This window comes from Chroicocephalus ridibundus, chromosome Z (assembly GCF_963924245.1).
Source record: "Chroicocephalus ridibundus chromosome Z, bChrRid1.1, whole genome shotgun sequence".
In the NCBI taxonomy this organism is placed as follows: Eukaryota; Metazoa; Chordata; class Aves; order Charadriiformes; family Laridae; genus Chroicocephalus; species Chroicocephalus ridibundus.
Window position 1 is genome coordinate 57,619,543 of NC_086316.1, and position 288,358 is coordinate 57,907,900.

Consider the following 288,358-nt stretch of genomic DNA (forward strand, 5'->3'; position numbering starts at 1 on the left):
CTGTTATTGATCTTGCAGTGTTGTAGACGACTCTCCAGCTGTATGGCATATTAATGGTAGTTAACCAGTAATTCATTTTAGGACGGCTGGGATTTTCTTTTAAGGAAGGTGAGTTCTCGGGGTCAGTTACACATATGGGTCTTATACATTCAGTAACCTATAAGGGGCTCCTGCCTTCACTTAGCAGAGCATGGTGAAAAACAGTGGTCCAGTGCTCAGTTAATGTAAACCAGTCTCAGACCATTTACTTCAATAAAGCTATGGCGATTTACACGAATTGCGGATATGCATGGCAAAATCAACGCAGAAGCCAGTGTATATAGATCATTCTTTCCCTTCTTACTTTTTGGGAGGAGACAGAAGAAATGCCAGGGAATTTACATGAATTTCTATCATCATCTCTGTCTCACAGATGCAAACATGTTTTTAAACATACACACTGAGAAATGCAAACACTGAAGTTCTGCCTGTAACATTAATTCCTTCTGTATATAAGCATGCAGTATTTCCTATTCCTACCAGTACTGTTAAAGGGCAGTTATACATCTTATTATACACTGATAACAGTAATTTAAACATGCCTGGGCAACCCTCTGATGCTGAGGTCAAATGGCACAAGAGTCCATGCTATTAGAGTTTCTCATCATCCACAACCGGGTGGTAGCACCGAGTTGCCTACTGGGAATGGTTACTGGACTGCAGTCGGGAATCTGGCGGAGAATATTAGTCACCTTGGGACAGACGCACACTAGGAACTGTTTTAACAATCTGGATAGCACATACAGTCACGTTTCAATGTCTGTGAGCGTGCAGTGGCACGGTTCAATTTACTCATGTGGACATAACAGCTGATTAGTCTCCATCTGATTGTATACTCCATGAAAGCGGTTCTGTATATGCATTATGGCAATTAAGAGAATACCCCTGCCTGCATTTATCAACATGAATTCTTACATACACCTATGGCTGGCCGTTTTATTTCTCATGTGCCTACAGAGACTCTGCGCACACACAGACATGCTGCTGAAAATGCAGAACTGTGACTACTCCAGTAACACATTTACTCAAGGAGCAGGAAGGCATATCCATTGTCCAGTGACCAGAGTTCAGCTTCTTGTAGTTTACATTTCCTGTAGTTTTCACTTCAGAGTGACTGTTTTCATCACTGCAGTGCTAATACCTTCCTGCAAGTCAGCCTCTGCGGCAGGAGACAGCTAAGCCTTTCAAACATCAAAAGTTAATTATTCAGTCAGGAAACACTTACCTTCAGACCTCATAAGAGTCTTGGTTCCGCACCTGACAAAATTCCCCTTGCTCAGTATATAAAGCATCAGCACACTCCCATTAACTGGTCTCGCAACGCGTTAAGTTCAATTCATAGCTGACTCTGAGGTCGGACAGTAGCCTTGAATGGAGCCAGTGCGAAATCACTCCCTAACATCACAATCAGAAACGCTGGAACAATATGTTTCTCCCACCAGACAATCACGACAGAGCTATTTCAGATGTCAAAGAAAGCTGGCACCATTACTTACTTTCTGCTGAGACACTGCCTCCTGAGGAACAAAACCTGCACACTCGCTCTGCCTTTGAGAGGAGTATTTTTGTTCGCTTCCCATTAGAAGTTGCGGATTATCTTTGGTTCCAGCACTGAACTTTTAGCTTGCTATAAAGTTAATGTCCTAGGCAATGTTCATTCCAGGCAAGGCTGTGGGGCTGTGTATTTCCTGCCACCCCCAAAAAAGGCCATTATCTGTAATTACCCATTACCATGCATAATTATTTCTTCTATTCTGGTCTATGGCCCCCAGGACTTTATGCTGTTACAGCTCACTGCATTATCTTATCAAATTTGTTAAGAAAGCTTTTTTGACCTTTTGAGCACTTGTCACAGCACATACAAAAGCCGGCAGTAAATTGTCTAAGCATGTAGTGTGTGATTTATTATTGGTACCCTGCATAGTGATACCGTACAAAATATTACACGTTAACAGCTTCCTTATTCCCACTCCCTGCTTTACCTAAAATGAGAAGAGGAAAGGAAACCTCTTTAGTAATAGAAGGAAGGGAACAGGAAGAGGCTGGAGTGTCTCAGTGGGAATTTCAGGAATACAAGAGCAACACATGGAGAAGGTCCCAGCTGCTCCCACCTTTTCTCTTTCTCCTTTCTCTTTCTCTTCCAAGAGTCTGAGTCCACCATTTCAGCTTCTTTTCACACCTGTGTAACTCTGCTGAGCCCTACTGTTTTCACAACACCTACCCCATAATTTACACCTTCTGTCAATGCAGTATAGGTTCCTAAGAGACAAATTTGGTCCAATATGAGATTGACAGGGATTGTCCTTTATGGACGTTGGCGTGAATGGGCAAAAGACCGGGTTTTTGTCTCCAGTGCTCTCAAAGCTCCCAGCAAAGGACCAGACACTGACCTGCACCCCAGTGCCATTTGCTCTCACCGTACTGTGAGCCCACACACTTATGTCCCTCTTCTTCATGAGGACACTGGAATTCAGACCCTAAAGAGAAGCCGGGTTCTCAAGAAAACAAGAGAGATGACTCCCTCTGTCCTGATTTTTGTTTTCCCCTTAGTCCTCTTTTTATCAATATACCCCAGAGGGTCCTTTATCTTAAAAACTCTCTTGCAGTGTTGCATGTGTAAAACTCTCAACCCACATCCCTATCTGAAAAGGGATCTTTAAGAAATTATCATTCAGCAAATTTGAGTAAAACAGTAATTTCAATGCTTTTGAACTGCATGATTAAATAAACTTCCCAAATACAATAAAATCCGAGATACTTTTCTGCCATCATGACAAATAAAAGGAAGCATCAAGGATCAGGTACTCACTTTGGACTAAAAGCGCACAGTATAAAATACTGTAGCACAAGGTATGCAGAATCAGGCCTTTCAGATCTGCCAGTGAAAGCCTCCTCCCTAGCAGCAGAGTGAAAAAACAGGGACCCCGGACTCCTGAACGCATCCCTGAATTCAGGCCCTAAGAGATGGCTAACCAAGCCGTGGCTGTGAAGACAAAACCCTTCTCCATGTCTCTCCACAGTTTCCAGAGCTCTGGCCCATCGCTCTGTGGTTGCTCCCAAGCAGTGGGGGAGGTGGAGACCTCAAAAGCGGTACAAGGAAGAGAGAGTCACCCTGCATTCGAGATGAGCCAGCAAATACAGGCAACAAGCAGCAGGGTAGCTTGTGGTTGTACCCCTGTCCTGGAGCCCGATTTCTGAGGCATACATGGCTGTCCTACTCTCATTCACCTACGGAAAACCACTTCTGCAGTCCTCCCAATTGGTTTGACTGGAAAGCTATTGAGAAAAGCATGTTTTTTGCTCCCTCCCCCAATTGCCAACAACGTTACAAGCCCATCTTGAGCTCAAACGCCAAATTCAGCACTTCTTTTTCCCTCTTGTTTGGGACTGCCCACCCAACAGCCCTGGATGCCCGGCTGTGCTCCAACTAACATCTATTAAAGGGAGACGTCAAAAAATCTGTTACCAGCCATATCAGACGCGTGGGCTAAAATCAGCTGTGTCTGCAGGCTAAAGAGAATATATCATAGCCGAAACCGCTTATTGCCACTGTAGTCCATAGGTACCTCGGCAACTGCACCCAGGGACCATAGCTGCTCGGCTTTCTTCTCAAAGCAGAAATACACATTTAAAAAAAAAATAATAAAAAAAAATGCACAGCCCAACAACTCTGAGCCTCCTGCAGGCTCCTTGCCTCTTCCCCAGAGCTAAAGCGCACAGGGATCGATCCACCCCACCTCCTTAACATGGCCATGCCTCGCTCAGGCTCTTATCATCTGCCAACTCCCATCAAGCTTCTCCCACCATGCTTTTCTCCTCCTCCCACTGCTGCAAAACAAAACAAACCACCAGTCATCGCACCTTTCCTGCAGCGGCTCTCTGACAGCTAAGGCAGAGTCGGGGTGTCCTGCAACACCCCTCGCCAGACGAAGCAGCCAGACCGTGGGTTCTGCTGGCGTTACTGGCAAGGAGCGGGCATCATGGCACCAGTGTCTGCAGGCGCAGGGCATGCATCCTGGGGGCAGGAGATGGCTTTATCCATGAAGATGTCAACAGCTGCGCTCTACTGCTTCTCAAGGTCTACTCAACTGCCAGAACAATACTCATTCTCACCCCGAAGGAATGGGTATTACTTTTTTCTTCCCTCTAGGAGTAACGCTGGAGTCGTCGTATGAGCAAAGTGGAATAAGCTTTTCCAGTTCCACCTATGAAGTGCTAAACCAATCCTAAGTGGGATGGCACATCTTACCAAGAATGACATTTGCCAGAAACAGGCACCCTAGGATGAAAAGTTAAGCAGCAAGGACAGCACATTTCAAGAAAATCTGGGAGATTCTAGAATTGAGGCTGTTCGTTTTCGTCTTGCTTGAGCCCCATGACGGATGCACTCAACACACAAGTTTTTCATGGGATTCTACATCCAAATGATGCTTCTATTCATGACAACAAAACCCATCCCCTGAAATGACACAGAAAAGTTCAACTTGAGCTGATCTAGTGTGGCAAAGGCATAACGGATTCAGAACAATCATATGGGGAATTAATTAAATCTTAGATTACAGGGTCATTAAAGGGCAAAATAAACTGTCGTTTCTCACCTCAGGGATGTGTTTTCTGTTTTTTTAATCATTCCTGCATTTCGTGTCTGAGCCCTTCCACGTTCAAGACCAGGTGTGCTGGTTCAGACCATGGCTTTATCCCCACCACCAGCTATAAAGAGAAACCTAGGGAACAGAACGGTCAGGGCAAACAAACGTGATTCTTCCCTGGCCACCTCTCCCAGCCTCACATCATTTTTGGCTCAGTGACATTGCTGATCCTGGTGTGGTATTACTTAATAACCACCAACGATCTCCCTTCCGATATCCATTGAGAGCCCGCTTTCCTGTATGTAGAACGTCACCAAGGAAGGAGTCCCACTAGTCCCACAGCCACCTCATCAGTTTCAGGCACAGAAGACACCAAGCTTCCCCCCCATCATCACAGGTCTGTCTGAAAGGGCTGTACCAGTTCTTGGTCATCACTTTCCCTGGGAACCACTAACATTCAGCATAGTACCCTCGTGGCCACCAGGTTCTCTGCAGTGACAGGGTTTCTCAGGGATAGACTCCTCCGTTCTGGTACGGGTTAAAGTGGCTCTTGCTTGCACGTGATCAACCACCTAGCCAAGCCCTGCCGCAGTGCACTTCTGACTTCTCCCTGCTTTCCAGTCCATGCACCTTTCCATCAGCTACCAACACGACCTGGGGCAATTCCAGGCCTGCTTCCAAGATATCAATGGGAAGACCACACAGCCTACAGCCAAGAGCAGGTCCCTGTCTGACTTTGCCAGAATCACCACTGCCTTAGATTGCCCCACTCAGACCTACGTTTTCAGACTGACAGGACCCTTTTTAAAACTGTGTAACACATACACTATTGATTTTCTGTCAGTTCAGTTTCCTAATCAAGACGTCAGGGGATACAAAAATAAAATGCTTTGCAGAATTTGATTGCCTCAGTATGTCATTTCGTCAAGCAATTTTGTAACGATAAAAGATTACTAACTTGACAGACTCTTCTACCCATAAACTCCTGTTAATTCGCGTTGTGTGAGCAACCTTTAGCAGTTGCGTTTCTCCCCCTCTTGCACATTTCAGTCTGCTGTGGACTGTTCTGCTCTTTTCACAAAAACTATGTCATGCTGACTGATTTGTAGCCTCCCATCCTACCACACTTGCTTTTCTTAAACACTGGCATGACATCAGCTTTCTTCCAGGCCTTAGGAATTTCCTCACTGTTAAAAGACTTACTGGAAATCAGCATTAATGGACCAGAGAGATCCTCAGCCAAGTTTTCTGTTGTTTGTGTGTTTGTTTGTTTGGGTTTTTTTTAAGTACTGCATGCAAGCAGAATGTCACCATATCCATATACAGCAATATCACCTGTCTTTCTTCAAAGCAAAAATCAGAAAAAAAATATTGAGCATTTCTTCCTCTCTTCCACATGTAGAATTATTATCCCATAATGGGTCAAATGACTGTTAACTCTGGGTGTGCGTTCCTAAATACAACTAGAAAACCTCCCAAAGTTAAGACATTTAGTTAATTTTAAACTTAGCACAAAATAATTTTTTTCAAAGAAAAATGTGATTTGGGAGAAAAAAACCAAGGGAGATATCCCAGACAGAACACTGCAGCTTGGTATAATAAGTTTCCCAGTCATACACACAGCCCCAGTCCAGCTCCAGCTAAGAGGAGCTGAAATACCACCACTGCTTTCAGTAGAACTGGATAGGGCACATTTTGTTCACATTTAGTGTACGCTTAATAAAAATGATCTGCTGCAAACATTTAGCATGCAAGTTAAAGATCCTCCTAATACGGGTGAAGAAATAAAACCTACAGAAAATAATTTTTTATTTCCACACTTAATGCAAGTTTCAGGTCCTCAATAAGACATCTAGAGCAGCAAATTCCACTTTCAACATTTTCTGCCACTGACTAGAGCAGAGTAGTTGATCTTTTTATGTGAGCCAGGGGCAATCCTTCTTTCCTTACTTGTACTTTTGGTCTTTATAATATAGCTACAGTGATCGTATTCAAATCTTCATTAGCAAAAAAGAATGTCTTCAGTAAAGAAAAAGCACTCAAAATCTTTGAACGTGGCTTTGAATCTGTGAAGATGCTAGGCACTATTTTAATGCTGCAGCATACGTTTGTTCATGCTGAACTGAGATAGCAGGATTATTTACACATCTAAAATTATTAGCATGCATGACAGCTATCAAGATCAGGACCAATAAAATTAGTGCTTCAGAAAACAAGGAGCATGAGAAACAGGTGCCATTTTCAATTTTCGGTATAACAGTATATATATAATTCAGTATAATATAAATGCATTTAACTCATTGCGTTCAGACATCCAACATGCTACTAACGCGTGTAACAGCAGCAAAACTTAAAATCAACACAACTTAAAAAAAAATAGAAGAAGAAATTAAAGGAGAAAGGAAATTAGAAAAGCAAAGCAAGATTTCTAGACAGTGATGGAAAACAGCCCAGACACCTGCAGGCGCAAAGAAGCAAATTGAGAGGAGGAGAAAGAAACTCGGTGTGGATTAAATGTAAAGGGATTTAAGTCATTAACAAGAGATCAAAGAGAATATTAGAAGGGAGGGAAGGCTTTACAAGTGTCTAAGATAGGAGACCTTGGAGGAAATACGACTGGGATAAAATCATTATGGCTCACACTAAAAATAATAAAGGGAGTAGGGCGATGGTTGGAATTAGCTGGAGTCCGTGCTTGGTTATAAGCTATATGATGACAGAAATCCAAAAGGTTTCTAAAAAAGACCACCTAGAAATAACAGGAGGCTTTTTCGCTCTGTCTACCTAACATGTGGTGGAAAAACTAGCATCAGAAGTGGTAAAGAACCACCACAGACACCCACTGGGCCTGGGCAAGCGAGCCAAAAACACAGGCATGTGCACCACTTTTGTACACAGTTGCCAGTGTTGCATGGATGCAACAACACCCGCACTCATAAGATCTGCCTCCATGCAAATGCCAATTGATTGCTAATGAATTTTGATCATGGACAACTAATAGACAGAAACACACAGTGACTGGAACTACACTGACTTAGGCTGGTGGCTGAGGTTCAGTTCTGCCCATGACTATAGGCATCCAAGTCAGCAAATGGTGGCCTATGCTATAAGTAATACACACTGTATGAATAGAGACTGGAGACAGGAACTGGAAAAAAAAAATTCGTAAAATAATTAGGCATCTAATCTCACTGCAAAGGAAGCGAAACTCAGTGCTTAACATTCTCTCCACAAGCTCTTCAAGAAAACATAGGGCATAAGTGCATGAACGATGCTCGTACTCATATAACTGAGCTATTTACAACCCTGATTAAGACTACCACGTACTCAAACTCAGGAGAAAGTTTAGCAAAGTTCAGAAAAAGAAAAAAAGAGGAATTAGAAGAAGCATATGAAAAAGAACCTTCAAAATTGCATTTTAGTCCCCACGTCATTAAGTGACAAATCTACTGAAAATGGAAAATGGGCCAACGGGCTGAGTTAGGAAATTAGTTGATAAATAAAGTGAACGAAAGCACTCTTTGAGGTATAAGAAAGCACGTGAAAAAAAGAAAAAACAGAAATCATGCCAGTGTTTAGTTAAGGAAGCGTACAGTACTCCTTCACTCCCAACTTATATCTTTTCTGAAAACAAAAAGAAAGCCCCACACATTCAGATAAGTCATAACAACTGTTTCAAGGACACAGAAAGGAACAAGAGCTTAGCTGCAGATAGTGTAATAATGTGCCCACGGATAGAAAATTCCTAGTACATCTTCTGCTCCTGCTCCATTCCTTATCTCGGTGTTCATGACAAATGGAAAGCACAAGCCAGCACAGATAACTCTGTAAACGTGAATGCACATATGCAAATGCCAGCGTGAGAAAGAGTGAGATTCCAAGGCACAAAGAACAACAGGGGCTACCCACCAGCCCCGCCAGCCTTTGGTGGGAAGAGAAACCCCCGGCACCTGGGTGCTAGGGCAGTGCAAGCAGTGAAGTCCCTGCAGCACACAGCAAGCATCGCTCAGCAGGGACCTTGCTCTAACCAGTAGCTCTACATCTGCAAACCTCACCTGGTGTGAGAAAAGTTGGACAGAAGGATGCTGCAAAGAGAGAAAGCTCTAGGGTGACAGATTTTGGAAAATGAAAAACATAAAAAATCATCCACTCCCAGTTCTGAGAAAAAAAGCTCTTCTGAAACATGAGAGAAAGATGGAAATGTATGGTGAGCTGCTTGTGGGTTTTCACCTCCACCCCTCCAACCAAAAGACAGTCAGAGAAGCCCTGGGATTGAGCGGCCCTCCCCTCACCAAGCGGGTCTGGGTAGGTCACAGTGGTCCCCCGGCACCCCTGCGTCCCCCGCACGCCGCAGAAAGCTCTCCCCAGCCACTGCCCCTGCTGAAGACAGCCCTGGATGCCCCACAGTACCACCTGCACACAAAAAAAAAAACTCTGAGGTTTTCCAAATCTTTTTTCGCTGCTATTTATTTTCACACTTCCACTGAAGCTTCAGACAGGATCAAAAGCCCGAAAGGAAAACTTCTTCACTTAGAGACTTAACTCTGAAAATTGCCACTAGTTCTACCTACTTCAGATGCACATGCACACACCCACACACACAGAGCTGCAAAGACAACGAACAAATATTGCTGGAAAGGAGGGGCAGGGAAAGTGCAAGCTTTGCAAGCTGCAGGCTCCAGAACTGGAGAATTAACTGGAAACATCTAATCAGGGATGCAGAACCCTGTAACATTATGATTTATTTAACAGAGCCAAACAATGGCCAGAGGCAATGAATCATACAGGAGGTGACAAAGCTGCAGGAGATTTCCGTCATCTAGTTTAACCTGCACATTGATCAGAGTTTACCCCCATATTAATCACTTGAGATCGTAATCTAACACACTCTTAAACACTTCTCCTGATTATGCTTCACTTACCCCCTTGTCCTTATGCAGGTCACTCCGTTGCTAATTGCACTTCTAGTTAGGAGAAAAAGTGTCTACTGTCTAATTTAATTTTGTCTTTTTTAGTTTCAAGCCGTTGCTCCTTGTTATGCTGTCTCAAGCACTGTAAATAATCCCTCCCCCTCCTCCATATTATTACCTCTCAAATATTTATAGACTGTTATATCCACCCTTAGTCTCCTTTTCTACAAGCCATACATCATTTTTGTCACCCTTCCCTCTATCCTTTCAGATTTATCTATGTCCTTTTATAATGAGATGCTCAAAACTCCTTTGCAGCATTTCCCAAGTATGGCAAAACCAGAGCAGCGGAGAGAGGCAGAAACGCCCCCCTTGTTTCACACGCAATGCCTTTTTAAACAACTCCAAGCAAAACACACGTGATTTTCGTAGGAACTGAAAATTACAAAGCCATGGCCACCACACTGTGAAGACCTTCATTCAACATATAGCTGTATCAGTCAGAAATTAAAAAAAAAAAGCCTATTAGGCGAAAGTTTTATCCTAAACCAAGGAAAGACTGTTCAAAGAGAAACACTCCCTGAATATTTCCTTAGTCCAGCTTGAAAGAGATTCAGCAACTGAGAAAACCACCATACCGGCAGAAGACCATCTCCAGCCACTGCTTCCCAAGACAAAGCCTACCCCGTGCTGTGGAAATAATGCCAATGCAAGAGAGGTAAGACAGTTCACAAACTCTTACAAGAGACACAGGCAAATGTGAATCTTTTTCTCTCATTTCAACTGCAGACAACTGGAGAAAAACAGCTGATGATGGATGGAAAGCTATTAGTTATTCACAGGTGAAGGACACAAAGCTTGTTTCTCTGCCAGCTGTTACAACGCAGTAAAGACACCTCATGTTCAATTATGCTCTTTTGTTTTGAACAGAGATTTGGTGGCTGTGGGAGAAGCTGGAGAAAAGCACCAGGAAGCAAGGGATGGGGCTGCTTGGCTCTCGGTATCAAAGGAGAGTTGGCAGGACCAGAAGAAGCCAGCAACTAAAACTGGTGAAGAACTAGTAGCGGGCGCAGCAGGAGAAAACAATCGTTAGACAGTAATGAGGAGACAAAGACAAACGGAAAGAGCAGGATGACGGAGCTGTAACCACTGCAGACCCACCAAGACCTCTGGGGACAGGGAGCCATCGTGTTAGCCCTGGCACAGGCAGGCAGAGCAGCCCATGCCTCCTTCTCCTTACTGCTCAGCCCTGTTGAGGCTGCTGCCACCTGAACCAGCGATCCTCTCCACCTACCTACCAACCCCATGATGCTCATTTCTGTTGAAATCTACTGTAGATTTAGTCATTGAGTGCTTTTAGGTCAAATGAGTCAAGATTTCTTTCCCAGGCTTGCAAACGCTGAACAGTATTGAGGCTGGTTGAATTCCAAATTTCAGTATGTCGACTTAAATCTCAATACAAAAAAGTAAGCATTTAATAGATTCACAGAACAGTTTACTTTGAAAAGGACCTCTGAAGACCAGCTGACCCAAACTCTGCTCAAAATAGGGCCAGCTTCACAGTTGGATCATGTCGCTCAGGCACCAGCCAGCTGGGTTTGGAGTCTCCCCAGGCATGGAGGCTCCACAGCCTCTCTAGGCAACCTGTTCCAGTGCCTGAGCACTCTCACAATGAAATGTCCATGACAGCTTCCTCATGTTGCCCATGAGTTGACTAAAATGAGACTGTTTTGAGAAAACTGAAATTCTGACAGCATATGACACTGTACTGTAAAGACTCTAAAGGACTTTCAAAAAGAAAATGTCTCACTTTTTTTAAAATCAGGCCATGATATCTTCCAGTTATAGTAACTTTTTTTTTTACCTCATTACTTATGCAGCACAACATCTGCAAGGTGATGGCATCAATTTTTGAAATCACAATACAGTGTCATAGAAAAGGTCAATGCAAAAGATAACATCAACAAAGCAAAGGCAGAGCAAAGAAGGCAAGGCAGAGTTTTCAGAGGCACCTAGGGCACTTCAAGTTCAAAGGGATCTCAGCACCATCGTTTTCATTAGGCATAGGATTACTGCTGACCCCACTATCATCCATATTTACAAGCAGATTAAACTCATCTGTTCCTCAAAGAGTTTCAAAGAGCAGCACCTACTTCGAGAAATGCAAAAAGAATACTATTCTGTTTCCGTCATGCACAACAAACGTAACAAAGGGAAACAAGTAGTGAAATCTTATTAGTCACAATTTCTGACAATTATACGTGTAACTTGTCAACCAGTGATACTACCAAGGCACCTGAACAATCCTGTTATTAATGGTCACCACAAAGCCAATAGGAAATGGACCACTACGGAGCACAGGAGGAGGAGCTGGCATTTAGCATCATACAGTAATCCTGTCTATTACTGGTTGCTTCTAAACTGGGACAACATGAGCACAGAGCAGCAGAAAGAAGGGGTGCTTTCCAGCACCTTCCAGTCACCAGGTGATGTACGTTCCAGCGCCCCCGCCGCCATCTGCCAAATGTCAAACATGACCCTTAGACTGTGACGAGGACCAAGTAAAATGGAGGAAACATGAAATGCACCGTCTCCTTCCTTCAGTGTGAGCAGCTCTCACTCGAAGGTGTTCTAAGAGCATGCTTCCCACCCCCATGCTGATTTCTAAATATTAAAATGGCAGAGGTACCAAACTGACATGGAACAGGGAAGAACCCAGGTTTTAAAAACCTAGTATGTCTGAAAGCCATGTTTTAAATGCCTCTTTTTCCTGAGTTCTGCACATAGTTAACCTAACAAGATCTACTTGCCCTAGAGAAGGAATGACAATTACTTTACATGCCCTGGCATCATTACTTTTTGCTGCTCTGCACAATTAAATGGCCTTTGCTCCCAGCAACCTGCAATGTTTTTAAGGGAAAATGCACAGAAACCACAAAATCTGTTTGCAAGAAGTTCTCCTAATGCCCTGTGACCATGGTCTGCTCCCTTCCAACTACCCTGCAAATTCCCCGTTCGCTTTTTAGTGGGGAAGATGTGCTCCATCCAAAGTAAACACAGTTTCCAAGCCTGAGATGGTAAACGCACAAACCCCTATGCTGTGACCATGATAATTCATTTTTTCCCCTTTTCAAAAACAGCCTGTCACGAAGGGATCTGAAAAATCATCTCTGGTCTCTCCAGGTGTCACAATATTTCTGATCTGCCGATAAAATGGATACAGTGAGGAAAAGACTCTCTCTCTGGCACTATGTCTGATTTGTGTGACTCCTTCACACATTACTCCCCTTGCTGGCAAACAACGCTCTCTGCATGATGGGAGTCCAAAAGCAAAACTGCTCTTGTGAAGCCAAAAACTTACAGGAGGAACAGAATTTCCACTGTCGAAACCACCTCTTGTCCAGCTTAATGGGCATCATACAGGGCACGTTGCACTCCCAGGAGCTGTCCTGGCGCTCGCAGGGAGCTGCTGGCTTCCCCTGCCACAGAAGGTTTTGCTCTCTGCCTCAAGGAGAGAGCAAAACCCTCTTTCCTGCCTTAAGGATTACTGTAAATTCTGGCAAAATCAGCACCTCAGCCTACCAAACTAAGACACTTGCTCCGACAGGGTCTCTCATTTTGCTTGCAGTTAAGGGTACTGGTAAAATGATGAAACAGCAACGCAGGAATCCTTCGCGTACCTGGTCCTGAAAGGACGAAGAAAAGGTGGAAGACCTGCCACCTAAAACAAGAACTTCATGTCACATCACACCCAGCAACTTCTTATCCAACAAAAGACCTTCATATGCTAAAAAAAGAGAAAGCATCAGAATATTTAAGCAGTATTCCTCATTGAAAAATCAGACTCTCCAGATGGCAGCCTGTATTCTGAGACCTGATGAAGCCACCGTGCAGGTCTGGCTGAAAGCAGAGGACTTCTGCAGCCTCAGGGCCTGCACACAGACACTGGTGGCATCAAGTCCATACCCATGAGCACTTAACTCTGCTTTCAACAAGATGAACTTACCAAAATTAGTTGGGACAGAACTTTATGTAATGCAGTCACTTTTGAGGTAAGCATGAATTTCTGTTGCCACTTAGGTGCCCAAAACCAAAATGATGAACCCCAATTTGTATTCATTCCCAGATTCTTCCCTTTCTGGCAAACAAAGCTGACCCTTGATTCTCGGCTAGAATCACATCTTCTCTCTGAAGACAAAGCTGTGTATTTTAAATGTTGTCACCCACGCACAGCTATTTAGTAAAATGGTTGGGAAACAATGTATTTGAATTGCTCACAAAGAAAAATCCACCATAGGAAAGATGACCATTTACAATTGCTTTGACCAAGAATTTCCAAACAATTCAAATTACTTTAAAATCAGGGATTTTCACGTTTTCAAGTCTTTATACAAGCATATGAATTGCCTTAAGCTTGTTTAATGAAAGCTTTTCATTACAAGAACGTAACTTAATTCAATTAATAAGAAATTATTAAAGTGGGATTAATAAATTAAGTACCTCCACTGACATTTCAAAATTATTAAGATCAAAGCCTATGCAAATTTTCTTGACAGTAAGACAATTTCATTTTTGGCCTTTCTGTATAGGCAAGAGTTTTCTTGTTCTCCTGAGTTACACACAATCTCTATACGTTACTGAATATACTACTTTAATCTTTAGCCAGCTTTTTCCATGTCTATAGACAAAGCATGCAGTAATCCAAATATGAAAGGAGTAACCGCGTCGACTCAAAGGTGACACTTACACGATTGCAATAACGAAAACAAAAAAGCTAATGAAAAGCTATTTATTGTTTTATCAGCCAGTTCTTCTAAAAGCTTCCGAAATAAATTCCTCCACATTGGTCTGAAACTGCCCATCTGCAACGGATGCAACAAATCCATCTGACAAGGCTTTAAATGGCCTGCAAAACCGTCCTAGTTAATGCAAGGCATTGTCCACTTTAGAAGCATCTTTTTAAGCAGGAAGTATATTCACCTGTATTATTGACATCAACACAGATGATTGAAAATGAATTACATTTCTTTTTTTTCCCCTCTATGTTTGTTTTCTTTTTTCTGTCTATACAGCAGAAGTCAATTACACATTCAACTGCTGTGTCTCTCAGGTGTAAGCTCCGCATAGGGGAAAACATTTCGCCTAGAGACTTTAATTTAGCGCCTTTAAGTCCCAGTTGCACTTAGCCATGGTTTTACTGAATCCACAGACAAATATTGTTTGGTTTTTGGTTGGGTTTATATTGTTGTTTTGGTTTACAAGGGTTAAATGCAATACAGTAAGGTGTAGCAGAGTGGAAGGGCTGTGTCAGCCTTTCATAGTTCATCACACCTGGGCTCACAGAGCAGATGTACCTCCACAGCGAGTCATGCAAGGTGGGTAGCTCTCTGCTGCTGGGGTCAATGACATTATCTACATACTCGGCTCCTATAAAATGCTGAAAACTCCTCAATTTTGAAGAAGTTACACAGCCAGCCAACACGCAGTTGCCAGGACTGTGGCAGAAGCACGTATTTTGGGAGAAAGGAGAAAAGCTCTTCATAAATGACTACTTGCAGGTATACACCCTGCTGAATTCAATTACAGTGCCAGTCTATACCAAACTAATTTTGATTTTCAAGTAAAAATACTAACTAAAATATAAAAGACAGGCGCTGGGTTCATCCCTTTTGCTAACTGTCTGTCCCAACAGTGCAGCACCGCTCTCGGAAAAGGGACTCTCCACAACCCTGCCGCTGCAGGCAGAGGAAGAGGTGCAACAGCAGGTAAGCCACGTCAGCCCTTGCCCCACACCACGAGCATCCCTCTCCCAGCACTTTACCTGACAGTGTGCTAGCTGCCGTCGTGGCTGTACTCGAGTGCGTGGGGCTGCTGTTTTCCAACAAGAGACAAGAGCTGCCACCACTGTTCTTCTTCATGAACGTCTCGGGGCCACTAGGAAGGGGCACTGGGTGGCTGATGCCCAGTTCCTCCTCCTGAGCTTGCTGCCTTCTCAGCGCAACCTGTGGACAAGGAGACAGATGTAGGGCACATTCTCTGGCTTGAGCACAGTTTATAATGGCAACAATGAAAGACTCAAGGCCAAAGCTGTTTTTTCCTCTTGGTAGGTACTCTCTATGGTGTCGAGGTCACGATCCAGCCAGCAGGTAGAGGATATAAATGAGGTTATAAAGTTATTTAAACTCAACCCCTTTTCTGTCCAAACATATAGGAACAAATCTATGAAATACTCTTGCTATATACATCTCCCTCCAACAGGTCCACATGAAGACATTAAAGCTGACTGTATTCACCCAACACAGCTGCCCTTGGGCAAAGCAAACTGTGAAAAGCAGAGAGACACTACCCTCCTTGCCGCTGATGCGCAGCTGCTGCAGATAACAAATTCATCTGCTTGCAAGGCTCTGCCGTGTCTCTTCATCAATATAAAGCAGCTCTTTATGAGGGCTTATACCTGCAATCCGCTGCTCTGTCCAACCTTGCTGGGCTTCCCTGCTGCCTCTTTGCTGGAAATCTGTCCCTTCAAGGGAATTTCAGTGCACATTACACTGTGCACAGACAGCTATCACGGCAGAAGCATGGCAAATGTAGAGAACCATCCTGAGAACATCTTGGTCAGTGTCACACGCATTGCAGACAGCCAGGCAGGCCAGGAGCAGAGCGAGCTCCTCACATCTTTCCCAACACTGATGTTATTCCATAGCTTAGCTGGCACTGGCAGAGCCCACAGGCACTGTGCAGTCTGGACACTGGTGCAGACAAACCCCACTCCCCACTTCCCGAAGATACAGAGGACCCCTTCTGCTTCATCTGAACTGGCAGACTGATTTTGCACAGCTGTCCTCCCGTGCCAAGTATGGCATGTTGTCCAGGCAGCAAACACCATGCTGGGGGCTTTACAGCTACCTACCCTGCAACTTGCCAAGTGACTGATGTGCATCTGCGTTTGCACCTTGGAAATCTGTCCCAGATTACAGACTGGGATCGGAGGCTTTTCTTGCTGGAAATTCTCCTGGATAACTTGGACAGAACTTCCTTCCATTTCCATGTTCAACAGCAACATTTTTCTAACACAGATATGTATTACCGTTAGAGAAAATCGTGACAGCTCTTGCAATAGAGACATCCCAAACTGGGGGCGTAAACTTGCAAACACCACGGGCAACTTTGGCTTCACAAGCCAACAACCTTGACCTGCAAAATTCCACTAGTGCCAAGGGGCTTATTGCAGAAATATATCAAAAAGAGGGAAAGACAGACTTTCGATGTGTAACTCCTACACAGATAAGGCTCAGCTAGGGAGGCTTTCAAAGCCACTTTCCGACACTAGGCAGGGAATAGAAAACCCCCAAGGAGGGCCAGAACCAGGACCTGCTGGCAGGAGGAATTCAATGCCTGACAAGATGCTGCCAGGCAGAAGAACAGTGTGTGCAGAAGAGCACACTTGTGTGGGAACACCCTGTTTCATGCTCCCTTCCCCAGGGCAGGCAGCAAGGGAATCCATGGTTATTATCCCGTGGTTCACACCGGGCTGAGAAAGTGCCCATAACCTGGGTATAATAACAACTTCTGGACTGCCATGTCACCGACAAGGAGGAATTATTCAAATGAACGAAAGCTTCCAGTAAGTTTAGAGGACATTTAGTATACCTGCACTGAATAATTAAATTAAAAAAAAAAAAAAAAGTGGGGGAAGGATTTAACCCAGCGCCGCTCAGGTTTTTAAAATCTGTCAGTGGGACATCGATTTCACGCGGGACCACGAAGCTCTAAAAGCTTAGTTGCAAACTGGGTCGGTGGGTCCGTCATCGCTGCCTTGCACCACCAGCCCTAACGCCTTCCAACTAATTTGTCTGCAAGGGACTATTTGGACGAACGAGAACGTGGAACCCCACCCACAGAGCGCAAGCTGCTAGTAGCCATCACACTCCCAGGACGCCTCTTAATGAGGTTTTCAAGATAAGGATCGCAAGGACTAATAGAGCGGTCATTTACATGCCAAAGAGTTGTGACTTCGGCGGAACTACCTAACGAAAAAAAGTTCTTCCTTCGCAGAACTGGATGCAGTTTGGTTTCTTAACGAAGACTACCGAGTCCTCGTTTTTCTAAGATGACCCAGCTAGACAGCTATCTACAGAACCTGTAAATATGCAAACCAGAACCTGCTCTGTGCAAAATCAGGAACAACGCCGTTAAAAAAAAAAAGAAAAAAAAAGTACTTTTCGAAATCCACTCAGAAATGCCACCCAGCACCGGGAAAAGCAGATATACCGAACCTGAAAACGCCAGTGGAAAACATTCTCACTAATCAGTTAGTTGGGTAGGTTATTAATTGCCCAGTTTAAAAAAAAAAATAAGCTGAAAAACATGAATCTGCCATTAACGACAAGTCTTCCTCTGCGGAGGCTTTACCCCGGACCCGCGCACTGCCGGGGCTGCCAGCACGCCCCGGCTCTGCTCCTTTTCCGACGGCGATGCCCTCGGGCGGGCTCGCAGCCCAGCGACCAGCGCTCGCCGCCGCCTCACCGCCACTTCAGCCCTGCGCCCCAACAGGCCATCTCCCATTTTTATGCAAAAAAAAAAAAGAAAAAAAAATATATCTCATTAACACAGCGAAAAGGGTCACTAATTGAGGCAGGCGGCGGCGCAGCTGCAGCCCGGGGCGAGGCTCCCCCGCGGCCGCGCCTTCTCGCCGCGACCGCGGGGCTCCCGCGGGCACCGAGCCCCTCCGGGGGCGGCGGCAGGATCCCCACCGCGCCGGGCAGGCGGCCCACCCGGACCCGGGGGGACGCCGGCGGGGAGGCCGGCCCGCGGGGCTCACCTGCGCTGCCATCACCCGCTGCCGCTCGGCGATCAGGCTGCACTTCTTGCACTGGCAGTCCCGCCACATGCAGAACCGCTTGTGGCCCTTCAGCGGCGAGGAGTAGCCGTGGTTGCGGCAGCGGGCACACTTGGGCAGACGCGGCGGCTTCTTCGCCGCCGCGCCGCCGGCCGCGGCGACCCCGTCGGCCGGGGCGGCCGCCATAAGGGCAGCCGCTTTGCCGAAGCCGCCCGCCTTGTCCCCCGGCCCCGCGGCGTCCGGGGGCTTGCTGAAGGCCGGGGAGTCACTGGTCATCGCGGCGGGTGAGGGGGACTGCCGGACGAGGGGTCGGTGCGGCTCTACCTTGCCCCGTCCCGTCCCGCCGCCCGGCGCGTTTTGGCGGGCGGGCAGCAGCCCGGCGTCGCCCCTCCCGCCGCGGCCCCCCCACCCCCCCACCCCCGGCTGGTCCGTGGGGCCGCGAAGCCCTCTACTCCCCCGCGGGGCCGGCGCCGAGGCTGGGGCAGCGGCCACCCCTCCCTCCCCGCTCCTCCCTCCCGCCCAGCCCGGCCGTCAGGTGGACGGCGGGCGGTGGGTGCTGGGCCGGGGCGGCTGTAGACCCCCATCCCGGCTTGCTGCTGCTGCCCGCAGGCCGCGCTCGACAGCGGTCTCTCGTCCCCTCGGTGGCGGCTCCGAGGCCGCCCTGCGGCCGCCCTACCCTCTCTCCCGGCCGGGGCAGGGGCCAGGCGAGGCCGCGGCCATGGCGATGACGCCGGCCGTGGTGTAAGACAGCGAGCCGAGGCGCGGGGAGGCCATTGTTAGGCCCTGTGTTCCCTTGGGGTGGGTGGGCCGCGTTTGCTGAGGCGGCCACCATGGCCTGGCCCAGGGAGAGTTGTGACCCCCAAATAGAAGGCCTGAGTTGGTGCCGCTCGGCTGCCCTCCTTCATGAGGCATCTGGTGGCGTCTCCCGTTCGCAGGTTACCTCACACCTGCTCGCGTCCCTCACTGGGTGCCCACACGCTTTGCTTGGTCGGTACTTCTGCGGGCTGGTCGTCCCAGCAAATGCAGGCGGTGGGGCTGTGGTGACAACTGGGTAACCATCACCCCAGGAGCAGGCCTGGTGGCTACCATGGGGATGCTCCTCTGTGGAGGGAGGCAGGGGAAGAAGCTTTTTCTCTTCTTTTTTACATAGGCTCCCCTTCCAACTTGGCACTACGTGATTTATAGGCCCATGCAGCTCTACAGATATTATTTACAGTATTAATATTTCCTCTGTTACACCTTTAAATCTTTCCGGGCTCAACTTTAGATGACGCTATCTTCATGGTGAAATGAAACTATTAAATTACATCTCAATCTAAGATGAATGACAACTGTCAAATGAGTGACTCAACAGAGATGAAGCAGAAAGCGCCTGAGATTATGTGAGGCTGATTTATAAAGATTGCATAAAGATTTCTATAACCCCAGCTTCATGACTCAGCATATCAGAAGGTAATAAGTTACAGTAGGTAGAAATTTATTTCTGCTAGAAGAAGCCAAGGAAAGCTTCTCCCTCCTCGAGATCAGCTATCTCCCAGCTAATTCTGCTCAGACTGAGCCTCCCTGCCGGAAACAATCAGTGCTTATCCCAGCCTGAAGAAAACCCCAGATCCTTGCTGCTCAATTCTTTCCATTAGCATTCACTAAATTACATTTAAGGAACTTTTTGCTTCCTGATACAATGCAGGAGACATTTATGGCGCTCTCTGTCTGCCAGAGAGACCATATTAAAACACTCCTGTTAGGCTCCATCTTGAGCAATCGGTCCTCACGTGAGCCACCAGCAGAAGTTTGGTGTGGGGGTGTGACACCTGTTCAACTTGCAGAAACTGGAACTTTCCCCTTGCATCGCTTTGCCGGGATTGACATTTCTGATGTCAATAACTGCACATTTTCCTGCAAAAGAGGAGAAGATGAATATAATGTTTAGTGGAACTAAAATATGATTTGCTTATATGCCTGGCGGCATAGATGACTAATGCTTAAGGAGGTGAACGATGCAGACAGGCATGCTTAGCCTCCTATGCTGGAATGTGAAATTCCTCCCTGAACGAAATCAGTTCTCAACTCGATGGGGCATTGATCAGGTTCTGAAACTGCTGTCTGGGAGCGAGTCTTGAAAGTGAAACTCCAGTTTGTGAAGTTCTGTGCGTGGTTGGGCATACCACAGGGATGTTTGCAAGTGTTCAAATGCAAATTGTCTTGAAGTCAATTGAAAATGCAAATTAAAGAGGAGATGAAAGGAGGCTAAATCAAAAGAACAAGAAAGGCAAAATGAAATAAAACCCAACAAACTGAGGTATGAAAAGGTAGGAGAAGAAAACGCACATCAGAAATGACAGGAGAAGAAGGAAGAGAAAAACTGGGAGTGAAAAAAGAGAAACGAGCAGAGAAGCACAGCAGGCTAAGACAGACAAAGGAGAAATTATAGCAATCACCAGCTGCTTATATATGACTTTTCACTACAAACTAAGTGGTACAGCCAAGCTCAGAGATGAATCACAAGATGCAAAAAATGCAACAGTTCCAAGAAGAATGTTAATTTGTCTGCCTTTCATAACTAGTGTTTTCTACTCCTGCTTTTCAGGATAACTGCACAGATCTGTATTAACCATAATATTACAGATCCAGTTGGTGAGAAACAAAATATTAATGTTGCTAGTACCTATCTAGTATTTTGAGTTCTGGATGAATACCACCAAAATGCCTAGGTGCCTGATGAATGGAAGTATGTGGTCAATCCTTTAACGATGAACTGCTTTGGTTTTGCTATCTCAAGCCACACTTTTGAGTATGGTTCTAGTGTGTAATGTTCATCTCGGATTTTTTTTAATGGGTGTTTGGTGAGGATGACAACATGTTACTGTGTTTGGCGTCCATTGGAGTCATGAAGGAGTAGAAGATGGTTGTAAACTGCTAGCGGTTCTAACAAGAATCAGAGCAATCTCACTGCAAGTCTTGAGGAAAACGTAGTCATTCATTTAATGTAAGTCTGGGCATCTCTGATTTGAATCCAGTGATGATGTCAGTGACTAAACATTACTGCAGTTTGCCAGCACCTTTGGAAATAACTGTAATTAATGTTTCTGGTGAAAAAAAAACCCCACTAAACATAAGAAGACTCAAATGACATTTTGGGGTTTTTTTCTAGGTAGCTGATAGTTATCCTGTAGCTTTAATTTTTGTATAAGTGTTCAAAGTACGAAATGTCATCTGTTCGTGACAGTCCATCTTTTGCCAATGCATGCCTTTGGCTGATCCCTTGAACCTTGCAAAAATGTTTTATTTCCTAACAAGATCATAATTTTAAGGGACAGATGTGAACAAGCCGTGTCCCCACCGTCACATTCATCATGACTGAGCATGTCAGTAGGGTGATCACAAATTAAAGAGGACTCAATTCTGACACCATTGCCTGGAAAGTGAAGACCTTTAGTTTCACAGAAGTCAGCAGGGTTGAGTGCATTACTAAGTCCATCTTAAAATTTTTTTTTTTTTTTTGCTTTCAGTGGGTCAGGCCAGAAGGTTTTTTCCCCCTCTGTCACAGCAGATCTTTTTCGCTCTCCCAGGTCATTTTACAGACAGTATCCCCAGGGCTGGCTGTGGATCCCGAACAGAGACTCAGCCGCAGGAGTGGTGAGGGACAGAAGATAAAGCATTCGCACTGCTGGTCCGCATTGTTTGAAAACAATGTGTCCCTGCCCATGGCAGGGCGGTTGGAACGAGATGATCTTTAAGGTCCCTTCCAACCCAAACCATTCTATGATTCTATGAAAACACCAATGTGTCTATAAACACTCCAGACATTTAGAACAACTTACTGAAGGCAGCCACAGGGAGTCAAGCAAAGGACGGAAACGGTGCCAGCATGCTCCCCCGAGGCATTGACAGGGGCTGGGAAACTCCTCAGTGCCGGAATTCAGAGCTTGCCTGCAGCTTTGGGTCTCTTGGCTGCCCTACAGCCGTCAAGTTAGCAGAATAAACAAGCGTACAGCTACCCCTGTCTCCAGTCCTGGAGCTGCATTAGTCCACACATGTCATTTACTTATGTGAGTCATTGTCTTGATATCAGCTAGCCTACATGTGTGAGTAGCTAGCCCCCCCATGCAAACATAGGTATTTTCTGTAATGACAGGCATGATGGTGACAACTAAGCCCGTTGGAAAGATATTTCAGGAAAAATCCAGTAGGTGGCATAAATAAGCCATGAATTTTTTGCAGTTTCCCTCGTATGCTTGTGCCGTTCTCTTTCTTTCATTCATTCCTTATCTTAAACCTCCTTTAACTTAGGGGAAAGCTAAAGTTTTGTCCCATGGCTCTTAAAGCACAACCCCACAGTCAAAGTTTTGTATTTCAAGCAGAGAATTTTCTTGACACTTTCTGGCAGCATATAGCTTTTTTTTTTTTTTTTGGTGTATGTGTGTGTGTCTTTTTCTGTATTCATGTTTTGACACTTTCTATTTTTAGGTTATACTCCTAGAACTGCCTGCACCACAACCTAAGTGTTTCTTCTTAGGACAGGCAGATCTGAACCCAGATCTTGCCTTGAAATGCCCAATATTTGCAAGAGCTTAAGATCAGCTCTAGAGATGCTGTCTCAGACGCTTCTCTATGATACTGTAATAAAGTATTTGCACCAGCAGCGTTACTCAAGATCAATGAAATCTGATAAGCCACTGATGGACTTTGCTAAAACTCTTATCAGGCTGAATCCTCCATTCAGACATAGTATTTCAAGTGCTTCATTCTTCCTTGCTCCAAAAAGTGTTTCTAGGGGGCCCCAATGTGCTACTTGCTCCTCTTCTCCTCAGACTCCTTTTTACCTTGCCATCTTGGTCTCAGGGGCTCATGTTCACTGAGTGAACAACTGAAGCAGTTTATAGCGCTGCCACCACTCAGCTATTTGGTGCTTTTCCTCAGTGAGAGTTAGGAGTGTCCCTGGGGAGGGGGTCCACAGCCTCTCACCTGAGCTCAGGGACTTCTTTCTGCATCAATCTGGAAAGCTGCCATGCCCAGCTCTGCTTGCAAAGCCACTGGTTGTTGGCAAGATGGGTTAAAATGTGTACGCTCTTTGGCACCCCCAGTTCATGTTGTCTTCTCTTGGTGCAAATCCAGACCAGCTGGGAAATTAAGGTGTGACACCCATCCAGGGGACCCCTCTCTAAAGGGTGCAAGAAGGGGTGTTGTCAGGGGATGGGGAGCAGCAGCAGCTGTATCACAAATTAGGGAGCAGGTCCGCCACAGCAGGCAACATGCCTTAACGGCCATTGAAGCAGAAGTTTCATTCACACTGTGCTTGCTGGTGTTCTCCTGACACGTGGAACGGGAGCCTCCACATCAGGAACCTGAGATGAGCTACGGAGGAGAAAAGCCACCAGCAATTCTTGCCTGAGTAAACACGTTTGTTAGCAAGATACACACTAGTCATAATCTAGAGTTTAAGGGTCCCGATGTCTGGGTTATCATAAAAATTATATATGTAAAAATCAACAAAAAACTGCCTGTAACAACGCATGGCTCTTCCCCTTCATAGTTGTATGCCCAGCCAATGGCACTGGCCCACAGTGCTCAATAAAAACAGAATTTGCTGGAAACAAAATTCACTCTGTTACATTGTGCCAAGCACAGTACAGAAACAAAGCAGTTTTCAAGTACGATGAAGCAAATAGAATGGAGATATTTAAAAAAAGCATGTGTTTGTCCTGTCACTGCTGTGACTAGTTTTACTAGTAACAAGGATAAAGAACAGAAAAAAATTACCATTTTTTTTTGCTAACACCTATGTTCTCCATTTTCTCATTTGTTCACACAAGTCAGAATCATTTCATGCAGGTTTAAAGGCTGAAGAGAACACGCTGTCAGCTCCTTGGAAATTTCAATCATTGTTAATAATTGACTTGGATAGCTATTTGGAGGCATTATTAGGTCTGACTTAGAAGTAAAAAAGTGAGTATGGGGAAACCACTGGATTGCTTCTTCTCAGTCTTCATTGTTCATTTTAGGCACACTTAAAAATTAATTGGATCCAGTGACTTAGAACATTGCAGACTCTTGCATGACTCATTAAGCTGACATTTCCAACATTTGTAATTCACACTGTAAGAATGATAGAATCACATAAGCCATCTATATGTTCGAGCTAGTTCATCAGGGTAGGCCTACTGCAGAGAATGCCCTCAGTTTTGAATATCATCATCAATTCAGCTGCAAGACATCTGTAATGGAGCTGAGTTTGATAGACTGCCAGAGTGTGAAAAACTAAGCTTCAACCTCTTAAAAATAGGCAACACAATTAATTGCTACTTTTTTATTTATGGTCTTTAATCTTTTAATGGATACAGTTAAATTCCCGCTTCATTGAGCAAGCCCACTGGTATTTAAAGGAAGAAATAGATCATTTCAAATTATAAAGCACTTGCTTTACTACTTACACTGTCTTTTAAATTTTACAAGTTTTTATTGTTTTACATTCTTGATCTTCAGTAACCTAAAACTGCTGGAGCTCCATGATTGTGAGGGATGGTTTTGACTGAGGTAACTGAAGGAGCAGTTTTTGCTGTGTTGATTTATTGGCTGTCCAATTTATTTAGTTATTTGTGCATTATTATTTGTTGCTCCTAATTCTGATGCTTGATAGAAGCCGAAGTATTGTTACAAGATCTTCTGAATTTATTTTCTTCTTTCTTCTTTAAGCCTAAATAAAGTATCCTTTTCACATAATATTCTGCTCTCAGGGGAGCACATTTCATTCTGTGGGACTTCGCATTAAAATCAGTCTAAGAGCAAAGTTTCGTGCTGCTTTTCCCCTATTTCTTCCCCCTTCCCGCGTGAAGTTTTTCGAATCCACTGAGGAGGGGCAGGGCAAGGGGGGCAGGTGTGTCAGAATTGCCTCCAGCAGCAGCTGAGCTCTTCCGAGTATTTTAATCAAAGCCAAATGACTGTTACTTAATCAGCCATGCTGTGAAATGACTTGATGTGAGCCGCTGACCTTTCGCATCTCCTAGGCTGAGAAAGAGGGATTCTTCTTCCCTGTCAGCCTGACTCTCTTTCCCCGCAGCCTCTCCTGTCTCCCCTCAGTGCCCCAGAGCCCACTGAGCGATCGGGCAGTTCAGAGGTGGTCCACAAATGCTGCAGACAGAGTGTTGTGTCTCCCCATCATCAAGGGCTCATCCCTTCTCCATGCTGGGGATCCAGTTTAGAGGAAAGGCCCAGGAGACCTGGATCCCAGGAGACCTACACCTCTCAAATACAGCTTTGCTTAGTGCCATCAAGATGCAGATAATCACTTAGCTAGTTGGCTTCCTTAGGTAACAGTTTTCTTCTATCACTTGTGTGTCGGTCAGCAATGCTGGGTTGATGATCTCTGTACACCTTATTTGCACATTAGCTAATTAGGAGTAATAGAGTTTCTCTAATTCTATTGGCTACAAGGTGCTAAGGAAGATGGCACATTGTTACAAATGATTTAAACTGTCAGGCTATTAATTATAATTAGGTTGGCTTCGTCTAGACATGGAGATGCCTTGTCAGGTGATGGGGACATTGTGTGGAAACTAATTAGCCAGGCATCTTAATTTTCTGTCATCCCTATGCAAACAGTGTCTCTTGCAGATGCCAGAATAAAGGTGTTCTGAGCCCAGCTCAGCCAACCCAGATAAGTGGATGCAAATATTCACACTGACTGAGTAAAATCTTTTTAAATACCCTCAGTGTTTGAAATTATAACAGATAACGCACAATAAGGTTGAGAACAAAGAGTAGCTTTGCTGCATGCTTGTTTAAGCTATTATTTTCTCTTACGTCTTTTTAAGAAGCTAAGGCACGGGGATTGCCTTTTCGCTACTGGAAGGCAGCTTCTGTGAATTCACAATAATAACGTTTTAGAAGATTGTTCATCAGGCACCTGAAGGTAAGCAGGGTGCATCTCTAAAATTGCTCAAGTATCTGTTAACACAATAGCCCACAACTCCTTTCCGCAGGACTCACTGTGTTGTACCATCTGAATGATACATACCTTAAATACCTGCTTGGATGCTCACTTACCTGGTAGCCCATCATCCTGGTGATGTTCTCGTCCACTGGCTGAAGAACGCATGCCTTAAAGAACTTCCAGTAGCTGTTTATTCTTATGTGCTCCAGTGAGATGTCTTCTGTCTTTTTTTTTAAGGCAACCTTTGGGAATAAAATAAAAATTACACACTCACTCCCATTTAAAAAAAACAAACCAACAAACAAAAAAGAGTCAAAAAGAGTCACATCATGACATCCCCTTTGTTAAAACAGTAGGTGTTACGGAGCTTGGTGATGTTGTTACAAGGAATATCTTGCAATTACCTTTTGTTCCTATTCAAAGGAGGTCTCTAAAATCATTGCTACTAGTGATATTAAGTTCTAAGGAACACCATGTGACCACTCATGAAAGACGGTCAAAATAACTGATGTGCCAGACCAACTCATACAAGATTGCACTGTTATTCATAGTTTTTAAGTGGACTGGTGAAGGTGATGGTGGTAGACGGGGACAGTTCCAGCACTGGAATTCAGGAATGCTCTGGCCTCAAAATGCTCGTTAATACAACCCTCTTTCTGGCAGAGGAGTGACTTGCACGCAGTGTTGTGTTTTGATGTAATCAAAGCAGTGGGAAACACAACCTCATTATGATGAAGGACTCATCAGGTTACTCACAATCAGTAACACTGGAGAGAATTATAGGAGGCAGGGACAGAGGAGCTGCACTTTTTCCTTGCAAATCTACACTCACGCTTTACTCAAAGCTTCATTTAAAGCCAAAGCTAAATTCCCACATGCAGCCTCCTCTCCATCTTCGCCCCACCAGCATCTCAAGGAGAAGACATGTGGCAGTTCAGGATGGCAACTTAGGCATCTTTGTGCTGTGTTTTTGTTTAACATTGATATCGACACACTCAGCTCAGCTCAGCTGCAGAGGAGGATCAGGTTTGCTGCCTGTGGAAGGCAATCAGCTATTTCAGGTGCTTCCAGGCAGTCTGTGTTTCATTTCAGGTGAAAGTCTTTGGAATAGCTGGTTCCTCAGCACAAATATTTCTGTGCTGCAGCAGTGTGTCCAACCCAGCTTGTTTTTGTGCCCCCCAGTAACAATGGTAGATGATAGCCTCTTTTTGAGGTTTGTATCTGCCTTTGAAGAACCTTTTCCTTTCAGGTTTAAAGAGAATAATACACAAACCTTCTGCAGTTGGAAGAGAGTTTTGGCCTTGATTCTCAGCTGCTGTAAGTTAGGGCAAACGTCCCTTTTGATCTGTGTGCTGGTCAGGGGCAGAAGGTGACATGTTTGTGTGTTTATCACACTTTAGCTGGAAAAGGCACACCTGGACACCAGAAACGTGTCTCCTGCATCAGTATGCACGGCAAGTGATTCTCTTAACATCCTTAAGAAAATCATCCTGTAATCTGAGGGAAACTTTAACTCCTAGAGCAGAGGTAGATCTCAGAGCCTGGGTAGCCATCTTAATACTTCTCACTCTTGGGTAGATCAGTTCCTCACAAGACAAAAAAATGTGACCCCTAGAGATTTCCTAGAAGGTGATGTCAGGCTCCTGAACTTATTCCATGATGACTTGGTAGAAGAGCTGTAGGGGTTTTGAGGTTTAGCACAGGGTTATGTGGTGAAGTTCCTTTCTCTGTCTATGGAGCTTACATTTCTGTTAGCAGTTGTTTTGCAACGCTCATCACTTCTTCCAAAGGCAATGCTTGGGCACAGGCCACAGCATTTTTCCATCTCCTGACCCCAGATCTCATGAGAATACTGCTGGGCCTCCTTTTAAGCACAAAACTTGGGTTGAAAGCAGTGGGCTACTAACTCAATGTTAGAGAAAATAACTAAGACCAAAAGTTGCCTCTGTTGGCTTGTACCATGCCCTGCCCTGAAATGTCAGCAGTGGAAAGGGGGAAAGGAAGAAAATGAATACCAAAATACTAAAAAAAACCAAAACCAAACCCAACAAAACCCAGTAACTAACTGCTCTGTCAGAGTCTGGTTGTTTTCCTCTGCATGCTTGCAGCCGTGTTGGATTTATCCCGTCTGTAGAGGTCTCCCCGCTCCACGGAGAAGTGACCGGGGAGGCCGTGGTGGGGAGGGAGGACAGCCAGCACCCTGCTGGGGTGAGCTGGGCTCTCCAGCAGCTCCACGGGGCACAGCGGCAAGGCACCGGATGGTTTTGTTTGCACAGCTTAAAAGCAGGATTTACAGTCTTATCTGTAGCCTGTTTTCAGAAATTTGCACACATACTTACCCATTTTCATATAGCTGCGTGTGTCTCCTTTGTCTCCAATTCTTGACCCAATTCTGACCAAACATGAGCGGTTGTACAAAGGCCAGAATGGGCAGTTGTCTTGTGACACTACAGACAGTGATGGTGACAAGCTCATATTCATTCAAAAACTCACACAGACTTCCCAAGAACTAAAACCCCTTTTTTGCAGAACTAACTTGAAGAACTTTCTCACCTGCAGCTGTATCTCTTTGCTTTACTGCCCCTTTGCAAATCATCTGTACGGCTTATTATTTCAGCAGTCACATACTGTAGGATGTTTTAAATTCCTTATTTACAGGATTTGTCTCTTAGCAAAACAAAAGTATCCTTTTAAACTTATTCCTTATTTTTCACCTTCCAAGTTGTTACCAGCTGTTGTTTGCCGGGTTGATGGTGGCAGCTTTTGGAGCTGTCTCCCCACGGACATACTGAGTATGAATAATGTCAAGTTGTATTGCATCTTCAGGGTCAGGTGTCTCTCTAATCCATCTGAAGTGGACAAAAAAACTCGCACTGACTATTTCTGCTCTCATTGCACTGCCAGCTCTTGTTTAATTCACTCTCTGGCAAGTTCTCTTACATTAAAGATTTCTAACTTTCTCTCACTCCACAAAATTTTATTATTTTTCCTCAGTGGTTTCACCCTGATTTTCCTAAACCAAATCTCATTTTATTATCATCCTGTGTTTCTGATATCTCTCTCAATCTCTTTGTACAGCTGTTCTGCTCACACTCCTCCCAAATCAGCATCCACTGCAGATGGCATTAACACGCTTCTTGCTCCTCCTGCTAGGCTAGTGATGCAGATTAAACCACCACAATAAAGGGCCTCTGAGCAGATATATGTGGTTGGACTGGAAAATTCTCATGATAAATTTGCAAGAATGAGTGCATGGTTGGGGGGGAGCCACTTCCTGGGCTAGCCCCTGCCTGCTAACACCTGCCTGGTACCACGCGGCTGTGGATGGCTGGCTCTAAGTCTCACTCACCTCTGGGACTAAAGAAAAGTTGCTCTTCTGATCCCAGAAAATGCCCAAGAGCAATGCAGGGGCACCAAAGGATGACTGCCAGAGACAGCAGGTGGCTTTTCATGCCTCAAAGAAAGGTGTGATACCATGGCCAGGAAGCAGAGAAGGTTCTTTATTAATCTGCCTCTTTGCCATGGCATGCAGAAGAAATGGCATATCTTCATCTCAGCAAAGTTAATGTGGCTGAGTGAGGAAGGACAGTATTACTGGGGGAGCATAAACTACCCTTTCAACTCTGCAGCTATCCAAACCTTGTAAGGAGAATGCAGCAAAGGCTCCTTCTGCAACAGTGACTAAAGCCATTAAGTGAAAAGCTGAAGAAAAAACGTGTCAGTATATCTCCTAGAAACTTTGCTACTTCCATTCAGATCAGCACTTCCAGATCATAAAAAAGCACGCACACTGCTTTGAAAAAACATCAGCCGTTACATTATCTAAGTAATCATCCTGCAAATGGCTGTAGCAGTGTTTAGAGGACGTGGAGATTGACTTCTGCTATTCATGGCTGAAATGTATTTAATAATACTCCATTTTTAGAGTATAATGATGCCCTTATTTACAGGTCTCTACTGTAGAGGTCATTGAAGGGCAGTTTTGTATAGCAAGAACTATTTAAACAGCAATTTATCTTTGCTGGTGCTGGCTGTGTTGGCTACTCAAACAGAAGATGCACAGACGTGGTTCCTAGTGAGAAGTGGCCAAGCAGAAAGACTACCACTCGCTGAGTGGCACAGGGCAAACGAACGAAGCACAGGTGGGTAAAATGATAGAGGGGGGAAAAAAAAGTCCTTCAAGCTTGTCCCCCATGCCCCTCAGCACCCCCTGTAAGGCCCCAGCCACAGCGCTCACAGCAGGTACCAACTGCCTGAAGGCTCCTGTTTTCCCTGATGAACTTCTCATACCTGAGATCTCTTCAGGGGTCATGCATGGGGGGGGAGTGTGGGTGTGAGGAAACATGCTTATCTTTTTCTTTTAGCAGGAAAAGCTGAAAGTACATACCATTAAAGAAGCAGAACACTTAAAACAGAGGTTTTGAGGCACTGAATTAATTACTCATCTATAGTAAAGAATCATCTGATATATTGGTTATATACGTATACATATGTGTATAATACATACATACAGCCAAAAGGCGGTACTACTTCCAGCATGATTTACTCATGTGCGTTGTTCACGTTGCCTAAAAACCTGGCAGGAAAAGATGTGCTGTTTTACAAACAACTTTAAGAAGTTGTTACAATCATCTTTGCAAAAAAAAAAAATAAAAAAAATGTTGTATTATTTCCTGCATAGTATCTTACACAGAGGTTCCCAAACATTCTTGCAGGTAGCACGCCGTTCTGCAGCTCCTTAACAGCACTTTGCTGTCCAGTGGTACTTGTTGAGAAGAGATTAGGTACTGATATGTTGGGTGATGTCACACCAGCCAAACAGAAAGTGGAGCAGCTGCTGGAAAAAGACAGGAACCAGGTACCTCAGCTCTAAGCTGGCATTTCTGTTCAGCGTACGCATGCAGAGAGACACAACAGCCAAAGTGAAGTGAAACAGGCAGGAATTTTTTAATTGCCTTCCCTAGCCGTTGCATTAGTGAGTGCTGAGTAGTGAAGATTAATACTTTCGCAGCTCCCAACTGAAATATGAAACAAACCTGAGTCTGGGTACTCCTTTCCTCTAATCTTATTGTGGCCATTTCTAGGAGTGTTTAATGCAAAATCCTCCTTGTATGTTTTTCAACATCATTCTTTGACCTCCTACCTGTGTCCCTTGTCCCATGTCAGGCTCTCAGGGACAGGCTTAAGCATCCCCATGTGAACTGAACATCTGAAAGCCTCTTTTTAGCGAGGAAATGCTTGTAGTTAAGCTTTCATTCGATGGACCTGAATGCAGGCACAAGAGCAGGAAGGGACGAAGTTTACAGAGCTGGAGGCAGACACAGAGCCCAGTGAAGAGAGCTGCTCGCAGCTGCAGTAGGAGTGTGAACGCTGCTTCGGCCAGCTCTGCTGCTGCCTTTCAAAGGCAGGAGGACGTCTGTAGCCTTTGGGCCACTTCCATCCCAGCAAACAGAGCCAGTCCTGTGTGTCAGGGATCGACGCCAAGGCTTGCATTACTCAGACCATGGCTGAACTGGACCCCGAGCAGGCCAGACTTCTCAGCCAAAAGTATGAGACACCAGGAGAAACAGACATAAAAACTATTTCTAGAATAACTTGAGTTCTTCCAGCTGTATCAAGAAGACAAAACCTCTGAAAATACATCTTGCGAAAATGCCTTCTTCAGTCATTGCATTTAGATCAATATTGTGTTGGCTAATTTCCATAATTTCAAAAGTCAGTACCAGTAACCCTCACCTCTTATCTCCTAGGGTGATTGTAAGCGGCAGCTTCACTTAATGTATGACAGTGTAACTGGAAAAAGAGAGTGACGTATTTTACAGTCTTGAAATAGTGCCAGAGCTTTTATATATTCACTGACAGTTGGAGTTCAAAGGTGATGACAACATCATGCTTGGATATACTGAGAGTCAACCATTATCTGATCTGAACTGAAAAACAAATGCCAGGAAGAGTGTGTAGGGGGAGCTCAATTCAGAGGTGGTATGCATGGTAAACCCCTTAATCCCAGCACCTGTGGCAAATGCTATCCAGCATTAGCAGGTGGAATTAAATTTGGCTTGCAGAGGGCATTGGTGGATACAAACGCTTTTGGGAACCTCTTAACTATTTCCTGGGAAAGGGCCTGACTTCCACAGCGTGAGCTGCTTCAGGTGTCAACCTCTTGGAGGTAGGAGGACCATCCAAGAGAACAAAATGCTAAGGGAAGTAATTATTCTTTCTTCCCCCACCTTTCTTTCCTTCTTTCTTTAACTGCTCAATCCGTTAAGTCTCCCCTAATAGGATTTTAGGCCAGAAATGACAGTCACTGACTTGGGTAAAACAGTCAGTTTATTCTGTACTTTTCACCCATATCCACCAACATATGCAAAGTTTTGGTTGCAAAAGGCAATCTTCCTGACATGGCATACCACAATGACCTACTTCACCCCACAGCTAAAACTGGTGGCACTTTGCTTTACAAGGCATTTTAACGGAAGACAATGAGCTTTTGGGAAGAAACTCAACATTGCACAGAAATGCTGAGTCCACAGCTTCATCGAACATTTTCTAAAGCTCTAGGAGGCCAATTCTGGGTCAACCATTTTGCTTACCAGGAAAATGGCACCTAAATAAATCCAGGAACTCTTAAGTTGCATAAACTGACTCTTGCACGCTGTTGGAAGGCTCAGATTCCTCCCCAGACTTCTGCCAGTTAAGGCCATTAAAAAGCAATGCAATCACTTAGAAAATTTTAACCCCTAACATGTTGGTTTCTGATAAACCAATTCCCTACAGGGAAAAAAATGAAGGAATGTTTATTTCCACATTCCTCTTCCTATGCTTTTTTCCCAAGTAAAAAAAAAAAAAGTATTACAGTACATTTGGTGACTTTCCCTGTGTCACCTGAACCACTGGACCAGTTTTTTTAAACCCTTCTACAATAGCTGCACAGCCAGGACTGCCAGGGCACCCAGGACTCCCATTGATTAGTGGGACAGGGACCTGTGCCAACCCAGAAAATAACAGTCATGGCCCTCTGCTCTGAAAAGCTAAATTCACAGGCATTTAAAATTTTTTATTAAGCCTCAGGCAAATATGCATGTCTGCAAATTAAGCACAGTAGCAAGGCACTAGTGCAGCAACAAATATCACTGTTTAAAAAACTATTCTGGGGGCAAAGATCTATTAGGCATGTTACTAATTAACATATCTTCTACAGCAATACAGTGACACTACTGAAAAGGACATTATCAGACAGTTGAGCACACTCTTTAGTGAAGTCAGACTTTGAGCATACAGGCTTTAAAACTGCTGTCACAGAATCACAGAGTATGTCAACTTGGAAGGATCATCAGGTACAACTCCCTGCTCCTCACAGGACTACCTAAAATCACTGTCAAGAAATATAAGCCAGAGCTAAAGGTATGATTACTAACTTCCTTAAGGATGCACAACTAGACTGCTTTTGATAAAATCAGTGCTAAATAAAAATTTCATTCTTGGTAAAACTGAAAGTATAAACATGTCCCTAGTCCGAATTCTGTCCTGGCAATATAATGTCTCTCCACTAAACAAGAATTTAATCAATTAGATACAGGCAAGCATGTATAAATAAGCCAACTGATTTTCTGTAAAATTAGAACAAGTACTGGAGAGAGATTAAAGCAGTCATCCTTTTTCTGCACTTCATCAGCTTGATTTGAATAACTCCAGCACTATGTGTGTTTTAAACTCAAAAAGACAAGAATAGATTATCTTGACATTGCTTTTCAGACAGTTGTTTGAACAGTGACAAGAGTTGGCAGACCAACAAATGTAAAAATGAAGCAAAAGCCAGCCTTTTGTCATGCCTGAGGTGAGGAGATCCAACTTGCACTCATTCTGATGAATGAGAAACCCACACAGCTCCTAAATGAACGAGGGTTTTATTGGGAAGCCTGTGCTGGTGTCACGCACTGCGTGTGACCACGTCTCAGGTCATCAGGTGGATGCACGTTTGGGGCACAGCTCAGCTCCCTGCTGCGCAGGACAGCCAGCGCCCACCCATCCTGGCTGAGCGTGGCTCGCAAAGCGAGGGGCCTTTGCTTCTGTTTAATATTTTTACAGCTGCTGCTACTGTTTGCCATCAGTCTGGTGTCACCTTATTTTCACAGTAATTGGGCGAGTTGGTGACATACCTGTTTATGCAGGTGAGTCAGCATCCACACAAAATCAGATGCCAAGCAAAGACAGACTCATCAGCTAGGTCTGAACTGACAAGGATACAGACACACTAGCATAGGACTTCCTACACTGCCATCTAAAAATCATCCCCTTCAGCAAGCTGCCAGGATTGTTTGGAAGAAAAAACTCAAAAGGCTTTTATTTCGGTTTGTAACTACTTTGCAGAGAGCTAGGTCAAACTGCTTGAAGACCATCCTTTGGTGCCTCCCCTTGATACTGCACATGGCCACTTCACTCCCAAAGAGCAAAGGGTCCAACCTCTGCAGCAAGTGCAAGACCAGCAAAGGCAGATCATCTTGGGCGAAGCTTTTTACTCTGCCAATCAGCAGGAAAAAGCTAGTTTGGGCACTGATGCTATTCGCATCAGCAGCCCCCGAAGGCTGAGCTATGCAGTCCTCCCTGCCTTGACTTACCAATCTGTCCTGTTTTGCCCCTGCGGTTGTAATTTGCAGCATATCTGGATGATGGCAAATCACACGTAAAACAGGAGAGGAGTAAAACAGCATAACGAATTTTTATTCTGAAAATATGGCAAGAATCTAAGGCACTTCAAACATTTCAATACACATGACTAAAGTGAATGTGACAAGGTAATAGCATTCCATAAATACGCACCGAGAACTACGCTCAATTCCACTCAAGGGGAATATACAGCTGGTACCTCTAATTTTACTCTCCAATAAACACATATGGAGCTTATAGACTGACACAGTTAATAAAAATATGGTAACAGGACATGTAATTCTTCATGTAGTTTTTAATTATTAAGGAATATAAAATGTTGAAAATACTGTGTGAGTTAATTTTATAGATACTAGTATCTTTCATATAAAAAGTTATACATTATCCCCAATTAGCAACAACTTATTTAGTGAACTTCAGACCTGACAAGAGGCTCTATCCCCAATACCTACCCACTCACCCACCAGCTCAAGATCCACGGAGCTGACTATATAAGCAACTGCAACTTCTGAATTTCAAAGTAATTAAAAACATCAAAATCATGTTGGAATGAAATTTATGAAAAGGTTACCTTGATAAAGTCTAGGCATAGTAAATACAAGTATGTTTTAGAGCGATTAAAAACAAGTCACCGGGACACCCCTGCACAGATAGAAGTCTGTGGCTGCCCGTAACACAGGAAAGGATAATCTATAACAAAGAAAACCAGGATGTGTGCCAGTGTACGGAAAGACGAGTAGGTGCGCAAAAGAACAGTTCTGGCTAAGGTTCTCAGCTAAGCACTACTTAACTATATGCTTGCTTCAAGTTTACAGTTTTCTACCTTTAGCACTAGATCTCTGCTTTCACTTTGCTGGTGAGTTCAGGCACAAGACAATTACATTCAGTATCTGTCTCAGTAAAACAGTAATATTTAGCAGCTTAAAGATGGCATAGAGATTTTTACAGATATTCATGCACTACTACTCAAACGTGGCTCTGTGGGTGGGACCAGGCGACGTCTTTCTGCTAAGCCTAGGAGTGCCCTAGAAAAGAGGAAAGAACAATTAATCAAAGGGAACACAGCAACACCTGTGTTTTTGTCACCAGGTCAATAATTAGCCCTACAATGATGCAACAGCACCTCTGCTCACTAGCCAGAGTCAGTGAACCTTGCAAGTGTGCTATCTTCACCCCCAGATAAAAGGGAGGAGGTATCCTTTACCCAGGGTTCAGCCTTCTGCAGACAACCTGTATTTAAAATGTACATTCCGCTTACCAGCATAAAAATTATCCTGTGAATAAACTTGAAAATTCATGTGCTGTACAGCTGTACAGCTGCTGGGGGTGGTGATATGGTTATGTTTTACTATTATGTTCAGGAGCAGCAAGTTAAAATGTAAACTGCAGGAGGTTCTGTACTAACCGGTGACTGGGTTTTGGAAAAGTTGACATGGGCATAAAGGAGAACCGCTATGTCCTTATGTCCAGCTTCCAGGGCTATTGAAAGTGCTGTGCTGCCATCCTGAGAGAAGAAAGGAAGAAATAAGAGAATTAGTGCTTGTGAGCATTAACAGACCTCTTAAAAGCCCCATCAGCCCACTGAGAAGAAGGGAAGTTATGAAGTGGAGGCCCCACTGCTCAGACAGACAGGTGGGTTAATTTAGAGTCTTGTTTAATTTCTTTTATTATAATTAAGTGACAATAAGCCTTGCACTGCTGTTTTATGAGGCAGACCAATTGTCAGAGGCCTCGTAATTTCTCTCAATGAGGAGTCTCGATTATTGCTGAGGAAGAATGAGCATGCCATTATCACAATAACGTTACATGTAGTGCTGTGTAAGACCAGTGATTTCAGAAGATTGGTCTGTCTGAGAGAAACTACAGCGTCAGTGAGGAGTGGAAAAGGAGATAAGGGAGGGATAAGTGCTAATCAAATATCATGATAATTGCTGTGTTACAATGATAATTGTTGTGTTATATCTCCCATTAACACTAAGAGTGGTTGCATTCCTAATTCCAAATGCTCCTTGAGGAAGTCTAAGTACAACCAAATGGACTTTCCTGGTTGAATACTGTCACCTGTTTCTCAGAAGATACTGCTTTCAGAAACCATGGTTGTCGAAGCTGCTGGAAGCAAAGGCTGTTTTTCCCTGAAGGGTAATGTATTGACCTGCTGCTTTCCCTTTAGACCAGGTTTGATCCAGGAAGAGGCAGATGTCAGACAACCTGTGATGTGAACCTCTGAGCTGCTGGAGGGGCACACTTGTATGAAGCTGCCACATCCCCAACTCTGCATTCCTTGCTTCCTTCCCTTCCTGAAACTGGTGCATCACATGGCTACAAGCCCAATGGCATCTCAATTACAAGGCAGGCAGCTACAATCTTGGCACAAATCTCGCAGTGGCTTACTGGTCCACTGCCTGGCTTTTGGCTCTTGTGCACAGAAGTTTCCACAATAATGATAGCGTCCTCTCACAGGGATCACTTCTTATGTTGGCTCTCAGAATGGAACACATTTTCTAGCTGCTGCCATAGCACTAGTCGGCACCAGTTTAAGGAATCTGTAAACACTTTTTCCAGCATGGGACATGATGGATGGCATCCAAGTGGAACGTATTCTTATGAGACTACAGGGAGCGATTATACATAAATCTTAATTGCCCTGAGCAAACAGGGAGGTAGAAGAGCTGTCCTCTACACCACAATACAATGGACTACAAACGAACAACAAAACCTCCACAGGCAACACCAGGAAAAGCCAAGTTCTTAAAGAGAGATGCTGAATCACTGTCAGAATGGCACACATCAGTAGGATGAAACTCAGCTTACTAGTGATCATGCTGACTGGAAAAGCATCACTGTCACATTCAGAATAGCTAGGGGAATGCTAAAAATCTCATAATCTCTCAGCACAGACAAACCCATTATAAAATGAGTAAGCAGCAGACAAGCTGTGCTTGGGAAATGGTATCAAACTGCCTACAGGAATAGTTAAGCGTCATGTCTCCATAAAGCTTTTAATTATTGACTTGGTGATTAATAGTGCTAACAGCATCCAGGCTGCAGTAACCTAGATTGTCCCCAGAAGGGTTTGTTATACTGAGGCCTTCTTACATTTTCCTCTCAGGCCAGCTGTTACACACTGCTAGCACCATCGGGCAACTGAGCTCCTGCAGCAGGTGAGTGAATGAACAGGAACGATGTCTCTGCCTTTCTGTAAGAGCTTCAACAAATAACCAACCACTGCTCTCCCAAACCCCAAACCCGAGCTCCATTTCAGTGCTCAGTAGGTGAAAGCAGTAAGAATAGGAAACGTACCCAAGAAGTGGTGGTGTTAATGAGAACACAATACTGGCAATAAACCAGTTAAGTCAACATTTTCAAGCTTGAGAAGTCTACAGACCAAACTGTCTGCTGACAGTGTGGGTTGCAATGATCCTTGCAAACAAGAAATATGCATCTCACTTGGCCCTGAAGTCACAGCCTGTATCTGCTTATTGTCAGGACGATGTAGCTTCATGACTGAGACTAAACCTGTACTCTCAAAAGTCGTGGTGTAGACACTTTGTCAACATGCTGTGAAGAGAACTGTAGGGCTGATGTTTGCCACAGACACAGAAATTGACACAGCAATGGTGTTAAGTGACCCGATAAAGTCCTAACTGAAAAGGGGAAGACTCCTTGGAAAAGCGGAAGGAATGTGAGAAGGGAAGAGGTGTTACCAAATGGTTTGTCTCTTCTGGCCACTGCACACCTACAGCTAACCACAAAATACAGCTAACCACAAAAATAGCTACTGGCTAAGTCTGTTAGAAAAGCAGAGATACTAGACAAATAATCACAGCACTTGCTACCACTAAGCAGAGGATTCATGCATTTGGTACTTTGGTGCTGCGAGTCAGAGATTCACATAAGTAGATTTCAGCAGCTCTCCATTACATCAAAAATATTAGAAAAACATTCCGGAATGGAGAAGCTATCTGATGAAGCACTATCTGGAAAGGCAACTCACATTGTCCTCCAGGGTGCCATTACACCCAGGCTGAGCCAGCAGAAGTTTGACGATCTCTACATGTCCGTGTTCACTAGCACACATCAGAGCTGTAGAGCCCTCGTCGTCCTGGATATTGACGTCTGCACCACAGGCCAGCAAAGCTTTAACCATGTCTATCCGCCCATGACTCACAGCCAGCATCAGTGCAGTCTGACCAGCCTGCATGGAAAGAAGAGGAAAACCTAAATCACCACACAGACAATCAGTGACAAAGCACGCACACTTTTTTTTTTTGGCACTGTGCTGCTTCTGGGGAAAGAAAAAGATTGTTATTTTATACAGCACTCTCAAGGTTCTGCTTCCCATTATTTAAATACCTTTTATGCATAATATATCCCCCATTCACATAGTTATTTATTAAATTAAAGGAAGATATAGGATCTATTTCCAGACATCTGGAGTTCCTTGGAAGGTATTAAATGGTACAGAATTTGTAAATGCCTCCTAAAATTCAGTGATGGTTCTTTCATATAATATTCAATCTTCATTTTTAGAAGAGATCCAGACCTGAGGCTCAACTGTTCTTCCACAGCTCCATTTTGTATACAGCTACCAAAAACATATACACAAACATCAAAGACCACAGAGGGCGAGAGTGAATGAGTGCAAAAGCTGAACCGATGGAGCAGGGACAGGAGTGTGGAAGGAAAGACAGAAAGCCCCAGGAGTGGGCACGGTGTCGTTTGACTGACCTGGCTGGCTTTAGCATTCACGTCCCCACAGCTGAACAGTTCCTCCACTATCCTCATGTCCTTCTCCGCTTCCACAGCTGCAAGCGCAGCGAGCATGATGGGGGTATAGCCGGCCTTGTTCTGATGATTTACATTACAGACATCTGCAGAGGGATGAGATAATTTCTTTGGAAAGCAGGAACCCAAAAAGCAGCAATTGTGCTAATGAACTGAATAAACTGTTAGTAGACCAGCCTATAAAAAGAAAAGGCAGCAAGTGCTCTCATAATGGAAGCAATTCAAGGGAAAGCGGAGAAGAAAAAAAAATAAACAGGGGTGCTCTTGAGCCTAAGAAACAAAAGGATTCTCTCCTACTATGCATGCAACACAAGGGAGAGCACAAAGGCATTTTATATGTCATCATTTAGGGCTTTGTGCGATTTTTTCTCTTTTGTAAAAGCAAGTGGTCTGAAATCTGAAACGACCATTTGGGTCATGGGGCTGAACCCCAGGAATACCATCAGGAGAGTCTTTAAGCTCCTCTCCTGAGGGAATCCACCCCACAAAACAAAAATGACCCAGCAACATGGTCAGTGGAAAAGCTGTTTCTCCTCAGCACAAACATTTTCCTGTAATCAGTGTTATTTTAAAGATCTGCAAGTGTACTTTGACATGTTTGGAGCTGCAGAAAAAAACTTGCAATTAAAAGACTGTTTCCAGCTCTACAGAGTATTTGACTGTGAACAAAAACAGTCAAGTCCTCTGACTAGTGCCAGCAGCTGACAAGAGTTCTCCTTTTTGTTCAGGTCTAACCTCCAGTTGGTCTCTGTTCCTAAAATTCTGCAGAAATCCAGCAGGGCTTATCAGTTTACCAAGCAGCAGGGCCTTCAGTGTGCTCATCGTATCAGAAGGCAAGGACTCAGACTTACATAAACAGAGTCTCTAGACTTGGGGTTAAATTGCACCACAGATATCTTAACAAGCAAAAATGTTTCAGGAAATTCTTCAGACTTATTGACAAAGGCTTTGTTTTTTTCTTTAGGTGAAAAGAACATTGCAGAAGCAGTACAAGTGCAGATGTAAAAAAAATGCACAATTTTTCCATGTTCCACAGACATCACCCATGCTACCTTAGAACCAGTAGCCCAACCTTACTTTCAGAACCACTTCTAGGAAGCCACTGAAGCCACAGAACATGACAGTCCGCTACATGCATTACTTCATGAATAATGAATAATTATTGGCAGTGATGCTCTCCTACCCAGGCTAGACTACTTGAGCACAGGTGTGTTTTCTGAGGTCACATTTCATCTCCTTATCTTTATGGCTAATAGCAGAGCTGTTTTCCTATTTGTCCTCTTGGTAACACTGCAACGGTGATACAGAAGAGTCTCATCTGCTCTTCTCAGCAAACAGACACAGAGTTCTTGGACCAAGAACCTGCCTGTCATATAACCACATTGCAAAGTTGACTGTAGTGACCATTTAGACATTCTCCAGAGGGAGACTGTTGAAACCTGAAGGAATTTGCCTGTTTGTAAAACACTTTCCAAGTTGCTGGCACATGCAGTGTGCTCCTGCACACCTGCCACTAGTCACGGTTGTTGGATTTTGCAGTTAAAACCCGCTATCTTTGTAAGAATATACCAGCTGCTGTAAACTACAGCAGTCCTGACTTCCAGCAACAGATGAGCATACTCACGCTACCCTGAGATACCCAGGGAAGCGGAGAGGCAGTTTCCTCCCACCGCGGTGCTGCAGAGCCAGCCTGCCGCATTTCACTGTGCTCCTGACATTCCCCGCATTCCCCTGCTGTGACTCACCCTTCCCAACAGGCTGCCTTCAAACAGGACCAGAGATTTCAAAGCACTCACTTTCCTGCCGAGGAAGTCTTTGCAGCGACAGGGGTGACGGATTATCAAAGCTGAGATTTGTATCATTAATTGTGTTTATCTGATGTTGCCTTTCTGGATTTATAAATATTGCTAGGCTTACACTCCAGCTATGTCGTTGGTCCGGTTAAGCTTCACAACCAACTGTGACAGGTTTTATAAGTAGTTTAGGGAAAGAAACTTCTGTCGGGGAGCAAAACTAGGCTTAAAGAGATCGCATCCTGCCTGGGACCAGCTCCAACGTGTGACACCTTCTGCTGACTGCCTTCTGGCTTAGGGCATGTAGGGAGCAGATGCTCTGGAGTCTCCCCTCTGCCGCTACCCTCTCTCTGTGTGTGTGGCAAGAGGATCGAGGGAAGGAAGCCACAACAAGAGCAACTAAATGAAGCATCCTCGCATTGCTCATGGATCAGAGAAATGCTCCTACACGGCAGGATACCATATTGTCCTAGTTTCTCAGGAGAGCCGTATCAACATGCCAAGGCGGTGGCCAGAAACAGCTTTTGTACTGCTTTAATAAGATAAAGCTAGATTAGCTTCACTGTTTAACACAGACATTTATACCTGAATGGATCTTCCTCCACCAGCACCCTACCTGTGGCTGAGCAGTAGCTGCGCTGCCTCCAGAGAAAACTGCTGGAGGCTGGTGCTGCTGAACTTGGACTACAGTCCAAGAGTCAGGGATCTGCCTATCTGTACCAAATGCTGGTCAGCTCTGTATATAATTTACTTGAGTGTTTCTGTAACTTCTTCAAGAGATATCACCCTCACCTCCAAAGCCAGCACTAGAAACAAGGATTCTAGACTACCCAAGTGAGCCACCATGTAAGAGAAGTTAAAAGAGCTGCTGGCGGAAGCCCAAACTTGACCTCTTGCTCATCAAGAATTTCACCTGTGAGGATTGCAAAAACCAAAAACAATTAAAAAAAATGCAAACAAGTCAACCTACTTGCATCCAGAAGAAGCTTTACAATTTCAAAGTTAGAATGTGAGACGCTGTAATGCAGAGCAGTGTTTCCATTTCCATCTGCCATATTGATGATATGTCTGAGGACAGCAGGAGAAATCTCTTCAAAAGCAGTTATGTAGTCTCCAACCATTTCAGGGACAGCTGACTTCTGACTTGAGACACGAAACCACTCGTGCTGGATGGTATTTAAACAAAACCTCTGCCAAAACCAAGACAGAAAAATTTACATATGCGCAATCTATTTAAAGGATTTTCCATCCCACAAGTGAGCCATGCAGGAGGTCAAGCCTTTTTTAGTCAAATGTGGGAAGAAAGTATTCAGCTCACAAACAAGATGTACGGACTGAAGCTTCTCCTCTGACTAAACCCCTCTTTAAAACACCGACTGTTTAACTCCTCTTATTTTGCTTCAATTCAGGAATGGTTCACCCTCAAGGGCACAGAATTTTATATTACCCCAGAATTAATGGGTCTCAAATACTGGTGAACAGACAAAAGACCTGGAGTAACCGTTTCCATGAAATACATAACTTCATAAACCACCGATGAACCCAAGACTAAGAGCAGTGGGAATGCATGTTTCTCGGGGGCTTAAAACAACAGCATGCTAAATCAAGTAGGTCCAATCCCAAGGCATGAATTATCAAATGCACAAACTACTGGAGAACTGACTGGACAGCAGTTCTGCAAGAGAAGAGCTGGGCATTACGGAGGATCACAAGCTGAACCTGAGTCAACAACGTCACACTGTAATGGATTTTGGGGTGAATAAACAGATTTATAAGTTGCACGGCATGTTATGCAGTCCCTTCTCTCTGCCTAGCACTGTGAAGGCAACAGCTGGACTACCCTGTCTGGCTGGATCACGGAATGACAGGAAAGATTCAGATGAAACAGTTTCAAAGGTGAGCAGCCAGAACGATTAGAAGTCAAGGAAATTTGATCTATGGGACAGATAGGAAGGACTGGGGCCTGTCTGCTGAAAGGACAGTTGGCAAAAGGAACACCATAACATTTTCACACTGCAAAAGGCTACTGCAGTGAGAAAAGGAAGAACCTGTTCTTCACCTGCAGAATGGGTGGCTGTAATAGTAAGAGATTTCAACTGCAATGAGAACATGCAGGTTAGACATTCAGGATCAACTTTCCCACTGGTATGGACTGAGGGCAGAGGGCTAGGAGTCTCTTAGGCGAGATAACTGTCTGTGAATAACAACGTAGGTAGAGCAGATCTAGCTGTGAGCCAAGGACGCTCCTGCCATCACCGCAAGCTCTGACTTTCTGAGACAATTTCTATAACCTGGAAGGACCACCATGTCCTTCTTCTCCTTTCATAAAGCCCCACCTGCAAGGTAGCCAGTAAGTTCAAGGACAATTTTGCCAAGAAGACAATCAGCACACTTCTCTAGCCACTAGGGAAAACATCAGTAGTTCTAGAGGGGGCCTATGTCTGGTAAAGGGACAATATTCTATATGTATCAGTACTACATATTTATCTATACTACATATAAATATATACAGAATATTATACATCAGTACTACTATAATAAAAACTTACAAGGTCCAACCATTTGAGTTAAGACACCATGTGTACTGTGAACATACAGAGCTGAAACACAGAAGTGGTCATAAAGTAACACAATATAAATATATTTTTTTTTAATTTTAGGCACTACTGAGTCCAAAATACCACTAAGAAATTATTTTTACAGTCACGGTATCACACACATTTTTAAGTAAATGGTACTTTTTTTAATTCAAGAATCTATCACATCCCAAAAGAAGCAGTCAGCAGGTCCTTCTGGCGTAAACAGCAGCTACAAGATGTGAGTATGCTGGAAGAGGTTGGGACAATTTATATGGATCCCTAGCTGTACTGATGTTTATCCTTTTTGGACAAGACTTCTTTATCAGCAGACAGAGAGAGAACAAGAGCTCATTAGTCTGTAGTTTCCAGATACAAAACACCACTTGTGCTGGCAAACATTTTAAGCACAAGAAAGAAATGTGTAAATTCAAATTACACTTTCAAGGTAGAAATTATCAGCTAGTTATATCATTTTTGACACTTTCAACTCCAACCGGGCCTGAAACATTTGTTGTTTGAATGCCTAAACTACTCCCGAAGGACTGACACAGGGTTAAAAACCACCCGTCACACTGGTATTAAACAACCTACCAAAACATTCGCTGGACCACAAATGCCAGAATTAGACACAGACAATATTGTGTCTGTGTCTTACAGACAATATTATTGTCCTTAAGAAGCTGCAGATACTCTACGGTAGAGGAGACTGGCAGTGGATTGTTGCCTTTCACATCACCGCACAACTGTAACAAATGCAAAATTCAATTTGATATCACTATGCAGTGTTCCTTTGCTTTCAGATTGCCCTCACAAAGTAGCACAGGCAATTCCTGTATAAGGCATATAGGCAATTCCTGTATGAAGCAAATACAACCTTATTTACTGAGTATTAACTGAATCTTCCTTACTCCCTGCTGCACTGATAAAAGCTACCAGCACAGTAAGCGAGACAGAAACAGTATCCCTGTGCTTAGAAGGAGGCAGTATCCCTGTGCTTAGAAGGAGGCAGTGCATGTTCAGTTTTAGAGCAGACTCGGAGCTTTTGTCATGGTCTCCTCACCCCATGCAGTCTCTTACTGTGAGGCCTGAGAGCCGCCCGCAGCAGTGCTAAAGCAACACTTACAAAAATAACACAGGAATGCACGGATGTGTTGAAACTGCGCTTTCATGTTACTATTTTTATGTGTGTGCCTTGGGATGGCAAGTCCCCAGCATACAAAGTGTAAGTACATTCTCTGGACAGAAGTCTCCTGATAGAAAAAAAGCACTCTGTGACTCTTCCAGGAAAGAAGAAATCCTCTTCTGCCAAGCCACTGCGGTGCTGGTCCTGCAAAACCAGAAGTTACCCCTCCCTAAAGTTTTCCTGTTGCAGCTCAGAGAGAATTTTGCCCTGCATTGCTTACCACATCTTTGTTGGTCAATGCCTTGGGGTCATCAATGTTGTTTCTCAGCAGGTGACATGCCGAAAGCATCTTTTCACTTAGTTCGTATCTGAAGGAGACAGGAGAATACACAGCACATTTAAATTTTTCTCTCCATGTTTTGGCATAGGAACATTTCTGAAAGTCGTGTGGGAGTGAATGTTTCCAGGCAAGTCACCAGCTGCTGCAACGCAGAAGGTGTGCTGGCAGCTCTTCTCTGCGGGGACTCCCTCCATGTCGAGTGGAGCCGCCGACCTCCGCGAGGAGGAAAAATGTGTTTCCCAGATGCGGGCGGGAGGAGCAGTGGGAATGGAGAGCAGGCGATGCATCACTTCTGTGCTTTAGACTTGGCAGCCCGTCTAGTGGAAATTCTCACCTACTGCTGTACGACTGCAGAGCATGTGTTACATACTCTGTGCTTTGATTACTTGAATAACAAGAGGAAATGCCGATAGTTGTGACGGAAACAGAATTAACTGGTGGGAAAGGGCACAGGCAGTGCCTCCCTGCTGGCTCCTGTTTTATCCTGTTCACCAGAACCAGATTTTCTCATCCTGTCCGCTCTGGAAATTTACTCTCTTTCTCCAGTCCCCTTTTCATGTTTCTACTTCTGCCCCCTCTCCATCACAAATTTCAAAACTCAGGGAAAAGGTGAAAATAAGAAGGCCCATGCCTGTGCCACGTGGCATGCCAGGCTGCCATCCATCTCTGCCTACAACCTGCCACAGAGGATAATGGCAATTTTACAGGAAAGTTCTGCCAAAAAGCAGAGAGACTAAAGTACTCGTGTGTGTAAGGTAGGCATTTTAGCCCTCCAGGGTTACAAGCCAGCTGCTGGTGCTTCCAGAGCAATGAAATGCTCCACCATGGCATGGACCACGCTCGGTCCCACGTGGCCACTTGCCCTGCCTCTTCCCCTTGAAGGGCATTGCCAGGCCAGCCAGCTTGCAAAGAACATGCTCCTCAAGTATACGTGCCTACCTAGGCTGTCCTGCTGCCCCCTCCTCACCACCACCCCTTGCTGGGGTAAATACAAGTTAGAGACCTCCTTTGAGAACTTGCCTATCTTTCTATGCCACCTGTAAAATAACAGGCCATCCTGCAGTACTGTATAAATAAAGCTCAGGGCACTTCAAAAGTCACAGCTCCAAGGCCTGTGAATAGCTCTTCATTATGAATTTCTGCATCTCTGTTATTTAGCAGTTGATGTCGATAATTACAGATAAGTTTGACACTAAGCTATATCTCCAGTGAAACATGACGTATTTGTTTTGTCTTAGCTGTTTTACTGTTATTATTCCACTTACATAATTTTCCAAGCTAGCACACTTGTAAACATCTGGCAAACCCAGTAGCTATAAAATATCCCTTCACTGTTTACATTTTCACTTTGTTTTGTCCATTCACTAATCAAGAATCAGTAAAAAATCACCACAATATTGCTTTCCACATGCCAAAAAAGAAAAAAAAGCCTTGCCTGCCAAATACTACCTTACATAGCTCATTACGAGCAATTTGAAAAGTGCCTGAGACATGAAATGCTGAACAAATGTGTCACAGTGTCCCTAAAGTATATCATAGTGTATGACATCATATGAAGTATACGATCTAAGGGTTGGATGACCTCGTTGCTGCTGCATCCCACTCTCTTACTGAGCAGTACCAGCCATGGCTGAGATGCTGTGGAAGATGCACATGCAAGATGAGATCCCAGCAGGCTGCTGACCTGGTGTACATGGTTCAATATTCACTTGCTTGATTACTTACTGTTTTACAGACCAGGGTGCTAAAAACGCATTGCCAGCTCCCAAACGATGCCGTTTGTGACCTGGGAGAGCCTCTGCTGGGGTGTAACTCACTGGGTCTCACTACAAGTGGACCATTTAAAGCCACCGGGGTCAGCTGCTGGAAGGGACACCCTCCGACACCTTCTCCCCGCTCACACACAGTTGTTCTGACATGAAACCCCCTCTGGTTACCCACTCGAGGAAGAGGGAAGTGGGCAGCAGTTGGGTGGTGATGGGGGCTGGCACTTTCTCCACCAGCTTGGGCACAGCCTGCAGCTCGCCCTGCGCAACGAGGCGGTGGTAACCCAGTGGTAACCTGGTGGTAATGCCCCATACAGAGATGCTTGGGGGAGGGCGAGCAACCTACCTTTCTCTGATTTCCACCTCCTCAGCCTCGCACTCCGGAGCGGGGCTCTCCTTCTCTGCCCCCATGGCGCAGACCTCTGGGGCGCGGGGCACGGGCTGCCCCTCCTCTGTGTGCCGGCTGCAGGGGTACTCGTGGTTCTCGCACTCCTCCTCCGAATCCGAAGAGGAACTCTCCTCGGAGCTGGAGTCATCACTGGACGTCGTCTCGTACCTGGGGGGAGAACGGGCAGGGGAAGGGGTGCTTGCTCAGCGCCATTCAGCAGCCGCTGGTACCCATCCGCACTGCTGCAAGTTGAAAAATATCTCGCCAAGGCTTAGTCCTCCTGTGTTCTACTCTCAGACACCTCTCCTACCTTCTACTCACTGATGTCGGCCTCATTGCCACCTGATGCTGCGATTATTATGTGCACACTGTGTAATGAAAGAACAACCACCTTTTTTAAACACAAGTCGGAACGCTCTGTCAGACCTTGCCTTAGCCCTAAAATGAAATTACTTTGTTCAGAGTAAATTGTGTTGTTGCCTTACTGGGCAAATATAATCAGCGAAGCTAACAAACCTACCTAAAGACAACAGCTATGATTTTAACACTTTTTCCTGTGACAATCCAAAACATTTTGATATTTTAGGTGAAATATAAGTCATTTGGACAATTATAATGCTGATTCCAATGAAACGTCTTATCTCACCAACCTCAACAGCTGATGAATTGACGTACTAAGCCTGTTCTAATGTGCAACAGAGATTTATGAGTGATAACATTCCCCCACTGTGAGTAATAATACTTTTAACCAATATGTATGAAAAGAAGTAATTGTGATATATAGATTATATACTGCACAATGCATTTGTACTAAGGAAAAACTAATCTGAGGAAGGGGCTAGAAACGCTGTATAAAAAAACTTGATGAAACCATTTTAAAGTTCTTCGCAACATTCTGCAAGCATAAGTAATATTTTACAAGAAGATAATTTTCCATACTGTTTTCTGTATTTGTGCAGCAAAGCTTCTGTATTTACCTACCGCAAAGCCAGGAAGGTTAATTCTTAGGCAATGCCATCTCTTGCTGTATTGTTCAATACGGGTTCAGGAACGCACAGATCGGGATAAGAAACAGAAGAACGGACAGAGTCCTCCTCGGACACCAGCTATTGAAGAAAGAGGCTGACCCCTTTGATCCCTCAGCTTTTATACTGAGCATGGGGCAGATGGGATGTAATACCCCATTGGTCAGTTTTTGGTCACCTGTCCTGTCCGCTCCTCCCCGCAGGTGGGACCCCTCTACGCTTTTCCACTTCCGACCCTCCAACAGGGCACATAACAAAGTTAGCTGACCTTGGTTGCTGTAGCAATAAGTATAATCAAGGGCCTCTCTGCATACCGTTCCTTGGCATTAACTATAAACATCAGGCCTTATCACTCTGGAAGCAGACACTGTCTGAAAAATATGCCCGTAATTTCAGAGCGCAGTTAGTTATAAAAGACTTAACTGAAAAGTAAAATTACTGAAAAGAAAATTAGTTTTGTTCTATCTCAAACCAGGACAGCCATGTATGACTTAAAGCATAGAAGTTTCACAGAGGATTAAGATGAGCTCAGCTGTTTCATTCTTCTCTACAACCCTTAAACTCATTTAATTAAGATGCACCTCAGTCTGAAGAATAGCACGGACAACATAAGGATGTGGACTTGTTGGATCGGGTCCAGAGGAGGGCCATGAAGACTATCAGAGGGCTGGAGCACATCTACTATGAGGACAGGCTGAGAGAGTCGGGGAAGAGAAGGCTCCGAGGAGACCTTATAGTGGCCTTCCAGTACCCAAAGGGGGCCTACAGGAACGATGGGGAGGGACTCTTTATCAGGAAGTGTAGTGATAGGATGAGAGGTAATGGTTTTAAACAGAAAGAGGGTAGATTTAGATTAGATATTAGGAAGAAATTCTTTACTGTGAGGGTGGTGAGACGTTGGAAAAGGTTGCCCAGAGAAGTTGTGGATGCCCCATCCCTGGAGGTGTTCAAGGCCAGGCTGGATGGGGCTTTGAGCAACCTGGTCTAGTGGGAGGTGTCCATGGCAGGGGGGGTTGGAACTAGATGATCTGTAAGGTCCCTTCCACCTCTAAACAGTCTACGATTCTATGACAGGCCAAATCTATGCATAAGCTCCTGTGTTCCTCCTCTCCTTCCCACTGTGAAAGTGCTACAATGACAGATTTTTTGGAAACAGGTCTCTTACCCGCCATTAATGCCGACAAACTGCAGGTTCTTCTTGGTGTTGCTCAAATCCTTTTTCCCGTCCCTTTTCTTCATGATAGATTTGAGTGTGTTTTCATTATTAGTACACACTATTGAAAAGGGAAACAAAGCACACATATCAGTACAAATCTGTAGCCAGCTTTGACTGCAGCAGCTTTAGACAATTTTTCAAAAGAAAAAAACAGCTTTCTGTTTAATTTACCAACTGAAGCTGGGCTTTCTAATCTTTTTGTACATAAAGTCATGGTGTGAGATGCACATTGGAAATATAAAAGAACACTTCTAAAAACAACTCTGGAAACTGAAAACTAGTTTAGCCTAACTTTCCCAGCTTCCAACATGTTGCTAATCTTTATGATGCTTTAGAAAACTTTAAGAAAATAGACTTTTTTCCTTTGCTATTTGCGAAAGATTTCTAACATTGAAATGGGTTACTCTGATCTGTTATGAAAATCTTAATTCTTAGTGTCAGATGACAGAAGCTCATTGCCAGAACTAATGCCTTAGTGCAGACAGCGCATTTAACAATAACCTATTCAACAGGGTGGGGAGGTTCAATCAAGGCTGTTTCTTTAGATTTCACTATATACTGAAACAACTGTTAAACCAATCTCTAAGCGGAAGACAGGCAAAAAATTCATGCAAATTTAAGTTTAAAAAAAATAATTATTTTATTAACCCTTTCTTTCTCAGTACATTTTTCTTATGAAGTCACTAAATAGCATTTCACTGATGTGCTACAATCTGCCATTTAAAAACTAAGCCGCTATCTGCAGACACAGGGTCTCCCACTGTGACTTTCCCCGTAGCCACGTCTTTCCCTGCTTTCACAATTTTGAGAACCCTGAAAACCTCCTTTAACTGTATTTTCACATTCAAACTCCATCGGCACCACGAAAGGTGAAATGTGAGCTGGTCATCACCATAGAGGCCAGAGGCAAGCTGGTCATCTGTCAGGTTAATTGGAGTGAGAGTTTTGTCTTGAGAAGAAAAGGACTTCCTTCCCCGAACAGCTTCCACCAGGGGAGTCTTCCTCTCCTCCTGAGCAGGCATAATGTCCTGCTCCAATTTCAGCGTTCGCAAATTTGAAGTTAAGTGGGTGTTTGCAAGTTGGCCGTGAGGGATGTACTCCAAAGTAGCACCTGCCAGAGAAGACAGTAGGCATCACGGAGGAGGCAGACCAAAACATTTCCGTCAACACTGTGATCAGCTTGGGGGGGGTGGGGGGAAACAGATTGGGGGAAAAAAAAGGGCAACGCTTGTGCTCTACAATACTCTTTTCTGAGGATCCAATAGGAAAAGGGTGTGATTGCTTTCAGAAAATAAAAAAAACCACCATAGCTGTGAGTTTTTCTTTCCCTGAAAAGATACAATATAAAGAAAAATTATAAAGATATTGGCTTTAAAAAGGACAAAAAGAAGTGCTCCTTCCTCCTCCTTCTCTTTCAGTATGTGCAGTGACCCCAGAGGGCGGACTCGCTGAGCTGCTCCTCACTGATGTGCCTGAAGAGTGCGTTCATGGGCTCTGCAGGTTCCTTCTGCAAGAGCAGTGCCCCCTTTATCTTACTTTTTTTAAAGAAATGGCATTTTCCATGAAAGCAGAAACTTTTCAGGAACCTTTCATTTTTGCTGGCATTCCACTAACTCTGAAAGTTATATACTTTATCCAGTTACTGAGACAACTGCAATAAACTCCCACCCACTGCATTTCTTTCTTTCTTTCTTTTTTTTTTTTTTTCCTTTTCAGGATGGTACTGAGCTAGTAGTTGTATTCAAATCAAATTCCAAAAGTTTGGGTTATACTTTTTCTTTTTCCCCCAATTTGCTGGCATCCACTCATTTTTTCCCTTTGTGTGTTTAAAAGGCAGCACTAATTACACACAGACTTTTACAGATTCCCCTGGAGTTTCTCCAGCTGTGCTATTAGAACTGCTCTACAAAGCTGCACAAATGCTTTTGTTTGTGGAACACACTGCTTTTTTACACACACATTCTTCCTTAAGTAATCTTGCTAGCATTTCAAGGAAAAAGATAAAAGAGCATTTAATTTACTTTAAACGCTATCACTTCTTTCTTTCAAAGCTTGCTTCAATCACTTCTGCCTCTGCAGTTTTTTTTTCTTTTGTGTTTATTAAGAATTAAGCCACAGCCACCTCATCCAAACAGATGAGCGGCACCATACAGGCTGCTAACATATTATAGTAAGGTAAATTCCAAATATTCACTTTCAGAAATACAGCTGACATCTTTATTGCTCTTGCTAGGCTGCCCTTCCCCCTTCTTGCTTCACCTCAGATGCTGGCTGTTGGCTTTTTTTCCCCATAAGAAGACATAACGCAACTGATTTTTCCAAATGTTGTCACTTCCCAGAAGGTTCCTCCTCTTTGCTCCCGTCCCCACCTAAGTCTCTGAGTTCCCAAGTGAGTCTCACCCCACATGCAATTCCAAGGCACCTTCTCAAGAAGGAGACCTATTGCCTGCTGTCACCGTTGCTTATAGCTTTACTCCATGCTACAGGGGGAAGCCACCTGCTGGGAAAGGCACACGACAGGGTATTGGCAGACATGTCACTGCAGGTATAGCCAAAAAGTTTCTGCCCTTTAAGGAAAGCGAGGCAGTCACCCCAGTGCCCCCCCGTGCAGGAACAACCCCTCTAGAGATGCGTGCTCAGGACAAAATGGGAATCAGTGGAAATCAAGAGGGAAGTCCTGTCCTCGTTCCCCCACCTTTCCTGGCTTCACAGCAGAGATCCAACTTCGGTCGGGTCTCTTCCCAACAGCAAGCACCATCCCTCAGTCTATCAGCCAAGGAGAAGAGGACTGCCAAAGCGATGGAGCGCCGAGCCAAAACCAATGATTTTTAAACTCCCTTAGCTGAAAAACAAGGAAACTGCCTCTCCCTCCACTTGCTTGGAGCGGTGACAGCTACAAGAGAGCACTGAACGGAGTTACCACTTCCAGCTGCAGCTGGTGGTGGCTGCCTCGGCTGGTTTTACCAGGTCACCCCTCCTGCTCCAGCCTCACCACCGAGGGCACGGGGAGGGAGCAGAGGGGACCTGCTCTGAAGCAGCGGAGACATGCAAACCTTCCGAAGCTGCCCGGGTTTACTGTCAGCTGAAATCCCTCCGTCTCCACAGCGCGTCCTGGGGACACGGGTGGGCTCGCGCGTGCTGGAGCTGAGGAAGGCTGTCAGGCCCCTGGCCGGGCAGAGCCGGGGTCCTGCCTGATGTGAATTGATGGCACCTTGGTGTGCCCTGTCATCCCCCCTCAGTGATGCTCAGCCCCACAAAGCCAGCGTCTGGACTTCCTCAGGTGTCTCCCTTCTGCCCTGGGACACGGCTGAGGAGGGAGCTGGAGGGTAGGACAGAGAGAAGGGAGAAGGACCATAGCTGCCTCATAGCCTTTCTCCTAGCTAAACCTGCCACCAACGCAACAAGATCTCAGTACGTTCCCTCTTCTGGTTCATCCCTCAGTGGCTGACAAACACCACACTGAGTTCAGGATCTGGAGCATGTTGTCCATGCCTTCAAATGAAGCAGCAAAGGTGTCGTGCTCGGCCCCCAGCACCTGACAAGAGGGTGACATCAAGGCACGAGGACAGGCACACAGCAAGACAGCATGCATTAGACAAACTATTAGACAAAAGTCCCATACACTCCTTCTCCCAACAAAACTGTTTGATGTCTACACCTACTGTGTCTACAGTACCCACGATTCCAGGAAAGACAGCTTTGGGCCCAACACAGCGTTAATGCTGCAAGGCGTTAATTAGCATTTAACATCAGCTCTCAGGCCTTCCCTTTTACAAGACAGCCAACAAAAAGGTCCTTGGAGAGCAGCAACCTAGCACGTGGAAAAATGGATGAAGGAAGCAGGTGTGCTACCCAACACTATGGTCAATGATTTAACTGATTAATCAACTGCTGCCCAAACCAACAAGCTGAATGCGCCAAGTTCCCTCCGCCTCCAACAAGGCCGCAGGATGGCCATCAGGGCCAGGGGGACCGCACGCCTCTCAAGTGTGGGAGAGAAACCCTGGCTGAAGATCACCACCACCCTACACAGAGCTTAAATCAGACTCCTCATGTCGCCTCACACAGACCTCAAGCATGCTTCCCCAGAGCCCTTCCCAGTGACACTGGGTCACGAGGCACCACACTGACAATACATCAGCCAACAGGTTCAATGCCTAGCCAGCCATGGCCTCCAGAGAGCCACACGGGTACACTCACCCTCCTGATTTTTGTTAGTTTATTGTTGCAGGCAAATAATGCAAATTTGACATAAGTTTCTATGTATTGGTATAGCGTGGCTAACCACAGCATGGAGCTGCCAGGAATTTCTAAATGTATTTTGCAATATAGTAGGGGATCTTGGCAAAGTTCACGAGTATTTTGGAAGCAGAAGTATGATAAGACAAAACAAAAAATTTAGGGACTTCAACTGTTCATAAACCCTTATAAAGAAAGCTACCGTCGTCAATTTCAGAAGCACCTTCAGTGGTTTAGCCCCAGTGGTTTGAGAGAATGAGAGCACCTGTTTTTAATTTTTTAGAAGGAACCTCCTCTCCTAAATCACTTCTGCTTCTTTTGAAAATCTCACCAATTTAAACCAGAATGACAGCAAAACTACATCAGCAGTAGACTACCCATGCCATTTCTGGCATCTATAAAATCAATTTATTGTTGTTAAAATGCTATTTCCCTTCCTAACTGCAGGCTTTCCCTCCCACTTATGAGAGCGTGACTAGTCATGCAGTAAGCTGGTTCGGGGAACTCAGTGGGTCATTTTTAAACAGTACCCTTCCCCCTGAATTTGAGGGGAACTTGTGATAACACAAGTCTGGCCTTTACCTGCTTTTGAAAAATTCCATTTAGTCTGATGGAAGCAAACCTAACTATTACTATAAAAACTATTTCGCTTGACAATACTTTTATACCACTGGAAATGAAGAGAGGTGCAAATGAGGCCAGGGGAATTAAATACCATCAGGATGAAAACCTAGCTCTCTGGCTGGAACATCACAGGCTTCTAGCTAAAAAAAGGGCACAAGCTTGCTGCCTATGTGGTAGCTGCCCACTGATTTTATTTTTAACCTGTTGATCAGTGCAAGTATTTATGTGCACAATATGTTTATAACAGCCAATGATACAATTTATACACTCCCTATTAAAGACAGTGCATAAAGGTTGTCTGGAGCACATACATCAAGGAAATACTTCTCTTTCACACTGCATGATTTCTTCATGGTAGCAATAAGATCCCTATGAAACTACTGTAACTGAAGAACACAAAGTCTTCTCTAGTGGCCTTAAATATTATTAAGTTGCTTTATCCTTAAAAAGTTATTTCTTCATATAAATAACTTTTAATCCACTTTCCATTTGCCCTATCCATCACAACTATAGAAAAAAAAAAGCCCCATTCTACTAAGTTAAATAAAAAAGCAGTGATGAGCAAACATGTTACGTTTAAACATTTACAGTGATTGATATTAACCCATCCACCCACCTGATAAATGTGTTACCTTCAGAAGACTAAACGTAGTTTCAATTTAAAAGGTTCTTTTGAGCCATTCCAGGTTAAAAGTCAGTGAATTTAAAATTTCAGAACCAAAAATTGCCATATATGAACTTCTTATATGATAAACTGACAGAAGCCAGATTCACTTGGGGCCCAGGCATATGGTAAATGTTGCAACTACCATTTGGCTCCAGGGAAAACACTCCTTTTAACAGGACGACTCCTTTAATAGGACTGCAAGAGCAATCTCAAATTCATTTTCACTCTCTCTTTAACCATTTTCTTTGTGTTGGGAAGCTGCTTTCCATCCCCAAACTAGCTTGTGAAGCCAGTCTGTTGAAACTGGAAGTCAAAACCAATTCCTTTAATTGAACAAGATTGAAAACAAAAAATTACATGTCTGGGAAGCAGGTAATAATCTTATTTTATGAAATGCTCTCCCTTCCAAGACAACTGTGTGCAAAGCTTGGTGAAAGCCATCCTTAATTTCCCTGATGAGTGTGGATCAAAGCATATCATGATGCTGGGCACAGCAGGAAGGTCATCTCAGAGCTTTTCCTGCTTTCTCATTTATGAGCAGTTGATCTTCTCAGCCGATGCTTTATTGTTGATGAAATACGACAACACTTCCTTGGAAAAAGGGGAATCTTCTGCCATTAAATATTCATAGATGTGTCTGTTACCATGGGAGTTGAACTCTGAACAAAGCTCAGTGCCCGAACATCATGTCCCTGTGCCACAGCGTGGGGAGGGAACTGGGGTTTTACCAAAGTCACTAACAGACAGGCTAGCAGGCTGGAGCTTGCTACTCTCTAAGCAGGAATAGATTTGGAAGAAAAACATTATTTCTAATGTGTCAAATTATACTCCTTATTAACTGAAGCAGAAATGAGGAGATAGAGCAGCTTTCAGATTCAAACATCCCCTGTACTGCAGAACAGAAAATACTCTAATGATAATAATGATAACAGCAATAAGCTTGTCTTAACAAGTGACCATGGAAGGTATGTCAAACCTCTTTAAAGAGGTTTACGGAGTTCCACATGAATAATGTCTTTATAGGACAATTACCGACCAGGTCGCTGCTTCTCTTCTGATATAATCAGACGGGAATTTAAAAGAAGAAAAAAACCTCACTGAACATCCCAGTTCCTAATACAGGGGTTGCTACCACTTTCAAACAACACAGGCATTTGATCTTTGTCTAGCAGGTCAATAGATACCACCTGCCACAGGAAAAACGCAGAGGAGGCACTGTACTCTTTGAGGTACCAGCCAAACACACGTGAATAAACAGCACTCATCTGGCACACAGATGGGACCATCTGCATGACTGTTTTGCATCACCCAGGGAATATGAAGAATGCTTCACGAATGTCAGTCAGCCTCTCCCCAGCAGAGAGACGGATGGGTCCTGCTTATTACACAAACAAGTGCATCTGTACAGAAACTTAACCGGGTGATTAACGCATGCATCTGTGGCGGAGCTGAAGCTGAGGGATTCATTCACTTGCCTAGACGTAGACACCCAGTGCAATTTGCAGCAGCCCACAGCTTCACAGGGTCCACGGACATGCCTGCGCCTCAAACAGCACCAGCTTCCGAGCCTCAGGCAAGCCTCAAGTCTTCAGCTGCACTAGCGTGGTCCATGCTGCCAAGAGGGGGGCTACCAACCCATCAAGCTACACAGTCTTTGAGAGAAAAGGCTACAAACTTTGTCAAACAGAAGAGCTGCAAGGAGAAAACAGCCTCTTCCAACTCCCTGCTGGTTTTGTGTAACGAATGATGACACAGAGAGAGACAATCACAGCCACAATTCCTCATTAGTTATACACACCAGCTTCGGACAACCAGGGGCTTCTCACCACCACCATCACTCCTTCGGTCTTTCCATCATCCCTCACCCTGCCTCCACAGCTCTGGGTGAAAGTTAAGAGTTGAAAAGCTTGAAAGATCTTTCCATCAGGTTGCACATCATGTTTTCCCAACCCCCAAGACTTTCCAACACCACTTGCTTCCCACTTCTTCTCACTCCTTAATTCAAGGAGTCCTTAATCTCAAGTTTCAATTCAAGAAGTTGCCTCCTTCCTCACGATGATTAGTGTAATGCTTCCACTGGGGTGCTCAGTCATGACTGCTCCAAAAAGTGACTGTAAAACTGATACTCCAAAGATCACCGAGGCAAAATAACCACGCATTTTCAGGTCAAATACACTCAGGTCAGTTTTTAGGGCAACAGTAGAGCAGCTGTTTTTAAATACCACCCTTGCAAATTCCCTGCCTGTGAAAGACATCCACCTACAAGACTTGTGAAAAGTCCATTTAATTTGAGGGACGTTAGGCCTCTGGCTGATATTCTGCAAAACACATCACATGTGCACTCAAATGTAACTTTCCGAAACTTCTCAAAAATTCTGTGACAATAAACAGAGAACCTGAACACACTCGCCTCTCTTAGTCCTCCTACATGCTGTCTGGTCCAAGAACGAGGATCAGTTAGCCTCTAGGTTTGTCACCCACATCCGTGCGACCCCGCTGGACACAGACAGGGTGCCAATGCTGGCTAACATGATTTTGCAGAGTGGAAATCGTTCATCTGGACAGAGGGTTTGATTTCCCTGATGTCACTAAGGCTTCTGAAAGACAGCGCGAGTGTAAATAGGAGTTGCTTAGTTACGGAAGTGAAGGTGTTTATTTTGCAACAAGCAATATACTAATTGCTAACAGACCTGGTTCAGAGATCATCTCAGAGCTCTGCTGGGCCTGAGCCTGGGGATGCCAGCTGCGGAGCCAGCCCCATGTCCTTCTCAGCAGGCTCCAGCTGTCATGCCTGCATCCCATCGCCAGCCACAAGCCGTGTCAGGGGCTGAGAGACACCCCTGCAGCACACCCCCATCTCCCCAGCGCTGGCAGGGAGAAAAATCTGTAAAGCTGAAAACCTGACCAATGTGCCACCTCATGTATCGGAAGCAGAATGGGACCACTAACCCTGTAACGTGGCAAACTGGTACCCAAATCACATGCCTCAAAGCCAGATCAGGTATTTTTGTCCTAGAAGAACTTGGCATCTAAGAGGCGCTTCCTAAGGATGGTCTTTGAATAAAATATTAAAGATGACACTACTGCTGCTAAACTGAAACCGGACACTTCTGCCTCTATTTTCAGCCTGTTTTCCTAAGAAACCGAGGCTTGCGAGGTTATGCTTCTTTCAATAACTTAAACCCGACTGCTCATTTTAACCAAACCAGACTAGAGACTCACTGTTCTGAAGGATTTTTGTATTTATACAAGCTTTAGAGAAATCAGGCCGAGATGCCAGGCCTGCAGAAAGGGTTGCTGGTTGAATGCACACACAAGACACCTGAAAAGCTACATCCAAGAGACCTAAACGCGAGGAAAGACTTATTAAGAGTCCACAAGCTATCATCAGGTACTGATGCATGGAAAAAAAAAAAAAGGCTTTATTAGTTCCAGTGCTTACAGATTTAAGTTTGAGCTTCATTCAGCAAAACTCCTTCTGCAGAAAAAAGTAACACGTGATCTGTAAAACCAGAGGAACAAGCAGCAGGACCAACAGATAACTGTAGTAAAGGCAGTATTTTCAAAATTCATAGAAAGAGGAGGGGAAACGTTTCAGGCTTATGACCTCCTTCCCACTCCAATTCTCCATGGGTTTAAACTGTTGTAGCCCTGAGCTTGATTTATGCACGCAGTCCTGGCATGTAGATCTCACCAGAGACTAAAAATAAAGAGATTTTATGCTCAGCATCCACAGCTAAAGATAATGGCATTACAAGTTAAAATAAAATTACTCCAGAATAATTCTGTCAAGAATGTGAAATCTGAATCCAAGTAAGAACATCTTTACTAAAATATGATCCATTGCTCCACCTGTGTCTAAATACTTTCAAGTCTCTAGACTACACATTTGATACTGTGCAGTAAAAGCAGGGAAAGGAATTGAGGATTTACAGCTAGTAAAAATTCTGGTTCACTGTTTTTAAGGACACTTCTGGTGTCTGCCAGATACTCTCATTATTATAGTATCATTACTTGTAAGAAGCCCAAAATATAAAGTGCATACCAGAAATAATATTGCATATATAGTATCGTATTGCATGTATGCAGACGGGGTATCATATGTTTTCTTTACCGCTACATAAATGTTCCTTATTGCTTTACTATTGGAACCTAAAATTTTTACTTCAGCTCATTTAATGGATGGTTCCATTTAGCACATGAACACTGAAAAGAATCAGATTTACCAAGCTGCCTTTTAACAAAAATAGGTAAATTTTAGGACAGTAAATAAGCTGCAAGAGCTTTATATAGCAGTGCATTAGCCAATAATATTATGCTGATATTGAGTGGTACTTCCTCAGGATTTCTTTTCCAATTCAGCACCCACGATACATATGAATTTGCACAAGGTTATCCCACTTTCTTAACCTCCTGTTTTAGTCACTGTATGGTAGGACCAAGAAGACGGTATCTAACAGTCCCTGCTAGGCATTACATATTGGTTTACAGTAAGCCAACATTCATAAATTTAACAGTAATGTGGTTGTATTCACCAATAAGGTATTAGGAAAAATGGCTAAGTTTTAAACTAGACTATCAGACACCCAATAATAATAATAATAATTTTTAAAAAGTAAGCGACTTTACCCCAGGGAATAAAGAAATCCCGCATAAAGAAATCCCTCAAATTAATTGTATAGATTTAAAAGTTATTAAATAAAATGCAAGGAATATTTAAATCTCAGTTCTTGCCTTTCCTGAGTATCATCAGAACCTCCAGCAGTAATTACAGTTTATGCCTTTCAAACATGAGGCTGTAATTAGGGATTAGGACAAGCAGTTATTGGAACAGTGAAGATGCAAGATGTGGTTTCTGTGAAGCACTCTGGAGTTGCCTATTATAAAGCCATCAGCCCTGCTGGAACAGGGAAAGCACCCCGCAGCTCTCTGGCTGAGAAGCACAAGGAATGAAGGCAATGGAAGGAACACTAAAAAATCCAGGGAAATGTCTGTGGAAATGAGTTGGTTTGATACGGACACTGAATGTGACCTTCCACTCTGTCAAATCTGACACTGTAGTTTTTCAAAATGCCAAGCTTAAAGGAAGGACAAAATTCCAAATGCACAGGAATTACCACTGAATACTCTTAAAAGCCATAAAATGGAGTCAACACCTTGCACAGCTGTCAAACCCTGCATACTTTTAGATACCTCTCTTTCATGGTCAGTGACATCATCATCACCGTGATGCCCTTCACAGTCTGCTGGACTGGGAGAGATAAAACTAGCTCTGGTTTTTCAGTTACCTGTGGTGGGCTCGAGAGAATGTACCCTATGGGCACATCCAGCAAGAGTGTTATGTTATGTTATGTTATATCGAGGAGGATTACACACTTGCTTCCAGGCTAAAGCAAGATCCTAGAACGTGACTGACCAGCAGCTCTGGCAAGAAGCAGACCAAACATAATTCTATGGTTCTATGAAACATGTGCCCGGACACTGGGCTTACCTGGCGTGGCGCTTCTCTCCATGCACTGCTTCTGAAGGTCCAGGCTCCGCAGCTCCTCTGTGCTGGCGTATTTCATGACGGAGTTGATGGAGGTGAGAGTGCTGATGAGCTGCGAATTGAGAGATCCAATCTGGGAGTGGGGCTCCCCAAAGGCTTCTGCCAATTCACTGTAATTTTCAGCAAGCAGCATCTGCTGTTCCTGCAGCAGCTTCTGCACACGCTCAATGTAGTGATCCAAGCCCGTCCTCAGCTCAGGTGGAGGCAGAGGGTTTTCCAATAGACCACTCACCGGCTCGCACACGGACTCTCCACCAACACCAATGCTCCTGGTGCCAGCCGGCACAACCGGCAATGGAGGGGGTCCGCAGGCAATGCTCCTCATTTTAAGACCAACCAGGTAGTTCTCATGAATGTTTATCTGCCCAACGCCACAGTCTTTGGTTTTTATTGCGGAGGGCTTTTCAAAGCCAGGGTGGCTGGAGAGCATGGTGCCCACTCCAACCGAACGCGTTTTAGCAGACGCGTGTATGTCCTTCACCCGGCCATCTCCTACTGCCACGCTCCGCGTCTCCACGCTCTCTGTGTTGGTCTGCTTATCGCAGCTGCTCAGAGCGGTGTTCGTCCCGCAGTCTGCCAGGGAGGCCGTCTCTGTGCCGGTGCACTGGCTCACCATCTCCAGTGCGGTGCTGGTTTGACGGCTAGCTGTGGAGGGCACAGCCATCACTGTTGCCTCTGCCCTGGGCACAGCCTCTGTGGCCGTCTCGCGGGACACGTGCTCCTTGGGGGCACAAACCACCACGTCCACTGAGCAGTCCCCGCAGCCCACAGACCTCACCGCTCCGACCGCCCGCGCCGTCTGGCGGGGGCTCGGCATGCCCGACGGCTCCTCTGTGTTGACGCCTGTCTCACAGATGCTTGTCTCTGCGCCCACTGCCTTATCACGCAGCTCAAGGGACCTCCCCGTGCCCTGGTCTCGCACCTCTGCCCTCTCCCTCACCAGCCACTGGCTCATCAGCAGCTCAGGGCCCACAGCCATGCTCCGCACGGCAGGTCTGCAGGAGGTGCCAATGCTGCTCATCTGCAGGTGGTTTCCCACTGAAGAATCGGTGACATCCACGTGGTCTCCCACCATTTGGTCTCTTGTTTGCACGATGGCCTCCACCATCTTGCTGATGACACGGGGCTGAGCCATCATGGCTTTATCTACTTTTTTCCTAGACCCAGCCGCCTGCAGCTCCTGTTTTAATTTGGTCATTTCCCTGTCATGGGTCGTTTCCTTTAACTGAACCTCTAGTCTGTAAATCTTCTCCTTAAGGGCTTCAATGGTCTGCTGCTGAAGCTCTATCTCTTTCTCAACCTCTGTAGACAAGCCAAGCATGGCCTCTGTCACCCCAACCCCAGACTCTCTCAATTCTTTCTCTGTCCCCACAGCTACTTCTTTGTGTTGCCTCGCAGATCTGTTGTATATAACCACATCGTTCATGTTCTCATCAGCACCTACAGCAACAGATCGGGCTTCTTTGGTCAGGCTTTCTCTGTTCACCCGAAGGTTTGCTGGACTTTCATAGTTGCTATCCTGGATTTTTTTCTCCAGGGCTTGCATCTCAGCAGTCAGCTGCCTGAACTCCTCTATCCTCTGAGAGCTCTGCTCCACGCTCTCCACCTCTTCCTCACAATCTATATACAGTTCTCCACCTCTTCTCACCTGAGACATGTGTTCCCACTGCTCCGCATTCCCAGCACTGTAGGATCGTTTTCTGAAACCATATGTGTCATTTTGAGTGGCTTTCCTCTGGTTTTTGAGTTCTGCCATCATGTGCCTCTTCTCTTCCTGTAACACTGAAATTTTGACCTGCAGCACAGGAATGGTCTTGACTTGCTCCTCGAGCTCCTTGAGACGCTTGAGGGCAACTGCCATTTGCTCCCTGATGTGCTGCAGATGCACTGGGCTCACATTGGTGACCGGTGTGGATATTCCTGAGCTCATGGGGCTGTGACGAATGGAACTGCCCAAGGAGGAGCTGAAGCAGGCGCCGTAGTCGCCATTCCCCTGATACCCATTCTGCAGCTGCTGAGACATGTGACCATATCCGCTGGATCCCACAAAAGAGGGGAGGGAGCTCGTGGAGCCCATGCCTCCAAAGCTGGAAAGCCGGGGCCTGCGGACATCTCCAGGCGTGACCTGCATCATCCTCTCCTGCTCGAGGCGCCTCCGTGTTTCCATGAGGGTTTTTGTTACATGGAGATTGTGCCGAGGAGGCTGGGGGGAGGGAGGAGGAAGCTGCTTACTCTCAGGGATGGTTAAGTAGGAAGGAGATGCTTCAAAGGAAACTGAAGGTCTTGCAGCGATGGACGAGGTTACTTGACTCCTCGCTGCCAAACACGACTGCTTGTTCTCATCACTGTTCGACGAAGAGAGGGACTCTGTGGAGGTCCAGCCGCTGCACTGGCCACCAGGGTTCTTGGTACCCACCGAGGCTGGTATGGCTTTCCTCTTTTTTCGGATGTTTAGTTTCTTAATGGTATTCCCCTTTTGTATATCATCCACGTACTTGAGAAAATCCAAGTCTAGCTGGTAGCCATAAGGTGTTTCCACGAAGTATGGGTCTTTCCGTTCTTTTTCATCTCCTCCGTTTATAATAACTTCCTCTTTTTCTGGAAAAGAAGAAACACAATCAGCATTGGAAAAGAAATTATGTCTCTAGCAAACCACGGATGGCCTGAAACACAAGGGCAGAAAGACGGGTGCTCACAGCATGCCGGAGGCAGAAACTGCTGCTGCAGCTCAGCGAGCAGACCAGCTTTCCGCTGACTGACCCTCAACACTAAATCCCGATTAACTTTTTAAAAGTTAATCAGTAGGTTTTCAAATGCTGAGAAGCGCATACCCACATAAATGTGTCCACACACACACAGAGATAACGCCTGTTGACACAGGGGCACAGAAGTGGCACAGCTAGTGGCTCCAAGCTGTTCTTCCCCAAATCCCCCCCCATCTTCCCGTGTCACACCAAGCTTTCACACACGCACTTTGTCATCACATCGAGACCAGAGCATTACACGTACCGCACAAATCCTCCAGAGACCAATTTCTCCACAGGGTGCATTCAAGCAGGCGACGGGAACTCCGACCCCGCTCCTTATGCAACCGATGCCATTAGACTTTACAGAGACCCGCGGCCGCTTGATGGCTCTGGGAACTGCTGCCACAGGAGCAGCGATACCCATGTGCTCTCACCTCAGCTCACCTTACGTCCACCAGCGCCTCTGCCCCTTTCATTTTAAACTGCATGAAGCCCCCAGCACCGAGACAGGCAACGGGATCTCCCCCTTCCAGCAACGACCCGAATCCCACTGTTGAGGGAGACTGTCGCCTCGCATGTCAGGAAAACCCGCCTGCCTTCCACATGCAGGGCTCGCCCGTCCCCAAAGCAATCTAAATAAAACTTCACCCGATCCGCTGGGCTTCCTTGGGCTGAGTATTTATACGCAGTGCTCCTATAGAACCTGCTCCTCCTGTCCCGCTTGAGGTAGGAAAAAAAAAAAAAAAGGAGAAAAAAGAAAAAGAAAAGGGAAACCCAACTGTTGCGAGTTATGAGCTGGAGGAATAATAAAAGCCAGCTTTCCGGTTACCTGAATTAGCCACATGCCTCTGCCCCCACGCTGCAAATTTTCCATCCACGTATGGCTGTCCCAGCCTCATGTGTCACCCGACGAAGCCCTGCCCCCCGCCTCCCCCCCGCCCTTCTCCTTCTTCACCCCGTAAAGAAGAGCCGCCCGCACCCGCGCAGCCCCGGCCGCCCCCGCGCACCGGCACCGCCGCCCACCTCCCTCCGCCGCGGCCGGCGGGGGTCCCGCGCTGCCCTGCCCGCCTCCCCGCCGACGGCACCCCACCGACCGACCGACCCACGGACCCACCCGCGGTGCGGAGTCCGCCCCCCCCCCCCCCCGGCGCCGCCGGGCCGCGCAGGCTGCTACCGTGGCTGGAAGCGACTTTATCTGCCTTGTTTCGTTTTTAAAAGGCGAGGTTTGGAAGCCTCGACCTCTTAAAGGAGTATAAGCCTCAGGAGAAGGAGGGGAAAAATATTAAAAAAAGAAAAAAAAAAAAAAGAGAAACTCTCAACTTACTGCAGCTACAGGAAGTGACTTAATGTTGTACTGAAAAGGTTTAGGAGAAGGGGAAAAAAAAAAAAAGCTCCTGTTTTTCCAGTTTCCTTGGCATGCTTTAAGAAAAGCTTTGTCTACAGACAGTGTAACTGCTTTCATGGCGATCCTCTATGCTTTTGGCTACCACAGGACAGTAAGCAGTAGACGGATGGAGGATGCTGCTCCGGGAAAACCTACATTCCCCGGCACGGAAAAAAAACGGATGGAGACACAGACACAGGCAGGCACATGGGATAGAGCCACAGAAGTGGGGCTGCCCGGAGCGCGTTGGTATTACGGTCCTGTAGCACAGACAGACTGTCCAGCAGACACAAACAACCCCCCGAGACCACACGTTTCTGCTGCAAGACCAGAGTCTCAGTATGCTGTGGTATTTACTTATAGATGCACCCAAAATAGCCACCTAAATACCAGAGTGGATGCAAAAATACATGCATACACACATACTTTTAGCACGCACAGCTCCGTCCAGCAGGGCTGCCTCAATGTCAGGGAGCGAAAAAGTCTCCAGGACTCCCACTGACAGGGAGAGAATGATACAGAGCATACTCTCTGAATTACTCCTCTTCCTCCCCAAATTCAGTACTCCGTTCTCAGATTCTCATCCTGGCTCCGTTCCCCGCAGACAGAGAACTCTCCACACCCCACAGCTCCTCGCCCTAGGTTGGTCACCCTTCCTTCCTGCCCGCACCCTAGGTTTGTCTCCACTCTCACGTTGGCCCTCATCCCCTGAAGTCTTCTGGTCTCTTTGTGCCCTCTTCCCATGCTTTGGATTTCTCACCCCTTATCCCTACTTACATCCATTTGCTTGCTCCACCAAATCTAACCCAGTATCTGGTTATACTCTTGCCCCTCATCCTGGGCTTGGGTATAGTCACTTCACCCAGCTCATGTAAATTCAAGCTCCATCAATTTTACCTGTTCTCCCATTTTCCCCGGGTCCGTTCCTCTGCTTGTCTTGGTCCTTGTCTTCCTATCCAGCAACATCTCCAATTCTCCCATCACCACACCAGTGAAGTCAGGCAGCTCCTCTAAGCTGTCCTTGGGCACAATGCATAAGTGTGTTGGATAGGGGAGGGAGGAACAGACTCTTCGGAAGTCCCAGGACTTAAGAATTAATGCATCTTTGGAAAAATATTCATAAAACCTCTAAAAAGACATGCAAATCTCATGTTAAGTCATGAGAGCCAGACTGGAATCTCAGATATATTTTTTTTTCTTCTTTACGGAACGGTATTAAGATTGCTCAAGAGAGACCTATCAAAAGTAAATCATAAAAAAAATAATCACAGTGACAGTGAATCCCTCACTAAAGCTCCCCACAGCACCTGCAGGCAGCTCAGAGTCTTCACAATGAAATCCTTTTGATCCTCAGCCTAAGCTGGCAGCACCACCAGGATGCAGTTCATATCTGCCACTCCACAAGCACGAGACTGTGCGCCGAGCCCGCTGCCGATTACTTCTCCTTGAAATAACGCAGCGAGCAGTCCACCAACACAATCACAGTATTATGAGTTGATCTCTGGAGACGTTTCTTGATACATTAAGACAAATGAGGATCAGGCATGCAATCTACCACCAACAACACAAAGCTGTGATGCTGCGTGCAGGAGCTGTGCCAAGCCTTTGTGCATTTTGCTGTCTCAGAGAAAGGGCCAAAATGGGTGTGCCGGTTAAGCACGGAACAAAGCAAAATGGGTGGCTGTTTTCAAGCAATAAAAATGGTTTTGCGCGTTCCAAAGAAGAAAAAAAAAATCTAATAAAAAGGAAATGAATAAACACCTGATAAGAGTGCAGCCCTTCCTCCTTCCAGCCCTTAGGTCCTGGATGAACCATGGCTGCCCTTGCTCCCAAGCTTTGGTGGGTGAGTACCAAGTGCTACACAAGTACCTCAGATTAACCTTGGGGGAAGTTGTATCTATTTGCCCTTCAGCCAGAAAGGCAAGCCTGCATGCCCAGAGACCTCAAGTGAGCAAAAGACTCCTACCCCATTCATCGCAAAGCACATAGAGGTATTACAGCAAAAACCGGGCGGTACAAACACTCTTGTTAGGCATCTTGTCTCATCCTTGGCCAGCTGATAATGGGCACGGCTAAAATTAGAAGAACTATTCCCCAGTCTCTGCAGTAGCTCAGGCAAATATTAATCAAGTCATTGTACTACACTGAGACAGTATGTGCAGACGCACAAACACATACACTTTTTTCTGTGAAAATGCTGCAGACACTGGTGTTTTCTTCTGAAATGTCTTTAAATGCAACAAGACACAAACAGATCATGCTGATAGGCCAGTACCTGTGAAGTAAAACATTCTGTGAAGCACAGAGGCCTCATTGTGGTACTGTCATTATTAATGCATTTCTCCAGAAGTATGTAAAGACTTCATTTCCCTCTCCCTGCTGCAGGATAACCACAGGCAGGACGCAAGCAGCATTTAAAAAATGCACTCTTCAATTCTCACCTCCTGCACTGCTGGGACTGACTCTGTCCAAACATTCCAGTCTTGCCAACTTCTATTAAATTATATCCTATCCAATGCACTACACAAGAACATCAGTATATTAAAATATTGAGTCAGCCCTACCCGAGTCCACACTAACCATGTCTGCTCCCAGACCCGGAGAACTGGAAAAAAATAGAACATTTATTTGATGTGCTTCAAGACTTCTAAGGGAGAGAAAAGCAGGGAAAATGTGTGCAGACATAGAGTATTGGTTCTGCGATCTAGGAAAACTTTATTGTATGGAGCCGCCTTGGAGGGTCCAGGAAGAACAAAGCGAAGCAGCTGAAGATGTATTTCTGAAGCTAAAAGTCAAGGTGCTTTGAAAAATACAGACGTCACATCTAAAGCCTTCTCTCCCCATCTGGTTATGGTATCTGCACTAAGGCATTTTTATCTTGGATATGACTGCTATTAAAGAAGTCTTTTCCATTGAAATAATGTTATGAATAACAGAGTCTACTTCCAGAGTTATGGCCTAAGACAATTCATAAAGAATGCTGCAGAGGAAAAACACAGAGGCAATAGCTGGCATAAGTGGAGTCGAATCAGTATTTTTATAGGCTCAACTTAGTTTGAAAGGTTATCTGGGACAGGAAAAGAGGAGATAAAAAAAAGATTTCTGACTTTTTGATTCTTTACTGCAACAGAGTAGAAATTGATGTTTTTCCCCTTCTCCCACCCCCAACTCTGCTTTTGTTCTTTTTTCTTTCCATTCTTCAGCGTATATAAATGAGTATCAGCCTCTCCTTCTGAGAAGAACCAAAACATATGAGGCTGAGCACTTACTGAAAAAGAGAAAGAAAAATGAAATACTGAACAATTTTTCTTTCATTCTCCTTTTCATGTGTTGGGATTTGAATGTAAGTTTAACAAAAAGCAACAAAACCACTTGGAAAATAGACCTTAGCCTTGCAGCACACTCATTTGATCAGCTTTCTTTTGTCTAGCAATAAACAGAAGGTGCCATGAAATCACTAACTCCCCAACAGTTCAGCCTAGCTCTCCAGTATTATCAAAGGTGTGGGGGGGAAAGCCCAAAACCCAATCAATCAACCTATCAGATTTTTATTTTATCTTATTCCAAGAACTGAGAGAACTTCCAAAAACTTACAGAAAGTTGTTTCTGTGTTTTGCCGGGCACGGCAGCAGGAGTCTCATGCGGTTTATTTTTCCCTCTGCCATTGAAGGACATGGCAGTGGTGTGAAGCACGCCGCAGGCGGGACGCGCAGGCTGCCTCTGTTGGCTGCTCATCTCCCACCAGCAGGAAAGCCACCGCAGCACGGCACAGCCCAGTCGAGCCACTGAGCTGCCCATGGCCACACCGTATGGTGCTGGCCTCAGCCACCCTTGCTGCTGTGCCAGGCTGGGGTGCCTGGATGACCCATCTCAGCTTGTACAAGCAATGGCGCAACTGCCCAGCACACCACACCATTGTGTAGACCTGGCTGATAACACCTTCCAGCTTCTTTTTCTGCTATGGGAAAACAACCAATAAATACCACCTTGTGAAAAAGGCAGTCCATTTTGCTGATACTCAGCTACAGCTATGCCTGGAGCAAACAGGATTTAACTCCTGATACACCTGAAGTTGTGGTGTATGGGGTACTACGGTCCAAACGAAAATGCCCCAGCCAGAGAGGGATGACCAGCCCTGCTACCAACCCGTGGTTAAAGGTGCGGAGGAGTCTCCTGTTACAGAGGAATTCCATTTACTGCGCTTCTTACTGAAGAAATAAATCTCCAGTGTAAAATGTTTGCTGCAAATTTAATCTCAAAGAAAAACGAGGAGCAGAAAAAGGGTAAAATATTTTTATAACATTTTTAGATTACTTTTTAAAATGTATGTGTCAGTACCGCAACTGGGGAGCTGACATTTAAATCTGACATGTAAATACTCAGTACTTTGAGTTGGGGCTTATAATAAAAAAATGGTGGATAGCAACTTCCCTGATAATAATAACAGAGAAAGGCTGAAGCTACAACGTGGCATAATGAATAGGTTTTTATTTCAAGATGCAGAAGCTCCAGCTCAGATATTTGTAGTGGCAAGCCTCAAAGAAGTGAACTAAGGACACCAGCTAAAGTCAATGAACACAGGCAGCAGCAATGTTGAAGAAAGATGGTTCAGAGGGCTGCTGTGTTTTGGCTGCCCTGTAAACGCAAACACTAGGGCACTGGGCTGCAATGCCACATCTACCACACAACACTGGTAAATTAAGCCATTTTGAGAAGGGATCTGCTATCTTAATACCATGCTCCTTCTAGAAGTAGGACCACTAAGGCAATAGAACTCAAAACAGTCACAGCCACCACACAAAGGCCATTAAAAACATCAATAGTCTTTCCATTGAGTTAACTGGGCTTTTCCATTGACTTGATCAACCCACAGTGAAAACAGTCTCTTGAGCAATTATGTTCCTCTGAACCTGAAAAATCTTAGTTACTTAGTATTATACGAGGATTATCATTATAGTAAATACTTAATTTAAAAAATTATTTGTTTAGCCAAAACAATGAGCCAGCTCTCACCTTGGTACCAGTGATAAGATGGATGCACTAGTCTGGATGTCCCACTGTCACCTCCTCCTCAAGGGTCAATTTCTAAACCACAGAACCATTTCTTAATCTTGTAGAAGAGACTCTGGCTTTTCTTATTCTTCTCCTTTCGCTGCTTGTTTGCTAACTACGGTCTGACTGCTCTTCATAGTTACAAAAACCAGAACATTTTGGTATCACATAGAGAATTCTGAGAATGCTCCCAAGCCTGCTACCCAAAGGTGTGTATATATATATATTTATGAGAAAAGCCTTTTTGGTGTTAGGAGGGGGTCTTTCAAGGTCAGATTACCTTTTTTTTTTACACCATTAAAGGTTTTCTTTCACATAGTAAAAAAGAGTTAGCTACAGAGTTTATATCTGAACAGCATATAACCACAACTAAATTTTTTTTCTGTGAGCCGAGAGTAAAAAGCACCCTTCAAAAACCAAAACCACACCTCCTAACCCCCTCTAGTCTTTTTAATGTCTGAAACATTTACTTCTATAATCTCTGAACTGAAAACTTGCAGCTCAAACAGAAGTTCATTTAAAATACGCAATACAGGCTGTAAGAAAGTTGTTCCAATTAATTAACCCTGAATAAAGGATTAATCTTGTTTATGATAAATCTTTGGGGATGGGGGGGGGGAACCAACTATCCTGAGTGTGACTGCAATATGCCCCCTTATCAAAATTCACAAAATCTGCTTTATATTCTTGACAACTCCCTTATTTGAAGCTGATAATAAGCCTCCTTTTCAACTGCTCTCACTTTCTGGGAACACCTCTAGATCTGGCAGTTCTGCGGTGGGACATCTCTGTGTGTGCACCACCTCAAGGTCGCAGAAACTCAAAACTAAGAGGCTAGTCTGTTTTGCCTCCATTCCAGTTTCTGACTCACGGGTCCCAGGGGAAATCAAACTACGGCTGGCAGGAAGCAGGGCATGGGTGGGAAGGGATATAGTCATCAGCTTATTCTGCTAACTGCCCCACCAGCAGCAAGGAAGAGCAGAGCAGAAACCATGGTGGGGACTGCTGCTGTTGTCAACAGCGCTGCCACCTCTGGGTAGAAACTACTCTCAAAAACAGTGGCTACCTGGGCAAATGGCTGTCACAAGCCAGCCTCTGGGTGTAGTGTGGCTGACTGTGACCAGCAGGTCCACCATCAAGCAAGTAAGAAGCAACTGGCAGCCGTAGTTACATTGCAGTGATGCATTTCCCAAATCATCCTCCTCCAACGCCACTTCAACCAATGTGCCGTGTCAAGAAATGTAACTGAGGAAGAAAGAGCTTGCCTTACATTGAAAGCAAACCACTGAACTGGTGACAGGGGCTTAGCTGGCTCAGTCATAGAAAATGCCCTCCCCTCAAAGATGCTCATTTCCCCATAGTTTACTACCTGCTCTCTCAGGTGTCACTGGGAAGAGCGATGAGGTGTCAACAGTCATCCTTTACTTTTGGGCTTGAAATGGGGGGCACCTCTGCCGTGTTTACTGATGTCTGAAAAACCAGATGCCAACAAGGCAAGTCCAAACCAGTATGAATTCATTCTTTCCAAGCACCTGATTCCATGTGCATTTTTTTCATCTTGCAGTATTTGTCTACTTGACAACTGCCCTTCATCATTCCCTGAAGCATTTATTTCATTCACTTTCTACTGTGTGCACACTTACTGGCTCCAGGCACGTTTGTGACAAATGAAGAGCACTGAATTTAAAGATACTTTCCAAATCAGACTAACTCAGGCCTGGCAAAATACTGTAAGTTATGGCAAACAGTAGATACCAATCACGAGCTCCTCACAGCCCGGGAGAAAGCCATAGGATGCGCTCTACTGACCACAGTAGGAGGGCAGCTCAGTTTTAGACCACTATAGCCCTCCTTTCTGAAAATACATCCCAATAGATCTGGGATAGCTGGTTCAGCCAGCGATGCTGATGAACGTGAAGCTGAGCCCCAGTGTTGGTAAGGCAGCTTGCTGTCCTCTGCTGCACAGGAGAAGCCCCAAAGCTCCCCTACCTCCCTTGCCAAGCCTTGAAAATGTGTCCTACCTGCCCCGCTCTTCCAACAATACATCATCCCCTGTTACTTTACACCACTTCACTGTCACAAGAAAAATGACAAAGGAAAAAAAAAAATCACAAAACCCAAGGTTTGCATCCACATAGTAGAATGGACTTCACAAAACCCAGGTAGAGGGCTGGCAAAGCAGTAGAGGAGCAAACCCCCAAATATTTCTCTTGTTCCTCACTCAGCCACATCATCTCCCGACTCCCCATGAGAGCCAAAAGGAGTCATGGATACAAGCGAGGTGTTTGCCTGAAAATGTCTTTTTACACAACTGCACACCAGTGTTACCTGCTGAAGCCCCAGTAAAGAAGGCTGTGTTTGCTTTCTAGCCAAAACCAACTGAATCACAAAACCAAAATATTTAGATTTATAATGTCATTACCCTTCTGTGCCTATAAATCTCTGAGGAGGTGAGAAGTGGAGAACAGATACATAGGGCTATTGTAACAGGAGTAACCATCAGGAAAGAACCTGGACTCCTGGGATATAAACCTGCCAGGGAATATTAAAACTGATTTACAGTTTCAGTTTGGTCTTACAGCTGTGCACAGGGTGGAAAAAATGGAAGAATTGTCTTCTGCAAGAATGGTTCTACAAATATTTGTCTTTATGGCTCCTGGAAAGACATTATTTTGTCACATGCTTACCTCCATAAGGAATATGGTTTATGCTGCACAATCATTATGATATTTCAAATACCGGGAATTGTTCCCTCCTCCCTCTTTTTATATTAATCTAGTACTGATTTCTTGTGTGAGATAAGACGTGTGTTGCCTTCCAAACTTCAAAAGCATAAGCTATTTGCATTTTCCAAAAGCACTGAAAGCTTTTTCTCTGCAGTTAAAACAGTTCAGACCAATGAACTGATTTTCTCCAAAAAGGTGAAAAAACGATCATCAGAGAAAATATGGAAAAGGTCATTATTTAAAGTAATCCTTTATGCACGTTCTAAATAGCTAAAACCAGTGGCTTATAATTGAAAGTCTATGACCAGTATTTAAAATGAACAACTTTAGGGATAACAGCTACCTTTGCTGCTGTGGAAACGATGCCTTACAGTAAATAGGTGCGGCGCTCCCTTCACTTGAGTGTTCACACCACCGATCTCCCACTAGAAAACCTGCCTTTGCTGAAAGAACCAAACTACTCTGTATGTAACAACAAAAACAAAGAGGCTACCAGAGGTGCGTGAAACCGCCAAGTGCAAACTCCCTTCAGACGGCAGCACTTGTGAGACAACCCAGCTAACCCGGGCACTGTTGAAAAACAGAAAAAAAGACCCCAACTTCATAGGCTATAAGCACACTGAGGGCTGCTTTCGGCTGTGGTAACCCTGGGGTGGCCCCCATCCGTTTTCTCAGCTGTCTCACAGCGCCAGGGCCGCCAGCCGCTCGCATCTCACCTCTCCCCCCACCCCATCCGAGGGTCTCACTCACCAGTCCACCCCGAAGCAAACCCTTGGACCTTGCCGCCTTTCGTTTGTCAGGAAATTAAGTCTGAAGCACACTTTCCTTTGCCTTAAAGGGAGTGCGTATTCCTGACACATCAGCAGGCAGGGAGCCCAGAGGTTGCTACAGAGCATTTATTTATACTCATTTGGAATTTCCTGAGACAGTCCCAGCCCGGCAGCCAGCCCAGCGCAGCGCCAGTGGTTTCCTTCACGGCACTTCAGATGCTGTGCAGCGCCTCCAGCTCCCCAACGGTTAAAATGCATGAAATGGTCAGCAGGACAAAAGGAACTGTACCAAATGACACACTAAAAAGATAGTATTTTTTTTTCTCCGATGAAGACAGATTTAATTCCTAAGAGGGAATTAAAAGTTCAGGTGACTTCTCTCCCACCCGCCCTCTCCCTTTCTCCCCAAGCCCTTCACCCCCCCACCCCTCATTTCTCACTCCCACGTGTGGACTAAGCACAGAAAGGTTCATTGATATAATTTGGGCAGAACAATTACCTCTGTTGTAACCACCACTGCCTGCAATTCTGCCTGTGTTACATTCAATCTCGTTTTGTTTACTCTTCTCAAATGCAACTTATAATTTGAGGGATAAAAATAAAAACTTTTTGTATAAAGTTGCAGACACAAACTGTTTTTTTCTGAAACACAGGCGTGTTTCATGTATTCTGAAAATACATGATATGTCTGTCGTGCTAGTACAAGCACTTTCGAGATGATGCGTAAACATATTTGATTTTTCAATATGCAATTTTCTTGTTTCCACATAACACCAGGTATTAAGTAAAGACAACTGAGATTCCAGATGCAAAAAATGTCACTTCTCAGCATCATAAAGAGACCCTTAAAGGCCTCAGCTCCATCTCTCTTCACTTCTGCTTACAATAACAGTTGCTGTAGTATAGCCAAAGAGGGACTGCAAAAGTAAATGGGCAAGGGGAGAGGCTAATTTAACATGGGTAACAGTCCCAACACTTAACAGGACTAAAGGAAAAGAGTTTTATTACCGTGCCTTCCATAGAGATTCCCAAGAACGCTTAAAATGAAAGAAAAAAAGAGGGATGGATTGTCGAAATAATTTCCAAGATCGCTGCAGACTGGAGGAGCTGTGCTTCAAACAGAAGTGGGATCCTGTGCTGAAATGACAGGAGAGAGGTCCAAGTCCTCCACAGTGCCTTCAGCTAAAATGGCACAGACTTCCAATAAAAGTGTTTCCTGAACATGTCTAGTGGCTTCAGTGGTATTTAATAAGAAGCAAAGTAATATTTAATACTTACAGGCATCAGCTTTTGGACTATAAACTAGGTCCTGCCCTCTAGGTAATTTTATGTTTATTTCCTTGAATTACAAGTAATTGATGCATACACTATAAAACATGAGCTCCCAAATAAAGTCTGAAGAAGGTCTCTGGATGTAGCCAACTTGTTATATCTATGGACTATGAAGGTACTGAATTTTAAGTGAACTTGGTTTGGTTTGGTCTCTGCTTTAACCACCCTGTCATTCATTTAGTGGCCAGCCCAGCCTAAACCACGACATAAAGAAAAGTAACAACGCTTTGGGAACAGCTTCTAACCATGCTTTGAAATTTCTCCCAGAGGACAGAAAAAACTCTAGGGCAGCTGAAATTTGACCCACGTTTTCTGTTCAGGGAAACACTGCCCAGAGCCTGCAATCTTTTGATTGCCTCCCTGTCTTTTGACCTGCAGAGCGAGTGACCAGCCAGGTGAGGACAAGCAGAGTATGCAGCAGCACTGGGTGTTACTGGCAGGCATCTCTAGCTCCACGAGCAGGTTCTTCATACCAGGAAGGGGAAAACATGAAAATACCCATCTAGTTTTCTGCTGTGAAAAAAACCGTGACATCTGGGATAAAGTATAAGAATAGAAGGTATGGCTAAAACGTACTTCTCAAGAGTTAGAATTCGCTCAGCGAAAAGAAAAAAAATTCTCTAACGTTGTATGATTTCATTTTTCTAAAAAAAGACAGCATGATATCCTGTTTAGAGAAGAAAAAATTTTAGCAGCTGTCTCCACATGCTCCATCTGTTTATCATTACTCTGTGGTTTCAAGGGCTTGACATCTGAATGAGCCCTGCACCAAGTCACACACCTTCAGTGGACTCTCCTCAAAGCTCGGCCAAGTCAGACGGCTGAAAAAGACCTGCCATGAGTGCAAGCAATAACCCATAACATGTATCAGCACTTCGTCCCTTGTCCAGCAAGTCAAATATGGAGGCACATGTCTGGGTTGGCACCAGTAAAACCTAAAGGCAAAGAACACATGCGTATTTATTCTCTTGGCCTTTGAGACCATTATGGTGCCAAATAAACTCATTCAGCTACTGTTTACAGTAGAAACAAAACTGAGGTCAGAGCACAGCTCCCCAGTGACCAAAAAACCTGACTTGGTCTGCAGCAGAGTGAATGTAAGATTTGGTGTGTGGGCAGCCATCCAGCTGGTAAATTCTTATCTAAAGAACAAGTTATTTCACACCCCTTTTGAAAACAAAAGGGAGAGAGGGCACAATGGATCTGTGAAAGGCGATGGATGAAACATAGCTCTTTCAAACACTTGCCTCCAACAGACATTTCCTCAGCACTGGAGTGGCTCTGCTTGGAAAGAGTGAAATAATCTGCCTGACTACAGCGATCCGGTCCAGGGGAGCATAGAGTTTGGCCTGACCCACCACTGTTAGGTTTATGTTCCTACCCCCAAAACCATGACTGTTGCATTTTGGTGAAGGCTGGATATAGGGTTCTTCTTGGTTTTATTCTGGTGGATTCTGTTTGGAGAAAGAGGGGTGGCATTGCTGTGGGTTTGTTTTTTTTCTTTACAGGCTTTCAGAATTTGGCAGCTGGTTTCCACAGAATGATTTAAAACCTGCTAGCCATTCAGGTCAGACCTGAGACTGATTTGGCCTACCCACCTTCTCCTCCCTAGCAGATGCCTCTGGAAGGGCATAAGAAGAAAGCAAACGTACAGCAACATTTATCCTCTTGGCTTCCAGAGACCTGTGACTGAGAGACTTCCTGGGCCAGGGGTGGTCCAGGATGGGTTTCAAGTCCCAGTGTCAAACGTTTATTTTCAGGGTAGCTGTGAGGTATTCAATAACTAGGTTCAAAATGTCAGACTGCAGCTGATGTGTTAGTACTGTAAGGAGATCTACTTGTCAGCTGCCTGGAGATACAGTTATGGATGATTAATGTGACCCAAGGACTATGTGACACTCAAACTCTCCATATGAGAGACTTCGTGCCCTACTGTTAGGTCCCTCACTAGTTAGCATCTACCCACAGAGAGGATGCAACTGAAAAATACGCCCCATGTCATCGTTAAGTGTCCACCTGGTTTAGCGTCACATGGAATGAACTTCAACTACTTGGTATTTTGTGTGTCATGAGGCAAGTCATGATCTCTTCTGTTCTCCCAACGTGACTGCTTGGAAAAGCTTGTGGTAAGAAGTCTTGTTCTGGGAGTGAGTATACCACTAAAGCCTTCACATTTGGTGAAAATTGGGGTTTTTTTCTTCTTCTTTTTTGTGTGGACAGTCAGGCATACTTGTTTTTTGCTATTTAGGCGTTAGATCTCTGTGAGCTAGCAACTTGTCTTGCAGCTCCTAGCAGGGCTTTATGGGTCAGCTTTGCCTTCCCGTTTTGCAGACACAAAAAGTGAATGACACTGAACATGGATGAAGAGAAAGGAAAAATCCATGGCTGTAAAAGAAAAATACACATTCTCAAATCTAGAAATACATGTACTGGCTTCTTACACCACAGACAAGGATGCAAAGTGAACTTCAGCCTGCTGGGAGCTCAAGTGGAGGTGTCAGCCTAGTGACTGTCTCCTGCTGCATTTGAAAAAAGCAGACAGAGTAATCTGGGGTCAGGTGGTGGGTCCCGCCAGTGTGGAAGGCATCCTGTGTCCTTTGGTTGTCACCTGCCACTTCCCTGAGCTGAGCAGAGGCAGAAGGTGCAGGAGGGAACTCACGGCTTTGCCAGGGAGACCATACAGGCTATAGTTTTAGGCATCTCTTTCACACTCGGATCAAGACCCTGCCATCAAACACCATGGATTTCTAGTAACCATTACTAATCCAGAAATACTGCTCTTCTAGCCACAACATACTGAGTAAGCAAAAGGCTAGAGCAAGGAAATGTGCCACACAAACTGGGGAAAAAAACAAGTGCCACACGTAACTAATGGGACCCGTGGACAAGACTATGCACGTCCATTGTTAACGTGCCACGTAACTGCTAAGCAGCGTGTGCAGTGCCTCATGCAGCAGCAGGCTTGGAGAAGGATGGTAACGCTGGAGTGGAGCAGGAGATGCTACTCTCCGTTTCACACAGTGATGTCTCTCCCGCTGCTGCGGTCTTGGCTGTACCTGGTGTCTCATCCCACAGGGATACGGGCCGAGATGGTCTGGCTGAGCCATGCACGTGCTTGTAGAGTTGTAGCCTTACAGCTTTTCTCTGCAAAGGGAGAGGGGAAGTAATTTTCCCAGAATCGTCCAGTGCATGTTCCACAGCATTGGAGGCGGGTTGCGAGGGAGCCTCTGAGCGTTAAAGGCAGAGCAGAGGGTGAAGAAGGGTTGGATACCAGGGGCAAGGCACAGGCTGTGCTCCCCAGGGACTGCACCCAGGGAGAAGCCCCTGCGTGTCCTCAGGGAGAGCTGGGGTGAGACCAAGCACTGGAGAAAGGGGCCGAGAGGAATATCGGGGAACAAAAATGAGAGGATGAGCGTATTGGATGGCAGACACGCTGTCTGAGAGCAGAGGAAGGGAACAGGACTGTAACTAATGATGGCAAGGGAGAATGGTGAAAGCCTAAATGGCGATGCAGTGGATGCACAGCCTTGTGAACCCACTCAAGTACTGGCAAGCTTAAAGGCTATGAAACCGCCATCTGTCTCCACAGAGAAAAACAGGACAGAAGCAGAAGAGAATGATTCAAAAATACACTTTTTTTTTTTTTTTTTTACCTTTTAACTTAAGATATGGAAAAACTTATCTAAAGTTTAAGAATCACAGTTTCTGCTGGAGGAAGAGGGAAGAGGGGGAGAAAGGGCTTAGCCACGGACTTCTTGAAGTGAAAAAACACTGTTGATCCTCATAATCCCTTAAAACATGACTGCTCCCATCTTGTCTTTGTGTTTCTATCACATGCAAATGCCAGTCCACTTTCCCAACCACAACCATGCATTTTATTATATTTTCTTGCATGTACTATTTTTTTTTTAAAGCCGCACACTTTAGATTTCTCGAGCGGTGTATATGAAGTGTTAAAACTTGACCTGTTTGCTAGGATTAGACCTGAAATTCCAGTAACAGCAGCTCAGTTGCACAAGTGTTTTATTTTTATTATTAGATCTTCTGCGACCCATAAAATGGCGCTGCAGCCAGAGGGGGTTGGTTGTGTGAAGAGAGGGTAGGGAAGGGGCTAGGAGTACATCAACAAACATGCCCCTCAGCAATAAGAGACAACTCCAGGCCAGCAATGTCTGGTTTATATAGGGAGAACAATCTGTTCCCAATTATCAGTTAATTTGGTCCTCACCCTAATCTGACCAAACCTTCAAACCCAGCTATTAAAAACAGTTTCCACCTCCTCCCTTCATCCCTCCCTCTCCTACTTTCAAACAAATACTGAAGGGGAATACAGAAATAAAACAGACAGGTCCCGTATGTTGAAGGAAGGCAACATACTGTTATGAAGAAAAAGCACAGGGGAATATATTAATAAAAAAAAGGAAGACAATTCCATAAAACACTCATTACGGTGTGAGATAACTCAGGAGGAGAAACTGAGCAAGAAAAAGGGATGGGCTGTGAGAGGGGGTAAGGGTCACATTACCTGCTTCTACAGGGAAGAAGGCTTTGCCAGTGGGGAGGGATGAACTGAAAGCATGGAAGAATATGACAGGATCTCACACTCACCTACCTCTCTGGCTGTCTGGGCACTCAGTTTTGTCAAAGTCTGTGAAGAGTCAGGTGAAGAAAAATCTCAGGAGACTGGACCTAACGCAGACCAAGTACGTGCCATGAAGAGTTTTAAAGAGTTAGAGAGACGGGGGAGGGAGAGAGCCCTGTTTGGACCCGGCTGATCTGCTAATCCCCAGACACTGCAAGCTGCAATGTGCATCCCCCAGCGGATGTCAACCATCGCTTTCAGCCAATATGGTAAATGCAATTTCCGGATGAAATCAGAGGAGGGAATGCGAGAAAGAAAGGGGAAGATGGCCACAAGCACACTTCAGTTCTGAAGCTGGTCACACGGGGACATCCTGACAGGAATCTGTACTCTGCCACCAAGGGGAGTCGTGTTTCCAGAGGAAGGAAATGGAGATACAGCAGCAATGCCAACGTGGGCAGCCCCAGCACTCCCTCAGCCCCTAAAACTGCTGTGAAAACATGATACGGGAAGGGTTGCCCTTCTGTCATCTCTAATCCAAAGCCTTACAAATGGCATGAAAGGGTGGGAGGAGAGAGGTGGCCATCGCAAGAAGCTTCCCAAGGACTTCTGCTCCAGTAGTAACCCTTCTGCAAAGAACATGTCTAAACGCAGGCACTCAGTGTTCACAAACAGAAGACAAGCAGCTGTAATCAGGCTATTTCCATCCAAGCCTTTTCCCTGGGGGACTGTATCCTTTTAAAGGCAACAAAATCCCCTCCCTTCCCACAGGGAGGAGATTCATATCCATTATTCATAAACTGTTTTCTGCTGGAGAATCTGGGAAAGGAGTGAGGAATACCGTAAAACAGTTTTTGGGGAAAACACACTCTTTTAGGTTAAATGGTCACAGAAAGATTTGCTAAGTTGTGCATCATCTTGAGAGTGGAGAGAAGGAAGAAGATGCAGAGAGGATAATTTTTCAAGTCTGGAAAGAAGTTTATTCTTGGTGTTTCTGCCGTGACGCGTGCCTGCCCTGCTACTGGTGTTTGTCCCTCACCCAGCCCAACGGGCTGCTCCACCACACGGGCACCTTTCACCCGACCGCCACCAGGTCAGTGCAAAGCAGTCACTTCCATTGGAAGACCTAAGGGCTTTTATCACTGTTAATTGCCACCAGGTCAGTCAGGTTCCAGGGTACCATAAACAGCAAGGCATGCCTGTTTAGTCCCTAGAGCATTATTAGCTGTAACATACAAGATCAGCACCCTTAGCTGCCTCTGGGGGTGTAGAGGGTATGTATTTCCACAGGGAGCAGCAGCAGGCCACATGAATGATTCTGTGATTCTATGAGAAGGTCCAGATGCTGCCCATGCAACGGCATCTCAACAACTCAGACAAGGAAAGCGTGCATTACTCCACGAGCAAGGCTGCGCTGGAGAGGAATGAACACAGTCCTCTGTCTAGGTGAGATGTAAGGAGCTTCTGGGCAGCTGCAGAAGATAATCCAGAACAAAACACAACTGCAGTAACCTCTGAACAAAAGACAGATCAATGAAATCTGTTCAGTTTCTCATGTGCTTTGTCTTTCTTCAAAGCATCTGCATCTTATGTGGCATTGTGTCTTGGGCCATCTGCTTCCCACCACATCCAATTTCCATTTCTAAGGACTGAGCTATCTGGGCCAGACTGCTATGTCTTCAGCTCCCAATGACACTGTATTTACTGCATCCTTTCTAAGTCTTTCCTGCCCCATCCCTTTCCAGCAGATTCCAAAATCAGGCCTAAAGGGCAACAAGTCCTGTGTAAAAGAAGATGCACGATCCCTCATCCTCTGCAGTCTGATGAAGGCCTCTAGGTTGGGCAAATGGAGGTCAATGTTTTTTCAAGCTTTCTGTTGCAGCAGCAAATGGACCCTTGGATTACAGGTATCAACTAGCAGTTGCAGAAGAAACAAGTATTAATTCAAGTAGAAAGCTGGCATTGGCTCTGAGATCACGTGCTCCATCTCCAGCCATCTGTCCTTAAGGCAGATCTGGCATCAGTGAGTGTACTACAGCATAATGATGGAAATTTTGATATGCCATATGATAGAGCTGATCTGAAATCACTGGATGCTCACTCACCCTTCACCCCACAGATTTCAGGGTCCCACCCTAGCTTGTTTTTAAATACTGGGCACCACCAGAGTGACTCACTGGATCACTTGTGGGTGAGGCAGGAGCAGGATCCCAGTGACAGCCCTGCGTGCCATCTGCCCATCCAGAAAGCACAAGCCTACATGGCAATTCAGCAGGCTCTCCCCATGGCAAGAGTCTCCCACCAGCTGCCAAAGCACAGTGTCGGTGCACACCCGTCCACAGGAGCTCCGACAGTCATCAGATGCAGGCTCAGAGCAGGGAGTACGGTAGGGGAGGCAAGCCCAGGCTCAAATTGCCTCTCATCACACAGCCCTGACTCAACCAAATAATTACCAAATTGCTTGCACGGAGGATTTGATAAAAACACAAACTCACCTGAACCCTAGTCATTTGCATCTGCTGGGCTAGGTAAACTGAGTGCACTTATGGCTGCTAAGCTCAGAGCTCGGGGTGTCAGTAGGACTGCAGTGACACCTCGGTGACTCCTGCCCCGCAGGAAAGCAGCGGAGAGCGGCTCTCAGCTGGGCTCTGGTGGCAGGCACCCGCGACACTGGGGACAAAAGGCTCTATCGGACTGACTACTAGCTAGCAGTCAAACACTTCCGGTTGCTAACTTCTTCACCCCTGTAAGTTCCCATTTATTGACTGAGGGTCTGTGATGAAAATGGTTGACTATTCTGCTAAAATTAGTAACAGTGGTGATGTTCTGGTGCACAGCACTTTCTTCTTAGGCTACACTTCAGATCTTGCCTAAGATTATACGCACCAGGAAAATCAAATCATAGGAGAGGTTTAACTCAAATAATCCAGTAACTGAAAGGAAAGTGTGTCTACAAATGTTTGGTAAGAGTTGTTACAAATCAATGCAGAGGATGTGTATGATAAAAACATTTGCTCTAAGCAAACGTTTATTGGCTTCGATAAAAAGGGTTAATTAGTCAACAGGGGTTTTCATAATACTTTACAACAGTTGCTTAAGCATTTATATACCAGCAGATGGAAAACACATTTATTAAACATTTGGCCTTTGAGTCATGCTTACGTTAATATCTCAAACAACATTAATTCAGGCAACAGCCTCTTGTAAAAAAAGGAAGCGTGGCCAGCAGGATGAGGGAGATGATTCTGCCCCTCTCCTCGGCTCTGGTGAGACCCCACCTATAGTGCTGCATCCAGCTCTGGGGCCCCCAACATAAGAAGGGCATGGACCTGCTCCAGAGGGTCCAGAGGAGGGCCATGAGGATGATCAGAGGGCTGGAGCACCTCTCCTATGAGGACAGTCTGAGAGAATTGGGGTTCTTCAGCCTGAAGAGGAGAAGGCTCCGGGGAGACCTTATAGCCCCTTCTCATACCTAAAGGGGGCCTACAGGAAAGATGGGGGGGGAGTCTTTTTCAGGGAGTGTAAGATAGGATAAGGGCTAATGGTTTTAAACAGAAAGAGGGGAGATTTAGATGAGATATTAGGAAGAAATTCTTTACTGTGAGGGTGGTGAGACACTGGTAGATGTTGCCTGGAGAAGTTGTGGGTGCCCCATCCCTGGAAGTGTTCATGGCCAGGCTGGATGGGGCTTTGAGCAACGTGATCTAGTGGTTGGTGTCCCTGCCCAGGGCAGGGGGGGTGGAACTAGATAATGTTTAAGGTCCCTTCCAGCTCCAACCATTCTATGATTCTATGATCCTATGATTGTAATGGCCTCATTCTCTGACTAACTGGTGCATAGTTACAACTTCACTTAGGAGTCTGCTCAGACACAAAGAAAAATCTAACCAGAGGCCCATGGAGTGCTGCAGAGTAACTGTGCATATATAAAATAATCAGGCCTCTGCGTATATAAAATAACCAGGCTGTTGCAGGGGAACCAGTGTTCCAACACGGTTTCTATCTGTTGCCAAACCACCCCTAATCCTGCAGTCCGTGGTGCAGGTGGTCTCCAAGTGGAGGTGGATGCCCAGATCTCCTGGGGGTGACATTTCCCTGTCCCTGGGAGGCTGAAAGTCAAAGGAGTAAACCAGGAGCAAAGACACTGGATGCCTGCACACTGGCTATCACAGCAGCAGTTCCTTGCTTTACAAGTCCCAAGAGACCAGCAGTAAAAATGACGGTGAGTTGCTACGATGCCACTGCTTTAAGAACTACGTAGGAATCTGAAGGAGGTAAAGCATATAGCTGAGTTAAACACACAGGGAAATCGTTCCACTGAATCCATGTAAGATATAGTACTCCTGTATGTAGAAGCATGATAAAGGTGGGAGAGGAAGGCATGGAAACACAGTTAAACAAGAGTGAGGGGGAAGGTGCAGACTGAAGGGAGGAAAGAGGAAGAATCAGGGAAATCTCAGACACCCTGTACAGAAAACAACATGCATTTGCTTCGCAGCAAAGTAAGGAAAGGGTTTGTGCAACAGCCTTGCTATATTGACCCCTGCAGCCCATCCTACTCAGGAAAAATGGAAAAGCTTTTCTTCCGTTAAAATGCTTTTTCATGTCCCTGTTAAAAAGATGACTGACAATTCTGTGGTCTCTGGATACAGAGCACGAGGTGCTTAGGGAAGTCAAATAAAACAGATGTTTTCATTATGGTTAGACACAAATACAGTTTTTAATCCTTTATCTTTTTTAATCAGTCTCCGATGTTTGTTTTCTACAAACTTCTGTTTCCTTGTTTTCTACATCAGAATAAATGGAATTGACCTGGAATTTCACACCATTCAATGCCTTTCAGAACATGTGTTTTGAAAACGAAGTTTCAGCTAATCAGGTATTAGTGAAAGGAATGAAAATCCAGCCAGAAGTATTTCTGAACAGCCTGGTAAATTTTCGGCTGGTGTGCACCGTGCTTTCTGCAGCTAATTGGAGGACCTTTCTACAGATATCACTACAGAAAAGTTTGCAGAGCCTCATTAAGTAGATGATTTATGCATCAGTCCTAGCAAGCACAGAGGCTAACAATTACTGGAAGTTTCACCCAGCGGTTAATGAAGACACTAATACTATTTTGAGAAACGATCACCTCTTTTTTTTTTTGCTTGTACTATGCAAAGAGAAATTAATTTGTACTATGCACCAAAAAAAGTCCAGCCTCCCAATAGCTCCCCACGGACGCAGGGTATTTCCCAGCTCCTGCTGCAGCTCCTCGGAGGAGTTCATGACGGGCTTTAGACTTCCACTGCGGTCCTTAGCCCCGCAAAGCTTACCGGACTGAGCAGTAAAATCACCTGCCACCCGCGCAAGACTCAAAACAGCGCACGGTTGTGATTACCCACACCCAACTGATAAAATAAGCCAAATTTTTCCACAAGCACTGATTTATCTATCACTAGTGCTAGAGAGACTTGAGCTATTTGCTGAGCAGATGGCACAACTTTGACAGAGCCTAGTCCAAAATCAGTACCAGTTCTCTAAACCCCCTTCCAAAATGGATCGAGATGAACAAATAAGCTTGCAGCTCACAGAAATACAGTTCATTACAAGACCTCTATGCGATGAAGCTGGGAACGGAGTGTTAAAACTTTGTCAGCAGCAAACAAAACTATTGACAAACAGTACTGAAGTCTAAATCACAGCCTCTGTTATTTATTCGCCACATTTCAAGTTCACGTCTTTACCGAGCTATGCAACAGGCAGAGAAATTTATGATAGGTGGTTTCATGATAAAGTCATCATTTGCTTTGTAGCTTATCTCACATACACACTCACCAAAAATATTTACAGCAAATGTACTTCTCATAAACATCCTTAAAAAAATAATCTCTATGCAAATGCAAAATAGCTTGATCCTTTCCTGGAAACAAGTTCCAAATTCAAGAATTCCTCTACAGATTTTATCTGCAGCAGCTATAGTCCATACAAGCTTGTATACTGAAAAAATTGACCGAAATGGCACATAGGCATAATCATTTAACAGTGCAAGTACTCACATTCTCGAGTTAACCAAAGCAAACCACTGCTCCTTAGTCACCTCGTACTTGAACGCAGCTGAATATGTGGTCAAACTTGCCAAATTATTCGAGTAACATAAACGCAGCTTAGTAGTCCACAACAAGTCTTTCTAGTTCTTTTTCCTGCTGCTGATTGATTCAGAGGGTGCAGAAAACACCACCCCTGAAGTTTGTCTTTCCACTCTTAGAGCTCCATGCAATTAAGAAACTTGCTTCAATACCTCCCAACGCCCAAATCAGTTCCTGCTCATCCAAAGGCATTCTCTCCCAGGCAGCACGGCAGGATAACAAGTCACAGGTACTTGCAGCCCAATACTCTGTCCATTATGAGCTGCTCAGGATTTGGAGACACGAGCGTACGTAGCTGCATGTTAGAACGCCAGCCTCCAGGGTTTGCAAAGCCAACAAGTCCTGACAGTCTCTGCAAAATGTTGTCCAATTTAGTTTTGAATTAAATACGTGCAATTCATTATAGTGTCTTTCTACGAATAAGGGAACAAACAGCTTCTACCCTGCAAGAAGCCTTGTTTGCATAACAATCCTGAAACTAAAACTTCATCTTGCATTAACACATCCCCAGTAAAAGTATAACCATGTTGCTCCCTTAAGACTTACATGTCAGCTTATCAACTTTTTCAACAGACAGTTCTACCACGGGGTGGGGGGGATTAGTGAACCTATCAGTAACAGTCCACGCACAATTTTTCCTTCCTTGTAAGCAGAGGGAGTTGTTCTGCATGACTTAAGTTAAAAGCGTATTACTAAAAAGAGTGAAGTTAAGTGGGGGGGTTAGGCAGCGAACAGTGACAGTTAAGTCACACAGCAGAGGTTTTGAAGTTCACCTCAAAAAGATTACAAAAGGTTACAAAAAGGATAGTTTCTTTCTTAGAGACTATACTTTTAATTGTATAAAAGTGGTAGTGAGAGAAGAAAATATCCTTTTTCAGCAGTCTCAGGTAAATTGGTAAATTTAGCCTTAAATCATCAACGTATAAAAGTAACTCCAATGTTCTCGTGTAACTTCCACTGGCCTTTAAAAAAAGACTACTTCTTTTGCATAAATTGCAGATAATGACACTCCATATTTCTAATTTCCTGCACACAAAATGCTTTAATCCCTTGCACTAATTAGAACAACTCTACAGTGAGCACAGTGAGTAATTCAGGATTCGTTTTCATACCAGAACATATTTTCAAAGCAGGTTGGTTCTAAAATCCACCAGATAGATAAGCCAATTCTCAGTATGTGCGTGTCATGATCTACCAAGTAGCATTGACCACAAATGCATGAGCCTTAGGGAAAAAAAAACACCCTGAAATTTCTATTTACACGCATAACAGAAACATATATAGTTAATGTTCCTTCCCAGGATATTCAAAGTGCTCCCAGCCACCCCAGCTTTCATTGATAAATCCATTTCCCTTCATACCTACATTAGGAGGTCTCAAAAGAGCACCCACAGGCTCCTGCCATGCACTTGAAATTTTCCATATGATCCCACTGCAGCAGCCTCAGCTGTAGTGGGCTAATGCTATGTTTGTGCAGTGATCAGGAGAACGGGAAAATATTGACACAACCGCAGAAGGAACGCTGCTGCTGCTGTGCTGTTATCAGTCGTTCTGCAATCTCTGCCCCTTCCTGACCCATCAGTTCTCCTCAGCAACCTTTGAACATGCCAAGCGATCTATTTGAAAGAGTGTCACCCGACTGAAATAGACATCTCGGGAGCTTCTTAAAAGAACGAAAAAGTGAAATGAACTGCACACCTCCTTGTGATGTTGCTGGAGAAATGCTTTTATGTTTTGCTGAGAAGCAAGAAACAAAATTCAGCCTGACCAGGAAGGGCTGGGGATTCGATGCGTAAGAGCTGGTTAATCTCACAAGTTAATTACAGACACAGGATAACAACCACATGACTTTTTGCAGCAAACCCCTAGGCCTCTCGGAGTCTGGTGTACGCCAGCGTAGGTCCCTGAAAGCAGAAAGCACTGCATGCTGAACAACTGAGTGCCAGCCCATACATCTTTGCAAACAACTTTCCACACTTTAAATATTTAAAAGATTATCGGGGGTGGTGGTGGGGGAACAGACAGGCTCTGATCTACCAGGAAATTAGTTTTCAGTATTTAGTTTTAGCTGCTGCTACTTCCCTTTTCTGCTACTTCCACAATTTCAGGATAAAAGTTTTAAAAAAATAAATTTATAATCCAAAGCAGGAAAAGTGTTCCCGATTAGTTACCTGTAGCACTGCTGTTAGTGTTTGCTGGGTAGGCCATGTTTGCTCAGTGACACATCCAGACCTAGGCTGTTAGGTGTCATGCAAATGCCATGCATCAAGTCCAACCAGACATGCAACCTGAAACAGACAAGAAAAAGGCAGTTAAAAACGTACAGCTTTAAGAAGTTAGGTACATTAAGTTCACATTTCTGAGTGCTTACAGTCTCATCTTCAGTGCCAGTAAATATATTCCTCTTAACCAGTGTCCTAACTATCACAAATCCCACCACTTTGCTGGCATCTGAAGTTGAACTGTGGGGCTCTGACAACCTGCAAGGAGGACTGCTGCTCGGGATCTGTCCTCAGGGAGGATGTAACCACCTGAATTTGCATTTGGCTTTGTTTCTTTGGTCTACCGTGAGCTTTTTTGCAGTTTGTCCCTAGCCTCCCTTGTACCACAGCAGTTTCCTCACATTTGCTGGCACGTGTGTAAGTTTTAGACTACCCAAAGGTTTACGTAGGCAGAGTTAGAAGATTTTTAGGTGAAGAGCATCACCAGCGAGAGGGGGACCAAGTGCAATTTCCGAGCTTCAATGTCCCTCAGGGGGGTGAGGGCAGAAGGACCCCACTGCAGAGGCAGCCAAAGCAAGTCCGTGCATCCCCATCACATGACAAGCCCACTGGCTGCTCCGTGGAAGCCTGTGGGGTGGGGGGACCAGAGCTGGCATGGACCCCGGGATGGGATGGTGCACGGCTGACTGCGAGACCTGTCCCCTGCAGGTCTCAGCGGTGACAGGTTTTCTGTGTGTGGGGTTGTCTTTAATCCACATGTGGCAGATTCCACCAAGAAGTGGTGCTTGCCCGAAGCTCAGGCTGCAGGTACAGAAAAAGGGTGCTGTCACCCAGGGCGGGTGGCTGCCGAGCCAAGTGAGAGGCAGAAGCAAAACTGGCAGCAGTTTTGTGGCTAGTTGGCCGCTGGCTGGCTCTGCACAGCCAGCCTTGCTGGCTCTGCAACAGGGCTCCTGCTCCTCCTTCCCTGCCCACCACGGAGGCAGCCTGATCACAACCCCCACCCTCAGAGCAACAGATTTGACTTGTCTGGGGCTGCGGAGATGCGTCCTCATGGCTCCGCTTCAAGTTTTCTACAATCCAAACAGCATTTCATTTTGTGGACTCAGATAGGTGGAGCTTAGTGTATGAAGAACACCCTGCCTTCACCGACCCCCATCTGACTTAGGCTGACAGCTCCTCAACAAACCAGTCACATTTTTCCAATTATATTTGATTTGGCTCTGGCAGTAGGCGCGTGTAAATATTTAAAAGCTCCGCAGATTAGCAAAGGAAAAGAAAATCCAGAAGTGAATTAGTGGGAGCACCATGTGAATCTGAGTGAAAGGTATACCCACTGATAGCGAAGCTGGCTGTCTCTTACAGCTGACGGAGCTCCATCACACAGGCTAGTATTGCTTAGCTTTCCCCTTCAAGGAACACAAGCACAAATCACTTCATTTTTAGAACAATCCTGACATCCATTTTCCAAGAATGCAGAAAGACCTCCATTGCAACTCCTCCTCCCCAGGCTCTGCTGTATACTCTTAAAATTATGATGTCTTGTTCAACGGAGGGCAGGACATGAAACTGTCATAAAGACTGTACAAGCAAAAGGCTACAAACAACAAAATAAAGCAGGCGTCCAACACAGACCATGACGCAGAGAGGCGCATCACAAGATTCCAGGCATAACAATAATTATCAGATTTCTGAAACAATGAAGCATGGCAAAAAAAAATAAAATAGAAAAGCATGTTGCTGGCTGAGTTTGTAGCCAGGACCGAAGTTTGAAAATCTGTGAGCTTTTAGGAAAATATTAACTACTTCCTTTCAAAGGAAGACATTTTAAAGGATCACTCCCATCTCTGCCATTGCCATCAGGATACAAAGTTATGCTTCAGGTTCAAGAAGGGCAATTTTTCCTGAGTCACAACCCATGCTTACTGAAAAATTAATCACCTCCCTCCACGTTAAGTTTCTCAGGACAGGCACCGTCCCAGGGCAGGCTGCACTTAGCTGGACATCGGACTCTACCAGCAGTGCGCCCAGGGGTAAACAGGGCTGAATCAATTCACCCGCTTCTGATTTGGTCAGCACAGCTCTGTGCTGCTCGCTGGCACTCCAACAGGCACACTCCCCTGCTTTCACTGTGTATATTTATTGTGTGCTGCCCCAGCAGAAGCTTTGCACCCCTGTAAACCCAAACCAACGAAGCCCAGTAAAATACACACGCTGTCTGACGTGGCCCTTCCTTTATCAGGCAACGCGTGTTCTGCCAGTCTATGGCTTCCTACCCCACGAGAAGCAAAGAAAGCTCCAGGGAGGCTGCCCAGGGAACCTGACAAGAGATTTGCATCCATCTGGCCAACGTCCTCCAGGGTCCTGTCTCAGCCCTCCTGCAGGGCTGGGTGTTAGCTAGCTGCCTGACCTTGCTTGGCTCACACCACCAGCTGCACTGCCACTGTGGCTGGTACAGGAGAAGACGTGAGACCACCCACCCAGGGATGGGTACGGGTGGAAGGGGGCCCTGTGGAGGGGACCCACCTCTTTTAGGGGCACTGCAGTCCCAAATGAGAGTGGGTGAACCACAAAAGTGAGCCCTGACTTAAAACCCATGCGGCGGCATACTTGGAAACTTGCCGTGGATTTAAAAGTAAAGATCTGCTAAGCTTCATGCTAGCAGTTTCAAAAACACTCATCACTATCACAGGCACACATGAGGAGAGCTTCCTAATAGTGAGAAGCAAATGCAATTGAGGTAAGAATTGATGTAAAATTAATAAAGACACTGCTGAAAGCCAGGACAGGGCCTCAGGTCTACATTTTTTTGTGGCTTAAAGAGATGTAATTGACCTGCTACAAACTCCCTTCTGGGTACACTTCTATTGGTTTCAAAGCTGTGCAGGCTTAAGTACCTCCATTAAGAGACAAACTCACCTTCAGTTAAAACAATGATGCTTCTGAGCGTAAATGAGGATTAATAAAATAATTTAGGAGGCAAATTCAGTCCAAGAGATAGGAGAAAAGAAAAAAAAAGAGAGAAAAACATAGGGTCTAATAATTTGCTACCTAAGATAAGTGGAAGAATGGGGTCCTTTTTTTGTTTTTTTTCAGATGAAATGTAACTGCAGCTGACAACCTGCCTATTAAACAGCTGCTAAAGTATGGCAATAATCTGATCTAGCTCATCAGACTCACAGAGGAAGGGTATTCATACCGCTTTGAGCCACAACAATACATTGGGAACTGAATTTCTGAAATTGCACCAACACATACATGGACCATTTTTAGAAAGTTATTGCATGTGATTCCCCAGCAACTCACACCCCAATAGCAGCACTTCGATAGAAGTGTCTTGTGTGGGCACGGCACAGGACACCACTGGAAGCCAGCTGGAATACACAGAGGAGGAAAATTTAGCCTGCTCTACAGCAAAGCATGTTCTCCAGTACAGACATCTTGGGAAAAAAAATAAGTAGAGGAGCGTATATATTCCATTCCCAACTCTTCAACTTTCTGCCCATGTGTTTTTACATGCTCACCCCATGCCTGCCTGTGAACACTGTGATTTACAAACCCTAGGGCGAACGCAAAACAAGCAGAGACTAGCTATATGAAGTGTTATTGCTCAATGAAGCAGTTGTTTAAAATGTTTTGAATTAGATACTCAAAACCCTCTTCTGCCCTGAGGTTCAATAGCAGAAACCTTAAACACACATGATCCTTAGTTTCTACAAGCTATCACGACACCCCAGCTTTTACAGAGTTTTCCAGAATGGTGAATCTTTAGGCAGAACATAAAGTCTCTGTCCTAATCCTGTTCTAATCACAAGGGACAAGAACCACGTTCCTCCTTTGTGCTGCATCTTGTCAGGTCACCTTCACCCATGCCAGTATTTCTGCACCAAAAATATCCGAGTATATATACATCAATTCTGGTATCCACGCAGTAGAGCTGTAGACGCAAGAGCCACAGACCTTGCCGAAAATCCAGGCTCCCACTTTAGTCTGATGTTTGCAAGAGAGGCTTAGGAGAGAAAATGGTTGAGGTTTGATCTAGGAGCGGTAGTAGAATGGCATGTTGGCAACACAGCAATTAGAAGACAAATATAACTCATCTCTTAACCCAGAAAAATAATCATGAAAGTCCTCCTGTGCCGGGGCCGCAGTCACATGTGGGAAATGGTGATGCGCATGTACTTGTTTGTGGGGTTCCAGAAGACAGGCCTTGGCTTCCCAGGCAACGGGGCTTTAGGCTAAGTAGGCATGTAACTTTCTTCTCATGGCACACACAGACTGTTAAGAGTAAACGGTCACGTCAGCCACTCAACGCAAGCTCCAGATCTGCAGATATCTTGAACCGCTCACAGGGCGAGTGTGACTGAGACACTACGATGCTATCGCTTAAGATCTGGACTAAAAAGTGGGAGCGTTGTGGGGCAGAGCTGTGCGGGATTCAAAGGTTCTGGCTCCCAATTGTTCAGATGGATGCAGTCAGAGGATGGTCCCAGGAGGGAAAGCAGCTCTGCAATCCTGTCCAGCAAGTGCAAAGCGGCGATTAAGTAGGCCTGGGATAGAGGGGTTTGACGGAGCAAGTCGACCCACGAGATGCAACGCTCGAGGAAGAACTGGTACTGCTCCATTCCTGTTACACATCAGTGCAACAAGACTTCTGCCAGACACTTCCCCCTCACATGTGGGTCATCCCTGCAGCAGAACTCGCCCAGTTTCATTCTGCAAGATACTGATAACATTTGCAAACAACAGCCAAGATACATGCAAAACCCATCTAAACACAGGGATGGTAATTTCTCTAGCTGCGAGAAGAACTTGGCACTGGAAATCCCTCCTCTCGCTCAGCCAGAGGCGCAAGCACTTTCCAAACTTGTGCGGCTCTACAGGAAACAGGAATGTCTGCAACCTAATTCGTACCCTTAACCAAATATGCCAGGTGCAATTTAAATGAAGCAAGGGCTGAAGCCAGCAACAGCACAAGAGAAAGTATGTGGGGAGTTGCTCTGTGGATGGTATCTACCCTGGGAGAATGACTGTGTACCTCACTGGTATTTTCTTTTCAATCTTATCCCTACTGTGGTTCTGTTCTTATCCATATGTTTATCTAAACAGATGGACAATAAACTGAGAGGCAAAGTTTGTAAGGGAGAAATAATGGGGGTTTTTGTTGCTTTTTTTTATAATTTAAGTTAAAAAACAAGAATGCAGGCATATGGGGATTTTTTTCAGGTCAGACACAGAGCAGTCAACTTTGAGATAAGGGTAAAGTGTGAACGATTTTAAATTTCACTTAATTATTTAATCATGTAACAATTCATCCATTCACATACTTTCTAGAGTGAATGTCTTTTTAATGTTGCATCCAAATCACAAGCAAAACTACGCAAGTTCAGTTGCTGCTTAAGTCTCTCTAACTAAACAAAATAAATTACTAACACAGGCTGTTTGCCTCGGCCACCCTAAAATGCAAAAGTAAAAATTCCCTGCGATCAGTGTTTCCTGCAGCCTCCTCTATCAAGAGATGATCCAGAGACGATTCTTGCTATATGCAATATGACAGGCAATTTAATTTGGACTATATTTAAGCAGGCAACCAAAACAGCCACCTCTCACTATGGTATGGTTGTTTTTTTTCTGCAGGATCTGCAGTACGATGGGAGCAGAAGCAGCCTTGTAAATCCTTTCCACAGGCGAGTTAATTAACAAGATATGGCTACGGTCAGCATGAATTTACCTGCCTGCCGCCTTCACTCCCTCCACTTATGGCATTGGCCTGTAAAAGGTCTCCACAGCAGAGCTCCAGGCAAAAGCTGAGCTAAGCTCTGTTGAGAAGAGAGTGATGGCTCAGAAACTCTGGGACCTGAGTCAGCAAGCTGAAGAAAAGAACAGTCTGAGTGCTCTCAGCCAGGGCACATGTTTCCCTTCTGCCACAAACCAAAAAAAAAAAAGTCAAAAAAAAAATCAGACCCGACTCTGAGCTTCGTTGCTTTTTAACTGCAAACTCCCAGCTACTGCAATGCCAAGCTCTAATTCTCAAGTTATGTTGGAATTAACAATTAGTCTCTTCCATGGGGATGTCCTAAACTGTCTTCCCCACCACATTAAGCAGGCTTGCATTAAGCTATCTGCCTGCCTTGTTATTTCTCCAAGTACAGAATAAATGTACAACCTTCAGTAACACAAGGGTCTGAGGGGTTTTCTTCTGCGGACTTCAAAATGGTGTCCTCCTCATCTCCTGAACTGAGCTTCTACAAAGCTTCTACTTCACTCTCCCAAGCCACCTACCTACTACATGGGATCTGGGTGTTACTGGCCAGCTTTCAGTACAGAAAATGACCCAGAAAATGGACATAAATGAAAATCTTTCAAAGGCATTGGATCCTTCCAGCTACCCTAAATAGCCCAGCAATTTTCTGAATTTCCCCCAGTATTGCTTTGCCACATTTGTTAACGATGACAGCAATGCTCTACCATCAGCTGTTGGGTTTTGGTTTCCCTTCATATGGATTTACCCCAAGTGGGTCTGGAGGATCCAGAAAATAAATGACCTGTTCTGCACAAGCTGCTCATTGACTTGCTGGTACCAAGCAACAGGGGAAGGATTTCAAAATACTCCCAGCAGACACAATCATAACAAGCACCCTGTGGAGCCACATATTGCTCCATCTAGACTACCTTGTTTTCAACAGTGGCAACAAGAGATACCATTTAAGGAGAGGACATGTGCCTGATGATGGTCCATGCTTCTGTGTTCTCCCAGCGCCAGCAATGATTGGATTGGGAATATCTAAAGGTATATCCTGACTTTTAACACCCACAGAAGTCACCTGGGAATTTAACTAGCCCCTTTCTGACCCTGCAGATGCCTCCTGCCTCTGCTGCCTTGTGGGGCAGGAAGTCCCAGGCTGTCATAGAATGATAGAATTGCCTAGGTTGGAAGGGACCTTTCAGATCATCTGGTCCAACCATCAACCTAACACTGACAAAAAACATCACTAAACTGTATCTCTAAGCACTATGTCTACCCATCTTTTAAATACCTCCAGGGATGGTGACTCCATTGCATACTTTTTTCTTGTTTTAAACTGATGTCCTACAGATTTTACTGAGTGCCACCAAATTCTTGCATTGCAGGACTTGGTGAACATCAGTGCAAATTCAGCTTTTCCACACCCTTCATGATTTTATAAACCTTTAATCTTCTCTCCCAGCTCACACGGCAACTCCATCCCCAGATCACTTTACTTGCCTTGTTTGTACTCTGTCATGTATACTCACCATGCGGAAGACCCTTGTCATGAACAGCATCCTACTAAAATACTATCTGCAAGAACAATCTTAGAAAATGGGGTAAAGTACATTCAATACTTTTCTTAGCGTGACTGAGCTTGGCTCTAACAACCAGCTAACACATGGGAAGGAAAGCCTCAGTTTTAGTAATTGTTGTGAAGCAAGCGAAGAGTTAAAACAAAACATAACTTACTTGCAGCACAAGCAGCTTTCCCTAGCGTAGGTCAGAGGCTGGACACAGCCCTCCCAAGTATCCAACGCCAGGCTGACCAACAGGTCAGCCTAATGGACTTTAGTAAACCACGTCTGTTCTCCAAGATCCAGCAGACTCGCTGTCAGCCAGGAGCGTCAGCTCTCACTGTTTTCTCACTATCAGAATCAGTGTTCACTGGTAAAAGGAAGTCTTTGCATGGATTCCGTACATCATAGATGGCATACGCTTTTGTCACTCCCGATAAACAGGATACCCCATCTATATAGAACCAGGATAAAAATTTCTTGCTTTGTCCAGTCTGTGGACTTGGTGGCCCATGTCTCAGGTGCAAGAGTGTCATCTTCGCTCAGGTGGTGTGAGCCTGAATATGGACAGGTACGTTCAGATGACACCCATCACACAGTGCTGCAGGGCCCCCACACCCTGCAAACGTTCTCAGACCACCCATCTCTTCTGGAAATCATTCCTGACAACATCATTGTCATCACGTTACTTTATAAAGCAAAACACAGAAAAAACACCTTCAGAAGGCTGCACAGTTTTGTAACTCAGAAACCAATTTCTGTTTATATTAGAGAAAAAAAAAAAAACAACTAGAAAAAGAAACACAATCCAGGGTAGAAAAAAACAACTTTTTTTTTATACCTGAAATTCCTAATGGGTGATGTAGAAGACACTCCCTTTGGTTTATGCCAGTGAATAATGAGTCACATGAAATTACATGAAATCAGGCCAGTACGATATTGCTATGGGTTGTAATGCTTGCTGTGACAGGGAGCCCAAAGGATGCAACTGGGCTATACACATTTTTCTTGTGGAGAAGCGGGAGGGCTGAGACTTCTATGGCGTGAAGTAGTTCAGTCTGATCATTCTTCAAGAGGGAAATGAGCTCTCAAGAGAGAGCATTTTCATTCGACGAGACAAAGACTCGAATCCAGCACCAATAACAAATGAAAAGGCTTCCAAAACAGGTGTTAAGTTAGGAAAAGAAAAAATTCATATTGCGGATGATGCATGCATGCCAGCTGCAGTATACCTACGGCCTCCCAGTGCTGACAACACAGGAACTGCCTTGCCTGGCACAAGAAGCAGTTCCACGTTCTCCTCTACAGCACGTACATAAACTACCCATCACATCTGTTTGCTCAACGGAGCAGGACAAAACACAGCATTCTTTTCACTCTCTTGGCTTTAAACATTAGAAGTTGAGTAACAGTCATAAAAGCACATCTGCAGATCCCAATACTTTAAAATGGATTCACTTATTTAAAGTAAATTTAAAGGTAGATAAACTTGAAGGCTGAGATGAATAATCCAATCAAGGATGTTTGTAAACAGCTTATGAAATACATTATGATCTCATTTAGACTTTGCACCTAAGACAAGCTGCAAAGATTTTATGGTATAAACTCTGGTAAATAGACAAATTTAACTCTTCTACAAAGTGCCCAAGCATTTACTTTTCAGTGACATTTCATACACAGTTTTAGAGGTAGATGGCCAAATCTCAGTCTGTCTCTTCCTCTGATTTTACATCTGAGAAGATATACGTAGTCAGAGAAAACATAAATCTGGTATGACAAAAGGGTGGCGTCCATTGCAACCGTGATGCTGTGGGACAGTTGGTAAGTTTGAAGACTTTTGTCTAGCAGCATTTGCCCATGTAGCTATTCCATGGTGGTCCCAGCTGAAGATGTACCTAACGTGAGACAGCTCCTGCGGCAGATCAGCTTTGTCCCCATCTAGCCTTAAGTGCCGCTTCCTGCCCCAAAACAAGACCCAACCCAAATCCCAGTAGCTCTTTTCCTTTTTCTCCTACTGATATGGGTACTGTGGACTTTAGTATCAATCAGTCCTTACCATACAGGAAAAGAAAAATTATAGGCTTCTTCCACAGTGAAAACGGAAGACTCTAGGAGCAAGGAGACAATATTGAAAGGGCCGGCCTCTCACTTTTCCTCTATCACAGCTGACAACAGAGGGCTGCAAAGCTATGCTCCATGCAACTCTACAGCCCACACTGCCAACATCCATCACTACTGAGTGCTAGACTGCATCTACAACCTCAATATTAACATGGGCCCATTTCTCTTTAAGTTGCTGTGGCCCTTTGGAAACACAGGGGGACCCCAACCCAACCCCTACAACTTTTCCATTGCACTGAGACCAGAAACACACAGCTTCAGCTTGGCCAGGGAACACACTGACGATGGCCTCCAGGCTGCTTTCCCCTCCCAGCTTCAGCTTGGCCAGGGAACACACTTGAAACATCCTTCAGGCTGCTTTCCCCCCCGACCCCATCACACAGCATCTCACAGGAACAGCCAGCGTGCATGCACAGTTTTTCTAGCCTCCTCCCCTGGCCACAGACCATCTCTCCAAGGCTTTTTGCATTCATCCCAAGGGTGAGCAGGTTTCTCTAGTCCCTCCTCAAAGCCACCGACTCCACACCACAGCCTGTGGACTGCAAGCCTGCATACTCTGGCAGGAGGGGCACAGTATTTCATGGCAGCAAAAACCTGCCAGCCACCCCACTACATGCAAAATCACCTCTTGTTACTGAGCATGCGAAGAGCCACCAAACCCAACTAACATGTTGACCTGGAGCTGGCATGAACCAACTGGAGACTGTCTGGCAGCACCTCCAGCGGAGTGTGGTGGAGCCAGGCTAGCTGGGTATCCCCAAACTCTTCCTGCTTAACAGCTCATGGAGAAAGACTTGTCAGCTTTCTGCAAGTGTCGTGTTGCCTCTGCCTTGCATGTGCACAAAAACATCTTGCTGCATGTGGCCACCTGCAGAGAACTCACCCACCCAAAGGAGGGGACCACAAGTTGGGGCAAAGCACTTGTCCCTCACAGGGGGCGTTCCTCTCTGCTGACTCGTCAAACTGACATTAAAACAACCTGTTCCTAATGCTCAGGGACTTTGTAATTTTATCCAAGAAATTTAAGTCAGCATAGAGTTCACATAAGCTGTCTTCCTCCTCCTCAGTGAGAGGGTGAGCTAATACTTATATTAATTATTCAAAGCATCTTCTCATGCTCATGCCCTGCTTCTATTTCAAGCAGCTGTACAGCAGCAAGTTCTGAGAGTGCCAGTGCACATGAAAGTGTGCTGATCAACCAATCGCACAAGAACTTTTCACCTTAGGGAGCCGGGCATTAAAATTCAGTGAATTATCTCTCTCACCTACAAATTACAGTCTTAAGCCTTGCATCTGGTTGCTGGCACAAGGCGCCAGGAAGGAGAGGTGCTCACCAGGCGAGGGGGTGTCCAGCTGCTGGGACATGTGTGGTACCACTGCCTGGCGCAGCATCCAGCCTCGCAGCGCCAACACTCGTTTCTGCACTGTTCAGTCACATCCCGATAAGCTCGGCCTTCCTTCAGACTGCCTGTCAGCCAAAACTACACCTTGGCGCTGACACGAGCAGACACGCTCTACGAACATGGGGCCATCTATATCTTACAGCTTACACGTCCAGCTAGAATCAAATTTGTAATTCCCCAGATGACATATGGATCTGAAAGTCACCTTCCTACAACCCCGAGACAGTGGATGAAGTCCAGCACAAACTGCAAAAAGCGTACCTTTCTATGGAGTTCCATAAACATGTTACCTTTCAAACCTTTCTAGTTGATTTATTATTGGATAGCAGCGCATTAACAAAGAAACAGCAAAATAAGATGTATCTCTATCAGTCACCATATCAGCACACAGACATAAATAGATGGCCATGTGTCTCTCACCACAGAGCAAATTCTGGGGAAAAAAGCAATACAAGAACTTAATCTTCTGAAGAGCAACACAACAGGACTGTCAATGAAACAATGCATCTTCAATGTGATTCATGTGTTTCTTCACAGAAAGCCACTCCTAGGCAGCAAACCATGTGGCATGTATAAAACTAAAACTAAATCAGATGTTCTTCGTAACAAAAGAATGGCTTTCATCTTCACTTGCATTATCTGGAGAGAAAAATAAGCCACCACACAATTATGAATGTCCTCCTCAAACCATACCACCAAGGCCAAAGGAAAGGGACACTTTCTTTTTTGAGATTATTCCCATCCACATCCCGCTTCCCCAGGAAGCTAAGCTGTCTTTCAAGCTGTCCCCAGCCCCAGTGCCCATGGCTGTGTTATAAACGCCCAGCTGCAGTGAACGAACCGATACACAGCTAAAAGCAGATCCATCTGTCTTGTTGGAACAACCGCAAAACAGAAAATATATGACTTCTTTTATCCCTGCCCCCTTTTTCCCTCACTCCATGCGTAATCAAGAACAGAGCAGCTGAATTTGAACAAGGTCTGTCCCAGTCAGTTAAAAAGTAGAAGTTTTTAAGATTTAGGTTCTGGTTTTCTGGATCCGAGCAGAACTTAAAGGTCCCTTCTGCAGACTGTATAATTTCCCTACAAAGCCTAAAAATGCCCCTTTTTAGCGATACAGATAATCTTTTACTGATTTTAAATCTTGAGAAATGTTTTTACAGGAGAAGGGTATTACAACAGAGGTTCTCTCCCTGGCTTTGTTCTTAGATATGCTGAAGCTCTTTCCGCCTTATCTTACTTCTTTGGAGGAACTACTTATTTTCATTATTTCTGTCCCCAAGAGTGCATGCACCTTACCCGTGGCTAACCAGCCCTAATTTTCACCTGCTCCCATTCCTCAGAACAACAGATCCAGTGCTGAAAAGCCAGCAATGCGAATCGTTACACTTCTATACATTTTTACTAAGAGGGAAGAGGACAGCCCAAAATTTTACAAGGCAGCATGGCACATTGTGATTAAAGGCCCTTGCAAATAGTTTTCCTCCTCCTAGTTTTAATTTCTTAATTTTCTAAAGCTATGTAATCACCATATGAGGAAATAACAACTTTTACCCTTTGCTCCTCTCTGCTGTACTGGAATGACTTTTTTTTTCCCCTCCTCACAATACAATAGCAAACGCAAGCACAGAGGTTACAACTGAACTTCTGTTGACACATTTAGTGCTAATTATTAATCCATGTTTGGCCCTTTGTTTCTGACAATCTACATCCAGTAGCAAAATGTCGCCACGAAAATGAACAAAAAGAAGGCAGCATGCTGACGTTAGTCTGCAGTGAAGTTTCAAAAGCAGAAAAGATGTAAGCTAGGCAAAAGTTTCCTTAAGTAAACATTTCATTTTCCATTCCCTATTTCTAAATGCCATTACATATCTTATGTATACTTACTTGCACATAGGGCATATCCCATGCTGTGCCATTAAGCAGTACAGTAAACAAAAGACTAAGAAATTAGATTGCACAGTATTTAGAAATATTCTACATTTCCCTACTCAAAAAAGCATTTCCACTTTCAGGGAGGAAGGTTGCCACCAAGGTCGAAGCTCTCTGCAATCACTTAGGCTGGGGAAACACCTTTTTGAGAAAATCATGATCTGATTTTCAGAGACTACAAAAGTACAGAGTACAAAAAAATGCTACAGTTTACCTCTACCAGTACAGAATTCCCAGTACAAAATACTAGCTTGTAAACAGGGTAACGACTTTTCCAACACAGTAAAAGGATATCTGCTTCACCGGAAAAATGTAAAGAAAAGAGAGAAGAAATGTCAGGCAAACAATGCTAAGATAAAGTTTGTGGAAGCGAAACCTTAAGAACAGAAATCTTGAACACTGTGTGCACATTATGATTTTAAAGCTCTGATTTAAGAAGTAGACTGAATAGTACAATTCAAATGTTGGTTTTTTTTACTATCTACTAATTATTTTACAGCACATATAGAATTGGAAAAAAGAATACACAAATATGAACGCTATCCTCAGTTATCTGAGGACATGAACAGATTTCTGTAGGCTTTCTGTAGGCTTCTTACCTGCTGCCATCACACTGAACACTGACTGCTATGAAGATAGGACATTACCAAGAATGAGAAAAGGCTAGCTAGGTCACACATCAAAATAAAGTTCTTAAAGGGTGAAAGCCAGCATTAGTTCCCTTCTAAGTATAGCTAAGATTCATCATATGATAGCTCAAGCACATGAGCCTTTAAGGACACATAGACAAGCACTATTTTCATCAGTAACTATCAAGTAAGACATGCTTCTTAAGGGCCAATTTTAAGAAAAATAAATGGCACTTATATAAAAAAATTCCTACGGAAACTTCTTCAGTTTACGTTGTCTCCACTCCCACAAGAATTAGGAAAGCAGATGGTAAACATGGACAGGTCTAAACTGTTGGTCAAGCCTTAGGTCTAAACTGTTGGTCAAGCCTTACTGGGCACCACAATCACAAATTGATGTGCCAAGTCCCACCGCATTCTTCCCTGCGAACTGCACTTACGGCCAATAGTGAATAAAGATCTGGAGGATCGCTAACTTTATCCTTCACTGAAGTCCTGCAGCATAGAACCTCACAATTTTGCGTGCACGTCTCCCTTTGCTCAACTAAAACCAGCTCTCAGCTAGTTCTAACAACAGAATTGTGATATTTGTCTTTTGGTGCATAAATCACTCAGCAACTGTTGCTTTGGAATAATTACTAGGTCGCTATGATTACTGCTGAGATTCATAGTTGGTGGCCTTTTAAAAAAAAAACAAAACAGGTAGGGGCTTAACACGTTGCAGAGTATCACAACAAAGTCACCAGCCACTACCTTGTATTACATGTCAGATACCAGAATACAGTCCTGAGTAAGTGCGACAGAAACAGGAAAGGGGAACTAAGCCGTGGACACTGCAACTACAAAAAGTAGACTGCAGGTCTTCAGAGGTATGTGGCACTTCATTTGCCTTGGGGAGTCCATGCAGGACTTGCAGAAGCAGCACAGGACTTTCAAAGCCTACTTGGAGAACCCCTGAGAATTACAGCAGGGAATCCCCGATCCACAAGAGATGGGAATATCCCTCTCTGTGATCTAGTCTGCTCCCAGATGCAGGGAGAGGAGTAGCATAAAAAGCAGTCAAAACAGATTTCTTAGCACCGGTGTCAACAGCAACATTTCGCGTTCCATAACTAATGTGATTTTTGTCTCAAGTAGGAGGTGGCCTTTCACACAAGAGCTATAAGGATGCACCAGTATTTTCGAGGTGCCTCCCACCATCATCTCCCCATGAGCTCAGTGACACCCACGAACACACGGTTCTCCATGGCCTTTACGACCCTCCGCTGAGAGCTCGAGGCAAGCTGGCTGTGCTGCAGGGCAGGCACATAAACCCTGATCCCTGTATATGGTGACCTGGTTTAGAGTAGTGTATTTTGGAGTTGGGCAGTTTTTAGCTCATACTGAAGTAAACACAGCTGTGCATGTGAATGCCAGTCTACCACCTCCCCTCCTGAAGCATTTTGCCTGTGGCTGCTCTGCCCCGAAAAGCTACAGACACAAACCTTCCCAAAAGTGCCAATTAGCAAAGTATGTGGGAAGGTGAAACCTGAAGAGGCATAACATTTGGTGGCGGCAGCTCTTTGCTGGGAAAGCAAAAGCATTACAGGCTAAAAGAACAAAAACAAAAAAACCCCACAGCTTTAAGAAATCCCACTTTGTTTTATTGACTTGCAGCAATGAGCAGTGGCAGAAGGAATGCGACGGCTGGGAGAGCATCTGGTTCTCAGCAGCACACAGGTTGCTGAGGCAAGGTGGGACAGAAGAGCAGAAGTTGCTTCCTGTACTCTCTAGACCTGTGAAGACACCAGCCAGCCCCTCCCAGAAGCTGCGAGATCAGTACGTATTTACGTTGCTGCAATAATAAAATCGCATTCAAAAACAACAATGAAGATAACACACTTAATCAAATAATCTCTAGAAATCACAGCTACTCTATGTATATGAATATGAATATTATCTGTAAATATAAATTTCATCTTATTAAAAAGTGTTGATAAATACTGCAAGTTAGTGTTGACTCAAGATGGAAAGAGACAACTCCTGTCTAAAGATGTAATTGATTTCTCCCTGTGAATGACTTTCAAGGCCTTAGTTACAGTAAAAATAAATACTGCAGACTGAGTTTTGTAGTTAATTAGAAATTATAGGTTAATCAGTTTGAAGGAATGACAAAATAAAATCAGAGAGACCAACAAGCAGCACCAAGGTATTTGGACACTCCTTCAGAAACATTATTAGTTTCATCCATTCATCCTGCAGAGCAAAATACTGTAGAAAAACATGTTTCATGAGCCACCGTGCTCATCTGTGTTGTGACTCGCTATGAGGATGACAGATGCGCGAGCTCTTTCCTCTGCAGCCCTGAGAAGGGCTGGCCCTACCAATGCAAACTGCTGCACGGCTGAGTACTGAACAGAGCTCATCTGAACAAAATCCAGTCGGGGCTACCCAACGCCATCCTCTCTCCAAAAACGGGACACACTCACTCTCCACAACACACTTACAATTTGGCGTGCTATCACTGAGTGGTTGCTGTATCGGCTGGTCTATGTATAAGCGACCTTTGAAAAAACCTGACCAACACAATGAAAAATAGCATCTCAGATTTCAGAATAACACCAAACCAGAGTATTTCAGAACAAAAGAAGATAGTTTCCACAAGAAAAAAATGTTATCTCCCATGCACCCAATGGTGGTCACATTTTCTTAAAAATTAGCTTTTTAAAAAAACAAACAAACAAACAAATTTTCTTAATTCCAGAGAGTGACCTCATTAGAAAGGTTATAGTATCAATCTCTTCAGTGTCTAAAAACTGATTAATAGCAATAAAATTTCACTTTTAACATTCAAACCACAACACTTAAAACCTGTTTGTGGGACACGATTGAGCAATTAAGGGTTTTTTTTCTGGTGTCAAGGCAGGCGGCTTCTGATCACCATCAGGTGGAACCTACACAGTTTATTCCCCCATTTGCCAAAATCTATCAATGGGCAGAGCAATGCATACTTCTAGCAAGCAGCCATTAAAGGGAGGTGGGGGGAGGAACAGACATCAGACTTCTCAATATCCCTCAGGGCCAGATGTGTTTTGCAGCAGCTCATAGTCACAGCATGGGTGGGAATTTGCATTATTTAGAAGTAGGAGGAAGGAATAACAGAAATATAAGATAACCAAATCTCCCAGTGAATGTGTTTTAATTATTTCCTGTCAACTCTCTCACACCAACCTCTAATGCTAGGGGAGATTATTTATTAATTTTATTGATTTATTGTCTTTATTCTTTATGTCCTAATCAGTCCCGCTCTTGACCTTACCAGATCTGCTGATTAAATGAAGGTTATTTATGTACATTACGAAATCAAAGCGTATCACATAGACTTGTGGCAGTCTTGTGCTAGTTTTAGCAAACTTCCTTCAGAAAATTTCTCAGTCTCTACATGGGCGTAATCAGGCAAATGTTTCTGCTTTTGGCGAGACTACAGCTCCTGCCCCTACACCACAGGTGCTGCAGTAGACTGCCTAATGTTCCCAACCAACGCAATTCACAGTAAAACAGCACAGGGAGATGTGTTGCAAGCCAAGAGGCACGCCATTTTTGCCAGGAACATTGCCTACATGAATATGGAGGCTCCTCAGGTAACGAGGGGCAGATTTAAAGGAATTATGAGGACGCTGTTTGATTTGCAAAAGGCAGGAACCCACTAAAGCAATTGCATTCTGTATAGAAAGTGATCTTAGGAGAGTTGGGCTAGTAACATGCTAGGTGTGCATGCTACACCCTTACACTCCTAGAAGCCTCAGAGTTTTGACCCAAACACCAATAAGATCTGTAAGCCTCCCCTGGATTTAGCGGGGAAAGTTCCACAGGAGATGGCAAAGGCACATTTCAAGGGGTCGTTACCAAGACCTGCCCCACTTCCAGCCTTCCCAGTGGGCTGCTCCCATGCATCTCGCTGGTGGTCTGCACCACTAGCACCACTGCACCATTGCCGTGCCTCTGCTCCTGCAAGATCATAAGACCCCACAGCAGGCCCATTCAGAAAGTGAAAACCTCAGTGACAAAAAAACCCCAAAAAACCCACAAGGAGACACTGCTAATTTAGTAATTGAGTAATCTGGTTCCCTCGACCAGCTTACAGCACTGGGACCTGCTGAAGGTAAGTGTGCAGGGTGCTGCTCGCCCCGCATACGCCCCCACACAGAAGCCTGGGCTGCCCCATCCTGCCCTCTGGATCAGCCACTTCCTTCAGCTTCAGCCAGCGGGTACTGGGAGCTGGTAAACTAAAAGCTAACAACAAGCGCCAAGGTATTATCCCCACCTATTTCACAGAATGTCGCGGGGAATATTAACAATAGGTAAGTACAGGATGCACAAACACCCAGCTTTCCCAGGTGTGAGCAGTAAAAATGTGCCAGCAGTGACCCACGCCAACTGATAAGGAGCTGTTTCAGGGAGCTCACAGCAGAGTCGAGCCCAGGTTCAGAGCAGTCGCTGTGCGCACACTCTGCTGAGATCAGAGCTCCCACGTCAACAGCGAGGCTGACCCTCATGTGGGTCCACTTCTGAGTGAGTAACCCACCATGAATAAAGGTTTTAACTGCCCAAAAACTCACTGATTGATCAAACTCCATTAAGGGAGGCCAAAACTTTCAGACAAAATTTCTCTCACCTGGAGAAGTCCTCAAAGCTGTAAACCCTAACTTTGCTACTCACTTTCTAAGCTTGGTCAGCCCCTCTTGAGCAAAGAATTCAGAGTGATGACCAACCCATCCAGCTGCAGATTATGCCAATATTTTGCAAGGCACGAGCATTTTCCACAGAGTAGTCTGACTCTCAATACTTACAAAAAGAAGAGGATATATATATACAGGCATGTACATATAGAATCATAGATCACTTAGGTTGGAAAAGACCCTTGGGATCATCGAGTCCAACCACCAACCCCACGCTACAAAGTTCTCCCCTACACCATATCCCTTAACACCACATCTAAATGACTCAAACACATCCAGGGATGGTGACTCCACCACCTCCCTGGGCAGCCTATTCCAGTGTCTGACCACTCTTTCTGTGAAGAATTTTTTCCTAATGTCCAGCCTAAACTTCCCCTGCTGCAGCTTGAACCCAGTCCCTCTTGTTCTATCGCTAATTACCTGTGAGAAGAGACCGGCACCAGCCTCTCTACAATGGCCTTTCCAGTAGTTGTAGAGAGTGATGAGATATATCTGTTCTCTGATCGGCCTGGAATACAGGAGGTTTTCAGCACAATTTCAACTATTGAGTGCAAAGCTGGCTAAGGCAGTGTAAAAACTGGTGGTAGTATCAATCTTACGGACCGCAAAATGGTGAATAATCAACAGATAGGTAAAAGCACCACAAATCTCATTTCCCAGTATTGTGGCTACTCCTTCAGGAAACTGTATGCTCCTCTGAGTTCACACTAATTCAACCAGTATCAAATCAAGACAATTTCCTAAAATCCTGTGCTGAGAGTACTGAGCAGAGTTTTCTTTGGAACAACTGAATCTTCTACAGAGGCTTCACTTCTGCGGAAGATATCGTATCAGCAAGACACAGCTGCACAAATCGAGCTTCCTTTTGCCCCTGGTCAAAGCACTGGCATTTAACAATTGTTCCTGTCAACAAATTCCTCCTCTCTTACTCACAGAAAATAGACTTGGCTTTGAGCACACTCAGCCCAGTGGTTACAGCATAATGTAAACCGGCTATTACCCAATTTTCTGTAACTTTTATATTATAGCATGTATGTATTTCCATTTATCTTTGGTAGACCACAACCTTTTCCTTGGCGCTGCTAGCCCTCTTTAAGGTCATCTGTCGCTCTAAGTTGGGAGGAGGGGTTGAGGTTTCTGTTTGTTTGTTTAGTACCGCAGCGTGAAACAAATAGCAACGATTCTTAATAAGCACCCCTAGGGAACCAGTTTTCCAGACATATTGCCCTACAATGGTTACAGTGCGAATATTGTACTCTGGAGTCCATGAAAAAGAAACAGAGCAGAAAGGGTGTGTGGGTGGGCAATTTATTTATTTATTTATACAGGAGAAGAGAAAAAGTAAAACATACTAGCTTTGTTGCCCTTTTCCAATACAAGACAGGCAGAGAAAACAGGTTAGTATGAGGTGAAATCTGAAGCATCCTTTTTTTTTTTTTTTTTTTAACTTGGACATGCTGTACAGTTTACGGACAAACCCAACTGCATTTTCTTTACCCAGAATATCTTTCCTAACTTTTTCTATGAAACTTGTCACTGCTGATTCACTTCAGAAGGACGGCTGGACGCTTACATAAATGTGCACTAATGTGAGCATACAATATATTGTGGGTCTAACCTCCTTATCTATCTCAAAACAAGATGATAAGATTAGAGATTGCTTTATTCTGTATTTAATTAAGAAAAATCCTAGCCATTTAAAAGAAATAACGCAGTCTCTTCCCATGATGACAGTTGAATGAACTGCACCCTTCACTAAACCACAACATCAATTAGTCTAACAGTTTAGCAAAAAAAGACATTTTGTAAGCGGTTGCAACCTGATTTCATTAGTGGCACGGCGGATGGCAACTTCCAGCATGGCTCCGAATTGTGGCAGAATTCGGAGCTGACGCAGGGGGATGAGAAACCCGGCTGGTACCCGGTTGGTACCACAGACTGGTACCAGCTCTCAGCCCAGCCGCCTGCAGAACTGCCAGGAACATTAGCTCAGGCTGCGATCACAAGCTGTCGCTTAGATGGGGCATGATCCTTCAGCGGGAGCCTGATCTTTGTCTATGTTTTCAGTTATCTCCTACTTACAACAAGAGGGCCTTTTTCCAACCGCAAAGATTCCCTGCAGTAGCCAGATAAGACTTTCACGTTCAAGTGGTAATTGTTTTTACGTAGTCCTCTAGCTTTGCTGCTCAGTCAAAGCAAAGCAATTGCATAAGAAGCTCCTTTGTAAAGCCCGTGCTCCTCCTAATTAGCCTGCCACATCTTCCCACAGCTATATTTTAAATCACTGCCTATGAGGAGAGAGCATCAGCATTTTGTAAATTTTTGTTCGTGGCACTGAAAAGCAGACCATGCCACAGCACTGCCCCTTTCAGTCACTTAGAGAATGCAAGGAAATGTCATCCAAGTTGCTCTCTTCACTTGAAAGAAATGTCATTTTTATCTGCATTTGAGTATCTAATCCAGCCTATACCACACTGCAACTTCCGCCTGATTAAGAAACTTAATATTAAGAAACATAATAAAAAATAGGGAAAGAGCAATAGGAAATAGAGAAATAACTACTCATTCCAATAGCATACACTTGTGGATAAACTCGCAGTTGTATTCAAAATTAATGAATAATCCAATGTGTTAACTAGCAGACATCTGAACAAGACAAGCAAAGAATACGGACCCTGTAAACAAGGAAATTAGAGTTGTTTTGTTAAGCATTCTGACCATTTTATTTCTATTCAACTGGCCTTATGGATTAAAACATTTTTGCATTCAATACACTGGAAAGGTCAAGAACTTCAATTAAATAATTTTATTTTTCCCAAACCTGCTTGCTTTCTTCTCAGTATTGTTACAAAAAGAAGGTGCATTTTTATTTGAAAGCCTTTGTTATATAGACACACATAACAGTACATGCATTACTTAGCTTTTGCTTAATGGATGTCAGCTTTGACAGTCTGCAAGCCAAGGTTCATCCCTTCTGTTGATTGTTTTTAATTTTATCTTTCATACTTCTATCTCACGCAGCTAGTACAAGTCCGAGAAAGTTGCTGTCACCTCAGCATAAGAGCATCTGGATACTGGCTGTCTATTTGCAATTAAAAATTCCATAATTCTCTCTCCTGTCAATGTAATTAACTTGGCCTTAAAACCTTTCTGACAACCAGTCTCAAATCACTAACTTTAATTTCTTATTTGTGTTACATATAAGAGCTATAGGACAGACCACAGAATACCTAGTGAAAATTCACTTTTGTGTATCTAAGACAAGTAAGTTTTCCACAGAGGTGCCCGCATGGTGCTTTTTCTACTCAAGCTACCTCTTGTGCATAATTAGAAAGTTTCTTACACTTGATAGCACTTTTTTTTTTCCTAACTCAAAATAAAAATGCAAGTAGATATGTCATTGATTATCTTAGGTTTCTTTCCAGGACAACCCCTTCTCTCTCTGGGTAGTCAAGTCTTGCTAAGAAGAAACATGTAGGAGCACAAACTCCACCATCTCACAGACAGATGTGCTTTGGCAGGAATGGCTTGGAACAGGGAACTTTACTTTTTGAAGCATCTAACAGGTTCATGATCACCTACTCAGACAGGAACTTCAGACACCAGATCTCAATTAAGGTCTGCCCTTCAATTTCTTTCAATGTAAAGTAGCACTATCATATTTCAATAAAAGATTCCCAGCATTCACTAGGATTTTACTCTCAAGTTGAGGCTCAAGTTACAGGGCAAGCATCTTATTATTTAACTAAGTTTATCTATTGTACTTGATATTTTTATATATAGAAGGATGCCATAGTTTTCTTAACTATAGCTTAATTTTGATAGTTCCTTCAAGATACCTGTGCTTGATACACGTATTTATCCACCGCTACCCCTTGGCCAAGCTTGTGTAATCAGAGCCAATAATTTAGCATACTTCTCAATATCTAGCGATTGCCCCTGACCCTTCAGCAGAATCCTCCTCAGGGTTTACATATGCAGGACAATAGCAATGCGCTTTTAAGCGTGAGTAGACGAACACTCAGCCCTGCAGGACTTCAGCTCTTCTGAGATGTAAGAGGAGGAAACGAAAAGCAGAAAAAATACAGTAATTTGCAACTCTGAGAAGGGGCACCTCCTACCAAAGCTTTTCAGACCTGGAATACCCATTCCTCCTCAACAGGGATGTGTGGCAGACAAGCCACGAGAGGTGCTTTTGTCATCACTACAGAGTGCTTTTTATGCTGAATACTGTTTACCATCATTCTTATGATTTTTGCAAATAAAACAAGTTTCCCATAGAACTGGCCACACTGCCATCTAGTGCAAAGAATTGCTTTAAAAAAAATAAATTTAAAACTAGCAGTTTCTTTTTAAGTGAGAAGGTTGCCAGTGTGTTTCTCGTATACACCAAAAGGAAACACCTATACAGCAAAAAGAAATAAGAATTGAAAAACTCTCCTCTCCTTTCTTTACACTGGCCAACAGGGATATATCCTGCTGTTGTAACTGTAGACCACAATAGCCAAAGATCTGAGATGAGGGCTGGGAGGAAAGAGTTGTTCACAGAAAGAAATGAGAGTTTATTATTAAATCAGGTATTGGAAACAGAAGAGGTTTTTCTGCTCCCTTTTTAATAAGCACATCAATTATACAGAAACCAGGGTGTGTCTGGGAACCTAATGAAATGCGCCCAGCGAGTGTCAGCCCACGGGGAAAAAGCGCAGCCTCACCCCAAGAGGGTGGCAGATGTTACGACAAAATTACTATTTGCCTGTTACGCTAATCATTGCGCTACGTCTGCAGCCAAAGCACCGGTGGCTGCGGTTGCTGTCAGCAACAAACCGCGCAGGACGAGGGTTGGGCAGCTGCTTCGCGTATGGTTTGTGAGGGGACGGGAATGAATGGCCAAGGCAACGAGCGGGACCTTGGGCCAGTCTCTGCCCCAGCTACCTGCCAAGGACAAGGCAGAGCTGCAGGATGCAGTGTGGGTCGTGCCCGGCCAGCACAGCCTGGTGCCAGTGCATCGTGGGATGCTGAGGGGTCCACACTGGCTGTTTGTCCTTCTTTTGGGACGATGGAGAAAATCCTGTTGCCAACCAGCTACTGAGTCTGGCTGTTTCAAGCATCACTGCCTAGTACCAAAAACCACTTTTTTTTTTTTTTTTTTTTAAAAAAAAAAAAAAAGGTAAAAGGTGCACCTTTTTAGTCTGAGTTGTTACTTAACTAAGGGATTCTCGTGGCTCTAACATTTAGCACCCCACTTATGTTGTTACATGTGGGGGCCTGCCTCTATCCAGAGAAGGGGCAGATACAGCTCCTCCCAGAAGCAGGAGTCAAAACTTCCAGTAAATGCTGTAACCTACCCACTGCAGAATTCTGCCCGCTTCCCCCCATCAATCCAGAAAGAGAAAATAATGAAACGCATCTCTTTGATTAACTGCCCCAGTTACATGATGTTAAAATCTGTTGAGGTCTGCATTTCACTTGGGGTATAGCGCTGCTTCTGCAGGACACCTGGAAGCATCCAGTTTTTAGCAGTTTTGAGTTTTTCTAGATGAAAAGCAGGAATGTGTAACACCCTCCTGCAGTAAGGCGTCTGAAAAAGATACCTGTAACAGTGAAAAAGAAAAAAAAAAATCCTTAAATCAGCAGCCTGCTCACAGTCATTTTTATTGTGTATTATGCCCTGGATTAGTCATCAAAATTATACCAGAAGATCTGGTGTCCTACTAAGCCTGCCTACCCGCAGCTCTCAGGCGGGACACTTGCGTAGTTACTTTGCTCAGCACCTCTGAGAGAGGAACCCGAATGGTTTTCCTCCTAGGAAAACATGACTCCCCTCAGAACCAGTCTTCTGCATGAGTTTCCTTTCTACCTTGGGGCTGGAGACCTTGAGAGCAGTGATCCAGTGATGCTCGCTCCCTCAACGGCACCCCAGAAGAGAATGAAAAGTTCTTTGGTTTTGTTATAAAGAAACAGGTTCCACCATTTTACAAGAAACACAGAGGTGTGGAGTCTAGAGCTTTTTAAAACAACAAATACTTTGCTGCTGGCACAGCGTGAAGGAGACTCTTCATTTTAATCAATTCCTATAGTTTTTCTGTGTTGTGCCCTAAAAATCCTTGGAGGGAAAAAAAAGCACAGGAGCCTACGTACGCTTCCACACCATAGAAAGCGGTTGTTTTCTGCAGCCCTCAGCTCACCCGCACTGCTAAACAGCCCCGAGAGGCTGGATCAGCAATCAGTGGACATGCCCCAGTCTGGCAACTTTCTTTCAAGTGGAAATACAAAGCTTTTTTGCTTGGTAATGGGAAAGAGTTTGCTTCAGGGGGGTGGACAGCGCGCTGCAGAGAAAAGTAAACTGGTCCACAGCAGAGACAGGGGCCTGGCAGATCCCCATCACCTTTGTGAGCAGCAGACCAAGCTTTGCTGCGGGTGGACAAGGCAGCAGTCACTTCTATCTACCCTTCTGCTGTCCTTCAGCAACAGAAAAGCTTTGTCTAAAACTGAACAGATCCCTTACCTACAATTTGAGCTTTTACCTAAAAATAATAAAAAAGTCTCACTTTTCCCAACTTAGCAAAAAGTGAAGGGGGAGGAGGCTAATGGCCCAGCCTGGAAGACACCATGGTAAGTAAGATAACAGCTTTAGCCTCCCAAAAGCCATCACCACCCATTATACCAGCTCCAGGGGCCACGGTGGTCACCTCTTACAGCCTCTCTTGAAGTCCCAGCAGTCATCTGGTACCATAAATGCACCTTTACCTGCAGCTTCACTCTGCCATACCTCCTAGGTCCAGGCTAGCTGCAGCCCATCAGTGGCCACCTGGTCACAACCCAGAGGGACAGTAAGAGGTCACTCAGTACCCAGGACACTCCTCAGCGACATTTTACCCTGCCAACAAGTCCTACTGAAAAAGCGATCAGCCATAAAGCTGGAGGGGGAAGAGTCGTTTGGTCTGGGAAGGAGGAGGACTTGGCAACTCCTTGGCCAGCTCACCACATTGGCAATTCAGGTCTCACCATGTGAAGGCAGAGCTGATGAGTAGTGACAGTGATGATATCATGGCAATTAAGAGACCAAACCTGAGTGGCAAGGAAGGAGAGGAATTTCACCGACAGAGAATAATGTTTCCTCCTCACTCACACTAAAACAATGACTATCAAATACTATGAAAAAAAGAAGCAAGTCTTTGTTAAATACGTAAAACCCCTCACCTCTGCTAATGTATGCACAAACAGAACAAGATCTCCTTGATTCCTGCTCTCCCCCCTCCTCCTTGTTCGGCGCTAGAAATACTCAAAAGATTTCAAAATGGAAAACAAAAGAAATGCACTTAAAAGTTCCATGATCATATTTTCACCAGCTTAACAACAAGCCTCTGGCAACAGCAATGACAACCAGGTATTTTTCCCAGTATTCATCTATTAACACAAGATTGGGCAGGAGGGAGAAACTGTGTACAATAAACACCAAAACACATCTGACATTTTCAGTATTTTTTTTTTTAATTTAAATTTCAGTAATTTTTTTACTTACTGTTTCGGGTTTTTTACTGGTGTATCAGAGAAAATCAAAACTTCCATTAATGAAAACGTGTGGCTTGAAAACTACAAGCGGGGAACAAATGTTTCCCAAGTTTGCAAAAACTAGAGGATGTCAGGCAGGGTGAAAAAAAAAAAAGAAGAAAGTAAAAATGAGGTGCATTCACACAACATCTAAACAACCCATGAAACTCCTTGCCACAGGACACTGACTGTGCTAAAAGTGTACATATTTAAAAACCTGATGGAAGAAAAATACAATGTATTTGTCCACCAAGGGCTATTGAAACAAAGAAAGAAACTACCTGTGGCTTGTGGAAGCCCTGGACCGCAAATTGCTGGAGGTTGGTGGTATATTCTGGGAATGCATTACGTGCCTGTTTTTATGTTACATTCCCTGGGCACTTTTCTCTGGTCATTGCCAGAGAACAAACTGAACCCTATGGACCTTGACCTGATCCACTACAGCCACACCTGCATAAATAAGACAGAATAAAGTGACAGAGGGAGAGCACTACTTCAGATAATTTCTTCCACTGGTAACAGCATTAACAGAAGCGGTTTGCAGTGACTGTGTTATAAGTATTCAATCTCTTCTTTTTATGGAAAAATGCATGCTAAACTCCGCAACTCTAGAAAGAGCCTAAGGATAGTGTGGTGAGCTTCCACTTCTCTTAAAGCTTTCCAGACAGCTGGCTTTCTGGTTTTATTTCTTTTAAAAAAAAATCAACATTTAGCATTTTCAAGCTATTTGGAAAGACATTTCAAAGGAGGCACAAGCTCCGTATGCTATCTCCGCAGACACATGCCAAAACTTATCCAGAATTGCTAACTAAATTTCAAAGGCATGGAAATATTTGACTAGCTCTCCGTCAGGTTGTGCGAGAGTGCCCACAGACAGAACTTGTTTGTGGGGGTGGTGTTCGTCTACAAATAGGGCATTCTGCTAAGGAATGCCTAACGTAAGCTACACATTTCTTGAGAGAAGCCTGGCAAATCTAGGGATTATCACCGACTAGGAAATAAAGGCCCTTTTCACACCCACAGCACGCTGTGCTGAAAATTTGTTCTTCTCGGATGGAGAGGAAAAATCTGCCCACCTTTCTAATTAGCATGATTTATTTATATACACAGTATGTTATGAAAAACAGTGTTTGCAAAGGAGGCCATCCTGTTGAACAGAGAGAGAGAGAACATCCTTCAGGGCATACTCATGCAGATTTACACAGATATTACCTGATAGCTCAGTCCTAAAGCAGCCTGGCTCTTGAGAAAAACAGAGGTGCCTGCTGCCAAACTGCTGCGGCTGCTCACCCTCACAACTGTTACAGAGACTCCTGGGAACCTCTAAAGGCTGCTTTGTTCATTCTTGGCTTTTCTTCCTCACTTTAAGTTGTATATCTTGATGATGACTCCAAGCAGCACCTTCTCTGTTGAGCTACCTACTGCACACACCAGGGCTTTTGGCGAGGGAAGGGCAGAGCCCCGAAGGAAAGCCAAGCCTCTGCAGCAGTTTTCTGCCCAGAATATTCTAACATTTAGAAAGCAAAGCCTTTAACGTATTTCTTAAAAGACTGTTCACACAGGTTTACCAGGAAAGCAACGCATGAGTCCCAAACTGCAGCCCTCTGACCAATGGGGGCTGTCCTGCACAGTCCTCCCTGGACACTTGTGACAAGCCCTTTGGGGACATAGAGGTGCTTGTTTCCCACGGGGGCTCCAGAGGCAGCTGGTCATCTGCCCACAGTTCAATTCTGCGAGTAGAGCAGAGGGGCACTGGGCAGCAGACCTGATGCGCAGTGTGAGATTCTCACCCAGGTACCAGTGGTGTCCTCGTCACAAATGCCATGGGCGAATACCTGGGTTTTGGTAGCTGCACTTACTGTACAAGCCCATGAAACCCATCCATACTCAACTTTCTGCGCAGCTTGCCCCTTGTGGTTTCTGTACTAGGAAACAGGGAGGCTAGCAGGAGACTCTGATTAATGAGTCACATCCAAATCCTTAGACTAATTCTCTTGCCTATGATATTGAAGCCAATGCAGAACAATTTGTACAGTATTAACATTGTGCAATATTAATACACTTTATTTTTTTTTTAAACAATCCAATGCAGACTAGATTGAGAACAATCCTATTTCCACGTGGGTCAAAACTCTGGCAGTCCTGCAGGGTATCTGACAGCTAATAGAGCAGTTCATCTACAGTACCTGTCTTGGCGGCTGCACATCTTCCTTAGACCCACTCAGCACATTTTGTGAAGACTGACCAGGGACACTCCATCCTGTACAACAGACACAGCTGGGGGGGGGTGGGAAACAGGAGGGTGAGAGAAGAGAGGGCGTACAGAGCACGCCTCGGGTAACACCACGTTGAGAGGATGCTGCTGAGTGCAACGGCATAGACAATGCCCCACTGCAGCCAAAGGAGGGCAGGTGGTCCATGGAGGGACGTTCATAAAGACATGGTGCTTAACAGAAAGTACAGCCACATTTCCTCTCGTCGGGGGGGGGGGTTTCTAGACTTGCTCTGCAAGCAAGCACAGAAGGGGACTCAGGGATGACACAGCATTCAAAGTGCCCACCAGCGAATGGCTGTTGTGCTCGTTTGAGGCATGCCTTTGTCTGGAGCTCTGAAGGCACCAGGAATTAGGAAAGGTATTGAAGCGGCATGACAGTGCCAGCTCCCCTACTGTGCAAGTGCACCAGAGAGAGCTTTCTGTAACTCCAGGGATGGGATCCAGCCCGCTCTGGTGCTGCTGGGCTGAGGGCAAGTACCACAGCATACCTCTGATTTACTTCTGGTTCCAGGCTGTAAGCCTCAGTGGTCCATAAATGAGTGCCAAGGTCTTCCCCCTTGTAAGAACATTTTTGGCAGTGTTGATAGGGATGGCTCAGAAGCCCTGGGAACCATCCCACTATATATCATTGCCTTTAATGCTTTCAGCATGAAGTGAACCATGCTTCTGAAACCTTACAGCCAAGTTTCAAAACTTGTGACTATTTTGGAAGCAAGTTGTGCTTTTATGCATAAACACCAGGAGACAACAGAAAGACTGTCAGAATTCTCCAAGAAGCCAATATATACATTCAGAGACAGTGCTTGGGCGCCACTTTTAACCTTCTCATTACTCAAAACTTGTACACACAGATATATGCAAAGCCCAATACAAAAAAAAAAAAAAGAACAGGAAGTTTCTCTAATATCTGTCATTGCTGTCATCTAAAATCCAGAGCGGCACTGCCAAGATAATTCTCTTTATTAAAAGTCTGCAGTAAACACAGAAGAACCAATGAGCTTCAATTCACCCAAGCACCTTAAAGCCACCAAATTGTCTTTCCTGTGTAGACGGAGTTTAGACTAATTTTTCCACAATCACTGCGTGCCTAGGGTCTTCTGTTTCCTTCATACATTATATGCATCTGGTGACAGGCTTGTAAGAAAGATTTATGAAAACGGTCTCAAGCATGAAGTATGACACTGTTGGGATTAACACCAAATTCTCCTAACAAAAGAACATTCCACCAGTGGAACATGTGTCCATTAGTAACGCGCAATGACTGAAGCCATACAGCAAACTCGTATTATAATCCATCTATCCTATGGAGAGAATCAAGTAATGACAGAGTGCATAAGCTGCCTTTCAGAAATTAAACCATTTTGGCAGTGCTACAAAGAATGTGCATGTGATGTGTATGTACTGTCACAGAAGACATATGGGGTATAAAGTATACCAGATCTAGTAAAAAATGTGTGTGTCTGCTGAAATAAAATGCCGGTCAAGTTTATCTGCATACTGACTCTTGGTAAGGCACCAAGAACCCACAATAAATAACACTATTCCTTGTAGTTTGTCTCCGTTTTGCCACCGATATGCAATTCTCAGGATCTCAGTTTCTCTAAAGCTTATCTTCTCCCTTAGAGAAACCCCAGCCAGCAGCCCTACTTTCCTTCAGAAGGACATTTGATACAAATGCTGAAAAGGGAAAAAGTCCCCATTTCCTCCAAGACTTCTTCCTTCAAGAGGTGTGGCCTGTGCGCAGGCATGTGAGTTGCCAGGAAAACCACCATCTCTGCTGCCCAGACAAAGCAGGAGAGCAGAGCAGACAGCACGGAGTCCCTGTGCAGATGGCCAGCATCAGTTCTTAAACCAGGAGTCCTGCAACACACCTCAGCTGATCCCACCACTGGGTGCTAAAAGGAGAGGTCTTTCTAACCCCACCACTCTGCCTGGACCCAGCTGCTCCCCGGATGCCTCACTGTAAGCTGATGAGACAGATGAACAGCTAGAAAATGTTGGGGTTTTTACCCCCTGGAGTGTTGGTTTTATTCCCATTTAGTCCCCTGACCCCGCTCGCACTCAGGCACGTGGGCTGGTGTGCGGGCACGTGGGGATGTCACGGAGCTGGGCTCTCTGGGGAGGGTTTACTCCAAATTAAATCTGGGAGGCACAAACACAGTCCTCCCTCTTTGCTGGCCAGATTTCCCACCTGCTCTTCCTTGTGCCAGCTCTCCAGATGACAGCGAGGAACCCACAGCAAACTTGTGCCCTTCCTCCCTCCGTTGTCCCCGAAAAGGTTTGTTTGTCCTCCTTGCAAAGCACGGTCAAGGCACGTCAATGCTTCCAAGGCTTGTCCTTGGGCTCCCACAGATATCCAATCTGTGCAGGGATCTGTAAGACATAGAAATAAAGCCTGTGGCTGTGCCATATTGCTGCAGCCTTGGGGAGCGGGGGACTATCACACACAGCCTTGATCTTATTCCCCTCTCCCACAAATCTTCAGAGCAGCACCTGTGGCAGCACCCACAGCGCTGTGGCAGGCAGTTTCATCAGTGTTTTCCATGCTTTACATGGAGGATCTGAAAAATCAGCCAAACCATCATGGGCAAAGCACATAACCGTGCCTGTGGTAATTATCATGTATTTGAATTGTAATCATTATTCTCCAGGATTAATTGCCCAAGGAACGGAAAGGGACAGATTAGTCCACTCTATGGTTGCTCCAGCATGTTTGCACATTCAAAAGCTTGAATATCACCTGCTGCTTGGAACGGGGCTCCCTCATTTCTGTACTGGATTTTAATTGAAGGCACAAACAAGAAAACTGCTTGAATTTTGCAGCAGCCTTGCTCCACTTAGGAAGGAGCCATAACGCCCATTAGTGCTTATGTTACCTTATCAGCTTCTTCTTATCAAAAGGACACCTTCCATAATGAATCATCATAATCATTTTTCAGTGCCTTGTAACTGACAGTAATACTGTCTCCAACCATTTTATAATCTCTACTTGTTGAGCCTGCAACAGAGTGCAGTTTATAAACAACGGAAGCAAACAGAGATAGGGCAGTATTTGCAGAGCTGCTCAGGATACCAAGAGCCGCCAGCTTTTGAGAAAGTCTGAATTTACGGCCTCTTGATTTGTCTTAACTGTGCGGACACAAACACAGCTATTGCCTTTTAAAATTACCTTGCGTGCAGCTTAAAACGTATGTACCGTAACCGAGAGACACCTAATGGACACTGCCTGCTACACCCGCCACGACAGCAAGTTCTAGCCTGGAAATAAACTTCTCCTTTCTACAGTAGACATAGGATAACCCCTGCTCCTGCAGAGCTGTCATGGGGTTGGTGACTTTGAGAACCGTGACCTCAAAATCTCCTGAATTCCACAACAATCTACTACTTTGGAAAACAGCCTCAGATTAAATGACATAAGCATACCAATAGCTTGCTCACAAAAAAGTTAATTTTCTTTCTAAACATGCACATTGTTACATGCACAGAGTGTTAGAGCCAAGAACAAAATAATCCCTTGCTTCCTAAGAGAGGAGGGAAAGCAATCAGACTTAAGGTGTATTAATAGCTATTAGTACCCCAGACAGAAGTGCCTGAAAAACCTCTGCATGGATTCTAACTTTTCCTTATCACACAGGAGGAAAGAAGGTCCTGGGTGCCCAAGATTAACAGTAGTCTGATGAAAACAGTTTTTACTGCTTACAACAAATGAACAAAAGAATGAACCCATGATCTTGAGCACACCTAAAGGTCTTATCTTTACAAGACTATGTTTATGGACTGAAGCAGGAACAGCTACTGCCTCCTAAAACGAAACTGTGTAATTTTACATTTCACTCTCCGTTGCCTAAGAATTAATTTGACTTTTGCAACTGCACACTGAAACACAGCATGCAGCATTTCCCTGAATTCCTCTGCGTGAAGAACAAAACAGTGAATGTCAAAACAGAAAATAATTAAGATAAATTACCACTGCCACGCAGTTCTGTCCTGTTCCTTAGGCAGGTTCTCCCTCTGAGTCTTACTCAACTGGTTCATTTCACTAGCACAGTAGAAATCTTTCTTTTGTCAGGGTAGTTTTCTGCTGACCAGCACGCTGAATTAGCACCGCTCACTTTCCAAACTCTGCCATTCTCCTGCTCTCCTTGTCTCTCCAGGGCACAGCTGCCCATCCCTGACCCAGACTGTGAGATTTCTCCGGCGGAAGAACCTGCTGAAGGAGAATGCTGTACACAGAATTCACACACATGCTTGTCTTCCCCGTTTGCCCTAAAGAGCAGTTTTTTCTAGTATTCCCCCCTCTTCCTGTGACCCTTCCTCCCAGATCTGCTCCTTCCAAAACCATAGTGCATTACAAACACGTATTTGTGCACCAAAATCCTGCACTCCGTAACAGGAATACCTACGCTGTCCAAAACCACAACTTTAAACATATGCTAAGTATTTACAGGGAATGCAAGGCCATTCTAGCTTTTAAATCCAGTGCTAAAGAAAGGTATATGTTTTAAAACCTGAGTAACTCTGAGGTTGTCAGTAGGGTAGGATATACAACTTGTTGGTAGGATATACAACTGTTGGGCCTCATCAATAAGTAAGTTCCAGAACATGAACAGTCTCGCAAGAATCATGAATCACTGGCCATCCGCTAAGGTACTGTCACCCGAGGTCTTTCACCCCGCCAACGCCCTGAAAAGCTGACCACCAAGGCTGACCTTCCAGATCAGTGCTCCCCTGTGTTTGCAGCACACAGGGCTGAAGGTGCTCAGTAAACACTGAGCCTGAAGCCGCAGGGGCACAAGGCCACACATGACCAATGCAGCAAAAATTTTATTGAATGCTGAAGCCAGGTGATTGCTTAAAATCTGCATCTATTGCTTTCCTGCAGTTGTTTTGTGATATGGTGTACTAAGAGAGATAGGGTACTAACACAGCTCTGTGAACGCCAGGTCCTTTAACTTATTTATTAATCCACTTTACGGCCACCAATTCTTACTGTTCTACAGGGAACACTGGCAAAATATCACGCTGTAGCAACACAGGTTGCCCAGAGAAGTTGCAGATGCCCCATCCCTGGAAGTGTTCAAGGCCAGGCTGGATGGGGCTTTGAGCAGCCTGATCTACTGGGAGGTGTCCAGGGCAGGGGAGGGGGTTGGAACTTGTGACCAGCAGAAGGAGGGAGGTGATCGTCCCCCTGTACTCAGCACTGGTGAGGCCACACCTTGAGTATTGTGTCCATTCTGGGCACCTCAATATGAGAGAGAGATCGAGGTCCTGGAGCGAGTGCAGAGCAGGGCAACAAAGCTGGTGAAGGGCCTGGAGAATAAATCTTATGAGGGGCGATTGGAGGAGCTGGGACTGTTTAGTTTGAGGAAGAGGAGGCCAAGGGGAGACCTCATCACCCTCTACAACTACTGGAAAGGCCATTGTAGAGAGGCTGGTGCCGGTCTCTTCTCACAGGTAATTAGCGATAGAACAAGAGGGAGTGGGTTCAAGCTGCAGCAGGGGAGGTTTAGGCTGGACATTAGGAAAAAATTCTTCACAGAAAGAGTGGTCAGACACTGGAATAGGCTGCCCCGGGAGGTGGTGGAGTCACCATCCCTGAACGTGTTTAAGACTCGTTTAGATGTGGTGTTAAGGGGTATGGTGTAGGGGAGAACTTTGTAGCGTGGGGTTGATGGTTGGACTCGATGATCCCAAGGGTCTTTTCCAACCTAAGTGATCTATGATTCTATGAACTAGATGATCTTTAAGGTCCCTTCCATGATTCTATGAATACTCATGATATAAACGAAATTATTGAATCAGAAGGCCTTTCCAAAGCACTCAGTGCGGAAAATACAAGGAGGAGAGAGATATTAGATGTAGAATATACAGAGAAAATAGAAGAAAAATTTAACGAACACAAAAATCTTCTACTTTTTTTTTTTTTTAAAACCTAAGTTCTCTCATAAGGAGGGAGGAGCTATCTGCAGCAAAACAACAAATAAAATCCACTTCAAATTTCTGGTGTTCTCAATGAACCTTTTTGCTTTTCCAGAGTTATTCATTCCTCTAGTCCAACCATTGTATTTATTGAGGTTTACAAAGACAGAAACAGCTGTATAGGCTGTACAGATTAACTGAGTATCAACACATTCCCTACTATAAACTATTTTTAACCACATTGTTACTGCAAAGAAACTCTCATAACTTACATTTGACATTTACAAACTAGTGACAAACCAAATGACTTTTATCATTTTAAACATATTTTTCTTTTTTTCAATTCCTCCCTGGCCTGATCAGAGACGGCCGTTCCCTGTCTGATGAGCTAACTTCCCCACTGCTAGTAATTCATACAAAATACAATGTTATCTGCATTTTGCTATACTCTTTTTTAAATAACTTACGGTGAACTGCATACCTCTATATGCATCTGTTTCTCTCGCTTTGTCTGAGAATTATTCCACAGAGCAAGGGGCAAGGAAAGCCCCGCTAAATGAACCTTTACCAGAAATGTAGGGGAAGTCACCCCATAGGCACAAAGTAATATTGCACCACTGGAAACTACTTTTGACTATTTTTTTTTCTTTTCCTCCAAAAAAGTTACTGGAATGGGAGATTAATGGACTAGGACTGATTTAATGTTTATTTGAATTAAAACGCTACATAGATTTTTAACTTTCAGATCCTTAATCTGTTTCTTCTCAGCCTCTTTATAAGCTAGTTGCTGCTGAAATACTCAGCGTGTTCAATCTTCAATTCAAGTCCTGTAACAAAAAATAGAAAACTATCCCCCATGCTCCCACAAGGCTGGTTTTCCACGATGATCCATACACCATTGTAAGCCTTGCAGTGCATCAAGAAAGTCTTCAAAACTAGAACAGCATTGTGGCTCCCCATCTTCTCTGAAGTTCTGTTATCTCCTACATACCCTTCCTTCACACCTGTCTTCCCTGTTTACAGGCTCCTATATTGTCTTTTTATGTGGTCCTGCCTGTATATTCATTACTCCTATATGAAGGGTACATGCACTTGGAGATGAAGGTTCAGAGCGCAGAGTTCTGTGGATAACAACTGCTGTCGTCAGCTCATACCCCACTTAAATGAATTATCTGTACCATCAGCCTCAGACAGCCTTTTCAGAAGTGCCCTACCCAAGAATACAAGATTTTGTAGTACTATATTAGGCAACTCTTAATCACCTAAAACAAGAGGAAGCATGAAAGTCAACATCTGAAGCTCTTTACAGCTGAAATAATGCTTATGATACCCCTTTCAAAATCTGGGCTTCAAAGCTTTTGTTGCTCAATAGTTTAGCAATCTCAGAATTAAAAAACAATTACCCATCTCTAAAGCATAGGCACAAATCTTTACGCAGTTAATATTTAAGTCACTTTACGTTCAAAAAACGCTGTGCAGGCAAGTTAGCGCCACAGCTAATGGTGGGCTAGCATGAGTTACGCAGATGCTCTTCTTCTGAGGGGCAAACCTGATGCAGAAGAGGTGCTCGAGGTTGCAGAGTGAAGCAGCAGAAGCAAGCTGCTTTTCTTCTCTCAATTCCTTCAGGCCACAGTTCATTGCCCATGCACATCACCAAGTTCTCCTGAGTACGTAAGGCTCCTTTGCCTTCAAAAGTCTTTGAACTTCTGAGCGCCTTCTTTCCTAGGCGTCTAAAGAGAAATCCCATTTCCAACACAGTCCAAACAATTACTCAGTGACCACTGAGAGATCATAAATTGTTTCAGATACCTAGCAGAGGACGCAACGCCTCAGTAACCCCCTCTTTATTTTTAACAGAAAGAAAAAATTGCTTGTGCTGTCCAAAAGGAGATTTCAGTTTTAAATAAATTACTGATTCTTATTTCTATGCGTTTTCAATTAAAAGCCAAACCCCGTCAACCAACCCCAGCCAAGCCACGCTATTATGCATTTAAATCTATGCTTACCTGCTTAGTCTGATCTCAGGCACGACTGAAAGGAATTTTACAGGCATGTTCAAGTGCACAGCCAAAAGTTAAATAAATATAGACACATAAAATAATGAGATGCATATTTCTGCTGCAAAGTTACACCAAACAAGCCAAACTCCTCCCTGAATAGAAATCCCATCAATTACTGACCTTGAAAGGTAGTCTCCTGGCTTCTCTATTGCCCTTTAAAACATCAGAAATCCTGATGAAATATATTTTATTTTTTTTCCTTTTAAAGCAGAGGGAAGTTAGTACTTAATATTATACTACAGAATTTGGAGCGAAACAAAGGGAGCAGTTGACTTGAAGCAATGTGACAGAGAAACCAGTTTGGGATGGCAGCATTACTCACAAATGAGGGACAACCTGGCAGAAAACGCTTTCCCTCTTTCCTACAATTTTTAATTTGGCCAGAATAAGCAAAAATCCATACTTCGCTAAGGACCAATTAAAGTGAGATGTCTTGCCACTCTTTTGAATTTGGCACAGAAACTCTTTTACCCTTTGGGAATAATGGACACATTCCAGGAACTCTGAAAATGGATTTTCCACTGACCCTCTTAAAGTTATTACAAAGTTTAAAAATTGGTTCAGAAAAATAATAAAAAAAAAAAAGCAACACTACCTGTTTACCTCTCAGAGAATTAACTTTGAGGTTTTTGAGGAATATTTCAAGCACAAGTAGCTATTAGCCTTTCAGCAAAGTCAATTTCAAGTTTTCCTTTTACACCCCGAGGACTGACAGCTACATTCAGCTACAACAACTCCTCAACGCCTGTGCCTAGATCTGTCTCACACGCTCGTGCCATTGTTAGCATCTGAACCTGCACGATGATCTTTGGGATGCGACAGCATTCATCTTTCCCTTGCAGCCTTCTTTATCAGGGAAGATAACTTATCATTGCTGATGCATCACTGCTGTGTGGATGTCAAAACACTTGAGGCCAAGGCCAAGGCGGCAGAGAAAGCTGGAATAAAACCCGCTAAAGTCACTTGTCACTTCACTCTGAAGTAAACTACAGGCTCCATTCTCAAGGTGGTGGCCCCTAAGAAGTTGTACTTACCTCAAAACTATTTGGGGTAGAATTCTTTGTGTTTAAGACAGATTAAACCCTACCATTCATGATGCCCCCTTAAAATGAAGTCCTCCAGCCTATTCTGTATTTTTTTAACCTCACCTTCCAGCACTGCCTTTCCTATATGCATACTACAGAAAGCTTTCAGAAATGCATTTGTCTAGCACAAAATAAAACAATATGAACACAACAATATAAACAAAATCCTGCATTTTTCTAGTACAGTATTCTCGGTGCACAACAATATCCTGCTTTAAACGAGGAGGAGGAAGGGTGAGGAACCTTGAAAAACAGCCTAGGATCATGCTGGATCCAAATGTTATTTACTCCATTTTCCATTTCAAAGTAAACTTCAGCACTAAAAAAACAGATCGTGTTTCAGATACTTAAAGCTTGCAGTGAGGCAACACATAACTGCTTATTCAATTATTTTGTAATTAGTTGGAGGCACAACCATTTTCCCAAACAACACAGCTCAGTTTCTACCTACCCAAGCAATTCTTCTGCCATTTCTAACCACGTCTGTTTATACTGCATACAGCTTTGCCATGTTTGCATTGATGCATACTGGGAAAATCCGTGCAGCCATCCCTGAGCAGCATGGAAGGGAGGAGGAAAGGGGGAAGAGGAGGAGAACAGGAAAGCACCCTGAGGCTATATGTGCTATAGATAGCAGATGGGTAACGCGCCTTGGCACACTGCTGCAGGAGAGCTGCCAGCCAAAACGGTTCTTGGAAGAAGAGGGTTAAAAAGCGTTCTGCCCTCTGCAAAACAGAAAGGACTCACGAATTTCACTGTGGAAAGATAATCAATGGAGGCCTCTAGAAGGACAAAACACAATCAGTTATCAGGGCTACAGACATTTGGCAAGGACATAGCTCTTAAAGCAAGTTTTGCAGAAAATTCATTACTTTTACAGCTGAAAGTTAGTTTGGGATGGGTATCCAGCGAGTCCATTAAACGGTCTCATTAAGAATCAGTTTCTGTCACTGCAGACCCCCCCCTCAGAGCAGATAACAGCATTATTATCAATGGCAATTTGCCAAAATCAGCATGTAATTCATTATCCTCCCCAATCCTTACAAATTAGCGACGGGCAACATTGTGTACCAAAAAAAAAAAAAAAAGAGAGAGAAGAAAGCCGATTTCGTCCATGACGAGGCACCTGTGTTGCACAGGATGAGCATGTCCTGCAACCTAGCCGGCAGAACCAGCGCTGGCACTCACTGTAGGCGGGCTGAACCACCTTCCACAATAAGCGCTAATCCCACCCAAGGCTGTGCCTGGCTGTGTGGCAATGAATGGGCTGCCGATCTCAACAGTGAGGTAATCGGAGCACAAGGCACCCTGTGTGTTATAATCAAGACAGGTTTTGCAGCCCCGATCAAACCCCGGGAGAGGCTGCTGAAAGTTTGTCCCACCCAAACAAGTTTTATACAGCTTTTTGTACCAAGAGAAGGGAGAACGGAGAGTTTTCTTCCCCTTGTAAGAGAGCATGCTGCAACTTGTCACAGGCAAAGCACTTGGCGTTATACCTGGGTGGGGATGGATGCGACCACACACATTTCACACTCCTGCCCCATGCTTTCAAAAAGAGAATATTTTACAGGCAGTACCTTTCAAAAAATAATCGCAGGGTGTCCCCCACATAATACACACCTTAATTCCTGTACTGGAAGAAAAAAATTCAACATCATATATTTTGACGCAGTTGAAAACGAACTGGAAGTAATGGAAGGCTGTCAGATAACTTTCGTTCACAAGCCAAGCCCAGTTGCCTCACCAGTTTGAATTTATACTGACTGCTAGGAAAAGTCTCTCTATGTTTTCCCTTGGGGAAACTACAGGGTTTTTTTTCTTTTAATTAATGACTTTCAAGTCCTTTTGCATCATGCCATTCCTGTAACACCTGTACCAGCTGTATGGGATTACAGTCAAACACAAGTTTTGTTCCATTTCTTTTCCTCATATTTTTAAAAGCCACACTTACAGGGGGTAGGAAAAAGACTTTGCTGCAGCTGTCCCTGTATTTTGAGCTTGGCCTGCAGAGATCAGTCACGTGAAGCTGATCTCTTACCACCTCATCCATCCCACTCTCAAGGCCTCCTCCACAATTGCTTTCCCAAGGGTAAAGAATTTGGGATAGTAGCAAGCAACACTTAGGTCACTTGCATAGTAGATTTCTAATCTCGATAACTTTCTGAAAGTTGCTTGATCTTTCTGAACTAAGGCATATTTTGTTAGTATGAAGAAATTAACAAATGTCAAATTGCATTAAAGCTCTTTTGTGTTTGTCCGCCTACTTCTGATTGACTTTCAAGTGGGTAAATGAAGAGGAGTCAGAGTAACTTCATCCATGCACTGCCTGCAGAGAGTTCCCAGACGCAGAGAAGGAGAATCCATCGCCACTGTACTTTATGATGTTTCCATATCTTGCACTTTCTCATTACAATATCCACTAACAGTGCCAGTGAAAGACACTCTTTTAGACAAACACCAGGAACAAGGAATTTTCAAAATGGTATTTCACTACCGAAACATACTCATTTCAGAAAAAAAAAATTTACACACACACTGTCATACTCTAAAACCTCATCTGAATAGAAGAAAGTTGTAAGAAAGCCAGAACTGTAGTTACATGACTGCAGCTGCACACTTGCTCCAAATCACAGGTATGTCAATGTCCAATATTTTCTTTCTTCTGTAAGATCAAATCAAAGGTATCCTCTTCAACCAGCACAGAATTTTTAGCTGCTTGTATTATGTCAGAATTGTACGAAAACTTTTAAACTACTGGGAAATTTGCCACTTTGATCAATCAAGTGAATTATCACAGACCTAACAGATGACCTATGGAAAATCTCCTGTTCCCCTTCCACAACAGTTTTCCATGCATCAAGCAAGGCACAAAATTAATGATCTTGAATATCAAAATAGTTGTCTTCAAGACGTTGAAGCTTTCATTTAAATCTTCACAGCCACAAGACCCCTTTATGATAAATGATTTTATATTAGCACTGAAGGAGTTTGAGATTTACCAAGTCAGTAAGAACTGATAACTTTTGCACTTTAATCATTCATAGCCACTGTATTTGATTTACCGCACAACTTCATCAGAAAAAGTTTTGAAGAATGAGTTATTCTCAATGTAAATCTCCAGCAATCCTCTGTCAATCATGTTAGTCCTTTCCCCGTTAGTTTTTCCTGCCGCCTGATTGAAATTACACAACCAGATTAATTACTTCATTACTTAATGACTTCTCACTTTAAAAGGCTGTAAATATACAGAAGGCTAAACAAATACACAACACTTCTCCATGGAATAGAGGAAACCATTATAAGCATCAGTATAGCTTCAGAAGATCAACTATCGTCATACTTTTTACTACCCTAACACTCTTACAAAGGAAAAAATATAAAAATATATAGAGGTCTGGAATGCTCTACCAAAGGATATGTATGCACACACGTAAGAGAGGGAAATAAACAATTCCATACTCAAATACAATATTTGCTTGCCACAAATTGTACATTCCCTCTGCTGTATTAGAATAACAACCTGTGGGAAGCTACCATTCCAGAAATCATACCTTAAAAAAGTTTCAGTGTTGGACATTTGTTGGAAAGCTAAGCGTTTGATACCTTTACTGGCAAGTTTTATTTTTTACTTATTTATTTATTAATTTTCAGTGTGTTGAGCAGCTCATTGTACCTTTGTTCAACTACAGGGAAAGAACTGTTTAGTTTACAGCATGGTTTTATATGCAAATTATATTCAGTAGACTCTCTACTCATCATAAGTGTCAACAGGAAAAAAAAAAGCATGACAAATTTAAGACTGTTGAGATTTTTCATAAACTTTGAAGGAACACTGAAATTACAAAGCATGCCTAACTCACTGTAAAGCATTTTCTCTAAGCATGTGCCAAATCATGTATATTAAAGGAATATTTTTTTTTCTAAATCTGCTATGACAATTTATGCTCCATTTTCCATTTCTAAATATTTGTGGCAATTAAAATTCCTGTTTCCTGCACACACTCAAACTTGCTGTTTATACAGTCAAACTTACTGTTTGCTTAGCTGTCCCAGAAATGAAGGTTGTTTCTACTCTGTGGAAACATTTCCATTAGATTTAGTAGCACTGGAGAAAAAGCAAGCTTTCACCCCCACACAAATCAAAATTCAGGAGGAAATTCAGAGTTCAAAATGAAGAGATATTTTACTGCCAATAGGGGAAAAGAAGTCTTAACAAATCAGCCAGCTGTTGCACTAACAACATCAAATAAAGAAATTGTGGAGCTTATTCTGCCCTTTATCAATAATGCATGGCTGCGCACAGACAATTTATAGCTGTTTTCCATCACTGGGTATTGTGTAGTACTAAATTAAGTCTACAAAATTCAAGGACAGTCCACCCACACAGCTACTGTAAGCCAGCCAGGCCACTTTGAATAAACATTTTAAAGGCATAAAGTGAGTTTTATTAGCATTCTGGGCCATGGTTCCTAGTGGACAAAGCAGCTCCTTTGAAAGAGTAAAAGTACATTTAGCAGAAGGAGAGAAGAGTTACTCTCGTGTTGTACATGTAGAGAAATAGCAAAAAGGGAAAAACCCACCATATACATGCAACAGCTCAAACCCTGAGTATATTAAGATTAAATTAAAACATGAGGCAAGAGAGTTTGTTTTCTATACTAGAAATTAATCGTCAATCTCAAAATCCTGAGAGGTGCTGAACTGGTCAGGTGCTGACAGCAACAGAGCTAAAAAACAAAGATGATTTTGATGGGTTTTGTTTACACTTAGGTAGCTCCAAAGATTAATAGACTTATTTTTAATCCTTCACAAATCACAAATCAGAAAAGCACACATGAGGCTTTCATCAAAATAAAGAACTAGTTATCATACTGAAATCAACTCAGCAACATTTATGGCACCAGTAAACAAGTGAGAGGTGGGGTCCCTTCACAGGCCAAATTAACCAAGAGATGGTATACAACAAGTTGGTTGCTTTCGGTCAATCCCACCTCTTTCTACCACAGCAGCCCCAGCAACCTGAATGCCTAAAACACAAGAAAGCATCAAGGAACTTGGCATGCACCAACTGGCCACCAGCAGCCAAAGGATGCAGATGCCAGGTCTGTGCATCCAACAGTTTTACCCAGGCTCTGCTCTGGCCAACGGGCCACCTGGGTCCTCCACCTGGGTCCTCCACCTGGGTCCTCCACCTGGGTCCTCCACCTGGGTCCTCCACCTGGGTCCTCCACCTGGGTCCTCCCTAATTTGCTTTCAGGTGTGGAGTCAGGTCTGATCAGCCACAACATGGACGGCAGCACCACCAGGAGGTGGGTCTGGGTCACATTGCAGGCTTCTACTGCTGTTTCTTTTATAGCCACGCTTCCCAGCTTCCCTCTAAAAAAAATATTGGCAAGTATGAGGTTTGTGACAGACTTTTTATAACCAGAGCACTCCTCCAGGCAGAACCCTCCAGGTCTCTGGTAACTGGCATGACAAGATGACATCCCTGCCTGGAAAACCGATTTTCATACAGTGTGGGAAGGTGGAGAATGTAGCACAGCATGGCTGGGCAGGTTGGTGGCTTTGTGGTGTATTTAAGCACAACCACAACTAAGAGCAGGAAGGATGCAAGAGACAAGACTTAAGCCACATTTGTTTTAAGTTGGTCAAGTGGAAATATCTGGCCAAATAAAAAAAACATTACTTCATTTATGGTGCAGGTGTGAAGAAAAAAAAAAAGCCCACAATTCTGATCAGGGTATTTGGATTTGCAGACACTTTTAATTTTCCAGTTATGGTGTATACTACTGTATAGCAAAGTGTAACTTCACCTACAGTAGGCGTGCTCTCTCAAAAATCAGATCGCCTTTGCAGATGCACGTATCTTATGGAACTCTGAAGCCAACTAATCAGTGTTTAGACTCTGGTTTAAGTGCTCCAGGGAGCCCAGAAAATTCAGAAACTGAAAAGCCAGACTTGACTAAATCTTCTCACTACATGTCTGTACCAGGGCAACCAACCACCAGCCTTCGGTGAAGCTGCTTCACTCCTGTGAAAGCAGAATCTGTCTGCTCTGTCCTACAGGCAGAAACTATCTGAGATGAAGTTGTACTGAGATCTAGTCATGATTTTTTATAAAATCTTTTTTAAGTTAAGATAAGCAGAAGCCCAAAAAAACTATAGCTTAAGACTTAGCTAAGGAAAGCAACCGCTGGGTACTTGTATTTTAACCTGGTAGAAGTGCAAGGTTTTCTTCAGAGGGTTGGCTGGAGTTTTTTCCATTTATTAGGTTGAGTTTCTGCTGTGAAAAGTGAAACTGCTGTTTTGAAGTCTGATGAGATCGTAGTAAAACCCTTGGCTAGATCAAGGTTACAGGACACAGCTTCGAGAAAGCCACTGAAGCAACCTTGGCTTTATAAATGGAAATTAATAAGCTCATTGCTCATCTCACATTGCCAAAGTCTGTGATCCAATTAGAAGCACACTGCTTTAATGACCTGCACAGGGATCACATTCAGTGAAGTTCAGAGATCTTGGGCCCTCTCCATGGAGTGTGCTGCCTCAGAGGGATGCTGGCTTCTAACTCACAGGCAAAATGCACTGAGGTGGTCACATCAGTATTTCGAAGTAGCATTTATCTGTACAAATGCAAAATGCCTGTAGCACAGTGAAATGTTACTGTGTTACACGCAATCATGGGCAGACGTGATCTTCAAATGCTGTATTTTATGAAGAGAAATTGAGCCCACTTCTCGAAAGACTTGCTACATGAGTACCCCCTAGTGTACTGACATTTAATTTGTAGTACCTCTCTACAGCGATGGCTATTGTAATTAATGCCTGTACTTTCCTGTCCTCGGTAACACCGAATTACAGCCCAGCGCTACTCAAATGTACAGCGTGACCGTTTGCTATGCCAGCCGGTGTAAGGATATGCAAAGAAGATTTATATGTATATAACATGAGGTGTACTTAAATTCAGAGCATCTGAGAAGCCCATCTCTTCATCGTGCTCCTATCCGTAGCCACAGCTTTGTGTCGAGAGCTGGCAGAGGAGCTGCCTTTACTGTCCATTTCTTAGTACATGGTGCTCCCGTACTCTCTGAGGAGCCACCAGGCAGTCAGCAATCATTGCTACTTTGGCTCCCCGACAGCAGATACAAGTCTGCCCTGGGTTTTCCAGCCTTTCTGCAATCATCCTCTTCCTCTCTGCCTGCATGTGTTTCCTTACAGCCTCCTCCCCTCTTCTCTCACCCTGTACCTTGCACGGCCACCCGTGCACCCTGCCAGTCATCCAGGCTGTGACTACACTAATTATAGAGTCATAGAGTTGCCTAGGTTGAAAGGGACCTTTCAGATCATCGAGTCCAACCATCGACCTAACACTGACAAAAACCATCGCTAAACCATATAGCTAAGCACCACCTCCACCCATCTTTTAAATACCTCCAGGGATGACGATTCCACCACTTCCCTGGGCAGCCTGTTCCAATGTTTGACAACCCTTTCAGTGTAAGAAATGTTTCTAATATCTAATCTAAAACTCCCTTGGTGCAACTTGAGGCCGTTTCCTCTTGTCCTTGACCGACACCTGCTGCAGAGCACGGGGCAGCCAGGTCTAGGGACCTGCGAGGGCAACCTGAGAGTCCCTCTATGCACATATCCACATCTCCTTCACTTAGAAGCCCATGCTTGGCTGAGGGCGCACACTTCTACAGCCAGGACATGGCTGTGGCATCCAGCCACACAGGAACTGGGACAAGCCTAGTCACAGTGATAATAAGTTTCCTTATTTAGCGTTTTCTAAGCATTTCTCTTCCCTGCCAGCTACAGCCCTGCCTCAAGGCCCAGAAGCAGTCGTGGCTGCTTTCCCCCAACTCCTGTTCAAAGCACTCCATTGACACCAGAAGAGACAAAAATTCACCTACAAATCTTTTCCCCCGTGAAAAGAAGGAGCTACAGAAAAGCAAAAGCCCTGGTACGCCCAAGTGAAGAACAGCATCTTGCGAGGAGGGACCGGCACCGCTCTGTGAGCAAGAGCCCACGGCTGATTCGAAATGTGCTGGCGCGAGGTGCGCCGAGGAGGCGCAGGCAGGCCTCCCCGTCATGTGCAGCTTAACACAGGTGCATCATTGCAGCACCCTCTGCCCCGTCTCTGAACCGAGTTTTGTGCAAGAGAGCCAAAGGGAGAGTCAGTGGAGTCAGGGTACACGCACGTACACACACACACACCCCCCACCTAAACAGCAATTTTGGAGAGTAATGAAGAAAGGCAGGTGATCTGCTCTCCCACGCTTACTGAGTTTTGCGGTTCGGGAAAAACAGCTGGTGCCCCATCATCTTTGGGATGACTACACTCAGTAGCCCTCTACCTGTCCCAACAGCTGTCAGCAATTCAAGGCCACATCTGTAAGCACAAGATTTACTCCACACTCAAAAGCTGAACAAGCTGCTTGGTTTCACTCTGATTAAAGCAGTGAAAGCCGCACGGGACAAGAGTTCATCTGCAGTGAGTTCTCCTAAACAGTGAAAATGGCCAAGAGACTAAACCTTTGCGCTTCAAGAGGTGAGTTCAGTTTTAGGTGTGCCTGATCTCTCATCTGAACCAGCAGCACATTGCAGTGCACATAACAAGGTGGGCAGTGACAGACCCCAAAAGGAAATAAAAACAAAAGCCAGCTGCCACTTCCAACAGCAGCTGTCAAACCTGAGGGAATCTATGAGTCAGTAGTGAAGAGAGCCTTTACACAGGGATTACCCATCTGGATTTATTTTATTACAGGTTTAATTCGGGTGCTCCCTTTGGTATTGCCCTTAACCTGGTTTGTATCTTTGCACAGCAACATTGCTATGTAGCCTTGTCCTGCTGGCGTGCTTACACCCGGTCCCTGGTGACCGAAATGACTCTGCAGCAAGAGAAGACGGCGCTGTGTGCCGGGTATTGCACAACTGTACTCCCCGCACCAGGTCTACTCTGTGGCCGGTCTGCTGTGCTGCTGAGAAAAAGCAGCAGCAGCACCATAGTGCCACAGACAATCCAGCTAAGAATCCAAAAGATGGGTACAAAATATGGGTAATTAATTAATGAAACATGGCAGCAGCAGCTCTACTCAAAGCAGAATGGTCACTTTTCTAGATACAGTTGCATTTAGCTTCTTAGCCATATTTTTCCTGGTGAAGAATTTGTCTCAGCCTGCCTGACATCCTGTGGGGACTGAAAACTAAATCCTTCTACTACTAAAACATTATTAATACATAGATCAAGGAGTAAAGCATTTTAATGGAAAGGTACACAAGTACTTAAGAGTGTAGACTTGGTAGTTTAGGAAAAGAAACCAAGTCAGTTCTTCATTGCATCAATTTTTACCTTACTGAAGTCAGTGAATTTACTCATAACTAAAAAGTACTGATAATTGGGTCCAGCCTAAGACTCTGTGTTTGTATGGTTTATTACAGAGCAAGAGGCGGGGCTGGGACAGTCTGTGGGACCATGTCTATTCTCTTCCCTCTGCCGCCAGCAAAAGAAGTCATATCTTACCTTAAAAGATTTCAACAGAAGTTCCAAACCTCTCCTTTCCTTTAGGCCGTTATAAACATCAGAAATAATGCAGAAGATTCAGCTAGTTCAATGCTTCAGCATTTGACAGCACATTCAGAAACCTGAGAGTCATCCTACAAGAAAAGAAATGAAGAGCACCAATTAGTCCTCGTACATGTTGGGCAACATAACACATGCTTAGAACCGCTGATGCCTGGTAGACCCACGCTGCTAAACAATAATGAAATTACCAGTAACAAGTATGAAGTCATTTTTTGCTTCCAAGGTGAAATGCACAAGCAAAATTTTGGTTACAGCACCCTGGAAAGAAAGCATGCATCTTGCAACAGCTGCGTCACCCTGCACTGTCTTCCCAATTTCAGTCCTCTTTGTTTATGCACAGAAACAAAGCTCCAGGCATGTCAGGATACACCAGCCGCACCAGTTGCTGAAATACAACAGGAGAAGTAATGTGGTACTAGTTTGAACTGGGAAATGCAGCAGAAGCCCATGTGAGCTAAGCAGTAGCTCTGTATAAGCCAGGATGTTGGTGTACATGAAAGACACATGGAAGTACTTTATAGATTGCAGTAAAAGGGGAGACATCTACAGACTACTTTGTCTCATTTCCCCAAACAGGCTTTTTAAAAAGTTCTCATCTTCCAAGGACTCACACATACTCTCACCCCTTACTGAGTAAGCTGAGTTCATGCCTGCACCCCTACAGCCCATAAGACAGCTCCTTTCCTCCACAGCAATTCAGCAAAGATGTTGTGTCACTGAGGTTTAGACACTCGTTTTTCAATTCCAACGCACTTGGCACGTTTGATCCCCCCCCCAACAGGGCAAACTTCCCACAAGCACAGGCTCACACATAGAAAAAGCATACCGATGATCCTTGCACCCGGACAGGCTGCCTCACCGCCACACACGCACGGGCACCAGCCAAGTCACCTCCACCCTGAGGCTGTGCCGGTGCTGAATGGTCGCACAACAACCCTGCTACAACGTTTGACAGCTATGGAGGGATGGGACGGCAGAACAGTTTATCTAAATCTAGTGTGGTTACTCAAGAGAATTTTGAAGATTATTTTCAGGGAAAAGACATTTCTTATCATCCAGGTTTTAATTAAATACTTCCCCTAAAGTTTTGGTATGAACATGCAAGGCGATCATTGTCCCAGTTTGTAGAACTACAGAGATGTGGGCTTAATGGAGTATGAGGGAATCATACCAGGTAAGAATTAAAGAGTTTTTATTATAAATTAATAAACAAACTAGCAGTGATCACATGTCACAGACCAGTGTCCCTGAATGCATGTAGGGGTTTGCGGTTTTTTTTGGGTGTGTATGGTTGGACTCGATGATATCAAAGGTCCTTTCCAACCATGAAGATTCTATGATTCTATATATATATATGCTTTTTTTTCTCCTAACCCTATAATGTTCACAAATCCCTACAACAGCCTCCTAAGGGTTAAATGTCATCATAAACTACAGTAACAAGTAGCTTTTGAAGCGAAACTACAAGGGTCTGTCTGTGAGAGGAGATTAAGTGGGAGCCCTTAGACTCTGGAAAGATAAACCATAAATGCAACATCTGTTCCAAAAGGAGAAATCCAAAAGCCCCAAGCTTAGGTGAGCTTTAAAAACTATTCAGTGCTCTTAAGTTACCCCAAGGAAGTGGGAGTCAATTTCTTCTCTCTAACACTACCCCAGTATGTTTAGTTTTACTTTCAGCTATTTATGTAAGATCAGAACGTGTTTACACTGCATGTTAGCTATTCATGATACCCTAAAAATGCTTTTCTTACATTTCGATGGGAGTGCATTCCATTGTAGTAGATTACAAGTATCTACATTTACATAGTATTAAAAACTGTAATGTATTAGGAAACTTGAGATGATAGAAAACAAATTATATCCTTGGAGCTATATATTCACAGATAATAGGATGTACCACAATAATTGTATTTCTGTATAACTTCCTATTCTACACATCTGTATAAAGTGTTACAACAGTTCCCTGTAAAAATTCTGAATATTGCACAACTTCAGCCTTCGTCTTCAAGATGTTCCATTGATAGTTACACTTCCTGCGTGTTCAAGGACACAAAAAACCCTGACTTTCAAACTCCTACTACCATACCCATCACGTCGTGGACCCATGACATGGGGTTAAGATTGTTCAGGTATTTCTCATGGATGAATTCTGCTCCAACAGATTTCACCTTTGCACATTGACCCACAACTAGCCTAAACTCTGCACCAGGTACTCTCTGTAATTCATCTGAAGAGAGTGTTTATGCCCACACCTGATCCAGATCAGTACACCAATCAGTGCACAGTAACTGCAACACCAAAGGCCAAGACTAGGACATGGCTTGAGCTCCAAGATGAACTAGTGACAACTTTGTCGGAGTTGCTCCTCTTTGTCAGAGGACCGAACAAAAGTCAGAAATCCTTTGGGAACCAAGATTTATCACATACCCTACTGTTTTCCACACCAGATGGAAAGAATGCTTCAGTTTTGCTTTGTACCCCAAACACATCACAGCATACATGCATACACAATCATCTGACTCCTACACATCCAAAACCAACCAAAACAAAAAACATTACACTGCACAGCCTTTTTTCCCTTAAGGAGAGAACAAACCACACCTAACAGGTATTAGGAAGAACACTAAACACTAGAAAACATTTTGATACAATGGGGATTTAAAAAAATATATATGTAAAACCGTAAGCAAAATTTGAATCTGTACAAAATGGATTTATGTATCTCATATCAAGAAGTAATTGTTCTCCTAAACTGCCTCACAAATGGCAATCTAAATTAATTCCCAGGCAGAAAACAGACTCAGTGATTAGCATAACTCAGTGCTAAGTAGAAGCAAAGAAAAGCAGAAATGAAAACAAACATGGTAAAACAGTTAAGCAGTGATACTGGATATACAAAGGGAACACATTTGCTGATAAAGTTGTCATTTCTACAGAAAGCTTTAACCTTGATAACATTTTACATTTAAACAAAGCTTGCTATGCAACAGATACTTCTTAAATTCCCAAAGACATAGTTTCACCAATTTTTCACAGAAAGTCTACGTACTTCACAGCATACCTTTGCTTGACAAGTTCTCCACAGGCAGGTAGGACACGTATTCCATCTTCTCTCCTTTTCCATTTTAATATCGTTCAACACCTCCTCCCACATACCCCTCCAACACACACACCTCCCTCCAGCACACAGCAGCCAGATTCACTTCTCTAAAGAGGAATTTATGCTGGTCTGAAAAAACACCAGCCCCCTCATCCACGAGGACATGCCTGGATAACTTATTGAGATATGACTCAGATGTTGTGTCAAACACTTCAAAGTCAGTTAAAGATGCCCTGCATAGCACCAGAAGGGTAGTTACGTTCTTGCTGGGAAGAAGACATTATTTTAAAAGAAATTTGAAGGTAACATTTCCAGTGGTAAACACTATTTCCTTGTGAATACATGATAAATTCTTGGACAGAAAGCCTTTAAGTAGTCAAAAGCAATATTCAATCTGGGTAGACTTCACTGCCATAAGTTCTCATAATTGCTAAAGGAAATAGCTAAGGCTATGTCTGCATGGCACAAAGCACCATGCTAATTAACCCTGCAGAGACACTAATTAATCTGGGCAGGGCGCCACAGTAACAAGACTACTCTGCTGCCTTGGGAATCTCCCCATGCCCATGTATCGTGCCATTTGGTCACCACCACCACCCACCCACCCCTCAAGCATTCCCTTTCACATGAAAGAAGTGTCGTACACCAAAGACAAACCCCCCCATGGAGGCGTGGTTCCTCTCAGAAGCTGTCATACAGCCCTTTTTTATTCAAGCCTGTGACCTACAGCAGACAATACCGAGCTGTCGCACTAATTCTTAACAAACAGAAAAATAATCAAATGTTATTACAGAGGATCCTTGGCTGCCAGGAGGAAGAATGTGAGAGGGTGTTTCTATGGAAAGTCTCCTTTGCCACAGCAGAGAAGGTCCAGGACAGCACTCAGAGGAGCTATGTGTAATGATAATGGTGATTGCCTGCCAATCACCTGCAGCAGTTCACCCCACGATGTCTTAATTTCTACGCTGGCCTCAAAACAGAGCAAGGAGAGACCCTGTAGTACTAGTGTAAATGTCTGCGAGTTAGTAGGGTCTAAATAGCAGATCATGATGTGGTTGTTAGCACAATTAAAAAAAAAGTTCAACTGTTACCAAAGCAACTCTCCTTTCAAAATTCTGGTGATAAAACAAGTCTTGGGCTAAAGCCAGAACACCTTATCTGCTGTACCTGATGCCACCTCTTGGTACAGAGACCAGGTCTTCACGTACTGCAAATGGACTTTGAGCTTCTTGTGGCTTGTTAAAACACAAGCCGTAAGGAATAATGTACTCAGCAGTAGCTTGAAGTGCCTGTGCAAATAGGAACTAATTTCTGAACAGCAAGAAAACAAGAGGGAAGGGAAACATCTGACATACAACACAACCTGCAGCAGAACATAGCCTTGGAGGCTGCCCAGCAACACAGCATGGAAAGACACGGAAGGGTCATTCACTGTGGCACAAACAAGCCGAAGTCAGGGAAAAGCATTTTACTGCCAAGCAGAACGGACAACTTCAGAGTCCGAACAGCCTCTGTCCAGTCCCCTCTTCCTCCTCCTCACCAATCCACATGTAAAAATGAGGCATTTCCAAGAGAAACCTGTTCATAGGGCCCCTCTCAAGAAACACAGACCTTCTGCAAAGCACAGCCCTATGAATTTATGCATGAGTTACTTTAGCGAGGGGACTCACATTGCTGGTAAGTGGAATACACCAGCTCAGCTAGAACCTGGCGGGCAAGGCTGGCTTCTCACGTTTCAGTCCCTTTGCACAGGCAGAGGAAGGGCAGCTTCACCTTGGTCCAAGGTTTGCACTACAGCGGTCAGAAACCGGTGACTGGTTTCAACAAGTAGGCTGTTTCTTGTGGCAAAAGCACAGGGACAACTGTTAGTCCAGCATAAAAGTGCACTGCATTGAGACAGGGGGAAACCACATCACATAAGCATCATCAAAAACCTCCTTGAGCCTTTCGTGCTCTCAGAGTGAAGAAGTACTCAAATAAGTCATCACGGATGACTACAAATCCTACACCGCCAAAAAAGCATAACCATTGATTTACACAAAATTAATTTGCATTGGATAAGTAGATGTTAAAAGAGGTAATTCTCACACTTAGACCCAAAATATGTCAGTTCATGAAAAATGGAAAGGTGTCATAACAGACATTTGCTAACCAATCCCTTCTAAAAACACTAAGACTTTCTTACAGACACCTGGTACACATTTAAGTTTGAGACTGAATAATAAAAAGCTGTCCGCTTCAAAAGTTTTTTTGGTTTTGTTTTCTTTTTACCCAAAGGCTGAGTGTGAGTTGTACACCGTAAAAGTGACAATTTAGGGAAACATTTCAGTCTCCTGCCAACAAAAGCTGGTCAAGATTGTGACAAAACGGTAAACACCAGCAAGCCATACAAACAGATGTGCTGAATCTTAATAACTTTAGCTGTCAAGTCAGGTGAGACTGACTCATGCACTGTACCCGCAGAGGCCAGACACATGTCCTGCTCCCTCCTCCAGTACCTTCCCTGTACAAACTGTGAAGTTCACCATAGGCTTTCTGAAGCTATCTTTGCTTGGTAGGACAAACACTGCTGTGACACAGCCACCACCACAATGGAGATCTTCAGGTGACAGACAACAATCTGAGCTTTAACCAGAAATGGGCAAATAAAAATCATAGAATCATTTACATTGGAAAAGACCCTTGGGATCATCGAGTCCAACCATCAACCCCACTCTACAAAGTTCTCCCTTACACCATATCCCGCAACACCACATCTAAACGAGTCTTAAACACGTTCAGGGATGGTGACTCCACCACCTCCCTGGGCAGCCTATTCCAGTGTCTGACCACTCTTTCTGTGAAGAATTTTTTCCTAATGTCCAGCCTAAACCTCCCCTGCTGCAGCTTGAACCCACTCCCTCTTGTTCTATCGCTAATTACCTGTGAGAAGAGACCGGCACCAGCCTCTCTACAATGGCCTTTCCAGTAGTTGTAGAGGGTGATGAGGTCTCCCCTTGGCCTCCTCTTCCTCAAACTAAACAGTCCCAGCTCCTTCAATCGCCCCTCATAAGATTTATTCTGCAGGCCCTTCACCAGCTTCGTTGCCATTCTCTGCACTCGCTCCAGCACCTCAATCTCTCTCTCATATTGAGGTGCCCAGAATGGACACAATACTCAAGGTGTGGCCTCACCAGTGCTGAGTACAGGGGGACGATCACCTCCCTCCTTCTGCTGGTCACACTATTTCTAATACAAGCCAGGATGCCATTGGCCCTCTTGGCCACCTGGGCACACTGCTGGCTCATGTTCAGCCGCTTGTCAATTAGAACCCCCAGGTCCTTTTCTGCCAGGCAGCTCTCAGCACAAATACCCACTCTTAACAACTGAAGCTGCTGCCATAGGTGGAGCTTCACTGACAGTGCTAGAGCCCACCCAGTGCTTTCTTTTATCCCATCTGCAGGGAAATCCCTGCTCGTGGACTTCATCCCCCATACATGGGGACTCATGTCCAGAGAGTAGGAGGAGGTAAAGTCATTAGCACACACAAGTTTTGTTTGTGGACAGTTTTTTTTTTTTCCTTCCTTTTTCACATGTTCCCTTTTGCAGGCAGATCTAATTCCTTATGCTCTGTCTACAAGACTAAGCTACCAACACTCAGCCCTGATTTAAAAACATAATGTAATTCCTAGGGCCCTAAAGAAGGATGGGCTTTACAAGGCCAGTTTAGTTGAGATATGTGATGTTAGGCAAGCAATTGAGGGAGAAGGGGGTGTCACAACTGAAGCACTGGTGTGAAGTTACCTAAAAGTGGTTCAAGAAAGAAGGAAAACTGGGAATACCCTCAGCTACAGATCACCTTCATTTTTCTCAATACACCAGTTATATTCTGTTCCCTTATCCAGTTGTATCCTTTGCTTGTTCACATCACCATATCAGAAGCACCTCTGACAAGCAACACCACTCATGATAAAATTGTGCGTTCTTCCTTAAAGAGAGTAGAGATTAGGAAAGGGCATGAAGGTCATTCTTTTGTCTTTCAGTGAAAAGGAACGGGGAAGGTGGAGAACGAAACTGAAAGGGACCATAAAACACAGTCTTGCTTGGCTGGCGCCTAGGTCAGATGGCCTCTCACCTGCCTGTGGGACACAGGCACGGGGACACAGGCTGCTCCTGGGGAGAGACACCTCCTTACTCCTCTGGTTCCACCCGAGCTGGGCAAGCAGAAGAAAGGAGGGGAAGGGGCCTGTCAGCTGTTAAAAGGCAGAAGACACTTTACTAAGTAATCTTACCCTTTAAAATGAAGTTAAAGATACAGACCTGACTGCCATTATCTCCATAAAGAGCAGCTCAGAAACACTAGTAACCTTGACGAACCCCCAGAATTCTTAATTGCTAGATTTCAAGTGACAAAAGCAAACCTCTGTAAAAACTCTGCTCTTTCTTCATGCGATTTCACCACACTTACAGAAAAAGAAAACATTCCCAAGCTGTCAAGCATCACTGTATACCTTCATGAGTGTAACATTGCTATAGCTAACAACAACGAAACAGGCAGTTGATCTGTTCTAGAACCACGCTAAGAGCTTGCACCTTAGGAAATCCATATCCCTCACACATTCATCGCTGTATCTAGGCCTGGATGCCGAAGCTCCCCTTACTTTGGGACATGCCACATCCCAAGACCTCGAGTTGGCAGGAAAAAAGACAAGAGGGCTCACGTCCTCCTCTGGCACCAAGGCAAACTTTGGACCAGGTCACTTGGCTTTGCAGCTCGGGCTTTCTATATGTGTGCTGCCTAGCTGCCTTTGGGATTTTCAAACCGATCCTACTGTCATCTCCCCAGTGATATTCCAAAGTTTATATTCCTAAGGGATGGGACTTTTGGAAGGGCTGTGGTAGACCAACCTCCAAAATAGAGCACTGTTTGAGAATAACCCTCAACGCCCACCACACACACTCCTGTAATAGGTCTGAGAAATTTTCAGTACTGACCCAAGATGAGAATAAGCCTCTGTCCCGTTTTCAGCCTAAAGCTTTGAAAATGCAATGAACTGATGAACCCCAAGCTGCACAGTGCTATTGGGTGGTATGCTCCTCGATACAGCAGGCTACAACATGAGGGATCCTCAGAAGTGTAAACATAGTCATGTATCACCGGGGGCCACTGTCATGGCAGTGCTGTTCCCCTTCCCCTTGTTCAAATGGGAAAAAAAAAAGAAAAAAGAAGTGTGATAGCTGTCTCATCAGATGTTCTGAATCAATGACTTGAACAAGAAAAGCTAAACAAGTCATTCTGAATTTACCTCCTGTGAATAAAACTAATTCAGAATAAGCACTGTATGCCCTTACACCTTCAAGAACATGATGTTCTAGACATGGTGATTCACTTTGTATGAAGGGCAGCAGACAAAGAACAAGCATTTCCAGGGACTCAGTGACTGGGAAAATTAAGCAAACAAGCATGCGGCCTTCAACAGAAAGGACAGATTATTCTCCAGAGTCCCATGACTAGCTCTTAGGAGAACAGCTTTCCCCAATTTAATTTCATTTCCCCATTTCATTTCGAGTAGTAACTTGAAGACATCTGTCTGTGTCCCTCAGAAACAAAGCAGGGGAGTAGCTGGTCCTAGCGTAAGCAAGGAAGACTAGCGAGGGGAACGCAAGCATGAGGCATGCGGTGCTGGTTAGGCTGTTCTTCTCTGTTGAAATTTTTATCATGGCCAGCATATTGAGCAGTGGCAGAGATTAGAAACTCCACAAAAGAAGGCACACACAGATGGGAATATTCCTGTCCCTTCAGCCAAAATATAAGTAGGGAGAACTGTCATTACAATAACAGTAGTCTATATATAAATATAGATATCCACAAATGCAGGAAAAAAAATATATATATACACACACAAAATCCTGGATTTTTGGGCTCCAGCTCACAGACATTAAGGTTGTAATCTAACAACTTGATCTCTCAAACTATATGGGGGGAAAACACACATGTGAACTCTGATTTTCAACATATGTTTCCCTTGAACAACCAAAAGGATAATAGAAAACTGCAAAAATTCCCCTCTGCCCACACCGTCCATAAAACACAAAGGTCACAGAGCAAAGCCTCAGACCTCAGCCGATTCCGCTTGAAAAGTCGCAGGCTCCCCTTTGCAGGCAGGGGAAGGAGAGGATGAGGTAGAAAAGCAGATAGAAAAGCCAGGGCAAGCTTTGCAACACTGCTTTATCACGTCAGCGTGAAGGCCCATCGTGCTAGCAGCGACTTGGGGTCACCGCGGCTGAAAAAAAATCACCAACTTAAATCATTGTCCCATCACAGCTTCTGCCCAGCAGGTTTCTGGTTTGCGTGGGGCTGCCCGGGTTGTTGCTGCAGTTTGCAAACAGTTTGTCCATCAGAAAGAGATATCACGGAGAGATTTCACACACACACACGCGCTCTCTGAAATAATTCCCCGACATTAAATACCTCCATTCAAAAACAAATCACCACTTCAAGCCACAAGTACTCTCTTATTTAGATATATTTTAAATAGTCCATTAGATTGTAACACAGAAATCGACTCAAACCAGATCAGATTTCCCTATTTCATGAAAGAAAAAAAAAAGGCTAAACTTACAGGGCTGTTAGTCCACCGTTTCCCTCTAGCACACCGTACATCATTGAACTGCAATGCCTGAAACAGTAACTTGACCTCTCTGGGAAGGTGGGCGGTATTATACAAGCTGAAACATTAGAAACATGCATAATTACGCTGGGTATTTTGCCGCACATTCTTTCATCCGTGAACAAATATGAATGGAAAAGTCACACTGACACTCCAGGCTTAGATTATGTCCAAACCATCAATTAAGAAGATTTTTCCTGAGGCCCTGAGAGAATAAAATTTTTTAGGGCAGGAGAAATTTCCTTCAGACTTAAGCTGTGCATATGTTACAAAGACACAATGATAGCGCTGCCAGCTGAAAGCCAAAACAAGAAGTGGCCTACACCAGGGATCTTCAGCTTTCTTGCCCACTGATGACAACTTAGTCACTTTGTTCTCCTCCAGCCCCATGCACCCATTGATGCAGCACTGCCAAGGACGCCTGCCAAGGCACCAGCCGCATCCCAACACTAATCATCCACCCATTCCTCTTACACACCTGTGCAGTGCCTGCCCGCTCCTCAGCACAACTATGCACCTTGGTCAGACCAAGGACCTTTATCAGAAGCAGTCCATCCATAGGGCTGGTTGGGATGAAAACACTGCTGGAAGGACAAATGGGGCAGGTGAATAAAGAGAAGGCACCATGGTTGCTCCTGGCTGCACAGCTCGCGTCACAACTACTTATGCTTATGGCAATATCCCCTTCACACCAGGCATACAGAGTGCCCTCTGTATGTAGCCTTCTCCTCCCTTCAAGGAAAGCAGTATTCATCTCTTGAGGTTTGGGTGGCAGAACCAGAAGACAATGAAATACTGCAAGCCAACATTCACAGCTGGAGCCTAGTGAGATACACAACACTTTCAGAACTTTTAAGGCTAGAAGACAACGCAAAGTGTATTTTGTTCTTAACAGGGAAAAAAATGCAGTTCCCAAAGACAGAAGAACTGTGTACACATGTCTAACTACAGTCTGCTCCTGTTACATTAAGTTCTCCTATTCCTGAATCTCAAGAGCTAGCCACGCTCCTGACCAAGCGAGATGCAGCACATCTATAGCTGCTGTGATCCTCGTCGGTCTTCAACTTACCTTGATATCAACATCCACATGCTGCTGTTCTGGGCAACTAACTTGCCCAACCCCTTTCCACAATGAAACACTTCCTGCAATCTTGATTCAGCCCATATAATTCCTGGTGTTCACCGCAAACAGATGTGGAATCCACAGTATTTATTTCAGCTAATTCCCCATGCACTAGGGACAATGCATGCATCTGGAACACTGTTCCAGCAAAGAGACATGAATTATTCTAGAGTAATTCTGTTTTTTACTTCAAGCAATCCAGCTCTCCCTCTGTCTCTTCCCCTTCATTATATACTTCCAAAACCTTTGAAGGTTGTAGCAATGCACATAGTGAAGTACCTCTTGATATATGCAAGTCAGATTCTGCAGTTTCCAGGATCTGCATTTCCCCTTTATGCAGAATAACCATATATGTCAGGGAACATGAACTGTCACAATGACCACACAGAAAGAAAATAAAAACTTAATGAGCAAAGTTTTTCCATGTGTATCTGAAATCTCAAGACATGAGAATTGGTCAGTGTAAAGTTATTAAGGCAATATAAGCAGAACTTACTGGAGATTTCTTTTGTTAGTTTTAAGCCTGCTTTTGCAAGTAGTTGTTTATTCAGAGGTTAAACCCTGCATACTATCTTACAGACTTCTGAAAACTGCAGGCAGCTTTGTTTTGAATTTTCTCTTCCATATAACCTAAAAAAAAATCAATTAAAAGATGACAGAGCAACCCCTTTAGGCCTTACTTAAAGTATCCATTCAAAACGTCTGATCTACATGACGAAAATACCTTAAGTCAAACAAAAGTGGTTTGTGGCCAAAAGAAAGGTAAATTGAGGTGCATTTCAGCACAGAAACTGATACAGAGCAACGATCTGAGTTTGCATCAAATCCTGGTTGGAATAATTTAATTGCCGCTATGTAAGGGCGGGAATTTCTCAGGTCTTTTCCAGTATTTGCTTTTTCAGTAAATACAAGAAGGGAAAAGTCAACATTATAGTTTAAAGATTCCAATTTAGAAGTGGTTTGATTACAACCTTCCCCAAGTCGTTCTCCTGGGAAAGAGCTGCTACAGCACAGAGCTAATTAGGGCTTGTCAGTTAAGCTCCTTCTCCTGCTTTGTTCAGAAAACCTAGACAAATGGCTTATCCACTGACAGACCTGGGGGCCTTTCACAAATATTTTGTATTCCACTGCAAGCTTAGGCACATTACATAAACATCTGGAGCACCCGCTAAAAATGTGAACACCTCCCCCTCTGCCCTGCAGTGAGTGTCTTCATGACACTGTTTCATCAGCAGTGACAGAAAGAAAACTATATTGTGGAGGGCTTCAATCCAAAAAAAAAGTTGTAATCTACAGCTTGTCTATACATATGGGAGGATCTGGGGGGGAAAAAGGGAGGAGGGAAAATTCAGGTGCATAGACAAGTTTTCCAATACTCCTTATCTTTCTGAGAGAAAGAAAGTGCCTTGTATCATTAATAATATGAGGCTGTTTCCAGAGGGGTTGGAGACTAGACTGCTCTGGGGGAAAATGGCAGCGAGAATCAGGTACGTTCATCTTTTCCCTGGAGTTGCAGTCCAGTTTGGAAGTGTTTTGGGCATCCAGAAGCTAAGACAATGCCAAATCATCCTGGTGTACTCTGATACCACCCCAGACTGACAGCATAGAGAAAAACCACAGTAACTGTACGAAACACGGGCATCTACAACAGCTCCCAGCTGTGTTGACCATGCCAGGGCCCATAATGAATAAACCAGTAGCTCACAACGCAGCAGATACTTTTATACCACATCTCACAGCACAGCTGGAGCCAAGGAGCTACCTGCTGTGGGATCCAAGCTGTTAAGGAGGGAAAGGCTCACGGTCCTCTCTGGGACGCTTTCCCCAAAATCCAGAAATAGCAACATCAGTACCTTCAGCTTAGCTGCAGTTCTGCAGGCATCTCTGCAGTCTATCAAGCCTAACCACAGGGCAATTTTTTTTACCTATTTGTTTATATTTTGAACCTGTACAGAAGCTGTACCTTATTGTACATTTCAGCAACTGCAGCTTAGTCACCTCAAAACATTCCCCTCACCAAACCAGTGAAACAAAATCTTCCTCTTCACTGCTACTCCACAGGAGAGCACTGAAGGCTTCTGCTGAGACGAAGGCAGCAGCAGACAACTGGTGTGATAAACTATCGTTCACATTTTATTCCAGTAAGCAATAATTACGTGGTTTATAAATACACAAAATCCATGCATATGTTAAACATGAAAGAAACCGTCCTCAAGAGCTGGATGCTCTGAGATCACATTTCAAAGCAACACGGCATCATTCTGTTAATCTTTTGGGAAAACCAGCATGGATATTCTGCTTCAGCATGATTAACACAGGAATTCAAGCCTCTCCATTGTGACCTTCCAGAGAAACCTCAGGGGTCAAGAGTAGCAGCTTGTATGTGTCATGCTACAATGCTAATATATCTTGTACCATCAACAAAAGGCTTCTGCAACAATAGGACCAACAAGTTTTGGGGGGAAAGGGAGGATCTACGTACATACTCCAAGACTGCCACAAAACATCTTCCACACAACTGTAAGTGAAAAGTTGGTCTTCTAAAGGTAGTTGCAGAAATTTAATTTTTGCTATGCAGTTGGAAAAGAGGTTACAGATTTACTACCATGTTTTATTCTCAACAAATACTCATACCCTGTCAAAACAGCAACAAATAGAAGACTGCTTTCTTTGACCAATGGTTAACAAACAAAATGAAGCAGAGAGAAAGGCTAATTCTTGCTCCAGCAGTGGGGGACTAGGCAGAGAGAGGGAGGGTTTGGGTGAAAGGTGCTGAGTTTTTTTCCCCTTAAGCTACATCTCAGTGAATCCTTGGAGAAACGTGATGAGCACAAGCAAACCTGCAGTGACCATGGGGGTTCTTGCCCTTCACACCAAAGTGGCCGTGCCCTCCTTCCCCAGCACCCCTCGGTGGAGCGACCGACAGGGACTTTGCCAGGGGAAGGGACCAAGTGGGCAGGCGAGGAGGCAACAGCAACCACCCTGCCCTGCAAAGGCCCTGTGCCCCATGAGAACAGATGCTGAAAATTTAAACTGAATCCCACTCAGCTCAGCATGCTTGGTATAAATAGCCTCAGGGTGGTCAGCATCAAGCCCTGAAAAGACAGCATGGGATGAGGTATTTTTCTCCTCATTCTTACCCTTTGCAATCTGAGAACAGCGAAAGGGGACACCAGCTAGCAAGAAGGCTGCTAATTAATTCCTCCTCACCCAGGCACTGCAAAGCTTCTAGATGCAAAGTACCTTCTTATCTAGGAACAGGCACTCGATAGCATTTTAAGAAAGAAGCTTGATTCCATCTGAAGAATGCCATTAAGAGAGACACAACTGTCTCACAAGATCAGTTTGTAACATTTTCCCCTATCAGCTGCAAGAAAAGGTGAAAGAATAACAGCATCACTCTTCCCTGCAGTATTTTAAACCTGGTTAATTTCCAGAGCACCAATTTACATTGCACAGTGGTTCTGATGGGAAGTCAGTATGCCACAGGCAGAGATGCTTCCAAAAGGACGACTCTACATGAGGAAGAGTCCTTGGATCATCTCTTAGGTGAACAAGCCTTCCTGAAATAAACTATCTCTGAATAAGCTGCCAGAGAGTAGAAATGTCTCGCTGTAAGGGCAGGAGCAGAATGCAGATTGCCAGTTTAAAACAAAGGCAGCTATAATACTTTAAAGCTAAGGAAGCAGGACTCTGTTGTCTTAGGTGCTCAGTTAACCTGTACAGAAGCCTATAAAAAGCTCTTTGGAAATAGCGCTAAGACAAGAGGCAAGTCAGACGGAATAATGGAAAAACACCAATAGACCCCCACAAAGAGAGATTTCTTTAACACTGAGGATCTCAAGCTTACTGTGACCAGCAATAGTTTGTTTGCCTAGCAAGGCTGCTCTGTTAGTACTATCACAATACAAACAAAAGAAGTTCTAACACCAAGAGTTAAACTCCTGGCTGTCAGTAGGCAGATACAGCCTTAAGTATCATCCGAAACACCTGCAGCTCAGCTGTAGCCTTTTGGAGTGCCAAAGGGACATCACAATCATTAAAGCTTTGAAAAACAAATCCACATGCAAACACAAAGACTCATTAATCCAAACAACTTCCATCCTTCTCACTCTATTTATGACTGATGTCCCTTATTTTAGCTAGGACACAAAGCATGCAGCTATTTAAATTAATATTTTGGGGGTTTTGATGAGGCTGGACAAGCTATAAACTTGTGCAACACCCAAAGTAGCTCTAATCTCATCACCTTTTTCCAATTATGTTTAAATGCTCCCAGCACTATTTCTCTTTGCCCTGCTTCTACCCAGAGCAAAGTGGGAGCCCTCTTCACACTGCATGGGTTTAAGTGGACAGCAGGCCAACTGGGCAAACGCAGGCAATGGAAAGGATTTTTTCCACTGCATCATCACCTCCTAGGCACACAGAGTACATGTTGAATGCGCAGCAGATGTGGAGCCCAGCCAGGTGTGTTTTCTCATATCAGTTTTGCATCCCTTTGTCCCCATGCTGAAACTGCTTTTCTTTCTACCCACCCAGCAATCTTAGCTACATTTTTTCCCCCAAAAAGAAAAAAAAAAAGGATTATAGTTTCTGGTCTTACCACAGGACACAAACTTCATTGAAATATGAGAAGCAAGAATGTTGTACTTGGTTTAAATCCGAAGGCACCTGCAGTTCAACCTCAGGTGTTCAATTCAGAGCCAACAGCCAAAGAATGGAAATGTCAAGGACGAGACACTTTCTTAAAACACACCAGATTTTGCTCTGGGCAAACAATGGGAATACTGTTTGTTTTGGGTTATTTTTTCTTTTTAAAGCAGAAATCCTCCACTGTAGGATACACCGTTGCAGGTTAGTTTGTTCCTGTGTACAAGCTCCTCTCAGATGAGCTGACTGGCTTCAAGCCCTTCTTTGGGCAGGTAGCCTGGAAGAGGTCATTGGAGGACCCTGAAGATGCATCCAGGCTGGATCAGGAATGCAGGTGGCCCAAACCCAGACTGGGTAAGCAGGAATGACACAGCAGTCCTCCGGGCAATTACTGAGCATTTCACACCAACTATCAGATCATGAAGGAGAAAAAAAAATGTGTAGGGACACATTTCCTACTAAACCCTGTTCTTCCTTCTCAAAAACAATAAAACGCCCTTTTTAGAGTGTAAACTTGAGGGCGAGTCCTTCCCTACTTGGAATAAACACACTTGTGCACATTCCTTCCTTTTATAGTACATCTCTACTTGGCATCACAAGCTGTTGTGGGATGACTCAGTTTATTACTGGTTAACAGCTCACTCCAAGCCTTTTCTATGTGCATCAATCCAACTCTGCTCTATCCTGACACCATCAGTTTCTTAGTACTTTGCCCTCAGGTGTACCAACAAATACTAACTCAATAGCCTAGAGCTCACCATGTACCAGCAATCTTCTTCCCCGCCTCTCCAGAACACAAACCTCACCTGCTCGCAACTATGCAGTGCTGCAGCACAAGCCTTTCCCATCTCCGAAGGCTCTGCAGGCAGCAGAGCAGGGCTGTGGTCTTGCTGCCATCCCACGTTTCCACGCATGGAGACTAAACCTGCGAGTCAAGAAGAGGTGTCCGTCCTGTCAAGGGAAGGCTCTGCCCACTCAAGTACCTGCAGATACCTGATAGGTACCAGCAGATGGTAGACAGCTGGACCACCACGCAGTATATCACCCATTAGCTTCTGGAGAGTAGGGCCTGGCCCTCCTGCACAGAAAGGCAGAGTGGGAAGAGGGGGGTGTATGGGGAGGGGAGTAACTTCAGGGTGACTAACAAACATTATCCTTCAAATCAGGGACCAAGGGAAAAACAAGGTACTCCAGGGTCTTTCAGCCAAGTAAAATGTTTGGGTTTTTTTAAAGAAAAAAAAAATTACCTTTTTCCTATATATTGAAGACAAGGTGTCAGTCCTTCATAAATACTGGGACGGCTCTCTCAAATAGTCACCCAGAGCCATGTCCTGACATGGACAAAAGGCAGCGCCCCCCCAGCAAGCTTTGCTGTAACAGCAGCTGAAAGGTGATGTTATCCAACCCGTACCTCGCTGCCTCCCACCCTGACCCCGACAATCGCCGCACCTTCACCCCAGCCACCAGCCCGAGTCTCAAAGGCAGCGGAGGTCCACACACCGGTATCTTCGTTTGCCCCCAGCACACAGCCGCTAACCAACGACCCACCTCCACCTGTGCCTGCAGCTCCGGCTTCTCCCACCAGCCCTGCCGCCCGCACGGGCTTGTACACACCTGCCCCTACAGCAACACCCTACCTGCCTCCCCCAGGGAACGAGGGGATCCCCAGCATAGTATCCCACCCCCTTCTCTCACTCTTCTCCCGCAGCGTGGTATTTCCAATAAAATATTTACAAACACACACAAGATGTGCACACTGCAAAGTCCTACCCAGGGGTCTTACCCTACTGCATATTTGCATGGCGCAATGAGTGCCCCTAAGCCCTGCCCTTGGCAGAAGCCCCAAGAGCATCTCCGTGGCCTCACAAAGCCTCCAAAGGCCAAGGCAGAGCCAAGCAACATACAGCCATCTTTCAGAAACGGAGGCAAAAGAGGAGGCCAAGAGACAAGTCGCTGCCAACGCTGGAAGCTTCTGTGCTGGTTTAAGAGTTATATCAGGAGATAAGCTAAAAGACTACCTTCTGACCACCTGCATGCAGCTACTGGCACACTTGGTCTGATTTCCAAATACGATCTGTAACAGTCCATCCAGGCTGCTCTATGAAATTAGTCATGCCAATCCCAAGCCAGAAATCACTCCTGTGTCAGGAGCACTGGTAGTCCCTACACATATCAGACAATATTTACATCCACATCAAACCTGCAGTTTGGCAAAAAAAGTTAATTCACCCAAGAGCGCTTTGATCCTCTGACAAATCATTTCCTCATTCAAGTTGAAACAAAACAAAGGACTTTGGACACCAACCAGCTGTCACCCTTGTGTTGCGAGCTGGCACTAAATCCCACACAGCCGGAGAGGAAAGATTTAGGTGGTGGGAGGGGAGCAAATGGTCCATTTGCATTCACAGCATGCAGGGAGCTCCTTCTGGAGAAGGGATTCCTTCTCTTGCTACCCATCTGATACAAGCTGACACACCAGGGATCCACCAAAACTCACAAACAGGACAAAGCAGCTACAGCGCACATCGACAGCACTGAAGTACAGGAAAACCTGCTGGATGTACTACAACCAGGAGGTTGAGAGGAGGTGGTTTTTCTTTGCGTTGCTCTCCAAAGGATGCTTAGACACTGACAGATCTCCAAATGCAATGACTCCTTTGTGACCTTTGGGGCTGAGCCCAGCGAGAGAGAGAAACAAGAAACAAACTTAACAAAGATCTGAGACAGCAGTTGGGAGAAGTGAAGGCAGAGCTGAGGTTTAATAGCCACCTCCTTTTGTCCTGTTTAAAACGAAGCATTCACACACTTACAACCTAAAGGAAAAAAAAAAACACCAAAAAAACCTGATGCTAGCAGACTGCTTTCAACATCCTCCCTCAGATGTTCTCTCAGTACAGATATATTCATATTTTCCTGTGTTTCTACTAGCAAATATAGCACTTGGCAATTAAAAAGAAATGCAGCTCGGGGGGAAGCAGATTAGAAGCATAACTTGCTACGTCGTTCTGGTATGATGAACTCTTTATTAAAAAAACACTATTAATTCAAGGTGTTGAAAGAAACAGTCGACAGAACTAAGTAGTTTCTTCCAGTCTCCATCCTCATTTCAACTGATGTGTTTTATTACCAGGCTTTGAAAAACTGATTCTACAATCTCCTTGAATGAACAGACCATCATACACAAGCCAAAAAGAAACGACTGACTAACCCTTGAGATGCTTTTGATGTTTATTAACTTATTTTTACTACAGGTGGCATAAAACTGAACTCCTGAAATTCCTCCTTGTGGCAGACTTGTTACCCTTCTATTATTTCTTCTTAAAACAAGTTTCGGTGGCCAGGCAACTCTTAGATGTGCTGCTTGACCTGCCACCTGCCTAGTTCCGACTGGATCGGTATCTTCGAACTTAGCGGCACAAAGGCATCAACTCGATAAAACTCATGCCTGGCGCTTTGAACTGCCGAATGCCAGATCCAGAGCTGACATTACTCAAAGCCTCTCACGGGGCTCTGTTGTGATGCAAATAACGTACAATCCCCAGACACAAAAAAGTCATTAAACTGGAATTAGGAGTTATAAGTAACAGGCAACCTGAAGGAAAAAAATCAGGGTTAAAAGGAAGAAAGATGTACAAAGGAAAAAAAAAAGTAGGAAATGGCTGTTTGCCATTACACTTCAGCAAACACAAGGAAACACAGGTACAAGGGCAGAACGGCTCTGTGAAGGTTGAGTCCACTTTCCTTCCCCAGTGCAAGGCAAGCACCCAGGTCACCCTTCTCCCCCGCATAACCTGACGACTTCCCCACCGAGGCCTGCCCGTGGGCTGACGGCACTGGCAGCATTTTAACTTTTCATCCTTCTGCTCGTCGCATCGGTTGTCAGACGAGGCTAATACCAGCAGCAAGCCAGCTCTGCGTGCGACCTGGAGCCAAGGCCAGCCCATCTCCAGCCAAGCTCCCCAGCTGCTGACCAAACAGGGAATAGAACAAACCGGGCAAGAGCAGAGGAAACGCTCACGTGATATTAGGTCAGGAGTTAAAATATCTGTGACCTGCAACTTCCATCATGAACAGGACTGACGAATGCCAGAACCACACAGAAGAGAAACTCATTTACAAAAAAAAAAAAAAAAACAAAACCACACACACCAAACCCATCCAGCCTCTGATGCAATTTCTGATTTCTGTCACTGCAGATAGCCAGCAAGACAAAAGTAAGAAGGGTGTCCTCCATTCAAACAGAAATTAAGCCATGGCTCAAAATGAAGTTTTCAAGAAACTGTTGATTAAATGGATGGAGCTACTGGAGACTTCCTACATCGGAAAGAAGCTCAGCATCTCAGTCTAGCAAGATGAATATTATCCTTTTTTCATGAAAATAAAGACAACTAGGAGATTTCTTCACCTATAACTCCATCTTCAGCTTCAGCATCAGCCCTACCAGTACCATGACCATCATTCACCTCACACAACTTCAGTCCCAGTTGGGCCACTCATAGAGCACAACACCCTCCCCCCCCACAGTAACGAAACATAATTCATACAGGAATGTACAACACAAATTGCAGCTACTCTTCACCCAGAATATAAGCAGCCCTGTAAGCACCAGCTCTCAATTAACAGGTTAACAGTGAAAGGAAATCAAAAGGTCAATTCAAATGACATGCATGAATCAAGCTAGAAGAGTGTTCACAGCTAAGAAAATACCAGATTCCTGCTGAAAGCAGGAAGAGCTTAAGAGAGCAGCTGGCAGAGCAAGCACGTGCTTTGTGCTGCACGCTCAGCTGGTCACAGCCTGTGGCGAGAGGAGAGGAGAGGAGAGCAAGGGGACTAGTCCACACACAGCCCACACCACCCAGCTACAAACAACTGAGGCACCTCAGAACATTTGTGTGTCGTGACCCCTGGCCACTATGTGGTCCATCACAGGTCAGATTCTGCTCTGTTTCTGAGAAGATGACAAAAATGCAGGTTCTCAGACACACAAAAGATTCAGGCCAATATTCCTTGCCAGGAAAAGTTTCCTCTCCCCAAACTGCCATGAAGTAGTATGTGCACCTTTTATTAGATACACATAAACTTTCTTTGCAATGCTGAAGCTTGAACTTGGTACCAAGAATAGCCCAGTACGTCTTCTTTTTCCATTTCTAAAGTAGAACATCTCATAAGACGGCAGCAGCCTGACAAGCCGTGTTAGTTTCCCACTGCTGCTGTGTTACAGTGAGAGGCAGCTATGCCTGGTTTTTGCCCTCCCTCCCTTGCAAAGAGGAGAAACGGAATTGCACAGATGGCTCATGACTTCTGCCCCTGCGATAGCCCCCCTGAAACAAAGTTCAAAACTAGCAGAGATCTTATGACACCCTGAAAACATGAAGGGAAGGACAGTTTCTCAAGACGAAAAGTTTTACTTGTCAGATTAGAGGAGCCTGAATTCTGCCAGGAACAGCTCTTTCACTTCTCCCTTTTATTTCTCCCGTCTTCTTCTTGTTACGTCCCTTTTCTGTATTGTCTTAGAGACTTTGAATAAACAGAGCGAGCATTCAGGGGCAGCGCAGAAGAGGAGGAGCCGGCAAAACTTGACAGGCAGTGAACAAAGTGTGTGCTAGATAGAAAAGTTACAGGAAATAAAAGGAGCCCGGAGAGCTGAGACAGAGGAATAGCAAAAGCATGAGAACAGCCGAGCTGTGAGATGCTTCATAGACATGTCTGGGCAAACATTCAAGGCCACAAGGTAAAACTACCAGAAGCAAGGAGTTACATCGTGCTGCTTCGTACTGCAATAAAAACTATCCTGAACTTCTCCTGGGAGGGACCCACAGGCGATGCCACAACTTCTACTCCAGTGACTTGTTCAGAGCTGGGAGAAACCAGTTGTGTTAGACATCCAGACCACCCCTAATTCCTCTTAATCAATAGGCAGCTGGTAGTCAGCCTGGCTTAAGTGGTCAAGATGAGGCGATGGGCACAGATGGGACAATGAGATGAACCCACAAGCTTAGTCAGGAGGGTGGTCGGCCAGCATGGACCAGTTACAGCTGCATGTTTAGCCTCCAGTATCAAACCCAGTATTTCTAACAGGGATATTTTAAGAAGCCTCATACTTGCAGAGTACAGTCAGAAGTTTCCTGATAACTCTCCAGAATTATTCTCCTAATTCTCCAAAACCAGCAGGAAATTGATTTCCATTTTTCTCAGGACACTGTGCTGAAGCCGTCGCCATGAGCTGTTCAGCCATCCTGCCGTGGGCAGATGCCTCTCACTTAGCCTGTGGCAGGCTAAGCAGGTCGGGGGGCGGAGGACCATTTCAGCTATCTGACTTTAATTTACCTCTGCATGCAAGTCAAAACCATCTCAGCTAAGGCCAATCTCTTTCTAGCACAAGCTAGGATAACTTACTGCAGTTAAATCCTCACCTGCAAGCCACCATTGCTTTAATTAGATTCAGTCAAATCCAGATCTTTGCAGTCTAGACATGGTTTAGCAAGTGCTTTTATGTGACTAATTCATTGTGAGAGAACACAATTCTTAAAGGAATTAGAAAGATAACTCATCACATGCAAAGTTTTATCTGGAGCTTACCTCAGTTTTGGCAAAGAAAACCGTGGTGGATTTTGACAGGGCAAAGACAGCCTAACCTAAGTATTCAAGCACGAGTCCAAGTGAAGATTTTCACTTGGGAAAGGAAGGAAAAGAAAATGTTCCTCTTTGAGCCTAACAGTTTTCCAAAGTTTAGCCAGACACAAAAGGCGTTCTGTTCAGAGCAAGAGCATTAACAGTAGAATTTTGCAACACAGTACAGACACATGGATCTTGAGGCAACACAGACTTCCCATCCCTTACTCTGGCCCCTTCTGTAGACTCTGTACTACCTTGAGTTCTAGGCAAAAGTAGGAAGGTTTACACAGAAGAGAGAGAAAAGGCACATACAGAGTACCTACTGCTTCTGACCTACAGTACAGATACACTGGTCACATTTTCAAGGACATCCCATACTCACACACCTACTTACAGAAACTCAAGGCAGGAGTATCAGAGCAGCTTTGTGGCTTGACAACTTCTGCATTGAAATCCAAGTGATGAGATGCTCCAGCTCCGCCAAAGTCAATTTGACTGAGCTTTAATCTATATACAAGATGTCTGTTGGATGACAGGAAAATCATAAATGCCAGCGCTGTCGTTCTCCTAGCTGTGCATAAATACCTTATTTTATTACTAGTTTTGATTTGCTCAAAGAATCTCTGGCAGAATGTTAGTAAGACACGGGAAATATCATCCCAGTGTTTCCGAAGACTGGGCGTGCAGGGGAAACGGCACTAGTTCTGCAGGGCAGAACCAGCACCACAGCCCAGACAGTCCTCCTCCTCCTAATGGGACGCTCAGCACTGATACAAGAACGGCTGTAACTGGACGTTGCAGCAATACAGCATTAACCAGTTCAACCACCAGTTGTATCCGAATGCACCAGTAAGCATAAAGCAACCCATAAAATCGTCTCATTTTCAAACAGTTGAAGAGATCTTATTTTCTGCAACTTACTAAGGAGACAAACCCCGGCTCGCTTTTGTGATGCAAATTAGCAAGTTGCTTGGAGGAGGAGGGGAGGGGAAAAAAGGTCTTTTAACTGAAGTGACAATGAAACTTCCTCCCTACACAATAGTCACAGAGACACCAGCACCCACTGAGCCTCCTCCAGGGCTCCACTGCCCTCTTTTAGACCGTGCACTGCCAAACCTCTAGCCCCTTGGTTGCACACTCTCCTCACCGCGGCATGCCTCTAAAGCCTCACTCACCTGCGGTCACCAAAAAAGACCTGGAACCACCCAGAACCGGTGCCAGATGTGTTAAACTGCGCTTGGGACATAAATCACTGCCCTTCCATGAAGATGTAGCTACAAGGAAACTCCTTTACCAAGCGGTAGCAGACTCCAAAGCAAAACATCGCCCCGAACGATACGCAGCTCAGGAATGTGAGCTATGTGGGCAGGGGGGCTCTGATGGATATTGAGGGAGGACAGGAGCAGGCAGGCTGCTTTCACAACCGACAGTGGTTTTCAAGCCAGAGCAGAGGGCCAGCCTTGCCGCCCTTCCTCCCTCGCCCCATGCGTGTGCAGGCACAGGCAGAGCTTGGGAATGTCAGCAATGCGGGCCAGGGGGGCTTCACTGCCCAGGAGAGAGGGATGGGAGTGGGTTGGAGGGGAAACAAGAAGACCAAAAGGCAGCCAGGGCTGCTGCAGAGTTGCAGGGCTCCCTTCAAGGGGGCTCGGCGGGAGGGTGACAAGGCTCGACTGCAGGCTGCAAACCAGCAAAGGGTCCTTTCTTGTCCCCACTCAGCCCGTGCTTGTGGGAACAAAACTTTACATGCAACTTTGCAATAAACCTGTCAGTCATTAATTCCTACCAGCTGAAACAAACTGCAGGTCCCCCGGGTTTTGGCTCGTTGCTGACATGAAAAACATACCAGCATTAAGAGTAATAAACACATGCACTTAACGCTTCCTGAGCCAGAGATCTGATACTCAGCTGTACAAGCACAAGCCTTTTCTCCCCCAGGCTAACAGAAGATGGAATTGCTACAGATAAAACAGACCTGAAACCCTCCCAACACTCCTTCAGCCAAAACCAACAACTCCTTACAGTGTGAAGAATATAATCGGTCACCTGCCATTTTTAAGGTTCTTGAAGGACTCCATTTTATTTCTACCATATTTTCTTGGTCCACAGGTCTCGGTCCAACCAGAGAGTCAGTGAATGAGCCCTGCCCATCTGTCTGGCGCTGCAGGAGGGGCTGGCTACCCAGGAGGGGCTCATGCCCACGACCAGCACGCGCCTCCCACCACCGGGTCTTGCCGGCGTGAGCACCAACTGCATCTCCTTCAGCACGCCTACCACACAGCTCGTGACAATCATGATGTGTGCACGGACACAAAGAAGGGTTTGTTTTCCTTAAGTTTCCCCAGCTGAGAAGGCTCCCGGCAGCCACTAATATTTTCGTGGATGTGAGCGATCTCGCACTTTGCTTAAAAACATGACAGCGGCCACAAGCAGCAGCAGCGATGGGGTGAGAAACTGCAAGAAAAACACAAAAGAGAGATAAAGACTGAGTGATAAGTCACAGAGGGGATCAGGATCGAGACTAAGGCGACTCCCACTCCACACAAGGGCACGCATCAGAGCCCCTGTCTACTCGAAAAAAAACCAAAAAACTTGAGTAAAACAGCCCACGACACTGCAAGAACAAAGTAAGAAGCATGCATGAAGTTTGTCAGCCCGGTTAAACGATGCTGACAAGATACATAAACTGCAGCTAATCACTTTCAGCACCTCCTGGTTTCAGAGAGATTCAAGCCCAGGGTCTTCTTGCAGGTGATTTTATCTCATCTGGGAAAGTTACCGACTTGCCATGCACTGAAAAGAATCCGAGCAGACTGCTGGTAAAGTACATGTGTGGAGAAAACAGTCAGTGATGCCAGAATAAGACTAGCATTCATCTGAGGAAAGAAAAGCCTTCAAAGGCTTACCATAAAAAAGAAAAAAAAAAGAAAAAAGAAAAAAAAGGCAAATTAAAAGTTTAAGAAGGAGTTCAACACCACATGTCAGGAAGGAATGGAACTTAAACTAAGCATCTTGTCTTGCATTGCTTTTTGTAAGTCTTAAGATTAGTCTGGGATAAAGACTGTTGTTTTAAAAGCAAATTGTTCATTGAAAAATGTGAAGCGTGGTTTTAAAAAAATACCATGAAGCAGCTTAATTATAATCCCACTTGCGTAAATCCACACTGAACACCTGAAAAGAGCTAGATGACTTTTAATGCCTTTAAAAAAGAAACAAAAAACCAGATTCCCCTGCTCAAGAACTCTAACATCTAACAGTTTATTTGGTCAGGGTTTTTTGTTTGGTTGTGGGTTTGTTTTTTTTTTTTTTTAAATACCAAACCTGGCAAAACTGTCCAAAGGCTAAGACTGTGAGAAATTATAGTAAAAATGATGACTTTCTGCTTTTTGGCTTGTTTGTGTAAAACTGGAGATTATGAACAGAGTTTAGAGCAAATTTAAAACTTGTATTTTTATTAACATCTTCATCGTGAACTGGTTTCAAAACTGACAACTGTTCATCACTCAGCAAGCACATTTTTGGTCGCCAGTCTCTACAAAACAAGGTGTTACTGCTAGACGCACAGAAAGCTGGAGAACAGAGAGCAGGTTTAAGACAGCAAGAGAAGGGCTCTGGAAAGGACAGGAGCTATAGAAATACTACTTTGATACAGCTGTAAAGTCCCACCTTGGTATAAGCTGCATGATGTTCCATAACGTCCATATGCACTTTTGACAACTGTCCTCCACTTTGCTAGGATTTTTCCAGCCATTCTGCACCCATCTTTTACTTCTGCTCTCCTGTGCACTTGCACCACATGGAACAAAAAAGCTAAGCCTAGCCTGCCAAATTACTTCTGCTTCCTGTCCCCGTTTGCCCCAGAAACCCAATTACAAAGTTAACTCATGCTAATGGAGCCTGAAGGGATGCGCACTCACACTCAGCAACACGACAGGTCACAATGGATGAACAGCCTGATTTTCACCTTGGTTTGGTGTCTGAAATGTAAACAATGCACATTGAAGTTATCTGTTGCAGAACTGTAGGTACATCTTGGTCTATCTGTGGGTAATTGGAATGAAAAGTCAGATTCCAATAGATGAGTCATTATCCATTAAAGCGCTCTGCTCAAAAAAAAAAACCCAAACAAAAAACCCAAAACCCAAAACACCAAACCACAGTAGGATTGACCCCAGCATCAGTTTCTACTCTGAAGAAAGATTCAGCTAAACTCAACATCTTCTCTCAGCAAATATTTTGCTGTATCTGTTGAGGTACATCCACTCAGGAAAAAAAAAAAAAGTGAAGCTCTGCTATAGAGCAGCCCTCCAAAAGCTGCAGTGGGATGCAGATTACGTCCTCATATGTCAACCTACTAACATTGCAAGGATATTGAAAGAGTTGAAGCAGGTACAACTCTCCTACAAGCAGCTGGGTTAGTAACAAAGCACTGGTGAGAAAAAAACCCAAAGGCTTAAATTGCCTTTGCCAAGCGGCAAAGCAGAGAGGACCTATCAACACTTTCATTCCAATATCTCTTCTGCCAGAACTCTGGAACTCAGAGAAACTCTGCAATATTGTTTCATTTAACAATTATGCATGGGTCATGTCCCCATACTTTTGTCTCACAATCAACATCTTGACTGTCCTTTGTTACTTTTTATACTCTAATTTTAAAACACTCAAAAGCCCAAAATAGAGACAAAGGCTCGCTAGTCTGTATGCAAAAACTTCCCCCTCCCCCCCCAATCACTGCACTTCTTGGCAAATTCTCTCTGGAAAATACTGAAAAGCCACTAAAACACTCATGTATCTTTCTTTGTCCAAAGCAGATTAGTCTGGAGTAACTCTTAGAGATCCTCTGCATCACCATATGCAGAGATGGAAAGAGCACCATATGGAAAGAGCAACATTTGCAGAGAGTTCACTATTGTCTGAGGTCCTTGGGGTGGTTCGTTTTGGTTTGAGTTTTTTTGACATAGCTGTTCCAAAACAGCTCAGGAATAAGCCCCATCCTTTTCCTCATTTAACAGCTCATGAAGTGAACGAAAACATTGTGACCGAAGCCCCACCATGCACAGCCATGTTTATGCACCTAACCAAAACATTCAACCTCTGATACGGTCTCACTCCAGGGGAGACTCCCAGCCCTTAAACGGGGAAACCAGCTGCAGTTAAAGAAAAGGGAAAGAGTAAGAATAACTCAGGGGAAATAAATGTTTTAAACTAGACTCTTACATCTTTGGTCAGGAGGGCCTTGAGAGAGCTGGGGCTGTTCAGCCTGGAGACGAGAAGGCTCCAAGAAGACCTTATAGTGGCCTTCCAGTACCTAAAGGGGGCCTACACGAAAGATGGGGAGGGACTCTTTGTCAGGGAGTGTAGTGATGGGATGAGGGGCAACTGTCTTAAACTGAAAAAGGGGAGATTTAGATGAAATATTAGGAAGAAATTCTTTACTGTGAGGGTGGTGAGGCACTGGAACAGGTTGCCCAGAGAAGTTTTGGATGCCCCATCCCTGGAAGTGTTCAAGGCCAGGCTGGATGGGGCTTTGAGCAGCCTGGTCTAGTGGGAGGTGTCCCTGCCCATGGCAGGGGGGTTGGAACCAGATGATCTGTAAGGTCCCATCTAACCCAAACCATTCTATGATTCTGTGATCTTTGAGACGTGCAAGTTGCAGGGCAGTGGCATGCATGAATATGAAATGCAAGGCAAGGACCTTTCCCAATCCCACCCACAGAGAAGGGTGCTTCTGGTCATCATCTGCCAAGATGGTCCTAATGGACCAAATTTTAGAACGAAGCACTTTGGTTTCCAACTGTTCACAGGCTTGAGAGGGAATCACAGTACCATGATTTCATGCGTATTAATTTCTGACACAACCCGGTACTGATGCCAAGAGGCTTCCCACCCTCCCCCGTGACACTGTGCACTCAGAGAATAGCCAGGACGGGACACGAGCGGGGTGGGGGGTGGAATTATTTTAGCAGGTTTGTTTCCAGCCAGAGCAGTGCTCTGATCTGTTTTGTCCCAAAGCCACATAAATATTAGTACCATCACAAAGAAGCTGGCAGCAAAAGTGCAAGAGGAAAGACAGCTGCTTTCAGCCAGGCACAGATCTACTGCCTACCTGCAGCCCCCGTAAGGTCCTAGTGGCACGGGCAGCTGCAGTCAATGGGAAAGAGCCAGGAGCTGCAGGGATCCGTACGGATGCCGAATAAAACAGAAATAGTTCTGATGCAGGAATTCATGTGCAAAATCATCTGGGTCAATCTGGGCAGCATCCTCCCCTTTCCTAATGACACTGCAGAATCACAGAGGGATCAGAAATCAGTAGAAACCATGAAAAATGCTTCAAAAACACATATCAGTTTTTAACAAACCAAGCAAACATTATTTGGAAGGGGCCGAGGAATTACATAAAATAGCGAAAGGTGTGTAAAAAGTAAATCAGTGTTTCTCCTTACCTCAAGAAGGAGGGATGATCAAGCTATGTAATCAGGAGGCTGAAATGTGTGTACACACACACTCTACAGGAGTCATTATCACCGCACAGCCGCCATGAAAGCTACCAGCTCAGTGCAACGAAGAGAAGGATTGGACACTTGTGTGGGTAACAGCCCTATCTGGAGCTACACTTCAGAACACTAATTAAAGTCTCCTGGAAAAAAAAAAATTAAGTCCAGGGACTTAGGGCTTAAAAGTCAACGCTCACTACTTACAGACCCATACCAGACATAAGCTAAGGAAGAGATTAGCCCTCATCAGTCTTCGGTGTATGGATACTGCACATTTCTGAAAGCTTCTGGTACAAAACCTCTCAGCACAAAGCAGCCTTTATTAGGGCTAGTGCTTCACCCAATAACAAACATTTTTACTGCAGAAAACACAGCACCAGCACAGTCGACTCCTGCCAGGGCACTACTGCGTCACGTAACTGCACTGGTCACCCTTTAGGCAGAGAAGACGGTAGACCAGTAAGAAAACCCCAGGTCATTGGGATGAGGCATGGGTACATTTGTTCAGTGAAGAATTCAACAGTGATCCCGGCACTACAAAAGCAGCTGTAGTGAAACCCTTTTGTATTTTCTCAGTGTCCCCCATCAACAGCTTAGGGCATCTACAGCCAGGAAGGGCATCCTCTACTCCAGAGCACTGGCACATCACGAGGCAGGTTTAAGCAATCACCAAGCCAGAGCAGACCAGTAATCCATCCTGGGAAGTATGGTGCTATGAACGTTTGCCCAAGAGACCCAATAAGGTGTCCCCACCGCCCTCCTGGACATCAACCACCACCACCAAATCCAGAGATGCCTATAGCTCATGGCATACCCAGCTGCAGAGAAGATGGAGAAAGAGCCCATGTTTTGCATGTAAAAGACCCTTCTCTCACTGATATTTCTTCCTCCTGGGCTCTACGTGCCACGCAGCAACACTCCAGCGCTTCGGGAAGGCACAGACACGTCCTTCTGTGCAAGCAATGGCATGGAGGCACCATCCTTGAGCCCAGAAACAGGCTGGGACACCCCCACCTTCAACAGAACATTTTCTGGAGATGCCTCATTTCAGGGAAACGTGGTTACAGCCTCCAACCCATCAGGGCAGATATCCAGGTTTAGTTTTGGCTCCTGCGTGCAATAGGGAGCCTGGTACAGCGAAGAAGTACATGAACAGCAGTTTGGCTTGTAAAAAGGCCAGGCTCACTTTGACAGATTTTCTTACCCACAATTAAGTTCCAACTGTTCTTGTTGGACTCCTCCATCTTCAGTCTACTCGCATCTCTAAAGAATTAAAGGGACGTGCAAAACACGCATTCGTGACTCATGTTTAATTGTCAGCTGTCCTTCCCTAGTACGGCTCTAATTAGAAATCAGAAACACATTTTTGAGCACAGAAAGACAAAAAAAAATTGGCATCAACTACCAAGGGAAGCCTGTGGGAGCATTTTAAGTCTAACAGGATGCCGCCTTCTAAGTTGTGCTTTATTGAAACTAGTCATTGGGCTTAATACAGGGGTAAGAGCCCAGGGCCTGTGACAGCCTGGAAGTAAGATCAGACGCTCCTGCCATCCATCCTGAATGACACAAGTCTTTTCACCACTAGCAAAGCTCAGAAAGCATTTTCAGTATTCATGACAGCACCCTAAAAGGAATTTCCTCTTTTCCTCTTCACAGACGAGTACATCTTTAATGGTGAAGAAGTGACTATCGCCATATACATCTTTCTGCCGTTTTGCAGAGTTTGCCAGGGAACCTTTGGCAAAGTAAAAATATAAACATAGCCTAAACCAGTATTCAGAGTTAACTACAAGCCTCAACACTGCTGTCATGATTGCAGACACAGCTTCCCAAAGTAACACAGGCAGCATTCAGAGTTAGAGAAGGAGCTAGATGTTAGAGTGTAATTCATAGTACAACACTGCTAGAAATAATCTGCAAAAAAATGATCAATTAATGCTGACTGTCCATTTCTGACGTGTATTATTACTTCCCTTCAGGTCCCAGTCTTTTGAAAGCTGGGAACAGCCATGTAATTTGCATGTTATTTCCCCTCGGTATGTAGCATCTATTAATGGCAGCAAAAGATAACCGTGGAGTGTCAGATTTGACAAGTCTAAGTGGTTTCCCCGATTTCTGCATGAGATGCGTAAATGCCTTTTTATGGCACCACCAATTATTCAACCATGCAAACAGATACCATTAAGATCCTTAAAATGAATCATTTCCCACTAGAACCAGACACATTATAACTTTCATCATAAATCTGAATCTCTATTCAAGACAAACTTATTTCAGTGCTTACATAAGATTCATAAAAAGATATTGTGACTTCTATATATTTTTATATAGCTCAAACAAAAAAAAATTTCAAGTACACCCAGTAAAAAAAATACAGCTGGCATTTCAAGCCATCTGTAAGTTACATTTACTGCATCTTTAATAAGTTAGGTAGAATCAAAACTTCTCACAAGTTGTTCATCGCCACTTTATATTGCAATTCCACATAAACTTCTCATTATCATCGTTTAAACATCATAACCTAATCATTAGGTTAACACTTGTCATCTTGCCACAACCCACAACAACTTAGAAAAAATTCATACCCGTGCATGTATATACTCATAAGCTTTCAAGCCACTTTGCAAGTTCTGTGCCTCTTCCATTTCTAAGGTGCACAGGGAAATTCAGATGGATCAGACAGCCGGAGCAGTGACGCCTGAAACTTCTCCTATGGCCCATTAGTCAATTCCATTAGCTAAATGAGTAGGGAAGAAACCCTCCTTCCCCATGACCTACCGCTACAGTAGGTGCTGACACCACAAGAAAATTTGCAACTGTCCTCAATTAACAACTAATGCTTTAGTAACTAAAAGCACGTTCAGCTGCCCATTTGTGACAGTTCAACAGTGGCTCTGCATCATTTGCAAAAGAGACTCTTCATTTAGACATTTTCATTTCACTTTCAGCATCTATTATTTAGACATACAGGGCACTGCAGAAACTGAGACCACAAGCTGTACCAGGGGCTTACAAGCCTGAGAAAACTGCCAGAATGGGAAAAGGCAAACAGATATTGGAGGCGGAGGAGTAACCAAACAGACTCATCTCATTCAAAAGTCATTTGTGGAATGAGAAGTACATCCATTGCCAGTTCTCCTAAGGAGGTGGTATTCTGAGAGACCTGCTACACTGCTGCTTAAAAACAATCCACATTCAGCTTTCAATCTAAGGACCCAGTTTTATTCTCAGTTTCTCCAGTGCAATTTTGAAATAAAGCCTAATATCAAAAGAAAGCAGGTGTGTACAAATTGAAAAACTAAGACACTGGGTACTCCCATATAGGCTGCAGTGCTAAAGAACTTGTCACCAAATTACCCAGAGTGGTCATCAGTAATTTATTTAATGGCAGTATCATGTTTGCCACTAGAGAACCATCTACCTCAGCTGTTGAATTTCCATCTAGTTAGAGGTCTAGCAATAAAAAGGGAAAAACCCCACTGTGGCATCAGACAAGAGAAATACAAAAGAGTTCAGCATAACATCCAATCCCACCAAGCACATGGACAGGTAAGGCACAAATTTTGAGGTGCCCAAGAGCCTGTATCCACCTACACTTCTGCCCAAGCTGCTCTCTGGCAGCAGGAGTTGTACTTGTGCGCCCAGCATTGGTGTGACCCACGTTTGCCCACACCCAGCACTGTGTGGGATGCTCATGCAACAAGCTCCCACACCCAAGCCCCCCGATGTCTCACGCACCAGAGCTGCCACTTCTCTTGCTCAAAATGGATGGAGGTAGGACCTGGGCTTCCCTGTCATAGGACAACACCTTATCTTCTGTTGAGATCTGCGGTAAGGTGACATTTTACCTAGTCACTAATACGAGGCAGGTGTTCTCAGCCAGAAGAGAGATAAGACTTCAAAGACGGTGCTTGCAGCACAGGCTGGGGGAAGCTCCACTGCTGCCAAACAGCCCCACTGTGCCTCACTGGCATCCGCTCCCTTTGGAAAACTGACTCCAGACCTGAAGTCCCAAGCAGCACTCCCAAGGGCTTGAAACCCCACCTGAGTGAAAATGTCAGGGCTTGGGCACTTTGTAAATTAGTTCAGCCTTTCTAAAACTCACATTAACCTAATAAGCCTCCTCTCACTTATCTCATATTTTCCTCTCTTCACAACATGCACCCACACAACCTTCATTCAGATCCAGTCACCCTGACAGAAGGGGTGAAATAAGAGATATCGGATACTTTTAATAAGCAAATTGTCATAGTCACCTTTCTTGGCTAGCCAAGATGCAAGGTTGTCGACTAAGCAAGAGAACTGCCAGATGGGCTCTGCTGTTAATTAAAATATTTGAGAGCTTGATTTAACAAAAAGCACACTATGGCTGACCTTAACATCGGTACAAGATAAACTTAGCTCGGTCTTATGTGAAACCCAGGGCCAAAGAACTCAGAAAAAAGTCACTGTCATTACTGAGGCTTGTAATTATGCCTGAAACAGTTTTTACACCTAACTGTGTATCAAGCTATAGGGCTTCACAATGTTCTTTGTTTAAGAGAGAATAAGATTGTTTTCAAACACTTCAGACTGTCTTTAAGAGCTTTTTGAGATCCATGAAGAGCAGCCAAAGTTCAGGCATATTCATAAGCTGAGCATCAAAGCCCCTAAGACCTCTCCCCTACACCCCTCCCATCCACCCCACACACCCCCCTCCAAAGAAAAAAAAAAAAGAAAAAAAGAAAATCCTCTACTGTCTTTTTAAAGTACCAGCTCACAAATAAGACTACAACCAAGACAGTCCATTTAAACAAAGCACTAATGAACACAACTCCCGCTGTGGATGTGACCCATTCCCCACACGCTGGTACCCCGTCTCCCTCCTCTCCTCTGTACCGATGCTCCCCACCCCGCGTTTCCATCCATCCCGGACGAGCACGAAGGGGAGCAGCCAGCCCTCAAGGGCGGGGGGGAATGGCCGAAACCTGCCGGTGGGCTCCGGAGAGCACGGGTCGGACGAGCACCGTTGTGAGGGGCAGGGCTGGGATGCCCCTTGGCTGCTCCGAAGTAGAGACGGGATGCAGCGATGCACAGAATACGCCCGTCCGTGCCTCCCCCGCTCCCCTACCCACTCCCCCCCTCCCCCCAGGCAAAATCACGCATTTTCACTCAAACCTAGGAGCGGGTACCGATACCAACAACTCTCCGCCGGGACGGCCGCCTCCCCGCCGGCAGGGCACCGCCGCGGCACACCGCCCGCTCCCGGCGCCGGACGGACCCAGAGGCTCCCCCCGGGGCGCGGTTGCCCCCCGACCGCCCCATCCTCGGCCCACCGCCCCCAGCCCGCCCCATCCCCATCCCCCGCCCGCCGCTCACCTCCGGGCTCCACGCCCCGGCCGCCGGCGGGGGAGGAGGCGGGGGGGTGGTGTGTGGGAAAGCGGTAGTAGGGCGCTCAGGATCCCTGCAAAACTTCAGACCACCCCCCAACCCCCCCCCCCCCCGCCAGCCCGCACCGCCGGCAGCCCGCAAAGTCCTCTCGCAGCCGCTTTGTACCCGCCGGCGGCCCGCACTGCGGCTGCGCGCTGCCCAAAATCAACAGGGCGCGCTTCCAGCCCCCCGTCGGCACCCTCGGCCCTCCCGCCCCCCTTGCACCCCCCCCACCAGGGCCGTCCCTCCGCCCAGGGCCATCCCTCCACACCCCCAGTACTGCAAATTCTCCCCCGCGACAGCAAATCCTCCGCCCCCCGACAGTGCGAGCTCCGCACCCCCCTGACTACGCCGCCTCCGGCAGCGCAAACCCTCCGTCACCCCCGGCGGTGCGACCCCCAGCCCCCCAACAACGCAGTGCCCCCGCACCTCAGGGCGTCCATCCCCTGACGCAGCTCCTCTGCCCCACCGCGGGGAGGGGTGGCGGGGGGAAATTGGTTTTGGGCCGGTTTTGGTTGGGGGGGAGCACGGCGTAGTGTGCAGGCGGCGGCGCGTCTCCCCCGCGCGGGTCCGGAGACGCGCTGGAGAGCGAGGGCCGGCGGCGGGGAGCGGGGCTGGCGTCGGGGGCTGCGGCTGAAAACAGCATCCTTGGGGAAAACCTGCGTGAGGCTGACCTTGGTGAAGTCTTCCCTGTGCTCGGGCTGGAGGGACTGATTCGAAGCCTACGAGAAGAGCGTTGGCCTCGGCAGGGTTTGGGTCAGATCCGGTACCTGGTGAAGGCCAGCGCTGCCCGGTGCCCGGGGACTGGTATTCCCCACCGGGGGCTGTCACGTTAAATGCTTTTTTCGGTCTCAGAGCCTCGGCAGAATGTGCCCACCGGCTGCCAGCTGTTCTGCTGCGCAGGGCTGGACCGGGGTCCCGGGCCAAGGCTTTCAAAGGAGAGCAAAATGTGCATCAACTGCCTCTGCATTGCTTTCGTGGAGCTCAGCTTAGAGGCAATGTTTTTAAACTTGTGCCTTGATCTTTACTGTCCAGAACAGGCTGTCTCTAAAGCCTTTTCATCTGTGCAAGGATACAGTAGTCCCAGTTTTGTGTGAGCCTTGAGTTTCTGCTTAACAGTTTAAATATTCGGAATGGATTGAAGCATGGTTTCTTTCACTCCTCCCACTCTTATCTCAGGTGTTATCCTCATTGACCCGGGGCTCTCAGATCCCCAGGAGCAAGTGCTTCAGAGGCTTTGTGGTAATGCCAGGCAGGGTTTCACAGCTGGGAGTCAGACAGTCCCTCCCAAAGACAGAGAGGTCAGCAAGAGAATCCACAGGCCAGGAGTAAGCGAGAAGCAGGAGACTCAGTGAAGTCAGGGGTGTGACAACACTCGGTCTTCTTTTCCAGTTCTGGACTTGGGACCCTGCGAGGTGATTATTGTTAGTTACTTCACAGCACAGAAGGACACAACTGTGTCACACCTCTCCCAGCTTTTTCTGTTTTTTCTCCTGTAGCGGGCTGTCAAACACTGGTATCTCCTGACCTGCCCTTGTAATTTCCTTCTTTCTGTGTCATTCCTCTGCTTTCCTTCTGCTTTTCCCTGTGTAATTCTCCTGAAATGCTGCATATTTCCAGGTGGTTTGTTTTGGGTTTTTTTTGCAGACATGATACCTGCAGCTCATGAATGGAGACCAGCAAAGATTGTGTCAATGGATATTGATTCCAGGATAGAGCAAAGAGAATATTAAGGAAATTTATAAATCTCTCTGTCTGTTTTTCCCAGCGGACCCCACTCAAGTAATGGTAGACAACAAATGGTAGGGTTTTCTCGTTCTATAAAAAGCTAACGGGCTCAGTGATATTTCCATCTAAATCATTTCCAGTATTTCTTCTGAAATCTCTGAAGCCATTAAAACATTTTAGAGATGAAATCACATCAAGTGTTTTTGTAAGTAAAGCTGCTATGACGTTGATACAAACCATCTCTCAAACCACTAAGCTTTTATTAAAAAAAAAGAAGCTTTTATAACTTTTAATTCAAGAGCACGTATTTTTAGCAATACTTGCAGTCCAAATCTGTGACCAGACCCTGCAACATTTTTTAAAACACTAATAGTTATTAATCCTGACTGTGCTAAGTTTCCATCCAGAGGCTAATTTTTATGGCTGAGTTACCAACCCTAGAAAAAATGGGGGACTGATGAAAGAAATAGTTGAGACAACAGTGAGCACCACTTACCATTATTTACATTAACAACCAAAAAGAAAGTATACCCAGGCCAGCAAACAACTCCTTAGCATCAGCTTATTCATCCGAATAGTTGGGTCAGGACCATGTTGTACCAGAAACTGTACAAACACAGAATGAAAGCACTCCAGACTACGGCAATGAACAGAGCAAGCAGATAGGGCTCTTTCCACTTCTCCCACTTAATCCTTTCTTTCAGGAGTTGCCAGCTCTTGACAGTTTAAACAAGTGAAATTAAATAAATAAGTCAATTGTTGCGTTACCTGCGTAAGAGTCACAGCAAAAGACTTTCAGCGTGGTCATGCAGTAGATGGGGCTTTTTTCTTTGATGGTGCAATTAAAACCACAGGGTCGTGGTTCACTCTTCAGCGCTTGGGGCTTGTCTGGCACTGCAAAGAGCTTGCAAAGTGCACTAACCGGGAGCCTGTGGATCTGCCAGATGGGGCAGAGCAGGGACACAAGGGAGCGGAAAGTGAGAAGGGCCAGTAAGCACCTTCCCCTCTGCTCCGTCCGCCCTGGCCTCCTGGGCACGTGCTCATGAGGGAGTTTGGGAGAGGGGACATAGACCCTCCGTAGACTCCCTGTAAAGCACCAAAGAGAAAAACCGGCTTCAGACTGAACTGATCGGGGCAAAGCCTCAAGGAGAGAGGGGGATGAGGATGTCAGTTCCTACCCCTTCACGGATGGGAGCGGTGAGGAGCGAGCGGGGTGCTGCTCCCCATCTGGGCATGCCCTGGCTGGGGCTCTGCCACTGGCCGTGTCACCCTCGGATACCCCCGCGCAGCCTCCACCTTCCACCGAGGGCTGTGGGTGTGCATAAGTTTGCCTCTCTCAGACCAAGCACCAGCGAGAAACACCGAGGAAGGAACAGGTGCTTTTGCAGCGCTTTTCCAGCTCCCAGGGGTGTTTTTCATTTAGGACCTCCTCTGGCAGGTAGGAAGGACGGAAACACCATTAACATTTAGCAAAAAAGAAACCCATTCCGCAGAAAACCCCCATACCCACCTATTTCCTTCAAAAAGCCCGATGCCCCATGTCTGTGAGTAGGTAATCGTTAAGTGGCACGTCCAGAAGTAAGTAAGGATAATACCAGAGAGAACATGTTGTATTTTTCCATGATCTGGATCTTGTCTAAATGAATATTGTGTATGCTTTGGCAGAGTTTTCTGTGAGATTTTGGGTTGCACACAGCACAGATAAAGCCTATGCACACATAGCGCTCATATGTTAACAACAAGGGAGATGTAAGAGAAGTCATCCCGCCCAGTGTCATTTTTGGTGCATTGAGCAGGGACACAGGCAGAATGAGTTCCTGCAGACTCTCAGGCTCCATCCCTCTGGCTTTTAACTCACTGTGCCTGAAGGCTGTTCTGTGTTGAACATCCCGCACAGCGCACTCGGGAGCCTTGGGGCTGCTGGAGCATGAGGAGCCTCAGCATCAGGATGCTGGAGCATCAGCAGCCTCAGAGGATGGAGGTGCACCTGAGTGCAGGTGGTCTGGGGGCTAAACTTAGAGGCAGGTTGCACCAACCCTACTCCCAGCTGTGGCCCATAGAATCATAGAATTGCTGAGATTGGAAGGGACCTTTAAGATCATAGAGTCCAACCTTTAACCTACCCTGACAAAAGCCACTTCTAAACCATGTCCCTCAGTGCCCCATCTACCCTTTTTTTAAACACCTCCAGGGATGGTGAATCCACCACCTCCCTGGGCAGCCTATTCCAATGTTTAATAACCCTTTCAGTGAAAAAATGTTTCCTAATATCCAATCTAAACCTCCCCTGACGTAACTTGAACCCGTTCCCCCTCGTCCTATCACTTGTCACCAGGGAGAAGAGGTCAGCCCCCATCTCTCTACAACCCCCTTTCAGGTAGTTGTAGAGGGTGATAAGGTCTCCCCTCAGCCTCCTCTTCTCCAGGCTAAACAACCCCAGCTCCCTCAGTCGTTCTTCATAAGGTTTGTCCTCCAGACCCCTCACCAGCTTTGTAGCCCTTCTCTGGACACGCTCCAACACCTCAATGTCCCTCTTGTAGCGAGGGGCCCAAAACTGAACGCAGTACTCGAGGTGGGGCCTCACCAGTGCCGAGTACAGGGGGATGATCACTTCCCTAGTCCGGCTCACCACGCTATTCCTGATACAGGCTAGGATGCTGTTGGCCTTCTTGGCCACCTGGGCACACTGCTGGCTCGTATTCAGCCGGCTGTCAACCAACACCCCCAGGTCCTTTTCTGCCGGGCTGCTTTCGAGCCACTCTGCCCCAATCCTGTAGCACTGCATGGGGTTGTTGTGACCCAAGTGCAGGACCCGGCACTTGGCCTTGTTGAACCTCATACCATTGGTCTCAGCCCATTGGTCCAGCCTGTCCAGATCCCTCTGCAGAGCCAACCTACCCTCAAGCAGATCAACACGCCCGCCCAGTTTAGTGTCATCTGCGAACTTACTGAGGGTGCATTCGATCCCTTCATCCAGATCATTGACAAAGATATTAAAGAGAACCGGCCCCAGCACCGAGCCCTGGGGGACACCACTTGTGACCGGACACCAACTGGATTTAACTCCCTTTACCACCACTCTCTGGGCACGGCCATCCAGCCAGTTTTTTACCCAGCGAAGAGTACACCTGTCCAGGCCATGAGCAGCCAGTTTCTCCAGGAGAATGCTGTGGGAAACAGTGTCAAAAGCTTTGCAAAAATCCAAGTAGATAACATCCACAGCTTTTCCCTCATCCTCTAAGTGGGTCACCTTATCATAGAAGGATATTAGGTTTGATAGGCATGACCTGCCCTTCACAAACCCATGCTGACTGGGCCTGATCACCCTGTTCTCCTGCATGTGCCGTGTAATGACATTGAGGAGGATCTGTTCCATGACCTTCCCAGGCACCGAGGTCAGACTGACTGGCCTGTAGTTCCCCAGATCCTCCTCCCTCACGCATCCCATACCCTGGAGGCAAGGGGGAAAGTCTGGAGAGAGGAAGATTTTCCCTTAGTTGAGGAGGACCGGGTCAGAGACCACTTGGCCAAGCTGGACATAAATCCATGGGCCCTGACAGGATGCACCCGCGAGTGCTGAGAGAGCTGGCAGATGTTATTGCTAGACCGCTCTCCATTGTCTTTGCAAGGTCATGGGGAACAGGAGAGGTGCCTGAGGACTGGAGGAAGGCTGACATCACTCCAATCTTCAAAAAAGGCAAGAAGGAGGACCCAGAGAACTACAGGCCGGTTAGTCTCACCTCTGTCCCTGGGAAGGTAATGGAGCGACTCATTCTGGATGTCGTCTCCAAACACATAGAGGAACAGGAAGTTATTGGAAGTGGTCAGCATGGATTTACCAAGGGCAAATCATGCCTGACCAATCTGATAGCTTTCTATGATGTTATAACGGGTTGGCTGGATGAGGGGAGAGCCGTAGATGTCATCTACCTTGACCTTAGCAAAGCTTTTGACACTGTCTCCCATAACATCCTCATTAGGAAGCTGAGGAAGTATGGGCTAGACGAGGTGACAGTGAGGTGGATCGAGAGCTGGCTGAGTGACAGAACTCAGAGGGTTGTGATCAGCGGCACAGAGTCCAGTTGGAGGCCTGTAACGAGTGGTGTCCCTCAGGGGTCAATACTTGGACCAATTTTGTTCAATATATTCATTAATGACCTAGATGAGGGGAAAGAGTGTATCCTCAGCAAGTTTGCTGATGATACCAAGCTGGGAGGGGTGGCTGACACTCCAGAGGGCCGTGCTGCCATCCAGCGTGACCTGGACAGGCTGGAGAGCTGGACAGAGAAGAACCTAATGAGGTTCAACAAAAGCAAGTGTAGGGTCCTGCACCTGGGAAGGAAGAATGCCAAACACCAGTATATGTTAGGGGCGGACATGCTGGGAAGCAGCTCTGAGGAGAAGGACCTGGGGGTCCTGGTAGACAGCAAATTATCCATGAGCCAGCAGTGTGCCCTTGTCACCAAGAAGGCCAATGGCATCCTGGGCTGCATAGGGAAGACTGTGGCCAGTAGGTCGAGGGAGGTCATTCTCCCCCTCTGCTCTGCACTGGTGAGGCCACAACTGGAGTATTGTGTCCAGTTTTGGGCTCCCCAGTTCAAGAGGGACAGGGAACTACTGGAGCGAGTCCAGCAAAGGGCAACCAAGATGATTGTGGGACTGGAGCACCTCCCTTATGAGGAAAGGCTGAAAGAGCTGGGACTCTTTAGCCTGGAGAAGAGAAGGTTGAGGGGGGACCTGATTATGTTTACAAGTATCTAAAGGGTGGGTTTAAGGAGGACGGAGCCAGGCTCTTTTCAATGGTTCCCAGCGACAGGACAAGGGGCAATGGGCACAAGCTAGAACATAGGAAGTTCCGTTCAAATACACGGAAAAACTTCTTTACAGTGAGGGTGACAGAGCACTGGAACAGGCTGCCCAGGGAGGCTGTGGAGTCCCCTTCTCTGGAGATCTTCAAGACCCGCCTGGATGCAGCCCTGAGGGATGTGCTTTAGGCAATCCTGCTCTAGCAGGGGAGTTGGACTAGATGATCTCTAGAGGTCCCTTCCAACTCTGAAGATTCCGTGATTCCGTGATTCCAGCCCTTCTTGTGGACCTGTTTGGAAGCGTGGAAAGGAGCGGGATCCTCTCTGCTCCTCTACTTGGCAGCAATTCTTTGCTTAACTGCAGCCATACAGGAGCACGAGAGCTCATGCGTATCTTAGATGTTGCCTTAGGTCTTCTCCTAACTGGGATGGGCATCTATGGCTCCACAGCAAGCAGCTCCTCAGCAGCACAGTGGGTGGAAAAGGCTGAGGCTAACTCACTTTTTGCACCCCCAAAATCTGGGATGTTGCCAGTCCCACAAGGTTCACAGCTCCAGGGGAGCCCCCGAAGCCACCACAAACTTGGCCCCATTTGTTGGCGTAGTGGCAATGGCCCTGCCCTGTAAACAAAACAATCCTATTGGAATTTTATGAACAGAGTAATTCTGCTTTTCCCAAAACAAAACAAAACAAAACAAAACAAAAGGTTGAAACATTCTTTCCATAGGAAATGGCGATGCTTTCCCATGCCTTATTTTGTCCATTCTAGAAATATCACTCGCCTGAAAAAAAGCCATATTTTTATTGGAAAAAAAAAAAAAGGTTTGGTTCATAGGAAGTGGTGTTCACAGCACCTGCCTAAGCCTGATCAGAGTACTATGACCCCCTGCCGCCCCCCCCTCCCCCCATTCCTCCCTGCTTTTGTGGGGTCTCACACAGAGAGGGGCCGAGAGGGGTCAGAGCTGTGGCGCTGGGACATCTCCCTGCAGGGGCCTGGGTGTGAAGGACACTTTGAAGTGCTGATCGCTGCTAAGCAGCTGCCCCAGCCAAAGCTGAGTAGCAACCTCAGGAATTAAGTAAACCCCAGTTTTAAATGCACTGGACCTTTTCTGCCATGAATATGCTGCAAACTGTTGTGGAAAGCAGGGGTGACACATTGTGCTGGTGTGAGTGACCCCACACAGTGGGCATGGCAGCTGAGAGTCAGATTAATCCTCTCCGCTGGCAAGCCCATAAAAGCCCAGATTTTATTCTCTGTGTACTTACTGTTCTGACTTGCTTTTAGGGAAGCAGTGGTTTCAGTAGGTGTACACATTGTCGCTCTTTTCTCACGAGCAAACCACGCCGCATGGCCCATTTCCGAGCACCATCTACAAAGGAGAGATGTTAGGCAAAAGAAGGCAGAGCAGTTTTCTGGTTCAGGACTCCCATTGGCGGCAGCCTGGAAATAAGACCGCATGCTTGACTGTCAGTCCAAAGTGAAGTGAAACGGTGCCGCGTGCGGCTGCGTCTCCATCGTCTGAGTTCTCCGTGCTGGAGGGTACGTGCTGCTGTTTGCCACACATTGTCTGGGGTCTCACCATTAGGCCTACGGATATTTGAGGCACAACAGTGTTCTTGATTTGTGCATGAATGCACAGGAATGCAAGTCCAGAAATCATTTACCAGAGGAAATGTAGCACTTGCCTTTTCCCTTATCTTTAAAGGAGCGGTGTCAAAATACTATGTGCCCCAAGGTTTGACCAGCTCTAATAAGACGGAGGAAAAGTTGCCACAACTTTGCCTTCTAGATTTTATCTACCTTTTATCACTGAAATATTTTAAAGAATGCTTGATTCTGCAGAGCTCCCAGACCTTTATTTTACTTCTGAGCTGGGTGAAGAGGCCACTGCAGTTTAAGTTGAATCAACAGCATCATGCAGTTGTATTACCAAGCTTAGTCTCTGCAAAAAGCTTTACTTGGACTTGACGTCTGTCATGAGTTGTCTGAGAGATTAATATAATAAATTCCTTAAGGGGTACATACATACAGCAACTGGGGGCTAGGACTACTCTGGGGAGTCATGCTAAAACCTAAAAGGGTCAGCAAAGGTCTATTCGGACACGTGTGCTGGTAAAGATGAGCAGGTCCACATGCCAGCTCATGAGAGGGAGAGTTGGCTCGGACGAGTTCACAGGATACCCGTTTCACATGCCAGGGCAGGCAGAAAACATTTCACAGCACCTCGACAGCAAACTTGAGACTCACAGTAGAAGACAAAAGCAACAAGCCTTGGGAGAACGCAGGAGCTTTGGCAATTTCTTGCTGGAGAAAGGAATTTGTTAAATGAGCTCCCAAAGTTAGACTCAGTTTGCACGATCCTAAATCTGTGCATGTTCACCCCAGGGAACTGCACAATCAGAAAATTAATGACCCCAGTATTCATTTCCCTGATGTGTGGCTTCTTGGAGAAGTTCCTCATCACGAATTTTGTCTCCACAGCAGGGGATAAATGGGACCTGAGGGACACTTTGAAGGACCCTTACATTTTACATACAAGACATTTGGAGTTTCCTTTCTATCTTTGTACACTGCAAATTCTCAAATTAAAATTTGCTCTGTGACAGAATTGAGCTATCAAGGACCGCTCGAATGCACAGACAGATTTATTTGCTTTGTATAAATGATGATCTGATTTCTGTGATACTGATTTGATTTCATCAAATTCATTAGTCAATTGTCTTCTTAGAATGGGGTTTCTCAACTTTCATCCTAGTTTCATATTCACAAGGGGGTTTTAACTTAAAGGCATGGTACGTTTTTTTTTAAAATGTGATTAGGGTGTGGTGGGCCTTGACTGTAAAAGTGCAAGCCAAAAAACTTGATTGGTCATTATGTTGAGATGGGCGGTCAAGCTATCTTCTCCTGTTTTTCTCACCTGCTGGCTGACTTAACAAATTAGGGCTCATCTGATGGTTATTTAGTGACAATTCTGAACACTAAAGGTCTCACCTTGACCAGTGATCAGGCTGAAGAGGAGAACAGGTTCTTCCTTCCCATTTTGCAGACATGAGTGTGAAACTGCTTTGGCAGAGACTGGGGAGACCTTTAGCTGCTCTTGAAATGCATGCCTCACTGATTACTCTGTGATTGATAGTGCGGGAGGTGGGTGTAGATCCTCTCTCATAACTCTCAGAGATTCTTCATCCCGAAACATCTGATACTGGCCGCTGCACGGGTAGGAAACTGGATGAGCTGAGCAGCATGCCAGGTCTAATAACACTATGGTTCAACAAACTCATGACTACCAAGTGGAAGTTTTCCGCCTTCAAATGTACTTCCTGACAGCACAACCTGGCACAGACAGTGACTACAGGTTCCTCCATAACTGAGCTGACCTATCACTTTATTTTTGCCAGCCAGAGGCTTTGTCTGGAGTCTGGCAGTTTTTGTGTAGGCACAGGTATCCTCTCAGCGTTTCAGACCACCACCACCACACCGATGCCATGGTGGCCGCTCCCTCCTACGCTGGACTGTCGCACTCAACCCACATGTAGGTTCACAGCGGTTGGGTACAGGGATCTTGGGCAGCATCACGGCGAGCAGAGATGGGATCCCTTTGGAAGCGAACCGCTGAAGTTAAACAGAGGATTGAACAAGCTCCCGTTCTGCCGCTGCGAGTACTGTGTGTTAAATGCTTTTCCTTAGCAGGCTGTGGGGATGATCAGCAGTGAAGGAAGGCTTAGCTGGCCTTTCTAGGAGGGTCACCTCTGTCAGTGAAACACTCTGAGTGCTGGGACGGCAGCTGGTGCCACCAGTGCCCTGGTGATGGTGCCTGGGGTGGGAGCAGGACCCCAGTAACTGCGAAGCCACTGGTGGCTGCATCCTCCATTGGTTAGCAACAGAAAAGATTAGCAGTGAACCAAAACAGGCAGAAATAACAGGATATTCTGCCTTTGTCCTCTGTTTCCTCAAACTATGCCTGCCTATGACCGCATTTCCAAGCTGAATAATTTCCGTCCTCAGCATCCCTTTCGTGCATAGGCCATGGAAACAGTGGTCACTCTGGGCGCCTGTTACCGCAGGAGGCGTGTGGGGCTGTGCCGCAGCTCCCAGACAGCCTGGATCCCGCACTGGAAGTAACACTCCTTCAAAGGACCATTGGGAAAGCACAGCGTGCCTTTTGTTCTCTGCTTTTGCAGGTCCCCAGTTCTTGATGGAAACTAGCAAAATCCAGGCAGTCAGCATTAAAGAACAAAAAAACCCCATGCCCCAAATCCACAAAATCCCCCAAAACCTAAGAAGATTTTTATTAGAAAAATTAGAATTTTCCCTATTTTATTATTATTATTACTGTTATTATTTTTAATCTTTTGTGATTGCCTTTTGCGTGACAGCTTTCATTAAAGCCCAGCAGCCCTCAGTTTGGTCCCGAGTGCCCCACACGGTCTAGAAAGTGAGATGCATTCAGCACTTTGACCTGCCCTTAATTCCATTTCCATGGTACTACTCCCTTTGTTCCCCAAAGTGTGTTGGGTTTTTAATCTTTTGCTTTCTGATTGCTTATTTATTTCTTTATGGATGGATTTCTTTCACTCAGCTGCAGCTTTTGTCCTAGGCTGCAGCAGGCCTTGGGGGCAACTGGGTTTCTCTACAACCTGAGTCAAGCAATCCTTTCCACGCAGTCAGGGAGGACTGGTTTTATTCTCTTTAACCTGCCACAGATTACAAGAGTTTTGTTCTTCCTAATTTAATCAATGGTTGAAGTCTGTTACATAAGCCAACCTCTTGGAAATCTTTCAGACCCTGTTGAATTAGTATTATTCTCCCTACGTTAAAAGCTGGCAGCACGAAGTTGCAGTGAAAATGGCATCCTTCCAGGCTGCTGAGAAACCTCCAACCTCTGAGGCAGCACTATCAGCTTCATTTTCGCAAAGCCGTTCTTGCTGGCAGTCCCTTCCCCTTCCCCTGCCGGGAAAAATGCCACCCCAAAAGGTTTAGTTTTGAGCCCAGGATTTTATGCCTTAAGAAGGAAGGCTTTGGTTCCTTTAGGAACACTTGCAACCTGTCTTTGATAGCTGAGAAGGGGTTGTTCATTTCTCTTGAAGTTGAGCTGCAAACAAAGGAAAGGATATGGTTTTGTGCCTACTTCCTTTCTTCACTGTCTATTAAGTCCAGAAACACTTGTTTGCTTGAGGTTTTAAGATAACTTTCTGGCACTTTCAAGTTCTAGATGTATCAGCAATGCTAAGCTTGTTTTTCCTGGTTTTGTTTGTTTGTATTGTTTTGTTTTGTTTTTTTTTTCACAGAGCTCTCCTTGGTGAACAGAAATTTCTACAGATATTCACATTTGGGAAATTCAGAAATGTATGGTAGGAAATCTTCACTTCCTGTGTTTTTACAGGTGCTTGTTAAATAGCATTGTCCTCCTGCCATCCAGCCAAAATACCTTGTCCCTTCAGTTATTAGAGTTTAACTTTCTTTGTAATATGGATTTCACCAGTCCTAGTAGACACCCAATACACGTTTAGAAATATTCCATGAATAGAGGCAGATAGGGAAAAAACTTATTCCTGTAAAAAATAAATGGTTCTAAAAGAAGTATTCCATCCACAGATAGACAGAAATATAAAATCAATCTCATAGCATAGGAAAAAATATGTGTAATGATTTAGAGCATTTACATTTGCATTTAGGTATCTTTTCATTTTGTACATGTGGCATTTAAACAAGCACATAACAATTTTTCCTCTCACAACTGTTTCCTTTTAGAAGGTATACAGCTTGTAAGTGGTGCATCTGGGCAGTAATTGGGACTAAATGCATGCTTTGCTCTGTATACCACAGCATATGCTGAGTAAATTCATTAAGGGAAGTTAAAAAAAAAAAAGGATTCAACTTTGCTTTTTTTTTTTCTCCTAAAGGGAAAATTTTGTTTTGAAGGGTGCAAAGCAGCAGGTTGCTTAGAATAGACAAGCAGAACAAAATGTTACAACTTTCAAGGCTTCTTAAACTAATCCTAGAATATCTGCTATTGAGGGTCTTTGGGTTTTTAGTTTGTTTGTTTTGATCAGCCAAACATTTAGTTTGATGTTTTCAGGATTTTTTGCAGAGCAATATTGAGTGACTACATTGTTTGCAAAAAAATTTCATCAAGGTTAGTTTTTAAATTCTTGAACACTTGGAAAACAGTCAGGTTTTGAATAAAAATGCTTCATTTAAACCAATCCCTCACTGAGGACATAAGGAGGCACGAAAACATATTCGATTCACGATGTCAAGCACTCAATCAATGCCAGATTTTACTGTTACTTCCCCAAACACTAATTGAGCTCTACCGTGAGTGTGCGTTGCCTTTATTCATGTAACCAAAATGCACCTTTTCCAAAGGGGCCCCTTCTCCTTTCAGTGCACTGATTAGACCAAAGCATTACCCAGCCTGAGATGACTTATCAAGACCTGTTATTATTTTATAATCACTCCATTTAACTGGTTTAAAAGATAGTTAAAACATAGTCATCCGAACTGCTCCATAAATTACCCCGCTCCCAAATTCAGCACTAATGGCAGCAGCCTACGAACACTCCTTGTACATGTTCAGCACCATGCTGCAGTAAAATACAGTAAAATACTGTTATCATGTGCTTCATTTTCATAAAAAGCACTGCTTTGAGAGAGTATAACAGCTTAAAGAGTCCAAGCTGGCTCTGTGTCAGGCTGTCTGTTAAGCTTTCATTCCTCTTTCTGAAATATTTGAGATGTTGATACTTCAAACAGACGAACAGGAAAAACAAAAAAAAAGGAATTAAAATGTTTGCTTTTGTTTTCCCAAGTCTTCACATTGGTGGGAAACCTAACGAGGAAGCGTTCAGCTTCCACAGAGAGGTCATAGAATCATAGAATACCAGGTTGGAAGAGACCTCAGGGATCATCTGGTACAACCTTTCTTGGCAAAAGCACAGCCTAGAAAAGGTGGCCCAGCACCCTGTCCAGCTGAACCTTAGAAGTGTCTGATGTTGGGGAATCCATCACTTCCCTGGGGAGATTATTCTCATTGTGAACAATTTTTCTCTTGTGTCCTGTCAGAATCCCCCATGGAGTAACTTGTACCCATTACCCCTCTTCTTGTCTATGTGGCTCCCTGTAGAAAGGGAGTCTCCACCTTCCTTGTAGCCACCCTTTAAATACTGGAACATGGTGATAAGATCTCCCCTAAGCCCTCTTTTCTCAAGGCTGAACAAAGCCAGCTCTCTCAGCCTTTCCTCATATGGCAGGCTTCCCAGTCCTTTGAGCATCTTTGTGGCCCTTCTCTGGACCCTCTCCAGCCTGCCCACATCAGGGACCAAAACTGAAGACAGCATTCCAGGCGTGGCCTGACAAGTGCTGAGTAGAGTGGGATAATGACTCCTTCATCTCGCTGGTGATGCCCTTGTGGATGCAACCCAGCACCCTGGTGGCTTTCTTTGCTGCAGCAGCACACTGTTCTCACACTCATAGTGAGCTTGTTGTCCCTCAGGATCCCCAGGTCCCTTTCCACAGAGCTGTTCCTCAGCCGGGTAGATCCCAGCCTGGATTGTTTTCCCAGGTGACAGACTTTACACTTGTCCTTGTTGAACTTCATAAGGTTCTTGTTATCTTACTCTTCCAGTGTATCCAGGTCTTCCTGCAGGGTGGCTCTCCCTTCTGAAGTGTCTGAGGAGGTGGACGACCCTCTTGAAGGCCGTACAACCCAGACCTGCCGGCTCTAAGTGACACCACTGCATTTCTCTTTAAGTGTCACAAGAGTGGCCACAGCCACTCACAGTCGTGCCTGTTCAGTCTTGAACGTCTTGACTTGAACGTTCAGTCCATCACCTGCTGAAGCCTTGAACATGGGATATTTAATGCCGTATGTGCTCCCTTTACAGCTGCTCTTCCGCAAACCAAGAAATCTAGCATTAGGGCTGCCCATGTAGCATCACTAGTGCTGACCAAAAGCACCCGCCTTGATGGTTCAAATGTGTTCAAAACATGCTGGCAGGATTATTCATACTTCTGGGCATTATTGTTGGTCTTCTCACAGCTGGCATGGGCTCCTTATATATGTGTGATGTTTGCATGCTGTCAGGTGTGCGAGTGTGTGCACACCCCTGATTTGGATCGGCTGTGCTCTGCTGGGCGATGGGGCTGTGTACAGACTTGGCACTGCTGGTCACAGCCCACCGCTGTGCTGTGCAGCGGGATGGGGCACGGCCAGGGTGGTGAACAGAGAGAGAGAGATGTTCGCGCTGAGCTGGAGGATTCCAGCCCCAAAAGGGTTAAGTGAGCTATGGTGAGCTCCCAGCTCCTGTGGGAATCTCTGGACCTGGACGGGTGTGGTTCTGTGCCTCGCTTGCTGGTTCCTCTGTGACAGCCTCAGTAGTTTAGCCCTGGAGCTAACTAGTGTGGACACATGCAACTCTCCCTAGTCTTGAATCACTCAGATGGCGTGTCGTTCAAGAATCAGGCATGTTTCTGCTCTACACCTACACATTGGAAGAAGAAAGGAGGGCACTTCTGTCACTCAGCTTCCCGCTGCCATTTTTCATGGACGCAAATGAAAAAAAAGTTATGAAGCAAGTTGTTGCCTATTACCTCTGCAACAGACACTATTTATCCTAGAGACAGACTGACACCTCCCTTGCCGAAATCTTTGTATTTTCTGCTGAATGATGCTTCTACGAGGGAAGGTTGTTCCTACTGGAATTTTATTTCCAGCTGGATTCTATTGAGGTATAAGGTGTAACACAAAGACATTTCTGAACACCCTGTGAGACAGCTGCTTTATTGCAAAATGAATATAATAAAGTAGAAAATACACATAGTTTAACTCTTGAAAGAAATGTACGAACCACGTTTCATTTGTAGAAGGGACAACATGAGCTACAAACTGAGGGCAAGACTGGCCAACTGGTTGAGGGGTGCTCAGCTTGTAAAACGCGAGTGAGGAGTCCTTCAGCATTCATATTATCCTGAGCATTGTTTTAGTTCAAGGACCACGCAACAGGAAACACTTCATTGCTTTTACCTAGTATATTGTATACCTGTAGCAGTTTTTTGTTTACCTGAGGTTGCTGTCATTTAGGCTGTAAAGGATAAGCATCTTGTAAACAATGAGGTTGGATTATGGGGTTGACAGATGACAGTATTCTGACCTTCCTCCTGAACAGGCTGTTAAAAACAGTAGATAAAGGGCTAGGTTCCCATAGGTAGAGATCTCATCCCTTCAAAGCTTTGGGAAATTAATCATCTTTTCAACTAAGGACTGTTTCAAAGTAACCTGAATACAGGGAAGCCACTCCATGGAGGCATCTTTTGCTTTGAGCTTTTTGTATCATTTCCTTATGTGCTTTGACAGAATAGTTACTCCTGACTATTGCATCTAACAATAGTATGAATGAGGAGGGAAATGTTTTCTTACACTCCAAGTGCTATGTAAGTACAGTGTTTATTTCACCTATTTCCACATCTCATCTTGTTTGATCATCCCTGTGAATCTTCTACATAGCACATGCAAAATCTGACTCACTCAGATGTCAATGAAGTGCTGGGAAAATTCATATTATCAGATGGCAAGGCTGCAGATGACCATAAAAAGTCAAAATGTTTCCACTAACAGCAGCAGCCTCAATGTCCTTTATACTTTCGGAGTGGAGTTGTTGCATTTAGAAACACATGGCATCAGCTCTGAGAAAGTTCACTGTCATTTTTTAAAATTAAGTACAAAGGAAAATTTTAACATTAAATTCTGTATTTGGGAAAATGGCATTGCTTACTTTAATCAGCATGAACCCATAATTTCCAAACCCCTGAAAAGGTGGAGGGAAGGAAGTCATGTCAATGGACGCTTTCATGGATCTTTGTTTCAAAATACAAACATTATGTGGTAAGTGTGGTCACAATACAAATTGCGGCTCTGCCACTGCCTCACTAAATGAGTACCAAAGTCCTGAGTCTCTCTCTCTCAACATCCTAATCTGCAAAATTATAAAATTTTTTCCTTACTTCAAAGAAGTGCTGTAAAGATTATTTAGTAAAGTGTTGCTAATTTCTCTTAAGCTGCAGTAAAGCCCTAGTGAAGTGCTTTGCAGGAAATCCTCACTGTGTGCTTCTGTAGTTAATGGTGGATAAGGTTATTTACATAAGAGCATTTTATAGTAAAAGAATCACTCATAGCTTAGCGTCTTCTTTTTAAACTATTACCTGTTAGCTGTGCTAAACATGACACTGATTATTAAGAAATCCAACTGCAAGTCAAGTAGTAGTCCCTATACTTAGAAAAAAATTAGAAGACCTGTAAGAATTATTTGTTGCTACTTCTTGCTTTCCAAGCTTTGGTTGAGAAAACTTGTGCGGAACTCTCCTTGCAGTTAAGGACCGTGATAGAAACTGGTGGCAGAAACTGATTGAGGAAATTATTCTTTCCTGCAGCTCCAGCTTAGCAAACACTGAGCAGGGGACCATGTCCTTCCTCATTAAGACAGCATTTAAACATGTGATAGACTTGCAGAATGTACTCTATTGCCAAAAGCACATGGGTAAATGCTGTCTTGGAAAAGGACCATAAATAGACATAATTTGTCATCATCTCTTTAATACATTATTTGGATTCACAGAACACCTCAACCAAACCACACAGAGTTGTATCTGTTAGCTAGTGATGACTGACCTCATGCCACTGACCACTCTAATGGTCCACTCCTCCGCATTATGTGTTTATTTTACCATTTATGCAAAAGTAACTAAAAAGCATCCCCTTTCTTTCCAAGTCCTCATAGGACGTAGTTGATTAGGAGTCATCCCCCAGTTTTCATTCAGTGATCTTGTGTAAATGCACACTGTCCAGAAAGCACACATGCTGACTTGTGAAAGATTTCTGGTTTCATAGATGCTGAATATCCCATCACTTCTGGCTTGCAGCATGATGCTCTTCCTTGGCCAAAGCAGCTAGTTCTTAAGTGCTTTGTGAAGAAGTTTGGGCATCATATTTCCTAAAACTGTGGTTTCGAAAAGATTCCCTGAAATGAAATGGATCCATAAATAAAGTTGTCAAATGAAAAAGAATCCAAGAAATACCTGCCTTGTGAAGAGGAGCAGCTGACAAATCATCAGCTGAAACATGTTATGTGTTGGCAGGTCAGAGGCATATTCCTTCTTCTGCTCCCACCCCACACTGGACCCAGTGGCTTTGTGAAGAAGTGTATATTCATAAGCAAAGAATGTAAGTTAAGACTCTTCTGTCTCAGTCATGGAACTAAACTGGATTATGTTATCTGAGAGTGAAAGGATCACTCTTACTTCCTGATGGCTAACATCACATGGTGCCATGTGTTCAAAACAAACACATACCTGTTCTATCTCCTTCCTGGCTCCATATGTTGAAGAAATGGCAAGATGTTTCCAATATCTTTCATTAGGGTGGGGGGAAATCTTCTCTAATGATGTGTTAAAATGACATAAATCCCTTATCCCAGGAGCAAGCAGCACAGTTAATACTACATTCAGCTCCAGTGAGAGCCAGCAGACTTCTGGCAGTGTATATTATGGCCTGTTTTTACCTGCTAGTACAACTGCTTTTCTTCCTTGCAGAAAAAGGCATTGTATTTGTATAGCTACAACAGATAACCCTGCCCTAACTGTACCTTGTGCTGTGGACTTTCACTACAGGTTTGTACAGCTCTGGGATCTTCCTCTCAATCATGGGCCTAAGGTTCTCCTTCAGCTTCCCGTAGTTCTTTCTGAGCTCTAGCTGATATTCCCGCTGATCAGCAGTAATAAGGCGCTTGTTTTTCTCCACTGCTTCACCACACCTAGGCAAAAGAAAAGAAAAAAAGGCATAACATGTATCACCTAGTTCTGTTAAACTCATGGACTTCGTGTTAGGTAATCTGAGTGGCCAAGGATACATCTCCTCTCGGCTAGGTATTCCTGTGATAACTTGTCAAGTCCAAAATGATAATGAACTAATAAGAACACTCTGTCTTTTCCAAGTACACAAATTGAGGTGATATTTTAAGACATTAGAAATGGATGAGGGAGCTAATAAAAAAAAATCGACTGCAGAATACTGAGCTACCTTCCAACTTACTGTAAACAGATGGAATGACAATAGCAGAGAGTACAGTCTGTATCTTCTGCATAAGGCTCATTTTTATTTAAGTTAAAGTTATCCTTCAGCAATTACGCTTTTTTTGGACTAAGGAGATGAATATCTTGCTATATGAGTATGCTTGTTAAGATTTAGAAACACATCTAAAGCAAAAGCCATATGTGGCTACCACTACCAATGTATCTGCTTGTAAGGTAGGGTCAAATGTTTTCTTATGAACAGCTTCCTACATAAAAATGTCATTTTATTAAAAAGAAAATCAAGGCAATAATCTGAAATGCTTGATTTCTGTAAAATATCAAAAGATAAAACAAAGAAAAAAAAAGATCTTAATTTCTACATAATTAGTTTGAAGTGTTAAAATTTATTCCCATTCGGGATGCAAAGCCTACCAAAGCATCGATCATGAGCAGAGACAAGTCTGGACCAAGTGTCTAAAGCGTGGAGATGCCAGGATTTATGATGGTAACTTGAATAATTAATTACACAGTCATATTATCGTTGCATTATTGCAATTATTTTCTTTATTGATGCAATTCAGCATTTCAGTTTTGTTTTACTGACCTCATTATAAACTCCTTGAAGCACAACCTCAGCTTGTTGTGATGTCGATAAAGTTTGGGGTCTGCTGGAATTTCAGCCAGGAACACTTGTGCTACCTCTAGCGGTCCCTTATAGGAAAAACACAGGAAAATGTCAAAAACACCTGCTTAGACGGAAAACGGACCACACGTTTGGTTAAACTGTTATTTCATGAGCAGAATTATGAAAGAAAAGTCACCATAACAGGATGGGGGTTTGCTCCTTTTTCCGCCTGATTTTTCCCTTGTTAAGCAGAGTTTTTGCCCATCATATTTTATCCTCTCCTATTTTTATTTCTCCTCCAGCCCCACAAAAAAGGTAACAGACAAATTCTACTCAGCGGAGAAGAGATGGGGCAGGTCTACTGCCAAATCTGGTTACATGAGAGAAAAACAGATCCTATTTGTGGCATTACAAGACCCAAGGGAGTTAAATAAGCCCAGTGCAGAAAAGGACCCCTCTTTCCAAAGCTTACAGCAACGTGTTACTTCAGACTAGAGGCTTTGGTTGATGAAGAATCTGAAGAAACTGAGAGTATTTAGGCTTTCAGCAAAGAAAGCAAGCTCTGTGACATTGTGGATAATGTCAAGTTTTCTCTCAGTTATGTCTTCATTCTTTCATTTACGTCTTTTTTTAACTGCCTTTTTTGTTAGCAGACATATTTAGGCTATAATTATTGTACCTCAACTTTATTTTGGGGCACTCAGGTCTTGACTTCATGTATTTTCTGTGAAATTTTAAGTCTGTGGTTGTCCCACAGCAGAATTGTTATTATTATTCCCATTCCCCAGGGATACACCTGGAGTGAACGAAATGGCTGAGACGGCTAGCGTGCTAGAAATGGAAAATCCTTGGATGCATTCAGAAGGCCTCCAGGGCCACAAGGTGCTCAGATGCCACAAGGCGCTCAGATGCCACAAGGCACCTACAATCAAAGACAGCACTTCCATAAGCACCTTCACCAAAAGCATATCTAATGAACAGCATACAATGACTAAATATCAAGGGATGAAATTTAAATGCACATTGTGACTAAATGTGTCTGACTAGATGTACTTCTTCCAGTGCAAGAGATGAGAGCAAAAAAGAAAGCACAATGAGAAAAGTATGCAGAAACTTTTCATCTGGTTTATTTGTATCCTTTACCTGATTTACAGTGGCTCCAACTGAGCCCTGCAAAACCATCTGGAGCATTTTGGCATCTGGTGGTTCTTGGTTGGTGGCTGCAGTTAGTTCCTGTGTTTTTTTCCGCATGTCTTCAATAGCAACTTCAATTGGGGTTAAAATAAACTAATGGAAATGGAAGAAAAGATGCTTCATTACCTGAATTATGCATGCAATTGACCTGTTTTAAATCTGGCAGTACAACTATCATTCTCCTGTGCCAAAAGCAGCAGTTGTGAAACCCAGGAAGACTGTTTAATCTAAATGTCATCTTGGTAGATGCTGCATCTGATCCAAAACTCATTGGCATCTTATCATTTGCAAGAACAGGATTTGTATCTGACTTCCTGCTTGCATAAATCCATTATTATTATAAGTTACTGACTTCATGTCTGAAATGATTTTGCACTTCCTATCTTTATAAAGCTTCCCTGCCTCTAAACCAGCTCTGAGCCCAATTTAGTTCTTTGACTGTACTTTATCAGCTAGAAGTACAGCCATAAATAGAGCTCCACGTATCCTCCTCCACAGCATTACAACCGAGAACTCAAAAGAACATACACTCACTAAACTCTCTCCTCCATAGTAAATACCCATCTTGCATTTGTCTACCCATTGTATGCCATTCCCGTTTATGAGAATAACGTGGGAAATTCAGCCTTCTTTTTTTTCTGCCAAGCATAGAATTTGAAAATCTCACCCAGAAACTCCTTCAGCCCTTGAGAAATTAGATCTGTCCTCAAAACCCAATTACCTCTTCTTTTTGGATGACATTGATTCTAGTTTTGATGTAGGGGAAAGCATGCATTGTGGTTAGGATGGTGTTCCTCTTGTATTGCTCGCTAAGTTCTCCTCTGGGGCGCCCATCCATGGTGAAAGGTGTAGTGTACATGAACCGACAGAGGTTGAAGTTCTTCTCAAAATAAGTTACCCTGTCTTTCATCTCATACTCATCAAAATACGGCTCCACAAAAGTAATTTGTATATATGCCTGAGAAAAGAGGGAAGAACCATTGCAGTACTTTACAACCCAAGAAAAGTAAAAGGAATGGCATATATGAAATAGCCTATAGTTCACATTGGCTAAGCACGGTCTGGAAGTGCACTGAGCTGGAAATCCTTCAGGGCTTATTCTCTTCAGAGCTGACAAAACTTGCCTCCAGGGAAGGCACAGCTTAACCCTTGGGATCAGAGCCACAGGAGGGACCACACATCAGAACTTCTAATTTCTAGACTCTGTGACAAGCTACCAAACTAAGCCTTTCACAGAGGCTTTAAGGACATCCCTGGGCACAAAGATACAGCCAAGTTGGGATTTTTTTTGTGCCTTAATGTTTGAACATAAAAGTTTCAAGGGGATACCTTATTGGGATCCAGTTTTCTTTTGTCTACAGGAGCAGAGTCCTTAATCACTTCCACAGCATCCTCCCCAAAACACTGGCCATAAAATCCCTGGAAAGGAAACAGAATTATCCCAGAGTGTTTTTAGTCCTTAATATAGTGCTAATGATCTGTATGCCTCTAGGAGAAAGGAGAAACCATGACAATTTCTGGTCTCTGTGCAGTCAGTATACTGATTCATGAATTACAGTTGGCCAGGATAAGGCATCTTCTGATGAAGAAAGATCAGTGTGAGCTGCTTACAAAAAAGCAGAACTCAAGGTAAAGTGATCAGAAGGGAACCATGAAAGAAATTCCATGAAAAATCTGAAAAGATACCAAAGCAAATATCTGGCATGCTCAAATCAAATAACTGAATATGTTACAGGCCTGCCCATAAGAGACGTAGCCTCAAGAGGATTGATCACTTTCATCATTCTACAGTAAAAAGGGCTACAATGGAAAGGATATACACAAAGGAAATAATGTATGGTACAAATCAGTTTGTTTCTGATTTCTATATAGCAATAATACTATTAGAACTGTGTGGGTTCATTAGTAGGTATGACATAACGTTGGAGATCATGTTAACACAGTGTTTTTTTCTTTACCTCTAATCTGTGAGAAATCTCAGGAAGTTTGGTAATTGCAGGCTCCTTATAAACAAATTCCTGTTCGTCCAAGTCCCCAAATTTGGATCCATAGAAACCAACACGGAAGTAAGTTCCAAACATTCTCTTTTGACCCTAATTGGTAAAAACAAGGAGGAAATTTACTATGACCTATTTTTTTTATGTAAACATTGAAGTATTTGGATGCCTTTTTTTCCCAACTGATATATAAGAAAATCTACTAATCCTACATTTTCCCTATTTCAGAGACAGTTCTATGTATCATCAGTGCTGATGGATTAGAAGCACGTATTCCTGAAGGACAGCATACAAATTAAGGGGATATTTGACTGAAATCTAATTTAAAATTTAGGTTAATCATGAAGTGATTTTTGCAAAACAAAATAACTTCTTTTTTAATTCCATTGGATACACATTAACAAAACTAAAATTTCACAACGAAAATTGGTAAGAATTTGAAACTGACTAGAAGGCAATAAGATTCTTCTGGAGAAAGAGAAGAAAAGAGGCAGTATGAGTGCTGAGAATTTAGACAAGTTTTTGTATTTCTTCTGTTTTATAACTGAAAACACTAGTTAATTGAAAATTAAGTTTATTTTCTTAAATAGATATGGCCAGGTGGAATCATGCATGTTCTCATTCTAAGTTTGACCTGTTCAGCTATTTTTCTGTAACTTTAAATCAGTTTTGTATTCATCTCTGCTTTTTCCTACGGAGAAGACAGAACCTCTTTTCACTGTAGACTACCCTTTGTAGGTAACCCAAAGCTGATGGAAGCGTTTGTTAGAAAAAAGAAATGGATCTATTTCACATGAACAGTTTTATTATCACCAGTCTTAAACAAAGAGTGCAACCCATCAATGTGTCTTGCCAGCAGTGCCTTGCTTCATGAGTACCTTATTAATAATGCTGTCAAAGGCCTTCTGTAGCTTGCTGTGTGTCAAGGTAAGCTTCCTGAAGTCTCGATGTGCTTCCAGTATGGGGATGACAATTTTGTACACCTCGTTCACAGTTTCATACAATCCCCCCTTGGGAGAAAAAAAAAAAGGAAAATAATAGAAGAAAATAAATTAGTCCTCATGGACTCTGAAAAGAAAGTACATCTCCATTAATGCCTGGCTGAAAAGAGGATTTATGGGATTCATTTTTTAATCTGCTATGTTGGATGTTTTAGCTTTCTAAAAACTAGTAATAGTAAATGGGTAGGTCTGAGCTGCAAACACCAACTGGATCTAATTTGGATCTCTATCTGTTGGGCTCTCAAGCCTACATTCCTGTGTAAAGCACATGGTTTCTACTTAGGGGCTAGAAAAGTCTACACTGCAGGTAAGCAGAAGGAAACGGATTTGTTTAGCATGCGTAGTTCAGGGCATCCTGCACTGCATATGGACAAAAAGAACACAAATGATATCTTCAGAGATGCTAAATTATATATCCTCTTTAGCACTACAACAATATGATGACCTATTTAAGTGTTGACATCATGACTCTTTACATGGTAAGTGCTGGTGGTGGTGGTATGCTGCATAAAAGCACAGGAGTAAATCTCACATGCTTTCTAAAATCTACAGTTTAAGCAAGATTTTCTTTTTAAATGTACTATCCCATGAAAATACCAACTAAAAGGCTTGGTTCATGCCTGGGACACTCACTTTCTGCTGATGCTGCCTGTAGTCTGCACAGTAGAGGTGGATATATGGCTCAGCTAGGCTACCTGAGAAGCCTAGCTTAGGCAGCCTGGCTGAGGTGAGGTTGTGTCATCCATAAGATGTGTCTTATGTCAGCCATAAGATGTGTCTCTGCCTCTTGTTGTTTGCAGTGGGGCCTGGTTTAGCAGTAAGGCTTTGTTTCCTCATGCGCAGGAAAATAAGATATGGATCTGGCCCAGAGACCACCACTGTGGTTTTGGCCTTCACTCACCGTGCTGAAGAGCTCTGCTGCTTGTTCCAGCAGCCCTACCAGGCCACTTTCTGAGAAATACCTCCCGGAACATATACCATCTTCATCTGGAGACAAAACGTCATCTGAAACAGCAGATTCCTCCAGTGCGTTGGACGAAATGTTCTAAAATACATCAGAGCAGAGAAATCAGAAACCTAGATCAACAGTCTATCATAGAGATTGAGACAGAAACAGTTTCAACATATTTATATGACAGGAAGAAGACTGAGATTATACAAATGCAGCCAGGGGATACACAGTTAAATTTCGTTTAGAAGCGAATGTAACATCATAAATCTCTGCAGATGGCAGATCAGGAGTTTCACTACAAGAATTCTAAACTTACTTTCTTGCCTCAGGTTTAAAAGACAGACACCTGTAGGTTGCAAACTGGCCTCCCTCCGGTGGCTGGATTTCCATGAAGCTGCAATGAGCTCCATCTCCCAGCCACAGGGTCACAACCAATGTGCCCTTCCCGTTGCTGGCGCCTAGGGATGGGAAATTCCAAGCTGCACCTCCTGCCACCTGCTTGAAGAAGCTGGACTTTCAAGTTGTTGATTTGACTTTTGCAAGCAGAGGAGAAGTAGGACACAGACAATATTCCTCTGAAAACTGCAATAATTGAACGCAACTTCTTGTTTCAGCTCCTGACATATTACACCTTGATTCTGCAGAATTTACTTGATTTCTTGTTAAAGTTATTGATCTTATTGTGTGTTTAAATAAAACTAGATAAAGTACACAGTGTCAGTCACTCTTTGAGATTCTAGACCATGAAATAACATGTCTGCAATTCTTTATGATCCCTTTGAATAAATGACGCTGAGTAGAGTCAACATTAAAAATTTTATAGTACATAGAAATACGTGTAAATAAACATTAAAATATGTGTACATACAGTATGGAACTAGCATATGTAACTTTCAACAGCAGCAAAAATGCTAAGCTTCGATTTGCTAGTAATTGAAAGGAGTTAAATTAGTGTCATAGTGTCTCACTTCAGCAGAAACTGGCAATGACAATCTGTCTGTGTGCAGGATAGATGCCAGCTGGCTAGCTAGCTAAGTCCTTAAAGACATCTTTATAACATGGCAGAGACACTGAGGGCTGTTACTATTGATCAGATTTCAGATAAAGAATTGGCACCACACATCACTAGCAACATGGGACTTTCCCCTTTGGGTTTTGTGGATGTATTTATTTCTCCATGGGTGAAATTTACTCCAGCCGTGCTGCCATTGCAGTGCCTAGTCTGCACATCACGTCAGCTCCACTGGAAGGGTGAGCACAAAGCTCAGGACAGCATTAGCAGGAGTTAAGAATATGTCTGAATTTCAGCCAGAGGGAAAACTGCAGCATGTTTTAGCACACCAGTGCCACTTTTTATCTACCGGACTCATTGAAGATAATGATTTCAATGAGAGTTAACCTCCTTGACACGTACCTAGGGCAACTCATACAACCCATGCTGCAGCTCAATTTCTGGTTTTTCCTTACTGTGTTCCCCAGACCTTACCACCATGTTAGATATGGCTAGGGTAACCTGCAACCTAGATCCCTAAAAGTGCACAGTTGAATTAGGCTACTGCTAAGCCCAGGCTAATGAGCTGCGTGCCTCAGCAGGTAGATACACAAACTAAGCCCTTGTCTGTGATAATATAAAGTGGCTTTAAAGTCATCCTTATGCAATTCATACTCTAAGTCCGCCTTAACACTTGCAAAGGGGATTTAGCATAAACACAAATTAAGCTTAAAGGGAATTTCACTGAAAGTGATCCCATTCTGATTTTGAGGGATAGTTTTGATTGCACAGAGGGAAGCATGTACAGCTTTGTCTGGCACAGTAAAAGGAAAAGTGTTACTCTACTGACAATCAGTTTTCTGGACACTAACAAAGTCACTGGCGAAGACCTAGGTCAACTGATTTAATCCTTTGCTGCCTCATTTTACGCATCTGTAAAAAGGAGATAACACTTCTGCTCATCCAGAACAATTTAGAACACTATATTATCCTCACACAACTCAATGTATATCACCAATATTAGTTAATTTCATATCTGAGCTAAATGAAGAAATGGACACAGAAAGAGTCAATGAGTGAGATCTGGAACTCCAGGTAAAGCCAAGACAGTGTGAGTAGTGTTTCTCTCTTTTATCAAGGTCATCTGAAGAAGATCTTCACAGGTGCTACAAAACACCAATCTGTTTGTAAAGAATGAGGGCTCTTCTCTTGAAAGGCTTTGTAAAAATGCAAAGTGTTATTATAGTTAATTATTGTTATTGAGCAAACTGAAATTCAAAATTATGCTGTCAGATAAAGAGTTGTGCAATTGTGTTTCTGGTCATTAAGGCATTTTATTACCTCTCTTCTATGAAGCAACTGTTCCTTTGGCATATATGTATATACACAAGTATTTTGATGAGAGAGATTGATTTGTTTCTTTTAAACTTCTAGGTTTTTGCTTGCCTAGTTCCTTGTAGCATAGACTTCAATTCTCTAAAATGACTGGAAACATACCCATTCATGACAATCTGCATAATCTGGGGGCAATGGAAGGAGGAATTGCATTAGGGTCAAATGTGTGAGATTATAAGCATTCAAGGCAGCCTAGGAGCGCGATGACATTGGGAAGGGAATGCAGATTTCAGCTGTATCTAAATGATGATAGTGTGCTACAAGTAGGGAGAAAGTAGAAAATAGAAGCAGTGAATGGAAGTTAGAAGTTAGGAAGTACGCAAAACTGATAAGGGATGCAAAATGGCAGAAGTACATATCAATGGCCAGAAGTTTAGCCAGTGAAAAGAGTATATACAGCTATCTTAAAAGTAAAGGAATTTAAGAGTAACACTAATTTAAGAGTAACACTGGTCCATCACCTTGTTGCTAAAGTGGAATTGCAAATATGCCCAACATACTAAACTCAACGCAAAATGCCAAATGATTCAATCACGTTCACATTTACTATTCTGAAGGGGAAAAAGTCCCTAGGTGGTGTGGTTATTTACTATTCTGAAAGAAAAACAACAGGTGGTATGGTTATATCAACAGATGATGAATGTACCAACTAGTAGTGTTAGCCATTTAAAAATCAGCTGGACCGTAAAATGTGTTCCTCAACAGTCCAAAAGAGATAAGTAAAAGGGTATTCAGGCAGCAAATACTGAGTTGCCATATGTTTTAGAAAACTGGGGAAGTTCCAGAGGAGGTAATATGCTTTGGAGACCACGTTTTTTAAAAAGTAAACAAGATAAGCAGAGAGTGGCTGGTTTATCAGACTGCATCCAGGACAAAGTGGTGGAAATACTGATGCAAAATTTTACTTGAGAAAAAACTAAAGGTATTGTAAATAATCTGAATCAATACCAGACTGCATAAACCTGATACTTTTAAAGAGATTGCAATCTCATAAAGGCAATAATGCCCAACAGTAGATGTCTATGCAAACATCTGAGTTGATTCTGCAAAACATTTCCACTAATTAGTTGGAATGATTCATAATCATTGCAGTAAACGCTCTGTAAATGAACAGTGGTCTTCACTAGTCTTAGAGAATAATGATAAAGGACGAAACATCAACACATGGGAATATTTTAAGGGTTCAGCCATTTCTATTTTTAAAAAGCAGTAAAATCACTGAATTTGCACATGAAGTCAGTTCAGGCAAGGTTAACAAAAACTGCATAATCCAATAAACTGCGTATAAAAATCTACATTTCAAAATGTCTAAATCTAACAACAAAGAGTTATGCTTTCATCTATGTGATATAGAAAAGGAGTGAAAAACAAAACCCAAGAAAACTCCGTGGAAAAGATCAATGTATTACTGAGTAAAGAGCACAACAATGCCAAAAGAATCAGTGGGGTCTTTGGAGAGATAAACTGAGAGATACTTCCCAGGCTTAAAGAACTTCTGGGACATTTTTATTTGACTTCGATGTGGCTGTGTGTGGACTATGGTGATTGTGTCATTCATCAGTCAAAAGGGTGTTGGTTAGTAACTGGAGGACAGTCGAAGGATTGGAGAACACGCCTAAAAGAACTGAGTAGCTTGGATTACCTAAATCATGAGAAAGATGTTTGAAAGATGTGTCTGTCACTGTTGATAAGTAACAGCCCTAGGAAAAGGCATGCGGTAATAGAGGGGTTCTACTTAGCAAACAAGAGATTACAGAAGCTAGACACAGTCAGATACTAAAGTACCAGTTTTCATCAGTAAGGATAAATCATCGGAACAATCTACCACAAGTGGTGATGGATACTCTGCCATTGTAACTTTTCCTCCCCGTACATGCACTTCTATTCTGCTTAACACAAGGAGTACACACACCAGAACAGGCCATCCCAGCCTTATGCTGTCAGAGCTTGGGAGCCTTTTCTTACCTGAAAGCTGACACTGCCTACTGGGAGATAGTTTCGATCTTCAAGCATGCTGAGGTACTCTGCCACCAGTGCTGCAGCGTGGACCAGACACATGGCTGCTTCTGTGTAGCACTTCCTCTTGGTGTGCTTCTCTGCCATGTTTTGCAGCCAAGTCAGCCTCAAGTCAGGTGATGTCTGGTATCCTTTGGCAATTCTAACAACACATGGCAGAAAGGAGGTGTGAACAATCACTTCTTCGCAAATAACAGAAAGAAGCTTTATAATTCTTCACCTGGGCTGAATGGAAGGAGGCATCTCTCTCTTTATTCTGTATAATTCACATAGCACGGGGCAAAAGAAATGGTTAGGCGGGGGTAGCCAGGATACACAGGCACAATGAGGAGAGTAAAACTGCGGAACCCAAGACTCTTCAGTGTTCATCAGTCCCTGACTCCTGTCCTTGCTCAAGTCTATGCCCAACTCCCAGGGGCTCCACTGCAACCTGGCCCCCCTGTGACAGATCAGCTGTGCTAAAGCGGGAATGTACACAAGCACAACAGATAGAGGCTGTCCCTAAAATGCACAGTTCTTTTGCTCACCTCACTGCAGAATTTCCTCAGTAGCAAATCTAAATGGATTCACCTGTACATGAGATCCATGAGCATCTCCGGATCTTCCTGAAATTCCCTCATTTTCACTGTATCTGACAGGATACTGTTCAGATTACACAGCAGCTCCTCTACCTGGAGTAATACAAAGATCAAAATGCATTTCTCAGGTGTTTATTTTTTCCCTTCTAGAAAAATGACAGCATCTACACCAGATGAAGTTACTCTACTTTAGTCCCTCTTACCCAAGGAAATGTCAGGATGCTGAGTTGCTACAAGATCTGTTTTTCCAACTCTATTCAATGCAGCAAAGACTCTTAGCATAGCAAATTTTATACACACATTTTAATTAATAAAAATGAACTGGAGTCCTTTGATTTGTTTATTTCTGAATGAAAAAAACCCAAACCTATGTGCTAATGTTCAGCTTTAGTTGATCTGTGATCTGATAACAAAGCAGATGTTTTTGTAAGTCTTTGGCAAAAGCTGAGTTACTGTAAGAATTTTAGCAAAACATCTGACAGTTGTCTGAAATGTTTTCAATTATTGCTGCTGCCACCTTATGAACTGAAAAAGGGAGAGAGGTTTCCACGTTGCCACTTGTCTGAAAACATAATGAATCAAATTCCATCTTGGGAAACTTACAGGGTACAGTTCCTGCTGGGATCTAGAAGAAAGTTGTACACAAAGCTAAGAGATGACTCTCCTTTCCGTGGAACTTCTTAAGAGTTTATTCTATGGAATTATGTCCTCCATTTCTTCCCCGCTTATTGTTGTGTTAGAAATAAAATCATGCAATAACCTTTGCATCCTTATTTTCATTGCTTTGGAAGACCAAGATCTAGGACTTGCTCCAAGTGCATTTCTATGTGAAAGTTCCTAATAAAAGCACAGATGTCATAAAAGATTTGACCTGAATGGGAAATGGAGTTGCCTGCATATCCGCATCTTCCTCTGCATAGGCTAGGATGGTTCGTAAGGATCGTCGAAGGAATTCCTCATTAAACTCAGGTGATTTGCCAACCAGAGAGGCTAGTGACATGGTCACCTGCATCTTCACTCTTGCAAAATTCTTTCAGAAAAAAAAAAAAGCATGAGAGAATGATGGCGGCACTGCACCATGCATACCAGTACTTACAGCTCTGCCTAATGTATAAACCAAACTCAATTTCTCCTGCTTACACTGAGTGTGTTAAACTCACTGCTCACATGAGTAGCCTCTGGTGCATCAAAGCCAGTCCTGTTTTACCTGGTTAAGACTAATTCTGACATGTCTGTACTTTGGGATAAAGACATATCTTGTAATATATAGGGGAAGCACCTCTTTCCCTGCTCTGCACAGACCTGTGGGTGTGTAGATCAGGCCACCCACAGAGGAGAAGAAGAGGAAGCAGGACTTGGAAAACATTCTGGAAACAGGTCTGGGAAGCAAAAGGCCTCTGGGGGCTTCATGTAGTGAGGCACTATGCTTTGCTGATCATGGTGTCTCAGAGGCACGTTTTCCTCCTGCAAAGCCAACAGTTTTTGTACATTCAAGGCTTTTAAAATAACAACTAGGGAAGAAAATGCTGTGCAAGATCAGATGCTACCTAAAATGCTGACGTCTATCCTTTCATGCTAGGACATTGTGAACCTACATGCACAACATACGTATTTTGCTCCATACGTGTTGTAAGAATCAGAGTCTAGTCCTGAGACCAAAGGGCCAGCAAAGAATTCCCATTAATACAAGCATACAGTAATTCTATTGAGGTTGTATATGCATTAGAATAGAACTAGTCTAAGTAGTTCTGACACAGGAGTGAAAAAAAAACGTGACAAAATGAAGAGTATTGCTTATGCATTGTATAGTCCTTTCTATCAGACCCCTAATGCTGTTGCATTTGAAGATGCATTTACAGATGTTGCAGAAAAAGTCACATTTTCCTAAACAAAGTAATAAACAATAATTAAAACTACTTTACCCCCTACACTTCTAGCACTTCTTCTGGCTCAAATGAGTGAAACAGCGTAACATATGACTATTTATCTGTAGATGCATTCTATTTGCTATTACAACTTCAGTTTAAGTTTCAATTGATCACAAAAAAAGGTGGCACAAAACATAGTGCTGTTCTCAAAATCTTACACTGGTAGAGCTGAAGCTGTATCTCATGAGGAGATAAAGAGTGGCACAGGCTTGAGTCCGTGTAACATCTATGCTGCTGCTGCAATGATGGAGAACTCTTTGACAGAGGTCAGCACATTGTTCGACCTCCTCTTCAAACAGGAAATCTCCAAACTAAGGGAGATAGAGAAGAAAACATTCATTACTCTAGTTTCTGGCCATTAAAACATCATTAGTTTAGTGCATAAAAATCACAGGATTCAGACAAAGACTAAAGTTAGCAAAAGATACATTTTATACTTTTTTTTTTAATTTGGATTCCTGATTCCTGTGGTACTATAGGTTCCACTTTCAAGCTTTTCTACAGAGAAGAAGGGTTTGAAAGTAGGCTGTGTTTTTAGAAAAAGAATAGCAGAAAGAGAAAGAATAAAAAAATTTCTCTGAGTCCCATGGCTTTAGGAGCTTTTGAAAACATCAGGTATTGCAAAATTCTTAGAAGCATGGAGAGTTCTGTTTTCAGAATATGTAATTGTTGATGAAACATGCGAATAATTTCTTAAGCATAAGGAGCAATTACTAGCTTTTTGCACCAATGCCCTACCCTTCCCCAGCCTTCCAGTGGGTTCTTCTTCCTACAGTAAGCCACAAAACTTCCACTGCCCATCTTTCATGCCAGATCCTCCTTTACAGCTTTTCCACAATGCACCTAGCAGATAATAAACCCAGGTGGCAGGATATCTGCCCTAAGAAACTCTCACTGTACACAGTACAGAGGCACCAGTACTGTATGTACATACATAGGACTGATAAAGGTGTGTGAGCAGAACAGGACATTATTTTTCATTTGCAGGCCCATTTCCCAATTCTCAACGTTTCTTCAGCCCATTATCTCACTGGTTTATGTCTAATTTATATTACAAGCCTGCTGGTCCAGGGTTCTATTATTTTTATTTGTAAAATAACATCTATATACCCACAGTGTAATAGATATAATTGGAATGATTGCTTCATAAAATACAGAACTGAGTCAGCTTAACTAGAAGATCTATGCCAATGAGAATAACAATTGCTTCACAAAATTAATTATTGCAATTGGAAGTTAGCTTTCAAAGATAACGTACAATGAAAACATAATTGTGAGCTTCATAACTACTCAGATACCTACCCTGTAATTAGGCTTTGTCAGCCAATCTGCATTTGCCAGCAGACAGGCATTAATTGGACAGGAGTATCCTGTTTGTTATTTGCATTTTAGAATGGGTTAGGGGAAAAAAAAGATTTAATGGATTTTTCCATTGTGGAAACTTTTTGTGAAAACCGCTTTTCTTTGTAGGATAATAAATCTTAAACAGATTTTAGAGAGTCCTCGTGAAGCACCTAACCCAATACGACTCCTATTATAAAAATGTTGGGTCAAATTCCGTCCTAGTATATATTTTGATTTTTTTTTTAAATTGGTGATACAGAAATGAAAGAGAGATTAGGATTTGTCTTAGTTTTCAGGCAGAATGAAGATGAAATCTGTCAACATCTTAAAATCTACTTAGAGTTTTGGAATCTATCTTAGAAGTAGAAACCTAGAATGATCCCCCTGATCTCTGATGAGTTAGTTTTGATTTCTCTGCTGCCCAGCTGACTGGAAACTAGTCCTGATGATATAACAATTTGTTTGACTTTATGGAATCTGCAATCCTCGTCATTCAGATTCCTAATTAAAATCAGAATGTATTTGAAATATAATAGGTGGAGTGTTTTACCTTTTTATTAGTAAATCATCTATATTTACGAGTAGACTGCTAAAACCACAGGATTATTCACATTCAGTTATTCCATTTTACATCTTCAATGAAACAACTTTACAACAGCTGTAGAAGTCCCTTAACATTGCTATAGGTATACATTTGTATTTACATATGCAAAATATATTTAACAAATGCCAAAGGAAAAGTGTTAAGTGAATACACACAGCTCTGCTCTAAAAATGCTGCTCTAATAACTTGATTGGAAGCATGAAAACATCAGTATGTCAATAGCATACCTTAGCAATGAGTGCTCTGAGTGTAGCAAAGCAATGAGTCAGGTAAGTGGTGCTCTGATCGCAGCCAAGAGAATTTACCAGGACCTTCAAAACTCCTCCCAAAAGATTGTCTCTGCACTCTGCTGCAAAGCTTGCCTACACATGGAGGAGAAAACCAACAATAACTGAGGTAATTCAGTAATGAACTAGCACATAGGAACTGAAGTTCTGCTCTCCTGTCCAGGAGACATATCCAGGAGTTTAGAGATTGCAGTTTTTTGATTTGTTAACCTCTGCATAATTTCAAAACATTTTTGTAGTGATCAGGAAGACAGAGGGGAAAATGTCCCAAACCTTTGTCAATGTCTGTAGAACCTCCAATGCATTTTTAAGCTCAGCCAGCTTCTGCAGTGACTCTTGAAGCTCTGTCCACCTTCTGTCCAACCTTTCATGTACCTTGGATCAGGAAGTGAATCAAGGTGGCAAGCACCATCCTTCCCCTTGCCCCCTCATGCTCCGATTTCCCGGACATATAGTCTAAACAGACATACTGGTATGCTCTGATTAAACCCAAAAACTAAATAGTGGGGAGACTAGGTGCTATGAGTGGTGTCATGCAAAAATCATGCCCAGTACTACAAGAGTCTAGTACCTAAATGCTTTTCTGCTAACAGGTTTTCAAGAACAAAGTTTTCTCCTCACTATCTATGAATAGGCATGTTGCTCCAACAGTAGTATTCCCATGTCCACGAATTTGGAGCGCCTCTCCTAAACTAGGAGACCATGTTTGAGCAGAGTCAACTATAACTATCATGGTTCCACTGTTGTCAAAGAACCTGTGAAATTTTACTGCATCTGACTCCTAGAAGTAAGTTCTGCACATTGCATTGCTCTAGGGAGGCATATCTCTTTTCAGAAGGACTCCATGCAGGTAGGAGATACTTTCCTGCACTGAGCACTCTGTGGGAGTCAAGGTTAAACCCTTTTGTCTCACAGGATCGTATATGCAAGTATGACCAAAGGCAACCCAACAGTCCAGTTCCAAATTACTAATATCTTCAGATACATTTCTAGCATAAATGAAAATCTTTCCTCCCTCATCCTCTCCAAACTCCCAGATCATAGTAAGACAGTGGAAATGGCTTTCAACAACATCTACTGAAAACAAGGTGGTAAATTTCCCTTTCACAGTAGTGCAATGCCCTATAGTAGAAGGGGCTTGTGTCAACAGCTAAGGCAGGCAGCAATTTCATCTTTGGATTCCTTCCTCTTCATCTTTTTTTTTCCCCTTCAAGATTATACAAATTTACAGAAGATCTTTAATTAAAACATTTTGCACTGCCTAAGAAACAAAAGGACAAAAGAATCTTGCTTCTATTGGCTTCTGAGGGAGCAGGGATTGGTACCAAGCCAGCTCTGCCATTTCCCACCTGGATGATGTTTTCTTGCATATCAAGAACGATCAGGTTAGCTTCAGTTGCCAGGTTTCCACTGATCAGAGCTTCTTGATCTAGCTCAGCTTTTGTCCTGCAAAAAGGATTTCCAATTAAGGCATGCAGAAAGTCCCCCCAGAGTTAGATGGTCTACTGTTTAAACAAGGCCAAAATACAAACAATACCATTCTGAACTATCCCATAAGAGCAAACAATGAAAATAGTGTTCAGAGGTGGTTCTTAAGAACTACTGAGTCAAATGAGGACAGCTGTTAATCATAGAACAGAAGTTTCAAAGGGAACACCTGAAAAGTAGGCATCTGGATAGTTCAAGTAGTTTCTTCTACTTCCTTAATAGCAATCTGTGTAACGGCCACTCTGCCCTCAATATCACGTTCAATTGTTCAGTAAGCTATGCAGTAATTTCTGAAGGCATTACCTGTAGCAGGACATGAGAACCCAAAAAGGAATAAAAGGCAACTGATTTAACACTTTCAGAAGAAAAGTAAAACCAGCAGGCTTGGGCACAGGGGAAATTGCTGCAATGCCATAGCAGCAGTGTTTAATGTAGGTAAATTAAAATGTTGATTCTTGACACTGTTGACAACATAAGACAGGAGGTCCAACAGCTGCAGGGTCAATACAGCAGTGCCCAAGGTCATTTAAGAGAAGTCCAAAGCATGTATAAAAGACAGAAGGTGGTGGTAAGGCAATGTATGATACTCTGTTAGTTGAGACTTAGGGACAAGGTCTGGAACACAGCCCCTCTGCAAGTTGAATGCTCTAAACATAGGTGCAGCTCCTAACAAAAGTGTATTTTCAGAGATCCCTTCTATGCCAAAAACACAAAGAGGAGGCTTTTTTCTTTTTCCTAAACTGCTCAGAAAAGGGCTGTTTCATGGCCAGAAGCTGCTCCCTAGAGCTTGAGATTAGAGCTGCTCTGACTTTGGCCAAAGTTTGTAAGGTGCACATCTGTGGCTGGAGCAACACCCTTGCAGTCACACTGCTGAGTGACTTCAAAATCTGTGGCTTTTCTGGTATGTTCACTTACCTTTTCTGCCCAGTGGAGCCTTACCCAAAAAGAAAGCCAGAAAAGTAAAGAGCCATCCTTTTGGGCACAACCAGATAACTCTGGGGAGGACTAAGAAAGGAAGTCAGGGCAGTTGCATGGTTATGAATTACAATCACTTAAAGCAATGAAGAACAGAAGGATCTGCCAAAAGGCGGGTGCTATAAACAAGCCAGGGATCGCTAAATGTGAGTAAGAACTGAACAAATTAAGCAAACAGCATAGCTGTTTGAACCATTTCCAGGAATCACTCAGCCTTGCATATTAGCCATGCTGACTGGATCCTCTCTGACACCATGCTTACCTTATAACTACAACTGCAGTCCTAAAGTATGCTGGACTCATGAAGAAGCAGGCTGAGTGAAGCTGAGTGGCAACCTGTGCAAACCTGCTGTGCCAGCTACTATCTGCAAACACCTTATTTATGGGACATATACACTAAAGGGATCCACAAAGAATGAGAGCAAAGATCTTGCATACCACAGTGATGAACGCTGGGTAAACCAGAAAGGCCTGAACAATATGCAGAGTTTTACTTATGTAACCAGAAATTTTATTTTAAGTGGTTTAACTGAACTCGTGTAAAAAGATACTATAGGATATTATAGAGCTGCTGCTGAAGGACTGTTTTGTTTTGATTTCAATGAAACCGGCTGGGAGAAAGCAAGCTACTTTCAGGTCAAAATAAGAATATTCACACCATCTCTGCACCTCTTCCAATCTAGCACAGAAGGTGGAAGGATTCTTTTTTTTTAAGTTCAGATAAATTCCAAATTAACAATCTTGTGTTAAAAAATATATGTGATAATCATGGATGAGTGCTAGGCTACAACAACATTGCTGCCACATAGCACAAGCCAGTGTTCTCAGTTCAAATTCATAAATTCACAAGGGAGCTCACAGCAGCTGGACTGGTGATAGGCCAAAATCTCTATCTGATGCACAGTGGCCCGTTTAGGTAGTCAAAATTCAAGCAAGTATCTACGGACAAGCGACACACTCCCTTTAGGGAAAAACAACCAGGTCCATACTCACAGAAACTTAGCATGTACTGTGTGAAAATGCTGTTAGTAACACAAATCATTCGTGAAAGTACAATTTTCCATAAACCTAGACACTGACTTGTCTACTACCATATACTGCTAATAAGGTGAAATGTACTGAGACTTTGTAACTTAAAACCTGCAACAAGAGAAATATTAACCACAGAATCATCTTTCCCTACTCCTGCCAATAACTCTTGTCAATTTTAACATAGCATGTCAAACACAGCCCAACTGATTTAATGTGGCAAAACTTATATGACAGTACTGTATACAGTGAGGAACCATAGCAACACCAAAATAAATGTCACAGCAAGCCTCTGTGGAGTAGCTGATATAACCTGTATCAATAACCGGTGTTTACCACGCTGCTAATCAGCAGGAAAAAATGTGTAGATAACTATTTAAACTTCTTATTCAAGTATTTGTAATCTTTTTGCTGTGTCATAGCAACAGTTGAATACTTCTGCAACCTAAACATTTTCTATTTCTTTCTCTTTGATGGAAGAGTGAAAGGATTGCAACTTCTGATTTTGTAATAAAACATCCTAGGAGAAAGAACAAAACATAAAAAAACCCAAACAGCTTGGTTCTAAGAAATAATATTTATTAAATTACTTACTTATCTTGTCTTTCATTTGCCTGCCGCCAGTGAGTCTGCTCCTTTCTCCAGCGCAGGTTTTCATTTAGCCCTGCTGATCTGTCATTCCCTGAAAGTGCAACATATATCAGTGAGATTAAAGCAAAAGGGGACACCTGAAGTCTGATAGCTCACTGAAAGAAGGAGGTACGTGTGTGTAGCAGTTTGTCAGAACTAAAACCATTCAACTTCACAGCCTCAGGGCTCTAGTAAAAGGACAGGACTCCATCAGGTTTTTTTTAACCTAGGATTTTTAGAAAATTAGCTTGCTTACAGATGTCTTCAAAGACCTAAACACAAATTATTCCATTTATTAAACAAAACAACCTTTTTTGCTATGAACAATTTGTTCTTACTGATAGTTTTGACACCATTTCTTGGCTCTTGATTAGACACTAATACAATTTCTCTGAATGTCTTAAAACTTCTTAGTTGGCCTCATATTCTTCACCTGAGAAGCACTCAGTCCTAGCTACACCTTGGATAATTGAAAGCTAATGGTATTTTTGTCCATAGTAAAACTAAGATAGGCCTGCAAGGGAAAGGACTGTGGGTGAAAAATATAAGAATTAAAATGGGGCGTGTGCATAAAACCCAACAAACTCATTTATGTCTAGAACCTCTTGAGATCCTCTCAAAAGACATGGGGGAATAGGGGTATGAGGTACCAGCTGGTATTCTGCAGCGCTTCATCATTTCTCCTCTGGCTCCTTCACCTCTCAGTAAAGCCTCTTCTAATCGGGCCTTAACGTCTCGTGACTTCTGGAGTGCTTGGGTGCTAACTTTATCTGAGCTTTGTTTGCCCTGAAAGTAAAGTCAAAGCAATCAACATCAATGCCTCCATCTTTGGACATGAGTCCAAATTACATTTCCAGAACCAGACACAACAGAAGGGACCTGTAGACAGGGCAAAAAGCAATGAATGTGATTGACTAACATATAAAGGCTAATTAAATTTTGCAGATGAGGAAAGAGGTAGTATATGTACTGCTAATAAACAGAAATATGTATCTCAGTGCTACAGAGAGAGAAATTAAAACTCAGAGAGAAGGTTATTTGATCCATTTCAGACAGACCCTGTTGGAGAAGGGAGTCTTGATGTCCACTCCCAGCTCTTAAATAAAGGATCATCTACCAGAACCTTGCTTTGAAACGGACAGAGTATAAGGAGAATGACTGCAGTATTTACGGGACCTATCAATATATTCCCCACCAAAAACAGCCCTCAAATCCCCAGGAAAAGGAAAATAATAAAACAATTTGAGCCAGCTTCATAGGACTTCCTCAAAGGTTTAGTCCTCATTTTGTTTGAAGGCTAGTGTCAGTTATTTCATCTGAATGAATTTGTTCATTTGTAGCATAGATTAGACAAGAACTAATTTAACAATTGTCAATAACAGATTTCCCCTAGACAGCCAGAAGGTAAGGTAAAAAAAAGAAATCAAAACAGGACAATAAAATCAGGCCGTGTTTCACTTACTTTGTACTCAAAGCATGAGACACAAATGAAGAGGAGATCTAAAATCCTGTTCAACTGCATGGATGGAAGGTCTGCAATCCATTTCTGTATTAGATTCTGATCAGCATTTTTCATGATCCAGAGGAAACAGATCAAAAGGTTGCGAGTCGTATCAGGACCTAATGTGGCACTCTGTCTGTAGGGCTAGTAGCAGATAAAGTAAATGTCAGAAAGAAGAAAAAGAAGAGGGAGGTCATTCAGATGAAGTAATATTACTTGAATTTCAGTGAAATAAAATCTCAGGACTAAAGTCCAGTAAGTTTAATCTCTTCCAGGTTATACTGATTGTATTTTTTGAATGTATGTCTGTGTAACTAGTGACAGGACCAGTTGTATGCATGGGAAAGTCAAAAAGAAGCACAAGAGCATTGTTTGCTAGATGTTTGTATTTTAATTTCCTTAGAATAATGTAGGAAAAGATTCTGTAACTGTTTGGTCCCCTCTTGGCACACAGTTGTGTCAGCCAAAATGTGTAGAAAATAAAAGCAACATGAAGAAAGAGACAGAGAAAGAAAAAGAAGGATCTTGAGTCCTAGATCCATGGATTCAGGTGCAACTGGGACTGGTAGGAAGTGGGGGAGTCACAGTGGTATTTACTGATCTGGAAATGAGTCTAGGTTAGGCATGGAAACGGAAACAGGCATGTGGGAGAAAAGTGGAACTACTTATGGTAAATGACTAGAAGAGAAGAGGGGGAGATGACAGTAGGTATATGAGGCATTCTTTGGGGCTGGAGGAAACAAGTTCCTCATGACTGTAGTAATTAGTTGCAAGAAAGGATAAAAGGAGAAAACAAAGAAAGAGGAAAACGGATACAAGAAAGGAGATTGGCAGAGCACTGGACATACCAGGGACACCAGAGATATTCCAGAGCTCCTGAGGTTGAACTGATTCCCTGCAATGGCAAGGGCCACGTTTTGATTGATTGCACCTGCAGAGTCTTGTTCTTCTTCTGGGTTTCCTGTGCGTCCCTTTCCGCTGCGGGCATCTGAAACTAGGTTTGAAATATCCCATTGGAATGTCAGGAGCAATCTAGTTGTTGCCACTTACATGTCACAGTTTCCCCTCGGGCTGTAACCTAACAGAACAATTGGCACCTCCATTCCTGAGACTGTTGGTCTGGCTGATGTATCAAACAGGGAAAGAGGTGCAGCATTAGCAAGACAGATTGCAGCCATCTGCAAAGGCTGTCAGACTGTTCAAATAAACACAGGAAAAAAAGATATGTCCAAGAAGCTCCAGGTATTCAGAGAAGCTAAATTAAAAGCAACGCAGTAGCAAATGTGGGGTTATCTCTGAAGTTCAAAGGTAAGCCAGTGCTTCATCAGACTTGGAACCATATAGTTCCAGTCCATTTCAGGCAAGAGCGTCAGTGCAAAATACATACATGGGTCTGGTGATATTCAACAAAGTATGTAAGTCTGCTAACAGGTGACAGAGCCAGTATTGCCTGCTGGCTAAAGAACAAGTTTAATTTTAGGCATTTAGATGCTTCTATTCCGTGATAGTTCTTGACATAACTTTCAGCAAATAAAGTTATTTATACGCAAGTTTTATAAAAATCTCCTCTGAGTGTCCATTTTGTGTTTTGGAAGTTCTGTTTTTCAGAGAAGCTGAGTGACCAGCCAGTCCCAGTGTGTTCAGAATGAGGTCAACAGCTTCTTGTGACAGATACTCAAAAAGAAAAACAGTCCAAAACCTAGCCATACTGGTACACCTGGTCTTCTTCATGTCTCCTTTTCATATAATAATAATATATAATACTTAGATCAGAAGAATAGGGTGAGATCTGATTAGCCAATGCATAATAGATGGTTTCATCTTATTAGACTGTGCTAAAGAATACTTTCAATGTATTAAGTTTTTTGTCCAGGCTTCTAAATGGATAATATTTTCAGAACCAGTGACAAAAATATATTCTTCAAATATTGTACCTTTTTTCTTTATAGCCTTTATTTTATTTATGGAAGTGAAATATAGTTTTCCAAGTAGCAGAGAACTACTATCTTACAAAAATATGTGAAATAGCTACTTTCAGCAGTATTATCTGCACACACGTGTAGCAAAATGCAAGGAAACAGCTCAGATAATGTTGTTTTAAAAGGCTTGATAATGTAGATCAAAGTTTATTGTTGTAACACATGGTAAAAATATGTTTTCTGTGTGATCATTACATTTGCCCGAGATAAATTTTGGTATAATGTTAATAGCACTAAAGAGCAATAAAAAAAGATAGAAAGGATACAATCTTTAATTGTAGTGTAACCCAATGTCAGTGTCGCTCTTGTTTTCTTCCCTACAATCTGCTAAACCTATCTGTCTCAGTATTTCTCACAGATCTTGCAAGCTTTATTTGCAGAATCATAATATTTACACTAAGATATAGGCAGGAGTACTTACTGATTCATCTCTGGTCTATCATTTGCTCATGAAGTGAGGACACTGAAGTTTTTCCTGTCTTTAAAACCCCAGTTTAATTCTAAGTAAAGAAATATTCAACCTTACTAAATTGTGTGGAATTTCTGCACTTAGCACCATCTCTTTTATGTTTGTTTAGACAAATGACTCTAAGAAGCTGAAAAATATAAAGGGAAAAAGGTCTTACTTGTAAAATCATGGAGTTGCGGCAGTGAATCCAAAATTATACCAACCAAAGGGAGGTAGAGAGCTGCAATTTTAATCTTCACCTCTTTTTTAGAGCATCGTGGGTCTAGGTCATGGGAACTCAGCAGGCTAAGGATAGCATTGACAGCTTTTCTTTGCACCTTGCTAATCCTGTTAACACAAAACCCATCCACAAGCTCCATTAATGAGTCATGCACAAATTATTTATAAATCAAAGATTTAAGAAGCAGAGTGGAGGTGAAAGAAATAAATTAATACACCAATATTCATTATATAATCTCTTCCATTCTGACAAAAACTCATGTTCCCTGCAAAAGATAGCTATTTTACATCTCCAAGCCACTTCACCAGAATCAGACCACCCAAGTCTTTCAAACTTCCTTAAAAATTCAGTACGGTGAAGAAAGGTTCTTAAAGAAAAGCATCAGACTCTGGCCAAAGTTTAGCTAAACTCTTAAGCTCAGACAAGGGCAGAGGTGTTTTAGAGAGAAGAGCAACTGAAATTTTAAGTTGTGTTCTCAATTGTGGTATATTTAGCCAACACTACTGCAACAAATCATATATTTTTATTCACTAGGAGCAACATACTGTAGATAAAACAATGACTGGGTTATTGCTATGTTACAGAGTGACTAACTGAAGAGAGTGGGGGAAACAGGACTGCCCTGAAATCAAACTATGACCTTGCAAAGAGTAATATGCGAATCAAGATCCCATTCTAAAATCTGCAAATTAGGATACCCACCCCTCGCAGTCTGCATCCAGCGCTGCTGCCAATTCAGTGAAAAGTAAGCCGGTCAGAAAGTGCTGCTGACGATATTCGGCTGAGAGGTCAAACATACCAGCGATTTTCTGGTCCTGGAAACTAGAGCAGGAGCTAGAGTTCTGCAGAAGTATATTAGTAGTGTTAAAGAATGATCACTGAAATCAAAGCTTCTTAACGAGGTTGCAGTCACAGTCCGAATAGCTAATGGAAAAAATCTCTACCAGAAGAAAAGCACAGACTTTGAAAGAAGGTTGGACATTTTGGAGGAAAACATCTGAGTGTGAAATAAAAAACATCTAGTTTCTAGTGAGTTGCTTGCTAGGATGCGATATCATCTTTTTCATTCTGTGTGGGCAATTCATTTGACATTTTTTGAGATGTAAAATTCCTACCCTGTATTCATTAGTTTGGACGGGACACAAAGTCAGAATTTTCTTCATGTTTACAACTCTTTACATTGTTCTTACTGTTGCAGATTAGCCATTGGGAATCGTACAGCAAGAGCCTGCCCCTACATTAAGAGGGACCTTGGTGTCAGCAGTTTTGCACTGTGCTTTCTTCAGCATCCATGATGCTAGCAGGGAAATAAGGTCAGGAAAGATGTGTGAACAGTGTTTCCTTTCACCCTGGAAATCCTTGGCTGAGCTTGCTGGCAGCTGGCATAATTCAGAGCAGCCTTCAAACTGCTGTAACTTAAGGCTATGACTGATATACAGCCAGCCCAGGAATGGAAAGTTGCTGCTATATATGTGTTGTGAACTTCTTAGCTTCTCCACTCTTAGGTCTGTGCCACAGGTCACCTGGAATGTTTTTGTCCCCTGATTGAGTGAGCATAAGTCTTAGACTCTACTCCCCACTGCAGCTATTGGGGTTTATGAGTCCAAATTTTGCTTTTAATTTATATTCTTCAATATTCCTTCCCAATATTTCTGTCAGTCACCTGGGAATAGTCCCAGAAAACAAACACATGAAGTAGCAGTATACCACACTGTGGCAGCTGTCTTCCAGCATATTGGGTCAAATGAAACTCATGTATCTAAGCTGGCCCATATTTTGGATCCATGTATTTAAGTCCGCTGCCATTTCAACCTCATGCAGACAGGCATTGGCCGTACTATGGTTGTGTGGAATAACGTTAAAGTGTAGAGCACCCAGGTAAGTGAATTTGGCTTCTCTCCAAAAATTCCAAAAGATTTATTCACAAGGCCACATTTCTTACTGAAAATCTAACTCTAGCTTGGCAGTACTCCTGCAGACAGATCAAAATTACTGCAAGGGCGGTCAGCTAATGTATTAAATCATCCAAGGGCCACAAAAGCATTATTGATTTGTGCAGGTTGCATTTCATAGGTTACTCTTAAAGGAGAAAAAGAGTTGATGATGTTGCTTGAAGGAAAGAATGGTTAAACTGGTGTCTGCCCAGCTCTGACTTGCTAGAACTAGTTGCAAGAGCTATGCTGACTTCTTTTTTTCCCCATAAGCAGAAGAGTCCCATTTCTAGTTCTTTGGCATCCAGGATTAGCATTAAGGAAAACTATTGGGACTCTAGGATCTTCATGCTTTGCTTTTAATTCCAGGAAAAACTTAATGAAAATATCATTTACTACTATTAACCTGTCAGAACCCTTAAGGTATGAGATGTAGCACATCTTAGCATCCAACCAATTCTTTGGCAATGACACTTGAAAAAGAGCTGTGAAATTGAACTTCTCTGTTACTCAGTGGTTTTGTACCTTTCACCGTTCTCAGCTTCAGTTCCATTCCCCTGTACCCAAGGGCTGTGGTGCATTATGGGGCATTGCACTGAAATGCTTCATCTCAGTCCTGACCTCTGCAAGACCACTGAGGTGAAAAACAGGCAGGCTAGCACCCTTTGTTAGGGGGTCTGGCCTATGGCAAAATCAAGATACCATCTAAATAGAATGTAGAGAAGAGCACAAGACTTGCAAAATAGTGTGTAGCGTGCCAGACAACAATTTCTTTATTGTTTGTGAACATCATGGCCAGGATGATGGATGGGAGGTCCTGACATTCAGAAAGTTTTGAACTGTTTTTGTGTCAGTATCTGGTCAAGTTTGGAAAAATATGCATGTACTGGGAATGACATCCTAGGAGAAATGAGAAGTGATGAGGAGGGCCATTCACAAAAAATGTGTGGAGAGGTCAGCTCAGGATACTTGAGTGTTTCCACACAGAAAAATCACAAAGTTCAAATAAAAGGGAAAACACTGTCCAGGAAACACAATCATTGGCAAAGTCATAGCATCATCTATACCACTGGGCTGGGGAACAATCCAGAGCAAAGAATGCTGCTGTTTGAAAAGGAAAGCATGATAATCCTGTTCTGAACAACGCTAAGGCTCAACAGAAATTCATGATTTCAGGATATTGAAAATTGCAGTGTTTTAGTCACTAACTTACATAGTGTCAGCATCTACATCCACTTGGAGAACAAGAAGTTTAGCTAGAAGGCAAATACACAGAAAGTTTGCTGTGCACTGATGCATGCCATAATTCTCCCAAAAGATACTGAAATCCATATTTGTGGTTGTGTATGCATGGGATATAGGTGTGCCTGTAAATTAGCCTTGAGAGCCACGTTCCTTTTAGACATTGTAAATCTACCTTAACAGTGATTTTCAGTTCACATGTTTCTAGAAGGGCACATATCTGTGTCATGTTAAATTTTAACTTGTGTAGATGCAGTTTTGCAGTAGTACTCCCTCAGTCTTTATTCTTCTGCAGTAGTACTCCCTCAGTCTTCTTCTGCCCATTCTCTTTCAAGAGGAGAGTTATTGTCCCTGATCCAACAGTGGCTAATTCTAACCTAGAGCATTCATGCAATACTGTCTAATGGATGCCTACCTGAGAGGATAAGGAGGGGGAGGGGGATGCTGGAGCAGATGCGGAGGTCATGAAGAAGAGGTTCAGATTGAGGTAATTCTCATGGCTGCAGAGAATTCTCAGGAACTCCAATCTCATGGAAATCAGGGTGGAGAGTGAATTCAGCTTGTTTGAGAGCTAGAAAAGCAAACCAAAAAAGTGTCATGTGATGGGCATGCACCATTTAAATTACTGTGCAGTGAAATATCCTGTTTCCTGAAACACAAGTACACAAATAACCCAGCATGTATATAAAATGCTCACTGCTTCCCTGTACCTAACCAGTTTCCAACCATTAGGTGCTCTTTGTTTGGCAGTGGTAGTGTCTCTCTCCCCATTTCCCCGCTGACTTATCAACTTCCCAAGAGACAATCAATTGTGTTTTTTGCTTTCCCACCCAAAAGAAAAACATAGAGTATTTTTTCCCTTTTGCATAACATGCAGATCAAAACCAAACAAAACTCTGCTGATCTGTGGCAAACTATTAAAAATTCCTGTTAGGCAACACAAAGCATCAGTGGTCCTGTCATTTCCCTTCAAATCAACAATGACATCAGTGGAGCATTGCACAGACTATAGGAAACCAGGATGGTAGCCCAGCTTGCGTTCCCCTACATACCATCAGCTGACAGAGGGCTTTCCTTTGGCAGAAAGGTATAAGAGGTCACAAAACAGAAGGAAAACTTTTCCCCTTCAAATGCCACAAATAATTTCATAACAACATCCTGCATCATCTTTAATTTTGGGAGGCTTGTAGAGCAAGAAGACAGAGATGAATCATTTTGATTGAAGTCCCCCAAATCTACATACTGTCCGTCACAGCAGCGCACTGGAAGAGTCAAAGACCAAAAGCTGCTCGGTATGGTCTGCAGACCCTGCTGCTAACGGATGTAAAAAGGTAAGGGAAGAAAAGTGGCTCCATGGATGCTCTGCAGCAGTGCAAGGTATGACATTTCTAAAAGAGTCGTAAGCTCCACTCAATTTTTTTTCTGCAGACCACAAATCAAAAGAGGTTTAAAGTCTCTGCATATGCAATAGGAAATAGGAAATTTACCTGGCCCTTTAACACAACTCAAAGGATCTGATGGATAAATGGATCAAGCGGAACAGAACACTAGACTGGCAGTAAGCCAAATGCAATCCCAATCATGCATTGTGCCTACCTGATTACAGTAATGTTTGATGAGATTAAACACAAATCCTCGGTCCATTAAAGAAAGAAGATCATACAAGAAAAACGCCAGGCTGATATTAATTTTTTCTGCTTGCTCACTTTCCTTTAAAAAAAAGGGGGAAAAATGACATATATGATGTATAAAACTTACATAAAGGTGGAAGGCATTTCAGAATCATTAAAAAATAGTGTAGGGAACAGCCCCCAGAACCATCTCATGGAACATACTGGACAAGATTATTTCAGTTCAGTTTACGTGATCTTGTTAAAATTATACAGAATCACTTCTGTAAATTCTTTCAACTGTTGTAGTTTTCACAGAGGACTATCGCAGGATGAATGAACAAGTTTATCTATGCAAGCCTTTGGGCTGACAGCAATTAAATGGAATTTGAGATCTGTTCTGAATTCCCTATGGGCTGCAATCCTGCATATGCCACTTTTTTTTTTTAAAAAAAGAACCATTAACATTAGGGAATGCTGGTTTAGGTACTTAAAACATAAAATATTGTTTTATAATATTAATAAAAATCTGCACTGGCTCTACTGATGGAATGCCAAGTATTTTGTTTAGAAATTTTAAGTGTAAAACTGATAATAAAAAATACTGGTAAGATAAATCTGTGGGTTTTACCGTTTAGCAGCTAAGCTCTTACATGCTTAGAATTGGCCTGATTACCAGAGATACGCAGCCCCAAGTAAAAATCACAAAAAACTTCACATGCTCTCTAAAATAAGACTACAGTTACTTCAAATATACCAATTTAAATCATAAAATCACAATAGCGTATGTAACTCACCAAGAGACATTTGTGGAGGTGTCTGAGGGATCTGCACACATTTAATGCTCAGAGCCCTCAGGTGTGTTCATTCAAGACTGACTGAAGAGATGACTGAGAAAAATGTTGCCCCTACTCGTGTCTCTGGCTAATGAGAACAGGTGTGCAGCACCTCAGGGTGGTTATGATTTAATTTTTCATTTTTCAACCTTTTAGTTGCTGTTCAGGAATAGATATATATTTTTTTCCCTATGATCTGGAATTTACACAGCAAAACATTTTTCTACTGTGAAGAAAAAATTAGTTTTCCATTACCTTACTGGAGAGGCTAAAATATGCCAGACATATCACTACAGAATCCCAGGGCAATCTGACATGCTCAACCATGTATTGAAACATAGATTATTACTGCTTGGATTTAAAAATCAGACACACATTACCTACTGCTGCTCTGCACAACTAACCAATGGCCCTAAGTCTGCAAACATTGCAGTGAGATTTTCACACATAATCAGGTTCTATATGCTCACTCTATCAAAATGGAATTGAATTAACAGCCCATAAAAACCTGTGTATTTCTTGTGAGGAAGCCATAAAATACTAATCTCTTGTCAAAACCCAGAGTTCCATTAAAACATTTTTAATGTAACAAATTTTTATTACACAGCGTATTAAAAAAAAAAAAAAATCACTGATGCCTTAAGTAAACATTTCTGTGGAAACGATTTCTCTGCATGTGGCTATCATGGAAGCACACCAAAGTATCGAGCAAAAAGTAAGAAGCTTCAGGAATGACTTCTTGGTGGACAGTGACAACACTTCTGCCATTCTCTGCCCCCAGTTGTCTGGTGTCTCCAGTCTAGTCTGCCCCGTAGCAGAGCACACTGCCGGGCAGGCACAGTGCATTTGGCAGCTCTAGGTCATGAAAACAAGTCAGTTGCAACAGCTGAATGAACAATAGTCACCGAGTGCCTATATGTGGCCTTAACTTTGTCTATTGGCCAGTGCAGAGTGACATCAGTGATGTAAGTTGACAGTATTAGTGTTAAAATATAAATTACATTTTGTCATCCTTTCAACTTTATAATCCGCTGCATCAGTGCAATTTGTTAAAATATATAAGGAGAAAGAATTTCACGGGATTTAGGGTTTATTTCTTGACAATTTTCATGTGGCCAGTGCTTTTTAAAAGAGATCTGGGGTTAGATCCATGAGTAGCTGGATTTTGCAAACCTCAAGAGGAATGCTGCCTTCATATTGCATAGCCCACTGCTGTCAGAGAAGTCAAACGTGGAATAAAACACTATGCAGTAGAAATGAAGGTAGCAGGAAAGGGAGATAAAAGGAATAAGCCCTGCTTGGGTTGCAGTTTGATGTCCTGGCTAACCTGGCATAAAGTAGCACTGCCACTGAAAATGGGTGTCCAACCTTTCCTGTCAATGGGAAGGAGAACTCCCTCCCTGGACCCTGCAGCCACACCGAGAAGCAGGCTGGGGAGCTGAGCTGCATAAAAACAAACCTTCTGCCAGGGAAGCAGCCTGCCTTGCACAGCCACAACTCTCGCTTAAGGTCCATGTGAGAATACTGCCTCAGTTTCGGCCAAATTTTAGTCACACTGCTGAAGCTGAAAAGGGATTAAATACAGCTCAGCACAACACAGAGTGAGTAGCAAGGATCCATGCTGCTTATTTCATGCATTTACCTTCTGTGGTTTGACTAAAAGTGCAGCAATCTCTGAAGTAACCACACTAACTATAGTGGTAATATCATCTTTGAAGCGATCGGAGAATCGGCTTCTTCGTGGGTTGTCTTGCTTCTCTATGTTGTGAACATACTGAGCCATACTCTTTATCTGAAAAGCAGAAAAAAAATACTTAAAAAAAAGTCCAACTGGAGGTAAAAATACTGCTTTAAGTTAGTCTATGGGAGTAAGATTCCCTAATTGTTTTTCCCTGAATGTAATAATTCTCATCTTCTCAGAGCTGCTGTGATAAATCCTATATGTACTGGCAATGACAACAGAGAGCCTAAGATTCAAACACAGACAGACACGAATTCCTGTTCATGGTCATGCAGTTGACTACTCTCAGCACCTGAAATCAGAATCACCCTTGCTAGTCCCTTGCATCTGCAGCTCTGAAATGCTGCTGTTTCCAAATTTTGCCCTTCATAATGATAGACAGGGAGTGACATTTCTGGAATTAACTCTTATTTGTTGACCTGCTCTTGGTTTGCTTATATGCTGCCAGTAGAAATCAGTATGTTTTTTCCACTGAGATCCATCACTTCAGGGCTCTGTGAAACAGTGAGTTTAAGGAGTCTTGTCACTGCTCCCATGTTGTTAACAAAGTGAAAAAGACAGGAACAGGTATTCACAGAACAGGAAGGGCTCAGTTTGATGTCTGTCTTTCAGCCTTCTGCAAGCTGTGGACCACTGTGCACACAGTTCATGCAGGCCTTTGCCATAACAGACTGTCAGTGGGGGATGGTGGTGAATATGGGGAATTCTTTAGTTGTACTTCCATTATTTGGGACCTCTCCTTTTCACACCAGGGCTGAGATCAGCACCCAACTAAATCTGTGTCTGGAGTACCTGCTACTTTTCACCATTAACTTACTATATAATACCACTCTCAACTCTTACCAGGAGCTCAAAGAAGAACCAGGCATACTTGAAGACAGATTCTCTCACCATACCCGTGCTGACCACCATCTGCAGTGCCAGCTCCTCATGGAAATGCTAGATAATAAACACAGAGTATTGGGAAATGGCTTTTCAATCAACTCATCTTCCAGTCTCAACATCCCCCCCTCTTCCCTGTGGGAAACTCCCCCATACTGGAGAGTCAGCAGCTGGATGGGGATGCGTGGACATCCCTGTAAGACGAGAAAACAGATTTGACCAACGTGACATACAAGGAATGCTGATGGCAAACAGACTTTGGGATCCATTTTTCTGTGGATCCAGAAGCCTGGATAACTAAGTTGGGAAATGCCCTTGGTCTATCCTTAGGCCATTGGCTATGTGCATGACAGGGAACAGTCATGTTCCCCACTGCCCCCTAAGCATTTCCATTTAGCAGGTCCATGTTTTTTAAGAGAAGGTAGATAAGGTAAGATTGTCTCTGTGTTGGGCGAGAAGGACATAGCAATAATCACAGCAAAGCTTCTACAGAGGTTTGCAGTTGGAGACAATACTCTTTGCAGTCAGATCTGACCGTAAGACACCCAATCCTAATGATCTAAACTTTACGAAACTAAAATCTGGACTAAAAATTTATTGCAATGTCTATTTTCTATTCCTGACACAAAAAATAAAGCTAATGAGATTCTTAAGCATATTTATATTGAATAGAACATATTAATCCATCCAATATTCAGATTGGGTATAAACCTCTATGCTTTTTGTCAGAAAACAAACCATTAAACAGGAGTAAGAAAAGAGGTTCTTAACTGTAACTAAGATTCTGAACTGCTCATTGCAGGGTTTTCCCCCTACTTCTTCATCCAAAGACGCTGCTGCTGAGCAATGCCAAACACAAGATACAGCTCTGGAAAAATGATCTATGTGATGTGGTATCTTCTGTGTTCTTAAAAAACTATTTGGGAATATATACTCAAGATAGGAAAGAATTTCTTGGTTCTAAAAGCTACAAAGAGGGAAAAAGAAAAACATTCTTTACAGAAGAAAGAGATGGCAAATATTTCTGAATGCAGTTTACTGTAACATGTAAAGGCAGGTATCCAAGGGTAAACAGCAGTGGAAAAAGACAGAGGCCCTAACACCTTGATAATGAGAGCAAAGAGAGGATCCAGGCAGGTTACTACTTGCCTAAATCTGTCCTGGAAAAAGAAGCTAAATGCTCTGGAGGAGAAGCAGAAAAGTTTGGGTAGTATTTACCCAGTGATTCAATATTCCATTACAAACTCCTCGTTTGATAAAACTGGTTGTTAATTTTGCTCTCTATCTCTACTCTCTCCCCATTTAGAAGTGCTAATTACCAGCACTGCCTCAGGAGGCTCCAGGCTCTGTTAATGTGCGCCCTTACGCTTAGTGGCAGGGTACCTTTTTATTGGATGGTCTTGGGCTTGCACAAACGCTTGGCATGTCATTTGTTCCTTCAACGCAGAAAGACATCCGACTGGAGCTGTGATCCATAGGCTGGAGGGCATAGCCAGAAGAAATACATAATAGTAAGTTAATACATAAGTTATTTAACAGAGAAGAAATCCGCAGCGGTGGTGTTTTTGGAAGGTATGCACAGATGTTCACCTGAACAGCTAAGCTCTTCCTTTCTCCTCATCCCCCTTCCCAGTGGAGGCCAAAGACCCCAGGGATGCATCCGCGACAGGAGAGTGCGAATGCCAATGCCAACACTGCCATCACGTGCACAATTTCAGCACTGCAGCTGCATTTTGGAAGCGCTACAATTCACCCTTTCAAGGGTAACTGTACTTGTAAGTTTCTCCGGTGGCTCTACATCGGAAATCAGCTAGCATCTGGGAGTCTTCGTTCCATTAAAAGTAATGCCAATTTAAAAGGACAATTTAAATGGCAGTCGCCAATTGTGAATTGCTACATTTATCAATGTGATGAAGCTGTAATATCAAACTTTTCAATTCTGTATTAATTTGGGGAGGGGAAAAGAAGGATTGAGCTCTGTTTTTTTAGAACACAACACAAGAGACTAAAATTCACAATGCTATTAAGTTCAAATCTACATTATTAATAATTGCTATGGATGAATACATATGCCTATATAAACAAATCAAATAGATCAGCAAAGCCTGTGTATCTTACTAGTTCTGGTTTAATTTGCTGAAGAGAAGCACCCAATCAGTTTAACTGGAGAGGCACATGATCATTCAACGAAGACTTCAAAATGTTTCTGAAAATAACCTGCTTGAGAAGCAGTATTTTACATACATAACAATCAAAGAAAGTGGAGGGGGGATATGGTTCAGAGCTCAGCAGACATGCTGCTGCAGAGCTCTGCCAGGGCTGCAGCTAGGAGCAGGCTCCTTACAGAGGCGAAAAATCCTGCTTTTGTCAGAGGCACAGCTTCCCAGCTCCTGATGAATGGGGAGCTCTAGATTTTGGGTTCCCCAGAGAGCTGAGCGCAGCCACCCTCATAAAGCCCTGACATGAGCCTGGGATACTGTAGACCAGCAAGCACCAGGTGCCAGTCAGGGAAGCAAAATCCTGCTTCTCAGCTGTCATCATCCTTTCTATCCTGCAAGCTGTTGGTGGCATATGTAGTTGTAGATGAGAAAGACAGAGGAAGCTTGCATTCCACTCTGGTTGAATTAAGTATTTGGAAACACCCAGTTACAAAAAATGCACATGGCATCTGTACTGTAGACAATATAAAATCATGGGGTTGCTGTCATATAAATTGTCTGCTTTTTTTTTAATGGGAAACTATTAAGCACCAAACAGGCTCTGTGTTTAAAAAAAAAAAAAAAAAAAGAGGAGCAAGAATAAATTATCAGTGCATTTTAGGAAAACTATTTCCCTTCTGAGAACCCTTTCACCCTTTCAGAAAGTGAATCTGTTCCCAGTGTAATCAATAGTAGTCTCTTCTCACACTGACTGTGTGGAACCTGGACCAGCCCACATCAGCAAACGTGAACACAACTTAAATGTCAGGAAGCACAGGAGAGTGTGGGATGACATCCAAAAAGCAAATCCCCCTATGAGTGTCTAAGCCCCAAACAACAGACAGAGTTCTTACTTCTTGCTTTCTTTCCTGATAAGAGACATCAGAATCTAGCAATGGGATTTAATGTGTGCTTACGCCAAATCAGATAAACAGCAAATGATTCTGGTGATACATACAGTGCATTTACAAGAAGAAAATCCAATCCTCAAAAGGACAAATCTAGATTATTGGGTTCTGGCCCACAGAATTCTCCAGATATTTGACTTTGTTCTCTTACCTTGGATGACATGATGTTTTTGACCTCCTCATCAGCAGCAGTTTGTGTAACAGTGATGTCAGGATTGCTGCAGCTTATCACTCGGCTCTGCAGGAGCTTACTCCCAACAGACACTGCAGAAGTGCGTCCAAATGTGTAATACCGAGACTCTGTCAAAATGGCACTGCTGCCTGCACCTGCCCATAGGAAGATGTTTGAACTAAGACTAAAGAACATATGTATGAGACAACATGAAATTCAAGCCAGCTTTTCTTACTGCTTTTATAGCATCATCATTTTGAAAAGCATAAAGTGCCTGAAAATCTCACCACCAACTGCTGCCTTAACAAATTACATAGTCACTAAATGATAAGGTGCAGATGTTTTCCGAGTCAACAATTCACAGGATGATTGCACAAGCAGTAACAAAAGATTAACAGGGCTACCTGAGCAGCAGCACTATTACAATAGCTCTTTCTTCTTCCCATCATTTCTTTTTAATTTGCTGTAGATCAAGACAAAATTCACAGGCCTAAACACAAAATACTACCTTCAACACATAACATTTAACAGCATGTTCAAAGTATCCAAGGAAGCAGGGAGCACTGCCAGCAGGAATTTCACCAAATGATTAACTAGTTTTCAGCTTCCTCATGGACCTTATTTTTCCAGGATAAAGAATTTCCAAGTATAGGCAAGCTCAGAGATTTTAGCACAGCTAAAATGTAGCACATCGTCTATATGTCCCTCAAGGGGGATTTAAATGAATATTTCAAAGAAAAAAGGGCCTACGTATCTTTAGCTCCTGTCACACAGCTGCTTGCTGCTAAGTCAGTAAATACATAGCAATTGATCAAATGAATCCTATAGGCTTTAGGACAATGGACTGCAGCAGAATAATAGAATAGTTGAGGTTGGAAGGAACCTGTGGGGGTTCCCACATCTGGTCCAACTTCCCCGCTCAAGCAGGGCCACCTAGAGCCAGTTGCCAAGGATCGTGTCCAGACAGCTTTCTAATACCTCCAAGGTGAGAGACTCCACTGCCTCTCTGGGCAACCTGTGCCAGTGTTCGGTCACTCTCACAGGAAAAAAGTGTTTCCTGATGTTCAGAGGGAACCTCCTCTGTTTCAGTTTGTGCCCATTGTTTCTTGTCCTGTCACTGGGCACCACTGGAAAGACCCTTGCTCTGTCTTCTTTGTAACCTCCCTGCAGGTCTTTGTATACATTTGTCGTCCCTGATCCTTCTTTTCTCGAGGCTGAACAGTCCCAGCTCTCTCAGCCTTTCCTCATTGGACAGATGCTCCACTCCCTTCATCACCTTGATCTTAGCTGGTCTCTCTCCAGTATGTCCATGTCTCTCTTGTACTGGAGCCCAGAACTGGACACAGTATTCCATGTGTGACCTCACCAGTGCTGAATAGAGGAAAAAGATTACCTTCCTCAACCTGCTGGCAACATACAGGATTTCATCCTCTGATGACATCCCTAATGCGATGTAGAAATTGTCAAAGCTTGGCCCTATGCCACTTGACAGTAAGTTAGTTTTCATGGGAAGTCGTTTACTGATGTATGGGTCAGTAAGAAATTGGCATCATAAGGCCATTTTAATTTCTGGCAGAAATTAAATTCCTCTAAAGAAAGCCTCAGTTTAGGAGATGTCTCTTACTTTCATTTTCATGAAGCTACAGCGTTGCATATAGCTGCGGAGTCCTCTCACCCCAACCCTGCATCTTAAATGAATGACTGAGAAACAGAGATTATGGGGGGCAAGTCCATGTTGCTCTTTGCAGTGCTGAGCTCCCTGACTTTCCTCTGAGAAAAATGATATATCTGAACAGTGCTTAAACGGTATGCTGTCTTGGTCTGAGAAGTTGCGTTTGCTAAATGCACCATGCTGAATAGCATGTATAAAGAAAAAAGAATACTTTTGCAACCCTTGCACCAGTATTACCTGGTTTGACTACTTCTCTTTGAGGGTCCGGCAGACGAAATACATAGTAGACATAAGATGCCAGGAGGCAGTTCCTCCCATGCTGGTCTTTGCTTAGGTCTTTGCTGTTGTGGAGACTGTTCACTATTGCAACCACAGATTCAAAGGCAAACTGTGAGAAGTTGGCTGTGAAACAGAGGCAAGAATTAGTCTCAGTGCTGAAGGGTATAATATAATTGGGTGAGGGCATTCTTTGTACTAACAACAGCTAATTCTACACGCTTTAATTCAGTCCTTAACAAATTCAGAGATCTAGACAGCAACTGCTATACCTGACCAGACCCAAGGCCTACATAGGCCAATAATCATTCTTCAGTAGACCCACTGACTTTCAACCCAAACACTGATACTCCATCACTTCCTGCTACATAAACACAGACCGTAACTGTTAATGACCATTTCTAGCAGTCTTCATTCATTTTCTATAAAATACCTACTTGAAGAACACTAAGACTCATTATTCTCCAGCTGACAGACGAATACAAGCTAGCAGGCTTTTCCACAAGTATTACAGTGGACAACAAGTTTTGATTACCAAAATAAGATAGGAAATAAACTACACCACTGTCTCCAAGTATGCCTTCCTTCCAGACTTAAGATATGTGATGGGCAACTGGCAGCCCCAGTAACAGAAATATCTGTGTGCATTACTATATCCTCTCTGATTTTGTGCTCACCCAATTCTGTCTAAAGATATTTGGGCAGAGGATATGTCAGCTGTAGGATAAGTGATTTTGCTGGTGTTTTCCTTGGAAAACAACTGAATTCTGAACAAAGTTAAATCACAACCCACTTTCTGACCTATATTTCCAGATAAGTAAACTTCTAGGATTTGAGGTACCTCCCAACCAGAGTCTGAGAGTCTTATATGTAGGAAGAAAAGGAGAGAAGGCAGGAAATCAGTTAAACCTGATCAAATTGCGCAGTGAAACTGTGTCTTGAGAAACACAACTTTTTCAGAAGTAGAGTACCCCAAAGTCTAAATCTGAGCCTGGATATTTAGCAATCACTTCCACCACATCTCTAGTTTGCTTGCAGTACCACTCCAAGTCCATGCACCAGTAAATACCTGTCTGGCCAGCTATGACCATGGGCTGTACTGCCAGCTGGAAGAGTTTATCTAGTACCAAATGTAAAAACAAGACAAGAGGTTCAAGGCGTGAAGAATTCAAACAGATAATGCTGAGTTTCAGTTCATGTTCCAGTGCAGCCTCTGTAATCTTCTGGTCCATCAGTCGAATGGGGAATGTCACTTGACTTTCCAGAGAATGGCACAGGGTGAAGAACTTCTCCAGGTGATTGTCCTGCAAATACAGTGCACTCACAGTTAACAAAGTTGATATAGTTCAGGCTGCCGCTAGCTGAACAAAGCCTGATTGTCCCACCTGATGGGATGAGAGAAAATGTTTCACCCTTCTGGCTTGCAGTGGTGGATAGCCCTAGAGATCAATTTGTAAAGCAGCTTTGTGTGTTCCTTTTCATCTGTGTCAAATTCAGATCAGCTTAAAAGCAGAAAAGTTAAAGCCCTTACTAAAGTGATTGCTTCATTTAATGAAAATACTATTCCCTTTTTCTAATAAAGCTCTGTCACTTCATAGGTCTATAGTTCCTCTGCCACCCACACCTAAGTTCCAGCTATATACATATTATGTGCCTTATGAGTATGCCCTACCAGTATTTAAAAAGCATACTGCAAAGGGTGATGGACCTGCTTCAGACACAGACATAGGGCCTTCAGTTGTTAGGACATAGCTATCAGGGTTAACTAGAATGGGATGATGGGGAGGAGACAGCGCAAAGTAGCAGAAACAAAATAAAGCTACTCTGCCTCAAACCAGTATTCCAATAAGATGGGCAAAGCTCCAATTTCCTATCACATTTAAGTGACCACAATCATAGAGTTCTCATTCAGCACTAAGCTTGTGTCCTCACACCACAGAGCATTGACAGCTGAGCCGCCTAAAGCATTCTGGCAGTATAACCAGTCCCTACAGGTGGGGAGGTGCTATGTCTCTGCAGATGTAGACACATTGTCTGAACTAGCCTTGCAGAATAGAAGATGGGGACTGCAGAAACTGGCACTGCGCCCTGCCAGAGTCTTTAAACAGAGCCTAAGCAGACCCTCACTGAGCTGAGGGGACATCTATTGCTTGATGTGACTTGCTGTTGAGAGGGCAAGTTCACTTATACCAATACATCTCATGTCACCAAAGGATTTCATTCACTGAGGATATCAGGTTATTTCCATAACCGTTAGTTGGTGTTAAACCTGTGTGGGGTTAAACTGGACTGGACTGTCTGGACTGGAAAAGCTGGGCATGAGCCAACAATGTGCACTTGCAGCCCAGAAGGCCAATCGCATCCTGGGCTGCATCAAAAGAAGCGTGGCCAGCAGATCCAGAGAGGTGATTCTCCTCCTCTACTCTGCTCTCGTGAGACCCCACCTGGAATACTGTGTCCAGCTCTGAAGCCCTCAGCACAAGAAGGACATGGACCTGTTGGAGCAGGTGCAGGGAAGGGCCATGAAGATGATCAAAGGGCTGGAGCACCTCTCCTATGAGGACAGGCTGCGAGAGTTGGGGTTGTTCAGCCTGGAGAAGAGAAGGCTCCGGGGAGACCTTATAGAGGCCTTCCAGTGCCTGAAGGGGGCCTGTAAGAAAGCCAGGGAGGGGCTGTTTGCAAGGGCTTGTAGCGATAGGACGAGGCGCAATGGTCTTAAACTAAAGCAGGGTAGGTTTAGATTAGACATTAGGAAGAAGTTCTTTACTGTGAGGGTGGTGAGACACTGGATCAGGTTGCCCAGAGAGGTGGTGGAGGTCCCACCCCTGGAGACATTCAAGGCCAGGCTGGATGAGGCTCTGAGCAACCTGATCTAGTTGGAGATGTCCCTGCTTACTGCAGGGGGCTTGGACTAGATGACCTTTAAAGATTCCTTCCAACCCAACACATTCTATGAGTCTATGATTCTATGGTAAACATCTCCATTTCATAAACATCCTAAGTTAGCCTGGACATCTGAATTCTTTTCAAAACAAAACTGAAGCTGTGTGTTTCTTCTGATGCATTACCTGAGTGTGAACAGATGAAACAGCTTGCACTTCAATACCAAAAACACCCTTGTGTCCTTCAACCCACTTAATAGGTGGTGTCTGAGATGGAACTTTCTGTGATGGAAAAAAAAATATGGAAATCATCATCTTCCTTTTAACAATCAAACAGAAATTCTGTTTACATGGGAACTATAGGTTATTCAAGCTATTCACTTCATTCTAGATATCCAAATTCAGTGCCGTATACAAGACTACAGCTAGGCACCTGCTTGTTCTCATAGACTAGATGGAGAGAAGTTGATGCATTGAACACAGAAATTTGGAGCACCTCATCTGGATGCCTGGGATGGCGTCCAGCTGGGATGTCTGATGGGATATTTTTAAGGAAATAATTTCCCAGTTGAAGCACTGCCAAAGACACTCCATGGTGATGTTGTGGAGTTTTAACCCTTTGGACAGTTTCCTACTTGCCATATTTACTCAGTGGGCACAATTTCCTGCTCCAGCTGCAGCACCTGACTCCCTTTCTCCTCCCTCTCCTTTACAGCCACAAAAAAATGAGCAAATCATCCTACAGAAGAAAGCAAATTATTGACTTGACACCCTCTAAGCAAATGTAGTCCTGATTAGACAATTTACAAGGATTTGCTTGGGTAACTAAAGTTAAAAACCACAATATAACAATATAAAATAATAACATCACTGACAATAACAACAACATTTTTCTTCAGAGATTTACCCTTTTAAAATACAAAAGGGAGGCATTGCCTACAAGCAGACAGCAATGTTAGTTAGTAAAACACTTATGCTGTTCTTCTATATTAGGAAAATATTATCTTTTTATGATTTTCTTTGTTACCTCAGGAGAGTGAATTGAATAATGGAAAGGCAGCTTATCCAGTGCAACAGGAAGACAATAACATCCAGTTTGAAGACGATCGTTTAATAGAATTGGCAGCCACTGAAACAAATGAAAACACAGCAATATTCATGACTATATATGATTAGGGTTATTTATCTAATTTGTTATGTACAGTCAACAAAATGACAAATGAGATATTGACCCAAGCTTCTCTATTCTAACCCATTCAACACTAATTTCTTTGCATTTTAAATTCACTGATAGCTACTGTGGAAAAATGTACAGGACTGCTTTACAAACCATCTTTTTTGAAGAAAACAAACACAGTGCTTTTCATGTGAGACACATATTTTTCTAATAAATCCTACCAGAACGAATTAATAGAGTCCATGTTTTTATTTAAAAAATCACGTATCTTGAATAGACTGATTCTTGGCTTTGAAGCAAATCGACAGAATTAAAGTTTTGCTAAGGATAAATCAAACACCTTAGTCATGGTCACCATGAGGATTAAGGCCAGAATGACTCATCATAACTCTGTATTGGTATTTGGACACACCTTATTTTTCTTCTATTCAAGTCTGAAAGAGGCTGTGCATTTGAGTATCACAGGGGAAGAACATTTAGGTGAACAGAACCTTGAAAATTAAGTCCTCACCTATGTCAAATCTTGCTCTGGAACGACAAACTAATTTACTTCTTACCAATCCCATTTACATTGGTGGGACTATATCTGTCCATAAAAGAAAACCCATTTGAAAGGATTCTCAGCACTGGGATCAAAAACAAATGCAAACTTCATAGCAGGAACACATGGAAAGCACTTGTCTGGCCCCACATCTCAATCGCTGACCATAGCACCAGGACGTTTTCACATCTGAAGTATTATCATCATCTGTGCTTTCCTCTTATTTTAAAATCTCTCCAGTTAAAAATATCGATGGATAAAGAAAAAGGTCAAAGAGACTATGCTACAATGTGTATTTCTCAAGCTAAAACACACTAGTCTCAACACGAAGATAATGAATGCAAGAAAATTAAATTGTATCTTCTAGATTCTTTCTGTTTTTTTAATTTTGATGTGGGTAAAACACACTTCAGATCATAAACAATATGTCATATAAAACCTATTTGAAAACGCTATATTAGTTACCTCATGTATTAAGTTGTTAGATAACAGTAAATAATTGTATTTGCATATGATTTAGGGGGTTTTTTTTGATAAATAGAATCTAACAGAATTAGGTGATGTGCTATAAAGCATTGCTGTTGCAAATATTTAGGTGCATACTTAACTTCAGTTGTGTCAGGTGAATTCATCAACTTCAAAGACATTTAACAATGTAAAATTATAAGGCGAGGATGTAACAGCACAAGTTGCACCTGATTTCTGTGAATTAACATTAAGAACTTCTACTGGTTTTGGTGTATTACCATAACCAGAAAAGGAATATATGACAAAATTTTTGACAAGCAAAGAATCTGTTTGCATGGGATGTAGATATACATGCACACACACGCACACTCTTATATATTACATGGAACTTACTGAATACCCGATGAGGGTTTCCACAGATGCTCCTTGCTTTGGCTGGCAGCTGATGTGATAGAACGTGAACAATAGATGGTGTTTCTCTGTGAGTTTTGCTGGCAGCTTAATTTTCACTTCTTCATAAAAGTCAGGGGACCTGTTTAAAAAAACGCCAAGCACATTTCCAATGTTAGTATAAGACAGAGCAGAAGGCTCTAGTAGTAGGCTTCTAGATGCTATGGTTATAAAAACTGTATAAATCCTGAAAATAGCCCCAGAGCAGAGTTAAACAAAGTACATATATACAACTATATTTATGAACTATATACAGCTTTGCATGAGGAAAAGCAGAGATGGTAGTGGCTGAAATGTTTCAGATTTCACCAATCTCTATAATTTCAAAAACATTCAACCTTAATTTTAGGTTCCAGTATATTTATTGTGTAAATTCTAAATCCCAAGTCCACATTCATGAGAATGAGAATGTCCCTTTAGCTCTTTTGGTTCTGTGAATTCATTGAAGTGAATGCTGTTACAAAGTTGTGCTGCTACTTCCTGCTCCTGCTCCTCAATCTTCAGATTAGAAATATTCTCAACTAGTCTCTGAAAAGCTCCACACAAGAAAAGCAATGGTTGCTTACTCAGTGGTCAGTTATGCAAATGCATGTAGCAATCCAAAGTAGATATGACAAATCCATGTAAAATGTAAATGTTTAAAATGAATTAGTACCAGCATTCCTTGATGAACTATGTAGGTTAAGAATTATGTAAAGAGGTCATGATTAATACTTCTCAAGTCATACAAATAGTAACAATACTTACTTATTATGATATGTGATAGCTGTGTATATTTCTTGCACAAATTCTGGACCTGAAGATTTCCCAAAAATTACCTACATTAAGAAGAAAAGAAAGTAACAGCAGTCAGGTTTAAAGCATTTAATTGTCATCATCTAGTATAAATTTTAAGACAGTATCTGCAGTTGAAAATGACTCTTCAATTTTATCGTAGCACGTTAACACAGATGTCTTATTACTGAATACCTTCATCACACACTAATAAGGGTAAAATAGCAGGAAAATGGAGCAGAGGTCATTTCCGGAGCCACTGACTACCCCACACCACATTCTCCAGTAATGCACTAAAAAGTTAGAAATTGCAGGAATAAAGTTATGGTAAGCCTCTCACATTGTCGTATTAGCTTCAACAAAATGCTAAAAAGTTAAATTAACATTATTTTCAGAAGTTTGTTTTTCAGTTGTAGCCTGCTCATTTAACAGTTTTAAACTAAAAGAGGGGAGATTTAGATTAGATATTAGGAAGAAATTCTATATTGTGAGGGTGGTGAGGCACTGGAACAGGTTGCCAAGAGAGACTGTGGAAGCCCCATCCCTGGAAGTGTTCAAGGCCAGGCTGGATGGGGCTTTGAGCAGCCTGGTCTAGTGGGCGGTGTCCCTGCCCATGGCAGGGGGGTTGGAACTAGATGATCTTTAAGGTCCCTTCCAACCTCAACCATTCTGTGATTCTATGATGGATCTCACCCTACTTTGGAGGTCCAAAGTTCCTTTACAATCAATTAAGAGAAACAGGCATTTTTAGTGCTTGATTTGCTTCCCTCATTTCAGACACAGTCTCATGGTAAGGACCTGGAATCTATTAACTTTAAAGGGAGCCCTGGGAGATGAGCTTAGACAAGGGTATCTGTACAGCACAAGTCCATATATATTGAGATGCAATGCTCTCACAGTGGAGAGGGATGCCAGATGAACTGTGTCCGTCCTACGCATTTGTCAAAACCTAATTGTAATACTCGCAGAGTTTAAGGAAACCAACAATGCAGTATTGTGTAAAAGACAGTGTTACATTCACATGGCACAGCGCCAGCTCTGGAAGAAACATGGCTTAGGAAAACACAGTGGTGATGCTCTGATTTCAATTCCAGAGCTCTTGTGGAGTAAGGCTGCAAAGTATGCACTGTGCAGTGTCAGCATGGTGATAAAGGCTGGTTAGATGTCTGTCCTTGTTCCAAAATATTGTTGGATTAAAGTTCTTTAAAGTAATCTTTCTGCTCATTTTCCCCCCCTCTAGCACATAAAATCACAAAAGATTTTATCCCAATGTTATTCTTAAATAGCCAAATACCATATCTGAAAATTTCCCAAAAAATTCAGGCTGAAGCAGACGTCTGGGTTAGAACACTTCAAACTGAACATCTGAAGCTTGATAAAGCTGAAGAGAGTATCTTATAATGAGAAATGTTGAATAACCTGAACACGGACAGTGCTGCCTGCTCTGCTGGTAGTGCACACATATCCACAGTGTGTTTCAAACACAGAAAACTCTACGTAAGCTGCATGACTGTGCACCCAGTCAGATTCAGCCAAGGAAGATCCCAACTTCTACCTTCCAGTTTTACACCTGAGTATTTGTGTACATACAGTGCATACAGAGGAGTTAAACTGGAAGACAGACTACATCTTTCTTAAAAGATCTCTGAAGCTCTGTGAATTTTACCATTAGTTTCCAACACAGCATTGATTTAATACGATATCACTCTTCTGAAAATAAGGTAGGAAGACTTAGATAAGAGGGAGCAATATGCCTCTGTTCCACTCCAGTGACAATCTTTCCTGTTGTGGGTAAGGACTACAGCCCTGCTTTCTGATGAGAATGACAAGCTTAACTAGCTCTCTGATGTTAGGCTTCCTAAGGCCCCACTAGAAACCGTGGTGATCAAAGTAAACAATGAGTTATCTCTTCCGAGGTTTGTCAGGAATGCACGTAAGCGAAAGTTTGCTAAGAAATCTCAGCATTTATTACCGGCATTGCACAGGATGGGTCTTCGCCACACATAAACTGGATCTTGATGGTTATGTTTCTTGCAGAAACCGGTCGGTTAGCAAAATTCAGCCTCTGAGGGTAAACATAGAGGAGATTTCTGGAAGAAAGAAAAGGAAGAATAAAATGGGCAAATGGCAAGCATTTTGTTTGAAATGTGTTTGAAAATGAAGTGCACAAACTAGCATTTTGCTGATTCATCTCCCTGTCCTTCAGTTCCACCTAGACAGCAAAGGCTTTGCCAGAACTCCATTTCAGAAGTTCACAAGGAAAAGGTAAATTCTTGCTGTGACACATAGAACATCCTATGTTTAAGGTTTGTCATACAGTAAGCTAGGCGTTTGAGAAGGCAGTCTTCCTATCTCTCTTATTTTCTTGAAATACATAATTCCCAGTTACAAATGAATGAATGTAATGCTTGATGGAATGAAGAGCGGGAATCTCTCAAGAAAGCAGCTCCTTTCTCAGCTGTGAAGAATCAGATTTTGGAAGGGGTAAGGAATCACTCAGAGGTGAAAAAACCAAGTAAACCAGCAAATAAAACCAACAACTGAAGTTCATACATTCCTAGCTTATAGCAATAAAGTGACATATATTTCTAGATTCAAACAGCAGTATCAATGAACCAGAGCAAATGAAAACAAGAAATTTTGAACTATAATTCTAGAAACAGATGTTGTTTAGTAATGAATATAAATAATGCCTTAAAATACAGCATACTTTGCTGTTTACTAGATTCTGTACAAAGCTAGATCACTAGACTTAAGAAGTACCTTTAATTTCCCTTGGGAATTTGGCAGCATAGGTGGTCTTCCAACTTCAAAACCTAACAATTCTGCTAGAGGAGTCAAAATGTTTGTAGAAATATTTTTCTCCAGTGAAGTCTATGGCAAGTCTGAGATTTCAGCTTCACCTGGTTTACACACATTCTGGTATTACGATTATGTCTATTTAATGTCTCATTTTCCCAGTCTGGATAGGATTCTCACTGTTTGTCCTCTGAGTGTAAGGAATAAGACTAATGTTGATGGAAGCATAGTGGCTTCCAGTGAGAAACAGTGAGAACTACTCATGGGCTTTCATGCTTTCTTTTTGTCTGTGACGGTCAGAAGCTACACACAAACCGCTCTGTACTTATCACAGATATTTCCTCAGCACCGTTGTCAGCTGAAAATGTGGAGCAGCTTTGGAGAATGTTGTCATTAAGTCAGACAAGTCCATCTTCCATTTGTTGTATCCCAAGACCTAGAAAACTGTGGTTGATTCTCCTTATTGCCATGTGTCATGAGGTGACAATACTCTTCAGCTACACAGTCCAAGCTACTCTGCTAACCAACACATGCTACATGGGCCACGGCATGCCTTAGCAAGCAAACTAGCATCTAGCTTGCCTTTCCCTTTGTTCAGAATAGTACTCCTGGCCACACCAATGCATTTTCTTTCTTGCCTTCTTAAATGCAATTTCTGTTCTGCCAAATTCTCTCCAAGATGATATTAGGAAAAGCTAAGTGAAAGAGAGAAATATATTGGTAACCTCCACTGAATTATGCTTGGGGGAATGACATATTAAATGAAGGATATTATAAATATTACATCTGCCAGAGGTGAAGAAATACATGTAGGGCAGGCTGCATAATCCAGTCATTGCTTCATTAATCTGCAGCCCAGCAGAAGATGTCACAAATCCATATAATGTCCCTGAGCACTGGATTTTACATTTAGATATGACTTGAGATGAAAGATATGTAAAATCACAAACAGAGAGCTCTCTGCTGACTACGCAACCAAGGAAGCATTATTCCAGCAAGTACTGTACCGAAGAGCTAAAGCTTGTGCCATTTATGCTGAAGCAGTTTTAGGGATCTTGCTTACATATGTATTAAACCCATCAGCACTGAGGAAGAACAGAGGCAAATACTGACTCTGGATACCCTGCAGAGATGAAAGTGATGACTGATTTTTTAAAGCAGGAAGGTGGGAAGATGATCAAAAGAGGTTCCTTCACACAGGCACAAATTGTAGACCCATTGCTGATCACCGCGTAAGTGCTACTGCCTGCCAGATCTGTACCCTCCAAAAGCCTGAGAGGAAGCAGTGACAAGAAGCACTTCCACACTGCAGTTAGTGGAAGTGTCGGGGCAGCATATACTGCTGTATTTTAAATAATGGCACAGCTAGCATGCCCATAAGGACACGGTGAGCTCCAGGAGGCATTGTGTCTCCCTTGAGGCTCTCTGCTGAGCAGAAATATTCAAGCAACATGCCACAGCAATTACTGTTGCTCAGTGTGATTAAACTTCTCCCCTCACTCTCCCTACACAAAGTGAATATAGTCAGATGTGCTTACAAAAAGCAAAAGAGCTACTCAGGAGTCAGTATGGCCACGGAAGAGCACGCAACTTCACTGAGACCAGAGCTCCACAGGACAGCAGAGTCCTGCGTAAGGCATGGATCCAGACAGCTTCTCTGGGTTGGAGACTGACCCAGCAGAGGGATGATAAGATAAGCTACTTCAGAATCAGTTACTTGCTGGGAAAGCCAAGGGTCCACTTAGCCTGACACAGGACACCACGCAGCATTTCTCATTTGAATTTGCTGACCTTCTTACACTTCCATGGGAATTAGCATTGGTGATTTGATCACTTCCCACGGCCAAGCAGTGCAGACCTATCTTCTGCCAAAATGAAATCTTTCAACTTTCAAGTCCATGACCCTTCTCATTGAATATTCCCTGTTTGTAATTATTAGTTGTGCATATGTATGATGTAGTAAAATCCTTCTCCTTGCTAAGTTACACAACATGTGAGGCGTCAACAAGTGCAGCTTAAACTTCTAATGAATATTAGGCATGCTCATTGGTGACGGTGACAAGAAGGCCATACATAGCAAAAGCCAATATATGTGCAAATAGTCACTACAGTTAAAAACCACAAATGTTCTATAGGTGAACTGTGATGGATAGGTTAACATTGCCATTTAATACTTACAGTACCAGAAACAAAACCTGATACACCCATTAGTTAAAATTTTCAATCTTTGGTGATTCCTGTACACTTTTGTTGGGTGAGCTTGAAAATTATAATGCAAATCCCAAACACTTTACCACAGGTGGAAACCTGTCCTAGTCAGCCACTGCCTAGAACAAATAACACAATGATGTAACTTCACCATGTCACCTTCAAGAGGATGTATATGTGTCATATATCCTGTATCTTTGTATGGATAATTTGGATAATAGTTTGAATGATTTTTCTCATGTTGCTAAAATTAAGAATCATCTAAAGAGTCAGTGATCAGATCCTCATTAAATTTAGGCTGAGGGTGATTTTCACTTTATTCTGTCCATTAGCATTGCTGTGAAAACCTTAATAAATTTTTTATTAAAGGTTTAGTCAACACAAAAAAAAAGTCACCACAAGAACTGAGTGGAAGGATGACTCAAAACATCAGATTTCTGCAGATTCAAATCACAAATTTATAATAAGAAAATAGATATTTCTAAATTTAAATGTGACATAAGGCTTAGAGTCAAGTCAGACTAAAATTTTAATAGCTTTCACTCCAGGACTCATTGTTATTCATTATACATCATTGAACTGACCTACCATTACTTGAAATATCAAATTTTGCCAACGAGTAATCAATGACATCATGTGTTTGAAAACCAAGACCAAAGGCAAAAATGGAGATTTTGTGAATCATAAAAATCACCAACAAAAAAATTTCTTACATATGATATTGATTTTCTAATATGCAAACATAGGTAACTTTCTGACCCACAATTGCCTACTTTATATCATCTTTTTCAGAAGTTACACGTAAAACAATTTTAAAGTTTTCAAATACGAAAATCAAAGGAATTATACGACCTTCTGATGTCTCTGTCCTCCATGTTTTGCAGTGTTCTACCAAACTAAACCCACTGTTCCATTGACAATACCCTCACTTCCTCTGCTGGTTACAGTATTATTAAATCGTGAGTGGCAGTGTTATTGAAGTGGATAAAATGAGTGGATATCCACCAGGAATCAACTATTGCAATATCAAGATGCTGTAATAACAAGATGGTAGTTGGGCACATAAAGCAGTGCCCACTTGCCTGAATGAAGTATGAAAAGCTGAAAAAGGAAGATAGTAACTATACCATAGGGCTGTATTTTATACATCCATTCGCCATCCCAGGAGCTGTGATTCCTCCAGCTGTGTAAACAGAGGTAAAGCTCTATCCCAAAATTCTCACTGAACCCCTATAATCAAAGAGTGAAATTTCTGACATACCACATTTATGCATATAATAGTGAACCTATATGAAATCTGACAATACAGCTGAGAACTGTGGTGAGATAATTTCGTCTTAATGTATTTAATTAATAAATGACACAGTGAAGGAGTGCTAATAGCATACCATATCTTCCCAAAATACTGTTAATGTGTCCCCCTGAAGTTACATGTGTTAGCTAATGTGAGGCAATATTTCATACTTACCAGGATCATCTTGTTTCCGCAGACACCATGCACTTCTAAAACTTCAGCTGAAAATGCTTAAAAACCTTAGTGAATGACATAGGTTTCAGCAGCATGCAAGATCTATGCAGCTAGAAGTCAAGAGGTGGAACCTGGAATTGTTTTAATTGTCTCACTGATGTATTTACACACTCCCCCATCCTGACCTGGGAAGGTGGAAGCTATACTGACAAACTGCACTGCTCTTGAGTGATGCCTCTTCTCTAAATTGTACACCTCAAAGTAACAATTTATCAAGCAAGAGGGAAAAAAAAAGTCCAGTGGGAAAATTGATGTCCTCTCTCTCTCAGTGCCCTGCAGACCTAAGCTAAAGAAGCCATCTATTCTTACCACAAGGGAAGCCACCTACTACTACCAGTAATCCAGCACTATTAACAATGCTTCTATGAAGTTACTGGAGCATTTTCATTCCAGTGAAAAGCAGACAAATTGTTTGAAGGAGAAAGCACAGTGTCCTGAGGTTAACAAAAAAATCTGCAGGCATGGAAAGGAATGTGATTCTAACTGTCCTGACTGGGAGCTCTTTACAAAAGGACAACATTCAGCACTCTATTACCTAACCAGAGGCAGTGTCAGTGGTCAGAGTAGCTTCATTTTTTCTTAAGACATTCATGCAAGACCAAAGCACAAGCCACAACCTGCTAAAGTGGAGCTGCAGCAAAACCAAATGAGTGAAGAAGATGCTTTCATTCAAAAACATCTGGAAAGGTAGGCCCCTCACACTTCTTATGTCTGTTGTGTTTTCAGTTGTAGCTTCTTTCTTGTGAGGAAGGTGAGCATTCAGTGTTGCACTCACTGCTAGGTTAAGCTATTTCCTTCACCTGTGCACAACAGAGCAATACTAATCTCCACTTTGTTTACTCTGAAAAAGAAGTTAGAAGTGCCAGCGTCTCCAACCAGCACAAAACTAGAGCAATGGCCTTGTAGAAGATGCACAGGACTACTGTGGTCTCTCCAGATTCCACGGGGAGAGAGGCGGAAAGGAGTAGATAATACTGTGATGGCAGTAATGGGAATAACAGACCATTATACATCAATAGTCTTCCCTTGCACAAAACTAGTCAAGGATGGGGTAGAATGAATACCACCAAAGCAGGCCTCCAGCTGACACTGCATACTACAGCGAGCCTTAGTACAGTGACAGGTGGTTTGCAATTAAATGAAACAAAGCAGCAAAGGAGAGGGGTTTTTCCCCCGCTCCCTTCGAAAATCCCCTAAGCATTAGGCTCTTCCCCTAGCAAAGACAGGACTTCTGTGCCTGGTTAAGCTGAGTTACTGATGAAGCGATGGGACAAATCCCTCTTTCTCAGCACCAACAATTCATAGTGGCAGTAAGCAGCATCATTTTCATTTATATTTCATGAGAAAATAAAATGATAAACAATCTTTAAATTATATGATTTTTCCTATTAAGAATAGAAGGGTATTGAAAGAAATAAATCTTGGAATGTTTTGACATTTTCAGGGAACTATTTTTATTAAAGAAATGTAGGTACACAACAAAAAGAAGTGCTCAATTTCACAGTGCACACAGAAAGGGGCTGGCTGATCTCTCTGTCATAAATCAGAAACAACATCATTTAAAATAATGGCATTACACCAGTATAAAAACTAGCAAGAGCTAAGTTCAAAGACTATAACAGAAGACTCTGCTTCTCCTATGACAAAGGAAGAAGTTATTATTTAAAAAAAAAAAAAAAAAGTTTTTCCTTTGAAATATCTTACATTGTCAAAAAACCCCACCAACCCAAGTAAACAAAATCTTTGCATTTCTTTTAAACATTCAGGAGAAAAAATGAAACTAGATGCTTTATTAGCATCTGTCTGGACATGTGTAGAGGTATTATTATGCCAGTAAGACCTTACCAGACTCTATTTTTCTAAGTTTTCATTTCTATGTTTTTTAAGTCCATTTCTATGTGTAACCTTCTCTTACATTCATGGTAACATTAATAGAAAACAGGTAATTATTTTATCCATTTTTCATTCTCTTGTTATCTAAATCTATAGCACTGGTAAAAAAAAATTATTTGCAGACTTAAAATAAAAAATTAGGAAACATTAAATCACCTGTAACACACTAGCAGACCATGACATTCAGTTATGACTAAGGGCTAGCACATCGCTTAATTAAAACAGGATGGTTCTACTTTTTAGATTAGAGCAAGGGAATAAAATAATGTGAAACCCTTAATATCTGTCTCTATTCAAATTCAGAGTTACTTTGCATAGGTTAGTCTAATCTCAGGCTCAAAACAGTATTCACCATGCGGAGAAGTAAGCAAGGAAAATTGCATGCCAGTTAAATTAAGCAAATACGTTGGCCTACGTTCCCTAACGATGCTTTTGCTCGCCAAACAGAGCACTGGCACAATTATGTGGCAAAAGCATCTCAGATGCGGCCAGGTGATTCCAGCTTGTGGGAAAAGAAGGTGCTTCCAACAGCACTGTGCAAACACAAGTGTTACTTCCTGGACCCCTCCAAGTTCTAGACCCTGCTGTTTCATAATGTTTGCAAAGCTGCCTCGTCTGACATTCTGGGGAACTATGCTGAAGTTCATTAACAGTTTCAGTTGGCGAATCCCCTTTCTCACTCCAAATGTGTTTGTTGTCACAAGGCAATTGAACCATGACCTAGCATTTCTGCATTTTTTTTTCACCATTTCCCCAGTGTATCTAACTAATTGTCTTTAGGGTTTAATTTGCTTATTAACTGATTGAGTTACAGTTTACAGCAGTTTACAGCATAACATTACTTATGGTATGTCAGTTGTGTCATCACACGTTGATTCACTAATTAAGGTAAAGATTTATGAAGGCAAATATTCTTTATAGTTATTCTCTTCATTGTTACAGGTTAGGCCGGACAGATCCTACTCTGTTTTGTTACCACGACTTTTACTTAGCATGAAAATCAAAACAGAGCCCAAAAAGCCTGTAGAGACTAAGCATGCTGGCTGTGAACTCTTGCACAAAGAGTGCAACAGTTGAGCTATAGCTAGCAAGCATTTCTTCTAATGTAGGTGAATGTATTCAACACAGACACCCTAGCAACTGAAGAATACTGTGTGGAGACACCCAAACTTGCTTCAGGAGATGCACAAATTAATTTTCAGCATGGTGGCTTTGATATTCATGAAGTCTGTCTGCAGGAGTTTACCTTGGTGAGAACTAAAGAGAGAATATTCTGTGCTCAACTCTCTTTCTAGCTCAGCAATACAGGCATTGCTAATGCTTTCCATTTTCAAAAGCACACCCTTAGACACTACCAGGCTGCACACTAGAGTTGACACATGCTACTCCTTACTGGGGCCAGACAATGAATAGGAAAGTTAAAATTCCATCTTATTTTTGTATTTTTTTAAAAGGTGTCATTACTCAAGTTCATTTACATTTGCATTATTAATTGTATAAAAACTACTTCCCCTATAAAAATGTCTGCATAAACCCCCTAAAAATGGGGGGGAAGGGGGTGGTGGTGGTGGGAGACATTCATTTCCGTCTTTGATACACAGAGAAGACAGAAGTACCACAACCTTCTGCATTTTAGCATTCTGGTGCCGAGAGCGCAAAGAAACTGCCCTCAGGAGTTTTAATATCACAGATTCACAGCACAGCCCAGGAGTAACTCCTCCAAAACTTCTAATAAGGGCCTATCCAAACCAGCTTACTTACTTATTCCCCTGCTGACACCACGTGGCAAGTTGTTATCGTGAGATAAGATGCCACTTCCTGTTTTTGCTTTCCTTCAAAGCTGAGACCCTAATCCAGGTGTCACTAACAGCCTCACTGGCTCTCCAGTTTCCTGTGAAGTTGTGGAGCATCTCCCCAGGATAAATTAGTCTGCAGTATTGCAGTTCTGAGTTGTACTGAACCACAAGTCTTAGCCTTCCCTTCTCCTGTCCTGGGTGGGGTCAGGTGAATGTGTGGGAGATCTGGCTCTTTGCTAATCTCTGCTGCAAGAAGTGAGTAAGATTTACATCCCTTTATTCAGCTCCTTCATTCTGTGATTCCTTACTGATGGTCACATATTTGACACTAATTTAGTACCTACCTGATGTTTTAGGGATCAGAAAACTCCCTTAGAATAGCATCAACTACTGTTGTAAGAAGCATTCTGCTTTACTTCCATGCCTTCACTAACACAATGGTTACGTGAAAGCTAGTATTTCTGTATCTATAATACTGCAATACACCCGTTTTGAATTCTTGGTAGTTAGCTGTTATCAGTATCACTGTTCACTAGCACTACTATGCTGCACAAACATGTTGAAGCACATTCTTTTGATAGGCTTTTCTTCTTGGAGGCTCAGATATGCCAGACCACGAAGAAATTACGGGAATTGCTCAGTTGCATGCTAATGAACACCATGGTCTTCTTGAAACAATCAGGATAGAACAGATTTAAGAAAAGAAACAACATAGCCTAGAGTCCTTGTCATGGTGAAAAAGTACACAGAGCAACACGTTACTTGCTCAGATGCTCAGATGACTCAAATTAACAGTAGAAACCACACAGCACAAACATTTACCAAAACTATTAAAAATGATACTAAGATCTACTGTGAAAAAAATACATAAAAGATATATATATGCCAGGTCAATAAGAGCTGTTAGGGTTCTTTTGACATTTTAGAAAAATTTTCAAAGGACAACATAATTAGAATAGTAAATACACTATAGAACATCCTGCAGGTGTTTCATCTTGTAATGGCTAGTAAGATTAAATAATCATCCTAATGCATAATCTTTAACATTAAAAAAAATATTTTTAGTTTCTATTTCTGAAAAAAATATATCTAAATCACAATTATTTTTGAAAATGGATCTTAAGAATTTAAAAAATATATGTTATTTCTTACCTGTAAATTGTATGAGGAACATACACTTCTCTAATTGGGAATTCCAAAATCTCTTTGTGAGGACGATTACGGTTTTCTGGAAATGGCTTCACTGGTAGTAATTCTGGTGTCAGACAAAACCCAAGGTTTTCTGGAGCTGGGGAAATCTCCAGTTTAAGTGTTCCTTAAAAAAAAAATCACTAAATGTCAGCAAAAAATATAAAACATAACAAATGCATTATAAAACAAAAATGAAAACAATGTATGAGGTTACATAGCAACAGTGCAGAAATAAGAACTGAATCTTTGGCTTAAAGGCTGCATGAGAATGAAAGCATAGGTGTAGAAAGATGCACAAGAAGTAACCTCCACATCAGGCCAATATATAGCTTTTTATGTCTACCCTGTACAATTTCAAAGAAACAGGAAAGAAAGAAGGAATATCATATACTGGGTTGATGTTCTAGTAGCTTTCACACACAAATAATATAAAACTTGTCTGGGAGACAAATAAAAGATAAAAGGGCAGCTGTCTAATACAGTTCTCTCTCACTCCTCCACTCAGATTCTGCTCTAGTTAATCTCTGCCAAAGTAGACACCGCCCACCAGGGAAGCCAGGCTTGCTGTGGTGAGCAGTTAAACAGTTAATACTGATAATAATACCGTTTACCCAAGTATGACTAGACTTTCAATGTAAATTCTCTGTTGTGATAAGTGAAAACTATGTGGGGAACTCAGACTTGTCATTTCTGGCAATCAGCTAAAAAGGCAAAACAGCTTTGCACTTAGTTAATTTTTGTTCTAAGGTTCCTCTACAACCCAGAAGAGCTTGAGCTGTAATTTATGCAAAAAGAAAAAATAAGCTGGTCCGGTTTTTGACAGTAGCCAAACACTATCTCTACTTTGTTAGCTAACACTGACCCAAATACCCAAATAAGATGAAATGTGTACAGATTTTAATCTCCTTCTGTAAAATATGACCATTTAAAAATATTGCAGGAATAGCAAGGATCTTAGAAGTCTGCTTTAAAGCGCTGTCTTCGAACAGTTTGAATAACAAAAGACATCGAGCAGATAGATACACTGTAAATTACGAAGGAAAGGAAATAATTTTAGAATATCAAGCTAAACATAGATTTCCATACTCACTCCTACAGAAAAGAAACCTCAAAAGCATGTGCGCTCAGGCAGACACTGGGGACTCAGGCGGTTCCACAATAGCACATACTATAGACTTAAAACCCAAGTTAATTATATTTTGGGGTTGGAATTTACAGAACAATTTAGGGGAGAAAATTTATTTCCATACAAAAATGAGTTATATACCTGGTAAAGTCTTAATTCTTCTCTGCAAGGAAGACGATCTTTTGAAATCAGCTAAGAATTTGAACAGATCTTCATCACTGAGCCTGTCTCCTTCCTACCAGGAGAAAGACAAAAATCAGTGCCTTTACAACAATACTCCATAACACTGAGAAAAGCTTCTGAGTGACCCATGTCCTTCAGGCATGCAAAGCAAGTGGATTACTGCCTACTTGGCAGCAGTTATTCTCTGTCGCCACATGAACATCACTGGTAACTTGTCCCAACACAGTTCACATTACATAGATGAAAAATGTCGTAGGCAATCAGAAATAAAGACTATTCAGTACCTGTTTAAAGAAGGTGTTGAGGGTCAGAGAAATTGTTTTAAAGTTTGATACTGGATAGCTGTCCTCTGAGCTGAGACTTCTTTCAGAAAGTCTTCTTGCCTGTAGCAGTGTTGCCCTCTTGTCACCGGTGGATCCTTTCCCTTCAAAGGAAAATTAAATGAAACATCAACTTGCTTTGTGTTGCTTCAGTACAAAGACTACCAGAATACACTAGAAATGCACAACTTCCCAGAAACATCAGAGGACAGAGAGAGTACCTAAAACATTTCACTACTTTTATTTCAGACTATGTGAAATAGCATAATGCCAGGGTACACCTAGTGAGGTGACATTACTTCTACTGCACAGAACAAGCTTATTTGAATTTTTAGTTTGTGGGTTATAAAGCACATTGGTCAATGTTGTTGACCAATGGTCCTGTATACTCTTGAAACTAAGATAATATGTGTTTCGATCGCCCTGTATTGCAAATGAACTCCTTATGGCAAAGGCAGTTTTACTTCTACAAAGCCAGTCTTCAACCAGAATTGGACTTAAAACATGGAAAAATATTTATCATACATAAAAATAAATATGCAGAGATGAAACAGTGAGCATATTAAGTTGTTTGTAGCACTGAAAAGGAAGGCTGAGAAAATGTGAATTTGAATCTGCTCTTCACTCTTGATGCCAGAGTAAATGACATTGTTTCCTATGCACAGTCCTACCAAAGAGTCACTTGGCATTAGTTAGAAAAGTTAAACAACTACCATTTAAACCTTCAGCCTCAGGTATTTCTCGTTCAAGTGTTGAAAGGTTGAAGAAATTAGTTAGGCTTATGGGAATCCAGGCGAATGGCATTCTGTATTTCCCCAACCGCTGACAAAAGGATTCAGCTTGAGCTTTCAGTTTTTCAATCTTTTCTTTTGTCTAAGACAAAGAAAATGAAGATTGTTTAAAAAGCAATCAGTTATTTTAATGCTACTATAGATCAAAATGGAAATTACATATTTACAGTTCAGTAAATAATTTGCATTCTTATCTCTCATGTTTTCTTGCTACATCACTGTCAGGATCATAGCGGTTTGATTTGTACATTCACTTCTCATTTATTTTCAATGAGTTCATTTTCATTACGGAAATGGAGAACACTGATCTTTTTGCAGTGACCCTCAAGCCAGGCATGAACAATCACCATGAAACGTTAGCAGGTTCTACTTCCTTCGTCAGATACAGAAACAATATTCTACTGAAAGCAATATTTTAAAGGTGAGAGACATGTGGAAGTCCAGCAAACATTGTCAGTCTGCTCCAGAGAAGCAAATGTCCATGAATTCCTTGAACAGAGCTCAGGTTATCTATGGATGACAGCACTGAACAGGCCACATACACACTACAACAGGTTGTCTCTGAGGTACAAATATTTCTGCTAACTCCACATTGCATTTTCATGTCCTTTGCTCACCCCTGTCTGCTTCATGACTCAAGACTTGGTCAGTATTGATTTCCAAAGGCGTCAGTAATGGAAGTGCACCTTGCCTTCTTGTGCCGTCTTCCTATTGGCCACAGACACCAGACTCCTTGCGCCATGGATGCATCGACTGGCTTCCTCCCCAATGTTCTTGGGATTCTGTCCTATTCCAAAGGGTCTGCTCTTTCTCTGTTGTTTTTTTTTTTTTTTTTTCTTGTGCATCCATTTTTTGCTCTAAACACTCTTTGTAATTATTTACTTACCTTACCAGCCTCACTTTCTTTAAGAACCATGTAGGGTTCTGCACAGTCTCCAATTTCTCCTTGCTGAAGCACTTTTTCTATCTACAAAAAGCAGTAAAATAAGACACTCACAAAGAAAAAACATCACCCAAATAGTAACATGTTCGTTCTCTAGCAATACAAAGAAGCACACCTAAAGGCGCGATATAGAATTCTTAAAACTGTCTTTATGGAGTAATCGATACTAAACCTTCTCCTGGTTTTCCATCTGGTTTGTTAGAAAGCAGAAAATATGTATGTGACAACACTGTCAATCAGGTACTACTGCATTTTTATTGAAATCAGGAAAATTAACACATTCCAAGTGAAGTGCTTCATAGAATCCAGAATCACAGAATGCTAGGGGTTGGAAGGGATGGTGGAGATCATCTGGTCCAGCCCCCTGCCAAAGCAGGTTCACCTAGAGCAGGTTGGACAGCAACGCAGAGAGGCGCTCCAGTCCCTTGATCATCTTTGTAGCCCTCCACTGGACTCTCCCCAGTAGTTCCTTTTCTTTCTTGAACTGGGGAGCCCAGAACTGGACACAGTAATCCAGGTGCATCCTCACAAGGGCAGAGTAGACGGGGAGGATGACCTCCCTCCACCTGCTGGCCATGCTCTTTTTAATGCACCCCAGGATACTATGCTCTCAGGGAAACTCAGTTTCAGAATTAAATAAACAAAATGATGCAAAGTACATTAAACCAAAGCCAAAAAAACTCCATAAAATGTAATTATTTTTTTTTAAATGGCTTATTTCACTTTACTTTAAATTTCCCTTAGGCAGAGGTAGGAAATTCTAAATACTTAGTAGAACTTTAACACAGGGTTATCAATATACCTTCTTAGCATTGGAGTGAGACATAGCAGTGGACACCTGCACATATACTATTAAAATCTATCAAAATTAATCTCAGCTACAGGAAACTCATGTTTGTCAGCTCAACAAGCACAATTGGGAACAGGCAGAATGGTCTTGAAGTAGCACTGTAACGTACCTTTATTACTAGGTATATATCCGATGAGGGATAAGTGACAGAAAATACTGCTGATCTTGCCTGAGTAGACAAGTCAATGGAGGGTGTATGGGAACGCAAGAATCCTCTTAGTGAATCAGGGTTGAGGTCACAATGAAAATTTTCTGAGATCTTGGAAAGAAAAAGAATTAAAATGTATTGCAAAGCAAAAATGCATCAAATATATTTTGAAATTAGTCAAAAGTAGTAACTAGAACTACAAAATAAACAAATGCAAGCATGTGACTGACTGAATAAAAAAAATCCTGGCTCAGACTGCATGCGTGAAAAAGTTTCATGGATTTTGCAATTTTTCCAGAAATAAAAACCCAAGCCAACTGAACAAAAATACTGTATGCACGCTTACCTTTTTCCTTTCTTTTATATCATAGAGAGCTATGCATGCAAACAAAGGCTCAATCTCTATATCAAACCTGTTAAGGAAAGACACACAGGACACTGATTAATACTGCACTCTTATGGCTCTGTATAATAAAAAAATGAAAGGGCTATATTTTGACTGGTGCTTCCATTAGAAAACAAGGAGACATATTTTGTTCCAGACCTAAGCTCTCCCAAAGCCTGGAGGACTTTTTTTAAAGTGCATTTTATTAGATGATTTCAAGAGAAAAAGAAGGGAAGTAAACTGCATACAATGTATTTTCTAAATTTGTCAGAAAGGTGGTCTCAGATATCAGGTAAAAACAATCATACTGTTCTTGATTTTTTTTTCTGCTTATCAAGTCCAGTAGCATCTAGGGAGACCAATCTAGCTTGTTGGAAATACAGAATTTGGGCTCATTCACAACTCCTTTTTACCCTGACAAATTAAAGACTTCCGTAATGATGGATAGATATAGTCGTCCACTACAAGCAGGCATGTAAACGCTGAACAGGACACCTGCCGTGGCGTAGCAGTGTTGGCAGCAGTACACTGGCAGGAACTGAGAAATGGTGAGCAAGGCTTGTGAAGGATACTTACTTCAGAGTCTGCAGCTTCACCAAAATCCTGTTGCCCAGATGTTCCTTTGGGCGGTCTGGCACCGGCCGTATCTCCACTGCATCTTCCTATCATTAAACAGTTATTCTAGTCATACTTAATTAAAACAAGTGTAAATTTACAAACTTACATAAAACCTTTATGTGACATTAACTGGGCCACTGGTACAGACTAGCACCTCCCCCCACTCAGCAGGCCCTTTATCTCCTCAGAGATGAAAGGAAATGTATTCCAGTTTCTGTACATTTACACTTCTGACCCGCATCTGGCATTTACACTGAATATTTACACTTCTGGGCCCTAAGCAAGAGTTACAGCAAGGAGTAACACACCCACACAACCGTATCACCAGCGTGGGGCCTGACCCCCAGCGAGGGAGGTGAGAGGAAGCCCCAGGCAACACCACAAGTCCAAGTACAACCCCCTGAACACACCTTCCAGAGAGCTGACAGGAGCCCATGGTGACATGCCTTCGCCATGTTATTATCCAAGGGAGACACGTACCCTGGGCCACAAACCCTGTTTTTCAACCGTGGCACAGCTTTAACCATAAAGACGCCTGCGGCAGGCAGCTCAGGGAGGCTTGTGGTCCCATTGGCCTCCCATCTCACCTCGTCCACGGAGGGGTAGAGGGCGAGGAGCTCGGCGTGCCGGTTGGTGCGCCGTGCCTCCTCGTTCTGCCTCTCGAACTCCTCGGCGCTGAGGTGCCGCAGCAGGTTCTCCAGGCGGGGGTCCGGCTGCAGGCTGCGCAGGTCGAAGTCGGAGGAGGCGAGGGTTGTCCTTGAGGCCTCCTCGGGGAGCCCGGGGACCTGTCTGGGTCCCGCCTGCCGGGAAGCAACAAAATGGCGAGCTGTGGCGTGGACACTGGGTGGCTCATGAAACATCTCCTGCTTGTCTGGCAGAGAGAGGCCTTAACGCCACCTCTGCCATGAGGCCAAATGGCAAGCACGGCTCTTCCCTTGACACCATTATGGACACCTGAGGATCCCTTCCTCTTTGAGGAAAGTTGCCGTATTGGATCATTTTTCCCAAAGTAAAGAAAACGTACCTGAAAGTTTGCATCACCTGAATCCAATGTTTCCGATTCAAACGTTTGTTTTTGAAGCGTCTTGTGAAAATCTTTTCGGGATCCCTTGTTTTTCAGGCTACAAGTATCTGGATTCCCCTGGTTCCTTTCACGGGCAAGTCAGGACACCATGAGGAGGAGTTAAGGGAAAATAAAACAGAAAAGAAAAATTTAAAAAAATAATAAGCAACTGGAAACATTATTGTGCAAAAGAGCAATGCAGCACAGCTTTTACGCAACAATGTGACATTTCACAATGCTTAATTGTTTTATCACACCCCTGCAACTCTATCATGTATATTAGGAATGGTTTTAAAAGGAAGAAAATTCATCCAGAACACTTTTGCTTAGACTGTGAGCCTGAGACTGCAGCACAACCTGACCTAGGTACAAATTCAGCTCCAAGCTCCCCATCAGACACGGTGATTATTTCAGTGACCTTAAGAACACAGATCAGGATCACTTATCTCGTGGCTGGCTCTTTGCTCCTGCAATCATACATCAAGGAGCTTACTGCTCTTCTCCTGGACCTAGCTGGTATCCCAAGTTAATCATACACAACCATCTACACCTCTCACAGGAAGCCTGCTTTTGAAGAGGGCTATTGCTATGGCACAACATAACCTTCTCCGCTGGCAACCTCCCAAAATTTTGCATCAAGGCACCAATTTCAAACTACATTTTTGTGGTAGATGGAAAAAAGAGCAGGTACCCTGAAAAAAGATACCAGATGCATCCAGAGCTCTATTACTTCCACTTTAGTGTGCAATCAGCTAAATCCTGTGATGGCCTCCTTGCAATCAACTAAATCCTGTGATGGCCTTCTTGCAATTAGCATTCTTAGTTACAGTATCCTGCTTCTTTCATTTTCCTTTCCATAACACTCCCAAAGCAGTGTCTAAACATCTGAGTACTTTCATAAAGACACCATGATAAGCAATTATTGATCAGGGAGACACCTTTTTATTACATTTTGGGAGTAACAGAATTATATGCTCTGATGTGTTTTAATTTTAATTGTTTGCATTTTAATCGTTTACCAGTTCACTGCAAATGAAAACTGAAGTCATAAAAGACACAATCCCAGCTCTCCTTGTATATGACCTTGTTTTGGAACTGCCTTAATAATCCAGAATGAAAGACAGAAATTCTGCACGAGTTTAAGACATTTTGGCATCCAAAAGAGGTTTTGCTGATTATTTTTTGACTACCTCTGGTGACAAACATTATGTACCTGAGATCACATTTTCCCTGTGGTGTACAAGCCACGCTAGGGATGCCTTTCCCCTGAAGTATTCCTGGAAAATTTTTTTATATTGTTTATTTATTTTGAAAAGCACAGTAGAAATTAAAACTCACCAAGAGGCAAACCCTGCTTTTGGTGCACACATCAATTTAATGGCCACACAGTGAATTAAGAAAACAGGACAAGGAAAAGGAACAAAGGACAACTGAAAGGAGAAACTGACAAGGAACAAGTGTCCCATTCAGCCTCTGATAAAAACATGTCTGGGGCATGAGGACCACCTCTGCTCATGTCACCCGCTGAAGACTCTTCAATATCCTGTTCTGAACCTTCACATCCATGAATGGATGAAAGTCACTTACACAATCCTCTCATCCATGGCTCACCAGTGTCGTGGTTTTGGCCAAATTGGCCAATGGCCGGCGACAGATGCTCCCCCTCAGCCTCTCGTGCATGGGGAAGAGGGGGAGAGGTAAAGAGAGATTTTTGAGTTTAGAAGAAACTAAACTACTTTAATGAAATATTAATAGTAAAATAAAAAGGAAAATAATGAGATAGATACAGTATATACAAAACCATATTAAACTCCCAGGATGATGTCACCGGCAGGCACTGGGGAAGTCCCAGGCTGGGCTCAGCGATGGGTGGGAACCGGGTTCCAGAGTTGGAGTCAGGAACACACTGATCGGGATCAAAGGCAGATGAACAGGGAGGGTCCTCCCCAGACATCGGCCATTGAAGGAAGAGAGTTGACCCTTTGGTCCCTCAGCTGTTCATACTGAGCATGGGGCAGATGGGATGGAATACCCCTGTTGGTCAATTTTGGGTCACCTGTCCTGTCCACTCCTCCCCGCAGGTGGGACCCTTCTATGCTTTCCGTTTCTGACCCTCCAACGGGGCAAATAACGAAATTAGCTGACCTTGGTTGTTATAGCAATAAGTACAATCAAGAGCCCCTGTGCATACCATTCCTTGGCACAAACTCTTATCACTCTGAATGAACCATTTTAGACACAACGTGCTGTTAATTTCAGAGAGTTAGAAGAGGCCTAGCTAAGAAGTAAAATTACTGAACAAAAAGTTGGTTCTGTTTTACCTCAAACCAGGACAAGCAGACCACATGTTCAGCAACCCGTCCTATGAATCTTTGTCTCCCAGGTGGGCAACTACAGTTTTTCCAGCATTTCTCAAAACAATGCAAAGCTTTCTACAACTACTTTTTCTCACTTCTCTCGTAATGTCTTTTCTTTGTCTCATATCTGCTTTTGAAATAGTGTCCAAGCACAACATGAGCCTCCCAAAAACAATCTATCACTGGTTTATGTGACACCGCAGCATCTTTTACACTATCTTGTTCTTTGCAATTTTTAATAATTTGTTTTCTTTGTTAGCCACAGCCACCAAAGCTCAGGTCTCTGACAGGGCCCTTCATCATGTTTACCGCAGACTCAACTGCTTGACAAAGTTTTTGAATGCTGATTTGCCTTACCTGAATGAATGAAATGGTAAAACACATGACAAATCTTTTCACGCATGTGTATTTCTACGGCTCCATTCACATTTTTACAAGCACACACAAGTGCAAAAATAGCTATGTTCTACTTTTCACCTCACTTGCTTTACTGGTTGCACCCTAATCGTGTGCACAGACAAAGCTGTCTCTTTACAGCACACTCAGAACAACACTGCGTGAAAGAGCTAGCACCCATGTTCTGAGCAATGCAGGTGGAGAGCCTGCAAAACCCGCTAGCTTATTTTTAGTGACTCACTGTGGAACAGTTCTGAGAACTCAATCAATTTCATCAGCACCCCCGGAGGAAGTCTCTTAATAACCCTCAGCGGCTGCTCCGTCCCTGCACAAGTTGCACAATTAAACAATGCAATTCCTTTACAGTCACCAGAAGTCAACCGTAATGCACTGACTACTGATGTACATCATGTCAGAAAAATAGAGAGTAGCAAGGGTGGGTGACGGAGCACAATGAAATGGCAGCAAATGTGCTACTACGGCTTCTCAAGACCGGGGCATGAGCACAGGAGGGGGTGAACAGGAAGTGGCACAGAAAAACAGAGCTCCAAAGACCTCTCTCTGAAGAACGGGGAGAAGCTGATGGGGAAGGAGGTGAGCTCCACTGGCACAGGGCATCCCTGAGAGTCTGGGAACAGACACTCCCACACAGAAAACACTAACAGAATTCCTTTCACATTTAATACATGGAATGGAATGGAATGGAATGGAATGGAATGGAATGGAATGGAATGGAATGGAATGGAATAATAAAATAAAATAAGACAAAACAAAACAAAATAAAGGAAAGGAAAGGAAAATAAATTAAGTCACTTGTAAGGACTACAGGTCCAGTTCTGTGTGTTAAGTTACACTGACCCCAAATGCAAATATCATTTACTGATGTAAAATAGTAAAGTTGGATGTTACACTAATAATCCCATGAATACAATCAATCACTGCTGGGAAATCCCATAATCCTCATTCTTTTGCTACTTGCACTCCATTTCGTTTTAAGACACCATTAAAAATCAGATCGTGTCGAGTTTTCAGGGCTTGGAGGGGAAAATGAAGAGCATACAAATATAGTCTTTATCCCTGTTATCTTTCCTTTTAGTGTGATGAAATTCGTGATTTAGTTAAATCATCATTACAGACAGTAAATGTGAATTTTTTCCCAGTTAATTTCCAGAGTGCCTGATAGTTGAGAAGCAGATGTGACAATATTTAGCTATAGCCCACCAAGTCAAACAAAACTATATAGTTATATATACTACTGAAAAGTCATTTTTTGTCTTCATTCACCGACTCAAATCATTATTCTTTAGGAGCATCTCCTCTCTGGCAAATAAGTTATTTTCTATTTTATTTACTTGTATGTAGCTTACTTTCTATTCACAATCAGCCATTCCCGGATATACGTCTGAACACAGTCTCTGACATGTGAGTCCAGTTCAACCCTGGGGAAAAAGCAACAAAATATTGTAAATATTTAATACCTAAGTCACACCTTAAGGACAAAGAAAATTTATCTAAACACACTGTTCAGGAAAAGGCCTCTCTATTAGTCCTCTCCTGTATATTTATTTTACTGGTAAACTATTGTTTGAGATTTCAAGAATCCTGTGTACTGCATGAATTCCCCAATGCAGGTTTTTGTTACTGTGTTTATAAATTAACAAATGTACATTTAACAGTTGTAACTATTTGCCATACTATGCATTTCATTAATATAAGACCGATGTTGCTATAAAACCAGGTAGGTATCCATCTTTGTGATTTTCAAAAACTGATAACAAGTCTCAACATACAGAGATATTTTTCCAGAGGCTTCAGCTTCTGGACTCTTGCAAATACATAGTCTCCTGTATGTTTTTGGTGTAATTTTCTCTTTCTCATAGAAATGAAGTAAATTCTAAAAACGGACCTTACACTTTTAATCAGATAGCATAATAAAACTTCAAGATCTAAGAATATATTATAATTTAATTTTATGATTTTCAAGTAAGTCTCATTTAATGTAGGGGGTTGTCAGCGCTGTCTGATAGACTGGATACTGATTGGAACTGAAATATTATAAGATAAAGTTGATGACTCTGAATTTGCTGTCTTGATGTTGTAGCATAATTCCCCTACCCCTATTGTAAAAATTTTAGTGACCTGTGCCAAAATCACTTGTTAGTACTCTAATTCCAAGTGAGTAAAAGAGTAGGATACACATGCAATGCAGGCATGGGTGAGAGGTATGATACTTATTAGCACTTTCCACCCAGAACTCTTAACAGATTTGCAACTGACTACCAAGTAATCAACTGATTACCAAGACAGGTTCACGTGTGCACCGCAGGACAGAGCCTTGGCCGGTATGGACTGCTGTGTGCCCCTGCCACTGGTGGACTGACACAGCACATGGTCACCTACTGCATCTGGTTCAGATGGGACGTATGTTTGCAAGCAGGCAGCACATTAACCCAGTTTGGTTGGTGGTACCTGCTTCCTGCTCTCGTGCAGGAAGACATCACAGACTGCATCACCTGCAGGCGAGTCTTTGGTGCATGCGCCTCCCGAGCTCTCAGCTTCCCTAACACACCCTGGCATCCTTGACCAGGATTTTCTCTGAAAGCACTAGTATCCATAACAGCAGTGGGAACACTAAATGGGAAGCTGTTGTGTAAAAAAAATCTGCTGAAAGCATATTTGTTGGTGTTGACTATTTGGGCTTTGCCACAGACTCCTTACAAAATCCTGAACATCACTGTTGTGCAAATCAAGCTTAAAACTGACTGTACAACACGAGTCTACATGTTCTCCTACTGGAGAACAAATAGAAAACTGTTGTTTAAACCAGCACTCATGCTGGGAAGTAACCTTGGAAACAGGGGAGAAATGGTCATCTTATCTTTTAAATCTCTTTTCAAAGTTGTGTAATTTTTTACTATTTTTTCCTATAATTTTAATAAATACAAACTTCAAGCACCAAAATACTCACTGTCTCCCACATCCATTCCCTCTCCCCCGTCCACAGCCAAACAAAAATTAATGATAAAGACTGGAAAATTTTCCATTAGTAATTATAAGTGAAAATCACCTTTTGTGCAAATGTTACGAAGTCCCCTGGGTGGTGTATGGTTTAAAGAATTCTCACATGACCCAGCATGGCACCTTGTCTCTTACCGCCTTTGCTCTCCTGAACTTCCTGAGGGGTGTATTGGGCCAAGAAGGAACTTGCAGGCTCAGACCTTGCTTAGAAACAGGGGTTCTCAGCTAGTCCACAGTCAGCAAAAGTCATATAAACTATGGTTCCTGCTTAGCCTCATTGCATTTGGTATGCTGGGCAGAAAACACTGACGAACACCGCTGTTCTGTAGGATTCTAGTTTACACAGCTGGCTGCTATAAATTAGAGCAGGCTATAACAACTTCTGCAGGAGAATAGGGGGATGTAGACCTACCCCGTGAGCCAGGACATCATAAGCTAAGCCTCTTTTGTCCCTTCAGTGTCCAGGTTCAGCACAGCAGAGAATATAGACTATGCCCTTCATTTCCTGAATATGCTGGAAGGAGCCAGCCCCCCATCCCAAACATGTTGCACAGTTAGCTGTCTTTGCAGACATAGCAGTTTGAGGCTAAACTGGTGCTGACTTCATGTTTACCTGACTGATACTGCTTGCAAAACTCAGTAGGTCTTTGTGGTTCTACCTGAAGGTACCATTTACAGTGAAAAAATCCTGCAAGAGTATTTTGTATACAATGCATATGACTACTAAACTCCATCAGAAAACTCTCCAATGCATCTCTTTTTCTCATGCTGAAAAATTCAATTGCCCATAGTTTGTTTATCAAACCAGCTTAAATATTTCCAGGATGGCCGAGCACTGGTATCAACGCATGCTACCTATTTTAATTTAAAAGCTGTTGAAAATAGTGGAAAGCTTCCTAATTATTTCATTAATGTCAGCCTGAGACCAAAAGTGACTCCTACACTAGAAATTAACACTTTTATTTTCCCCCAAACCTAGTGAAATATGAAGTATTTCCCCCCATTTAAGCAAGAAAGGTACTGAGAAAGAGATGCTTCATGATCTGATCAATGCCATGCAACACATAGCTGGCAAAAAAAAAAAAAAAAGAAAAGAAAAGAGAAAAGAAAAAAGAAAAAAGAAAAAAGAAAAAAGAAAACCCTCTCAATCCTATGCTTAGTACATGATCAGAATCAGCTTCCACCTCTGGAGTCACAGCTACAAAATTATTTTTCGTACTACCCTCCTGCCTTTCTTTATTCTTCTACCTGGTCTATGCCTACCTCACTTGTGCCACTACCAGCTAGCTCAGGAAGTCACGTAAGCACTTGCATAATTTTAAGTGTGCAAAGAGGCCTAACAGAATCAATGTCGAAGTTCAAATGTTTTAAGTTCAGTCAGTGCATAACGTATGGATGGATGTCAGACTGAGGTGTTTGGATCAACATCTTCAAAACTATTTTTAAACCTGAAACATTTCAGAGAGGGAGAAAGTCTCCTTACCCATCTTCTGGCATAGAAGGTTGCAAAGTCCTGCATTCTTTGGGTGTAAAGACAATGTCCAAGTCATCTTCAGGAAAGTCACCAAGTTCTTGTGCTAGTTCTGAGTCCGAGTTGTTCAGCCGCGTCATTAGGAAGCCTTCAAAATCTACTGGGTCTACTGCGTCATAAAAGGAAGGCTAATGGAAGAAATAGAGAGGTGTTTATTTTAACAACGGAAGATTTTTCTTAATAGTGTAATTTAGGGTTATTTATTTAATTCTTGTTATTGTCCCATTATTTATTAAACATCGGAAACAGGCTATATACAGTGCATTTAATGCAGGGAAAATTTGCTAATGAAACATTCAGCTGAATAAAGAACAGAGAAAGCAAAGTTTTAAAGCACAAAGAAGAAGTGGAAGATACTACACCTAAATCCAAATTTGCACCTATTTTTTCTGTTGAGCTTTCCTATATGCTGGTAGAAGGAGCACTGACTGAGGTACGTCCTATATGCCCTCAGATGTGCTCTGCTGGATTCCCATGAAGTACACTCCGTCCCCCTTGTCCAATCCATGGTATTAATCAGGGTTATCAAAAAGGCAGACATGAGCAGGAACAACAGAGAACAAGGGCAGGGGACCAAAATGATAGTGACAGGCAGCACCAGCTGGCAGGGAGCTGCCAATGGACCCTATAGGACAAGTGATGAAAGGCACTAGAAATAATGAGGCCAAAGCAGTAAATCTCAGAAGTTATACTGAGATAAGGACCAACTATATGCACCATGGCTGCCACCATGAAGATGGGACTTATTTGAGGTGCTGTGCCTGAAAGATATTGAGTATTAGAAATGCTGTGTACTTTTGACTCCAAACAAAGTTGAGGACAAGATACACCCCAAATCAGAAGAAATTATTGTTTTCCATCTCTGAATGTTACTCGTTTGCATTTTATTGGAGTTCTAACTTTATTGGATTTTTCAAGGTTTAATACAGTAACTGCACAAAAGGTGCAGTTATGAACTGCTTCTATGAACTACTAAAGTTATTATCGCAAACCTTAGATATCCACCATTTCTACAGCACATGGCATCACACCTTGATAGAGAACAGTTGTGCCTGACTACATTTAATCAGCCATTCTTACACAGAATGTCTGATCAGAACAGTTTAACAAGTGCAAGCTCTGCCGCTCATACACGCTATGAAGCTGTCTGGCCCTTTTTATCTGCTTAGTCTCAAAAACAGAGGCAGAAAATCTTGTTCGATATGGTACCTAGAAATGTTCCACATACACATAAATGTGACTTCATATGTTAAAAGTATATGTTATTCTATGTATAGATAAAACAGAAAATTATTTTACTTGCTATATAGCCAACAAAAATAGGCTGTATATGTTTAGAAAATAAAAGATCTCTCCAGTTGAGTACACAGCATTTCATATTGTTAATTTTCTTGACAAGTAAAAAAATCTACAGTTTTAGAAAATCTATAGTTTGTGTTCTGTGAGTTCCACAAAAGGCCGAGGACACCTCAGTGCAGTAAGAGCACAGAAAAACAGAGCATTACAATAATAGAACTGGAATAACTTATTTACTAGTAGGAAGAATTTTAGCAAAAAATAGCTATCAAATCATCCTTGTATGTAAAGAGCAAGGATTGCATCGCACTGATTAGTGCAAATACCTTTCACAAGAGTGCCTTTTGAAGCTTCCAGTGATAAATAGTCTGAATATAGATCAGAAGGTCCATCTCTATGGTGCTGTTGATGGGGTGTGGGAAAAATAAATGATGTCAATACTGACTTTATATTCAATGTTACTGTGGCTACTGTCTCATCAACATGTGCTCTGGAGCTATGCTCCTTATACTCCAGTGTTCTTCTGTACAGGTAAAATCTGTGGGCTAAAATCACGAAGTCTTCACTCATTATTAGGGAGTCCTACTCGTGCAAGTCTCTCATGGAAGTTGACGGGATTTTTGCCTGAGCATGAAGTGACCTCTGCACACAACAGTGTTATACCCACAACATCAGGAATTTTAGTTCAATAGGAAAATGATGAATTCCACAATTTATGAAACACGCAAAGGTGCTCAACGGTGGCAAAGCTCTGGGTAACTCTGAACTAAAATGGCTCACACATAATATGCCACGTCAGTCACTGTAGATAGGAAGACGAATTAAAACTTGCTAGTGGTAAATATGAGTTTTGGAGCCTTTTTAGTGTTCTGGAAATATAAGTGAGGAAGTTATTCAGCTAATAAAAATCCAGAAACATCTGGCAGATAGTAACACATCTTTAGAGGAAATCTGTAAAAACGTCTAGGAGAAGCAAACCAATTTAAACTTTTGAAAAAAACAGATGTGGTAAATACTCCTGCAAATGATGTAGTAGTGACCTTGAACACACCCAACCACCACTGCCTGCCCCAGGTTCCCCTTTTATAGGGAAACTGTATTGGTCTCTGCAAAACTAAAGTCTCCGAGCTCACCCATCTGCCTCTATATTTAAGGGATCGATTGGATTTTCTGAAAACACCTTTGAGAAAATCTCTCTCTTTGCTCTTTTATCCAAAGGGAAAACCTAAACCCAACAGTAAGTCCAGCAAAACATGAGGCAGCCAGCTGAAGAAATACACTGTGCTGTTAGTAAATTTTTGGGTTAAGCACTGTCTCTGTTTTGTACCTGGTGTAGCGCTGAGCATCCTGGATTAACCATTATGAGTAAATAGTGATCTTTATTAGCTATGGATTTTTTATTAATTGTTAACATAATATCCTTGATGTTCACTTACTGTACTGACAGTGGGTAAAACATTACGTTAGTGGAGATATACATATATATATATGAATATCTACTAAAAAAATAACTAAATATTAAAGTAAAACACAGCTTAAAGTATACAAAAGCATATCACATCTTTTCAGTTGCTGAAGACATAATGTTTTGCATGCAAAACATTTTTGATTAATACAATCTAATTTTTGATTAAGCATAGCATTTCCTTTCAGAAATCTCACTTTTCCATTCTGACAAGTCAAATCCATCACATTTCATTATGTCTTCTAATTTTTTCTAGTTGAAGTGTTAATGACTATCTTTAGTCACTAGGAATGTGTGCTTTTGGCTATTGTAAATTAGATACTAATGTAAAAAAGATGGTGGAAAACATAAATGCAGATGGAGGCTAATGGTCTCCCTAACAACTGGTGCAAATCATCAAAGGAAACAGAAATTCTGTTTCAACTGTGAAGCCAATGCTCCTTTTCACACATTATACAAGTGTGCAAAACTAATTACTCTACAGAAAATGCCACAAATCATTACTGCAAACGTACCTTTTTAAGGATGACGGATAAGAGGCATGTAGATTGTGACAGCACACAAAATGGCAGCTACGGCGTAATACTCAGTAAATCAAATGTTATCAAGTTTCTCAAGAGCAAAAGCAGTTGTCTGCATGTAGAAGAAGGGACGTAGCCTCCCCAGGCTGAATAACCGCAAGGAACAAGTTAAAACACCACAGCATTTCAGATTAAGGAAGTGAGTAGTGGCGGGAGGCCCCAACACACAGGAAGTCACTGCTTACATCTAGTGTTTTACATTTTTCACAATTGCTGGTGCACAAAGACTTTTCCTGCTTCTACTTACTGTGTCTCACAAAAAGAAGAAAAAATTGAAAGGGTAGGAAGATGGAGACCATCAAAATCTCAGTCATTTTTATTTATCTCGTAGTATGTTTGCAGAAGACCCATTCTCCTGAAAGGCCATTAAAAAGATCGTGCAGTTTTTCCCTTTGTCATAAGGGCAGTGTCATATGGTCTGACTTCTTTAGAGGGGGATTACATGTGGAAGGCTGAAGATGATTCGGAGGCACATAACAGTTGACTCAATTATATCTGTGTCAATCAGGGCATACTTTGGCATTTCTCACTTAACTTGCTTACTCTACAGCACTGGTAAACAGGTCAGTGTGCTGCCTCTGCTGCTAGCTTTGGAAATGGTGTATTAAGCCAACCAGCTGAGCCTCGACCTTTCTTTATTTCTCTTTATTCACTGACCTCCTTTTGCAAATCATTTGTGATCACCACACAATGCATTTACTTGATGGAATTGAAAGTTTCCAGCCAGGAAAGGATTTAATATACTCCAACACTTACTAATTAACTTTGATTTACAGTAGTATGCAGAAAGACTGTCTATCTCAGGCTCCAAGAACCATTCTAATTTTTTTCAAATGCATAATTTCCTCAGCTCACCAGGGAGTATTTTTTAACAGCTTCAGGCAGAAGCCAGTGGAAAGCAAGACAACTTAGGAAGATCACTTAATTTACCCTAAAAACTTTAAGCAATGCAGATGCCAAACCTGTGTAAAGAAGATAAACCCAGAACTTACCAGGTGAAGAGAAGAAAAGCCAGGGGTACTTAAGCTTCGTTGACAGAACTGTGCAAAGCCTGGTTGGAGAGTAAATTGCTTTCTTATTTCTGCAGAGGAGTGCCTTTAATTAAGCAGAGAAAAACCCTTATAATTACAATTATCCCCATAAAAATTGCAAATGCCAGGCTTTAGCCAATTTAGTCTCTTGTCCCAGTGGTTAGAAATGTATTTTGATTATGTTCTAGGCTCTTCTTGTCTTGTTTGATGCAAACCTCAAAAAACATTAGCAGTCCTATATAATTAAGATTCTGACACTCTTCCAACAGATTTCTATCATTATATTGCAGCCCTCGTAACTGGGAACGGCTATGCAAGATGCAATAACCTTGCCCTTAAATGAAGTGTGACTGGAACTTGTACAGCAGTACTTGCAGATTCATTTCTGCGAAGCAAAGATACAGGATAATACTGCAGAGAAAGAAAAATGAATATCACAGAGGTAAATATTTTAATGAACTAGTAATTGACCAACGGATAAAAACAAGACAGGACCAAGCACTGAACAATGTAAACCCAGACTTACATTAATAATGCAGTCTGCTGTGAAAAGCAGAAGACAAACCAAAGCACGAATTTAAAAATCAGCATATATTGTATCAGCTGAACGCTTGAGAAAAAGACTTCTTAAGTGCTAATTAACCAATTTCAATGGTAGAAGAAAGAGGACAGTACTGAATTCTTCAGAAATCCCAGAGTGATAGTACAGTTGTATGTCCCAATCTGAAAATTCACTAATCAGAGTTGCTTGGTCGTTTTTCATGGAGACAAACCAATTAATATGATTTAGAAATAGTCAACCATGAAATGGTAACAAAACATCTACAATATATTTCACCACAAATGTTAAGGACAAGACTTTTAAAAGAACAAGATGCTCTTAAGCAAATTCCAAGTTAAAAAAAAACAATCCTGCAGCCCACTAGGACAGCCAACCGGGAGGCAGGAAAATACGGAGGTAAGAAGACTTTCCCTTCCATATGAGATTCTCTTCCAACTCCAGTAAGCTTTAATAGGCATCTTAGCATTACCAGATGCCACAGGACAGTTCGCCTGTTCAGTCTGCACCTGCTCTCCTCTGTGGCGTCTTAATTTCTATGACTACTATACCTATTCTGTGACACAATCTCTTAATACTACTTTTCTTAACAAGCATGACAAAACCTAAAATCCGCTCAATGGAGTTCTGCTCATATTAAGAAACAGGCATCTCACAGAAGGTATTAAAGGTGTTAGAGGTATTTGGCCTGATTTCTAATATAAAAGACGCATAAATAAGAGTAATTGTAGGTTAAAAGGCCATGCCAGGTGTGAGTGGGACATTGCCCCAATCTGAAAGAGGCAGCAATTGCAAAGCAAAGCCAGAGTTATAGAGGAGGAAAAGAATCCATTTGGAAGAGAAATTCCTATTTATCAACAGTATTCTAAAAATCAGACAAGATGAAATGGGATTTTTTTAAAGGTTATGCAATAATTATATAAGCAAGAAGCCACATAAGGGGAGTGAGGTAGTCTGTGCATTCCTTAGATTATTTTTGACCTATTTTAAAAATAAAAGCTGCCTGTATATCAAGGTTATTGTTATTTGTCTTCCCACTGCAAATAATCTCTGATCATGAATGTATGTAGCAAGTATAACACAAAATTAAAATTATTCAGAAATATTAGTTTCCTTCAAACTGAGTTACATTTCTACCCTGTGCAGAAGTATTTGTTCCTAAAGTAAATAATAGATGTAGCAGCGGATGTTGGCTTAATGTATGTAAAAAAAATGTGTTACAGTGTACTGCAAAATTTGGTGCTGTAAACAATGATATAAACACGTCTCTGAATTACACCAGATATGGGGTCATCAGACTCTTTGAAGAGGAAATGGTACAAATTTTCTTCTACAAAAGAGGAAGCATGCATGTGGATGAAGGGATACATTTGCTGTCTGGTAAAAGCCTCTGCAAGCCCAGCTAACTGAGAGGAAATACGTTTCTCAAGAGCGCCGACATTAGTTCCAGAGTTTCCCCAACGGTCTAAGAAAGAACATGCAAAATAAATCAGTCTAATGGAAGAAGAATCCTGTAATCTCTAAAGGTGAATTCAAAATAGTTTGAGTAGTTCAATTGATTGTTTTCATGTTTTCTTATCACTAAAGGAAGAAAGGGAGATGAAAAACAGTAAGAATAACAGAAGACAGCAAAGTTGGTTTGAACTAACTCAGAAATGATTGTTAGGATCTATTAGGAATAGGTAAAGGAAAGACACAGCTGCTAAAAAATGCTAAACTAAAAGCACAAGCTATCTACCCCAACACGGAGAAAAGGTGGGTGTTACAGTCAGAGATCAGCATGGAAAGTTTTGACAACCTGGGAACCAAGGTGGAAACAGAGGTCCTTCTAGACTGGTCTTTGATGATGCCAGAACAGCTGTGGTCTCTGAGATGCCTGTTTTCTAATCAAACAGCTACCTCACACACTGCCTGCGTACCTGCAGGAAAATGGTGGTCCATGTTAAATTAATGCATTTGGTGTCCCAGCTTTTATTGGACGCTGCAGCCCGTCTATACCATGGCCATACTTTTAGCCTCCCTGCCTGTACAGCAGCCCTGTCTGATTCCGAGGAAAGCTTTACAGTCACCTTTAGCAGCAAGCACCCTTAGCACCCTTGTGTGCTAAAAAGAAGGCAAGTGATAACGGATGAATGCAAAGCAGTCACTGAAAAGTATGAGCAAAAAAGGCAACTATATCCCTAGAAAGGAGGACTCGAAATAATCATGGAACAGTCATTTTCTCTCTGACACTCAAAAACGTAGTAGAGCAACTTACCGGATAATCAAGTTATATGTAGCAGGAACATCAGGTCCCAAACTGTGGTCTCCAGTTGAAATAAGAGGCCCGTGAAATCATACTTAACATTAAAATGTACGTCACCTTTGTAATGCCTGTTTATTAATGGTCTGATGCTGAAGTGTATGGTGGGCAACTAGAAACTGTGGAGTGTAGTAAGCTATGGTCCAAAAAGTTTGGCAATTACTGATAAATCATTGGCAATTATTAGGTAGTGATGAAGAGCCAATATAGATTTATCAAAGGGCAGTCATGTAAAACCAATCTAATACTTTTCTGTGGTAGTTTAACTTGTTCTAGTAAGGCTCTTGAAAGTAAAGAGAGAATGGCTAGATGGAATCATCGCAGCTGGTTCCAAAACTGGTTAAAAAAACTTATTCAAGGTGTAGTCACCAATAGTACAAAAGAAGATTGCGAAGAGATTTTGAACAATGTACCACTGTGAGAAGCAGGTTAATTTTTCCTCAGTCCAGTTCCAGTCCATATGTTATCTTACACTGATGATGGTACAGGTAACATAGTAATAAAACATGTGGATCACATCAGACTGGAAGGAGTTGTGAATGCTCTGAAAGGCAGAGCTAGCACTCAATGATCTTGTATTCTAGAAACAGTCTTGAAATCAGCACAGTTAGATTCAGTAAAAATAAATGTAAACCACTAAGCTTAGGAAGAAAAAAAAATAAATCAAAGGCAGAAATAAAAAAAGGGAAATGAACTGTGTAAAGAAATAGCCATACCAGAGAAGAGGCTCTGAGAGAGTATACTGCGACACTTACTAATAAAGTATCATAAGTGAGAAAAAAGAGAAGTTATTTCTATTTAAGCCAATGAGACTCTGCTTAGGCTGATGTACACACTTAGAACACCACAGAGTGAGATGCAATCAAATTTAAAGGGCTTCAAAAGAGAGCAGTCAGAATGCTAAAAATTTTGGGAAGGGTGACCCATGAGGAAAGATTGAAAAAAATGGATGTGTTACAAAAGAGATGACAGAGAGGGGACAGCAGTTGTCCTTGACTATGTAAAAGGTAGCAAGCAATCTGTAAAGAAAACAGTGAGCAATTCATGTCCATAAAGGGAAGAAGAAGTAATCTACTTAAATAAAAGCAAGAAAGATTTAACAAGCTATTAGGAAAAATGTTCCCACTGCAACAGCAGCAGGGCACTGGAACTGGCCATCTGGTGATGCCACAGTGACAAAAGCACACTGTCAATGTAGATCATGTCTCTGAACTACCTAGAGAACAGTGTCTGGGCAACTGCAAGCCTTTCAGAGACCAGAAATGGGACCCATCAGACCTCTCATGTTGGCAGCTGTCCCTTTGTTTAAGATAGAAAGGAAACACTGTCTGAAAAGAAAAAGGTGTAGATTTGGGGGGGGGGGTTCCACAAAAGTCACTGCTAATTCACAGTCAGTCAGCGTTCACATGGCATGTTGCAAGATAGTGTAAACCTGGGGAGAGATGGGAGATGATGTCAGCCTAAAGTTTTTCTGAATTTTTTAGATCCGTGGCTGCTCCATGGTGCGGGAGCAAAATAATGTCAATTGCAATTCATTGCTCACTCTGTGTTGCCTTGGCCCTACCTGAATGACAACACTGTACTCCTCTGGTGCAAATCTTGAAAAAACTGGAACTCACCAGACTTCCTGAGTCAGGCAGATGTGAATGGAGAGTAGCAAAAAAATCCCAAAAAAACAACCAACCAAAAACCTGGTGCTGCTCAGTCAGAATTTCACCAGTGTCTGTCCCACTGGTAGATTCAATCCTCCAGCAATTCTCCTAAATAGCTAGCAGAAGTTGAGACGTAGTCTGTGTTTCACAAATACTCTCCAATGCAAAGTGTACAGTTTGCATAATATATTAAAACAACAGTGTAGTCGAAGAGACAGACTACACCTGGAGGTTCTTAAAATTAAATTTAACTTGTAGGTAAAATTCTGAGATGTTTCTCAGGGCAGAGCTTATTGCAGGATTGGGAACTTGGAGATTTGCGTTATTAGTTGGGCCTAGACGTGGTACCAGGAAAGGTAGACATTTATTTTCTCTCTGTAACATATGCTTGATCGGTGGCTGAATGCTGCTGGGTTCAACAATTAAAATTATATGAATAATTTTATTCATTTAGCCTCATAACAATAAGGCTGGTCCTGTAGTTTCACTGTAAATTCTGCTCAACAATATAGTTCTTTGAAATATATAGTTTAAAAGCAGGCACAATGACTATTCTGCTAGTGTGTAGACAATGTGAAAACTTAAACACAGAACAGTAATTTAGAAATAAAAGAAAACAGAAAGAGAACAGCTTTAAAGATCATCTATTAACTGGAACTCTGAAACTTCATAACAAAAAAACTGATTTTAAAAGTATACTTCACGCACCTACTTGATCAACTTATCCAAAATTACCTGATATTAGAAGTTACCTACTAGAGGGAGGCAGGAAGAGTAATCCTTACCACCCTTCCTATCCCTTCCAGCTGACTCTGAGGAACAGTGAGTTGTCTTCTGCGAGAGCTGCGTACACAATTAGACAGCAAGGAAAGATGAAAAAATGAAAGAAAAAGAGACTATAAGAAGTATCCCCAAAGACAGAGAAACATTCACATTTAAATGTACAGAGATGGAATAATAATAAGTAAAATTGTGAAAACTTTTGCTTAACTCAAAATATTCAGTCTTGGCTGCCCTGAGGAGTATTCCTTTCATCTCACACTGACGTAGAAAATTCTCAACTAGCTTTTGTTCTTTTTCTGAGCCTAACATGAAACTTTTCTAGTTACAACTAAAGCAACAAAAACCTCGGGAAGAGAGAAATGTAACAATTACCTACCCTTCTCCTCCACTCCCACACACAAACATACACAAAGTTTTGGGCAACAATCCAGATCTTTAACTAGCAAATATGAGAATCTTGCTTAGAAGTCCTTTTCTTACTGCCAGTGGAACTGCCTGTTTTTCTTCTAAGTTTCTAATTAGTCCTTAAGGCACCAGAGCTCTGCTTTGTTAGTCACTGTTTACAGCAGTGGTCGATCTGAACTAGCTGCTGTTTCCTTGATGGCTCAGGTAGGCTATACACCTTCTGGCACACCCCTGCTTTGGGGTCTACCACATTAAGAGTCTATATCAGCTAAGGCAATAAAGATGCTATTTGAGACAGTTGAAATTCAACCGCAATCTTCTCAAAGGAGATGATGCAGAAACAAACGAAGTCTGGGAGGGGTAATCATCGACTTCATTATGCTGGCAGCTTGTTACATGGTAAAACAGGCAAGAGGTCTTTTTTTATTTTTGTCCCAGGTCATGTACACCATTCATTCAGTGAAGATTCTTCACTGCCACTCACTTTTGCTGTTTCTGCCTCAGGAAGAGATATAAGCACACAAAAAAATTAATTTTCTGACCCTGACAGTGGAGGAAAAGGACAACCATACTTTCTTGCCATATAAAAAAACCTGAAGACCTAGGATTTCATCCTGATCAACCATGCTTTTATGTGATTTTTAATCACTGTGCTCTATGCATAATATGCAAAAGCTATGATATAGCATTTGAGAAAACATTGTGCATGCATTGTTGACTGTCTGGCTCTTGCAATGAAAAGTAGTTTCAGGTGTAATGTTTCATATGATAGTTTAGTGGTACCTCCTGGAAAGCAAAGAGTGTAAATCAATCTTATCTGTCATCCTATTATAGACTTAAGCTGATCGTGATAGTTTATATATGCAATACAAAGTTCCTAAAGAATATTTCACACAGCGCTAATTGATGTTGTTAACAGAACATAAACTTCTGTGAAAACAACAGAATTCTTTTGTTGTCCCCATTAGCTTAAAATCTATCAGCATGCACAAATTATTATTTATATACACAAATCTTCCACTCTGAAGGGTTTAATCGCAATTTCTCTAAGGATAATTGTTTGTGGTTGGTCCAACGCACTCTCTGCTTGTAGTACTAAAGCTCACATTGGTGCCTCATTAAATGTTCATTTCAACTGAGATGGTTAAGAAAAGATTTTTACCAAACATGCCCCTGGTCTCTCCAGAAGGCTCTAGGGGTCTATATTCAGGGCAAAACTTTGTATTTAGGGCCTACCTCTCCTTTTTTTTTTTTTTTTTTTGGCTTGTTCCTTGCTAAACCATTTAAATGACTTCCAAAACTTTAGATCATCTACAACAATGATAAGGGCAATTTTAAAAGCACTAGTGATCATACATGCCATCTTCCTTTTACACTGTGACTTGAAATGCAACTGAAGGATATCAGTTTTTGCATTTAGATTTTTGTTTTGTTTGCACTATCTTACCAATTCAAAATAGGGTGAATATGAAATAAACACAAGGGTTTCTTTTCCAGCTCACACATATTACCTGAGCTTCTCAAGGACTTCACTGAGAAAATGCTACCATAATGCTGATAATTTTGTAAAACTTGTAAGAAGTTTAACAGTTTATGTGCTTTATTTTTACTTTCTTCCTAATAAACACTTATTAATAATAAGTGAAAAAAGTCAGACATTAATAATAATAATAAAGACCATGTAAACATTATTCTAGGGCGTTTTTTCCTTTTGCTCCTACAGGGTTGTTTTTATTTTTATCAAGGTCACAGCTGGCATTTTTATCAAGAAGGAAAAAAATGTCTATTTTGTCCCTTTCATGACTGACAACTTCAAAGAAATTCACAATATATTCACAGATGAGTCTTTAATACTGTCACTACTTCAAAAGCTGGAGGAGGACATAATGCAAATGCCACAGAACTGGAAAAATAATGTGTTAATATTTTGGCCCCTCGTTTCCTAAGAACACAGATTTGTGGAGCTTTGGTGTGACCTTTCTGTGGCAGAAAAGCCATGAGCTGTTTTTTTCCAGTTACTTCTTAGAACAACATTTTTTTCTTTAGAGATGTAAGTTTAACGAGAAAAAATAGGATCTTCTACTAGGGTAGTATACCTGAAAAAAAAATGGCCCAATTTCAAGTACATGAAGAGGTACTGCCATTTTTAGAACAGGGATTTTTGATTCGACTTCAGTCGGAGCCAGAGCAGTACCTAAGATACACTTGAAAGCTGGATCTCCCACTCACACTTAAAAATAAGAATGTCCACAGAATTTGGCATATGCTGACAACTATGTTGTTAAAAAGAATGTATTTTTGTATCTGCTGGCTATCACTACAGTTACAAATTCCATAGAAATAATATTACGTACCCTCGCAAAATCATTTGGATGATGCAACACGTTTGACATCATAAGTTACAAACAGAATTTCACTTCACAATTCATCTGGAAATTTCAAGCTTGGGAAAAGGTCATGTTTTGGTCTAACAACATTCTAAACATGAGGTTTTGTTATTATAATGATTGTAAAGCTCAACTCGTATGACAACTGAAATAAAATATACTCTTACCTAATCCAGTTTGCCTGACTTTAGGGAAAAATACTAATACTGAGTCCAGGTGTGCTGACTCCCTCATAAAAGTCTCCAGGTCATTATTACTGAAGCTCAGGAAACCGTGTGATTCACCATGTGCAAGTATTATTCTACACAGGTCGCAAGGAAAAATATTGTGGACTTTTTATATGAACTTGGTCCAAAAGCTGATCCAGGCTTGGACCTATTTTTCTGTAGCTGCATTCATGATGGCATGTATTCAGTGTATGCTATCAGGTAAGCACTTTTCACAAGCTATCCTTTTTCCTTATGCTAAAAACTACAGTGTAGTCTGGTGTGTGTTTTTCAAATCACATTTAAAAAAAAAATCAAGTCAGAACAGAAAAAAGGACAAATGTACTGAACTATGCTTATGAACTGTAGTTTTTAATGACTATAAAAGGTAAAAGCAGTAGAGAATATAAAACAGAACATTAAATATGTCCTCTTTTCTGGTTTTCACTTCATGTCCGAAAATGAAAACTGTTTGGAAAGATAAATAAGGAATGTTCATATGCGGGACATGGTGGACATAAAGATGTTTCTCATTTGCAAGTTCATTTATCTTGGGTAAGCTTAGGATTTCCTGTAGTATAAAAAAAAGAACTTCACCATAAATTACAGCCTAGACTTCACAATGCATGTAGATGTCTGGAGCCTAAGAGGGACACGAGATCTTAAAAAATCATTTTAAAAAGCAACTTCTCTGCTCAGACCCTAAAGTCCATTTCTGGCTCACCAGCTATCTTCCAGAGACAAGGCAAAAAACTCAGTATTCTATTCATTGATCAGGGATTATTATGTCTGATTCCAGTGATGGCACAGATATATAAGTACAGCATAATACCAGTCAACTGTAATAGAAAATATAAAAATATTTTTAACACAATTTGAGTAAGCAGTCAGATGAAAAGATTATCTTCCTGCTAACAACAGCTGTCAATAACATCTGTCTCAATGACAACAACAGTATTCTCCTTACGTGTCCAACTGTTCTCTAAAGGCTTCGTTTCTAAAGCAGCCTGCTTGGTGATAAAGAGTACACTTGTCGTGTACACTTGGAGCCTGTCTTTCCTGCACTTGTAATTTTTCAGAGAGAGGTTTGACTGGATGCGTTTGCTATCAACCACCTTGATGGTATAGCAGACAGACAACTCCAGAAAAGGTAATAATAAAATTCAGGGTAAATAATACAAACCAAAAGTAAATCACTGTGATTAATCAAGGCGTTTGTATCCTCTTAAAAGTAGTGAGAGGGCACTTTCTTACTCTTTCTTGTCTACTTCCTAAAAGTTAGATGTATTTCAGGCAGGAAATGTTGTAATCTTTTGCACAGCATACCAGAGGAAAGGTCTGTGCATTTAGTCTTTGTGATGGACAATAGGATGTCAAATCTAGTAAGAACATCCTGAATAATCTCATCTTTGAAAAACGACCAGATACTTACAGGGATTTATATTAGCACTATGAATTAATAACCTATGGCACAATCTTGATACATAATACTACTTTCTTCCTCAACTTATTCCTGTAAATGATTTACAATCCACCTCTGTTAGAGGAGGAAGCAATGTTCCCACAGTTCCCCATCAGAATTAGGAACATCTTAAGGACGGACACACAGTTTTGCACAAACATGACTTTGTGCATTTTTTGCTTTTCTTTCTATTAATTTTGTGCTTGTATAAAACATGACCGTTTGCAATCTAAGCCTAGTCCATAACAAATATTACTGCAAATATTACTCCTTTCATGCAGTTGTCTCTCTTATGGCCTCCAGCTATGTTCTAGCTCATATGCTTACTCCCAGGTACAATTCAACAGGCTGTGTGGATGCAGACAGGCTTTGATATAGTTGGGCTTAAATGCAACAATTATCAACGCCAGAATGTGAGGTGCAAACCAGCTGATATTGGTTTGAATTGTACATTGTGACCAGTCAAACCGTATACCACTTAAATTTGTCATTTACTCAAGCATAGTTGTAAAACATGTTTAGAAGCACTGCACTGGTATAGATTTAATCTAATTTGATTGCTCACTGGAAACACCCTAGCAAAGGCAAATGAGTTATCTTTAGGGCTGATGAAAAGATAACCTCACAGGCACTAGGAAGTTCCCTTTATTATCTTTAGAACTATTTACAATAGATAGGATCCATCCCTAGCCTGCTTTAATATTCTTGGCTGTGGTAGATCTAGAAGGTCGTTATTCCTGCAGGTTACATCTCTCCCTTGCCGTGGAGGAGTACCTGTAAAAATGTCCCCAAAAAAGAGAGAGAGGTTATTATACCTAAAGAAACAGCCATCTGGGGCATTTGATGGCTCTTTAGTCCTTCACATGCAGTGAGCAATCATGACTGGTAACAACGTGAATGAAACCCTGGTCTCAACTCCTTATCTTTTCTACTCACTCAGATTGCCTTGAATCCAAACAGTGGTGGGAGGGAGGTAAAGCATCTATGTGCAGAGGCTGCAGTGGGGACTGGACTTTATGAGTAGCATATCAAGTAGAGCTTCCTGTCTCCTCTCCCCTCTCTGCACCTGTTTTAGAGCCATGTACAATCTATTCCTTGTGCTGAATACAAATCCAGAAAGACACTAAGGCAATGACGCCATAAAAAGCAAAGAGAAGTCAGCTTGCAGTGAGTCAGGAAGACGGAATGACTCTTCCTGAGAAGAAAGAGATTAGGTTCTTCCTATGTTTAAAGGAAACTTGCGTCTTAAACTGGTGAAGTACAAGCCAGCAGTCTGGATGAGCAGACAATGAGGTGGACCGAAAACAGACTGAACAGGCAGGCCCAGAGCGTGGTGATCAGTGGCATGAAGTCTAATTGGAGGCCATTAACTAGCAGTATACCCCAGGGGCCAATAATGGGTCTAATCCTGTTTAACATCTTCTTAATTGTCTGGATTTTGGAGCAGAGTGTGACCTCAGCAAGATTACTAATGACACAGAACTGGGAGGAGTGGCTGATGCACAAGAGGCTGTGCTGCCCTTCAGAGGGACCTTGACAGGCTGGAGAAAATGGGCTGACAGGAACCTCATGAAGTTCAACAGGGAGAAGCGCAAAGTCCTGCACCTGGAACATCCCCACTCACCAATACATGCTGGGCCCTTGTTGGAAAGCAGCTTTGCAGAAAAGTACCCGGAGGTCCTAGAAGACCATGACCATGCAGATTCTAGGAGACCATGGTTTCAACCAAGTGGAACATGAGCCTGCAATGTGCCCTGGTGGTAAAGAAGGCTAGTGTTATCCTGGGGTGCAGTAGGCAGCAGGTTGAAGGAGGTGATCCTTCCCTTCTGCTCAGTGCTGGTGAGACATGCCTGGGTTCTGTGTCCATGTCTTTTATCTTTATATGTTATATGCTGAAGCATAAGGATACAGGGAGGTGATTAAAGACAGCCAACATGGCTTCATCTAGGGCAAATCGTACCTGACTAATCTAGTGGCCTTCTACAATGAAGTGACTACATCAGTGGACAAAGGAAAAGCAACTGATGTCATCTACCTTGACTTCTGTACGGCCCCCCACAACTTTCTTACCTCTAAATTAGAGAGACATGGATTTAATGGATGGACTGTATAGTTGGATAAGGAACTGTCTGGATGGCCACATCTGAAGAGTTACAGTGAACGGCCCAATATCTAAATGAAAATGAGTAATGAGTGGTGTTCCTCAAGGGTAAGTACAGGGACCAATACTATTTAATATCTTCATTAATGACAGGTAGTAGGATTGAGTGAACCCTCAGCTAGTTTGCAGACAACATCAAGCTGAGTGGTACGGCTGATTTGCTTGAGGGAAGGGACGCCATCCAGAGGGACCCTGACAGGCTTAAGAGATGGACTTGTGTGAACCTCATGAAGTTGAACAAGGCCAAGTGCAAAGTCTTGCACCTGGATTAGGGCAACCCCCAAGATCAGTACAGATGGGGGATGAATGGATTAAGAGCAGTCCTGATGAGAAGGACTTGGGGGTACTGGTGGATGAAAAATTGGACATGAGCAGACAATGTGCGCTTGCAGCCCAGAAAGCCAACCGTCTCTGGGGCTGCATCAAAAGAAGCGTGGCCAGCAGGCTGAGAGAGGTGATTCTGACCCTCTACTTCGCTCTGGTGAGACCCCACCTGGAGTGCTGTATCCAGCTCTGTGTCCCCCAGTACAAGAAAGACATGGAGCTGTTAGAGCAGGTCTGGAAGAGGGCCACAAAAATAATCAGAGGGCTGGAGCACCTCTCCTACGAGGAAAGGCTGAGAGAGTGGGAGCTGTTCAGCCTGGAGAAGAGAAGGCTCCACAGAGACCTTACTGTGGCCTTTCAATACTTAATGGGGGATTATAACAAAGATGGAGAGAGACTTTTTAGTAGGACCTGTAGCAGTAGGACAAAGGCTAATGGTTTTAAACTGAAAGAAGGTAGATTTATATTAGATATTAGGAAGAAATTCTGTACTGTGAGGGTGGTAAAACACAGGCACAATTTGCCCAGAGAAGTTGTGGATGCCCCATCCCTGGAAATGTTCAAGGTCGGGTTGGATGAGGCTTTGAGCAGCCTGGTCTAGTTAAGGACGTCCCTGCCTATGGGAGGGGGGTTGGACTATGTGATTTTTGAAGGTCCCTTACAATCCAAGCCTTTCTATGGTTCCAAGATGCAAACCTGGTCTTTATACTCCCTGTGCCTGCAACTCCAAGTAATTTTCTCTGAAGGATTAAAAAAACAGCTTCTCATTTATTTTTTTATGTAAATCTAAGAAAACTGGCCATTTACTATAAATTGTGACTAACATATTGTTACACATAACATATGAAACCTAAATACATCCTACTTTTTCATCTTTAATCTGTTATTAGTGTTTAATATTCTCTGTACCAAATATAAAATCACTACTATTTCACACATGTAGTATGTAAGAGGTAGTCTTTTGCCATAGCAATTACAAATTGGACTTTATTAACCCCTCTTAAAAGCCACAGTGCACACATATATTTATGGTATAGATTTTAGATTAATTCAAATGGGTTATTATTTGATCATTTGAAAAAACTGTCTTGAATATAAGTCTGCAAAGGCTTATTAGCTTGAGTTACCCTCACTTAGAAAGATTAGAGTAAAGCAGCATTCAACCCTTTCGTCAAGTGTGCTCCCCTTTGTGACTCCCTTTCTTGAGTTATGTTGACTCAGTGAAAACGAAAACAGAATTTTTGATAATGCCACTGTCCTGACATTACATATCATAAGGCTATGGCTCAACGGTCATACTTGATAAGAAGGACATATCTACAAGCAGCTTTTAAAAGTTGATAAAGTATGAATATACGTTTTAGGTATGCAGCAAACACATGGAAAATGCCTTTGCTATTAGCAGACTGGTAACTTTATTAAGGTTTATAATGTATTACTTTATATAAAAAACTGAGAATTTGCCACATCTTTTTAAAAATGCACTAGAACTTTATACTTACTGCATAAATCTATTGTATGTACAAAGGTCTGAGGTTCTCCCTGCAGCTTATTGAAGTTTAAAAAGAAAAATTAATTGAAAGAAATAGCTTGGCCTATACAATGGAGTGTGGACAATCCTTTTAAGTAATTAGCATTTTATCATATCCAAATAACAAGGGTTTTATTGAAATTCAATCAAAAAATGCTGGCCTCAGCCCCATAAAGGGGTAGCACTGAACAGAAACCTGCTATCAGAGTACATAGGAAATGGCCTGGTCTGCACCAGGCAGAAAACCATTTTGCACTGTACCTGACCCCTCTGCAACAGCCTGTGCTTTTTAGGGTAACCTCTTGTGAGTCTTCAGAACTGAGACTTTGTACCATATAAGATTTAAGTCGACCTTTTCATTTCAGGTAGAAATAATTTAAATGTATTGGCATCATTAATGTAAAGTAGAATCCACAGTACAATTTGATAATTAGGTAGGAGTTTGACTTTTATCACAGGTTTTTTAAAATTTCAAATCTTTAGCTAAAAGTTTGCTTTAATATTGGTAGTGTGGGCTGTTTGGTTTGTTGTTTTTTTTCATATAAATCTATGTGTGTAAACTCATCCTTAAGTAATGTCTTAAAACCAGAACAGGAAAAGAAAATTTTATTTGGCAACTGGACAATTTCAGGGACAAGGAAATGAAATGATACAAGTAAATGCTAAAATTTTGTTTTATAACACTTGTAAAATGCAGACATTGATTATCTGTAGAGGCAGCTGAGGAGTATGTCTATTGGGAGGGTTTTTAACTGCATGAATCACATAACTGGAAGTTAAGTGATGTGTTAGAGAGCTGTATTGCTGCTCTTGATAGTTCTCTGTTTTGTAATTTATGTGTTGAAAAGTTTTGAATGGATAGCACTGGTGGCCAGGGCCCCACGTTGGTGCCAAAACACCATTTTCTTCACTTGAAGTCAAACCAAATAACTACTACTGAAAGATCTACCTGGAAGATAAAATAGTAAACTACACTGGCTAAATGAAAGTAATAAAAATAGAAAATCTCTTCTATGAATGCTGTGTTTATCCTAACACACTGCTGAGGCAAACTGATTAAAATTCAGCTTTTGTGGTCTCTCGAATGTACACTGCTCAGCTGGTACATGTTAGAGCCCACACTTTCAGCAATGATAAGCTGTTTTTTCTCATCAGTTTACAAAATTATTTTTCAACTTTCTTGGTTTCTGGGTATAAATACTGTGATTGGAAAGTAGATACATTTACGACACGCGATCCAGATACCTTCTAATTACTATCCAGGGCTCGACTCAACAAGAATGATCTGCTTTTTCATGTCCCATGCTGGCTTCCAACCACCACAGACACTTAACACTCTAGGAGAGTGACATAAACGTCTCTTAGTTTTGCACATTAATGAGAGGTTTCTTCCCATTCCTTTGTCCAATACAGGAGGCCATTTGGAAAGCCAGTTACAACTTACTTTTAAGTGATAGTTTAGGCTTCATTTCAAAGAACGTATGAAGTTGGACAGGAATTTAATTTCTCACATAACAAAAATAAAGTGTTATTTGAGGAGAATGTTTTCTGAGGTCCTGCTCAGTTTTCAGCAACTTAGCTCTGGGTAATATGCAGGTAAGTAGTAGGAATGCTGCCTGAGATGAGGGACAGTAAAGCCTTGCTCCTTCACCTCTACGTATGAGATGAACATCATTATACATAAAAGTTATCCCATCAAAACAGAAAGAACAACTCACATGCATGCATTAAAAACATATGTGCAAGTCTTTGCAGGATTAAAAAAGGCAGGAAGCAACAGGTTGGGGCAACAGACACCAGATGGGTGGAAGGAAAAACAAAATGATAGGAAGACATGCTTATGTGGGCAGGTTGCATACGCCACTTTCGAGTTTGAAGGCATTTGAAGGTCTGATTTTAAAGTTTGACCTTGTTTTAAACAAATGTGATTGTTGTGTAACAGCTGCTCATGAAGCATCTGCAGCTCCAGTGCTCATGATCGATAACTGACACTAAATTTAAATCATGACAAGACCACCAACACAACATTTTAGGTCACGTCATTGCTAATTTTTTACAGAATGGTGTTTAGCATAGTTCATAAGGAGTCAGATATCTATCATGCGTCACCGAACACACCGGGGTACACCTTACATAGCTGCCAGGGAGGTGGTGGATTTGTCATTAAGAGGAATCAGTACACAGCCTAAAATTCTGCTGGTATTCATAAAACCACTATATAGCTTAGACAAGTCACTGGCAGGAGAGAGTGAGAAAGAGACGAGCTTGCATGCAAATTTGTAGTGAATGGAGATAATTATGCAGGCAATGTAGTAACTCCTGTAAATGATGCCTTGCCAGCAACGTCCAGCTTTCACTGAATTGCATTTTGAAGAAGTAAACTCAGGAACTCTGAAGAAAAAGGAACAAAATTTTATAGCTGTAAATTAACCTTTTGTGTACAGGCAAGAAAGCTAACAGACTGACCTATTATTCCTCTTACTTTGACAATTCCTTTCAAAAAACACAGAACACTACATTGAAAGCACTTCTGTGAAGATATATCACTCTATTTCAGTAGAACAAACTGAGTCATGTAAAAATGACCTGAACCTTTTGATGAACAGGAAACATGATGTTAGCAAATGTATGTAATCTACCATACTGTGTAAAAGCAAATATTCTTACTTACAAAATAAACATTCAGATTGTTAAAATGGAATCATATTCAGAACATGATGAATAACGTATTTGAACATTTGCTACAAAAAATACTGAGTGTTTCACTATTGAATCAAAAGAAAAAGAAATAAAAAATATTATAATGGTTTAATTTCACAACAGCTCTGACTAGCAAAACTTTTGTGAGTGTTTGTGAAATGAAGACAGATATATTGTTATGATTCCACTACTTTGCCAGGGTTTAGTCATACAGATGAACAGTGACCATCACCACTGCTGGGAAAAGCTGCCTGAAAGCTGACCCTAAAAATAGGAAGAAAGAAAATAATCCTAACCCTCTAAATATCAGCCAGTTACAGTCTTTATTCAAGCGAGTCTCCACATGATCGGGAATCGAGGCAGGATCCTGTAGTGAACTCCTCTTCTGATGGCTTCTCAATATGATGTCTCACTCTTGTGAATATTCCACCATAAATTTAAAATGAATTCCCAAAGGATATGGAAAGGTACACGGATGCGTATTCTGCCATGGGAAAGGCACATCGCAGTGGAGCTAATTTTATCCTCTGCGACTGCAAGCCCCATGCCTTCCAACAAATTGCTGAGGAGGTGGAGTTTCTCTGCATACTTTTCTCTCTGGCACAGAGACCTATCCTCAGTTTATATTACCATTATGTTATTTGTTCTTTCATGTGTCAGCAAACTCAGTTACCTTGTACTTACATCAACACCCTGGAAACACAGTTTTTGCCTCAGATGACAAGAGTCTTGAAAAGGAGGCCTGTGTTTTCCTTTTACCCAACAATATGAAAGTAAGTGTCTTGGGCTCATACTGCCACCACAGCACAGACCAGCTGAGAGTCAGCACTTCCCTGGGAAAAGACACCAAACTCTAGCAGGCAGCAAGCTCAGTCAGAAGAGTTTGGTGTTCCAACAGCTGAAGTCTAATTTATTTGGTTTAGGGAGGGAAGCGGGGAGATAGACTTATTTTAAATCAGGAGGATTTTTTTTTCTTTTCATAGATGAAAGGGCGAGAAGGAAAAAAAAATATCCCGGAGATGTATGTCATTGCAGAATTGGTGACCTACATAAAAACTTTATTTCCCAGGGGCGATAATTTAGGCACCAGGTTGTTTTGCTGCTGCGGTGGGGAGGAGGATCCCCAACCCTGCGCCCCCGCCGCCAGCGAGTGGTCCCTCCAAGGACTCGGGGCTTGCTGGGACAGAACAGAAAGGGACCAAACTCCTGGGGGGGAGACTGGACGTTTCCTCCCAGCCGGAGGACACACACCCGTAGCCGGCTTCGTCTGCCTACACTTTGTCACAGCAAACTGTGCTGCAGAAGCCCACCCTGGAGACGCAGCTCCGCGGCGTCGGGAGCGGACCGGCGGGGCGCGCCCAGGGACGCCGCTTGCCGCCGGCGGGAGCAGCCCGGCAGCGGAGGGGGGGTGCCCGCCCGAAGGCTGGCCAGCGAGGGGAGAGGGTTGCCGGCCCGAAGGCTAGCCAGCGGCGGGCGGCGGCGGCAGGGCCAGCCGGGCTATCTGGAGCTCGCAGATGGCTCCCCGCCCCGAGGGTCTCTCGGGGAGGAGCCGTCCCGCCCCCGCTCCCACAGCCCGGTCGCCTGCCTTGGCCGGGTCTCAGGCTAAGGCTGGTCAGGAATAGTTGCGAGGTACGAGGAAAACCCCTTACCTGTTGATTTTCAGGGCGAACGCCCTCCTGTCTGCGGCGGGTAAAGTCGCCATGCGGGAGAGCAGCCGCGGGTGCCGGCTGCCGAGGAGGACCGACGCCGGCTGTGCGCACGAAGGGCGGCTTTATTTCATTTATTTATTTTTCTTAATTGCATGCTGCGGGCTAAAAACGCGACGGTCCTCTGACAGTTCTGGGTGGCAACTTCCGCATTTCACCTTCCTAACCGAAATCGGCCGGAGTGGGAGGGATCTGCCCCTGTGCACAGCTGGCTTCGCACCCCCCGGGGGCTGCGGGGGGCTGCCCGCCGCGGTGGCACCGCACCCGGGCGACTTCGGGGGGCGGCAGAAATTACACCTCCCCGCTTCGGCGACACCCGAACGGCCCGCGAGTATTTTGGAGGGATCAGGAGGGAAGCAGCGGGGAAGGCAGGCATTTAGGCAAGCGCAATAAGGAGGGAAGACACCTTGTCCCCGTGAAGGCATACAGCTGCGGAAATCCTTGCGCATCCCCCCCGCCCCCCAAATCCCTTTTATTTTGGAAACTGCGGTGCGGGTGTCAGACACCCCCGGGGGGGTGAGCGAGGAGGGAGCGGGCACCGCTGGGCACCGCTGGGCGCCAGACGGGCCCCGCGCCGCCCCCGGTCCAGCCCGTCCTCCGCCGGCGGAACAGGCGCGGCCGCCGGGCACGGCCGGGCAGGACAGGGCAGGACAGGGCAGGACAGGGCAAAGCAGGGCATGGCAGCGCTGCTGAGGGTAGGGCAGACCGGCGCCCACCGCCCTCTGGGCAGGGGAGACAGCTGGGATCCTTCCTTCGGCCCGCTGGCACAGGGATGGAGCTCTTCGGGCAGGGAGAGACCGTGATGTGTAAGAAATAGAAGCCAGCTCTTTACCTGGGGTGATATTTTGCCAATGCACACTTGCCCCCAGGATATATGTTTCTCTTACCCCTAAACTCGCACGCAGTAACACAAGATACCAGCTTGGCTTGGCACAGAGCGGGCCCTGCTGCTGTTCTCTTCACCTGCACTTACAGCTCAGCTGTTTTAAAAGGCCATTTTTAGTAAGCGTCTTGTGGTTGGTTGTCTTACAAAGTGGTGTTTCCTGACTGATATTTTTCTCTCAGCCTTGGTGCAGATTTCACTGCTTCTGCAGATAAGCAGAACTCAGACTTCATTTCAAAGGGGGAACAGAAGCCAAACATGGTTTCTACAGGTGAATTCTGGGGTAGCAGAGGCAATTTAGTTTTAGGTTGTCCTATTGTTATTACATCCATGCCTAGGTGGCAACAGCATCAGGATTCACCCATTGAACAGCAGTCAAAAATCTCTCCATTCTGGAGGGTATCTAAAGGAAAACAGTGTGATTTGAGGCAAGGAGTGGAAAATTATCAAACAGTGAAGGTCTAAAATTGTGCTACTAACAATTACCTCTTAACCTGCAGGATTCACCATTCTCCAGAGCACTGCTAAGTATGAGTGGTCTCAAATATGAATGTTAACCCCTATGGTCCTTGAAGAGCACTGTCTGTGTGCTGTTAGGGAAGTGCAGAAGGCTGAAGAGGTGAAAGATTTAACAAAACACAGAAGTAAATAAAAAGTGTTGAAAATGGAAACACATATGGGTATATTTTGGGGGAACAAACCTACAAGGACCTACAGCCGAATAAGATCTCAGAGATGAATCTGAAAACCTCAGAAAGAAAATATTTAAATATATTATTAATATAATGGCATTAACTAACAAACATTTGCTTTGGGAAGAATAAATTAGACAGGTAATTGCACAGAACTTACCCACCACACCCATACTTTCTTTACGTCACCATGATAAAGCTAAGGCCATTTACGTACATGTGATTTTGACTTAAATATCACTTAGTTACAAATCACCGATAGGTAGCTATGATCCGGCATGTGTGTTGGTGACAAGAAAACTCTGGAGTGCTAGAGATTCTGGACGTGGCAAGGCACCACTTCCCACCACCTTTCTTCTTGTCCGCACTGGCAGGTGTCTCTTGAAGATGGTCACCGCCTTCACAACCCTCTTCACTGCACAAACTGGCCGTGGTTTTAATAGATGCTTTAATGCTCTACAAGAAACTCAAAGTGTGCGATCACATTGTGTCAACTGTGGAAAGAAACAGGAAAAATGTAACCCTTTTTTAATTTTAGTAGACACACGTAATTTAAATGGTCACATCCATTTTTGAGAGACTAATCTGACACGCCCAGTGTTTGATTTTTTTTCTAGACCAATGGTATGCATCCCTTACCTATTCTACTTGGAGTCGAGGGCCTCAGCACCTTTGAAAGCTACGCACGCAAAATCAAGCTGAAATATTTATTTTAACATCTTACCCTTTCTGATGTACTTACTCTCTTTGCTTTCACAGGAAATTGGTGGACAGAGGAGCTTCTCTCATATTTGCTTTTCAGAATTTCAGATTATAGATTAACATAAATCATGTTCTCCTTAAAATGCCATGAAAAAAACACCAGTTTGTCAATTTTCTATGTTAGGTCACTGCAAGGACCTAGGATGGGCAAGAAATACTTCTTAAGTACTCTTTGCATACTCAGTTATGCAAAGATACTCATTCTATCTCCTGTATAATTGAAGGGAAATCGGAGGAAAAAATGTTATGCTCCACTAGTACAGTAGGTCCTTGCTATGACATGAAATTGCGTTCTGGTAGCTTAACCATGCATTATAGATAATCTGTCACTAGAAGAGCTGCTCATCCACAGTAGAAAGTCAGGTCTTCTCTGTTTCTCAAAATATTGCTTTTGAAGACCATAACTATCCTTTTCATTGTTTAATTTCAAAAGTTGCCGTGAAGTCCTATGCCTCTGTTGCCAGCAACTTAAGCTAAGGAGGAGAAAAGTAAGCAATGAAAAAAAAGCATTCTGTACACTGTCTGGTTGTAGAGACAGTAAGGCAACAGTTGTGGTATTAGATAGGTTTCACGCCTGTTTTTCTGTTCACAGAAAAGGAGGTCCCATGGAAGTAATTGGATGTTCTTCCTTTACTGAAGTCTGTGGTTAATTGAGTTTGGGGTGTTGTGTTTTGTTTGCTTAAGAGAGGAAGATGTTTCTTCTTCTAGCTGTCTCTCCAGAACTGCTAACTACTCAGGAAGAAGCCACTACCTCATTTTTTTATTGAAGTTATTAAAAAAAAGAGTCCAGGCTTCATCTTAACAGCTCATGTGGCATGAAGTAGGACCTTCCTTGATTGCCAAATTTGGCCACACAGATTGAGCTAGCAGCAATGCAGGTAACATCACAACCTGCACAAATATACCCATTTATGAATGATACAACTATTTATTTTGCAGTTACATACATTCTTGGTAAGCATGGACAAAAGTATTACTCAAAAATATTTTGTCACATGCAGGAAAAAGTGTCTGAGGAGGCAGACAAAAGTAAGGTTTACAAAACTGCTCGTATATTCATCAGTTACATCCAAAACACTTAGATCATTGTAAGTTTTCATCTTTTTGGATGAACTGAATTATCAGCAGCCTACTTCAGCATACGAGAGCAAAACTCATCAAATATTCCTTTTCATCTATTATGCCAACAACCCATTGCCTTTTTTGGGAAGAAAAATAAGAAAAAAAATAGAAGTTGTATCAAGAAAGTTTACATGGTATTAACTCATTGGAGTACTACCAGATGAGATGTTGGTAAACCAACTTTTTTAAACTATCATACCTAATTAAGTATTCCTAACAGTGGTGCTCCAGCTTATTGTTAAACACCATGGTTTGAATTCTTGCAACAAACAGATCTACTATATTCAAGGTCATGAAGTCTAATCATGCCTTTAGAACAAGAAGTAGAACAAGATCTTTCCAGTCAGCAGATTAGAAAAATGATATCAAGCCAGGTGCCAGTGAAGGCAGCACAAAATCAAAACTGAAGAAAGCAATGCAACTCAGAACAGACCATGTTTTTCCAAACCTAGCTTGCTTGGATGGCAGCAGCTGTTGGTGGGTCTTGCATATGATACAGTAGAAAGCATGCTTACATCCCCCATGTCCTCATCCCCATCTTCCACATCATGCATCCCAAATGGTGGTTCTAATTGTTGCTGCATCACTCCAGCCCTAGAATCAGTCATAAAGCCACACTTCCCTCTCATTCCACATGGGCTTCAAATGTTCTCACCATGCTTTTGTCTTCCTCCTGCAACCTGACCTGGAGGTGGTGGGTCCAGGGCCAGTCAGCTGCTGTTCCTGGGCAGGCTGAGGAGCTGCTGGCCCAGCCACAAAGAGCAGCTGAGTGGTGGTAAGGACAGCACAGCTTGGGCACGTGCTTCTGGGAGAATGGCTACTGCTGCCTATTGTTTTGAAGGAGTTTGCAAGCTGAGGTTGCGGAAATGCTGGAAGACACAAAAATCTGCACGTCTATCTGCCACCTACCAGGGGATTTTTTTTTTCTGTTAAGACACACATTTCCGAACATCTTTTTTCTTAAAAGAGTAAATTATCAGTCACTTCACTGGCAGTGAAGAACGCTATTGCGTGATAGAGTATTACAGCACCACGCCCATCATTAAACACAACTTTGTGGCCCAGGATAGTCACGGATGACAAAGCCCCGCTGAAGCTTTGAGTGTCACCTGCTTATTTGTAGAGGATATACCTTCGATGCTCAACCAGCAACTGAGTTAAGTCCATGGGAGTTTTCTCAGTATCTTTTACAGTCGTAAGTTTGCATCCTTGGCAAAATACACCAGCAGTATATAACTGCAGTAATGAATAACTGTTATCTGATTACTTCATAAGAACATCTGGAGGGTCACACCAACATGAAAACTGTGATGATCACAGTACCTGCCAGCAACACACAATGCCTGTTAATGTTTGCTCATATCCCACCATCCTGCACCATCACTGGCTACAGGAGTGTAATGTAGCCAGTGCTACCAGACACTCTCTCCTTAAAGGAAGCTGGCATGCTGTCAAGTTCAGTGCTGTCACTGGCATAGATCTCAGCTGTATCCAATAAAATTGAAGCGATTTATTCAAGATCGCTTTAAACAAAAAATGCTATATGAAATTTAGTAGGCTAAATCTCGGGAAAATAAGTGGAATTTTCCATTACTCCTGCTGTTGTATTAACTAGATTGGCAATTGTCCTGGTTCCGGTGGGGATAGGGTTAAATTTCCGCAGGATCCCCAGGACACAGGTATTCCATGCCATGTGAGGCGTGCCCACCCTGAGCTGGGGAGGGGGCAGGAATTCAATGCTTGGAGTGGGCAGGGGCATCCCGGTCTGATCAGTGAGTGGTTGTTCCGTAACTGTGTTTGTATATTCCTCTATCCGTGTTATTGCTGTTTTTTCTTGTTCCCTTTGCTGTTCTGTTAAACTGCCTTTGTCTCAACCAAAGAGTTTTGCCTTTTTCTTCCGATTCTTCCTGTATTGGGAAGGCCCGAGCGAGTGGCACGTGGTTCTTTGTTGCCATCTGAGGCCAAACCACGACACAATGAAATATTGAACCTTCCTTAAAAAAAAAGAAAAAAAATCGCTCCTAGGCTTAAGTTTCATTTCTGTGTTGGTGAAACAGGAGAAAGGGAAGTTAGTCACTTTGCAGCCTTCTGTTTTTTCATAAAACACTTGACGTAAAAAAAAAAAAAAAAGACTACATGAAAGCATATCTTCTTTTTCCATTTGTCTGTTCAAATTCGTCTGCATAAATACAAATATTACTGGCCGGATCCTCAACAGAGAGTTTCTTGAAGAAAAACGTTTCCTTGCTTACCTTCACAGCAAAACAGAACTTAAGCAGAGACAACACTGGTGAAATTTTTCCTTACTGTCACCATCTTCTTACACACGATTAGGCAACTTGCTAGATGATGTATGTCCGTATTTAAATGCTGACTATAAGCCATACCTTTATTCTAATGTTCTCAGTTTCACTAAGTTTCACATCATAACTGCGTATTGAGCACATAAGTCATAAAAAGCAGCAGTGTTAAAAAGCAGGTGCACTGACTGAAGTAACGCTGGTGTTTTTAAAAGATCTTCCTTCTCTTCTGCAACATGTGAATAATCTGTATGCTTCAAAGAAAAATAAAGTCCAGTTGTCAGGAGAAGCTGTCAATCCAAGTACAGGTAAGAGAATAGAGATGGTTTAATATAGAAATAGTTAGATAACTGACAAGAAAGAAGTAAATGTACCCAGGGGAGTATGCAAATCATACTAAAGTTATGCTTCTGTTTACCAGCTTATATTTTGAGACATACGTGTGCCCGCTCAGCAGCTACTGAGCTGATCAGAAAACTGAACTTAATTTCTGTTTCCGCATTGTTTTGCGGGTTAACTGTAATTCAAAAAAATTGGGCATCATTGTATGATTTTGCAGCATCTCCTTCCTCTGTGACGCTGAACTACATTGTACTATACAGACAAGCAGTACCTTAAAGAAACCTCCTTTCTCTAGCAGCCACGGCACTTTGAGACTGTTCATTCCACTTAATATGGAAATGCCAGTGGTTCCCTTTTCCTGCTGTTTCAATCAGGTCATGCTCCCCTTGCTACTGTGTCAGGAATCAGCAAGTTGCAATGCTCTTCAGTGCACCCTCTTCCTTATTTTCATGGCTCTTACAGTCTTCTTCCCCAATTCTCCTCTAAGAATAACACCCTTAAACACTTTTGTCCGTCATCCAAATCAGCCTGAAGCAAAAGGCTCTGCTTGCACCGAGTTCTTCAACATTTGGGAAGGGACTACCTTATTTCAGTTGCAGCCACCTGAAGTAATAATTAAATACGACTTCCTGGTACCCATCGACACTTTACTGCTTTCTGATGTTGTGTGTCTGTTCTACAAATAGCTTAGAATAAAACACTCCAACTGCGCCACCCATATTTAGGTTTGCTATGCTCATTTTACCTGCCACCACAATAAAATATGCAGGTTTTGCATCTATCTTTACAAAGTAGGCTTTATTACATAATTCAGCAGAAACGCAAAGACGGTTAATACTTACAGCAAAATTATAATGTTTAAACATTAACTTTAAAGGAACTAAAAGGAAACCCTGAAACCACAGTATTTATTTTAGGTAATTTTATTCAAGAGAAAAATAAAGAGCAGTGTCATGTGAACTGGTGAAAAGCAGAACAGCTTAAAGAACCAGGACACTGGTTTTATCACCTTTTTCTTCCCCAATACCAGATGTCTCACTGACATGTAAATGAATTTTCAGTATTACAAATAGTCTAACTTTTGAAAGACAACTTACAGCCTTTTATACGCTCTGTGATGCTAAGTTGATAGCTTTCTTATTTTTCCTTCCTTTACCCTACAGCTTTCTCACAGTGAAAATCTTGAAATTTTTCTTAATCAATCCCTTAATAACAGAACTATGTAAAGTTGAGCAGTCTCAGGACAGCAAAACCGTAAACCATCAGTCAGGGTTCTAACAGATACGGCTTTCAAAAACTGATCAAGTTTTTCATTTAAAATAGGATGCATCATACAAGGTGTTAACTCAAGTGGTTGAAACAAGAACATGAGAAGATTCATTTACCATGTATTGGTCCAAAAACTCTACAAATCAACAACCTATATAATTATACCCTGTAATGAAAGGATGAGATTTTCCCCAGTTAAGGAAACACAAACTCCACAACTGATTCTTGTCAGCTACCCTCATTTACTAAAGATAACTAAGCCTGTCACCTTGTTAAACTCAAAAGTTTCACGCTTGTGCCGCTGCTGACATTCCACAGAGCTGGCAGATTTATGGTGCAGGACACCATTAATAATTTTAACTACAACTGAAGAAAAAAAAAAAACCCCGCATTTCTCTCACAAATCAATATTTTAATAATTTGCTTTTGAACTTATTATCTGGATAATCATGTAGCTATAGGTATTTCTGTTGGAATAAACATGGTTGTATCTCCAAGGACAAGCTGAATGAAGGGATTATATAAGCTATTTGATTATTTTTTTAGACCAGACTCTTACATTCTTGTTATAATCGTACCACCCCGGATAGTTAAGGGATATTTTAACCTACACAAGTGTAAGAAGATTCAAAGATAAATACTAAGTACATTTACTCCCACACAAGCCAACAAACATACAAGATGAAGCCCAACATACTGTATCAACCTACTCAAACCTGTGTCCTGGACGTTATGTTTAGAGCAGAGAACCACACCTGGGTTTTGAGGCGTATGCGTCTACTGGTATGCATCAGGCAAATCTCTTCTCCATGCCTCCCCCAATACTATTACATTTACACCTTTTGTCATGAAATAATGGAAAATGTATTACCGATTTGCTAAACCTATGGCCCACAACATGCTAACGAGTTTGCAACACTGTTAAAATTAACCATAAATATACCTTACACACGTATATGCACCCTCAGGGTATCTAATGGGAAATGGAGAAAGCTAACATTCAATTTGCAGCTTAATTTTATTTGATTACGAGCAAAACACATCACCTCCACCGCGCACAAAGGCCTGCCGGGCAGACCGCGGCGCCTTGACCGCTCCCTGCCGGTCGGACCCGACATTTCGCTTCCTGAGACTGGCCCGAGGAGGAGCAACGGGCGGGACGACCCTGCCCGCCACAACCGCGCCCAACGGGAGGCGCCCCGCCGCCATGACCCACCTCACACCGCCCACCCAACGGCCATTAACGGACGCGTAACGCCCGCCGCGCCCCGCCTTCCCTCCTGCTGCGCCTGCGCGACAGAGCGCGGCGGCGGCGGGCGGGCCCTGCCGTGGCGCATGCCTGCTGTGCTTCTCAGGCGCAGCCGCCTGGCGGGACCCCGGCGTGGGCCGCCTGCTGCGGGGCGAGCGCAGGTGGCGGCCGCGGGGAGGGGGGAAGCGGGTGGCAGCTGAGGGGAGAGCGGCGCGCCGCGCCCTCCCCGGCCGGCAGCCCCGCCTCGAGCGCCCTCCGCCTCTCCCCTCGTCCCCCCTAGACGCAGGGGCCCGCGGCCCTCATGGAGGACGAGGACTGCCCCGACCTCGTCCCGATAGACGCGGGCGGCGCGGAGAACAGCGAGTCCAGCCCCAGCAGGAAGATCCCCGTGACCATCATCACGGGCTACCTAGGTGAGGAGCGGCCTGCCGCGCTCCCCGGCAAGGCCTGCGGGCTGGCGGCGTCGGGAGACCGCCGAGTGAGAGGCTAGGCTGCGGAGGGGGCTCCGGGGAAGCGGCCCGGCAGGTCTGGCGGCAGCTTCCGCCCCCGGGCGCTGGGCGGGCAGCAGAGCGGAGCCCTCAGCGCTGCTCCCAGCCCCACGTCCTGCTCCGGCTCCCGCTGAGCGCGGGTCCAGTTCGAGCGGCAGAACGATTTTCGACAGCTGTGCAAGCTCCTGTTCCTGATTTTACCGGCCAGTTTTCAGGGTCTGGTTCGTGCTGGTCATGTTTGACAAACCGCTTTTTTGGCCACTTAATGTCAAAATAGTGTAACGTATTTGCCTCAGTTCAATGCAGGCTGAATTGCGATCTTACCAATGACAGGTCTGGTTTCCCTCTCTTAAACCAGCACAGTTCTTGGGAGCTTCAAGTATAGTTATGCATGGTAAAGATCGAGCTTCAGGATCGTCAACACTGTTCTAAAAGTTGTAGTTTTGTACTGTATCATACTCTCTCAAAAACCTCTGAGGGCAGGGCAGGAAGGTTGCTTTTCCAAATTCCCCTAGCTGTGATCTTGTGCATGCAATGAAACTGTTAGTAAAGTGGTATCACGGAAGTTGTGAACACCTTGTTTAGCAGTGCCTCTTCTAATGGCGGTTAATATCAGAGCAGTGATTGCTGATGACAAAAGAGCTGGTCACAAAAAGCATTAGGAGGGAGAAGAATAAGTGTGCCTTTTGTTAAAAGAAACATAAAAATGAGTTTTGTAGGAAAAGACTGCCTAGCTGGTAGGGGACTTCTGAGTTTACCAAGCACTGACACTTAGTGAATGGGAAACTATAGATCTTTTAAAACTAATTCCATGGTGTCAAATATTTCTACAAATCAATTTTTACAGTGGTATAATAGAATGCAGGATACAAGAATGAAAACTCATACCTCAGGACAGATCAGATTTGTCTGAAGTGTGCATATGTTTGGTGCAGTATTTTCTTTTTATTTGAAAAGTTTTTTAAAAAACATTTTAATAGAAATATGGTCTGTGTTCTAGGAGCTGGGAAAACAACTCTTCTAAATTACATCCTGACAGAACAGCATAAGAAAAGAATAGCAGTTATTCTGAATGAGTTTGGAGAAGGTATGTAAACCTGCAGAAACATTTTTTTAATCCATAAAGTGGCAAGTACATGAAATTTATGGAAATCAAGAACACTGTTGCTTTAAATTCATTACTGAAACTATTGACATACCCCATACTCTTCAGAAGGCCAAAAAGTGTTTTGGCTGGTATTCATCAAATAATGCCATGCATTAATCTGTTTTGTACATAAATTCAGTCCCTTGGAGTCAAGTAAATGAATATATCACCCTGTTGGAAGTGCTGCACCCCTGTTTGTCCTACTTAGTTTCAAGCAAAT

The 288,358-nt window shown here is 43.1% G+C and overlaps 4 protein-coding genes across 16 annotated transcripts in view; 1 reads left to right on the forward strand and 3 right to left on the reverse strand.

Moving 5' to 3' along the window:
* The window catches only part of DMRT1 (doublesex and mab-3 related transcription factor 1), a 59,862-nt gene extending 41,209 nt beyond the window's left edge, over positions 1–18,653 (reverse strand). Inside the window, exons 1-3 of one of the 2 annotated variants that reach the window (XM_063320381.1) lie at positions 18,360–18,653; positions 15,360–15,540; positions 11,898–11,908 (exon numbers count right to left, since the gene is read on the reverse strand). In XM_063320381.1, the coding sequence (XP_063176451.1) occupies positions 11,898–11,908; positions 15,360–15,540; positions 18,360–18,653 (486 nt within the window). The remainder of the gene's footprint in view (positions 1–11,897; positions 11,909–15,359; positions 15,541–18,359) is intronic. The other variant, XM_063320380.1, reaches the window with a different exon arrangement.
* A 16,350-nt stretch (positions 18,654–35,003) lies between these two features.
* On the reverse strand, positions 35,004–168,759 carry KANK1 (KN motif and ankyrin repeat domains 1). Of its 5 annotated transcripts, none has more exons than XM_063319925.1 (15): positions 168,576–168,759; positions 134,526–134,659; positions 119,909–120,148; positions 118,133–118,314; positions 87,960–88,076; positions 61,011–63,665; positions 50,882–51,100; positions 49,939–50,047; positions 47,707–47,916; positions 45,535–45,622; positions 42,523–42,742; positions 39,703–39,845; positions 38,969–39,169; positions 36,380–36,478; positions 35,004–35,999 (listed from the first exon to the last, which is right to left on the reverse strand). In XM_063319925.1, the coding sequence occupies exons 5-15, from the start codon at positions 87,994–87,996 to the stop codon at positions 35,937–35,939; spliced, it is 4,044 nt and encodes a 1,347-aa protein (XP_063175995.1). In that variant the 5' UTR covers positions 87,997–88,076; positions 118,133–118,314; positions 119,909–120,148; positions 134,526–134,659; positions 168,576–168,759; the 3' UTR covers positions 35,004–35,936. The 5 variants fall into 5 exon arrangements, with proteins under 5 accessions (XP_063175995.1, XP_063175993.1, XP_063175992.1 ...); XM_063319923.1 differs by lacking the exon at positions 119,909–120,148 and adding an exon at positions 144,291–144,396; XM_063319922.1 differs by lacking the exon at positions 119,909–120,148.
* A 15,174-nt stretch (positions 168,760–183,933) lies between these two features.
* DOCK8 (dedicator of cytokinesis 8) lies at positions 183,934–278,015 on the reverse strand. 5 transcript variants are annotated; one of them, XM_063320364.1, is made up of 48 exons: positions 277,828–278,015; positions 259,668–259,770; positions 255,286–255,461; positions 252,152–252,223; positions 247,993–248,116; positions 247,556–247,768; positions 246,927–247,012; positions 246,312–246,378; positions 245,927–246,076; positions 244,911–244,991; positions 243,947–244,106; positions 243,198–243,337; positions 242,872–242,965; positions 241,566–241,728; positions 232,162–232,279; positions 230,163–230,233; positions 229,359–229,497; positions 227,807–227,908; positions 226,966–227,061; positions 224,967–225,201; positions 223,859–224,023; positions 221,929–222,104; positions 220,055–220,150; positions 218,633–218,728; positions 217,691–217,840; positions 215,199–215,312; positions 214,018–214,173; positions 211,132–211,271; positions 210,367–210,536; positions 208,610–208,755; positions 207,723–207,905; positions 206,911–207,046; positions 206,225–206,312; positions 203,488–203,584; positions 202,079–202,213; positions 200,062–200,214; positions 198,847–199,005; positions 197,968–198,068; positions 197,347–197,539; positions 192,945–193,088; positions 191,921–192,052; positions 191,004–191,138; positions 190,375–190,464; positions 189,767–190,003; positions 188,995–189,138; positions 187,831–187,937; positions 186,800–186,967; positions 183,934–186,175 (listed from the first exon to the last, which is right to left on the reverse strand). In XM_063320364.1, exons 1-48 carry the CDS (start codon positions 277,878–277,880, stop codon positions 186,112–186,114), a joined length of 6,318 nt encoding a protein of 2,105 aa, XP_063176434.1. In that variant the 5' UTR covers positions 277,881–278,015; the 3' UTR covers positions 183,934–186,111. The 5 variants fall into 5 exon arrangements, with proteins under 5 accessions (XP_063176434.1, XP_063176436.1, XP_063176435.1 ...); XM_063320366.1 differs by having other exon boundaries at positions 259,668–259,726; positions 277,828–277,964; XM_063320365.1 differs by lacking the exon at positions 215,199–215,312.
* Positions 278,016–286,543: 8,528 nt separating this feature from the next.
* LOC134508233 (zinc-regulated GTPase metalloprotein activator 1A-like) overlaps positions 286,544–288,358 on the forward strand; it is a 28,961-nt gene continuing 27,146 nt past the window's right edge. For 2 of the 4 annotated variants that reach the window (XR_010069014.1, XM_063319522.1), the window contains exons 1-2: positions 286,544–286,916; positions 287,992–288,078. Coding sequence is in view for 3 of the 4 variants with exons in the window: in XM_063319522.1 (XP_063175592.1) it covers positions 286,805–286,916; positions 287,992–288,078 (199 nt within the window). In the remaining variant the exon portion in view is untranslated. The remainder of the gene's footprint in view (positions 286,917–287,991; positions 288,079–288,358) is intronic. The other 2 variants (XM_063319521.1, XM_063319520.1) reach the window with 2 other exon arrangements.

Excerpts from the sequence above, each read along its gene's own strand:
- KANK1 (XM_063319921.1), bottom strand. The coding sequence starts at position 64,713 with ATGAGGCTGGGACAGCCATACGTGGATGGAAAATTTGCAGCGTGGGGG. Across the intron at positions 50,048-50,881 it reads GCTTGCCTCTGGCCTCTATG|TGTGTACTAATAATGAAAAC; the intron begins GTGATGACCAGC and ends CCTTTTCAATAG. Across the intron at positions 42,743-45,534 it reads CATTGACCAACAAAGATGTG|AGGTTTTGTTTAAATACCAT; the intron begins GTAAGCAATGCA and ends TGGTTTTGGCAG.
- DOCK8 (XM_063320364.1), bottom strand. The coding sequence starts at position 277,880 with ATGGCGACTTTACCCGCCGCAGACAGGAGGGCGTTCGCCCTGAAAATC. Across the intron at positions 220,151-221,928 it reads AAAACATCATGTCATCCAAG|CCTATGGATCACAGCTCCAG; the intron begins GTAAGAGAACAA and ends TATGCCCTCCAG. Across the intron at positions 207,906-208,609 it reads GAATATCTCTGGTGTCCCTG|CCCTACAGACAGAGTGCCAC; the intron begins GTATGTCCAGTG and ends ATCTGCTACTAG.